General features: G+C 56.2%; 3 protein-coding genes and 2 pseudogenes across 6 annotated transcripts; 1 reads left to right on the plus strand and 4 right to left on the minus strand.

The window, feature by feature from the left end:
- Nucleotides 1-8,342: 8,342 nt before the first annotated feature.
- On the minus strand, nt 8,343-21,991 carry HECTD3 (HECT domain E3 ubiquitin protein ligase 3). 2 transcript variants are annotated; one of them, XM_075935849.1, is made up of 21 exons: nt 21,677-21,991; nt 19,958-20,118; nt 19,180-19,272; nt 18,545-18,680; nt 18,010-18,125; nt 17,697-17,810; nt 16,322-16,404; nt 15,659-15,824; nt 14,191-14,272; nt 13,616-13,798; nt 12,983-13,035; nt 12,679-12,743; nt 12,296-12,399; nt 11,701-11,820; nt 11,080-11,169; nt 10,075-10,281; nt 9,677-9,806; nt 9,350-9,424; nt 8,943-9,024; nt 8,786-8,857; nt 8,343-8,523 (listed from the first exon to the last, which is right to left on the minus strand). In XM_075935849.1, the coding sequence occupies exons 1-21, from the start codon at nt 21,989-21,991 to the stop codon at nt 8,439-8,441; spliced, it is 2,532 nt and encodes an 843-aa protein (XP_075791964.1). In that variant the 3' UTR covers nt 8,343-8,438. The 2 variants fall into 2 exon arrangements, with proteins under 2 accessions (XP_075791964.1, XP_075791963.1); XM_075935848.1 differs by having other exon boundaries at nt 15,659-15,827.
- UROD (uroporphyrinogen decarboxylase) lies at nt 21,925-33,819 on the plus strand. Of its 3 annotated transcripts, none has more exons than XM_075935852.1 (10): nt 21,925-22,054; nt 28,328-28,440; nt 28,659-28,738; nt 30,415-30,477; nt 30,563-30,760; nt 31,134-31,295; nt 31,561-31,698; nt 32,534-32,634; nt 32,953-33,019; nt 33,541-33,819. In XM_075935852.1, exons 2-10 carry the CDS (start codon nt 28,413-28,415, stop codon nt 33,703-33,705), a joined length of 1,002 nt encoding a protein of 333 aa, XP_075791967.1. In that variant the 5' UTR covers nt 21,925-22,054; nt 28,328-28,412; the 3' UTR covers nt 33,706-33,819. The 3 variants fall into 3 exon arrangements, with proteins under 3 accessions (XP_075791967.1, XP_075791965.1, XP_075791966.1); XM_075935850.1 differs by lacking the exon at nt 21,925-22,054 and adding an exon at nt 25,200-25,450; XM_075935851.1 differs by lacking the exon at nt 21,925-22,054 and adding an exon at nt 25,541-25,689.
- A 770-nt stretch (nt 33,820-34,589) lies between these two features.
- On the minus strand, nt 34,590-196,669 carry ZSWIM5 (zinc finger SWIM-type containing 5). The gene is made up of 14 exons (XM_075935847.1): nt 196,322-196,669; nt 81,769-82,125; nt 64,468-64,616; nt 63,110-63,260; nt 57,917-58,096; nt 53,869-54,045; nt 49,370-49,516; nt 48,481-48,618; nt 46,634-46,894; nt 45,888-46,023; nt 44,836-44,993; nt 38,911-39,074; nt 38,201-38,282; nt 34,590-36,879 (listed from the first exon to the last, which is right to left on the minus strand). Exons 1-14 carry the CDS (start codon nt 196,467-196,469, stop codon nt 36,017-36,019), a joined length of 3,111 nt encoding a protein of 1,036 aa, XP_075791962.1. The 5' UTR covers nt 196,470-196,669; the 3' UTR covers nt 34,590-36,016.
- A 12,209-nt stretch (nt 196,670-208,878) lies between these two features.
- Nucleotides 208,879-213,439, minus strand: LOC142830529 (selenoprotein Pb-like; annotated as a pseudogene).
- Nucleotides 213,440-218,938: 5,499 nt separating this feature from the next.
- On the minus strand, nt 218,939-223,500 carry LOC142830530 (selenoprotein Pb-like; annotated as a pseudogene).
- Between the last annotated feature and the right edge of the window lie 3,501 nt (nt 223,501-227,001).

The raw sequence follows: 227,001 nt of genomic DNA on the forward strand, positions 1-227,001 counted from the left end.
TCATTTCTAACTTTTCACACTTGTCACCCTACTCTTGAACTGCTCTTATTCCCAAATTCCTATTTGACAAGTTGCATGTGGAATTGGAAATATTTCGTGATCAGACAGAGGTCTGCTTCCAATTTGATCTAAACCACAGAATATGGACCCCAGATTTCTTTCCTGGCTAGGGAACCCCATTTTTTCCCCCAAGGCACTCCATTTAAGAAGCATCGGTGCTGCTGTACCAATAGAAACTATTTCCACAGATGAATAATATTTTCAAGTCCAAACCAGTAGGACTCTGGGAAAACGCCAGAGCTTCCCGACAAGAGCTAAAATTATTATAACTGGCTTAACTTCTCCCAGCAGAGGCATTGCTGCTGCCAGTCGGAGACCTCGCTGATTTGGAAGGATGTCTCCGGGACCACCAACCAAGCTCCCCGGTTGCCTTTTGAACTTAGCAAAGCAGACAGAACCCCCTGCTAACTCCACATTCAAAGCCAAGGAACAAGTTTACTGCAGCATAGCTACAGAATACCCCACCCCAGAGATCAATGGGATAACAGGCCAATGAGTTACATGGACAAAGGCTATACAGATAAATTATCTGTTGCTTCTTTGCAACACACTCGTTTTACAGCCAGGACACCCCACTTTTATCTACTCCCTGCTTTTACCCGCACCCCCTCCTCTAATTCACAGCCTCCTAACAGTTAGGACTGTATGTAAAATCCCACGCTACCCACTAGATTATATAACGTTTCTCTACTGCTTAATTACAAAGCTATTCATCTCATTTGATGGGGATTCCCCTTACTCTCCCTGCCTGTGCTTTCCTTGTCCTATGGCCAAGTCAAGGGCAGTCAGGACATTCCAAAGACTGAAAGGCTTGGTTTGCACTCCTTGCCAAACGGGGTATTCCAAGGTCTTACTAACCATGCTAGGCCAACAATTATATTGCTGACATGTTAGTAACCAATCTATGCTCCATGAAATACGCTTAGGTCATGTAAGTGCTAAGAGGCTAAGTTCACTTACTCAGTGTTTCACTTCCTTGCACTCGCCCGCTGGAGCCCTCTCGGGTCCCCGAGGGGCAAAAGAGGGATCTCCCATTCCCACTAAGAGCTGCTTCGATCTTGCGCTACTGATTCTCGTAGGAGTGCTTTCCATTACCATGCACGCCAGGCAATACGGGACTGTTGCAATTGTGAGCTGCAGCACTATTTGTATGTAGCCGCTTAGAGCAGCGGGTCCCAAACTTATCGGCATCACGCCCCCTTTTTGATTTTTGAGAAACACTCACCCCCCCCCCCCATAGCAGCAAAACTTGTTGAGCAAAAAAAACAACCAAAAATAGCAGCACAACTTGGGGGCGGGGAATTGATGGGGGGGCTGGGTTGCCTCATGCCCCCCCCAGAAGTTCTTCACGCCCCCCCCCCCAGTTTGGGAACCCATGACTTAGAGGAAACCATGGATGGGGGGTGAGCACGTGTCTCTGATTGGGGGGACAGTCCCAACTGTGCCTTGCAAGTCCCAGTCCTGCGCTGAATGGCTCTGGGACAGCACTTGTCCCGGAGTCCCTCTGCCGCTGTGCCACATCTGCCCGTGGCTTGGGCAGCACCAGCCTCTTCCAGTGGCAAGGCAGAGGTAGCCTTCTGGCCCTGCATCACCCTGGGCATATGCCTCGATTCCTGGGTAAATTTGGTCGCAGTTCAGCCTATATGAGGCCACCCAGGTTCTGGCAGCTACCAGGTGTTTACACAGGCAGGCAGAAGCTGGTGCCTCAGTTTTGCCATCTGTGAAATGGGGGCAGCAGGGCTGCCTCTCCCCCCAGCTCCCAGGGGACATGAGTATTGTCAGTGTCGGCTGATAAAGCAGGATGGCAATGGCTGCAAGTGCTCAAACATCAGCATGTCCCCTAGTTCTGACCCCAAACTCCTCCACTGAGGTGCAGCTGCCCTTCCAGTTGGCATGGCAAGGGACAAGGCCAGGGCCTGCGGGCTGGTGACTGAGGCCACGAAACATCCAGTGCTGGGTTTCAGAGCCAAACTGGCCGCCCCTCGTAACCCTGCTGCCGCCACACTAGCGCGTAAAGGGTGCAAGGTTCGAGGCTGGCAGAGGGGGCTGAGACTCTGCGGTTCTTCCACTTGCTCATCCATGGAACCACAGAGCAAGTCGATCCAGGCCCGTGACGAGGCTCATTTCTCCAGGGTGTTGTCCAGAGGGACATGCCCATTAGCCCCACCCACAATCACTAGCTCCGCCCACACGCCCACAGCAATTGGATGCTTCCGCTAAAAGGACTGCTGGTGAAATAGATAACAACAGTAATTGTTACATTTGCCATCGCTAGGCTTCAGAGTCAACACTCCCTGGGGCTGTGTCTACATTGGCATCCCTTTCCGGAAAAGGGCTGCTAATGAGACACATCGCAATTGCAAATCCGCGGGGGATTTAAATATCCCCCGCGGCATTTGCATTTACATGGCTGCCGCTTTTTTCCGGCTTGGGGATAAGCCGGAGAAAAGCGCCAGTCTAGACGTGATTGTCCGGAAAATTCTCCCTTTTCCGGAGGATCTCTTATTCCTATTCAGGCAGGTGTTGCTGCGTTGGTTACACTGAGCTCAACATCGGGAGGCCAACCACCCACCTAGCAGGCTGGGCACTCAGCGGGGGTGCTTTTAAACACGCGCATGGGTTCGACGGCCCCATCCCTGGGCGCTGGCTCTGCCCGCTCTGTTCATTCGTGCTCTGAGAGCCTGGCTAGCTGGAGCCAGGTGAGGTACCAGCTGAGCGGCCCCAGGGCCAAGCAAGGCGCAGTGCCCCCGCACAGCCAAGGAGACGCTGCTGCGCCAGTGTGCTGGTCCCGGCACTCTGGGCGTGGGGAGGGCAGGAGGCAGATGGAGGGAGAAGACCCCTCCAGAGGTTTTGTTCATCCCTGTCTTAGGCCTTGCTCCTCCCTTAAAGCCCCCAGGGTGACACAGCCCAGCTGGGCTGAGTCACCTGGCTGGCTGGGGCCTGTCTTGAGCCTCCCACTGTTATTAGCTCCCATAAGTCATCCCCCAGCGGCGTCCCCCGGCCCTGCCACACACAAAGGGGCCCTTTGAGGTGCGACAGGAGGCGGGTTGTTGCTGTGTGTGTGAAATTGGAAGAACAGCAGCTGTCTCGCTGATGGGGGGGGGGGGGAGACCTGAAGCCCACACCTGGCGCGTGAAACACACCACCCATCCAGCCGCCATCCCCAAACCAGATGCGGCCCTGACGAGCCGCAACAGGAACTGGGGCACAGAACCACAATTGTGCCTCTTATACATCGTCCTGGGCCTTGTCTCCAGCGGCCAATTTGTTCAGGAGTCTCCCGCTTGGCCCCCTGGGGAGCAGCCCGGGTTGTTGTAGGATTCATAGGAAAAACGTGATTAACATCAAAAGGGAACTCAGCCGAGCTCGATGCAGCTGGCTCTGGGGCGCGGCGCAGCAGGAACGCCGCCGCGCATGGCAACAAGGCTCCAAGACAAGAACGTTGTGGTGGCTGGAACGTTGTGTGTGTGGCAGGGGCCACCTCCGGAGCTGGGAGGAGAGGGGAATTCCCAGGTCACAACCATGGGCATTCACTGACCGTTCCTGCTGGGCTGGGGAAATCCTACACGTAGTGCTGGACACCACGCTACCCACACGCAGCCGACGACATGGCCAGTGGGGCGCTCAGCTCAGTAGCCCCCCGAGCCCCTTCCCGTAAGATGAACAGGGCACAGCGACTTCGCTGTTTCTTTAAAGGAGATTTGAGGAAAGGGAAGAACTGTCACGCGACGGAGCCTGGCATTTGTGCAACGCTGGGGCTGGGCCCCTACTGCACCCATGTACAACCCTCCGCACCCGCGTACGCACCACCGCACGCACTGACACCCCTCCGCACCCGCGTACGCACCACCGCACGCACTAACACCCCTCCGCACCCGCGTACACACCACCGCACGCACTAACACCCCTCCGCACCCGCGTACACACCACCGCACGCACTGACACCCCTCCGCACCTGCGTACACACCACCGCACACACTAACACTCTCCGCACCCACATACACACCACCGCACGTACTAACACCCCTCCGCACCCGCATACGCACGTACTAACACCCCTCCGCACCCGCGTACACACCACCGCACACACTAACACTCTCCGCACCTGCGTACACACCACCGCACACACTAACACTCTCCGCACCCACATACACACCACCGCACGTACTAACACCCCTCTGCACCCGCACCACCGCACGTACTAACACCCCTTTGCACCCGTATACGCACCACCGCACGTACTAACACTCCTCTGCACCCGCATACGCACCACCGCACGCACTGACACCCCTCTGCACCCGCATACGCACCACCGCACGCACTGACACCCCTCTGCACCCGCATACGCACCACCGCATGCACTGACACCCCTCTGCACCCGCATACGCACCACCGCACGCACTAACACCCCTCTGCACCCGCATACGCACCACTGCATGCACTAACACACCTCTGCACACATGCACACACGCTAACTAGGAGGAACAAGCAAGCGCTTGTGTGCCTACGAAACCCCAGCTGGCATAGGATTTGCCCTACTGCAGCTCCTCTGTGTATCGGCTGCAGAGTTCAACGTAACTGTCCCAAACAAGCCCTTGGGCCAGGGCTTCCCAGCCAGGCAGGCCACCGCACGGCCTTGTCCGAGTGCATGGCCCTTAGTGGTGCTGTGGAAATGCCATGCACTGGGCAGCTGCCCCAGCGGTAGGAGAGCGCCAGCACCCAAGGAGCTGGGCACCTAGGCTAGCCAACAACGCCCTCAGCCGGGTCTCTGCCATGCTGCTGGACAGCTGCAGCTCCTGCCAGGAGAGGCACCAGGTACACCCGGCAGCACCGCGGCGTTCAGTGGCCGAGGGTTGGTCCCTTGTCCAGCCAGGGAGCACAGCAGGGTGGCTCAGACCTGCGCTTCAGCCAGTGCAGGAGAGTGACTGGCTCCAGCTGGGACCGGGAGCCCGCTGGCTTCGCGGAGTCGCATCCAGCCTCCGCGACCCGCTGCTGGTTCTGGAGGCCCCAGCGCTGAGAGTCCTGGATCGGGCCAGGGCAGAGCTGTTGTCAGGCTGTTGGTGAGCACAGAAATGGGGACTGTTGTCAGCCTGTCGGTGGGTCTAGAGTTATTATTCTAGCCACCTAGCCCCACACAACCGGCCAAACAGCCTCGTGTGGCTAGTGTGTTGGACACCACAGGAGCTGCCGGCGAGCCCAAGCGGGGAGCTGTTCTCTGGCTGCAGGGTGCTTAGGGCTCTGCCCGTCGGGTGTTGCGGGGGGAAGCCCATGGAGCAGAAAAGCCCACAGGCTGTACCCCAGTCTCCAGCCTGCCGTGGAGCTGGCTGTACCCCAGGGAGGGGTTGGGCTGCCAGGGGACCAGCCCCCCCTCCCAGCCCCGCTGTGCCCTCCCACTCGCTCACGCTCTGCCTCCCCCGCTCACCCAGCTGCAGGCCTGACCCGACCTGCCGGACTTTGCTCTGCCTGGGGGAGCGGAGCAGCCGCCTGCCTGTGGGTGGTCTGGGCACACGGGCCCGGGGAGCTCACAGCGCCGGGGCACGCAGACCCCATCCCCCCTGCCAGCCGCTGCCCCCCGCCAGGGCCTGGGGGCCATGCTGGCCACCCCCAGGACACTGGGGAGCCCTTTGCACCCAGACCCATTAACCCTCCCTGTGCTGCAGCAGAACCCGACCAGTCCTCCCTCTCGGGCTGGCAGCTCCCCGCCCCCCAGCTGTCCCCAGCCAGGGGCCTCACAGGACTCCTGGGTCCCTTTGACAGCGCAGGCCCTGCTGCTGCCCGGCTGCACCCACAGAGCAGCACTGACCCTGGAGACACTGAGGCAAATATCCCCTCCCCCCAGCCACTCCTGCCTCCCCCGGGCCCCGCTGTGCCCACCCCACTGCCCATAGGGGGAGCTGCCCTCGGGATCCCCCCCGGCTCAGGCAGTTCTGGGCCCTGCGGTGTCACAGAGGGAGCCGTGCGCTGGCATCACCTGCCAGGGCGCCCCCTCCAGGCAAGAGCTGGGGCTGCAGCACACCTGCCCCGCTCTGCCGCCCCACACGGCCCGGAGCCTGGGCCCCTGGCTTGGTCACAGCCTAATCCACTCTGCCTGGGGAGCAAGACCCCTCCCCAGCGGTCTCCCACCCAGACAGCACCTCTCCGGCCCAGCGAGGCCCAGCAACCCCTCTCCATCCGGCTCAAGAGCCAGCACAGAAATGCAGCCCCCTCTGGGGTGGGACCCAGCAGCTGCTTCCCAGCACGCAGCACTGGGGCGCCAAGGGGGCAGGCCGCAGGTGACGGAGAAGCCCGTTTCAGCCGAAAGGGACATGGGGCTGGATTCCAAGGGGGGGCCTGCTCCTTTGAACTGTGCCGGGCCCTGCCCCCAGCCCCTTCCCTCCATAGCTACAGGGCCCGGCCCCGAGCAGCTCCTAGCACAGAGGGGCCGGCGTCTGGATTAGAGCTGGGACGGGGGGAGCCCAGGGGCCGGAGCCACCCCCGCGACAGTGTGCAGCACCCCCTGCTGGCCACAAGGGCTCGGTGCAGAGCAGCAGCAGGACGTGCCACCCAGGGCCAAGTGATGCCCAGGTAGCCCAGCCCTTCTCGGGGCACGGGCAGGCCCCCACGGCAGGTTGGGGGGAAGCCTCGGCCACTGGCTGCCTGGGAGCTGTCGGGCTGGGAACGCTCTGTGTGGGACATTACTCACTCGGCACGGGCAGCCCTCCCAGCCCCACCCAGGGCCCTGGTGCCAGCAGCAGCCTTCCTGGCATCTAGCGCCGCCGTGGGTGGCCTGGCGGCTTTGGCAAGAGGACTGCAGTCCCAGGGAGCAGGCCAGACCCCCCTGCAGCTGCGGGAGCCGGGCCGGGGAGAGGCACCGGGGGGTTTTCTGCACCGGGATTCCAGCTAGGAGGGTGTTGCCAGCAGCAGCTGGCTGGGCCCAGCCTGGCAGCAGAGGTAATGGGCTGACGCACGTGCCCTCCCGTGGCCCCGGCTGGTGCTTCAGCAGGAGCAGAGCAGAAAGGAGGCGGGGGCAAGGCACCAGGATCGGGGCAGCCAAAGGGCCAGTGCCCTTCCCCCCCAGCTCAGCACCACTGCCCACGGCAAGAGGGCCGCGTCCTGGGCGCTTCACCCCCCCAGAGGTTCACTGACCCCCGGGCAGGAGCTCACAGGGCAGCTGCTAACGACCCCGGCACACAGGGCTGGGTGGTGGCTGGGGAGCTGTCAGGGGGTGAGGGGAGCCCTGCAGCTCCCAGGCCAGCAGCCCCAGACACCCTCCAGGCACGGCCGGGGGCTGAGGGGCCCTGTGGGGCTGCTGGCCCCTTGCTGACACACTGACCCGACCAAGGCCCGGCCTTGCCCTGTGCCAGGGGCATGCAGACAGCACCCCGGGGTGGTCCGGCAGTTGGGGGGGCCCCTGTACCAGCCCAGCCTTTGGGAGCTCCCAGCACCTCACGCAGGCCTGGGCCCAACCCCCGGCAGCAGCCCCATGGGACAGAAGAGGGAACCACGGCACAGCCGAGCCGGGACCCCAGGAGCCCTGAGCCCCACGTGCTGCTCTTGCCCATTCCCGACCCCCAGGGAGCAGCTGAACCCGCCTGCACCAGAGCACAAGGGACACGCCCCCCCGCAGGCCTGGCCTGAGGGCTCCAGGACTCCCCCCCCCCGCCGGGAAAGGCAGCCAGCTGCACTGTGACCCCCCCGCAGCCAGGGCAGGGCAGGGCAGGGCGGGGGCCTGGCTAGATGGTGCCATGGAGCAGCTCGGCTTTGGCCGCGGGGGGCACTGCCCCAGATCAGGCCTGGGGGACATGGGGCAGGGGCTGCAGCAGGCCTGAAGTGACACCTGCTGGCCACAGTGGTGAACTGCAGGGCCTGGCCCAGGCGGGGTCCCTCTGCAGAGGAAGGGGGGGCTGTGGAGAAGGGGCAGGAACGCTGGGGGCTCCGTGGCCTTGATCCCCACGACACGCCCCGTGGCACCGGGCTGCGGGGGTGGACACGCCCCCAGCCCCTCCGGGAGCAGCGGCAGGACGCGGCCTGGGAAACAAGGGGGCTGCGCGGATCCCTGTGCAGCGGGTTTGATCACACGCCGAGCGGGGCAGGAGGGCGGCCCTTGGAGCCGGCCTGGAACCGGCTGTCCCGTCGCTCCACGGCCTGCCGTGCGGCTGCAGACCCCCTGCCGGGCTGCACCCCAGAGGTGGCTGCATTCCCGGGGCAGGTGGAGCACGCGCGGGTGAAAGGAGACGCGGGGCTAAGCTAGCGGCTCAGCGCTGGCCCTGCCCCTCAGGAAGCCGAGGCCCCAGAGAGCCGGGCTGGTTCTGGCCCTGCCCCGGAGCCAAGCCGACACCGGGGGTTTATTCACCACACACACTGAAATCAGTGCAGAACAGTCCCTGGGACCATCAGCGTCACTCCTCCCAGGGGCTCATGTCCGTGTCAATGGCCACGCAGTTGTAGGCCGCGTAGCGCAGCTTCTCCTCGCACACCTTGGCGCTGGAAAAGAAGAGCCGTTGTCACCGCCCCGCGGGTTGCCGGGACCAGCCAGGCGCTGCTAAGCCACGGCTTCAGCCTCCCTGGACGCTGGGGGAAACCGAGGCACAGCCAAGCGCCAGAGCCGGGAACGGAACCCAGCTTTTGTGCTGCTGGGGCCCACCCCTCCGCCCCACACCCAGCTGACGGGACCCTCCCCGGGACCGGCGCTCTGTGGGGCTCAGCCCAGGGGGCAGGCGAAGTGGCTGCTGGTGGCGCGACTCACGTGGCGTAGTTGGGGAGGTAGAGGGAGCTGGAGCAGGTGGAGGATTCGGGCAGCGCGTCCGTCGTCTCTGAGCTGGGGAGAGAGGACAAGCAGCTCAGCCCCGGCCGAGGGAGAGCGCCTCTGGCACAGGGACTCCGGCGCCCGGCGGGGCACTCACCCCAGCTTGTCCGGGTAGATGTAGATCCGAGCCGGGAGGCGGCTCCGGCCGGTGACAAACCTCAGGAAGCGGCTGCGATCCTCTGCAGGGGGGAGAACACAGTCAGCCGGCCCCAGGCTGGAAGGGAGCCCGCCGGAGCCGGCCAACGTGCCCGATCGCTGCGCCCGGCGGGTCTGTCCGCAGCTCTGGGCTCAGCCATCTGGGGGCAGCCTCACGGCCCAGCAGGCAGGGGGTCCCCCAGCTCTCACAGGCTGAGCCTGGGCAGAGGGTCCCAGCTGTGCGTGGGGAGGGGGGGCTCAGGCCTGGGCAGCAGACACAGGGCCCTGCTTTGGGAAGCCACGCCAAGCGGCCGCGCTGGGGAGAGACCCGGCACCCTGGGCCGTGGCGGTAGGGGAGGCCGGGCTCACCGTTGGTGAAGTTGCTGAGCGCCTCCCAGAAGTACTGGACCCTGGTGTCCGACGACTCGAAGTCCTCAAACCGAGCTGGGGGAGGCACAGAGAAGTGGTGAGAGTCCGGCTCCTGTCCGTGCTGGGCCGCTCCCTGCTGGGACCCCGGCACCCGCTCCTTGCCCCCCCACGAGTGCCCAGATCCAAGGCGCATGGTCTGTCCCCTCTGCGAGGCGCCCTTACAAACCGCGCCGGGGCTTGGACAGCAGGGCAGGAGCCAGGGCCCAGCCAGCACCTGCCAGCAGGCACCTCCTGGTCCCCCCCGTTCCCCACAGCCCCTGCACTTACTGAGCTTCTTCAGGGCGTCCACCGTCACCTCGGGGTCCCCGCAGACCTTCTTCTCCAGCTCCTGCCAGGTGAGGAGGTCGAGGACGGCTTGGGGCAGCACCCTGAGCAGCCCAGCCTGCATCGCGGCGATCTGGGGGGAGGCAGAGCAGCCGGGGGAGGGGTTAGAGCCCCACGGCCGCGCACTGGGTCCCCCCGAGGGCTCCTCAGGCACAGGAGCTCCGCAGGGCTCCACGCAGGGCTGGCCATTAGCACATTAGCGCTCCCTGGCATGCACGTTAACGGACACAACCCCCATGCTTCAGGGCACAAGTCACCCTTGGCGGCGGGGACAGGAAGGGACGTGCCCTGGGGCGGGGTCCCACAGAGCCCCAGGAAGGCAGCGCCCCAGCTGGCGTTACCTGCTCCTTGCTCTCCTCCAGCCGGGCCTTCTGCACCAGGCGGATGAATTCCTGGCGGTCCTCGTAGCGCACCACGGTGCTGCCGCCGTTGGGGATCAGCTCCACCATGCGCTGGTCGCTGAGCACCGTGGTGTAGGTCAGCTCCTTCCCGAACTTGAACTCAAAGGTCTCCTGGTCCATCACCTCCATCACCTCCAGGAGCTTCACCTGCGCGGCCGGGCGAGAGCACCCGCTGCAGAGCGACACCCCCGGCTGCCGGGCGAGGCCCAGCCCTCACCCTGCCCCGGACAGCGTCAGGGCTAGGCCGGGGCGGAGCAGGGCCCAGCATCCCGCAGCAAAGCAGAGCCTGGTGTGCTGGGACAGGCCTCCTGCGAGGGCTGCACCATCCCCTGGCAGGCTGGGACCCGCAGTGCCCTTGGCCCAGGACAGAGCACGGCATGCTGGGACCCCCAGTGCCCTTGGGCCAAGCCAGAGCACGGCATGCTGGGACCCCCAGTGCCCTTTGCCCAGGACAGAGCACGGCATGCTGGGACCCGCAGTGTCCTTGGCCCGCAACGCCCCTTGGGCCAAGCCAGAGCACGGCATGCTGGGACCCCCAGTGCCCTTTGCCCAGGACAGAGCACGGCATGCTGGGACCCCCAGTGCCCTTTGCCCAAGCCAGAGCACGGCATGCTGGGACCCCCAGTGCCCTTTGCCCAAGCCAGAGCACGGCATGCTGGGACCCCCAGTGCCCTTTGCCCAAGCCAGAGCACGGCATGCTGGGACCCGCAGTGTCCTTGGCCCGCACCGCCCCTTGGGCCAAGCCAGAGCACGGCATGCTGGGACTTGTAGTCTCCCAGGGCTGTCTCAGCACTGACATGAGGGCACCGACGTGGGGCGGCTCAGAGCCGGTTTCTGGGGTCCCGGGGCAGCCCCACACAACTGGCCCAGTCCCTGCGTGCTGCCCACGGAGGGTGGGCGCCATCCTGGCAGGCCCGGCCCACGCGCCCGCCCAGCCCCACTCACCAGGACGGAGTCCACGGCGGGGAAGTCCTTGCCCCAGCTGACCTCCTCGCCCGTCAGCTGTTTCCACACGAAGCCCGGCAGCGCCAGGACCTGCAGGGGGAGGAGACGCGGGGCTGGGAGCGCGGGCGCGGGGACCCCTCCCCCACTGCATGCCAGCACCCCGGCCAGGCCAAACCTCAGCGACGCCTCCCAGACAGTCCGGCCCCACACGCCCGCCCAGGGAGGGAGATTTCATGGCCTCTCGGACAGGGGCATCGGCGCTACCGAGGGCGCGGGGCTGCCACGTCAGTGCTCCGACCACTAGGCCCCGCGCCTGCCCTGCCCCCAGCACAGTGGAGCGGGGGAGGAGCCTGCCGACCCCGCCCTGGTTTCTATTCACTGCCCAATGACCACGGATTGCCCCGGTTCTCCCCAGCCGGGTCCCTGGGCCGTGTCTGCAGGGGACCCGCCACAGGGGGGTGACCAGGGACTTGTCATGGCCCCCCCACGGTGCTGGGCTCCCCCTGGCTCTGCCCAGGTCAGTGACTGGCTCAGCCAGGGGGAGCAGGGCTGGGGCCCGTTGGGGGAGCCCAGGTCCCGGCTTCAGGGTGCCCGAGCGAGGGCCCCCCCGGCAGGACTCACCAGGAACTCCTTGCCCCGCAGCGCCGCTCCCATGAGCTGCCCGATCCACTCGTACTTGGCAAACTCCTTGCAGGACGGATTCGGGACGTACATGTCCCTGGCCTCGCCCGTGCTGTTCCCCTGGAACAGAGACCTGCTCAGACCCGCTCGCTCCCCTGCGCCCCCCACTGGCTGCCGCGAGGACCGGGGCTCACAGGTCCTCTGAGACCCCATCACTCTCCCTCCTGCCCCTCCCCTGCAGCGTGACCCTGCCCCGCGCCCGCCCTCCCAGGGCACTACGGACCCCAGGGACTCCCGCGCAGGCCGGGAAGCCAGGAGGTGGCACCAGCGTCCCACGAGAAAGGAGGGGAGGGCAGGGTGGGGCCTCAGCCGTGGCCACCCGGGAACCCAGAAAGAGGGCACGGTGCCCGGGCCGGGGGGTCGTACCCTGCAGGACAGCGGTAAGACCCCCGCAATACTCCCAGTGAGGGGCGAGCGGCCCGGCCCCACACCCAGAGCGAGGGTGCGCCTCCTACCGGCAGGGCCTGCCCCATGGGGATGAGCTGCCGCTCCCCAGCCCAGACAGCAGTCACCCCCGCTGACCCGCCCCCGGTACCTGGTTGGAAGTGCGGACGAAGAAGGGCAGCGGCACGGGGCTCTCTGCCGAGCTGGGACACAGCTCCTCCGACATGTCCGCCAGGCTGTCCCGGAACCCGCCTCCTGCAGCCCCGAGACCCCCCAGCGCCATGAGCCGAGCCCGGGCCCCCCGCCTTGGACGGAGGGGGAGCCTCCTCCCGAGCACCCCAGGGCCGTGCCCCAAGAAAAGCGACCCTCAGCCCCTTGTCCAGGGCCAGGGCAGCACCAAGCCTGTCTCCCACCCCCCCGTGCTGAGCTCTCCCCGACAGCACTGTGGCTGGATCCCGCCGCCCTGCCCAGCTCCCCTGCCCCGGAGCGCCCGGCGGGGAGGGGCCCGGGCCCGGCTCGGCCCTGGGGACGCACCTTGGTCGATGATGCCCTCGGCAATGAACTTGCACTCCCACCACTGGTCGTATCGCAGCGGCCACCTGCGGGGAGCCAAGGCGGCAGCTCAGAGAGCAGAACTCAGAGCCCACGGGAGGGGCCAGGCAGCACCCCCTGGACAGGGACAAGGGTCTCTGGACCCACCCTGGAGGGATCGGCTCTTTGGCCTCTCTCCGACAGTGAGCTGGGACGCTGGCCCTTCCCCCGGGGGTGAGGCTCATGGCCCCTCTCTCCTGGCATCGGCCCCACACGTCTCCCCCGCCTCGGCAGCAGGGCCCCTTACCTGTAATCCAGGGGCTTCTCGTACTTGTCGGAAGGTTTGAGGCCCTCGTGCACCTAGAGCAGGCAGACACAAACGAGACTCAGCCCTCAGCGCCGGTACCCTGGGAGGCAGGGCAGCGCTACTCTCCCCGGACAGATGGGAACGGAGGTGCGAGGGGCTAAGTGACTTTCCCAAGGTCAAACAGGGAGTTAGTGGCAGAGCAGGGAACTGACACCCCCCCATCCCACATCCCAGGTAGCACCGTAACCACTGGGCCTCCCTTCCCTCCATCTTGCCCCGCAGCAGGGTGGGCCGGGGGTAAGCAGGAGGCTCCGAGCAGCGTGTCATGTCCCCACTGGGAGCCGAGCAGCCATCGGCGTGAAAGGCTACAGCACGGAGAAAGCCAGGCCCGCAAGGGAACCGCAGACCGACCGACCCGGCTTGCCCAGCCCAGACAGACGCACCCCAGAGCGACACACAGACGGCAGCACCTCCCCCCATGGGCTGCCCACCCCTTAGCACTCCCAGGCAAACCCGCACACACGTCCTCACGTCCCTTTAGCTCCTCCCACCCCCATGGCTCCTCCCACTCCCGCCCTCCCGTGCCGGGCACCTGTCCCCAGTGGAGCCCCGCCCTGGCCGGCTGGCGGGTACCTGGGTGAAGACGGTGTTCTTGCAGCTGGGCTCCAGGGCGGGGTTGTCGCGATGCTCCATCGCCAGGCGCCGGTTGATGTAAAGACGCGGCATGAAGTTGGGCTTGCTGGTCTCGGAGTCCTTGAGGCACTGGGCGATGAGCGCCGTGCGCCGCTCCGACAGCAGCAGGAACTGCTTGATTTGCTGGCGGGGCGAGGCGGGGTTCAAGACATGCCCGCCCGTGCAGGCGGGGGGGTCTCTGCCACGGCCCCCCACGCCCCACCCCCGACGGCCCAGGGCATCTCCCCCACGGCGTTCTATGGGCTCACCCCACTCGGCACTCCCTGCACTGACCCCCTGAACGCACACCTGGCCCTGCCGGCTCCCCCTGGACTCCCCCCGGGCCCTGCTCCCCACAGCGCCCCAGACACCTCCACTTTCGAGGGGACACCCAGGTGGCAGCTCCCCGCCTTGGGCACCGGGAGGGGGGCACTCGCTCCCCGCTGCCCAGGAGTCCAAAGTGCAGCCAGCGGGGGGGGGGGGGGGGGCGCCACAGCCCCCAGGCTAGGGAGGGAGGGAGCCCGGCTGCTGCTCACCTTGAGCCAGCTGAACGTGCCAACCGTGTGGTCCCAGGCCGGCACGATGTGGTGCAGGACGCTGTCCAGGAGCTTGACAAACCTAGGAGAGCAACGGGGGCCGCTCAAGACACAGGGCAAGGCCCGGGCACCCGGGCGCAGCGTCCCCGGGCACGGCACCAAGAGGGGGCGGCAGTGTTCAGGGTCAGTCCCATCGGTTGCTGGGCTGACCCCAAAGCCCCCGTGCGGCACTGGGGGGGCTGTGCTGTGGACAGGGGGCACTCTCTCCCCTCCCACTCAGTGCTGGTCGCACAGTGCGGCACTAGGGGGCGCTGTACTATGGGCAGTGCTGGGCAGGGCTCAGCAGGGGGCGCTCTCTCGCCTCCCACTCAGTGCTGGGCCCACAGTGCGGCACTAGGGGGCGCTGTACTGTGGGCAGGGCTCAGCAGGGGGCGCTCTCTCGCCTCCCACTCAGTGCTGGGCCCACAGTGCGGCACTAGGGGGTGCTGTACTGTGGGCAGGGCTCAGCAGGGGGCGCTCTCTCGCCTCCCACTCAGTGCTGGGCCCACAGTGCGGCACTAGGGGGCGCTGTACTGTGGGCAGGGCTCAGCAGGGGTCGCTCTCTCCCCTCCCACTCAGTGCTGGGCCCACAGTGTGGCACTAGGGGGCGCTGTACTATGGGCAGTGCTGGGCAGGGCTCAGCAGGGGGCGCTCTCTCGCCTCACACTCAATGATGGGCCCACGGTGTGGCACTAGGGGGCGCTGTACTGTGGGCAGGGCTCAGCAGGGGGCGCTCTCTCCCCTCCCACTCAGTGCTGGGCCCACGGTGTGGCACTAGGGGGCGCTGTACTATGGGCAGTGCTGGGCAGGGCTCAGCAGGGGGCGCTCTCTCCCCTCCCACTCAGTGCTGGGCCCACGGTGCGGCACTAGGGGGCGCTGTACTGTGGGCAGGGCTCAGCAGGGGTCGCTCTCTCCCCTCCCACTCAGTGCTGGGCCCACAGTGTGGCACTAGGGGGCGCTGTACTATGGGCAGTGCTGGGCAGGGCTCAGCAGGGGGCGCTCTCTCGCCTCACACTCAATGGTGGGCCCACGGTGTGGCACTAGGGGGCGCTGTACTGTGGGCAGGGCTCAGCAGGGGGCGCTCTCGCGCCTCCCACTCAGTGCTGACCCCAATACCCCGGTGTGCCCGGCCCCAGGGGGCGCCTCTTTGGAACGAAGAGCGGCAGCTACAGGCCCGGCCCACAAGTGATGGGAAAGGGCCTGTGAGATCCCCCGACAGCGATGGGGGGTGACCCTGGTGCCCAGGCCAGCCCCCACTGTGCCTCCCCAAGCCCCGTGGCAGCTCCCGGGTCCCTGCTCAATCTTCCGGGAGTGTCGCTGGGGCAGATCGACCTGCCGCCCTATGCTCCATGACGGGGCGGGGGGGGGATTCTAACTGGGCCCAGAGACGGCCCGCTCAGCGCCCCCTGCTGGCGTCCCCAGGCGGTACCTCTGAATGACCATGGCCCGGCGGTACAGCAGGTCGGGGTCCGTCCCTTCCAGGCGGGGGTAGCGCACCAGGCTGGCCTGCTGGAACGTGTCCGCGCTGAGCCCCAGCTCCCGCTGCCGGGACGACTTGATCTTGATCCCTCGGAGACGGACGTCGATCCCGTCCTCTGCTGAGAAAGGGACGGCTGATCCAGCAGGCCAGGAGCGCCCGGGCCGCAGACACACCCGGGGGCGCCCGTCCCATCCTGGGGCAGCCTATTCCCTATCGGAGGGCCCAGGACATCGCACCTGGCGCGGGGCGAGTTTGAACTAGAGACGGAACCGAGTCTCCAAGCCCCAGGGGTGCTGGGACCCAGGCTCGTCTCTATGAAGAGGCACCCCCAGCGAGAGAGAGATGGGGGGGCCTAAGGCTCCTCACCCTCCAGGTGCCCCCCCGGGAAGGGCTGTGGCCTCATCCCTCTTCCCAGCAGCCAGCTGGTCACCAGCCCAGCTCCCTTAGCGGCCAGGCCAAGTAGCGCGAGCGTCCTCTGGGGCCGCTCTCCGGAGCGCCCCGCGGGAGAGGGCAGGTGCCCAGTGGGGGAGCGGGACGATCTTGGGGGGGGGGGATCCTCAGAAGCGCCCCCCCCCAATCGTGCAGGGCAGCACAGCTCTTACCCCCACCCACCTCTGCACTCCACGATGCGGATCTCGATGACGGGCAGGTGCGTCGTCATGTCCTCCAGCACACACACGTCGCCGATGTAGCTCCTGGAACAACAGCGCGGGGGGATGTGTGTGTGAGTGTGAGTGTGTGTGTCAGAGCTACCCACTCATGACCCCCCCTTCCCCCGCCAGCCTCCGTTCTCCCCAGGCCAGAGAAGTGGTGCTGCCTAGTGAGCAGAAGTGAACGGCTGGAGCTAGACCCTGGGGATTCAGCTCCCTGCCCGGCAACCGACTTGTCACCCGACCTGGGATGGCGACGTAGGGACCCCACGCAACCGAGTTCAGCCCACAGGGTCCCTTTCAGTCCATGCGTTCTGCTTTTCCAGGACGGTGGGGAGGGGAGCCTGGAACAGGAGGCTGCACAGCAGAGGCCAAGTGCCAGGCCTGAGCCAAAACTGCGGCCAAAACTTGCTCAGCGAAGGCAAAGTAACGTTGTGCACAACAGGCGGGCCCTGCTCACAGTCGGGCAAGAACAGGGCCGGTGTCGCAGAAACACACCTACGAGTGCTAGGCACAAGCCACGCAAGCACATTCCAGGGCAGCAAGGGAACAATTGGACACCGGCTCACCCCCCCCGACAGCAGGGACCCAGCCATCCTAAGGATACAGCCAGGGTGACAGTGCGACAGTAGAGGGGCTTTGATTGACCCGACGTGTGTAAGGGAAGGGGTGGCACCCAGGTGCGCCAGGAGCAGCACCTACGTTGTTGGTATCTGTGGATAACGGTGCCTCGCAGCAGGGCTGGCCTTGTCTGGCCTAGGGGGCAGGAGAAAGTCCTGCCGCTGGCTGCGCAGAGTCCAGTCAGGGGACACACGCTCTTAGCACCCTCGGAGAGTCAGCCGGGCGCTAGTACTGCTCTTCGATTGGCAATAACCCTGACTGGGGACCGTCGCCCCTTCTCTGACTCTGTGCTCACTGGGCAGGTCGCTCGAGGGCGGCTTCGCCGGCTGACTGCGCAGAGCCGAGGAGGCACACGCAGGGAACACACCCGCAGCCAGCAGCAGACAGACCATCACGTGGGTAACGACTGTCAACACACACCCTTCTCTGCCAGGGCTGCACACACCTTCCCCCCGGCTGTGAGCTCTCTGGGGCAGGGCCTGCCCCGTGGCCCCGTTTGTACAGGGCTGGGCCCTCAGCTGGGGCTGGCGGGCGTTCCCACACCGCTCAGAGCTGCCGGCGGCGTGACCACATGGCAGGGCCCGGCGCCTCTCGCTCTCCCTTTGACCGTCCAGAGGGAGGAACAGGCCCGGCGCTGGGAGGGCCTCAAGCAGCCAGAGGGAATCCCCGGCAGCGGAAGTCCAGGCCACTGGAGCGACCCCCCGAGCTCCACTCACTCGTCAATGCCCACGTCACTCAGCTTCTTGAGACTGTCGCCTTCCCCGCCGTACACGGCGACCCTCTTGGGCATGTAATTCTCGTCCGTGGTGTCCACCGTCAGCAGCAGCTTCCTGCGGGGGAGGGGACAGACAAGATGCAGCCTGCGGTGGCCACGAGCTCTCCCTGTCCCTGCAGGAGGGGAGGGGCGCGAGGACGGCCCCTGGGCACCCGCGGGGGCGACGCCGGTGAGCCGCCCGCCTGCCCGTGGCCACCCCGGGGCGCACGCCCCCAGGCCCAGCCACGGCGCAGCGCGAAGGGGCCGTTGCTCACTTGACGACGGTGCCTTTCTTCATGGTGAGCCGCACCCAGTGCTGGCCCTGGGAGCCGTCGCTCTCCCAGTAGGTGTCCGGGTTGCCGTCCGTCAGGCACGACACGTTGAAGTCCTCCTGGAAGGAGGGGGAGGGAGAAAAGGAGTCAGCTGGAGGGAGCCCAGGCCCTGTTCCGTGCACACACGCCAGGCACCACCCGACGCCAGGGAGTCCCAGTGGGGGGGAGGGTGTGTGCCCGGCTGCTTCTGCTCCAAGGCTGGCGGGGGGGGCAAGGGGACTGGGCGGGAGCAGGCACCGTGCCCCAGCTGATGCCGAACTCAGAGCCCTGCTCCCACCTCCGGGTCTCCTCTGCGCCCTCTGACCTCCCCCAGCAGGGGGTGAGGCCCTAACGATTCCCCGCCCCCCTCAGGACACTGCTCCCCTCCCGCGCCACGACAGGTCGCCCGCCCGGAAGCCAGAGGAGCCCCAGGCAAGCCAGGCCGGGCGGCCACAGCGTCACAGCGCAGAGCAGATCGGCAGGCCCCGGCCCCCCGTACCGTGTAGGAGGAGACGTCGATGCTCTCCACGTACTGCTTCACGCTGCCCAGGTTCTCGTCCTCCTTCCCCAGGTGATCGTACAAGAAACGCACCAGGTCCTCGTCGCACTCGTAGCTCCACGTGGGGGGCACGCACCTGCCGGCACACGCAGGGTTAACCCCCAGGAGGCCCAGTGCCAGCCCGACTGACCTTACGGAAGCCCCCTCCCCCGCCCGGGAGCTGGATGGAACGCCCCAGAGCCCAGCGGGCTGTCCCGCGCCTGCCAGCAGGGGGCGCTGTGGAGGACAGACGCGCCCGACTCCGCCACGCACTCACCGCGAGGGACCCAGCGTAGAGCCCGATCCCAGGCCTGCCCAGCCTCCCCGCGCCGACCCACAAGCTCACAGCAAAGAGCGAGGCCGCGGCAGAACCAGCGCCTGAGACAGCCACGTGCACCCAACAACCCCCCGCCTGGGGCATCCTGTGTCTGCCCCGACTCCCCCACGCCCATGGGCCCTCTCCAGCCCACCCCACAGGGTGTCACCCAGCCCGGCCCCGCAGGGGGGTCCCAGCCGGATGACCAGGGCCGGCCGGGAACGCCCAGGGGCCCTCTGGCCTAACCCAGCTGAACCCGCGCCACGGGCCGTGCTGCTACCGGAGCTTCTGCACCGCCGCCTCGTCCGGCTCCATGGCCTTGGGCTTGGCACCGAGCCGCAGGGAGTACGTCAGATCCACCACCTGCTCCCACCTGCAACAGCGCAAGGGCGGAGGGTTGGGGGAGGGGAGATGGGCCTGGGACAGGGAGAGATGGGAGGAGGGGAGGGCAAGTCCCTGCTTTGGGACCCACCCTGGGCTGGTCTCTGGGCGTGTCCCGTCTGCCTCCCCGGGGGCGGGGAGGGGCTCAGACACTGCAGACCTGGGGGTTGGTGAGTCCTGGAGACGCCAGCCGGCTCCCTCCCCCCCACGCCCGGCTCTCGCCAGACCCCGGCCGCCTCTGCTCTGGATGCCTGGAGACGGGGGCTCTGGCAGGGTCAGCGGCTCCGTTCGAGTCCAGGCAGGATCCGCCTCTGGGCAGGGGCAGGCCCGTGGCTGCGGCCCCAGGGCGGGCGTCACGAGGGCTGGCCGGCCTGGGGAGGTGGGCGAAGGAGAGTCCTGCCCCGGGCCCACGTGCAGCCACGCTCTGCAGAAACGGCTCCGGGGCAGCGGCGGGCTGGGGGGCACCACACGGTCCGGAGGTCAGACCCACGCGACCCTGGGGAGCCGGGATCAGGTCCCCAAGCTCACAGCTCTGGCCTCCAGGGAGTCAGCACTACAGGGGGAGGTCCCACGCAGGCCAGGCCCTGCCCAGCCCCCCTCGGGCCAGCCACACGGACACAAGCTGGGGCGCCCGGTCCAAGCCCAACCCCCCCACCCCCAGAGCCTCGGCCGCCTACCGGATCACGGGTTTATAATCCACCCCGAACAGCTGCTGCTGCCTCTGGATTCGGTCGGTGGACTCCACCGGGACCAGTCGGTCCCCCCCCTCGGCATGCTTGCACACCAGGATCCAGCCTTCCTCCAGCTCACAGCTGCCCCGGTACTCCTCCAGCTGCTCCTGCAGAGCAAAGCGGAGCCCGTCATGGGCCCTGCGCCCGGCTCCGCGCAGCGCCTGCAGCCAGGGGAGCTGCCGTCGGGTTCACACTGCCGGCCCACCACCAGCACCCAGCCAGAGCCACAGAGCTCCAGGCCAACAGGGACGTGCGATCCCCTCACTGCCCGCCCCCCCCACAGAGCCTGCCCCCCGCTTCCCGCCCCCACCCAGCCAGCGCCAGGCTGCTCCCCAACGGGACACCAAAATGCCGAAGGGGGCAAATCAGCTTCCCCCCTTGCTCCTTCGCCCCCCTGCCCCGTTCACCACCCGGTGAAACAAGCCCAACTCATCGGGCATCAGCTTCCAGCGCCCAGCTCCCGCATCCAGTTCTGCCGCTGCCTGGAGCCCACAGCTGTGGACAGACCCGTGTCCACCTGTCTGTCCCATTTGCCCACCTCTCTGTGTCCACCCGTCTCTCCCAAAAGCATGTGTGTCCATCGGTCGCTCTCATCTCCGCGTCTGTCTGGCTCTCTGTGTGCCCACCCATCTCTCCCATCTGCATGTCCCTCCCATCTTGGTGACCGTCTCCCGCCTTATCCATCTGTGTCTGCGCATCTCTCCTCCATGTGTCCGCCTGCCTGTTGCTCCAATCTCTGCGCGTGTCTGTCTGCCTGTCTTTCCCCATGTGCATCACTGTGCAGCAGTCTGTCTCACCTGTGTGTCCGCCTACGTGTCCGCCTGTCTCTCCCTATGTCTGCTTGTCTCTCCCTTCTGCCTCTGTGTCTGCTCATCTTTCCCCCCATATATCCACCCGCCTGTCGCTCCCATCTGTGTGTCTGTCTGCCTGTCTTTCCCATATCCATTAGTTTGCATTAGTCTCTCTCACCTGTGTCCCTGCCCACCTGTCTATCCCCTCCACATCTGTCAGCCTATGTCTCCCACGTGTCTGCCAGTCTCTCCCTATGTCCGCCCGTCTCTCTCTTCTGTGTCTGCTCATCTTCCCCCCATGTCCACCTGCCTGTTGCTCCCACTTGTGTGTGTGTCTGCCTGTCTTTCCCATTTCCATCTGTTTGCATCTCTCTCTCCCAGTGTCCATCTGTGTCCTCCTATCTCTCCCAGTGTCCGTCTCTCTGCGCATCCACTGGCCACCTCCTGTGTTGATCTGTGTCCATCTGTCTCTCCCACCTGCGTGTCTGTCTGTCACTCCCATCTAGTGTGTGTCTGTCTTTCCCATGTCCATCAGTTTGTGTTTCTCTCTCCCGGTGTCTGTTTGTATCCCCCCTTACGTGTCTGCATCTGCCGGTCACTCCCACCTACATGAGTGTCTGTCCGCCTGTCTCTCCCCATGTCCATCTGTGTCTCCCTGTGTCCCCCACCCGCGGGTCTGTGTCCATCTGTCACTCCCATCTACCTGTCCCATCCGCCTGTCCCTCTCCCCCCCCCCCCGCGGGCCTGTCCCCGCCTGTCTCCCCCCCCCCGGGCCTGTCCCCGCCTGTCTCCCCCCCCCGGGCCTGTCCCCCCCCCCCGGGCCTGTCCCCGCCTGTCCCCCCCCCCCCCCCCGGGCCTGGCCCCCCCGCGGTACCTGGCACAGCTTGACCCACAGCCCCTGGCTGTTGCAATACTCCTCGCCGCTGGCCCGCACGCACGTGCCCTTGCGCAGCTCCACGGCGCAGCGGGCGGGCGGGCGGCGGGCGCGGGCCGGGCTCTCGCTGACGCTGAGCAGGGCGCGGCCCGAGCCGGCGGCGGCGGGGTCCCGGCAGAGCTTGTAGCGCACGCGGCGGGGCACGTAGCAGAGCGCGGCGGGCAGGGGCCGGGCGCGGCCGAAGCAGCCCACGCACTCGGCCAGGCAGCGCACCCGGCCCAGCAGCTGCTGCGGGGAGTCGGCGGCCGCGCTCATCCCGCCCGGCCCGGCCCGCGCCTGGAGCCCCTTTCCGGGTGCGCCTCTACGCCTGGCTTTACGGTAGGCGGCTGCGCGCGCAGGCAGCGCCCGGGGCAGCCCTGGTCCCGGTCAGCCCGCGGCGGGGTCTTTCAGGCACCCAGGGGGGCAGCTGCGAGGCCACCCGGAAGCGGAGGGGCAGGATCGGCGGGCGGGGGCGTGGCCTGGGCAAGATGGCGGCGGGGCAGGAGCAGGGAGGGGAGCAGCCCCGGTGAGGGGCGGGGCCGGGGTCAGAGGTCGCGGGGCCAGGCCACTAGCCCCGCCCCCCCGGGAGGTCCCGTCACAGCCCAGCGGGGGGGGGGGAGTGGCCGGCGCGCGCTCTGCTGCTGTGATTGAAAGCCCAGCCTCGCTCCCGTGCGCATCTCTGAGTCACGTGGTGGAAGCTGACGTCACAGGGGAGCTGTGTGCTGCTGAGGGTCCCTGCAGGGTTGGGCAGCCCGGCCCAGGCTTCCCCTCCTGCTGGAAGGTCTCCGGCCGCACGGACGCTCCGGCTCTTTGCTGGGTTTTTGCGGAGCAGCGTCCGTGCCAATCTAGACGCGGTTTTGCGCAAGAAAACCCCCAGCGCCATGTTCGCCATCGGGGGTTTTTGTGCACAACAGTTTTCAGCGTCTGCACTGGCCCCTCCTGCGCAGAAACGTTTCCGGAAAAGGGCCTTGGCCCGAACGGGAACGTCAGAGCATTTGCGCAAGGAGCACTGATTTCGGACAGTAGAACGTCAGGGCGTTTGCGCAAGGAGCACTGATTTCGGACAGTAGAACGTCAGGGCTTTTGCGCAAAATCAAGCGTAGACAGCTGGGAAGTTTTTGCACAAAAGCAGCCGCTTTTGCGGAAAAACTTGCCAGTCTAGATGCAGCCATGATGTAAGTAAACTCACTGTAACGTGGAATCTGACTCCTCCTTGTACAGTTGAGCAACATTTGGTGACCCTGGAAAGAAAAACTTGACTCCCTGGAACGTACAGATGTATATCTTTGTACTGTCAGTGAACATTTTAAAAAGAGGGGAAATTAAATGGCAATTACGTACACAGTTACGTAGTTACCTACCTCTTGACATCCTTAGTCCAATCCTGTGCCCGGTTCCCTAGACTGTACCTCTCTGAAGTCTGCTTGCACTTGGAAGTCCTTTTATGGATTTTAATTGTCTATATTTTTTTCATCTAGACACTTGTGCACTTCCATGTGAGTTCCAGAAACAACATGGGAACGATCCTGGCTGGGGAGATTGGAGGGGCTCTTTGGAGGCAAGGGGGTAGCAGCCTCTACTGTCTCCTTGGCTGTAGTTAGATGCTTAACTGGAGCAGTGGTGGGTAACATCCTTCCTCTGCCAGGCAGGCTCTGTCCAGAACTGTCTCTTTCCTCCCACGCTTGACGAAAACTCTGCTAATGCAACACAGGGCTGAGACTGCGCAGGCACAAAAGTCAGTAACACTATCTAAACGTGGGCCTGGCGCTGCAGGGTACCAGCCATCTCCATGTACAGCACAGTGCTCTGTAGCTGGGTCCCAGTCTGTGACGTGATGAATTCCCAGAAGCTGTGGGTACGCACCTGTAGGGGAGCCTGGACAACCCCGTCTTGACTAGAATGATAATGGCTTGACCAAAGTGCAGCTTCTAACAAAGGAAACCCAGGCCTGACTCAAGCCTAGTGCACATAGGCCAGGCTGGGGGTGGGGGTGAGCTTTGAGCATCAGGAGTGCCTTAAACAGTGGTGCGGAGGGAGAATTGGTCTAGTGAAACCACGCCAAGAACATTGGGAGAAACCTGGTACAGGTACATACCATTTCTAATAAGTGAAAATCACCGATGCAGCCATAGAACTATCAATCAAGGATAGTATAGTTTGAATAGCAGGGTGTATCCCAAATATGGGCATATACAATATGTAATCAATGGGTAGATTTCACTAGAATGCCCAAGTCTCGCTTTGCTATAAAAGTAGGTGTAGAAAAGATAATCAGTAGAAGGGATTGGGTAAGGGTTCCCCATCTCCTTACTTGCAACTGGAAGCGGTGCCTGTTTCTACCGACTGATGCATTGTGGACACCTCTGCGCGTGGGAAAATAAGGCCACGAGCGCCCGTCTGACAATCATAAGGTCTTAGCAGTGGAAGTGTGTGCGATTTATAGAGATAACTATGTTTAGCCATTCCCTTAAAAATTAAGGTTTCTGTGTCTTCTCCTAGGTAAAGGTGTTATATTATTGTCTGTGCTACTATCCTGTGTGTTGAAATAGATCTGTGTAACCTTGCATTGCTTTCCTTTACTACTCTGTGCATAATAAAGTTAACAAGAGTCTGTGTTGTTGTTACTGGCTTCTCTCGTATCCAAAAGCCAAACCACATGACAGCACCCGATAATCTCCAACCCCTGTTGGAGGGTGTCAGTGCGAGGGCTTTGGCTCCCTAGACCCTGGGATGCTGTTCTGGGAACGCTGGGAAAAGATGGGGCCCTGCAGGGGTCAAACCAGGGCCTGGCACTGGCCAATATTTTCATGAATGACTCCAGTAATGGAGCGCAGAGAGTGCTGGTGCAGCTTGTGGGTAAAACCAAGCTGCAAGTCCCTTGGAGGACTGGATCAGAATTCAAAATGACTTTGATAAATTAGTCTAAAATCAACTAGATGAAAATCAATAAAGATGAGTGCAAAACCTGACCCTCAGGAAGGAAAACTGCAATGCCCCACTGCAGCAGGACTGCCGGAAAGGACCAGGGCATTACAGGGGCTGTTGACTTCGGACCGTCCCTGCCAGCCCTGTGTTTGCAGGATTGGATTTCTGTTCTACGCCTTCGTCCGTCCTGCTGCATTAATGCTGCATTCGTAGCTCTGGATGTTCCTGTTTGTGGCGTGAACTGTAGCGTTGCTGTAAATATAGCTGAGCTTCCCAGGGTTGTGATGTGGAGTCTCAGCCAGGAAGAGCAGGAATAACAGAACCCAGGCCAGCAGGGCTGCACATTTCAACTCGACTAGAGGAAAAACTGCTGATTTGTATGAGCTGTGCCTGGCTCAGCACAATGTCCGCAAAAGGCAGGTCCAGGGCCCTGTTCCCCTGCCTCCCCCACCTGCCCAGCAGTCGCTGGCCCAGACAAGGGGCTGTTCAGGGAACAGCACAAAGAGACGGGCTGATTTGTTATCAGGCTGGAGCAGCTGCTCTGGGGAGATTGTGGGCGGCAGAGAAGGCTCCGATGGCCATTTTAGCCATAGGGGGATCTTGCCCAAGAAATTCATGTTGCCTGTCCACACTGGCCTCGGGTGGACGAGCTCTTGCGCAAGAGGGCTTCTTCCGTGGGGAGAAGCCCCCCCCGCTGTATCTGAGCCCAGACTTGGGGCTTTTATCCCCCACAGCACGGAACAAGCGTCACTTCGCCCCCTCCCGCGCCTGCTTCCCTTTTCGGGGTGCGCCTCTACGCCTGGCTTTACGGTAGGGCGCCGCGCGCGCAGGCAGGGCCCGGGGCAGCCCTGGTCCCGGCGGCGGGGTCCTTCAGGCACTCGGGGAGGCAGCTACAGCGCAACCCGGAAGCGGCGGGATCCCGCCCCCTTGGGGGGCGTGGCCCGAGCAAGATGGCGGCGCCCGCGGGGGGCGTGACCGCGCGCAGGGGGGAGGAGGCAGCGGAGCCGCCGGCGGCAGCGCAGGAGCATGGAGGGGAGCAGCCCGCCCCGGTGAGTGGGGGGCCGGGGTCAGGGGTCAGGCAGTAGCAGGTGGGGGGGGCTTCCCCGCTCCTCCCCCCCCCGCACCGCCGAACAACGGGGGGGTCCAGGCTGAGCCCCCCCCCCCGGTCCCTGCGCTCAGGCCCGGCCCGGGGGGGGCGGGGGGGCTGTTTACTCCATTAACCAGCAACCCAATGAAGCCGTTGATGCTAATGAGCCCCCCCGGATCAGAGGCAGCGGGGGGGGGGGGGGCGGGGGGGGCAGCTGTGGCCCAGGGGGACCCGCCCCCCCCCGCCGGGTTGCGTCTGTTTCGGGGGGGGGGGCCCTGCCTCTGTCAGAGTCAGCAACGTGCAGAGGGAAATGGGGGGGGGGGCTGGTTTGAAAGCCAACGGCCCCCCCCCCCCCTGCTGCTGTCTCGGATACAGAGGCGGGGGGGGGGCAGGTGCTTGTGGCGGCTAAGGGCTGAGCCAGGCTCGCCGGTGTCATTGGGCCCGTTATCGCCCCCCCCTGCGCTGCCCCTTGGACGGCAGGAGACGGGCCCCCCCCCCCCCCCCCCCCCCCGCCGGGCCCTGCCGGGAAGCTCTCGGTTGGGGGTCTGGCCCCTGTCCGCACGGTGCTGGGGGCTGCGTGTCCCCTGCTTGCGGGAACCTCCCTCCGCAGCAGAGCGCGGGAAGAGCCAGGTAGCGCGACGGTGACTAGTGGCAGCAGGCGCTGGGGCCGGGCGCGCTGGCGGGGCGGACAGAGCCTGGGCCCCAGGCTGGAACTGGCCAGTCACGCTTGCAGGGTTACTGAGGTGGGGCTGCAGACAGGATCAGGACCCCGCTGCGCTGGGCGGCCCAACGCCGGAGCAGACCCTGCCGGAGGAGCTGGGGTTCCCCTGGCAGTCGAGACGGCGGGAGCCCCGTTTCCCTGGGTGGCTGGTGCCCACCCGGCTCGCTGGGCGCGGGATGGATTTTTCCAACCGTTCTCTGAAGCTGTAGCCAACTCAACCCGCACTCCCCAGCAGCACAGCCAGGACATTAGCTACAAGGCTGCAGCCGTAGGTCTGCCCCAGCTGCTGCTGCAGGGGATGGGCTTGTGAGAGCCTGTCTTGGCTCCACAGGCCACCTACCCAGGGCCCGTTTTCACATGGCCAGCCTCCGCCCGGCTTCCAGCACAGCTCCTAGGGAGCGTGGTGGGGTCCAGCAGCCGGGGCACAAAGGGCCTCTCAGCCTGTCTCATGGGACCCAAGCCAGGGTCTGTCCCTTCTGCCCGGCTCTGGCAGCGGGCAAGAGAAAAGGCTGCCCTCCCGTTCCCCAACGTGGGGCATTACAGCCCAGTGTCCTGGGCCTAGCGCCCCCAGGCCTGCGCAGCAGAGATACCGCCCCAGCGCCCGACTGGGAGTTACGGGCACATCAGAGACGCCTCCCAGCAGAGTCTGAGCCCTGGGGCTGGGGGGCGGGGAGGCTCTGCTGTCCCACAATCTCCCCAGAGCAGCTGCTCCAGCCTGATAACAAATCAGCCCGTCTCTTTGTGCTGCTCCCGGAACAGCCCCTTGTCTAGGCCAGTGTCTGCTGGGCAGACGAGAGAACAGGGAGGCAGGGGAGGGGGCCCCAAGCCTCCTGCTGGCCTCGTCCTTAGCCATGCACAGCACCGGGCCGCGCTCGCAGGCGGGGAAAACGTTTCACCCAGGGCGCCCTGTGCCCACCTCCAGAGAAGGCAGCGTATTCCCACCGCAGCGCCCCGCCCTCGGGGCTCCGTAGCAGCTCAAGGGACCCCCACACAGCTCCCCGGCCTGGGAGGAAAGGCAGCTGCAGCGGCCTGGGAGCCAGCACCTTAAACCCGAGTCTTCCCCACGGGCACCTCCCGGCCACGTGGGGGCAGTGACTGGGGTTGGGGGTCCCTTTCCCCAGTCAGGGAGCTGGGGGCGTCCCTGCCTGCTCCTGCAGTCACCCAGCGAGCGGGGGGTCGGGCGCGTGAGGCTCGGGTTGTCGCCATCGCTCCGCCCCCACTTCCTGGCCCCGGGGTTACAGCCCGGGACACTCCAGCGGGGTTGGGGCTCGGGGCCTGGCGGGGAGCTGGGAACAGATGGGAAACTTGCCTGTGTGCAGAGGGGTCTGCGTCGGCTTCCTGCTGGCTGGGGGGCGCAGGCCAGGGGCTGCCCCCTGGAACAGAAGAGCCGCCCAGGGAAATCTCCACTACCCCAGGGTGAGCCCCGAACAGCCAGGCCCAGGGTGGGCTGGGACCCTGGCCTCAGCCTCCCTTTGCCCCCCCCCAAGAGAAACTGAGGGCCAGGGCCTAAGTAAACAGGCCTGTTCCTCACCTAGCCTGTGGCTATGGGCAGCGCAGCCGCAGGCTCTGGGACACGGGCAGGGCTCACCCTCTCCCACCCTTGTGCTGCAGGGAAGCTTGGGGCCAGATCCCTCCTTTATGGGCCCCAGCTAGGACTTCCGATTCCCAGCACCTGCCTGGGCCCCGCCCCCTACCCAGCTGCCTCTGCCCATCGCACTGGTGGGGAAACTGATGGGCTGGCGTTCAGTCCCAGGCTGCTCGTGCCTCCGACCACCCAGCCCGGGGGTAGGGGGCTCTGCAGCTGTCCTGCCCCACACTGCTCGGGGGTGGGGGGCTGCTCCCTGCTGACTGCCCGCCCCCACCTCCTCCCTCGCCTCAGGCCCCACGGCTTCCCTGCGCTGAAGAACGACACGTTCCTGCGAGCGGCGAGAGGGGAGGAGACGGAGTACACCCCGGTGTGGTGCATGAGGCAGGCTGGCCGTTATCTCCCGGGTGAGTGGCTGGAGCCCAGCACCCCTGGCAGGGAAGCAGGAGTGGGGGGCTGCCAGGCAGGCTGGGGATCACTCCCAGGGCGGCACAGCAGCTGGAGCAATGGGCAGAGGCCAGGGCAGCGGAGGGTGCTGTGGGGACCCCTGTGCCTTTGCTCCCCTGCCGTGGGGGGCCCAGCGAGGGGCATCCCCCCCACACTCACCCCGCTGACTTGCTTGCAGAGTTCCGGGAGACCCGGGCTGCCCAGGACTTCTTCGCCACCTGCCGGAGCCCCGAGACGTGCTGTGAACTGACCCTGCAGGTGAGCGGCTGCCCGGCGCCTGGCTGGAGGTTCTCCCCAGGACGGGCTCCCCTGGAGGCTGTGGCGGCACCGTCTGGGGGCCCCCCTCCGCCCAGAGGAAGGCGCTGTCAGCCTGCCCAGGGCCCAGCACACGTGTGACAGCCTGGGGGAGCTAAGCACCGCCCCTCCGCTCGCCAGCTGCGGACCCTGGGTGACAGCGCACGTGCCCCTTGCCTTAGCCTGGGAGCTCATCCGGGCCAGCCCCTGCTCATGGCCACGCCGGGCCCCGGGGCCTGGGCAGGAGGAGCTGGGTGACCTGGCAGCAGGGAGCGATGTAACCGTGCCGAGAGCCAGGTCGGGCCCGCAGGGGGTTTTGCTGAGCAGGGGGCCTGGGCGGGAGCCGCCGGCGGGCCGTGAACGCTGACGAGGATGCAGCAGGCGCCGTGTTTCCAGGGGCGACAGGGAAGGGTTAGTGCCTGGGGACGCACCTGGCAAGCTGTGTGCAGGGCTGCTGGGGGGAGCCAGACTCAGACGAGCCGGCGCAGAGAAGGGCGACTAGGGCGACGTCACAAGGAGCCTGGCTCGTGTGGCCCAGCTGCGGGGCGACTGCTCTGTGTGAACACGCCAGAGGGGTCAGTCCCCGGGGGCCGGGGGGAGTTAAAGTTAAGCAACAACGTGGACACAAGAACAGCCGGCTCTACGTGGACCATGCACAAGGTGTGGGGCAGGTTTCTAACCAGCCGAGTCGGCGTGTTCCGGCATCGCTTCCCAAGGGGGGCGGGAGGGGAAAGGGGGGCGGGAAAAACCTACCTGGCTCCACGCCTGAGCAGGATCTGTTTGTGTGGGGGATGGCCTGAGGGGCTGCCTGCATGGGTGCCTTGCTGGTCTGGGACTGCAGGCAGCCAGGAGCGCCAGAGGCCAGCGCCAGGCGCTATGCGTGGAGGGCTCCAAGTTAAATTAAATGAAGTTAATGGAGATTGCCTATCTCCTAGAACTGGAAGGGACCTTGAAGGGTCATTGAGTCCAGGCCCCTGCCCTCACAGCAGGACCAAGCACCATCCCTGACAAATTTTTGCCCCAAATCCCTAAATGGCCTCTGCAAGGATTGAACTCACAACCCTGGGGTTAGCAGGCCAATGCTCCAACCACTGAGCTATCCCTCCCCCCGGTATTACAGAGAATTCTTTCCCCAGGGGTCTGGCTGCTGGGTCTCACCCACTCGCCCTGGGTCTGGCTGACGGCTGTGTCTGGGGGCGGGAATTCCCCCTGCTCGGATTGGCAGTGGGGATGTGAAAGGTTCATGGGTTATGGTGAATCGGTAGGGCCTGGAGCAGCTCCCTGCCTGCTGTGGCCAGGGGCCTGCTTCAGCCGAGCGGGGTCCTCCGTGGACAGGGGTTCTCCAGCCTGGAGCCCCTGTCCGTGGTGGGCTCTGGCCCGGCTCAGGCAGCCCAGCCCCACCTCTCCGTGAATGGGTTGACCAGTCACACGTCCCGCCGCAGCAGCATGTGCACGGGGGCTGCTCTGTGCCTGGAAGTCTCTGAGCCGCGATTTGAGGAGGTCGGTAGCTCGGGCAGGTTCGGGGGCTGCAGCAGCAGGCGAGCGAGGGGCCGTGAGCTGGGAGGCGCAGGTCGGCCTGGGGGGGCGGCGCCCGGGAGCTCTGGGTGCCTCTGGCCTGACGCTGGCTCTGTTCCCTGCAGCCACTGAGGCGATTTCCCCTGGATGCCGCCATCATCTTCTCTGACATCTTGGTGGTGCCCCAGGTAAGCGCGCCGAAGGCTGGGGCGGATCCCCACGGAGACGGGGCTGGTGGGCACCGGCTCCCTCTCGCGTCTGGTCTCCCCCCAGGCTCTGGGCATGGAGGTGGTGATGGTGCCCGGCAAAGGGCCCACTTTCCCGGAGCCCCTCAAGGAGGTGGAGGACCTGCTGAAGCTGCGGCGGAAGGTGGACGTGGCGGCGGAGCTGGGCTACGTTTTCCAGGCCATCACGCTGACCCGGCACAACCTGGAGGGCAAAGTGCCCCTGATCGGCTTCTCGGGGGCGCCGGTAAGGACCCCTGCCCTGCCCGGCCCCTCTGGCTGTGGGGAGCCAGGCGCGCAGCCCCCCGGGACTCTAGGGGAGCCTGCCTCGCTCACCCCCGCCAGGCTCTGCGCATTCTCCTGCCTGGGCGGGCGGGGAGCGCCAGGGGCTTCCTGGCCCTGGTGTGCGGCGCTCGAGCCGTGGGGATGCTGGAGGCGGATCTGGCCGGTAACTCCCCTGCCGCGCTGTAGGCAGTGTCTGTCCCGGCTCTGCTGTCCAGCCTTGCCCTGGGCCGCCCCCATCTCGCACCAGCTCCCGTGCGAGGGGCGTGCAGCACGAGGCCTGGGGGGCGGGGCTGTGCCCGCTGGCCGGGCCCTGCTGACTCCTCTTCCTCGCCCAGTGGACTCTCATGTCCTACATGATCGAAGGCGGCGGCTCCAACACGCTGGCCAAGGCCAAGCGCTGGCTGTACCAGCACCCCGAGGCCAGCCACCGCCTGCTGCAGCAGCTGCAGGACGTCGTCGTGGATTACCTGGTGGGCCAGGTGGCAGCCGGTGCTCAGGTGCGCCCCGTCGGGGGGGCGGGGGTCGCAGCGGCCGTGCAGGGCGGGGGCCCTTGGGGAGCCTCGCGAGAGAGACCGGCCTGGGGGTATCGCTGTGGGCAGCTGGCAGCAGGCTCCTCAGCACCGCGGGGGCAGAGCCCTGTGGCAGGTCGCAGCTGGCAACGGGCAGCCGGGAGGGGCTCACTGTTGTGTGTCCAGTCGGCCGGGCTGGGCTGGGGGAGCCGGGCGCCTGGGGCTGTAACGGTCGTGCCCTTGGCTCGGGCAGGCGCTGCAGCTGTTCGAGTCCCACGCTGGGCACCTGGGCCCGGAGCAGTTCCAGGAGTTCGCCCTGCCCTACATCCGGGCCATCGCCGCGCGCGTGAAGAGCAAGCTGCAGGCGGAGGCGCTGCCCCCGGTGCCCATGGTAAGGGGGGCGCTGGGCCGGCCCGGCCACCCGGGGGGGCGTGTGGCGCTGCTGCCGTGGGGCGTGGCACCGAATGTGCCTGAGGCGGGGGAGGGGTTTCCCTTTGGCCCAGCTGGGTCCCTGGCAACCTCCGGGCCGGGCATGGGGGCAGCCAGCCCGAGCTCCCAGCTGCCCCCTTTAGCTCACTGGTGGGACTGGTTGAGGCCATGGCTGCTTCCCCCCCGGGGAGGTGGCGTTTGGGTGGAGGAGGCGGGGGCTGCCTGGCCGTGCTGGCCCCTCAGCGGAGCGCTGGGTGGTGGCAGGGCGGGGGCCGGGCCCTGGCTCAGATCCAGCAGCCCGCATGCCAGTGCACCTTGAACAGCCCAGGCCTGGCGCAGACACTGCTCGGGGGGCAGCGTGCGGGGGAGACGCCTGCGAGGAGACAGGCCTGGTACTCCCAGGGGGTGGGGGGAGGGAGGCAGTGGGTTGCATGCCCCCTGCCCCCCAGCTCACGCCAGGGGCAGCAGCCTTGGTGGCCAAAGGCAGAGCACGGACGTAGCGTGGGCCAGGCCGGCGCGAGGGGCAGCTAGGAGATGCTGCCGGCTCTGCGAGGGGCCCCCCACAGGCCAGGCTGGCATGGCTGCGCGCCTCAGTTTCCCCAGGAGACTGACGGCAGCGCTCGTGCTGGGGGCGTCCGTGCGGACCAAGACTCCGGCTCACAGGCCTCGCCGCAGCCGCTCGTGGGACCCAGGGCTGAGGCCGGGCAGTGGCTGGCTCCGTGTCCCACTCTGCACGGCTCAGGGTGGAGCCAGGCCACGCCCTGCGGCTGAGCCCCTCCCGCGTCTCTCCCCGGCAGATCGTCTTTGCCAAGGACGCGCACTACGCCCTGGAAGAGCTCGCGCAGGCCGGCTACGAGGTGATCGGCCTGGACTGGACCATCCCACCGCAGGCCGCGCGGTAAGGGGCCCGGCTGGCAAACCAAGGCTCAGCTCCAGGGGGAGGGCTCAGCCCGGCCTGCGCCGTTGCACTCAGCGCTGCGGGGGCACCAGGCTCAGCCGTAAGCCACCCACCCCTGCCGGTGGCTGCGTTGGGCTTGCAACTCAGCTCCCCCTGCACCCTGGGGTGGGCGGCTCCCCTGGGCTGGCAGCACAATGGTGCCTGGAGCCCTGGGGAGCAGCAGTGCTGGGCCTGCCCAGCGAGAGGAGAGGGATCCCCCCGGGCTCCACAGCTGCCACCCTGAGCCCCTGGAACTTACCAGCTTCCTTTGGGTTCCAGTGAGCGGACGGGGCCCCGCGTTACCCTCCAAGGCAACCTGGATCCCTGCGCCCTCTACGCCCCCAAGGTAAGGGGCTGGCCGCCCTGGCTCTAATCCCAGCACCCCCACCCCTGCTGTGGGGCAAAGCACGGCCCTGGCCTCAGTTTCCCCACCTGCACTGTGGAGCCAGGCACGTGGGGCTGGGGGGTGGAGCCAAGAGCTTGTGGGGGCGTTTGGGGCTGAGCCCAAGCCCGGGGGAAGCCCCTGTCTGGCACCTTCCCCCAGCGCCGGATCCGAGCTCTGCTGGCCCGGGGCCGTGTGCCGGGGCGAGGGGCCCGGGGCCGTGTGCCGGGGCCGTGTGCCGGGGCGAGGGGCCGTGTGCCGCCGGGGCGAGGGGCCCGGGGCCGTGTGCCGGGGCCGTGTGCCGCCGGGGCGAGGGGCCGTGTGCCGCCGGGGCGAGGGACCCGGGGCCGTGTGCCGCCGGGGCGAGGGGCCCGGGGCCGTGTGCCGCCGGGGCGAGGGGCCCGGGGCCGTGTGCCGCCGGGGCGAGGGGCCCGGGGCCGTGTGCCGCCGGGGCTCGGGCTCACGCCGGGTGTCTGGGTTGGCAGGAGCAGATCGGGGAGCTGGTGAAGAGGATGCTGGAGGGGTTCGGCACCCAGCGCTACATCGCCAACCTGGGCCACGGCCTGTACCCCGACATGAGCCCCGAGCACGTGGGCGCCTTCGTGGAAGCCGTGCACACGCACTCCCGCCACCTCGGCAAGCCCCTCTGAGCTGCCCCCCGCCGGAGACCTGCAGAGTCCCAGCCCAGGGGGCGGCAGTGCTGCTGCCTGGGGGCGGATCTCAGCCACACTGGCCTGGGTGCCAAATAAAGCTCCTTGCCGGCCGCAGAGTGTGATGTGGGGCAGGGTGGGGACTGGAGAAGCTGGAGGGGGAGCCCGGACCCCCCCCAGCCACAGGCAGGGCCTCTCCGGCTCAGCGGCCCTGCCCGGCTTTCCCAGCTCAGGGCAAAGGGCCGAGGGACTCGCATAGCCCAAGGCAGCCGGAGAAATGGGGCTGGGGCCAGGAGGGGGGCTGGCCCCTAAACTCCAGTCTCAGGCCTGGGGGTGGTGCTAGGCCCGCCCCCCCCAGCGTAGCAGACTGAGTTCCAGGGCCCAGCTCCCCTCAGCAGGCGGGGCGGGGCGGGGAGCTGGCCCTGGGCCCACTCGTGCTCGTGGATGCTGAAGCCGGCTGGGGGGGGAGGGGCCTGGCCTGTGGGACGCTCTGATGAAGGGGCGTCTGCCCAGAGCCAGCTGCCCCTCAACACTGACAGACAATCCGGCCTTGGGCTGCTGTGCCCCGGGCCAGGCCCAGAGCCTCTCCAGAGCCCGTTGCAGGCTCAGGTCCTGGGGGCGGGGGTGTCCCCAGCACCCACGTTGGCTGAACTCTGCTCCCATTGACGTCGACGGGCAAACGGGGCCCAGGCCTGGCGCACGGCCCAGGGAGCTCGCTACGCTGCCGCCTGCTTCGAGCGTACGGGCCGCACAGCAACTCCGCTCCCTTCCCCGGTGCCAGCGCCGCCCCCCCCCCCCCGCTAGCCCAACTACCAACGGGCCTCGATTTCCCCCTCCCCATGGATTCGCACCGAGTTCATATAAAACAGCCGTGGGGATCCGTGCATAGTGAGCTTTTCCTTTTATTATTAAACAGTAGGTCAAGAGGTTGCACACACAGACACAGACGGACAGGCTGAAGAATGATACTTTTGTGGCAACAAAGACCGCGGCCAGCGGGTGGGCTGGTCCGTAGCGCAGACACAAATCTCTTCCGAAAATAAAACCAGACAGATCAGCCCACACGTCCTAGCTACTGGTCCCCTTCCCCACTGGCCCCAGCCCTTGTACAACGAAGACGCATTGGCCTGGGGCACCTGGATAGGGAGGGCCGGCCCTGCCCCCCAAGTTGGAATCTAGCCCACTTGGCCAAGCAGCGGACGGAGTGACACCCATCGGGAAACGGGACCCGAGGCCTTCGCCCGGCAGGTGCCCATGTTAACCCAAGTGACTTGGAAACGCAGAGGAACTGAAAGGACAGAATAACGAAAAGGCAGCCCCCCCCCCCGGCCCACCTGCATGTCCACCCCTCGCATGCTCCCATACAAGGCCGAAAATAGAGCTATATACACAATGGGCCCAGCGCTCTGTTCTGCATTCAAAGCCCCGCCCACCATGGGCCGAGCTTACGAGGGGCGGGGCTCCTGTCACGTCCGTTCGCGTCGGAGCAAGTCCATCCTGTGAGTCTCCCGCTGCAGCGAGCGGCCCGTCTGCCCGGCCGTGAATCCAGCCTGCCCAGGTGCCGTCTTCCCCCGGGGCCGTGGTGGTTCCGCAGCAATTCTGGATTCATTGCGAGTGGCCCGTTGCCCCACCCCCCCTTTTCATGTGCCGACAACGATGCCGCGGACACCTGAGAAACGGTCACGTTTCCTCTTTTTAATTAAAAAACAAGTCCCAGCCCATGACAATTTCAAGTATCCCCCAAATAAAAGACAGAATAATTATAAATAATTATAACTTTACAATTTAATAATTGACACATATACTATAGTATTTACAGTATCATAAATGCTTTTTTTGTTACTTTTAGTAAGCAATCCCTGAGAACAGTTACTCTCGTTTTTCGTGACGTATCTTCATGACGGGAGGAGTTCCACGTCTCCGCAGGGTGTGCGCGGCGCTGCGAAGCCCTCGCGCTTGGCGCCGCGTGAGGTTGAGTGTTGCGCTTCTCTTTTGCTTTCTTTTTTTATTCTTTCCTTTTTGCTTGGCACCCTTAGGACCAGCCGGCGAACGCTTCCTTTAGGAAAGAGGTATTCGATTTCCAGGTTAGCTTTTGGCATGACACGGTCACACACACGCAGGAGAGCAGGGTGCTGAGGAAATTGGTCTTCCCGTGCTTGTCTTTTGGTTTGATGTGCCCGAGGAATGCCGGAACCCTCGCAGGACGAGAAACGGCCGAATCCAACAAAAGAACAAAACCCCTTTGTTTTGCCAGTTGCGGTTCCATTCTCCTTCCTTCTGTGGTTAGTGCCCCTGCCGGTGCCGGGGGAACTCACCCAAACCGCTCCCGGACCAGCATCATCAGTTTTTTCTTGCCTTTGTAAATCTGTTTGAGATTGTCTATGAACTGAGCGAACTGGAGGTGGCCGTCCTGGGCCAGGAGGAAGGTCTCCCGGGCTTTGCTGAGGAACTCGATGAACTCGCCGTAGTGCCGGGGGCTGATGTGGGTGAGCCGGGAGTGGGTGGTGTTGATGTAAGCGCTGATGGTGGCGTCCAGCAGCTGGCGCAGCGGGGCCTTGTCGGTGGACATGAGCTTGCCCGAGTTCCTGCGGCCGGGAATGCCGGCCAGGCCCGGCGCCGTCATGGTGCAGCGCCGCAGGATGTCCGACAGCACCGTGGCGCAGTGCACGCTCTTCACCACCAGCGGGATGATGGCCGCCAGCTCGTTCTTGCCCAAGGAGTGGCTCAGCGCGCAGGCCCAGAGGACGTCGTTGATGGCCGGGTGGGTGTCCTGGTTGTAGGCCAGGTTGAGGTGCGTCATGGCCAGGGAGGCTAGTTTGAAGGCCCGCAGGGGGTAGCCCCGGTGCTCCATGTAGCGCGCGATGGTGAAGAGCTGCGAGTAGGTCATGCCGGTGGCGGCGGCGTCGATGACGATCTGGTAGGCCGTCTCGAAGGCGATGTGGTCCTTCTCGCAGAGCGTGAGGGCCGAGAGGGCGCAGTTCTGGGGGTCCTTCATGGCGCACTGCAGCGCCAGCGTGCGGGCACAGCCGGCCAGCTCCTCCCGCTGCGGGTACTCCAGGCTCAGCCGCAGGATGGTGGTGTGGGACATCACCGTGGCCGCCACGATGCTGGTGGCTTCCGTGGGGGTGAAGAGCGTGTACCAGTTCTGCAGGATGCTGAGCAGCGCCCGGACCCCTGCCGGACAGGAACGCACAGTCAGCTCGGGCTGGGGCGCGGCCCGCTCCTAAGTCCTCTGGGGGCTCCGACCAATCCCAGCTCTCCCCACTCGCCCTGGGCCACTCCCCATCCAGAGCCGGGCTGACAGCACTGGCCTGGATCTAGCGCAGCAGGGGGCTATGACCCGCCTGCAGGCTGGACTGGGCTCACCAGGGTTACCCCGGCGGGTGCCGCTGTCTTTACCCTGCGTCTCCGCAGATCGCCCTTCCCAGCCAATGGGAGGTGCAAAAAGTGGTATCTCTGCTCTGCTCCCATTGGCTGGGAATGCTGATCCGTGGCCAATGGGAGCTGTAAGAAGCGGTGTCCCGCTCTGCTCCCATTGGCTGGGAATGCTGATCCGTGGCCAATGGGAGCTGTAAGAAGCGGTGTCCTGCTCTGCTCCCATTGGCTGGGAATGCTGTTCCGTGGCCAATGGGAGCTGTAAGAAGCGGTGTCCCGCTCTGCTCCCATTGGCTGGGAATGCTGATCCGTGGCCAATGGGAGCTGTAAGAAGCGGTGTCCCGCTCTGCTCCCGTTGGCTGGGCACGGTGATCCGCAGCTAACGGAAGGTGCTGGCGCCTGTCCCTTCGGAGAGGCAGGTAAACACGGGGGTGCCCCGCCAGGGCTATCCTGGCCATTGCCTGCCCCGCTCTAGGGGGACGACCCACCCGATGCCAGCGCGCTGCAGACAGGCCCACGTAAAGCGACGCTACGTGGTGCAGTAGCACAGCCGTGTTCCCGTGCGCGGGAACCAGCGCCTGCATCCGCCAGGCCCCCCAGGAGTCCTACGGCTGCCGCCCTCGACCCAGGAGCTGCGCACTGCCAGCTCCGCCCCCTGCTCACTAGCTTTGGGGTCAGGAAAGAATTTCCCCCCAGAGCAGCCTGGCCGGGAGCTTGGGGGGAGGGGCGGTTCCATTCCTAGGCTGAACGAGTCACCTGGGCACATCTCACCTACTCAGGCCCCTGCCACTGCCAGCGGCCTCAGGCTCTGGTGCCCCTGGGCTCTACCTGTGGCGCCGTTTGATCACCCCCCGGCAAGGGGGCAGGTTCTCCAGCCCATGCCAGGTGAGAGGATCCAAGGGCCCCGTCTGGCCCGAAACGCCAGGAAACCTACAGACGTCCCCAGCCAGGTCCCCGTCTTCCACCCGCGAGCTGGAGCAACAAGCCAGGCCGGGGGCGCTCTGCTAATCAGCTGGGCCGCATGGGAATCTCTCCCCTGGCTTTCAGGGGCCACTGCAACTTGCCCCAGGCCAGGGCAGGACAGTGATGGGCAGACCCAGCCCTTCCTGGTGGTACCCACCCACTTCCGTCGCACAGGTGACCAGCCACCGCACCATCTCCCTCCGCCTCCAGTTCAGCGTGGACAGCGTCATCCGCATGACCTAGGAGAGGGACATAGTCAGTCCTCGTGGCCCCGCGGGGCCCTGCACCTGCGCCCCCCCGCCCAGCCCTGCCAGAGGGCGGCAGCCGCGCCGGAACGGCTCAGAGCCCTGCCACGGCCACGGCCAGGCAGCGCTGGCGTGGCGCCGAACCCAAGAGCTGCTACGTGAGCCGTTGGCCAAGCTCGCCCCACTGGGATACTGGATCGTAGCCGTCACCCAGCGGGGACGTGGGGCCAGGCTCCGTGAGCCGTTCCCCACCCAAGGCAGGCGGGGACGTGGGGCCAGGCCTCACCCAAGGGCTCAGGGAGCTCAGGCTGGGATGGGAGCAGCAGAGGGAGCCCGGCCCAGGGGAAAGGTAGCCCAGGAAGGGGCAGGGCAAGCGGAGAAGCCTCCAAAGGGCTGTAGAACAGGGCTCGTCGGGAGGCCTCAGCCGGACTCCTGCTGCCCTGGAAGGGGCTCCGTGTGCGACGTGGCCGGAGGGCTCAGCCCGGCCTCCCGCACTGCCCAGCAGGCGGAAAGCTGAGACCACCCACCCCCAGGAGGGAAACTGAGGCAAGGAGCCTGCAAAGCCACACTCGGCCAGCAGGGGACACTGCCTGTCCAGGCAAGCCCCCTGCCCGGCCCCTACCTGCAGCCCCAGCTCCAGCGCCACGTTGAGGAGGGTGGTGTCGGGGTTGCTGTCGGCGGGGGTGGCGATCTTAAAGGCGTCCTGGGCCAGCTTGAAGATCAGGGACGAGGAGTGGATGTTCTTCTGGATGGCCTCCAGGACGGTGCGCAGCCGCAGCATGTCCCCTGCACGCACAGGGGGACGCAGAGGTGAGCCCCACACGCCCCAATGCCCAGGGTGGGGACCCGGGCCTGGCCGGGCCCTGCTGAGCTCAGCCAGCTCCCGGGCTCGGCAGGGGCCCCTGGAGAGCGAATGTAAAGCCAGCGCTTCCCCCGGCCCCGCACTCTCCCTGAGGGGCACCGAGAGGAGTGCTGGGGGTGCGATGGGCTGGCCGGGAGCGCTGCCCAGCCCGGCTCGGACTGCGGCCCTGTCCTTGAGTGTGCAGGCCCCACCAGTGCTGGCCTCAGCTGCCCCCCAGCTCCCAGCCCCTCCAGCGGCCCCGGGGGGGATGCACAGACTGACTGTTACTGCTAAGGGCTTGGCGGTAGAAGTCTCAGGCCCAGCAGGTAGAGCCTGGAGTCTGTCCCAGCGCCTGTCCCAGCGCCTGCCTCCCGGGGGAATCGCTTGCTCCACTCCGGCTACTTGCCTGGGGCCCAGGAGCAGGGTTCTAACTGGGCGGATCCGGCGTCCGCACTGCAGCCTGCCCTCCGCGAGCTACCGACACCGGCTACCCCGCCAGGCCCAGACCCGCACAGCCCGGCCCGCCAGCTACGCCGTCTCTCCCCTCCCAGCCCTCGGCACGGCCAGCCGGGAGGCGCTGGCACGGCACGGCAGCATTGGCACGGCACGGCCAGCCGGGAGGCGTTGGCACGGCACGGCGGCGTTGGCACAGCCTCCTCGGTTTGCCCCGGAGAGCACGGCGGCCTCCCCTCACCAAGACCGCCACTCAAGGGGCATGACGCACAACACGCCACGGGGGGCCTCGGGGCCCGCTCCCCTCACACGCTCCTCCGGGCCCCCGCCCAGGACGTTCAGCCAACACCCTGCGCGCTGACATGCGGAGAGTTTTCCTTTTGCTGCTCTTGCAGCTCCTGCCGCGTTCCCGGCCCCGGTTCCATCCCCACCACGCCTGAGGCTCCTTCCACGGCTCTGGATCAGAGAGGGCCCGAGGCCGCCAAGCCGGACTTCTACCTACGGAGTAAGGCCCCTGCGGCCACTTCTCCCGGCCAGTCCCGCTCAGCCCGACCCAGCGTACGCTTCGCGCAGCGTTGGCCTTTGCAAGCAGGGCCGGTTGCTCCCGAGGGGACCACATCTTAGCTGCTCTAGGAGGGAACAAGCCAACACCTGCCTCAGCGCGTCGCCCTCTGGCTCTGGCTACCTCGCGGCTCTGTCCGCGCTCTGACCAGCAGCCATGAAACCAGAACGTTTCCACCGCAGGGTCTGCCCTGGCCAACGGCCTCCCGCTTGTCCCCAAGCCCGGACGTGCCGCACAACGGACACTGAGCGTTCCACGCGGGTCGCTCTAGATGCGCTGAAACCTCCCGGCTCCTGGTGGGAGCTGCCTGGGTCACGCCTGGTTCAACGTGATACGGGAGGCGCGCCAGAGGGAAGGGGCCGCACCTCAGCTAGCACAGTGGGGAGGGTCTGGCGTGGCCGGGTGTGAGGAGACCAGCCCGATGCAGACTCAGGCAAAGAGCCAGAGAGCCAAGCAGCAGCTGTGAGCACCACGGGGCTGTGGGAAAAGCTGGAGCGAAGGTTTTCGGGCTCTGGCGTGGGCCAAGCGAGGGCTGGCAGGCGACTCACAAAACAAAGCACGATTTAAAAATTAATTGCGCTGTTAAACAAGAAGAATACAGCCCCCCCCACTCCAACTCAGCCCTCACCACTCCTGCACAGCTAGCCCCCTGCTTGAACCCAGCTCCCTGCCCTCCCCCAGAACCAGGCACCCCCAACCCAATGCCCCACCCCTCTCCCAGAGCCAGGCCCCCCCAGCCCTCCTGCCCCAACCCAATGTCCCACCCCTCCACAGAACTGGGCACATAACCTAGCACAGTGGTCCCCAATCTTTTGGGGCTGCCGGGCACCCGGGGCGCAGGAATGACTCAGGCCAGCCCTGGTCACTAGGGGGCGCACAGAAATGCCCCAGCGGGCACCACGGCACCACGTTGGGGACCTCTAGCCTAGCAGGTCAGAGGGTAACATGGTGACTCCATGGGAGGAGCCAACCCCACCCCCCGCACACACTGGACCTGCCCTGGGTCTCGCCGGAGCTGCTGCGGCCGTGAACGGTCCGGGTGTGCGGCTCCGAACGCTCCACTTGACAGGCCCGTGTCATAGAATCCTAGGACTGGAAGGGACCTCGAGAGGTCATCGAGTCCAGCCCCCCGCCCTCAAGGCAGGACCAAGCTCCGTCTACACCATCCCTGACAGATGTCTATCTAACCTGTTCTTAAATATCTCCAGAGAGGGAGATTCCACCACCTCCCTGGGCAATTTATTCCAATTTTTGACCACCCTGACAGGTAGGAATTTTTTCCTAATGTCCAATCTAAACCTCCCCTGCTGCACTTTAAGCCCATTACTCCTTGTCCTGTCCTCAGTAACCAAGAGGAACAAATTTTCTCCTTCCTCCTGGTGACACCCTTTTAGATATTTGAAAACCGCTATCATGTCCCCCCTTAATCTTCTTTTTTCCAAACTAAACAAGCCCAGTTCACGAAGCCTGGCTTCATAGGTCATGTTCTCTAGACCTTTAATCATTCTTGTCGCTCTTCTCTGGACCCTTTCCAATTTCTCCACATCTTTCTTGAAATGTGGCGCCCAGAACTGGACACAGTACTCCAGCTGAGGCCTAACTAGTGCAGAGTAGAGCGGCAGAATGACTTCACGAGTTTTGCTTACAACACACCTGTTGATACAACCTAGAATCATATTTGTTTTTTTTGCAACAGCATCACACTGTTGACTCATATTCAACTTGTGGTCCACTATGACCCCCAGATCCCTTTCCGCCATGCTCCTTCCTAGACAGTCGCTTCCCATCTTGTATGTATGGAACTGATTGTTCCTTCCTAAGTGGAGCACTTTGCATTTCTCTTTATTAAACCTCATCCTGTTTACCTCTGACCATTTCTCTAACTTGCTAAGGTCATTTTGAATTATGTCCCTATCCTCCAAAGAAGTCGCAACCCCACCCAGTTTGGTATCATCTGCAAACTTAATAAGTGTACTCTCTATCCCAATATCTACATCATTGATGAAGATATTGAACAGTACGGGTCCCAAAACAGACCCTTGAGGAACTCCACTTGTTATCCCTTTCCAGCAGGATTTAGAACCGTTAACAACAACTCTCTGACTACGGTTATCCAGCCAATTATGCACCCACCTTATCGTGGCCCTATCTAAGTTATATTTGCCTAGTTTATCAATAAGAATATCATGCGAGACCGTATCAAATGCCTTACTAAAGTCTAGGTATATGACATCCACCGCTTCTCCCTTATCCACAAGGCTTGTTATCCTATCAAAGAAAGCTATCAGATTAGTTTGGCATGACTTGTTCTTCACAAACCCGCCCCTCGCCGCCCGCCTCCGCAGGGCAACATCCTGGACAGTTTTTGCCATTTCAAAACACTGGCTGGCCGGAGATGTAACGAGTGAAAACGAGGACACGTCCGGGAAAACCAGCCGTATGTAGCCCTAGATTAATGCGTGTCCGTGTTTTTAACGGGTGAATTCTCCCCTGTGTTAATCGCAGGCGTTAACGCACGTTAATTGACAGCCTCGCTAAAACGGCCTGGGGCAGCAAGCTAAGAGACTGGTCTGCTTGTTCCCGGGGCCTCTGGCGTTCGCAGAAGCAGGACCGTGCGCTCCTTGTTGCAGCAAAGAAAGTACCAGCCGCCCACGTCGCGTTCTACCCCTCTGCTGAAACAGGCCCCGTTGCTCGGCTCAAAAAGCTGCCCCCTTCTTTTGTGCCCTGAGCCCCCTCCAAGTGTGTGGGCTACGGACAGCCTCAGAATTCGACAAGGGGATTACACAGGGGACGTTTCACTGCCAAACTGGCCATCGCTTGCGACAATGACACGCCAGGAGGAACCTGCATGGCCTGCAGATACCTTAGCCTCGGGCGAGTTTCTAGGGCTGGCAGTTAAAGAAACGTCTCGTCAGCCGCGGCGTCTCGGAGATGCAATAAAGAAGCGCCGAGGAAAAGGGACTAAAAGGTGCAGAGCAGAACTGGATTTGAAAACGAAAAGGAACGTCAGTGACTACAAATATCTCCTGCCGCCGCCGCAGGCACCGGTCACGGGGACTCAGCCACGTCTCCTCGTACCGCCAGACGGAAAAACGGAAGGACGCGTGTCGGAAGGACCCCAGCGGGACCTGATCTCACGCAGACCCGCTCCGGAGTATGAGCATTTGGAGGGAAAAGGGGAGAGCAGGAATAAAAAGCAAAAATCCAACTCACTCTGCCTTTCCATCCTCGGGGAGGGTTTATTACCCGGCCCAGCTGAAGGAGAACAGGACAATATATACATAAAATTGCTGGTTTATGGAGACCAGCTTCCTACGAGCGCACAGCGAGGGGGAGAAACGCGGAGCCCTTGGAATGGAAAACCGGGAACACGCACAAAGGGGGTGGGAAAACCAACAGCTGCAGAGACAAGACCTCGGCCATGCTTTCGGCAGGCCGGGGAAGGAAGGAGAGAGCGCGTGTTCCCCACGACGGCGCAAGGGGCTGGAATTTTACGGCATCGCAAGTAACACTGTCACTGATACACACGCTGGGCGCCTGTCGATTGTCTTTGGTTTCAAGCCCTCTAAGCACATCACTGCCCTTCGCCCGTCTCCCTGTCCAGCCTCGCCTGGGGGGTGCTCTGGTTTCTGGTCCAACGAAAACCAAATCGATACAAAGTAAAAACGCCATTTGCCTTCCAGCCTCCATCAGCGTCCGACGGCAGGAAGGGCCGGGGCTCCGCCGCCGCGTTACCAGCCTGCGGTCGCCGCGCCAGGGCGGCTGCACACTCCACCCGGCAGTGGCTTAGGTACAGAGCCGACCTTCCGGAAAACCACACGCTGCCGGTGGAACAGAAACCTTCCACCTTCCCCAGCCTCACTGAGCAAACCCGCCCCGGTGCTCCCAGTCTGCCTGCCAGGAAGCAACGCAAAGAGAAGAACCGAGGCCAGAGATACGGACGCTCCACCCTCACCTCCTCGCCCCGCCCCCTTCGCTCCCAGGGTGGGCATCGGAGAGTCCTGAGGGGCTTGCTTCATATCTACTGCCCCCTGGGCTTCACACCGCAGGCCCCGACCCCCAATGGACAGGACACGCAGGCCGCGGCCATCAGAGCCCTTCCACCAGTGGGGGGAGACACCCGCCCTCGTGCGCTCACCGGGCCAAGGGACTCGATTCCAGGGCCACCAGATCAACACGGATCTTTGGATCCATGTCAGGGGACACCGGGCCCCGGGAGACACTGACCTCGTCTGCCCCGCACTGAGCACCACCGACCCCCAGCCGCCACCGGCCGGGCACTGCGAGGCTGGCGGCAAATCCAGCCCACGCTCCCGCCGGCTGCTGGAATGGAAACGGCCTGACGGGAGAAGCATTTGGGCACGTGGCCCCAGGCAGTGCAGGGTTCCTTAGAGCTCCTTTTCCGGCAGCCCATCTCCCTCCCCGGCCTGCGGGCCTGGGCCTGGCGGGAGCCATGGGTGGCGCGAGGGGTCACCCCCCTTCTCCCTCCCTCCCGCACCGAGAGCTAACCTGGGGTTCTCGCCCAGCACTGCCTCCGCGGGCCCCAAGCAGCTCCCAGCCCCGCGAGAGCCGGCTCCGGAACCGCGGGGAGCCCCCCGCACGCTGAGACCCCCTCCCCGCCCCCCAGCAGCTTCCTCTACAAGGTCGCAGCCGAGGGGCCCGGCTCCGCTACCCCCGGGCCCCGCACCAACCTTTGGCGGCGGTCAGCATGGTGGAGGCCAGTTCGCACTGCTGCGACTCCAGGTGGCCCAGCGTGAACCAGCGCGGGTACCTGCTGGGCACGACCGAGACGAGGTGGGGCGGGTGCGTCACGTCCCCCGCGGGCGCCGTCGTCTCCAGCACGGGCAGCCTAGGAGAGACGGGCGGTGTTGGTGGCAGGGCTCCCAGCTCCCCCGGCGAGGAGGGCTGGTCGCTGGGGCCGGGCGAGCGCTCTGAACGCACCCAGCTGCAGCCCCTGCGCGTGCCCAGCCACCGGCGGCACCCCCGGGCGCAGGGCCCCGGCTCAAAGGGACGGGAAAGGGCGCTGCCGCGGGGCTGATGCAAACGCTCGCTCGGGCGCAGCCGGGCGTTCGGGCAACGCGCCTGGTGCCTCTGGCACCCCTGGCTGGGCCGGACGCGGCAGCACGTTTCTCAAAGGCCCCGCAGTGGGCTTGGGCCACCCGCTCCCGGGCTAACGGTCCAAAGTCTCATCCATCCCAGGGGACGGGAGCCGACGGACCCCCAGTCCCCGGAGCTCCCCCCACGGGGCGTTACTGCTGGGGAGGCCGAACAGGGGAAGCGGCTGCCGGGGCTGGGCACAGCGCTGCGGCCGCTGGAGCTTGCAGGGCACCGGCCCGTGGCCAAGCGTCAGTGACTCTGTCTCCAGCCGGTCCCTCGGAAGGGGAGGCGACCGAGCCGGCTGCAGCCCAGCCCCTGCTCCCAGACCAGGCTCTTCCCGTTCCTGCCCCTCCCCTCGATCACCCTTGGCTCTCCGGGGGAGCAGCCCGCCCAGGGGAGGCGGCAAGGCAGGGCTGGGGTGGGGCCTGCCCGGCTCTGTCCTGGGCCTTTCGCTCTGCTCCGGCTCCTGGTCTGCAGGACGGAGACGGGGGCAGCCGGCGCCCGGTCCCCTCCCAGCGCCCTGCCCAGCTCCACGGAAGGGCCGGTTAACCCCGGAGGGACGCGCCTGCTGCAGCCGAGGGGCAGGACCTCGCCGCTGCCCCCGGCGCCCGCTCCACGCGCCGCCGAGGGCACAAACGCCACCCACCTCATGGCCCGGAGCGCCAGCTTGTAGGCCAGGTCGGCGTCGTGGGGCAGCAGGGCGGAGAACAGGTACTTGGCGAAGGTGTGCATGGGCACGCTCTCCCGGTGGATCACCTCTCCCAGGCCGCTGAAGGGGCCGCCTGCAGGACAGCAAACCGCCCGCCTCAGCCGACGCCGGGCAGCCAGCAGCCACGCCGGGACCGGAGCCGGTTACGGAGCCCACGGCTCGGCCCCGATCCCGGCCGGGGCTACCAACACCCCAAGCCCTGGCTGCTGTGCTAGCCCGGGGGCACGGCGACGCCCTCGGCCCGGGAGCAGGGAGGGGACACGGGCACCCGGAGTGGTGCAGCTCCAGGCTTCAGGACCCTGCTACCGCTGCCTTCACACTGGTGCCCTTTCCCGGCCCCAGCCCCGCACGCGTCTGCTGGGGAGCGTGACCCCACACCGGGGTGGGGACCTAAGGCCCGGGGGCTGCACCTGGCCCTGGCCTGCACCCAGCCCCCGAAGCCCAGGGGTCCCCCCCATCCCTCCACGGGGCTGGAACACACAAATCTACGGGGCTGGGCCCCAGGCTCCGGCGTGCGAGGGAACGAGGGGGCGTCCGTCTGCTCCTCCCACGTCAAGGGGGGTTTGGTTTCACTCTGTGCTTTGCCCCCGTCCTACGCTGCCACCCGGGACGTGCCACGGGTCCCCGGGGCTCCCTGGTGAGGGGAACGTGTCTTCTGCCCGCCCCCTGCCGCCCGGCCTCACCTTCCAGCAGCAGCAGACACTGCTTGCGGAGGGTCTGCACCAGCACCGCGTCCAGCTCCAGCTCCTGCAGCCGGGCCAGGATCTGCTCTTCGTTGCGGCAGACTTTGTCCTGCGCGTACAGTCCCTCGGGCATCACCCGCTGCTGGCCCATCCCCAGCAGAGCCACCTCCAGGGCCAGCGCCAGGTAGGACTCGCCGCTCTCCTGGCAGCCGGGCGCCACGGGCACATGCTGGTACGCCGGGGCTTTGGCCTCGCCGGCGTCTGCAGGGGGAGGCCGCCGGGGCGAGAGGTTAGAACGACCGGGAAGGGAGGGGGTGGAGATGCCAACCCAGCGTGGAGCCCCGTCGCCCTTCCCCGCCCCCCACAGCGGCAGCCGGAACTGCGGTGACCCCCTTGCCAGCGCCGGGCCACGCATGGAGCGAGCCTGACCAAGAGCCAGCGCCGGGCCGGGCCAGGGGCCTCCTCCCTGCTTTCCCCAGCCGTGGGGAAACACGGCCCACGTGCCGCGCGGCGGGCGAGAACGACCGGGTGTCCTGGGACGACTCAGAACTCTGGCAGGGGCCGTTCCGCAGCTCTCTGGGGGGCCAGCTAACCCCACGACACTGCAAGGGCCATATCCCCCCCTTGGGGCGTGACAGGGTCCCAGGTGTGCTCATCGGGCCTGGCCTCCTGTATGGCCCAGGCCCCAAATCACGCCCAGGCAGAGCTCTGAGAGAACCAGCCAGTCTTGCCTGACAAATGGGCAGGGATGGAGAATCGACCACAGCTCCCGGGGCACCGGTCCAGGGGTTAACCACTCTCTCTGCTAAATGCGGACGCCTTATTCCTGGGGGGATTTGCCTCCTTTCAGCTCCCAGCCACCGGCTCCTGCTTGCCTGGCAGGATCCCCACGCGGCCCCTGGCGGGCTGCGATCAGAGGGCCCCCGATCCTGCAGACAGGCGCTCTTGGCCAACCAAGTTTGCAGCCAAGCAAAAGGCGTCACAGACCGTGACATCTGGGGTCCTCCCAGGAATCTGGCCTCCTGTGCACGTCTACCCTGTCCTCCCCCGATTTCGTGGGGCGGGGGGAGGGGAGGAGAGAGGGAGGGGCGGCCTTTCTCCAAGTGGGGTCCTGACCCCAAAGGAAGCTGCAGAGGGATCACAAGCTTATTTCAGGAGGGTCAGGGCCCTGCCACCTTCCGCGCTGCCTTCAGAGCCGGGCAGCTGGAGAGCAGCGGGCGGGATGTGGGCGGGTGCCCAGCGGTGACGGCCGCGCCCTGCCCGCAGCCGTGCAGAGGAAAGGGAGTCGCCCTCACTGCTGCGCTGCTGCCTTCAGCGCTGGGTGGCTGCTGCGTGAGGGCCCAGCTCTGCAGGCAGCAGCGCACAAGTGAGGGTGTCAGTACCCCCCAGGCCACCTGCCCTTCCGTGCTGCTGCCGGCCGTGGCTCTGCTTTCAGAGCCGGCTCCCGCCAGCAGCGCTGCTCTCCAGCTGCCCAGCTCTGACGGCAGAAGTAAAGGTAACAGTATCACCCCCCCCCCCAATAACTGTGCGACTCCTTGGGGCAGGACCCCCACAGCGACGCCACCGTGACAATTCCCATTGACATCACTGACCTCGGGACATTTACTCTTTTTCTAATCCTAGGGCCCTGAATTGACCAGAATGGGCCATGACTCGGGCAGGGCGCTAAGGAGACACCCTGGGCTCTTCCTCTGCAAGCGGCGCGAGAGCAGAGCAGGGAGCGAGCAAGGCTGAGCGGCGGGGGGGGGGGCACAGGGGAGCCGCGGCCTCTGTCTTGGATTCGGCGGCTGACAGGCCAGAGCCCTTGACGTTTAACTCGCTGCCCTGGACGGGAGAGACTCGGATACCTGAAATTTCAAGGCAATTCTCCTCTTCTAATCGACAAGCCTCCGTCAAGGTGAGGAACAAGCAGCCAACGGGGTTGAGCGGGTGCCCGACCCAGCCCTCCAGGTTCGTGATGGTGGTGGCTCCTCTCTGCAGTAACTCTGGGGAGGGGGCGGGAGAGAAGCAGAGTTCGGACACGGCACACGGAGGGGTTTCAAGGCAAGCCGAGCGCCCGATGCTTTCCACCTGTGACAGGTGCTGCCGAGGCAGCCGATCGCCGACCTCGGTCCGTGTTCTCCGAGTGGCCCGCTCAGGGTGGACGGGCACGTGAGAAACGGTGCGGCTTAGGGAGGCAGCAAGCGGGTCCCTGGTATCAGGCTGAGCGACACTCCAGCGGAGGCCCCCAAACGGGGCAGTTCAAAGAGCTGGGGCTCGCTTGCTTTTACACAAACCCCGGGGGTGGTGTGAGCAGCGACCCGCAGTTACTAGTGGTGCCGAAGCCTCACGCCGGCACCCGGGAAAGCAGAATCGCTGTTCTCCCATTGGGGCAGCCTGCGACACCAGCAGGAATGTCGCTGGGAGGCACCGGGCTGGCCCCAAACGCTTTCCGGCTTTCACACCCTCGCGGACCAGCCGTTGTGGGTTCAAGGCCCGGCCACGGCAAGCCAAACTATCCAGCATCGAAAGCTTCTGAGCATTTTTCAGCACCAGTGTCAAATGCTGCTCGACTCAGACAGACGCACCGGACTAGCGCGCTCGGGCGCCGGGGCTAGCGCTCTCCGGTGCCGGGGCTAGCGCTCTCCGGTGCCCTGGCAGGCATCCATCGCCCCGCAGCGCCCACCAGAACCCGCTGCAGTTTGCTCCCCGTACCCTGGCCAAGCCAAGGGGCCTCTGCCTGGGAGCAGCCCCTACCTTTCTTCTGGTGTTTGTAAATTTCCAGCTGCCTCTGCTGCTGCAGTCTCAGCGTGTTGATGATGGCCACGGTGAGGCGGAGTGCTTCTTTGGGGTACCCGTGGGAGCGCAGGGCATCGACCCGCGCACACGCAGTGGGGACGTGTTCTGCAAAACAAGGTTGCGCGCGGCGTCAGCTTTCTCCCTTCAAGAGCACTGGCCTGCTAACCCCAGGGTTGTGAGTTCAGTCCTTGCAGGGGCCATGTAGGGATCTGGGGCAAATCTGTCAGGGGTGGAACTGGGTACTGCCCGGAGGGCGGGGGCCTGGACTCGATGACTCTCGAGGTCCCTGCCAGTGCTAGGAGATAGGTAAGTCCAGCCCGTTCTCTGCCGTGTTAGTGTCCTCGGCCGATCGACCAGGGTTGCTTGCCAAGAGTATTCACAGAGTTCCTGCCGCATTCTAGGACCAGCGGCTATAAAGAACCATGCCCTGCCCTGGACGGTACCCCAGGAAACGAGGCTTTGCTTTGTCTAACCCGGGAGGCGTTTCTAACATCTCCGGGCCGAGCCTCTGTGAAGAGTTAGCACCATGTTTACCCACCCAGGGCTGCACTTTTCACCCTTCCTGGGTGCAGCCCGCTCAGCTGAGAGCTCTTCTCTCCTACACTTGCTCAACTTTCCTCGCGTCTGCCCCCGAACAGGGTTCAACCCGGGGTTCTGACCGGCCTCGCTGGAGCCGGAGGCTGTGACTGTGCCTCTCCTCTTCCCCGGGGGTTCAGCATTAGGATCAGTTGCATGAAGAACAGAGTCACGGCTGCTTAGAAATTCCTCTGTTCCCGCTGCTTATTCCCCCCTCATGCGCCTGCGGAGAGGGCTAGGACTCTGGGCGAGAAAGCAGCAGCAGCAGCAGCAGCGGCTGACAGGACAGACTATGGAAAGCAGCCGCCAGCTCGTCCTCCTGCAAATGTCCCCAGCAAGCAAATAAATGGGGAGTAAAGAAAAATCTAAAATTGCGGCAGCAGCAGGATCGTCTCTTTCTGTGCAGCACGGGAGGGTCTTTGCTCAAGAGTTCTGCTCTAAGTCCCAATCGGGTACGTTACACGGAACGCCCTCCCCCCGCCTCCTCGTGCAGAAAAGGCGTGAAACACAGACGGGTTTGCAGAAGAATCTCTCACTGGCTCCCTCTAGTGTTGATTTGCTAAATGGGGGAACTATTTGCCTTCCCCCTGAACTCGGTAGCACTTTCTAGACGAACAAAACATGGAGATGGGATCATGAGCTTTCGTGGGCACAGCCCACTTCTTCAGACGCCGGGAATCCAGACCAAGAATAAACAAACTTATTTCTTCTTCTTTATTTATTTATCTTATGTATCGTATTCATTCTTGGATCTGGACTTTTAACACTCCGGTCACGGAGAAGTGGGCTGTACCCACGAAAGCTCATGATCCCATCGACATGGTTTGGTAGTTTTTAAGGTGCTACCAGACAGGGGCGGTTGAGTTTTGCGGGGCCCAGGGCAGCACAATTTTGCGGGGCCCCCCTTTGGAGAGAAAATAGAAAAAAGACGTCAAATGCGCAAATTGAAGGTTATTTTTCATATTAAATGTGAATTGGGTAAATTTGATAGAGACTGAATTTAGTTGGACCATTTTTATTGTAATTCTATTGTAATTCATTCTTAAACACAATTCTGCATTAATAATTAAACATTGTAATTTGTATTCGCTCTACTAGAGCTGTCTAGCTGCTCTGGCAGCACATTCTGCAATGATGCCAGCAAAGTCCATTTCTTCACACAGGTCGTTTTCAATGGATAGAATCGAAAGCCCTACGAAATGCTCCTGGCTCACAGTCCATTCTCTTCGGCTGCCCATGGCTGGTATTTGCCAGGCAGCGTTGGGTGTTCGGCAGCCAGGCAGCATTGGGACTTGCGGGGGCCAGGTGGAGTGTGGGTGCTGAGGCTGTGGGGGGGGGGGGAGCACGGGGCGTGTGGGTGTTGAGGCTTGGGGGGACAGACAGCGTTGGGTGTTGGGGGGAGGCAGCATGTGGCTGTTGGACTTGGGGGCCAGGCAGTATTAGGTGTTGGGATTTGGGGGGGCAGGCAGCGTGTGGGTGCTGGGATTTGGGGGGCAGGCAGTGTGTGGTTACTCGGGTTGGGGGGCAGGCAGGGTGTGGCTACGTGGAGGATGGCGCACAGATGGGCCATACGGAGGATCAGCAGGCAGGGGTGTCTGACTCAGACAGGCCAAAATGACCATTTCTGCCTCTCGAACAGCTCCTGGCTGGACAGGGGCAGCTGGCAACTCCCCCTGCTCCCAGGGACGTGTGTGTGTGTGGGGGGGGGGGGAGCGCTGTCTGTGGAGCTGGATCGTGCTGCGCCCATGAGTGGGGGGAGATGGGGACTGGCGGGAGGAGACGGGGTCTCCCTGGCGGGCGGGTCGTTCTACCCCCGGGCGCGGCGGGAAAGGGGTCTGGGCTCCCCCGGGGGGGAGACTGCGCCACCCCCAGCCTCTCTCTGGGCGGGGCAGGAGGGGGGAGCAGCGGGAAACCCCGGCGCCACGGCCAGGCATCGCCCTTCGCCTCCATGGCAACAAGTCGCTGCCGCGCACGTGCCACTGGCTAATGGAGACGCTTGTGGGCTCGCAGCGAAAGGCGGAGGCGGCTCCAGCAGGTCAGGGCAGCAGCGGCAGATACACGGCAGGGCGAGCGGGGCTGGCGGGGGCCTATAGAAGCGCGGGGCCCGGGGCAGCCGCCCCGCTCGCCCTGCCCTATATCCGCCGCTGCTGCCAGACTATTTGTCATTTAAGGTTTTCTAGTTCCAGACTAACTCGGCTCCCCTCTGAAGCTCACTGAACTCTGCCATTCAATGCTGCTGCCACGTCAGCTGTTTGCCGTGGCCTCGTGAAACCCTCCAGGAAGAGGCTGCGAGGGAATAAAACGGAAAATCAAAGCAACGACATGAAAAAGAATCGGGACAAGTATGGGCTTCGTGAAGTCCTGTTACAAGACTGGAGTGAAGCAGGAGGCACCTATTTTCAAAGCTTTGACAGATGCGATCGAGAAACTGGCCTCCTTCATGCAGCAGGGCCACCTAGCTCAGAGCAGACCCTGCAGCGAGCTGGTTATGGAGAAAACACCCCACAGTGACGCGTCCTCGAACTCTGGCCGGTTGCGCCTAGTTTATGCTCCAAAGTCTAACAGTCTATAGAGCCTTGTTACCTAACGGGGGACGTACGTATTGATTCGTTATGGAGCGCTTGGTAACCTTGTGGCAGCGAGTTCCACAGGTTAACGGTGTGGCTTGTCTTGAAATGTTTTCACTTTTGTCTTGGGCCTGTTTCACTAAATGATTTCACTTCCTTGCTCTTGTGCTATGGGGCAGGGCAAACAGGAAGCCCGACTGACCTTCTCTATCCCAGCCACTGCCTTCCCCTCCCTTACTTATTTCTGCACTACCCAGTCCTGGGTTTTGCAGTTTCTCGGCTCACAAAAGTCTTTCTGGGGTTCTGATCATTTCTGTCACCCAGCCCCCATGTCTGTGCTCAGTTTTGAGATCGACAGACCAGAACGGGGCGTAATAGTCCCGGTGACGACCTGCTGTAGGTCACAAGCGAGGCCGGGTCACCAGGAACGGGCTGTACACGCTCCATCGCCTGTGGGCTAGCCCTGCTGGGGGTGCCCGCTGGTCTCTTGGCGCAGAAGGGAGCGGGCTGAGGAACCGGCTCTCCCTAGCCGAGCCACAGCTGGACTCTCGTTGCTGTGGATCACAGAGCCCCGCGGGCCTGCGAGGGAGAACAGCAACTGGAACCTGAAGCAGCGGGGATAGGGCTGGGGATGGGGCAGGCTTTGTACAGGGGAGCCGGCTCACCCCATGCAGCTCTGCCCTGGAGGCCAGGCTGGGCCCGGGCCCTCCCCCTGCTCCTGAGGCCAAGGGGCGGCTGGACACAAAGGGGCTGGGCTGCAGGTGGAAGGTGGGAGGAATGTCGGGAAACTCAACGGGGGGAGGGACTCAGGTCAGGCAGGCACAGGGAGCTCCTCGCGCTTATCCCACATGGGCCGGGCCGGCCCCCGCCAGAGCCATGGGAGTGCCAGGCCCCCCGGCGTGGGCAGGGTTTCGCCCGGGGCCTTGGCCGTCCAAGCGGAGGCGGGAGCCGGCTGGCAGCCAGTCCTGCGCTGCGCTGGGATGCTGAGGCAAACGGCGCTCGGGCCGGGACGGGGGCGGCTCCTCGCCCCCCACGCCGGGGCAGGCAGGGCCTGCCTCTCTCCGGGAGCCCGGCACGGGGCAGTGACCCTCCCAGACCGGCTTCCCCTGCAGCCGCCTTCGGGGAGTGGCGGGAACTTTGTCCCCTCCCCGGGGGCGTCGAGGCGCCTCAGAAGGCAGGTCCAGGGGCCCAGCGGCCAGGGGACGGGCACGGCTGAGAGCACGGCAGGAACTCCAGCTAGACCCAGCGCGCGGAGCAGGGCCCAGGCGGCGCCCCGCACCCCGACCCCCGCGCCCGAGGGAGGAAGGGGGTTACCTAGCCACAGCGGCTGTCCTTGGGCGTTGAAGAGGAGGCTCTCGCCCTCCCGCTGGTAGGCCGGGGACACGTAGAAGTCGCTGCTGATGATGCGCTGCAGGTGGCTGTCCTGCCAGTGCAGGTCGCAGCCCTCGATGGCGCGGGTGAACACCGTCCGCCGCGGCCGCGCCAGGGGATCTGCAAAGGAACCACCGTTGGGTGTCAGGCGGCCGGTTCTGTGGTCCGGCCGCAGAACGGCGCACGGCCCGGCGGGGCCGGCAAACGAGGGGCCCTGCTCCACCCGGTGTGGCAAACAGGGCCCGTCCCTCGGCCACAGCTCGGGGGCTCCGGGAGCAGGCCAGGTTCCTGACCCACGTGCTGCGTCGCTGGAGACGAGCCCGGAGACCCAACGCCCCGTCTCAAGGTCTGTGGTCTCAGAGAGGGAGGCTGCGGGGCCTCTCACGGGGGCCGCGCTGCAGGCAAACGGCACGTCCAGCTGGGGCACCTGACCGAGGACGCGGCCCGCAAACGGCCTGGGAGCCAAGAGTGGCCGAGTGCAAATCCCGACCCTGACACCGGAAACAGAACGGCCCCCCCGGGCCAGGCCAGCAGTCCCGCTAGCCCAGGGCCCTGGCTGCTGAGAGTGACGGATGCCAGGCGCCCCAGAGGGAATGAATCGAGCGACCCCCCCCCCCCCCCCCCCCCCCCCCGTCGCCCATCCCCAGCGTCTGACAAACGGGCTAGGGCCGCCCGCCCTGCCCAGCCTGGCTAACGGCCACCTCTCCTCCAGGAACGCAGCTGGAACCTTGTATGGCCTCGTATCTCAGTTACAGGCACTGACTCTCTGCGGACACGGGCCGGTCCTTCCCAGCCTCACCCTGCGCCCCTGTGAAAGGGAGCGAGCGCCCGACCCCCCAGCCCTCCCCAAGGAAGGAAACCCCCCTGTCAACGCCTACTGTGCAGATCCAGGGAGCCCTGCGGCTCTGCAGAATTCCAGCACCACCTTCTCGGCTGCTTGTTTTGAGCGCGCCCGCACGAGGCCCTAACGTGACCGGGAAATGCCCCTCGGCACCCTACCCAAGGGCCATGCCCCGCGCTCCAGCGTCACGTCGAAAGACCCCCCCAATCAGCCTCTTTCCGTTAGCACTGCAGCCTGCAACGTAGATCAGAGCAGCGCCGGGGGCCCAGGCAGGCGCTTGGAGCCGGCTGTTGCCGGAGGAAGAGGCTACTTTGGCCGGCCTGGCTGTTTCGGGCTGAAATTGCTGTCGTGCTACTGGGCAGGGCTGCGGGGGCAGAGGAGGAATGCCTGGGAACCACAAGGGAGGGGGAGAAATGGCAGCGCTGGCAGGCGGGATAAACAGACCGAAACACGCGCCACCAGCACCCTGCTGGACTTCTGCCGTCCCAGGGGCAGAGCTGGAAAAACCACCCAGTTCCTCCCGAGACCCACGCGAGGCGAGGCTGCAGAACGGGCCACGAGGACGGATTTCAGGAATCCGTGGTGGTACAAACGCGTTATCTGACGGGAACAGAAATCATAAAAGGCACTGGGGTTGGCGGAATTTCCCTCTTCGAAGCGTGGTGCACACGGGAACCATCTAATGCTGCCGGGAGGTCAGGCAAGATGACCACAAGGGTCCCTTCTGGCCTTGGCGTCTACTCAGCAGAACCTCGATGTTCTGAACACCCTGGGAACAGCCCCCCGGCCTCCGAACAGCCCCCCGGCCTCGCAACAGCCCCCCGGCCTCCGAACAGCCCCCCGGCCTCGGAACACTGCCCATTTCTGGCTCTGGATCCAGCTACTGACACTCCCGACCACTGGGCTCCCTCCTCGGCCCGGCATGATGTCCTCCCGGGCCGGTGCGTGTGTAAGGGGCAGTGTGTGGGGGGGTGCAGACAAGCAGTCCTATGGGCCTCCCTTTACGCTGAAATACAGGCAAAGCACGGTACTTGCGGGGCGGGGGGAGATGCTTCGCTGCTGCCTGATTGGTTACTTCCAGTTTACACGGTGTCCGGTCGCACGGTCAGTGCCGAGCGGTGGGGATCCTACCACGGAGGTCGGGCTGTAGCCCTTAGTTTAAAAGTGGGGAATCCGAGGGCTACATGGGTAAGGAGCTGGCTGCCGAAAGAGGCAGACAGACGCCTCGCTGCTCTCGACACCCCACCGGGCACCCATCCGCCTTTCCACATCTGTGACTAGCCCGGGTCGCACACGGAAACAGCAGCACAACCGGGCAGGTGTTCGTGCTGGTGTCAGGAAGCCAGGCTGCGTCCCAGCAACGCGCAAGCTTCGCCCTGCCCGACTGCCCTGACACCAAGGTCTAGCAAGCACATATGGTTCCGCGTTTAGCTGAAATGGGCCGGTGGGGCGCCAGCCAACAGCTCTCGCGCCCCGCAGTGTCTCTCTGCCGGGGGAGCGCCCGATTCACAGGGAAGGCTTAAAACACTAATTACACCCAGAAGAGCGACGCTTCCTTCGCAACATCGCTGCTCCCCGCCTTCCATATTGGCTGCATCAAATACACACAAGACCAATTAGAGCGCAGCAGATGGAGCTGCCGCCAGAGCAGTATGTTTCAATTAATGTCTATTTTCAGCAAAAGGAAGGGGGGGGGAAGGGTGCTTAAAATTAAAGGGATCAAGTGCTTTGTCAGGGCTTGAGAAAATATTTCCATGCTAACGAGCATTCCCACAAATTGATTTGCGCTGGCCCCCGTTAATAACGGCTCCCCTGAAATGCACACGCTGGAGTCGCACTGTAAGAGCGTCAAGGGAGATTAAATAACCAGGCACAAAATCGTGAGGGGCAAGGTCCCGCCGCCACCAGCGAGGTCCTCCCACTTGTGGAAACGTGACGGCAAGGATTCCAGAGCGCCCCTCGCTTCGAGCGGCACAGGGCCGGACGCGTGTCTCGCTTTCCCCGGGCCCCCGGGATCCCAACCCAAAGAGCACGCACAGGGAGCTGCCTCCGCGGGTAGGGTCGACCCTGACACCGTTTCACAAAGAGGGAGAACCCAGCAGAGCCCTTTCGTGGCCATTTCAAATGAACGCCCGTGGAAACGATATTTGTGACTGAGAATCCCACCGCAGCTTCCTACTTGGGCCTGGGAACCAGCCGGGCCATGGCTTGGAAACACAGGAAACCGACCAGCCTCATTTCAGAGCAGGGCGCAAAAGGAGCCTTGTCGATGCGGAATGCCAAGTTCAGGCTGCAGTCTGCCTCCAACGGCCAGTGTTTCCAGCGTGTGTCCTGGAGAGCGTCACAGGCCAGACCTCGGGCCCGGGTGCCCTCTGCATCCCCGGCATAGCTCACCCCTCTGATAGCTGATCTGTGAGGAGAATTTCTAAAGCACTTGCCACTGGGTAACTCCGCTCCCAGTTCAGTGAATCGTAAGACACCCAGGCCAGCGCTGCACTCGAGTGGAAAGTCGGTTTAAGGTCCACAACACCAGCGGTATGAAATACGTAGCTGGAGCTGAGTTTGGTGCTGTCTTCACAGAGGGAGGCTGACAGGAGCAAACACTCCAGTCAGCTTCCCTTCCTCCTCGCGACTGCCAGGAGCACCGGCACTCACCGGAGCCACCCTCAGCGTTTGATTTAGCAGGTCTGAACTAGACCCGCTAAATGGATCGCCAGAAGAATCGACCTTCGGCATGGCAAGTGCGGATAGCATCTTCACCAGAAGCAGAGCTGAGCTAAGGATACGCGTTCTCAAAAATCCCACCACCGCTACTTCAAAGCACGTTTGATTTTCTCCCTCCCCGTCCTAGTGCGGCGATCGCTCCGCACTCAGGCAGCGGGGCGATGGGTTGGACAGACCATTGGGACTAGCGGAAACCGATCCATCAATAAGAAACAGCATCGCTGCTGAAGAATCTGATGTTTTTCCAAGTGATCAGAATGACATTAACCCCATGAGCTACCAACGCAGGGCAAGGAATTTGCTGCAGGGTGATGTTCACCGTGCCAGCACTTCACTTAGGCTGCTATCCGGCTGATGCCAACCACAGGCTCGCCCAGGGACAGGACTCTGCTGAGGCCCCGTGGGAGCCGCCCCGTTCCCACTCACCTTGGCCGTGATTGGAGCTCTGCGTCAGCGCGTTGGTGATGTTGGGCAGCTCGTTGCCGTAATTCCCGTCCTCCAGCGGGCACACGTCCATGTCGCCCCACTTCCGGAGCTGCCGGAGCCAGCAGGACTTCTCCTCCAGCTTGCAGTGCGGGTTCAGCACCACGCACACCCACAGGGCCCCTGCGCAGAGAGAAAGCGACACAAACCCACACACGCATGGCAAAAGGCTTCAGCGTGATCGGACCGCGGCCAGCTGGCTTCGCGCGCACCCCCAGCCCTCTGCCTGCCGTGAAAGCTGGGAAGGTTTCTAAAGCCCCCACCGCCCCCGAAGGGCCCCTAGGAAGCGTAAAGCAAATTAAGCACAACTCCGTAATGAAGCTAACCTACAATCTCAAGAGGTTGAGGACCTGTCTGTTGGTTTGACAGGACTTCTCCCTGCCAGGACCTCCCCCGGCTTGAACTACGCATGGACGCAAGCTCAGAAACGCCCCGGCAAGCAGGCAAGTCAGCCTCTCCCCAGACTAACCCGATGCTGATCCTGCGCCTCCCCCCCGGGTTCCCATTCAAAGCAGAATTTCTGTTGCCACCGTTCTTTGGGCTGTTGGCATCCGGCTGCTTGCAGAGATTTGATTTCCTTTGGGTCCAGTCCCCCCGAGTCCCCAGGCTGCAGCAGAGACGTTGGGAGTTTGTGTCCTGGGGGAAGCTGGACCCAGAGTGCAGGCTGACAGGCACCCCCCCTTGCCCAGCCCAGGGGAGGAGCATGACCCAGGACGGTGGCGGCTAGCAGCAGCGCTCTGGATCGGCTGAGGGGCTCACTGCGAGAGAGCCGTCCGCTCTCCTTCCTCCGTGCCCAGCCCGCCTGTTCCCACGCACGAAGGCGAATTTCACACCCTCTCCTTTCCAACCACCTCTGGTCAGCGGCGCACAGCGGCCTGCGTCGGGTCCTGGAGGCACCCACCAACTCAGCTAGGGATGTAAAATCCCATCGAATCGGTTAACTAGCTACATGTTACGGTTAACCGGTTAGCCACTTAAATGGGAGCCCGGGGGCTAGGGAGCTGCTGGGCCGGGCTGCCGGATAATGGGATCTCCGCGTTCTCCGGTCCTGGGCCAGGTAACAGGTTAACCATTCGCATCCCGTGTCCACCCGGCTTTCGTAAATTACAGCGTTCACCATTCTCGCTCACTCTGGTTCCGTCTCGGCAGAGAATCAGCTCTAGCATCCCACGGCACATGGTGGGTTCAAAAGAACCGTCAGGAAAGGGAGCAGAGAAATCTCTACGAACGGCTGATACTGGAAGCTGGAATTGTTCTAAATATAATCACCGCTTTCATGGAGAAACGACACCCCGGAAATCTGCCACGTGCGTTCTCCCGCCACTTGTCGGCTTATCCTGGCAAAACGCTAGGGGGACCGAGGGGACACGCTCTGGGTTTTAACGTGAAAAGTTGCCTGCCGGAGGCGTCAGGAAGAGAGGAGGCAGAAGCGGGGTTGGTATTTCCCGATGCCTCTCGCTGACAGAGGCAGCATCTTAGAAAGGATCATTTGAAACGCTCCCTCTAACAAGTCATGGAAAAGATTCCAAAGAATATTTTGCGTGTTTCCTGATCAGACTGATCCAGCGAGAGGCGAAATCCATCGCTAAAACAAAGAGATTTGAGTCCTTTAATGGAAAATCGCAGGGCAACCGTCGCTACGAAGTCACGTCTGACCCCTCCGGGATACAGTCCTGTCGTTACCAGCGCTGCTACCGTCTCGGTGACAACAGGCTTGGAAAGACACGGGCACCTGGGCTCGAACGAAACGCTCTGTACGCGCTACGCGGCTCAGCAGCATTTCTGGCGCAGGGATGAGCATGGGAGCTAAGTGCCCGGACTGGGCCGCCGGCTGCCGAAGCACTGACGTGCCCGGCCGTGCAAGGAAAGCGAAAGGCCGGAGTGCTGCCCGCCCCCTAGAGCGGCCTGCTAGCGGGGGCGCGGTGTCGGCTTTCGGAGGCGCTGAAGAGCGTCAACCAACCCGGAAAGCCAATACGAGCGGCGACCGCAGCGGCTGCAAAAGTCAGAACCAGGGGCCTTGAACAGCCTTTGTCAGGCCTCTGGCCCGTGTCGCGTGAGGCTGCGAGGCCAGAAGCAAAGCGGGGCTCAGAAAGGGGCTGGATACGTTCCCGGAGGGCGGATCCATTAGTGGCCATTGGCCTCGCCGGCCAGTGCCCCACGCCCAGGCCCTGAGCCCTCTGCCTAACACAGGCTGGGACTGGACACCAGGGAGGGATCACTCGAAACCGCCCTGTCCTGTTCCTCCCCCGAAACACCTGGCACTGGCAGGGAGAGGACGCTGGGCTGGATGGGCGGGACCGTTCAGTCAAACCAACCCAGGCGCTGGGGCACCGAAGTCCTCACTGCGTTGCCGTGGAGACCGATTCTCCCCCATCCCCCAAAATCTCCAGTCCCCGGGGGCTCTCTGCCGGCAGCGGTTAGAGGACCCGGCCTGTGCTAAGCCGCCTCTTGGCCGGGACACGCGCGAGAGTGGAACGAATCCAGCGGGATGTGATCTGGGAAGTGGGATCGTCCCCTCCGGTCAAACGAGGGGCGATTTCACGGAGCTGGGGTTTAAACGCCTGGGCTCCCGTCTACCTAGCCCGGCCTCCTACGGAGCTAGTGGTTTGTCTGCTGCGCTGCCCCATAACCCTCCACGTGGCCGTGGCTGGAAACAGGATCTGCCCGTCACGAGTACACTGCGGCCCGAGACAGCGATTTCGGCAATAGGAGGAAGGGGGTTAAGGCTTCCTCCAGCCCAGAGCTCTGGAGCGGAGACGCACTCACGTTCCATAGATAAGGTCACCCTCCCCCCCAAAAAATCAAAGAACGGCTCCTATTTCCTACAACGGCCTCCCCTGCCGGACCCGGGGAACGCCCCGCTGTAAACAAACCGGGGCGGGGTAAATACACCCACCCCCGCGGATTAAGGTCAGACTGCCGTTCAGCTGGTTGCTATTTCTCATGATGGGGATTAATCCCAAATCCTGACCCACTGGTGCAAACCCGGCAAGCACCACAACTCGCAGACTAACCCCACAGCGGAGCTTTTGTTTGGCTCGGCGCCCGGCCCTTTCAATTACGCTCAGTTTGCAGGCTAGATCCAAGCAAATTAGGCCTTTGAGGGGGTTTTTCAACTAGGAAATCCAGCCAAGCCCCTCGCTTTTCACCCAGCATAATCCACAATCTATTTTAAGGCTGGTCTTTTTCCAGGCATGAACAAGGCTTTCAGTGTTTGTACTAATAAGAATTTGCTATTAAATGTGATTTTTAGAGGGCCCGTCTTCTCTTCCATACCACAAAGCCAGGTGATCGGCAGCTCATCTTAAATAGACAAGTGCAGGGCTGCTATCTTACAACGTCTTAGGTCTTTATGGTGAAGAATTGCAGTGCTTTGAACACTGGGGTAAGTGCAAGTGGAGACAGGGCCCACTGTCTCACAGGTGGCAAACCCTACCCTGAACCTCACTGGATCACAATCAGACCTTGCAGCCATGAGTTCCACAGGTTAACCTCGCTGCATTAAAACCACATTTCCTTTTATCCACTTACCACTTATTATCTTTCAAATGTCACTGGCTAGTCCCCTGGCTCCTGTTTTAGGAGAATGAGTAAAGAGCAGCCTCTAACGTACAAACCCTCCGCTTCTGGCTTCCCTCCAGCACGTCTCCTTTCCCGCCCCCCTCACTGCGCCATATGGCAGTCTCGCCACATCTTGGACAATTTTCATCCCTAATCTCCGACGCCCACTGCTCCCACCGTCTCCCTTTCGGAAGGTGCCTGGGTGGGGACACGGCCGTGCCCTGGAGCGACAGGGTACCACTGCAAGATCTGCTGCCTTCAGGGCGAGCCTGGTGTTTCTCTGTCCCGTCCCAGCGCCTGCTTTTCAGACCACGGGTGCTGGTGTACACCGAGCCGTTCCCTGCGTGCGAATCCAGCCATGCCGCGGGGGCGTGCCGATGTCTTTCCCACGTGCATTGCTTTGCATTTCAGTGGCCACCGCGCCGACCTTGCCTTGGTAGCACCTCCCCTCCTTCGCCAGCCCCGATAGATACACCAGCGCCAGGCCCCCCTCGCCACGCTGGGGCACCCCACCGCGAGCCCCCTGCCGCGCTGCACACGGCCCGTTCGTCCGGCTCTGCTTCCTGCCGCTGCAATCCAGTGGCTGGACTAGGACCAGGGAGACAAATTCCTGGCCAGAGGACCTGGCTCGGAGACTCTCGGCAAGTCCCTTCCCTTCCATGTGGCTGCCCACAGGGGCTCAACTGACCCCGGCTACGCAAGGACGACAAGGGCAGATGTGTCCCCCTGGGCTCCGAGACCCCTTCTCGGCCTGGGGGATCCCCCTGGGCTGCAGCACAGCGCTGCATTTGCTCCCCCTGGACGCTCTCCAAGGTGCCTGGGAGGAAACACGAGCACCTGCTCTGCAGCCCCCTGGGCCGGGTGTCGCCTCTGGACTGAGCAGCGCCGGGGGGGCAACAGGCCCTGGGCCACGGGGCGGGTTTTTCCTTCACTTGTAACCGGCAGCTTCTACTCGCTTCTACTGCACGCGGCCCTCGAGCGCAGGAGCCGCACGGCGGCCTGGTGTCCGCGGGCCCGTCTACGGGGGGGCTCAGGGAGGCTGGTGGGGGGCTGCCCTGCTGTCACGCAAGGCAGCAGACCGGGGGGCGCGGCAGCTGGCCAGGGAGGGGCTGGCGCGTAACCCGCTCGCCTGCCATGGGAACGGGCGGGGGCTTGCGACAGCCCCCGGAGCAGAGCATCGGCGTTGCCCCCACCCTGGGGACAATCCCCAGCCCGCTCCCGCAATGAACGCAGACGAGGCTGGGGGGGGAGCGAGTCCCCCTGGTTAAACCCCAAAGCGTCACCCCCGGACAAAGAGTTAACGTTTTGCTCCCCTGGACACAGCTGCGGACGCGCCTCTCCCCCTGCACTTCGGGTCAGTGGGGGACCCTATTTCCAGCCCACGGCGCAGACCCCCCCAAGCCCACTGAGCCCAGCCGCTCCCTGGACCTCTGAGCCGGTGTCTCTGCGGAAGGGCAAGCAGGGGGATCGAACCCTCCTCCCCCGCCACCAGGCCCGCGACGCCTTGCGCAGCCCCCTCGCGACGCCCGCAGGCCGCTCCGCCCACCGAGCTCCCTGCCACCCCGGGGACCTTACCCAGCTCGTCCCACAGCTGCCGGCACTTGTCCGTCATGCCCGTCCCCTGCTGCCTCCAGAGCGCGAGCCGGGGGTCCGCCATGAACTGCTCCGTGATGAGCGTCAGCATCCGGGCGCCGTTGGAATCGCGCATCCGCAGCATCTCGCGCACCTGCGGCGGGGGGGAGAGGTCGGGAAAAGGCCTCTAGGGAGAGACGGGAGGGGCCAGCTGGAGAGGAGGGGGTTGGAGACCCGCCCCGGCCCCAGCGGGATCCCAGTCGTGTGCTGGGGAGGAAGCTGCTGCCGGGCTGCCTTGAGCCAGGCCGTCCCCCACCTGCGGGTCGCAATCCCCACGTGGGTCGTTCCGTGTTCCCGCTAATCTTCCCCAGCCCGAGCGGAGTGAATATTGTGTGCACCGACGCCGGGGGGCCGTGCGACGCCGGGGGGCCGTGCGACGCCGGGGGGCCGTGCGACGCCGGGGGGCCGTGCGACGCGTCACCTTCGTATTGGGGCACGTAACAACACTCAGGCGGTGGGGGTAGGGCCAAGGGGTTCTGAGCGTGGGAGGGGGCTCAGGGCTCCAGCGGGGGACACAGACTCGGGGGTGAGGCCGGGTTTGAGGTTTAGGAGGCTGCTCCAGGGTTACTGCGAGGAGAGAAAACCCGCCCCCCAGCAATCTGTCCATGCAGCAGCACCTGGGCTGGGGGGATGGCACCTTTCCCAGCCCTGGCCGCTCTATGCCTGGGCCAGGATGGGCCCCACAGCAGGGCCAAGGCCGTGCCACGGCAGGGTTGGCGTCACAGCACGGTGTCACTGGAGCCCTGGCTGCAGCTGGACCCGGGCCGGGTCAGGGACAGGCCGCCTCAGCCACAAGCACCACGGGAGCTGGGTCCGCACGGCCACGGCAGCATTAGGGCCGGGGCTGAGCTGCAGGACCAGGGACGGGGCTGGGCCTGGCCACCCACCGCAGGTTGGAGGGCAGGCTAGGCTGGGCCGCCTCCCCCGGCTGTCACGGTCTCTGCCCTGCGTGGGGCAAACAGGCGGTGACCGGTGCTGCCAGGGATGGCGCTGGACGTGCCGGGGCCCGGGGCCAAAGCCCAGCGCCCCCAGCCGCAGCCCGAGCTCCAGTGCCCGAGGTGAATGTGGCCCCCACTTCCGGGGGGGCTCAGGCAGGGGCCACGTCGTCGTGAGAGAGGCCCTGTGCTCGGCGCCGTCAGCCCCTCAGGACTTGCCCACGCGTCACCCCGCGGGCGGAGAGCCGACGGGAGCGGCGCCGCGGAAAGCTCAGACCCCCGACTGGGCCAGGGGGGCCCGGCGCCGAGCCGGCTGCCTGAGGAGGAGGAGCCGTGTGGGGAAGGGCCGAGGAGCCGGCCACTCACCTTGGCGAACATGGAGTTGAGCTGCTTGCCGGAGCCGTAGTACCCTCCCTGCGACAGGAACAGCTTCACCTGCTCGCGCACTTGCTCCTCGTCCAAATGCCAGCAGTTCTCGTCGTCGATGCTGGCGCCGGCGGTGGGGTCCGGCGCACCTGGCGGGAGGGAGGCGATCGCGTTTACAGCGGCAGACCCGGGCGCTCTCCCCTCCCGCGCGTCCTGAGGGGAGAAGGCCGAGAGGCTGCCCGGCGGTCTGAGGCCTAAGCCCTCTGCAGGCCCGGCTGGCGTCGAGAACGTCTCAGCCAACGCCTGGTGCTCCCCGTCGGTCGGCAAGCTAGGCCGGGGGCGCAGGCAAGGAGGGGAAGCGAACGTCCCAGGGCCTCGCGCTGCTGTTCCAAGGGACTGAACGGTGAGAACCGACCCAGGGAGAAGCCAAAGGATCTGGCGCGGGTCAGGTGAGTTACGGCAGCTCCCCACGAGGAGGAGTTCACGTTGCAGCGCCCTGGTTGTGCAAGGAGAGCCGGGGGAGCCCGACAGGATCAGGGCCTGAGGTGACAAACCAAACCGGCTCAGGAGAGGGCTAAAACCACCCCCGTGCCCCTCAGCCAAGCCAGATAAGATCAGACGCACGTCTGGTTTCTTTTAAACACGACGGGGATACGGACGCGCTCACTAAGCTGCGATTCTCACTCTTGTCAGTCGGGGGAGATTCCACCCCCCCCCCCCCGTTCCTCCAAGCCATGGGTTCCCAAACTGGGGGGGGGTTAAGAAATTCCAGGGGGGGGGCCTGAGGCGACCCAGCCCCCCTCCTGCCAACCCTCCCCCCCCCTTAGTTTTGCTGCTATTTTTGTTTTTTGGCCCTGGTCAGTTCCTTTTTTTTTTCGCTCAAAAGTTTTGCTGCTGGGGGAGGGGGAAGGGGGCGTCATCGTGAGGGTTTCTCAAAAATCAAAAAGGATGCTGAGAAGTTTGGGAATTGCTGCTCCAAGCCTTCCTCGGAGAAGCGGCCCCCATGCTCATGACTGGCCCTGCTGGGCTGAATCGGGATATTTCCAAGGGAAACGTTCTGAGTGTCTTGGACAAGAAGCGGGGGGTCGGGTTTTCCCTTCACACCCCGCTTGTTCCTACTCAGCTCCCCCTGGTTTGCTGTGTTAAGAGCCAGCACCAATGAACACCCCTTGCTTTGCAGGCTGGCGCTACCGCGGCGCCCGGCCTGGGGCGGGGGTAGAACAGCGGCGTAGCGGGAATGCCTGGCGCCGCGGCGGGCCGTTTGCAGGGAAGCTGCCGGAATAGCCCTTCCGCGCCAAGCCCAGCGGAGCGCCGCATGGAGATGAAAGACCCAGCGGGCGCGGCAGCGGCTAGATAAAATGCAGCTTGTGCCTGTCGAGCAGCCGGCGAGACGCATTCAGAAGCCTCGGCGGCGCGGACCGCCTGGGAAATTAAAAACCATTTTGCATGGCGGAGCCGCTGTCAGCGTGTGCGCACCACAAACACGGAGCCGTGTTAGCCCTTCCCCCTTCTCCCCAGGCGGCTCTGTGAGCCCCGCCCGACGCCGCGCCGCGGGAGAAAGGGTCAGCTGGATGCGCGACTTGAAACAAAGCCCTTCGCCCCCTGGGCCAGACGGGGTTTGGTTCCAGGGGGACAACAGGCCCCACAGAAATTCGACAGGGAAAAACAATGATGGTGAAAAATCACAATGCCCGGCCGGCTCCGCTGAACTTGCGCCCACTTCTCTCGCGCTTATCACCGCCCGCGAGCGAGCACGGGGGCAGTGCCGGCCGGGCAGGATGCCGCACGCGCCGCCGAGGGAAAGTGGCGACCATGGCGTTGGGAACGCGGCCCGGCGGGCACCTCTCGACCAGCGCCACGGGCTGGCTAGGAAAGGCTGCTGTCACCTTCCCGGCCCTCGCTGAGGTAGGGAGAATTTCCGGAAGGTTCCCCCCGCCCGGCACGCCATACGGACAGCTCCCCCGCTGCGCCACGGACCCCACCCTGACTGGCGCTGAGCGCAGGCAACTCCGAGAAACCGCTGCTAAGCCAACGCATCGAAATCCGCCCCCTAACGAAAACCAAAGCGAACGCTTCCGCCGGAGCCAGGGAACTGCTTCTGAGGGGAAGGGAGCGTACCCAAGCCCCTCTGCCCTCGACCCGATAAGCTGCCATGACTTGTCTTTTTACACGTCCTTTGACTTGCTAATTCCCTGGGTGCGGGACTTTCGGGCCGAGCCCTCAGCATACCCGTGCCCTGCCAGAGGGGGCGCCGACTGCCATTTCCTCAGCCGCACCATCGACAAGCGACGGAGCAGTATGCCCGGGGCCGCGTCTAAGCCAGCGGAAAGGAAAAGAACCAGAACCGGCGCCAGCGAAGCCCAAAAGCGCCCGTGTGGCGAAAACGGAGACAGCAGGCATCCAGACTTAATGCACCCAAGGGTACTGAAGGAGTTGGCAAATGTCATTGAGGAGCCTTTGGCCATTATCTTTGAAAAGTCGTGGAGATCGGGCGAAATCCCGGATGATTGGAAAAGGGCAAATGTAGTGCCCATCTTCAAAAAAGGGAAGAAGGACGATCCAGGGAACTATAGGCCGGTCAGTCTTACCTCGGTTCCTGGAAAAATCATGGAAGGGATCCTAAAGGAATCCATTTTGAGACACTTGAATGAGAGGAAAGTGATCAGGAATAGTCAGCATGGATTCACAAAGGGCAAGTCGTGCTTGACCAATCTGATTGGCTTCTATGATGAGGTAACTGGCTCAGTGGACATGGGAAAGTCAGTGGATGTTGTGTACCTTGACTTTAGCAAGGCTTTTGATACGGTCTCCCACGATATTCTTGCCAGCAAGTTAAGGGAATGCGGATTGGATAAATGGACGGTAAGATGGATAGAAAGATGGCTAGAAGGCCGGGCCCAGCGGGTAGTGATCAACGGTTCGATGTCAGGATGGCGGTCTGTTTCTAGTGGAGTGCCCCAAGGTTCTGTTCTGGGACCGGTTTTGTTCAATATCTTTATTAATGACCTGGATGAGGGGATAGATTGCACCCTCAGCAAGTTTGCAGATGACACTAAGCTAGGGGGAGAGGTAGATACGTTTAAGGGCAGAGATAGGGTCCAGAGTGACTTAGACAAATTGGAGGATTGGGCCACTAGAAATCTCATGAGATTCAACAAAGACAAGTGTAGAGTCCTGCACTTGGGACGGAAGAATCCCAAACATTGTTACAGGCTGGGGACCAACCAGTTAAGTAGTAGTTCTGCAGAAAAGGACCTGGGGGTTACAGTGGATGAGAAGCTGGAGATGAGTCAACAGTGTGCCCTTGTAGCCAAGAAGGCTAATGGCATATTAGGTTGCATTAAGAGGAGCATTGCCAGCAGATCCAGAGATGTCATTATCCCCCTTTATTCGGCTTTGGTGAGGCCACATCTGGAGTACTGTGTCCAGTTCTGGGCCCCCCACTACAAAAAGGATGCGGACGCATTGGAGAGGGTCCAGCGGAGGGCAACCAAAATGATTAGGGGTCTGGAGCATATGACCTACGAGGAGAGGCTGAGGGACTTGGGTCTGTTTAGTCTGCAGAAGCGAAGAGTGAGGGGGGACTTGATAGCAGCCTTCAACTTCCTGAAGGGAGGTTCCAAAGAGGCTGGAGAGAGGCTGTTCTCAGTAGTGACAGGTGGCAGAACAAGGAGCAATGGTCTCAAGTTGTGGTGGGAGAGGTCCAGATTGGATATTAGGAAAAACTATTTTACTAGGAGGGTAGTGAAGCATTGGAATGGGTTACCTAGGGAAGTAGTGGAGTCTCCATCCCTAGAGGTGTTTAAGTCTCGGCTTGACAAAGCCCTGGCCGGGTTGATTTAGATGGGATTGGTCCTGCCTAGAGCGGAGGGCTGGACTTGACGACCTTCTGAGGTCTCTTCCAGTTCTGATTCTATGATAAGGGGATGGTTGGATGAAATAACATGATCTTGGTAACTAATTGACCATTCATTTCCAGTTGGAAATAGGTCAATGGAGGGATGATAGGAGTTGCTATAGGGAACTTTCTGGGTGTCTGGCTGGTGAGTCTTGCCCACATGCTCAGGGTTTAGCTGATCGCCATATTTGGGGTCAGGAAGGAATTTTCCTCCAGGGTGGATTGGCAGAGGCCCTGGAGGTTTTTCGCCTTCCTCTGTAGCATTGGGCACAGATCACAGCTGAAGGACTCTCTGCATGTTGGGGCCTTCAAAGTATTGGAAGGCTTCAATATCTGAGACATAGGTGAGAGGATTATTCTAAGAGGGGTGGGCGAGATTCTGTGGCCTGCACTGTGCAGGGGGTCAGACTAGATGATCATAATGGTCCCTTCTGACCTTAAAGTCTATGAGTCTATGAGTCTATGAGTCCCACGTCCACTGACACAAAGGGCCAAATTCACCTGCGGCTTTGGAATAGGCCCAAGGGATTGAGCCCCCTTCGGGTCAACACCAGGCTGGAGTTTAAAGACCCTCTGTCTCTATTCCTGGCGAGCGCCGTTACCCCACTAACGAAGGGGAGAGAGGCTGCTGTATTATCCAGAGGCAGGGAGCCAGGACCTGCCTGTCTTAGGCCTGGGCGGTAGAGAAGTGCTGCTCCCCCGTTTCACAGAGGGACTAAGTGACATGCTCAAGGTCATACAGGGAGTCTGAGGCAGGGCATGGACCCGAAGCTGCCCCCCACCCACCTAACCACTGGGCTATACTGTCCTCTCATGGCCTGGCTTGTAATGTTCTGAGCACCCATTGCTCTTAATGGGTATATCTATACGGGGATAAAATCCGGCTTCGGATCAGCTAACTTAGAACTCATATGATTCAGGGGGCTGAAAAACTGCTGAGAAGACATTTAGGCTTTGCTGGACCCCAAGCTATAGGACAGACTCCAGCCCAAGTCTGACTGACTACATGGCAGTTTTTAGCCCCACCGGCCCAAGTCAGCTGACCCGGGGCAGCTGCAGCCATGTCAAGGGGCTTTTATTCCCAAGCAGAGATACCCAGTGTCTCCTAGCACGAGAACAAGTCAGTGAAAGTGAAAGATGACAGATTTAAAACTCTTAAAAGGAAATACTGTTTCATATGATATACAATGAAACTGTGGAACTCATCGCTGCAGGAAGTCAGTGAGGCCAAGTATTTAACAAGATCAAAGACAGACAAGAATATGTAGACACACCAATGCAGGGGGCTAAGTTCCTACACTGGCTTACTGTGGGGTTTCTGTGCCTTGGAGCATTTGGCGTCAGCCACTGGTGGAGACGGTATCCTGGATAGATGGAGTTTGGTCTCGTAGTCTGGCAATTCCCCGGTTCCTAGGGAAGAAGTGCGGAGGAATGGGCAGGACACTGGGTTGGACTCCAAATATTGGGTTAAATTCCTAGCTCTGCTACCATCCTTCTGGTTGACCTTGGGCAAGTCACTTCCTTTCTGTTCCTCAGTTTCCCCACCTGCAAAATGGGGAGGAGAGTGACCTCCTGCGATGGCTCTTTCCATCGAAGGGCTATACGGATAAGCCAGGTGTGGTAAGGAGTAGGAAGTGACAACAGTGGGAGCTGTGGACTCTCAGCGCCTCCGAAAAATGAGGCCGGCCGATTTTTACATTGAAACCCAAGAGCAACGACCAAGGGGAGTGTTTAACAACAGGGAAAACTGGAATGAGCCAGCTGGCAGGAGTAGCATGGCCGGATTTCTCCCCCCCCCCCCCGCGGTGTACTTTGTGACGCTGTCCCCCTTCACCAGAACGCCCCTCCCAGTTTTCACATCCAATGTTTCGAGTTGGGCTGAATAGCCACACGGTTCCTACGCTTCAAAACGGCAATCTAGTCATTACCTGGGGATTTATGTTGCACTGATATAAAAGATTCATGGAGGGTGTTTGTAATAGCAGACTCCTACACATGCGACCGGAAAGAGCAGATAACAGGTTCCCAATTCTACTGGGGAAATAGATAAACATTTATGAGTAAATAATGGTATCTGTGAGCGTTTAAATATTAATGATGGGAACCATCAATTGTATGTTGCCAATTTTAACGCTGCATTAACCTAGCCAGTAGAATGCCGTCACCTAAATAAAACCAAAGGGTCGTTCTGTGTCCGGACTCCAAATTAGCAGGCATGGCAGGTAAAGCAGGCCCCGAAACTGCTTCAAAAGTTGCTTATATGATAATCTTCCGAGTCTAATCCCGTTTTCAGCTAAGCTTGATCCATTTCCCACATGATCAGGCTGTAATGTAAGGAACTCGTCACCCACCACACGCATCTCACGCGGAAAGGGGGCAACCCAACCTGCACACTTTGGAAGGACAGCAGCAAATGGAACTGGTCCAACTAGCACCAGTCACACAGCCCCAACATTCCTCCAGCCTCAGGGCTTCAGAATTTCCCCTCCACGTCCAGACGTCCCCTTACGGGAACCAGCGTTGGTCTAGCGCATCGAGGACACCGAACCTCCGGTTGAAAGATGAGCAGAACTCAGTGGCTGGGGCTGGAGAGACCCCAATTCCGTGACGGAATGCGGAGCACAGCTGGACGCTCGCTCTGGTCACATGACCGCAAGGCAGCGAGTCGCTCGCGTGGCAGGTGGAGGGGAGAAGAGGAGAACGCCAGGGAATAGTCAGATACTTCCTGGCTTGTCTCCAGTGGCCACAGGGCCCCCGGTGCTTAACCCTGGCCAAGTTCTCCCAAGCTGGTGCTCCCCAACGGGCTCAGGGGGCAGGCAGCCCTTCACCCCAAAGGGTCAGAGGTGGGAAAGGCAGAAAGGCCTCAGCAGCAGCACCCTCCCTCCTGGGGGTAACGTGGGATGGGGAAGGGCCGGGGCTCTGCGCTGTGGGTGGGCAGGGACTAGACATGTGGGATGGACACACACCCTTCCCTTTAGCTTCTGCTCCCCATACGGGGAGGCAGCCAGCCTGAGTGCAGAGCAGAAGAGGCCAGAGCCTCTTCCAGCCACTGGGAAGCTGCCCCTGTAGCGCAGCAGCTGCCTAGGAGAGCCTGGCTAGGTGGGGCAAAAAGGGGCAGGGAGAGCACAGGGGCCCTAGAGTGGGCGGGGCAGGGCAGGGCAGGGAGGAGCACGTAGGGTGGTGACGTGTCCTGCCCTTTGCTAAAGCAGGAGGCTGGGATGGGAGTGCGATGCGTCGCAGATCGGACGGGCGTGGGGCTCCCTGGTATTGCTTTCGGGACCCCCAAGATCCACTGCGTTTCTTGCTGGTTTCCCCTCCCCCACTCGCAAAGGTACAGGCTGAACCTCTCTAGTCTGGCACTCTGATCCGGCAACCTCCGTGGTCCGGCGTGATGTTAGTCCGCCGGGTGTCCACGTATCACGGCGTGGCCAAGCTCCCCGTGGTCCCAGAAAGTTTGTTTACAGCCCCCAGGCCTGGCGCGCAGTGTTCTGTGCTGTTACTTCGCTCTAATTCCCCCCAAATGTCTCTAAGAGCCCAGCAAGCCGTGGCAGTGTTGGTAATGCGGCTAGGCAACACCGGCCTGCTGAGGCTTGGCAAATGCTCTGGGCCGGCACCGGTCCGATCCTGAGGATGCCGGACTCGAGAAGTTCAGCCTGTGTTCGTCTAGCGATTTAAACAGCCCTTATCTCTGTAGAGTCGGAGGGTCTCAGAGCCACATGCTGCAGCCCCGGTTCCCCAGATCTCAGCCCCTGCCTCCTTCCTTCCTGCTCTTTGCACAAGTCACAAGCTCGCAACTCAAAAGTTACAGCCCATCAGAACTCGAGGGAGCCGTCTGAAGGGGCCCGGCCACATCGGGACCTGGGGGGGGAGAGATTGAATAGGCAAGTGCTTGGAAACAGGGAGGGGGGCAAATGTGGAGGAGAAGAGGTGGATTTTTTTTAACCCTGGAAGGCGGCACCTTCGCCAGCCCAACAGACCCACAAGGCGGCTGCTGCGAGAGCGGCACTAAAAGGCAGTGAAGAGTCTCCGCTCCCGTCTCGGGTGCTCGGCTTCGGGGCTTCTCCGCCAACCCGGGAAGCTTTGAGGGAGGTCGAAGCATCCTGGAGCCCTTGCCCTAGGACGACAGCTCTGGGAGAAATCCTGAAGCAGCGCTCAAAGCCGGCTGAGTCACGGCCTGCCCCGAGGCCCGGCAGACATCCGTGAGGAATGTCTCATGACTGCACACGGGGCGCTACGGAAAGCCGCTGGCCGCGTGTCTGACGCTGGGGGAGAACCAGACGTGAAGGAAAGCCACCCGGGGAAGAAGCGGGCACCAGGAAGGCAGATGACCTATAACACAAGCTAAAAAGAGCAGAGAGGTGGAGACAGGGAAGGTCATGCCCTCTGATCGGCCTCTCAACCCTCCTCTCTCTTTTTTTAAACTAACGGAGATCAGAAGAGGTTTTCTGCAGGAAGTCTGGTGATTCGGGGGAGGGACACGGCACACACACAGGAAACAGTAACAAGTCATTGCACAGGCCTGGGCAAACGGATCCGGCCAGTCAAGTCACTGGATCCAGCCCCCTGATGCTGCAGGGAGTCCCAGGCAGGCTCCCCTCTTGCCTCACCCCACCCATACGCCGCTCAGAAACACGGCTGCGGGGCAGTTTTTTTTAAAAAACGGTGAGTCCGGAGGGGAGGGAGGAAGGTTAGGAGCTGCTCTCACCCCCAGCACAATCCCATTGGCCGGTTTCTGGCCAGAAGCTGGCCAATGGGAGCTGCCTGCTTCAATAACAGGCAGCCACGAAGCACAAGGGGCTCCAGAGCAGAGGGCTGCGGGGGCGGGGGGGAGCAGGCAGGCTTGCCGGCTGACTGACTGACTCAGGAATGGCTGTTGGCTGGTAAGTCTCCTGGCAGAGCCTGCCTCTGGCACCCCAGCCCCTCCCTTCCCCAACCTTCTGCCCCCCACTCCACATACCGGCACCCCAAACCCATGCTCCAGATCACAGTCCCCTCCTGGCCTAGCTCACAACCCACCCCCTCTCCACCCCAGACCAGTGCCCCAGGTCCCAGCTGCCTCCTTCACCCCAACTCCCTTCCGCACCCAACCTCCCTCCCAGACCCTGCCCCTCCTCCAACAACGTCATGGAAGAGCGCGGCCCCCGACCACTTTCCAAATTCTTGGAGTGGCCCCCCCCCATCAAAAATGATTGCCCATAGCAAGTGTCCCTCTGACCCACAATGGCCTGACAGGGCAGCTGCTGGCGCGGTGTCAGCTGGAACCAGGTTTAAACAGGGCGGGTAACAAGCCCCGAAAGCAGGGGTTGTTTGAGGGACCAACTGGCAGACGCCTCGAGGGGTGGCTGGGAAGAACTGCCGCGTTCCAGGCCCAGACGCGTCCCGCTACCCCCTCCTAGCGCCCGGCTCCGTACCGCCAGCGAGACGGACACAGAGAGGCTGGAAACGGTCACCCTCCGCCTCCCGGCCCCCAGACGAGGCTCGCGGGCCTGGGTGAGAGGCTTACACGTGGCGCAGACGCCCCAGGAGGGAGGGCTCTGAGCAAGGGCCGCTGCGAGCAGGGGAGCCGTGCTGGGAAAGACCTGCACAAGCCACCTAGCGCCGCCGCCGGCCCGGCCACGCCCACCAGCACGTGCTGATCTGAATCCCGACCTGACGGCAGGCCGGAAGAGTCCCCTTGCTCACGGTGAGGAAGGCGCTGTCCTGCAGGGCTGCCGACAACGCATGCTGGGCACGGAGGGGCTTAGCGATAGGCATGGAAAGGGTTAACTGGTTACTCAGTAAGCATTTGCCTTACCGGCATGCTTACGGGGTAACCGGTTAACCGGCACCTGGCTGGAGCACCCCCTGCCCACAGCTGTGGGATGCTCCAGCCTGGCCGGTTCCACTGCACCGTGGGAGGGGGGCTACTCCTGCAGCCGCTGAGCCGGTCAAACATGCAGCGTAACCGGTTAACGTGTTATACAGGATTTTACATCCCTCCCTCTTGGTTCCTAGACTGCCAGGCCACCGGGGTCGACTGTGACCGTGTCTGCCCTCGCGGCAAGCCAGAGCCCTGTCCCGCACAGCGCCTAGAGCAGAGCTTTGAGAAACCCAGCCAGGCGTGGCTGAAAAATCATCCACCTGGGGCCGCGGCGCGGCGCACTGAAACCAATGCCCTATTCCCCGCCTGCGTTTGCCTCCCTTCTGCTCCCAGCCACTGGACTGGCGTCAGACCTTTCCCTGCTGGACTGAAGAGCCCGTTAGTAAATATTTGTTTGCTATGTAATTCCAGACTCTACTCCAGACGCCCCCAGCCTGAGGCCGGCAGACTGAGCGTGTTGCGTCTGTCTTTACGAGGCGGGTTTGCTCACCCTTGGATCATTCTCGCGGTTCTTCTCTGACCCCTCTTCATTTACCAACTTCTCGTTTGAGACACGGCCACCAGCTCAGGGCCCAGGAGCCCGGCAGTGCCCTAGAGAGGGGTAAATTAAACACTCCGCTCGGACTCAAGGTTCCCGTGTCCGCGTTCCAGGCTCACGTTAGCGCTTCTGGTCACAGCCTCACACCGGGTGCTCGGGTTCAGAGGATAAGCAACAACGACCCTCCAAAGCTTTTTCAGAACTTGCTTCTCTATGGGAGCCAAGCAGAAACCCACCTGGAGCTGCCTTCCTGAGTCTGCAGCCTGACTTGCAGCCGGTGCGTCTGCGGCTGCTCAGACCTGTTATGCTGCAATAGGTGAAAATTGACCAGTATTTCCAGTATTCCACTGCCACTATCCAGAGCTTTCCAGGCACTGTCTCCTACACAGCGTCCGAGCCCCTTCACTGTCAGAAGGAATCCCGACATCACTTTCACAGCCTTCTCCCGCAACACCCTTGTACCTGGAACAAACTTTATTCCTGGCAGAATGCTGAGCCACCGAGCAGGCGCAGAATTTATGTCCCCCCCAGACTTCTTTGCTTCCCTGCAGAAAAATGACTTTCTGATGGGGAGGCAAAGGGAAGCCACAACAGCGATCGTGCGACCTTCCCCAACCGTTTGTTTTGGGTGCTCAGGGCAGAGGGCAGCGAGGAAAGTCACTATGGGGCACAGGGTGGGACTAAGGAAGAGCCAGCTGGTGGCTCCCACCCTATGCCGAGCTCAGCTGCCAGTCGTAGCTGGGAAGGACGGGACTTCCGCTTCCCCTCAGGGCGTATGGTGCTAGATCAGACCCTCCCCCAGGTTTCTCACTCAGCTGCAGGAAGCTTTGCGAACTCCCTCCCCCCACTTCCTGAACCCATCACTCCAGAGCTGCAGGGGGGGGGGGTTGGCTGTCCAGGGGGCTGCTTCCCCATCCGCTCAATGTCTATGCCGCCAGACCCCCCCCACCCAGCCTCCCCCGCCCAGATGCAGAACCCTTCCCCCGCCACCTGCACCTCTAGCCCCTCCCCACCGAGCCCCAGCCAGCCGTACCTGGGTCTGCACCCCACGGAGCCCCACTCCCTTAGCATCTGGACCCCACCGCTGAGCCTCCCACACCCCGACCCTCTGCCAAGCTCTCACCCCCCAGAACCCAACCACCTTGACATGGACCCCCCCCACCATCCCATCACTGTTGCGCTCTGAACCCCCAACAAGCCCTCATGCAATCAGATCCCCCCCACCCGGATCCCCCCACTGAGCTGCCTGCATCCACTGCCCCACAGAGAACCCTCTCACCCCACACCCACTGGGTCCCCCGCCTGGCTGCAACTCGCCCGGAGGGGAGGGCCCGGGGGTGTCTGGGAGCTTGCACCGCGACAGGGTTGGGTGCAGAGCCATCTCCTACCTCTGGGCAGCCAGGGGCCTGCGCTCCTCGCGTTTCTTTGACAAAGCCGGCAGAATCTGCCACGTGAAAATACTGAGCGCAAAGAGACTGCAGGGGGCAGCCTGCCGGCGGGAGTGATCGGTGGGCAAGACAAACGACCTGCAGTTTGACTAGGGATGTTAAGTAGCAATTCATTAACTAACCAACCAACCAGCCACTCGGTTAGTCGATAAGGGGGCGCCTGCTGCAGCTCCGCACTTTGTAGTAAGCGCCCGACGGGTTGCAGCGATCCCGGGGGCGGCGTGTTCAGTCCCAGCTCGCACCACTCCCGGGAGCTAACCCCCCCAAATGTGAACGGTCCCAGCTCACGCCGGCACCGGGACCGCTGCGGGTCTGCCTCCCCACCCGCCCAGCCCTACGGAGACAGTGCGGGGGGGACCGGCTTTCAAGCCAGCTCCCTCCAGCTCCAACTCCTGCTCCCACACTCTGCTACTTCCGCTTGTCGGGTAGCTGACTACTCGACTGGTCGCTTACATCCTTAGTTTGTACTGCAGCAAAAATGGCCGCCGCCCGCCCCTTCCAACGGCTCTCCCGCCGCCGCCCGCCCCTTCCAACGGCTCTCCCGCCGCCGCCCGCCCCTTCCAACGGCTCTCCCGCCGCCGCCCGCCCCTTCCAACGGCTCTCCCGCCGCCCCCCGCCCCTTCCAACGGCTCTCCCGCCGCCGCCCGCCCCTTCCAACGGCTCTCCCGCCGCCGCCCGCCCCTTCCAACGGCTCTCCCGCCGCCGCCCGCCCCTTCCTACGGCTCTCCCGCCGCCGCCCGCCCCTTCCTACGGCTCTCCCGCCGCCGCCCGCCCCTTCCAACGGCTCTCCCGCCGCCGCCCGCCCCTTCCAACGGCTCTCCCGCCGCCGCCCGCCCCTTCCTACGGCTCTCCCGCCGCCGCCCGCCCCTTCCTACGGCTCTCCCGCCGCCGCCCGCCCCTTCCTACGGCTCTCCCGCCGCCGCCCGCCCCTTCCAACGGCTCTCCCGCCACTGCCCGCCCCTTTCAACGGCTCTCCCGCCGCCGCCCGCCCCTTCCAACGGCTCTCCCGCCGCCGCCCGCCCCTTCCTACGGCTCTCCCGCCGCCGCCCGCCCCTTCCAACGGCTCTCCCGCCGCCGCCCGCCCCTTCCAACGGCTCTCCCGCCGCCGCCCGCCCCTTCCTACGGCTCTCCCGCCGCCGCCCGCCCCTTCCTACGGCTCTCCCGCCGCCGCCCGCCCCTTCCTACGGCTCTCCCGCCGCCGCCCGCCCCTTCCAACGGCTCTCCCGCCGCCGCCCGCCCCTTCCAACGGCTCTCCCGCCGCCGCCCGCCCCTTCCTACGGCTCTCCCGCCACTGCCCGCCCCTTTCAACGGCTCTCCCGCCACCGCCCACGGCTGACTGCCAAGGAGAACGGACGAGAGGCCGAGGCTGATCGGCACGTTAACAGCAGCCACCCGTGTCGTGCGAGCCTTTAGTGCGAGCCTCGCAGACTCCGCCTACGGGCACAGCTCATAACGAAAGTCTCCGCGGTCGCCTTGTCACAACTGCCAGCGAGGACTCAGAACAGGGCTGGGTTCCCGGGCGAGACACTCTCCTGAGGAGCCCCTTGCTCTTTGCAAAGTTCCCCTCGAGCCCCTGCCTGGCCCAGGAAACCAGACAGGCGGGGTGGAAGGGGTGAGGAGCGGCCCCCTCGGCTGCTCTGGTTCTCATGCTGCCGTCCCGCTCACTGCCACGCCGCATCCCCACCCTGTTTGCCAGAAGCCGGGGGAGGGATCTTTTGACGATTCCCGGTTCTGTGTAGGTCAATACAGAGGGGGCGGCCCGCCAGGGGCTAACCCCAGAGCACCGGATCCGGCCCGCAGGCTGGTATTTGCCCTCCCCTGCCATAAGGCTGAAAGCCTCCCCCGACTCGAAGGCCACGGAAAGGGCTACAGCTCAGCACCTGGGGGATTTCAGCTGGATGAGACCAGGAAGAAATGGGGATGGGGGAGGGGGAGATTAGGAAATACGTCCTGAAAGTCCCATGCAAAGCAGGGGTGGGCAATACTTTTTGATGGGGGCCACTCCCAGATTTGGTAAGTGGTCGAGGGCCGCACTCTTCCATGATATGAACGGAGGGGCGCAGTGACCGGGAGGGGGTGTGAGGCGACGTAGGGTTTGGGGTGCAGTGACTGGGAGGAGGTGCGAGGCGGCGTAGGGTTTGGGGTGCAGTGACCGGGAGGGGGTGAGGCGGCGTAGGGTTTGGGGTACAGTGACCGGGAGGGGGGGTGAGGGGACGTAGGGTTTGGGGTGCAGTGACCGGGAGGGGGGGTGAGGGGACGTAGGGTTTGGGGTGCAGTGACCGGGAGGGGGCGTGAGGGGACGTAGGGTTTGGGGTGCAGTGACCGGGAAGAGGGTGTGAGGGGACGTAGGGTTTGGGGTGCAGTGACCGGGAGGAGGGGGTGAGGCGGCGTAGGGTTAGGGGTGCAGTGACCGGGAGGAGGTATGAGGCGGCGTAGGGTTTGGGGTGCAGTGACCAGGAGGGGGTATGAGGCGGCGTAGGGTTTGGGGTGCAGTGACCGGGAGGGGGGGTGAGGCGGCGTAGGGTTAGGGGTGCAGTGACCGGGAGGGGGTGTGAGGCGGCGTAGGGTTTGGGGTGCAGTGACCGGGAGGGGGTATGAGGCGACGTAGGGTTTGGGGTGCAGTGACCGGGAGGGGGTATGAGGCGGCGTAGGGTTAGGGGTGCAGTGACCGGGAGGGGGGGTGAGGCGGCGTAGGGTTAGGGGTGCAGTGACCGGGAGGGGGTGTGAGGCGGCGTAGGGTTAGGGGTGCAGTGACCGGGAGGGGGTGTGAGGCGGCATAGGGTTAGGGGTGCAGTGACCGGGAGGGGGTATGAGGCGGCGTAGGGTTAGGGGTGCAGTGACCGGGAGGGGGGGTGAGGCGGCGTAGGGTTAGGGGTGCAGTGACCGGGAGGGGGTATGAGGCGGCGTAGGGTTAGGGGTGCAGTGACCGGGAGGGGGGGTGAGGCGGCGTAGGGTTAGGGGTGCAGTGACCGGGAGGGGGTATGAGGCGGCGTAGGGTTTGGGGTGCAGTGACCGGGAGGGGGTATGAGGCGGCGTAGGGTTTGGGGTGCAGTGACCGGGAGGGGGTATGAGGCGGCGTAGGGTTTGGGGTGCAGTGACCGGGGGGGGGTGAGGCGACGTAGGGTTTGGGGTGCAGTGACCGGGAGGGGGTATGAGGCGGCGTAGGGTTTGGGGTGCAGTGACCGGGAGGAGGGGGTGAGGCGGCATAGGGTTAGGGGTGCAGTGACCGGGAGGAGGGGTTGAGGCGGCGTAGGGTTTGGGGTGCAGTGACCGGGAGGAGGGGGTGAGGCGGCATAGGGTTAGGGGTGCAGTGACCGGGAGGAGGGGTTGAGGGGGCGTAGGGTTTGGGGTGCAGTGACCGGGAGGAGGGGGTGAGGCGGCGTAGGGTTAGGGGTGCAGTGACCGGGAGGGGGGGTGAGGCGGCGTAGGGTTAGGGGTGCAGTGACCGGGAGGGGGTGTGAGGCGGCGTAGGGTTAGGGGTGCAGTGACCGGGAGGGGGGGTGAGGCGGCGTAGGGTTTGGGGTGCAGTGACCGGGAGGGGGGGTGAGGCGGCGTAGGGTTTGGGGTGCAGTGACCGGGAGGGGGTATGAGGCGGCGTAGGGTTTGGGGTGCAGTGACCGGGAGGGGGGGTGAGGCGGCGTAGGGTTTGGGGTGCAGTGACCGGGAGGAGGGGGTGAGGCGGCGTAGGGTTTGGGGTGCAGTGACCGGGAGGGGGTATGAGGCGGCGTAGGGTTTGGGGTGCAGTGACCAGGAGGGGGTATGAGGCGGCGTAGGGTTTGGGGTGCAGTGACCGGGAGGGGGTATGAGGCGGCGTAGGGTTTGGGGTGCAGTGACCGGGAGGAGGTATGAGGCGGCGTAGGGTTTGGGGTGCAGTGACCGGGAGGGGGTATGAGGCGGCGTAGGGTTTGGGGTGCAGTGACCGGGAGGGGGTATGAGGCGGCGTAGGGTTAGGGGTGCAGTGACCGGGAGGAGGGGGTGAGGCGGCGTAGGGTTTGGGGTGCAGTGACCGGGAGGAGGGGGTGAGGCGGCGTAGGGTTTGGGGTGCAGTGACCGGGAGGAGGGGGTGAGGCGGCGTAGGGTTTGGGGTGCAGTGACCGGGAGGAGGGGGTGAGGCGGCGTAGGGTTTGGGGTGCAGTGACCGGGAGGAGGGGGTGAGGCGGCGTAGGGTTTGGGGTGCAGTGACCGGGAGGAGGGGGTGAGGGGGCGTAGGGTTTGGGGTGCAGTGACCGGGAGGGGGGGTGAGGCGGCGTAGGGTTTGGGGTGCAGTGACCGGGAGGGGGGGTGAGGCGGCGTAGGGTTTGGGGTGCAGTGACCGGGAGGAGGGGGTGAGGCGGCGTAGGGTTTGGGGTGCAGTGACCGGGAGGAGGGGGTGAGGCGGCGTAGGGTTTGGGGTGCAGGGTCTGGGTCTGGGCATAGGAGCAGAGGTGCAGGGGGTCTGGGTTGTGACCGGGGGCAGAGGTGCAGGGTCTGGGTTGTGACCGGGGGCAGAGGTGCAGAAGGGGCAGTTGGGAAGCCAGAGGCAGGCTCCGGCCGGGAGTCGCTCACTTCGGTGGCTTTGGGCCAGCAGCCCAGATGGACCCTCTGCGTGTCGTGAGCCGGGGCAGGGGAGGGACTTAGCCCAGGCAGCTCCTATTGGCCGGTTTCTGGCCAATGGGAGCCGCGAGATTGTGCTGTGCAATGTGCAGAACTCCTCCGTCCTCCCCCAGCATGCAGAGAACACACGGCCCCCGTACCCGGGGCTCCCAGATTTTGCCCATCCTGGATGAAGTGTAGCCATAGGCTGGAACTTTCAGGGGAACAGAATCAACTTCCCAAAGAGGCGGGTGAGTTTTACAAAAATGGGGACATTTGTAAACCACCCAGCTTCAAGAACAGGCGGCGAGATTGCCTTAAGCTAGCCTGGGTTCTAGCAAGGACGGGCAGGGTGTGGGAAAACAGACTCAGCCCACTTCAGATTTCTTCCAGCGTCAGCCATGGGCGGCCTCTCTGGCGTCAGGCCCTTGGACACAGATCCCCTTGCGGTGCAGGCCGCAGACTGTCCTAGGTTCCTTGGCTTAGGCCTTGCTGTTCAAGATGCATTTTCCATCGAGCTCCATTGACGGCTGTGCGTGGCTGGTGGCCTCCGGCGTGCCGTGCGTGCTAATAACGCTGCAGATCTGGTCTGGTTCAGCAGCCACAACTGGACAGCAGGCAGCTCAGAACACCACAGGCCTCCTTACAGGAGACGCCCACGCAGCCCTCTCCCGCCTTGAGTGCTCTCCGCCCCCTTGGATCTGCGCTATTTACCGCACATCGTCTGCGGCCCTGAGTTGCACCTTGGCTGCGCGACCCGCTGGTCAACGAATAAAAACCCGCAGCCAGCCACAGAGAGCAAAGCAGATCCAAAGTGCCCCACGCCCACGTGTTCCTAACTCACGTGCCTACTCGTCAATTTCATGCGTGCCCCTTTGTCTCGCTCTGGGCAGCACTGACAGGCCAGGCACTAACGAAGGCCGCCCCCGCCCTCGTGAGAGCTGCAGGTGGCGCCGCAAGTCACCCGACACGCCGCGGGCGTTACCGTGTGTTTGGTTGATCTCCGAGTTGGAGGAGAGGATGTCGTCGGCCAGCTTCTGGGCCGTCGGCAGGACCTCGGTGTGGTGCTCCGTGATTAAATACTGAACAAACTTCTGCAGCTGGTCCCTGTTCATCTGGAAAAGGGTCTCTGAGATGGGAAGACGGAGTTTGACCTGCTCTGGCTTGCGGATCCGGTACAGCGACAGGGCCACCACGTGCGCGCAGTAGAAAATGTCCTTGTTCCCGCAGCCGCACGTCACGGAAGTGATCTTGCAGCGGTCGAAGCTGATGGCGACTTTGTAGGTCATCTCTGGTTCGGTGGCCGTGGCCGGCTCCGTGACTGTCCCGCTCAGGTGGAATCCTGGGGGGAGAGGAAGAAACCAGAGAGGCAAGGTTAGCCGGGCAAAGAGGCAGCGACACAGACACACTCTGGAATGCTGATGGCATTGAAATGCAGCGACGCTGGCAAACGTCAAGAGCATCCCATGTGGAACGGTTTTGGGAGGCCTGCATTGCTGGACTGCATCACTATTTGTGTTCTGGCCGCTCCCAGCAGCCACGGCCCTGCGGCGCTAGGCGCTGCACAAACCGAACAGACAACGCCTTCCCAAGGGGCTTATCATCTAAGGCGAGAGGCGGCAGCGGGAGACACCCACCTGGACAGGGGAGCACAGGAACAAATGAGACATCGGTCAGCATGCCAGGCACCCACCCCTGCACACAGCAGCTTCCCGGTGGCCACGGTTTGGAAGGAGGCGGGGCGAAGACGTGTTAAGGCGGCATTTGAAGGTGGCTCCTGAGGGGACACCTGCCACGGATGCCACAAAGGTGAGTGGGAACGGAACGAGTCGGCAGCGCAGGCAGGACGGAGGCGAGAGCTCGGAGCAGGGATGGGAGACGTTAACCAGGTCACCGGGAGGGGCTGGAGCAGCTCCCCACCTGCCCCGAGCAGACGGTTGTTTCAGCCCCACAGGTCCCACCACAGGCAGGAGTTACTGTGACGGCCGGTCTGAGCAGCCCCGGCTCCGCCCTCCCCCCCGCCCCGATTACACATGGTTCCCTGGGAGTGGAGGCGTCGCCCTGCCCCCCCTAATTACACATGGTTCCCTCCCTACTGCGGAGGCGTCGCTGCGGGCTCTGCCATATACAGCCCGCAGTGTGTAACCACTAGGATGCTTAGCGGTTACACAGTTCGCTTTTTTTTTACAGCCCCAGCTCGTAGATAGGATAAGCACGGCCAGACTGGGTCAGACGAAAGGTCCGTCCAGCCCAGTGTCCTGTCTGCCCCAGTGGCCAGTATCAGGTGCCCCAGAGGGAGGGAACAGAATCAGGTAATCAAGTGATTCCTCCACTGTCACCCATTTCCAGCCCCTGACACCCAGAGGCTAGGGACAACATTCCTACCCATCCTGGCTAGTAAATACTGCTGGTAACCTTCATGAATCTATCTAGCTCTTTCTTGAACCCTGTTAAAGTCCTGGTCTTCACAACATCCTCTGGCAAGGAGTTCCACAGGTTGACTGTGTGAAGAGAAGCTTCCTTTGGTTTGTTTTAAACCTGCTGCCTATTCATTTCATCTGGTGAGCCCTAGTTCAAAGCAGGATGCTGTCTCGTCCTGCATCATTCCAGGACGACACGCCAGCCAAGAACCAGCCAGCTCCACAGGCTGGTGCCGCTCTCTGCCCCTGCTCACAGTCACTGTGCCCTGTCTTCTCAGTGCTCAACCTCAAGCATCCAGACTGGAGGGCACAGACACGGCATTAGAGCATCTCTGTTGGTACAGGCCCTGCCTGCCGGCGAGGCTGTAACATGCCTTCCCCCTTGGAAAGCTACAGACCAAGCCCGGCCCAGGGCACATGCCACCCGGGCGGCTCTACTTGGAATGACACACTTTAAACCACCCAGACCCACAACCAGCCCTAACCGTGGTGGCCTGCCCGCGGCCCATCAGGGTTCTGCATGGGGCTGGCGGGACCTTTTGTTTGCTGCTGCCCACACGCAGGGTTGCCAGATTCTGCTGGTTTCTCTCCGTGTGATTTTTTCCTTCCCATGTTATTGAAGTGACATGCGCCTAAAGCCAGGCCACGAGCAGCGAGGTGCAAGCTGATTGCTCGGCACACTAACGGTGAGAGCCAGGCCCTCCCTCTGCAGCCAATCACAGCGCGGCTAAGGCTCCATCGGCACCTCCCACAAATTCTAGGGACGCACGCGCAGTGAGCAACGCTGCCCCAGCCCGGGAGGCTGGCTTGGTTCTGACAATCTTGCGGCCCCCTGGGATGAGGCAGGGCCCCTCCCGCGGCCCCCTCACTCGCCTGGGCTGCCCATCGCTGATTTAACAGCTGAGTCTAAGGGAAAACCACAGAGCCGTTCTGTGCAGGGTCCAGTCTTCCGCCTCGCGATGTAAGAGTTTAACCGGTGAACCAGTAAACGGGTGTGGATCGGGTCCTGTTAATGGTTGAACTCCCACAGGGCTGGCAGCCCGCGGAGCCTGTTTAACCGTGTAACCGACGAAATCCCACTTGGTTACACAGTCGGTGCTTTCAACTCTTTTTACATCCCTTCTTCCAGGGACCGCCTCTGACTTTCCTTAAGGACACAGGGCCCTGTCTTGCAAACACTTATTCCCCGAGTCTCAGAGGGTCGCCGGGTCAGTCTGTCACTTTAAAAACAACAAGGAGTGTCGCATCGCACTTCAAACACACTCACTCAGGAACCTGCAACTCTGTCCACACAGCTACACAAACGACACCTTCACTGGACCTGATCACAGCAAGGGTTCAGACACCTGCACATCCACTAACAGAATTTATGCCAGCAAGTGCCTGCGATGCCTCTCTGCTACTGGCCAAACTGGACGGTCTTTGCGAGAAAGGATCAATGGACACAAAGCGGGTATTAGAAATAGTAACACACAGAAATCAGGTGGGGAATATTTTCACCTGCCTGGGCAGACGATCATGGAGTTAAAAGCAACCGTTCTTCTACAAAGGCATTTCACGAGCCAGCGGAATTGACCTCCATATACAAATCTGACACTGTTTCCCTAGGCCTGAACAAAGACATCAATTAGCCTCATTAGCACTGGCACTACAATTCACAGGCTCCCTTTTCCCCTCTCCTTTCTTCTTCTGTTATAAATTCTCAGAGTCCTCCCTTTTTTCTCTGCTCAAGTTCATCTCCGGAAGTGGGATTGCCCACAAACAACTCAGGATACCACAGATATTTTTATTCGTCTCTAAGGTGCTCCGGGACGCCCCGTTGTTTTTAAGTAAGCCCTGCATGCCTGGTGACATGTTATTTCCATGGCTTTTACCACCCACACCCACTGGCGTCAAGCGGAACCAGCCACCTGTTCCATGCACCCAAGGCCACTGTTAACACCACGTAGGTTCCCGTTCATTCTCCCCACCAGCTAGGTTGCTTCTGGATACCACGGGGCACACACGCTTTTCAGATGGGCTGGGGCAAAAGGCACCGGCCCAAAGCATGCTGGGAACTGACCCTCCACCAAGAAAAGGTGGCTCGCGCATTATGCTGAGCAGCTTTTTCTGCTTCTCCGTGAACTTTAAACCTCTGTCGGTTTGTTCAATGAATGACATGCCTCTCGGAGCCGGGGAGCCAAGCATCAATGGAATTTCTGGCCTGCGGCTACGCAGCATCCCTGCCTGGCACACAAGCCTGCAGCGAGCCCTGCATGTCCACAGACACAGGCAGGATGTAATATTACCCTGCCTAGCCAAAATGCTCATTTGCTACTGAGAAAACACACTCGTCTCTCCTCGGGTCAACCGGGAAAGGCCTAACACCAAGAGCATCGCCAATTCTAAGGGGTCAGAAACAGAGGAATCAAATATTCCTTGCTATTTGGGATCTATGTGCGCAGGTCTGCATGGCACTTGGCAAACGCATTTGACAGCAGGGCCCCTTGAGCCACGAACATTCTCTCCCTCCTCCCCGCAATTCAGCAAAGAGGACAAAGAATTACGTCTCAGGCCAAAAGAGTGAAAGACAAGAACAGTCTCAGGAGACCACGGGTCAGAAACGGGGATTTGAGGAAGGCCTTCTGGGGCCCAGTAAAGGGGTGTGACGTTATGGAGGAAAGACTGTACAGGTTGAACCTCTCTAATCCAGAACTCTCTGGTCCAGAAACATCCATGGTCCGGCACGATCGGAGTTAGCCGGATGTCCACTTTTCATGGGTGTGGCCAAGTTTCCCGTGGTCCCAGAAAGTTTTTTTTACGGCCACCAGTCCTGGCGCTCAGTGGTTCCCAAACGTTTCGGCATCACGCCCCCCTATTTGATTTTTGAAACACCCTCACGGCCCCCCCCCGCCAAAAAAATAGCAGCAAAACTTGTTGAGAAGAAAAAAAAAAGGAACTAACCAGGGCAGCAAACCTTGATGGGGTGGGAGGGGCTGAGTCGCCTCATATCCCCTGTGGAATTTCTTCACATACCCACGGGGGGGCACGCCCCCCCCATTTGGGAACCCATGCTATAGTGTCATCTCCTTTGGAAATGAAGGTGGGAGCTAAGATACACAGGGTCTGTCAGGCTACGTCTACACTGCACCGTAGCTCGAAATAAGCGACGCAATTTGAGCTGTGCCAATTGTGTAGCTTATTTCAAGTGTACTTCGAAATGGCTTCTCTGGGCGCTCGCTACACAGCACCCAATTTCAAAATAACCTGCTATTCTGAAACGTCTCTTACGCTTCGTGGAATGCGGTTGATAGGGATGTCGGAATAGAGAGCCCTGTGGAAGAAAGAACGGGCTTACTGTGAAGACGCGGGATAGCTATTTCGGGTGATCCTGGGGGCACAACCGGAGGCCACTGTTAGGGCCCTCGCTGTAAGAAAGCCCTGAGCAGCTGAGTCTTCCAAAAATTAGGCCCATTTAAGGGGTCTCATGGCGGGCCCCCAGGAATCAAAGCACCCAAACTCACCAGCCGCCTTTGGAAGTCCTGGCCCACAATGCCTACATAGGGCAGCAGGGAGGCAAAATGTACGTGCATTTATCCCCTCTCCTCTCTGCCTCCCGTGCGAGAAAACCAAGGCCCAGGGAGGTTAACAGACTTGCCCGGCGTGGGACCCAAGAATCCGACTCGCAGTACGCGTGCCTCAGTCACAGCTTTACCTCCCTTCCCTGGGAGGCTGCTCACGTTGCCTGCATCACCAGAGCCCTCATCATCCCAGGAACCTATTTGAACGGAAGCCTTCCCGGAGCCCGCCATCCCCTCGGAGCAGGCAGCTGAAAGGGTTACAATTAACGAGGAAAGAGCACAAGAGGGAGGGAGAAGATTAAAATACATTAACTGCAGAAAACCCTTGTGCGTTTGCCAGCCCTCACTTTGGCTTTCCGAGACCAAGCCTACCAGAGGGTTTTAATAAAGGGCATCAAACCCGGCTATTCACTGCCAGTCTCTTTAAAGCAATGCCAGAACCACATTTGAATCTGATTAAGTGTCAAGGAGGCCTGCTTTCGCTTTAGAACCAGGGAGAGGGAAAACCTGCAGCAGGCCTCCGCTCGCCTCCAGCCCAGCCCATGTGGTCGATAAAAGCGGCTAATTCGGGAACAGCCAACTTCAAAACTAAGAGGAGAGCAGGCTCCTTCTGGCTCTCATTTCCAGTCCGGGCTGGAGCGCGGGATTGGGCCAGGGGTTTCTGTACGCCGAAGGAACGGGGGCCTATGCATTCACCAACCATCTCGGCCCAACGCCGCACGGATCCTTCCTGGCACAGCCTTGCCATGTACATCCCAAGGATCAGCTCCCAAGGGTTTGCGTTTTACCACAGCTTTGGGCTGGGGGCCTGGGCCAGTGCCTCGGTTTCACTGCCCGCTTCCTTTCTGAAGGGGTCGCAAGGACATGACACAATGTTCTTTATCATTACAAAAACCAACAAACTTTAAGCCTAATTATTAGTCATGCCTGTTGCCTTGGAATGCCTGCTTGACAGGGGACCATCAGTTACCGGGTGTAAACCTAGAAGAACGCCACTAACGTACGAGAGCTACTTGCTTTACCCTGGAAAACCGTGGTCTGAACCCGTGGTCTGAACCCGTGGTCTGAACCCGTGGTCTTTCGAAAGAACGGCCTTCTTGTGAAGACGCGGGATGGCTATTTCGGGTTACTCCAGGATCCCCAAATAGCGCCGCGGTGTAGACGTAGCCTCAGAGAGCTCGTTTCCCAAAGGAAATAAACCACCCTTCTTGGACACGACAGCGCTGCCGAGCAGAGCCTTCACCAACGCAGGGCCGACGCACGCCAGCGTGGCACGGCAGGGAAGGGACACAGGCCACATGTGCAGAACACTGGGGATGCTAGTGAGCAGCCAACTAGCTGATCAGGCAGCTGCCTGGCCTATCAACTACCCTTTTCCCCCACCACTTTGCTGCTTCTATAAGGGGCAGCAAAGGGGGAGAGGGGAGCCAGGGGTGCCACCTGCCCTCCCCCCGCTGCCTCTACCAGAGGCAGCAGGGGGGAGAGGGAGATAGGGGAGGCTGGTGCAAAGCAGCCTCTGCCCGTGGCAGACCAAAGCTCATCGTGGCCAGGGGCTACTCCAGCAGCAACCCCTGTTCACAGGGGGTCCCGGTGGGGAGCTGAGCCGCCCGCCCACCGACAGAGGCTGCTGGACTCAGTGCGAGCCAGGAGCCCGGCTCGTGCTGGTCTGGGACGCTGAGTCTGCATTTTAAATGTAGGAAGCTCCCGGTGGCTCTTACCGCATTTAAAATGCAGAGCCGCAGCGCGGGTGGCTCCCGGAGCCCGCACAAGCCGGGACTGCTCAGTCCTGGCTCAAGCCGGCTCCTGGAGCTACCCCCGCGGAGGCTCTGCAGAGCGGCCCTATCGACGAATCGCGTAGCCGGTACAAACTGTAACAACTGCGCCATTAGTCAGGTAACCGCAATTTAACACCCCTAAGCCCGGGCCCAGGAATGGGGAACTCAAGAGGGAGTTTGATACGTGGGAGGGCAAGGGTGTGACCGCACAGATGCACGGTCCTCGCTCTGTCAAAGCTGCCTCCGTTGTGAGCGGCGCCATTTCTAGTCCTGGGCAGCCGCTACTGAACTGCATTGGCGGCTTTGTGAGGGGCAAGAACAAAGTGACTCTCGTTCGCTTGGGAACCGGGTTGGAACGTGATCCCCAGTTGGGTCTGGGACGGCTCCAGCTGCTGTCTGACCTCTCTCAGCTCGGCTTGGTCACAGCCAGGCCACGACTGGGCAGAGAACCAGTACGTTCCACACTTTGGGGGGGGGGGGAGCTAAGGGCGTGCTCTCCAGCCTCTGCAAAGAGACGTAAACGGGCAATCTAAGCTGAGAATCTTTGGCGCCGTTCCACACACACGAGGTGCCAATCCAAACCAGACCCCCTCACGAGCGCCGTCTCCTGCGTTAAGTAGCTAAAAGGGGGTTACAAGGAGGAGGGAGAAAACTTGTTCCCCTTGGCCTCTGGTGACAGGACTAGAAGCAATGGGCTTAAACTGCAGCAAGGGAGGTTTAGGTTGGACATGAGGAAAATCTTCCGTCATGATGGTTAACCACTGGAATAAATTGCCCAGGGAGGTTGTGGAATCTCCACCACTGGAGATATTCAAGAGCTGGTTGGACAGACACCTGTCGGGAATGATCGAGATCAGCGGTTCCCAAACTTGTCAGTATCATGCCCCCTTTTAGATTTTTGAGACACCCTCATGTGTCCATGCCCCAATAGCAGCAAAACTTGTGGAGGGGGAAAAAAAAAAGGCACTCACAAAACCAGCAGCAAAACTTGGGGGGGGGGGGGTTGACGGTGGGGAACGGGGGGGAGGGCTGGGTCGCCTGGCTGCCCCCCCTGGAATTTCTTCACGCCCCCCACTTTGGGAACCCATGATCTAGATGCTGCCTGATCCTGCCGTGAGGGCAGGGGACTGGCCCATCCCCCACGCCTCTCCGCAAACGCCACCGGTTCAAAGTATGCCGTCATCTCAGCTTCTAGCTGGAGAAGGACTTTTTAATGGCGTAGGCGGCAGACGTGAGATGCATCCCACCCCGACCACAGCATCACCGCATTCTCTCGCTCGCCGCCCCCAAGGAGGATGGAAAATGGCCATGCTCCAAAGCAGTCACTTGCTGTTCCCCTTTGCTGCTCGACCCTGGCTCGAGTAACGCAGAAGCGGCCGATATTTGGCTCCGCAATTCAGTGTAAGACCCATCTCATAGTGGAATGCTTATCTAGGACTGCTGCTCCAAACATGCATTTAACACAAACTAACCTAGTGTTTGATTTGCTGCCAGCCCAGCGACAGTGCCAGGGTTTGAAAATCACGGACAAATTAATTCTCCTTGTCGGAATTAAGGTCTTGTCAGATTTCATCCACGCCTAACCTGCCTAAGCAACAGCTGCAGTTTGGCTCATAACCTGCTTCCTCCCTGCCCCCGTTGAGTATTTGGGGAATTGTATGCTAAGGCTTGAAATATGATGGCAACTTCCCAATCCGTAACACACAACAGGCGCTCCGTGCATACACAAATTCATCCATTTCGGGTCACTGCGAGGTCACAGAATGGCGCAGGGTGTTTCAATGAGGCTGGTATAAAGTTTGCGCTAGGCAGGGGGACAAATGCTTAAATCACACCGGGCGGGATCGGTAGATCAGTAACCGCTGTTTACCTACCAAATGAACTGGGGGTAGTAAGACAACCTCAACCAAGGGCCGCGCGGAGCTCCGTCTCTGTGTGTTTCTAGCAGGCTCTTGTCTATGCACAGTCCCTACCACAGCGAGAGCCAGCGGATCGTGCTTATTCATGCTTATTCGTTTGGGGTTGGATTTCCTGGCCCAGCTCGCTACGATCTGGACACCAGCCTAGGATAAGGCATTGTTTCCGTCTGCAAACAGCCACCCTTCCGTTCAGTTACGGAGCAGGCTTGACAGATTTCAAACTGAAACCCAGCCACTTCTACACAGAGCGGCAATTACTACAAGCAGCCATGAAGGTAGGAGGCTGGGGGCGGGGGACCTTTCCTCCATTCACTGTTGCTAGAAGAGGCGGAGAAGGAGACACTGCTGGTAGACAGAATGGCAGGATAGAATCCATGGGCCAAAAAATAACACTTGAAGAATTCTGCATCTCAGCGTTTGGCATTTCCCGATTCCGAGCTCGTGACTTCCCCTTTGGCACAGGTGGGACCTCCCTGGTCCGGAACTCTCAGGACCTGAATGGTCCTGAACCCGGAGTTTGCCGGACCAGCTGAGGTCAAAGCTCCCCTCTCAGCTGTTGCCTCTGCTCTGGGTGCCAGCCCCCCACCAAGCTCTGCTCCCGGCCCCGGCTGGGGCTGCGTACCCCACCCCCAGCCCAGCCCCTGAACCTGGCCAGCTTGGGCTCTCTGGTCCTGCTGGGCCACAGATACGGTTGGACCAGAGCATCCCGGATTTTAGAGGTTCGTTTGTGATTTCAAAACAACCCTAGAAGTCTCTCCAGAGCCATCTGACGTTGGGCGTTCCTCCCAAACTCTACCAGCAGCACTTAAATATTCCGTAATCCAGGGCTTTTGAAAAAGGCTTAGTGGGCTCGCAACCTTCTCCTTATGGGGCTTATAAGCCGTCGGCTCAGCCCTGGCATGGCTGCTCTACACAACAAACGAGGTTGTCTTCTAGCAGGGTTGTGGCCAGTCGGCCAGTCAACACAACCGCTCTTAAAGGCCATGCTGCCATTCCTTGATCTGGCCCTTCAAACCCCTCTGGTTTCACCAGCAGAGCTGGAGACCTTAACCCAGAGTGATGATGCACACCCAGCTGTCGACAACCGAACGCATGCGCGCGACACACTCGGCGGCAACTGCCGTCGCAAACTGCCCAATTGGGTCCATCTCAGAAACAAAGCCTGAAGAAAATGTGAAAGTTACATTTGGCAAAATCTTTACAAACGCGTGTCTCGTGGTGGGACCCTTTAAAAGCCGGGAATACCAAGCTGCCACAGGTACCAGTTACCAGACTGAGAACGCACGTAACATTAAAACCACCGCGTTGATTTTCTTCAAGCTGGCTCTGAATTTCAACCCCCCCCAAGAGCTCTACGTGAGCCGACAAAAATCTGATGTTTCTCGCTGCAGAGGGGCGCGAAGTGACCGAGTGCAAAGCTTCGGAGCAGGACTTGAGGAGAACGCACGGGGTTTGAGGGCTTTACAATTCCAAAATACAGCTCCGCTGATTTCGCTCCAACCTTCCAACCCACGTTCCTCGAGACGAAGCAGAGGAAGTTGCACTCCAAGGAGCAAGGAAGACCCTCTGCCTGCTCTCCAGCGTGTGCGCTGCTCACAGAGGCCTGAAAAACTCGAGGAGGAGTCATCAAAGCGCCACATGTGGACTCCGTTCTCAGCTCTACCAGGGACTCTGCGTCACTCCCGGACTACAGAGATTCACATGGAAGCTTTGGTGAGCGTTGCCGTGACCCCTGAGGAACGTTTGTTCTTTGATTTCCCGGCCTGCAAGGCGGCACTCAGTCCAGCATAGCCCCTTCGCCAACATTTATCAAGGCCCAACCATTCCCAGCTTGGGGCACTGGACCGCCATGCCCAGCCGGACAGAGACCAAGCTCCGGAAAATGGCCCAGTCGCTATAGCGCCGTTCTAGCCACTTGGGGGTTCAGATTCATGACACGGGCAGCAAAGGGAGAGCCCCTCTAACCCAGCACTTCCAGGGCGCTTCTCAGAAGGCAGCTTCTCTCCAGCCTCCAGAATGTAACCGTCTTTGGTTTCCTGAAGGAGACGGCCATGTTGGACACTCGCTTGAAATGAGGAGATGAGCCTGACTGACACCACACACACACTCTGTGTGTACACACACACACCCCTACACACCTATGTGTAGGCACCCCCCATGCGTGTACACCCCCCATGTGTCCACACACACACACACACACACACACACACACACACACACACACACTCTACATAGAAGAACATAAGAACGGCCAGACTGGGTCAGACCAAAGGCCCATCTAGCCCAGTATCCAGTCCACTGACAGTGGCCAATGCCAGATGCCCCAGAGGGAGCAAAGAGAACAGGGAATCATCCAGTGATCCCTCCCCGTCACCCATTCCCAGCTTCTGACCAACAGCAACTAGGGAAAACATTCCTACCCAGCCTGGCTAATAGCTGTTGATGGGCCTATTAGGGATGGAAGGGAATAGTCGACTATCCGATAAGCATAAGCGATACTGTGTAGTCAACTAGTGATGCCACTAGCTGCTTCTCCCTCTTGCTGCCTCAAGGCTCTTGCTACACTTCAAAGGTGGAGGCACCCTTACAGACTAATCGACTAGTCCATGGAAATCGCATCGACTATTTGATTAGTTAATTAATCTAAATTTAAATCCCTAGGACCTATCCTTCATGTATTTATCTAGTTCTTTTTTTAACCCTGTAAAAGTCCTGGTCTTCACAACATCCTCTGGCAAGGAGTTCCACAGGTTGACTGTGCGCTGTGTAAAAAATAATTCTTTTTGTTTTAAACCTGCTCCACACACACACACACACACACACACACTGCAAGTGGCCTCTATGTTAAAATGTCAAGAAACTTCATAGCTACCAGGTGAATTTTCTGGGCGAGCACCTATAAGTTCAATAGCCAATATATGCTACTTCCAGAAACCCTTGGTAATTTCTCTTTGCATGCCGGCCAACAAGGAGCGGCTATTGAGTGGGACGGCTTCACATCGCTCTTACAAAGCAGATCACCTTCCTCCATGCCCCCAGCCCCCAACAACCCCCAGCTAATCACTCTAACCCAATTTCAGCTCTGTGTTTACAGCATGACGGCTGCTGTCCAATTACCCCGCTGCCTGGAAAGCAGGCGTGTACTAGTGATAAATGGAGAAGGTGGCACGCATCATCAGATGGCTTTTCCCGGATGAGGCTGATTTACCCAGGCCTTTGTCATCAACCTTGAGGAAGAAGGATGCATACACCATCTTCCCTGTCCTGCCCACCCTTCTCCCAGACATATTGCCCTTCCAACCTGGAGTTTAGGTCGATTCCAGGGCAGTGTGCACTTTTTGCAGAGTGGCTGGCCTACAAATAAGCAGATGTTTTGCAGCATCCCAGACTGTCAAAGGCTCCCAAACCTTTAGACAGACAAATACCTGGAAAAACAAATGGGAAGGAAAACGTGGCTATTTATGGGAATCAGCAGATGTGTCCAGACTCAGCTGCAATCCTCAATCCACGCCATATAAACAGGGTTAACGTGACCCAAAATATTTCAGAATTTCCAAGCTGTCGCAGGAAAGTATTTTAAACTAAACTGAATCCAGGCTCCTTCGAGATGTTAATAAACACACGACTGCAGCTCCTCGTGGAAAAACCATTTGTTTTTCCATGGGGTGAAACCAGCAACTAGCACTGAATAATTCTTGCAGCGTTGAGTGTTATTTATAACCCACTCTTGGTCACATTTCCAAGACAGAAAACACAACAGCAACGTTCCCAGGGTTAACCTAAACCAGTCAATATTTGTAATGGATACACATGCTTTGTAGAAAGCGTTCTCTGTGTGTGCGTGCACAGTGAGAAACCGAGGTTAGTGGGCTCTCAGAAAGCTTTCTAGCTAATAGATCAATTGCTCCAGCCGGCTGAAATTGACAATTGCTCGGTCCCTGACCTTGCAGTTGGAAAGGAGATGGGCTCATGAACTCATTTGCACATGACAATGCTCTGGCAAAGTGGATCATCTGAGTACTTCTCCGGGCAGCCTCCCCCCCGGCTCCTTTCAAACTGCACAGGGATGGCCTTTTGTTCGTCAAGACTCCGCTGAAGATGTGTGCAATTAAACCCACTTTTCTTGCTGCTCTTTTGATTCCCCGGGATTCACAGAGGCGCCCTCGGCAGGTGTTGCTACACAGAGAAAATGTGTCTTTTCAGCGCAAAAAAAAAAAAAAAAAAAAAAAGAGGGAGAGAAAAAGCTGAATCAATTGTAATTTCTCTCTCGCAAACACACAAAACTCAGTGGTGAGTGATCCAATTAGAGAAGCGACCGCTCATACGAATTTCAACCTCAGAAAGCAATTTCGTCCCGTGGCAAATGGACGGCATACGCCAAGGGGCTGGGATCTGGGGACACCTTCTGGGGCAGGTTCTTGGCACGGGGCATTAGGCTGGAATAAGGCTGACACAGCCACACCTTTATTTATCCGGCATTTCTCTCTTTCCCCCCTTCCTGCCTTAACACCCAACCAAGCAAGCTTCAGATTCCAGGAGCCAATAAGCCAGGAAGACAATCCTGGGAGGAACTGGGTTTGTTTGCAAAACCTCCCCGAATAACCAGGAGCAGAACAAAGGGATGGGGCTGAATTAGAAGGGTTCGGTTATAGAATGTTAACCAGCGGGCATGGGACCGTTCAGCCCTTCCCCCTTTTACAGCTGTGTATACACACACACACACACACACACACACACACACGCCCGAAACACAGGAAGCACCGACGACTGCCAACTTAAGAGAGCGGCTGCAATCCGGGAAGGACGGAGGTAAGAAATTTACACTGCAGCTTTAAACCGAGACGATGTAGGTAGATTTGTTTGTGCTAGAGGTCATGGTAAGCTCCTCTGAGCAGCTGAGTAAGCTGGAGGGACGCTCTCCTGGCCATCTGCTCCTATCCCAGAACACCTCCTGCAAATCAAGAGTCAATCCGCTGGTTTCTATTCCTGTTAACCTCTAATCAGCCACAAGGGCCCTTCTCGGCTTTGCTCTTTATCTGCGCCAGCTAATGCGTGAAGTGGCCTTCACTCCCCATCTGTTCCAGCATTAGTAGAGTTAAAGAACAATGCAGCTTCCCCATCCCCAGCATTCACATACACAGATGCCCTTGTCTTAACTCAATTTTCCAGGGTTTCCCACTGTTATCCATCCCCGGGGTTTGCTGTTTGTTTATTTAGAAGCCTGAAACCGAGCCTCTCTTTTCACTCCAGCCCTTGGAAACTTTTCAAAGACGTCGCCACGCCAGGGACAACGTTACATGTCCGGGACATTTTTCCCAGAAAATTCAAATCAATGGGGGGGGGGGGGATTAGACTCAGGTTGCTCCTTGTTTTGCCCAGCACCCCCGTTCTGTGTTGTCTGTTAAAAATCTGGGATGTCTCTCTGTCCCCTACCCCCAAAATCTCCTGGGTCCCCCACAGTGTCCATCAGTCGTCCCACAGACAAAATGAATTTTTAATCTGCGCAAACATGCAAATCAGATGGTCTTTTGCTAAGATGACATAGATTTGTGAGAGTGTACAGGAGGGGGAAAAACAACCCTAACAAAACCCTGGCTGCACAATGGCTTTCCTAATTTCAAGCCTGATGAACTCCATTAGTGCATCAGCAAAGCAAGTGGCGTCAGATTATCCGCTTTGTAACAGTAGAGACAACACACAGAATTTGGACAAAGGAAGATACGGTCAGTCTTCACTAAGGCGTGTTATGCGCCTGTGTCATACCTTGTTCTGCACTAAGGATGTTAGGTGTTGGGTAACTGACTAATCGAATAGTCAAAGCATTTGACATCGACTATTCGATTGGTCGGTAGGGCACCTCCGCCTTTGAAGTGGGAAAGGTGAAAGCGCCACACAGAGCCCAGGGTCAGCTGATCACGACGCTGCCACTTCGAAATGCCGCATGTAGCTTGTGGACAACCTAGCTGGCCGGCAGCACCTTGTGGAGCCTGGGGTCTGGCCCCAGGCTTCAAGTTTCAACGTAGCCCCACTTCTTCCCCCCCTTGCTGCCCATCTGACAGAGGTAGCAAGAAGGGAGCAACTAGTCAACTAGCCCTTCACATCCCTATTCCGTACTGAGTTCTACACATTTCTAACTTATGACGAAGTCTAATCCGAAGAACAGCTCCCCTTAATACCTAGAGAAATAAAAACTAACGCTGCATTATGTAAAACTTAAAAAACAAATAGTTTTGCAGCACCTTAGAGACTGACAAACAAATGTAGATGGTATCATGAGCTTTAGTGGGCCCAGCTCACTTCTACAGATGAATGGCATTATTAAAGGTGCAGTTTCTAAACAAATAGCGAATGGGGTGGGGGGAAGAGAAGGGGGGGAATAATAGTCAATTAGCATGCAGTTAGTTTCTACAAAGAGCAGGGGACCAGAGCTGCTTTGAATCAAGGCATTAGAGAGGAATGCTTGGGGATCATCACAGGTAAGATTTCTCTTGGCTTTCATTAATGGATACATTGGAAGGCCAAATGCCTAATCCAGGCTCATAAATTAACACAAACACCTTATTCTGGTGTTATTCTCAAAAGATGCATTGGGCAATCCCATGGTTCGCGATAAGCACTGAGAAGTCATCAGTGAGAAAAATGTTCATCTCTGGAACGAGTGCCAAGGAACCAGGTTCAGTTTTACACTAGCAATCTGGACCAGAGCCCTGCGTGGATCCAACATTTGTATCCGCAGCCACAACAAGAATCCGTGGATCTCGGGATCCACATCTGCAGATACCCGTGGATAACCACAAATTTGTAGGGTACTAGATACAAAATTTGTATCTGTGTTCACACCCACGGATGCAGCTACCCACGGATTTGTACGTCTCTACCGATTCCTAAATGGAGCAGGCACCAAGCTCCACATTTTTACTATATATGAGATTCCAACCCAAGAGTCACACAAAATGCCCACACACGTGAAGAGTTTACAGCAGAGGTGCTGTAAACTGGGAGAGCTCTACTGTGGAACTATCCACGTTTCTACCAATCGAGGGTCTGGCTCACAATACATAAGAGGTTTTCCATTAGAAACTGCTCTTTATCAAGCTGTAAAATCATAACCCCTCAGCATAGCTGCTCTTCAGCGTGTTTGAAACCTAATGACGTTCTCAGTGTGGCCTTTTTAATACGGTGATTCATGCAACCCCCACCAGACACTTCAGTACCACCAAAAAAAGAATCCTAAAGCCGAGTGCCTGATTCCTTTTCAAAACCTAGGATGTTGTTTTTACAGATGATCTACCACCTCAAGCACTAACGAGACCCTTTTGTTCTACCCAGCAAACCTGAACTGTCTGGGGTGGCAGGAATTTCAAGCCCCAATCCAATTAGCACAGCGCTTGCAATTCAATTGTAAAACAATTGAATCAACCCTCCCCCTCCCCCAACACACATACCCCCCGCGCTGTATCAGAGTCACACCTGCGGTATGCAAATACGGCTCCCTCGCCAAGGGCTCCACTTTGCTTAGGGAATCACGGAGGGAGGGCTAACAGCATTCAGATCACAGACAGCAGCCCAGAGGAGCTGTTCTGCCGGGGGAAAACCCCCAGTGTCAGCAACTCCGTCTGAATAAAAATTGAGTTATGGCTGCATAATCCTGTTAATCGGCCGTGCTCTCCTTGTGTCCATTGTCCCAGCCTCTGGGTTTCTGGGAGGGAAAGCAGTTACTGCGGAGCACGGTCATGTCCTTTTCGTTCCAGGCGTTTGTGCTCATGGGCGGCCTCCCTACTGCGTCTGCAACTTTACCAGGCCTTTTGTTCTCGTTACAGGCTTCCATCCAGGGGCGGCCCGTGAGCCTAGGAGAGCTAGGCAGCTGCCTACGGTGCTGCTGGTCTGGGTGCCTGATGATGACGTCACGAGGCGCTGGGGCGCCCCATGATGATATCATGGTCACTGACGGCCATTCAGGCAGGGACGCCAACTGCCGCAGCTGGCCTCGGGCTGCTCCTGCTTCCATCTTGCCTCTCACCACAGCCGTGCCTGGGTTAGGGATGTGAAATATCGGTTACTTGAAAAGTCAAGTAACCTCAAGAATTATCGGTTAGTCAACTAATCTACAGTCCCTAGGGGTGGGGCCAGCAGCCAGTGGAGCCCCCTATCACTCCGCGCTGCTGCCTCTGTATCAGAGGCAGCAGCTGGTCCGCAAGGCAGCAGTGCGAGGTTGCAGCAACCCCTGTCTATAGGGGATCTGAGCTCCCGGACCCGGCATGAGCTGGAATTGAACAAGGCTGCCTGCCCACCCGGCTCCTAATAAGCTTTAAATGCAGAGCCACAGTGGTGGTAGGTCCCGGCCCTGTTGCAAAGCAGAACTGAGCTGGGCTGCTGGCCAGCCTGCTAAACAATCTACTGGCAAGGGGAGGGGAGAAATGCATGTAATTTATAGCATTAACCTATAAGCTTTTGCTTATCAGTTAATCGACTACACTATTATATCCCTAGCCTGGGCGACCGCTTGTACGCACAGCTAAAAACGAGGGGGCTGGAACGGGGTTGCACACGGGGGCCGTGCACACGGGGATCAGTTAAAAACAGAAAACGTTATTAAATCAGATGCTGCCCTCTTCAAATTACAGCGACGGGTTGCAAGACGGAGCAGGACACATGCCAAATGGTGACAGTCTGCAAGACCCCAACCCAAGAGTCACACAAAACGCCAACACACTCACTGCCAAGCGCCCCAGACTTGCGGATCTGATCCTTTCTGCTGCAAGGGAGGGGAGATCACAGTAACCATTGCTACACTTCAGAATGAACTGGAAAACGCCAGCTCCAAAGAACAGGCCAATGGAAAGCCCTGAGGGGTCTGATATACAGCCACTCCCCGAGTTATGACCACCTCCGCTTAGGCCCATCCGCACTTACAACCAAAGCAGTCGTAAATGCGGATCCAAGTTATGAACGGCGATCCACGCTTACGAACAGCACGGTCGCCATGTAACTCTATGGGATCCGAGTTACGGACACTTCGAGTTACAGACCAAGTGTTGGTCCGGAACTTTTTCGTAACTCGGGGAGCGGTTGTACTGCTACAGGGCAAAACGCACACACGCAAACACTCAAAGGAAGCAGCGTATGACAACGATGAGAGGCAGAATTGCATGATAAACTGCACTTCTAACACATTTTGCCTGTTAACTGTATTCTGCCCACCTTACAGTAAATTCTGCTACTCCAAATATTGGTGCAGCTTCCAAAGAGCTATCTTATAAACAAAAAACAAAACCACAATAACCTCATACCAAACACCAAGAATAAATTAAAGGGCCCGGAGGAGTACAGCCAGTAGCAGAGGAAAGGTCAGTTCCATCCTTAGCCCGATGCAGAATATGTAGCTGCATAGGGCACCTGAAAATTTGGGGCCCATTTAATTAATTGAAAACATTTAAAAATGCTGATATGGGGCGTTTTTAATTGAATTTGAATTTCCATCTAAACAGAGCTTGAAACCAACCACAAGTAAAAAATCAATCAAGTAAAGAAGACAGGTTTCGTTCACCGTTTTCTAACAATTAAAAATGCAAAAACCCAGGAATCTAAATAAATGTCAGTTACATTCTATAGCTGCTTAAACAAATATGTATAGATACAGTGCATCACCCTGGCCCTCAAAAACAGACAACAAATGTTGTGTAATGGCTGTATTTCATTGCAAACCAGCATGTATGAATGGTTACCAACCAATGAGAATTAATCTTTCTTTAGAAAGTAACTAAAAAGTATAAATGCAAAGCACAATTAAAATCAATTATTCAAATCCAGCGGCATGCTTGAGGATTTAAATGAATGATTAATATCAGCGATTTAAATAATTTTGATCTCAAATCAATTCACGCCACCCCACCCAGCCCATTTTTCAATGCGTACAGATGCTTTTCCCAGCTGGTAGTTGGATTTCAGCACCTTCAGCTCTCCAAAATCAGAGAGGAAAGCGGCTCAGATGCCGGAAGGGCAATGATATTTTGCGTACAGTGAATCGACTGGGTCTTGTGCATGCTCGTACCGGTCTGTATCTGGAGAAGGGGAAAGTAAAGGTGTGTTAAGAGAGAGCAATTTCAAATCTACTTCGGTCAAGTGGCTAGTGAAGTCTCTGCACAACAGAAGCCTAAAAGGGAAGTCTGCAGTATGAGCACTGAGCAAGGTCTCCAGCGGAATCTGGAAACTGCATTTGGGCAACAGCAAACAAAATATCTAGCGGGTCACACGTAGAATCCCAACGGGCCACACGTGGTCTGCGGGCTGACCACCCCTCCGCTACACTCAAGATGAAGAAATACAAGGACAGAGACAAAGAACAATGATTCTGAGCTAGCCAACGGAAATGGTCAAATACAATTTTCCGTATCCACCCGTTAGTTATCGGTGCCTATCTGTACCTAAATCATTTACAATTCTACTTTCCTCACAAGCATGCGGCACTGGCCTGTACTGGAGTCGCGACGTCAGGTTAGACGGACCCTTGTCTGACCCAGACCAACTAATCCAACCATCCTCTGTTCCAATGAGACTGGTAAGTTCTCAGATTTGTATCTGTGGAGATCTGACCTGTCCCTTGCAATGTGAGAGCGCTGGGTTGCAGGCCCATTGAAGTGAAGGCTTCATGAACATATCTTTTATAAAGACATTGATTGTGCGTGGGAAGAACTTGGAGATAGTGCACTTCAACAAGATCACCCAGACAACAGAAGGACCAAGGACAGAAGACGCTGCTGCTAGAAAAAGGGTTTAGGCGCTAGTCAACCTGCTCTGCCCCTTAGATCCTTGGCAGGGAACCCGAAAAGACGCACTACACACAGGTGAGTCAACAGACATGGCTTGGAAACACTCATGCACTCCGGTGCGTGGACACCGGGACCATCACCCAAAGAAGGTCTAGATGCACTACAGATTTTCAGTGAAACGTGTAGTGCTTTGAGGGCACGGCAGAAGATCAAATGTGGATATTAGGATCATTGATGCTATTGAACGTGTGCAGGGAAAAAGTGATGAACTGCACCAGCCCAAATGAAAACATGAGTCAGAGTGGGGAGGAGCCAGCTATTTACCAACCAACGGATGGGTTTTCAAGCAGAAACGAACACACACACACACACACACACACACACACACACACACACACACACACACACACACACACACACGTGAGATGCTCTGATACTGCAATTATAAATGAGAACTATTTCCAAAGAAGAAAACTTCTTTCACAAATGGCAGGCCCCCTCCAGCAGCTTGCCGGGGCCCTCGAGTCCCACTCAAGTTAAAAGCCGTTGAGGATGCTCAGCCGAGCGTGGGATCAAGTGCAACAGGCAGGATTCTACGGACAACGCGGGGGGGAGGGGGCGGGGGACCCCGTGCAATATCAAAGAGGCAAAAAATTCCCGCGTCGGCCAACCCCATTATAACAAAGAATTTCGGAATTGTCTCCGGCAGGATCAATGACATTCATCCCAGCACTCAGGGCTAACGTTCCTCCGCAGGGTAAGCTCCCAAACTTCAGGAGCACACAACTCACACGGGTGCTACAGAAACATCTAAAAGAAATGAGAGCGTGCTAACAAGATGGGAATGTCTCGATTCTTCACTGGCTGAACAGTTCATCCGGCAGAGTTCGGATCACGTTTGATTAGCAGGAAATCATCTACTTCTGCCCCCCTCCGCAACCACAGTGTCATGGCTGGACTTGTAAATGAAAAGCAAACTTGCCCCAGTGTGAACCTTCCGGCTACTCAGAGGTAGGACTGAGGAAGTCCAAAACTTGGAAGTCTTGGCCACCTGTCCCCATGGAAAAGATGGCGATTGTGAAAAAGCCTCGAGGAAGAAACCAGGTTCTTTTACAGAGGAAACTTGAATTGGAGCAGCATGTCGTGGGGGATGCAACATACTGGAATGTGTCAGCTCTATTTTATATTGAAAGGTCAAACTTACTCCATTGCTCAGAAATCTTCAGAATAATAAAAGGCTATAAACTGATAACCAGTGAAGTCTGATCCATCCAGTCTTTGTATTGGAGGTGAGCTGCCTCCCTAAAATGCATGTTTCTGATTAAAAACATCTGATTAGCAGATTTTTTGCAGGGAAACATTGTTATTCAATCCACAGACTACACTGCAGTCACCTTCCTTTGCGTCTGGTGCAGTGCAAACCTCGAAAATGACACGGCAGAATGACAAACTCGATCACCGGGCCAATACGGCTAAAACCCCAAAACAAAAACGCCACATTTAAAAAACTAAAAAACCTGCCGACAGACAGCGACGGAAAAAGCTGTTTGTCCTCCCCTGGAACCAACACAAAAATACCAAGGAAAAGAAGAAGTGAAGCTAACACAGATACCATACAACTGAAGGGAAAGGGAAAAACTTGTGAAATTAGACATTTTGCAATGTTCTCCCTCTCCCCTCCTTAAAATATCCACAGTACGGCATGAAACGCTTTTGGCAACAAAACTAGCTTCTCAGACGTCCAAACCCACAGATGCCTCTTCGTAATTAGGTCTTTTTATAAACAAATAAACAACATAAACAAAAGTAAAAGAAAACACCCTACAAAAAAACCTCAGCCAAATAGCCACTGCTTGACTGAAATATAATTTTGAAAATCCCACAAATTCACTTCATCTTCCTCCACCACCCCCAACCCTTCAGAGCTTTAATCTCTTGCCGTTCTGGCCCTTTCTTTAATAATTCAAATTAGTCACGGCTTCACTGCAGAAGATGCTACACACACACACGCATGACATTTATTTTGACTTGGTATTTGAGACACCCAGCTCAGTCACACACTGCATAATAAAACAGAAACAAAGCAAAGAGTAAAACCAGATGGGCAACCATGTCTACTTTTGCCGAGGGTAGTCCATGCTGGATCACAGGGAAGGGGGTTTAGAAACGAAGGCTAATCATCAACATATTATCCCAATATGAAAAGGAAGTTTCCATTTGGAGAGAGATGATTTTAAACGAAGAGATATTTTCCAGGCTTTGAGAAGAGAATCTTACGGTTGAATTTTACATTGCAGAATTGTACCAAAACGTAAGATACGTTTACACTAGGAAGCGTACACTCTACTGGTATAGGAAAACCAATCTATCACACTGGCAAAGCACCCCTAGTGTGAACACAGCTGTGTCGTTCAGGGATCACATCTCTGACCCACATGGCTGTGGTTGGCAGAATTCTAGAGTGAACATGGCCCACGGCTTCAAACATCCTCTCTCCCAACAGTGGAGGAGCCAACGTGCGTTCCAAACTGGCCGCGTCGAGTGCATTGGATGGTAAGTGTTGGGCCTGCCACGTGGTACCAAAGCAAGGGACACATCAGACGTACTGAAATCGGGAGATGTTTGTTCCGAACCATTTGCCCACCATTATAATAAACAGTCATTGGACATTTACACGTTTTCCCATTCAAATGTTGGAAAGAGAAAACCCGGCTTTTATGCACGGTGGCCCATCAAGCAATCAATCATATTGTTTGAACTCTGCTCCTAAGATAAACTCTACATCCCAGACCTTAAACAGAGAATCCCCTTTTGCCATGTCATGTTTGCGGACAAGTCTACACTAAAGGGGAAGGTCGAAGCAAGATACGTAACTCCAGCTACGTTAATTATGTAGCTGGAATCAATGTACCTTGATTTGAGTTTCCCTGCCACCTCCACAGTGGGAGGTCAACGGAAGCAAACACTCTTGCTGGCTTTCCTCACTCCTTGCAGGAGCAGAAGTACCGGCCGCCAATGGGGTGCTCTCTGAGTTCGATTTAGCAGGTCTTAACTAGACCTGCTAAATCAAACTCCAGAAGATCGATCGTGGCAGTGTGTAGGCATGGCTTGAGTCTGCATACCTCAGCACAAACAATGCAAGGAAAAAGGAGCAAGTCTGGTTTACAATTCCAAAAATAAATATCCAGAAAACTCGGCTTCTTGGAGGAGGGGAAGGAAGAACTGAAAACTGACTTCTAAATAAAGCCTGGAGCCCGCGCACAGCACTGAGACGGAACAAAGCAACACTTCAGAGCTCAGCTCACCCTAGAATGTGCCACATCAACCCAGCCTACAGCAACAAGGAGCCAGACACTGAACGTGGACTGACCCCAATGAATTCAGCAAGGTTATTCCTGATTATGCTGGTGTACAAGAGCAAAATTTGGCCCAGTGTCTTGCAAAAGCCAGAGCACAACCTTCTTGCAAACGAAACACATTTTCAAGGATAAAAAAGAGCTACATGTTTAACACACTTCACCGCTAGCTCGCCAAAGACAGTCACATGGACATAATGTTTAAGATGTTGCCAGAGCTTTATAAATAACCTCTGCTTTTCTAGTGGCCTTTTCAAGCCAGCAAACACAAGAATGAAACAGACAAGGGAGATACTTTTGTAGAAACCTCTCCGATGGAACAAACTGCAGGTAGCAGTTGAAAGTGAGAGGAACTGAGGGCAAAAGACCATTGCAGGAGGTATGTTTGCATTCACAAACGTGGGGATAGTGTCAGAGAACACCCCCCCACACACACACGGTAGGAGTTCAACCATCTCATTACCTGTTCAAGGAAATATGTTCACAATTGTTGTCAACAACAGGCTGATTCCTCCAATAGACCAGGCTGATTTCCAGAGCACCTCTGAGCTGGTCAGTTTCTGAGGCACAGAGAAATGGATCTTATTACACCACAGAGCCCTCGCTGATTTCATGTGAGCAGTTTTCCTCGATAAAGATTTGCTGGTGACATGCACCCTGGGGGTACGTCTAGACTACAGGCTTTTGTCGATAGAGGCTTTGTCAACAGATACTGTCGACAAAGCTTCTGTCCACAAAGAGTGTCTAGACTACAACCAATTCTGTCGACAAAGCAAGGCACTTTGTCGACATGAGCGTGTAGACGCAAAGGACAGTGTAGATGCAATAACGCCATCTGTCGACAGAATTCTGTCGACAAAAGGTGTTATTCCTCGTAGAATGAGGTTTACCGCCATCGACAAAACTGCCGAGTTCTGTCAACGTTATGTCGACAGAACTCAGAGGTAGTGTAGACGCAGGTATAGTTTTGTCAACAAAAGTCCACTTTTGTTGACAAAACCCTGTAGTTTAGACACACCCTGGGATAGACTGGCACCCAACACCCTCCTTATGCCATTAGCACTGGGTTTGCCCTGGGATGCATTTTATCCTAATGCAACAACAAAGCTCATTGCATAAAGAATTCCTATTAGAGCCATGCACGCCACCAACGCAGAGCCACACAGAAATGCAAAGACTGGCTGACAAGGGCAGGTTTGTGCTGCTTTCGATGCGAGGCCCGTATGATCCTACCAAAACTTTGGGGGGAGGGGTTAGGCCCATCTGTGTATAATATCTGTCAAGTCCATCATATATTACTGTGGAGGTCTACTAGAGCCTGCAACGACATGCCAAATCTGCAAAGAACGTTTATTATTCTCGGAATGGTTTCAAGTGTTTCCATATTATTAACGATGCTCAGTACTACTGGATCTCAACCACTTCAGCAGTTTGCCAAATCACAGTCTTTTACAAACCTTGTGTAACTAACCCTCGGAAATGGCCGAACACACTGAACAAATATTAGCCCATTTTACAGATGGGAAAACCAAGTGACAATGGAGTCAGTATCAGAGAGGAGGACTGGAACTCATCAACTGACCACACTTCTCATCAATTTGACACAGTTGTTTGCAGTGTTGTAGCTAAGCTGGTCCCAAGATAGGGGAGAGAGAATGCAGGTGAGGGGATATCTTTTATTGGACCAACTTCTGTGGGTGGAAGGGAAAAGTTTTTGGGCTGCGCAGAGCTTGAAGATGCAAAGACATGATTTGTGAAGCTCAAAAGCTTGCCCTGTTCAGGACAGGCATTGGTCCAGTCAAAGGTATTTCTTCACCTACCTTGTGTGTGTCAATTTTCCATGGAGTCAGACAAGACCAAAAGAGAGAAAGAAACCTTATTGCCGCATCTCTAGAAAGAAAACCCCCATCTAGAAGAGCAAGACGTCCCATACAAGCTACATCCTTGGTTTCAACCTTGAATATTTGCAAATTCAGTAAACGCAGAGGTCCGTTTCCCCAGGAAGTGTCTCATTTCAATGGAAACCAAACAGGCTACGGTGCATAAATTACAGACTAAATTGTTCTAATCAAGGGGGTTGAGGCAAAAGCTGGGAAAGTCGCCTTTGTTGAGAACACACCTGAAAATTGATCCATCGTCTGAGTCAATCTTGCCCCAATGCCGTTAACTCGCTTTCCAGCTGTTGCCAAGCAACCGAAGTGTTTGCTGCACTGATGCACATTAGGCATTAAATACCCTCACACACTGTTTTTTCCCCACACAAAGCACAGCCAGGAGGGAAAAAGAGAGAAGCCACTACGTCCCACCGTACCCCCCAAGACGTGCTTTCTGAGCATTGGTCTGACGGCACAGTGCACCTGTCAGGAGAAAAACGACATACAACCGACACTGGAGAGGAACCCCTGGTCGAGCCGTTTTGGGGTTCGGACATTGCCCCAAGAAAGGGTCAGCTCTCCACGCAAGCTGGGTGGATCGAGATGCTCTAATCCAAGGGGGGAGGGATTGCTCAGTGGTTTGAGCATTGGCCTGCTAAACCCAGGGTTGTGAGTTCAATCCTCAAGGGGACCAGTTAGGGATCTGAGGGCAAATCTGTCAGGGATGGTGCTTGGCCCTTCCCTGAGGGCAAGGGACTGGACTCAACCTCTCAAGGTCCTTTCCAGCTCTATGAGATAGGTATATCACCATTAAAAAAAAATTCAGGGCAGCCAGGGACTAGGAGGTGGAGCTCTCAGTAGGTTTAATGATTCCCAACTAACCAGTTCACCAGATGAATTCTTCCAGACCATGACTGCATGATGCAAACAGGGGATTTAAAAGGCACAGGGCTGGGAAGAGGCATGTGTGCCTCTCCTCTCTGACTCAGAGACAAAACCATCTTTACAATAAAGTTAAGGCTGTAAACATTTATACACTAAGGGCACCCAATCCTGGCATCCATCTTTATGTCTGAGCAGGACACTCAAGAGTCAGTATCATTCCACATGAGTAAGGGACAGACTAAGTCAGGCCCTAACTTAGTTCAGTACTGGTCAGAGTCAGATTAATCTTTTGTGGGCTCCAGTGTCAAGATCATGGCCCCTCCCTCTGCTCTACCCCAAGTTGGCCTCTTCCCCGTACCCACCGTTGCCTTGTATGTCCATTGCACCATCTCAGGCTGGTATGATAAGCATGTACACAGATCTGGAGTGTGTCCGGCCCGAGCAGTGCGTAGACTCAGGGGTGGTCAGGAAGACAAGTTATATATAGGGACTGGCAGAATTCGTATTTCTGATTTAATAACATCAATAGTTAAAACTGGTGTTTATTTTTAAGCATCCCTCACTTCTCAACCAATGTAAATGGCTATAGTTGCCCAAAAACTCAGGTGTTATACCTCCTCCTCCCCTCCACACCCCCGTTTTTATTATTTTAAATAGTCTGTGGAGGAAACTTGGGGGTGAGGTGTCAGGCTGACAGCACCTGTGAAGATTCAATGTCCTTCAAGCAAACTCTAGGAAGCTCTTAAGCAGCATGTCTCGTTTTCCCTCTCTGTGCATGCGGATGGTTATTGACGGAACTATTTTTGCATTGGTTTGTATGTGTATGACGAGACCGATGTTTACTGACCTCTACTAATAAAAATTGAACTCTTCCAAGCATAGTTGCACACTAGTTACCCTGGAAAGAGAGGGCAGGAGTCCAACCAATAGCGCAAGGGCCACCTCCAATGTAAAACATTTGGATGCTTGCCGATGCCATCTCTGGCACAGAATTCCTGTGCGACCTTGGGAAAGTCACTTTGCCTCCGGGCTGCAGCTCCCCCTCTGTACAAGAGAGATCCCAGCCCTGTCCTGGCTCCCGGGTTTTGTGCAGATGAAGGCACTAGAGATTTTGAACTGCTCAGATGCTCCAGTAACAGGCATTCTGGAAATGCCAGGGAGAGGAGATGCAGATTTGTGGGCAGGGGGGATTTTAATGAGCAATATTCAGTGAGGATTGCTACAAAGGTAAACTTCATCAGTCCACAGAACCACGTGCAGAGCAGATGCTCCTGCTCCAGCCATGCCAATCTCTTGTACTTCTTGATGGAACTATATTTTGGCAGCAAGGCGACAGAGGAGCTAGCTGCCAAGGGGTGGGAGGAGAGCGGCTTGAGCCCTTGACCTGTGGCTCTGGAGGTGGGTACTTTATCCACTGTGCCACTGTAAGAACCCCCAACTTCCCTACCTTCAGGGCCCCCTTTATCCTTCCTTTGTTCCCAGGGTGCGAGCTCTGTCCCTTGAGGATCTGGGGGTGGCTGTCCGAGGAGGGGCTTGGGCCCTCGACCTCAGGCTCCGCAGGCAGGTACCTTGTCCACTGCGCCACTGGAGAAGCCCCCCAACCTCCCTAAATTCTGGGCCCCCCTTATCAGTCCGATGTCCCAAGGGTGCCAGGTCCATCCATCACCAAGCTGGTGGTGGCTGTCCTGAGGGGAGGGGGGCCCCAAAAATCAGTCAGGAAGCTTAATGCCCAGATAGCAGGAAGCTTAAGGCCCAGCATTGGAAGAACCCACGTAGGGATGTGAATGGTTAACTGGTTAATGGGTAAGCATCAACTTTAATGGGCGATGCTTACTGCCTGCAGTTAACCAGCCACCATCCACCCCTGTTCAAGTGTTTCACGGGTTAACAGATTACACGGGATGATTGTACATCCCTAAACCCAGGGTAATTCTCGTGGCTCGCAGACAGTGCGGGACACCCTTCCTTGAACCCTCCCCCTTCCAGATTTTAAAATGATTTTCATTTTGTGCAAGGGACCACTGCTCTTTAAAAGCTTTTATCCCCACCGACTTCTCTCACGTGGCAGCCGATGCCCGTGCAAGCGCGGGGAGGGAAAGTGAGACACGCTGGTGCTACCTTAAAGAGCACGTTGCTCCCACGCCTTTAAGCGACCTGCCTCAACCCCACAGGAACAAACCAACAAAGCCCCCTCATATAACGGTCCGTCTCTACGGGCCCCCGATCGACATAGGGTCCTGGAGCCAGCCCTGAACGCCCCAGAGCTCCTGGGTGGACGCAGGGTTCCCCCCAGCACGGAACACTGCTGTGCAGCTGGCAGAACCCCTCAGTGTTGGGGGTGGCTCGCTGTAGTTTGATCGTTTTCCATGATCCCCCCCCACACCACCTCTCAGCAAACCAGCTGAACAAAATCTCAGAACTGCCTTGGGCAACGCCACACGCTCTTGGGGCCCCGCCCTTCCTGCTGGAGCTGTCCCATGAGCCCGCTTTATACAAGGCCCAAGGATGCAGACTTTTGATAGCAAAATATTACGACCCAGCCAGGACTCAGGTGCTGCTCTCTTCCTGCATGTTTCACGACCCTCGACTAGTCACTTCCCGGCCCGTCTGTCAGGAGGGAGCAGGAGCTGGTGCTGGGGGAGCCGGCTTAAAAGCCAGTTTCCCCAACACCATCTCGGCGGGGTGCAGGGGGGATTGGGCGTGAGCCAGGAATCAGCTGGGATTGGCCGGGAATCAGCCTGCCAGCTCTTAATTTAAAAATCAGAAGTGCAGCAGGGGGAGCTAGTGCAAGCCAGGAATCAGCTGGTCCAGCTTGTGCTGGGTCCCCCTGCTGCACGTCAGCCTTTTAAATTTATTAAAAGCCTGCTGGCTCTTAATACATTTCAAAGGCAGAGCTGCAGCAGGGTTAGCTCCTGGGGCTGGGAGCGAACCCTGCTGGGGCTCTCCCACCTATCGACTAGTCAATGTAAAATCCATCGACTAGCCGATTAGCTGATTAAATTAAATGTAACATCTCTAGGCAGAATCTGAGAGGTCAGCAAAGGAGCCGGCTGCTGGGGATGTGATAGGTTAATGGGTCAACGTCCACCGTAATGTGGTGCTTTCCAGTTCCAGTTAACTGGTGAGGCTGGAGCAGCTCCCCACCTACCACGGGAAGGGGCCTGTGGACAGCTCAGCCACAGCAGCCCCTCTCCGTGGCTGGCCTGGGTGCGTCCCAGACAGAGGCTGCTCTGGCCTGGCTGGAGCAGTCCCTGCCTATGGCAGAGGAGGGAGGAGTAGGAGGGACGTCTCCCCTCTAGACGGGTGGGCTGGAGTGCCACCCCCACTCCCACTTTGATTGATTAACCGGCTAACCAATTAAACAGGATTTGACATCCCTTTACTGAAACCATACAGCTCAGAACTCGTCAGGCCCCATTTAGCTTTGTGCCTGGCATTACGCCCCAGAACGGGATGTGAAATGGCAGTGCAGTTATACCCCTGTACGGTGCCCACCGTCAGCTATATCCAGCTCACATGCCCACACTGGGGGGGTTAAGAGGTGGGTATTTAAGTAATCGAGTAGTCAATGGAATCTTTATCGACTACTCGACAGGCTGCCTGGCTCGGGACCAAACCCTGCGGCTCTGCAATTTAAAAAGCGGTCGGAGCTGTGGGGCAAAGGGGAGCTGGAGAAAGGGGCTGCTGCCTCGAATACGGCCTATCATTAAGCAATACTGTCTATCAATAAAACACCAAAAAACCCCAAACAATTAGGGTTGCCAGGTATCCGGTTTTGAACAGAGGCCCTGGAGGTTTTTCGCCTTCCTCTGTAGCATGGGGCACGGAACACTTGCTGGAGGATTCTCTGCATCTTGGGGGTCCTCAAACCATGTGAGGACTTTACTATCTGAGATATAGGTGAGAGGATTATTCTAAGAGGGGGTGGGTGAGATTCTGTGGCCTGCCTGCACTGTGCAGGGGGTCAGACTAGATGATCATAATGGTCCCTTCTGACCTTAAAGTCTATGAGTCCAGTATTTGAGCTTTTTGTTCGAGGGAAACAAATTGAGAAAATAGAAACTAGCTACACATAAGCGGAAAGAAAAACACCTTTATAGACACAAGCGTGGGAAGCAGACTCCACTTTAGTTGCCCTGCCAGGACTCACCACATTCCACGTGTGTTGAAAACATCACTGATACCTGAAGCAGCGAGGCAGGTTAGTTTAGCTATCTGCAAGGGCAGCTACTCTGCAGATGGGGCCGAGGGGAGGGGGCCCTTCAAACTCAGAACCTCACCGACCCATTTAAAATGAGAACTTCATTATAAAACATGCTCGCCTCTATTAACGGCTGCAAGAGCTGACGGCAGGCGTGCGTTTTGGTTTTCAAGGCAATTCAGTTCGCTGTCAAGGGGAACAAAGCAGCGCCCAGTTGACACATACGGACTGGACGGCGAGTTTTCCACCGGCCGCATACTACAGCCCGAGTCGGGCGATAGACAAGAACCTCTGGGGAACTGAACATTGGCCTGATCCAGCTCTGAGATTTTACCACGAAGAAGAAAAATGCGGCTAGCCCTTCGTTTTGTTTAGTACTTTGCCTTTAATACAGCGCGGGCTTGTATTTGCTCTCACTCCTTCCTCCCCCAAATGGCTGCTGTTGCCTGATTGGGTGTTCTCCTTGTAACCCTACAGTACGGGGAAACAGAATCTCTGTCCCCCTAAAAAGTCCAAGCTGTTTGCTCCCCACTCGCTGGGGGCAGCCGCTGCACTCCTCAAAGCAGCTGTCTCCATTTGGCCGTGCCGCCAACAGCAAAGGAGAGACTGTGCGCTAGCTGATTTCTTCCCTGCGCCAATTTAACACGGCCCCACGCGCCCGCTCCCAGAGCCGTGATGGGCTCTCGCTGCTGCCACAGCGCAGAAGATGCCCGATCTCTGCAGGCACAAGATGCCGCAGGGCAGAGGGCAGACCCCAGACCAGAAAAGCCCTCTGGCTTATCCAAACTCCTAATTGCCTGAATAAAATCCATGTCCCGTCCCCTACTCTTTGGCGAATTGGGAGCAGAAGAGGAGACGACAGATGAATACAGAGAGAGGGAATACAAGAAATGAGACAGGCTGTGGTCCCAACACACCAGCGAAGCAGCCGTAACGCCCACTCAGGAGACATGGCCCAGTCACGACGAGTGTAACATACAAAGGACCGTGTAAGCGTTTTACATAGTGCCACAGGGAAGCCCGAAGAGAGGCAAGTTAAAGCAACAGCCCAGAAGGAATTCACACAGCCACGAGCGGCTGGCAGAAAGCTCGGTCGTTATTTTACATGCAAGTACGTGTGTGAGGCAGAGAGAACATAAGAGCAGCCAGACTGGGTCAGACCAAAGGTCCATCTAGCCCAGTGTCCTGTCTGCCTACAGTGGCCAATGCCAGGTGCCCCAGAGGGAGTGAACAGAAGAGGGAATCATCAAGTGATCCTTCCCCTGTCACCCATTCCCAGACCCCGACAAACACCAATCCTCCATATCCTGGTAGCTATAGATAGACCTCCATGCATTTATCTAGCTCTTTTTTGAACCTTGTTAAAGTCCTGGTCTTCCCAACATCCTCTGGCAAGGAGTTCCACAGGTTGACTGTGCACTGCGTGAAGAAAAACTTCCTTTTTGTTTTAAACTTGCTAGCTATTAGTTTCATCTGGTGACCTCTAGTTCTTAAGTTATGGGAACAAGTAAATAACTTTTCTTCATTCACTTTCTCCACACCAGTCATGATTTTATAGACCTCTGTCATATCCCCCCCTCCCCCTTAGTCTCCTCAGAGTGGGACAGAGAGGGAGCGTAGGTGTAAACAAAACAACTAGCTACACCTACAAACAAGACCAAGGTTAATAACACAGGGCACTTTCCATTCTTTCAGTGCATGACAAGCCATTTTCTTTTCACAAAATAGAAGCTCAGATGCGTCCATAAAGTCCAGCACAACACAAATTTGTCAATCTGCGCCCCCTCCCCACCACATTCACCACATTCAGCTGCTGGGCTGGCAGTACAGATGCCACCCACGCGATTCTGCTAGCAAATGGGGAAGGGGATCTGGGATGCAGAGTAGGGGGTGTAAAATTTCGATTAATTGGCTAATTGAATAGTCGATGCAATTTGCATCAACTATTCGATTAGTCGATAGAGCGCCTCCGCCTGTGAAGTGTCACAACAGCCCCAGGGTTCGGGTTAGGCCCCAGGGCTGTTGCTACCCTTCAAAGGCCAGCGGGAGACTCAAGCCGTCCCCCACTGGCCCATGCTCCATGCAGCGCTGCTGTTTTGAAACGCTGCAGGGAGCCCAGAGTCAGCTGACCCTGGGCTACACGCGATGCTGCTGCTTTGAAACACCCCTCTTGCCCCCCGCCCATGCTGTCTCTGATAGCAAGGGGGGGAGACGACTAATCGACTAGTGTCGACTATCCAATAAGCATTTGCTTATAGCTGTTCACATCCCTAATGCAGAGCACGCAACTGCTCACGCCAAGCCACGCTTTCAGGCGCACGACTGAGAAGTTGCAAGGTTTGCAGTTTTCCCGTCTTTTCTCCCGGCGTTCTCTAGCCAGGTGTACGGCTGCAGGCTGCGGTCTCTAAGCGGCTAAGCGCTGCGGCTGGGTAGCATGCGCCTTGCTGACCCGGCCTAACACAGACGTCAAGTTCAAATTCACGAGGCTTTTTTTTTGTTTGCATTCGAACTAAGCCGTGACACACCTCTCCCCACCCCCCACCCCCAATCTCTGCCACGTGCCAAACACAGTGACCCCGTGGCCTGCCCCCCTCCAGGAGCGGCAGCCTTGCATTCCAGAGGCTCTCTCCCGCCATCCCCATGGCTGCAGCGGGGAAAAGCATTTCCAAAAGCAAAGTGCCAGGCAACCAGCCAAACCCTGGGATTACCACGCGATATTTGGGAGGAGCGGGGTGTTTGGCTTCGCAGCCTCTGCCAAGAGTCAGACACACGTCTTTACGGTTCAAGGGCAGCCGGGGGTATTTCTCTTTCAAGAGGACACGATCGCCTTGCAGTTTGCAGCCACGGTTTCTGGCTTCTATTTTACGAGATGTGGCGCTGTGGGGGGGCTGTCTGCTCTGTGACCCGGGGTCCCCCTGCGCTGTGATGGGAGATTCTCACTGACTCTCCCAACGTGTATTAACCCAGACACCCAGGCTCAGCCTCCCAGGGAAAGAGACAAAGGGAGGAAGGCGGAGACCAGCACCTGGCTGGGGGGCAGTGGCTGTCTGGGAAGCATAGACAGAGGAGGCTAAGTTGGAGCGTAGGGGTGATGAACCCCTAACCCTAGGGTCGGAGGCATCCTGGCCCCTGGAGCCACATCACATCTGTGTTGTGCTGTACCCTGAAGGAACAATAAACCCCTCTCCATTCTACGACTGGCAGAGTCTGTTCTTGCTGCTACGGGGCTACAGGATTTGGGGGAACCCCGACTCGCCGTCACACATATACAAGTCAGATGATAGTCCAACCAGTTCTCGTTAGCACTAACGACACCGGGGCAGCGAACTCTAAGCAACCCGAAGAATTCCTGCCCACGCTCCACCTTCCAGACGGCAACGCAAGCAGACCCACTCCTCTGCCCGGGTTTGCGTTTACAACAGCGCCCACACGTGGAACGTTCAAAGGGTGTTCAGTTCAATGGGCCTTTTGGAGCCGGCTGTTTCAGATGGCAATGAAACCGTCCCTGTTCCTTGCCAATGGTACACAGCCCTGCGGATCGGCTACTGAACCCAGTTGCCAACGCACCCGCTTCATCTGAAACGGGCGAATCAAACCGCCTTGGGCAGTCGTGAGTCCAAAGCGAATGAATCCCACGGAGGCGCAGGCACCGCCAGATCGGTAGAGTTGGATTAGTCCTAAAGCACGCACACTTGGAAGCTCTTTGGTTGTTTAATTCTCATACTTTTGCCTCTGTGAAACATTAACTGTGTAAATAATCAAACCCTTCACGTGAACAATCTGGGGCCAATAACTTCGAGGGTAATGAAGGGAGTCGTCTCTGGGCTCCAGGATTTTCATCGCTCTGAAGCCCTGCAAACATCAGAACAAAGGCATTCGCTCCCCCTCCAAGGGCTTCAAAGGAAAAGCTTTGACTCTCTCGGGGTAGACCACATCAAGACGGCTCGCAGACATTCTCATGCCACGTATCTCGCAGTGCAATCTGCTGGAGAGACATCTGAAGGCACCGGATACAGAACGGTGGGCTCTACGGCAAAGCAGCTGGGTTACCAGGGCAGACGACAGTCCAGAAAAAGCCACAACACAGCAATCGGACCCTGACTCTGTCCCTGTGCTGGCCGGCTCTGGGGCGGAGGCCTGAGAGATCCGTGGCAGCTGAACTTCTCTCCTCTGCATCCATCAATATGTTGGTGACGAATGTTAGATAGGAGAGTGAAGCGACGGAATCTTCCCCAGCCCCACTTCTCGGACGGTGCAGGCCCATGGGGAAGATGTTCCACCGTAGGGGCTCCCAGCCTGGTACTTTCAACCAGCGCGTGCGCACGCACGCACAATCCTGAAACTGCGGCTATTCTGGCGTGTCATGCCGAACACACAGGGCATGGCCCCACTCTGGTAACATCACAGTGCACTGCGCAGACGTCAGTCGGCAGACAGACAGGTCAGATCTCCCTGCCTGCAAGAGGCAGCCTCATCTAGCACAGCGGAAACCAAAAATGCCTGCGTTCCAATCTCTGCCGCTCCCCGACTCCTTCTACAGCCACACGCCGAGGACCCTGATTTCCAGAGGTGCTGAGCGTGGCAGCAGCTGGCGATGTCTGATGAAACGGTGACTACTCGGCACTGCTGAAATCAGGCCCACCCTGTGCCTCAGTTTCCCAGGCTGCAAAGTGGGGATAGCACCATTTGCTTAACTCCCGTGGGAGCTTTAAGGATCAAGTCAAGGAAGTACCGTGAAGATTCCCAGATTCCCAGACCAGAAGGAGTCGCAGTGAAGTTCCAGTCTGACCACGGAACTGCCCCACAGCAATTCCCAGAGCAGATCTTTCAGAAAAAACAGACCATCTTGATGTAAAAATCAGCAGAGATGGAGAAACCCCCCCGAGTCTGAGTAAACTGTTCCAGTGGCCTGTCAAAAACGGATACTTTATGTCAGCTCCTGGCCACTGGCTCCTTACAGACCTTCCCCCACCACACTGAAGAGCCGGTTATGAGAGGGCTGCTCCCCACAGAGGCACTGACCGACGGGGACTAAGCCACCCCTTACGCCTTCTCTTTGTTAAGCTGCACAGATGGAGCACTGAATCTCCCGCTAGACGGGAGGCTTGCGAACCCTTCGATCACTCTGGCTGCTCTTCTCCGACCCCTCCATCGTATCAAGACCCTTCTTGAGCCGTGAGCCCCAGAACCGGACGCGCTATTCCAGCTGGGGGTCGCACCGGTGCCAAACCCGGAGGTAAAATAACCCCTCAGCGCTGACTCGCAATTGCCCTGTTTATGCCTCCCAGGCTGGCACTGGCTCTTTGGCACCCCACGTCAAGTGGGCAGCTGTTGCTCAGCTGATTATCCAGAGCCTCCAAATCTTTTTCAGAGTTATGGCTCCCCAGGAGAGTGTCCCCCGTTCCAGCAGCAGGGCCTGATTCTTTGTTCCCGACCCTTACATTTAGCTGTATCAAAACACACGTTGTTTGCTGGGACAGAGGGAAGCTCTCTAGACCGGCACACTCTGGTCCAGCAGCATGCATGGCCCGGCAGGATTTAAATAGCCGGATGTCCATGTATCATGGGCGTGGCCAAGTTTCCCGCGGTCCCACAAAGTTTGTTTACAGCCCCGGTCCTGGCTCGCAGCGTTCTGTGCTCTTCTTTAGCTCTACTTAACCCCTTTAAGAGCCCAGTGAGCAGGAGCGTTGGTAATTCTGCTAGACCGGGGTGGGCAATAATTAATAGGGGGCCACATCAAGATTTTGGCAAGTGGTCATGGGCCATACTTCTGTGGAGAGGGTGCAGGATCTGGGACAGAGGTTGGATGCAGAAGGCAGCTTGGAGTAGGGGACTGGGATGTGGGGAGGGGGGCTGAAAGTGTGTTTGGGTGACGGAGGGGGTTGTGGTCTGGGGCAGGGGACTGGGGTGCAGGGCCGGGAGGGGGGTGTGGATGCAGGAAAGGATTCTAGCCTGGAGATGGGTGTCTGAGGGGGTGCAGAGACTGGGAGGGAGTTGTGACCTGGGAGAAGGGGGAATGGGTGGTGGCCTGAGGCAGGTACTTGGGGGGAGAGAAGGGGTGGGGTGTCAGAGGCAGGCTCTTGCTGCGAGGCGCGTACCTAGGCAGCACCCAGCCAGCAGCCCTGCAGGAACCTGAGCTGCAGTCCCAGGCTGGCAGCTCCACATGGCTCTGTTCCGGGCATGGGGGGAGAGGGAGAGAGGCTTTACACATTGTCCCTGGCCCAACAACATTTCTCAGCCCCTAGTGCCTGGAAACTGGCCAATGAGAGCAGAGAGATTTTTGCTGGGGGCAGGGCAATGTGTGAAGCTTTCCCCCTCCCTCCTCAGCACAGAGCAGCCAGTTGTTTAAAGCAGCTGCAGCTGCTCTGTGCCTAAGGATCCCAGTGAGGCAGCCGTGGGCTGGATCCGGGGACTTGGTGGGCCAGATCCAGCTTGCTGGCCACCTCTCGCCCACCCCTGTGCTAGACAATACTGACCTCACAGGGTTCGACATCTGTACCGACTTTACCAAGCAAAGATACTGATCTGTTTTGCCAAGCACCTTGAGAGCCTCTGATGAGAACAGCTAGGTTTAATTATTAAAACACTTTCATCTACAAGAACCTTGACAAAAATGGCTTTCTGTTGCAAACAAAATCTTTCGCCTTTTTAATTCCCCCCCAGTTTTGGACAACAAACTAGCTACTAAAAATTGGAAAATAAAATATTTTTTTTTAAAAATATATCCAGTATTGGTTTTTAAAAAGTCAGGTTTTTGGAAACTGCCAATTTGTCCTCAAAACAGCTTTGAAAATCACCACTGATTTGTCTTTTGGTTGAAAAAAAACAATGCTTTCAATGGAAAATTTCTGGGAAAATTGCAGTTTGGGAACCTGAGGCACGGAGTGGAGAAGGAGCTAGTTTCAGAGATGCTGAGAATTCACAACTCCAGTTCAAGTCATTGAATAATTTTCACCAAGGGCTTTCTCCTTTCTCCAATGCCTTTGTGACAACTCCCTGAACCCTGGCCAAGAGCGTGAGACAGAGCAGAGCCGCGAGAGAGAGAAATGCGTGGCTGTCTCCAAAACACATTGGCCAGGTACCCGGTGCTGTGTTTGGACAGGGATTTATACCAATTTTACAGAACAGGCACAAATCAATAAGGACAGAAACACACTCCACGCTAAGAATAGAGGCAGAAAAAGACATGCCATTTTGCAGAGCTGTTTGTCGGGTTGCCCGAGCTATGTAATTAAAGAATAGATTTTCCCTTGCTAAGACTTTCCGATTTGGGTTATTTCTTCATAAACGCAACGGGGCCAATCAACCCCAACCTTAGTCAAACTAGTCCCAAAACTCAATGGTGCAGGATTAGAGCAGACAGCACTCCCGGGGGGTGTCTGTACACAGCTGTATTCCGGCGGATTCTCTCATCTCTCCCAAATGCCGATCCACGATAGTGAAAAAACCACCATCACCACCGAAAGCAAATCAAGTCCTGCGCTCGATGCCCGTTCGTTGGCATGTGTCTATTTAAAAACACAAGGGGCGCAGGTCTTCTATTCATGATGTACAGCACCAAGCACCTTGTGCAGGTTTCACCGATAATAAACCTAAGAAAGTCCATTTCCTCCAAAAAGGCCTTTTAAAGCAAAACCAAGGGGCCACGGGCACAGCGTGCAAAGAGAACATTTTAAGAAACCTCAGCAGATGGCGCGATTGTAGCCCTGCATTTTGTTTTTCTTACTGGATCCTTGCAAGTTCACTGACAACCTCCTTTTCTCCAGCCTCCCTGAGCGACAGCTTCAAAGGGCCCGCTTGACAGCAAACTCTTCTGACAAAGAGGCCACCCCTTACACACAAAAGCCCAGAACCACCAGGAACGTTTCAGAGGGAGAGGGGCGGTCAGTCCTTGGTGAAGCCAAGCGTCCAGCAAATAGCTTACAAGCAAAGTAAAATCTAAGTTTGACTAGTTAAGAATCGCTCCCCGTCAGGAAGGACATGGCTCCCTTCCACTGCATCAGCATCCAGCGAGAGATTTCTCACATGGTAAAAACAAAATAAATAATTTTCTGATCGCCCCCTATGGAGATATTTCTCCCTCAGTAGCATGTCTGGGAGAAGAGAATGAGTAACAAGCCATTTTGTTTTATTTCTCTGTTGCTTGCTAACGTTCATTTCCAGTGGTAAAACACACCCATCACTAGGAGGAGCGCGGGTGAGTATGTCTCCAAACAAAGTCCACGCGTCCGGTGGAGCCAGGAGGACCCAGAAGTCTGCCTCTCACTTGAGAACGAACATAAAGAAAGTTCAGCTCAGGCATCCTCCCTGGGGGGAGGCCACCTGTGGGGTTCCCACCTCAGTCCAGCCACCCCCAGATGCTCTGTCCGAAGATCCACACCCGTGTTTCTTGCCCCAGCCAGACAGAATTTCAATTCCCAAAGGCAGCTAAACGCAGCCTAGCCCCTGGGGTTTGATGTGTACAGCTAAAAACTCCTGTAATGGCCAGGCAGCTATTTGGCTATAAAGGACAAGTGCTGTTCCCATTTCCACTGCGTATAAAAAGGAAGCGCACACTTATTCCCTCTTCCCCCGTCTGGTCCCATTCTCTGACTCTCTCACAGAAAACTCAACGCTGATTTCATTCCTCGTTTGTGCACTCCAGCGAGAAGCAGCCCAGACCATCTGCTGTAGATCCTTCCCAATGAAGGCGAAAGATTGTACACGGAAACTCCCAGGCAGAGTCTAAAGAGGATAACACGTGAGACTCATCTTGGCTCGGCTGCTCCGTCTTTTTAATACCATTTTGGAACCAGCTGTTTGAAATACAGTAACCCAGCTTGTATTTGTTGAAAAACTTACTCTGGTTTAAAGATCCCTTGGAGCACATCGCTCTCACTAAACACACTCCGCAGAGCCGTTGCTCGCCGCCATAAATGTCATCTCTGCCGAGTGGAGAACCTGCCCGTACAAAATAAACATTGCTTGTAGGCAGGCGGAATGCAGAGATTACTCCCGGTTGAATCTATTCTTGGTGGCAACATTTTGTACGCTGGTAAAAAGGGTTCCAAGCAAGTCCCAAAACACTGGCAACAAACCCGCTCTCCAAATTCGTCCAAAATGCTCGGCGTGGGGGACAGAGAGGATGTGCCCGGGATGGAGCCCTCTCTTACGAAGGACTAAGTAGAAGAGAACCACCAAAGAACCAGCATCCAACAGTGGCACACCTCTGAGCTCCCTTCCACACCGGCCTCTCGGTAAGGCTCACTTTTGTCACGTTAAGAGATGGTTTGTGCCCCAAACCCAAAGCCTACAAGCTCATCTGTCATAAGCACATCAAAAGGAGGCTCTGTACCATTGCACACAGACCAACTGGCAGAGGGACCGATGTGTGCTCGACTAGGGATGTAAACTCCCATTTAATGTGTTAACCAGTTAAGCATTATATTTAACCGGTTTAACCAATTAAAGGGGGCATGGGCGGGGTGGCCACTCGAGCGCCCTGACGGAGTAGCCCCCCCCAACATAGTGTATCCGGGCCCATCATGGAGAGGGGTTGCTCCGGACAACCAGAGCAGCCCCTGTACACGGCAGCCAGGGGAACTGCTCCAGTGCCCACCAATTAATGGTTAATCTTCCACATCCCTATGCTCAGTGCAGTATTTTATAAGGATTTCCCTCTACCAAAGGGAACATCAATCGTGTTCATAGTATTTAAATTAAATCTTTTGCCACATCATTATTTGGAAATCAGTCTTTCCTATGCACTCTCTGCTCTTCCATACTAGGGGAGCATCATTTACAAAAACAAAAAGCAATTTTCGGCTTGATTTTTCAGAGCTGCAACAATTAGGTCTTAGCCTCCACTGTGCTCCTGGTGCGTCTTTGGCGGCCGAAGTCTGAGCTGCAGTTTCCTCCAGTCCTAAGCCACAGGAATGTTTCCTAATGCACCAAGAGACAAGATAGGGGAGCGAATATCTTTGTTATTGGATCAACTTCTGTTGGTGAGAGAGTGGACAGTCCTAATGCAGTCACAACATCTCTACACTTACCCAATTGATCTCTTGGAGAGCGATTTAGTGAGTCCAGTAAAGACCTGCTAAATTGCCCGCTGATCGCACTCCCGTTGACTCCAGTACTCAACCAGAACATGACGTCAAAGGGAAGTCAACTGAGAGTTTCTCCTCTCTCCCCCCACAGTGGAGACCCCACTGCAACTCGACTTAAGGGACGTCAACTCCAGCTATGCTAGTCACGTAGCTGGAGATGTGTACATTAAGTTAACATTGCAACATAGTGTAGACCTGTCCTCAGAGAGAAAGATATCACACAGCAAAGACTTATTACCAAGAACAGTCTGGGTTCAGTGGGGTAGCTAATGTGAGTAAGCACTACACTCATAGTAAATATTACTAGAATTGGGCTAAGCAAGCACATTTCCTTACCCATGTTACCAACCTCTTATTTTACTAAAACTGGGAAAGATTTCAAGCTGAGTTCACATTTCATCTTTTTACCTGTATGTTTACAGTTTGCGTTTCTTTCAGCTTGGACAAAGACATTCAACGGTCTCGGTTTCCCATTTGCTCGTTACAATCAGTTTCACTTTCAAATTCTGAAAGTGCTGAAGAATCGTAGAAACGCAGGGCTGGAAGGGACCTCAAGGAGTCATCAAATCCAGCCTCTGCTGAGGCAGAACCATGCAAACCTAGGTGTTGGTCCAGCCTGTTCCAGAGAGTAACTCTCCTGAGAGTTAGAAAGTTTTCCTGGTGTCGAACCTAACTCTCCCTCGCTACACATTAAGCCCTTGACTTATCCTATCTTCTGTGGGCATGGAGAACAACTGATCATTGTCCTTGTTATAACAATCCTTAACATATTAGAAGACTATCATCAGGTCTCCCTGAGTCTGCTTTTCTCCAGGCTACATATGCTTAAGGATTTGTTTAACCTTTCCTCATAGGGCAGCTTTTCTAAACGTTCGATCATTTTTGTTGCTCTCCTCTGGATCCTCGCCAATTTGGCCACATCTTTCCTCAAGTGCGGTGCCCAGACCCAGACACTACTCCAGCTGGGCCTCACCAGCGCTAAGCAGAGCAAGATAACGGTCTCTTGTGTCTTACATGCCACACTCTCATCGTGCCCCCTAGTATCTTAGTCGGTTTTGCAACACCATCACATTGCTGATTCGTATTCACTTTGGTACCCACTACAAGATCCAGTCGATCTCAGCTATGCCAGTTATTCCCTGTGTTGTAGCTGTGTACTTGATTATTTATTTCCCAAGTGAAGTGCTGGGCACTAGCCTTTATTTAATGTTACCTTGTTGAAGTCAGACCAATTCTCCAATTTAACAAGGTGCTACTGAATTCTACTCTAGTCCTCCCAAGTGCTTGCAGCCCCACCCAGATAGAAGTCATCGGCAGATTTTATATGTGTACTCTCCACTCCAGTATACAAGTCATTAATGAAAATACAGACTAAAACCAAACTCAGGGCTGACCCGTGCGGGGCCCCATCAGATATGCCCTCCTAGTCTGACAAGGAGCAATTGATAACCCACCTGAAACTACATTCCTTTACACCTCAGCTATCTAGTTTGCTTATGAGACTGTCAGGGGGGTTGTGTCAAAAGCCCTTCTAAAAATCAAGATGTATCATATCCACGGAAGCCTCGTCATCCACTAGGCGGGTGACCATGTCAAATAAGGAAACTGGGTTGGCTTGGTATGATGTGATCTTGACAAATCCATACTGGCTATTCCTGGTAAACCCATTATCCTCTTGCTTGCAAACGGATTGTTTAATCGTTTGTTCGAGTATTTTTTTCGGCTATTGAAATTAGACTGACTAGTCAATAATTCTTTGGGTCCTTTTTGTTCCCATTTTTAAAGAGAGGTGCTGTATCTGCCCGACTCCAGCCCTCAGGGACCTCACCTGTCTTCCATGAGCTCTCTGCAGTAATTGCTAATGGTGCCCAGACTGCTTCAGTTACTTCCTTAAGTACCATTGAATGAAATGCGTCAGGCACTGGCGACTTGGAACGTGGAATGTATGTAAATGCTCTTTTAACCCATTCGTTCCCTGTTTTGACTTGCATTTGTCCCCTGTGCTCATTCATTCTGCTGAATCTCTCTTCATCGGCAACTGCTTCTAACGAGGTGCCGTGGTGAGTGGTTAAGGTCCTCCACTATACTCCTAACGGTCGTGGGAACAAGTCTTGCTGGATCTCACACCTCCAGTTCACCCAGCTGCAAAATGATGCCTTTTCCAGCCATTTCAGGCAGTCAAATGAGATGCTGGCCACATCACTTTCATTGCCCGGGGCACCCAAGGGAGCGATGTACCAGAACTGTGTCAGTCCAATGAGCAGTTGGCTTGGGAAAACTTCAATTTTGACCTTTTTAGTGACAACTGACACAAACTAGGCATTAACAGCCTTTCACTTTCTTGATGTCATCAGTTATTAGCTCTCCTTTCCCATTATGTAGAAGACCTACACTTTCCTTTGCCTTTCTCTGGCTCATGTCGTTAAAGAACCTCCTCTTATTCCTTTCTACAGCCCTTGCTAATAGGGATGTAAGAGATTAACTGGTTAGCCAGTGAACCAGTAAGCATCACCGTTAACCAATTAAATAGGATTTTACATCCCTACTTGCTAGGTGTAACTCATTTTGTGACGTGGCTTTTCTGATCTTGCTTGCGTTATTCTTCTGTATTCATCCAGAGCAATTCAACCATGTTTCAAGTTTTGGAATGACTCCTTTTTGATTTTCAGGTCATTGAAGAGTGTCTGATGGACCAATATTGACTTTTTATTATTCTTCCTCTATTTCCTTTCAATGGGTGGGGGGAGAGACACTGTAGTTGGGCCTTCGATACGGACTCCTTGAGAAACCACCAGCTCACCTCTCTCCTTTTTGCCTTAGATTTTCTTCTTATGAGAACTCTCCCAGAATACTGAAGTTTGGTAAAGTCTACTTTTTTGGTGTCCATTGGCCATAGTCTGCTGCTCTCACTCCTTCCTTTCCATAGACTCATGAAATCTCTCATTTCATGGTCACGTTCACCCATGTTGCCTTCCACTTTCAGATTGGCTACCAATTCTTCCCCATCGGTCAGAATCAAATCTAAAATGATTGTTCCTTCCTCAGCCTCTGAAACATAAAGATGGTTCCCAACACATTCTGAGATCGTATTGGAAGATTTGGCTTTTGCCATATTACTTTTGCAAACAGACGTCTGGCTAGCGAAAGTCCCCCAGTACTACCATACTGGGTGGTTCCGATATTTCTGGTATTTGTCAGAGGAAAGCCTCACACAGCTCTTCTTCATGACTTGGTGGTCGGTAATAGACCCTAACTACGTCCTTGCCTCTTTTTAATGAGCCCTTTTGTCTTTACCCACAGACTTTCAACTGCTCTGGCTCTCAGTCCCTCCTGGGCCCCAGAACAAGGATATAGATTCTCGATGCATCCCCTCTTCCCTTTTCACCCTGCCTTTGCTTCCAGAGCGAAAGCCCATTATACCAATATTTCCGTCATGAGACTGACCCCACAAGTCATCTGTGACGCCAATAAAGTCAAAATGTAGCATCTGGCTAAGACTTGCCGTTCTTCCTGGTTACTCCACGTACTCCCTGTATTTGTGTATAGAATGTCTACGATAGCCAACAGGCTTCTTCACGGATTCCCCTCTCATTTCTCCGAGGCCCCTGTTGTAATTTTCCATGTCCCCCATCAATATCTAACATCTCCGTTAAAGGCACCTCTTTTTATGTTTTCCAGTAGGTTCTCTCTCCCGCCCCCACTGAGCCGAGTTTAAAGCCTCCTCACTAGGGGTATGTCTACACTAGCCCCCTACTTCGATCTAGGGAGGCTAATGAGGGCGACCGAAATTGCAAATGAAGCACGAGATTTAAATATCCCGCGCTTCATTAGCATGTTCCCGGCCAGTTGCCATTTTTAGAAATTGACTAGCCCAAAGTAACTGCCCATGTCTACACGTGGCAGTGAAACGGGATTCCGAATTAAAGCCCTAAATCGAATTAGCTGGTAAACCTCAATACCCTAGGTTAGCAAGTCAATTCACAAAGAAGCTCTTCTCCTTCTTGGTCAGGTGGATCTCCTCTCTTGTCAGCAGCCGTTCTTCCCAGAGCATCCTCCCACTCTCAAGGAAGCTGACACCCTCCTGTTGACACCACGTGTGTAGTTACGTGTTCACCCCCAGAATGCATATGTCCCCGCCTGGGCTCCTTAGCTGAGAGGACGGACGGACAAGAAACTGCTGCACCCCGACGCCGTCGCCCTTACTCCCAGAGGTGCTTGGTCACGCATGACAGTCAGGTCACGCATGACAGTATCATGTGGATGAGCTTGGCAATCTTTCTGTGTCTCAGACACGGGCTACAAGCCGGCACCACACCAGCAGGAATTCCACAACAGGCCAGCAAACGGACGGCTCCATCCCCCTCAGACGGAAGTCCTCACTCCTAGAACCCTACACCTCCTCCTCTCGGTGGCAGTAGCTACAAGTCTCTTTGCACTGGGGTCTGCTCCTCCCCACCTGCTGCCAGGACAACATACCGGTTCTTCCCCTTGATGGATGGGGGACCCAAAGAGGCCAGCAGCCAGTCTCCTTCCCGCAGAACAGCCGGTTCTCCTTCCTTCTGTGGGGCCGCCACGGTCCTTTGCATCCATGTGCCGGTTGCGAGCCAGGCAGGGGAATGTTTGTTTTAAAAACCAACTGTTTGCACTGGAACTTTTAAGGAAATTCTCCAGCAATTTTTCAAAGTGGCTGTGGTCTTTCGAAATGCCTGTTTGCACATTTGCGGCTACATCTGCCTGCTCCATACACTTACGGCCAAGCTATAAAACGCCGGGCGCGCCTGCTGTGTTAAAATAATCAGACACATACACAATGTTAAGAGAGTGTTAAAGGCTGCGCCGTCAAGTATGCAAAAGTTCGGAAAGGCCAGGATTAACTTTACCTAGCTTAGCCCCCTTGGGCAAATTCCTCTGATAGGAGAAGTGTGAACGTTAAACCGGTTAGCACCATCCTTATTGGGTGATGCTTACTGGTTACAGTTAACCAGCAGCCCAGCCTAGCTGGAGCAGCCCCCACCTGCCCCTATTTAAGTGGCTGACTGATTATAAACATAACGTTTAACTGGTTAACTGATGAAACTGGATTTTGCATCTCTATCGGACAGTGTCTTTAATGACATGATCAGGGCCCGACAAACTATACAATCTACTCGCCCAAGGTGAGCAGATTTCAGCTATGCGCCCCATTCATTCGCGGCGCGCACATGCACAATGTGGCTCTTGCGCATGCGCAGTACGGGGCTGGTGAGCGGTTTTCGCCGCTGTTTGTCAAGCAAGCCCTGGACATGATTATAGACTATTTTTCCACAGGACACCTGCCTTCGGCCAGACCCAGTTCTTCTTCTACCTCCCTCCCCATTCCAGTCTTCTCCCTTCCCTCCCTATGGTCCAGCCCTTGTCCCCTACCGATCAAATCAGACACGTCCTCTTCCATGCTGCCTGGTGCCAACAGAACGCAGGAGTTGGAGGGGAAGGGGAGGTCCCTGTAAGCCCGGGTGATGCAAATGTTCTTGTTCTGAGGGTCAGTACCAGACCTCATCCTGGTTGTTCCTGGCTGCCCCTGATTTTTCCCAGGTTTAGCCTCTGGCTGCCTGTGAGCACCAGTGCTGTTCAAAATAAAAAGATGTCCGGGTTTCTTTCTTTGGTTTGCTTTTAAATTTTTCGAAATAGCAGAACGGTTTTATGTGAAATTAAAAAAAAACGATATCGGCAAGCAGCAGACACCCGCCCACCTCAGACAATTTCAGCCCCCATGGTTAAAGTCTTAACAATGACAAACAAGGGATTTATTATAAGGGTCGTGGCAGGGAGCCTTACTGAGAGGTGGTGCTATCCGTCCCGCCTGTAATATTTTCAAAGCCTTAAGCAAACTGCTTCCAGACATCAGTCCCCCTCCCACGGGCAATAACAGATTCTTCATCTCAAATCAACCTTCCCCAGTACAGACCCCAGAATTGGAAGAGAATGACAGATGACAATTTAGGGGGGAAATCACGTTTCCCAGATCACTATCTTTAGCAAAGAGTAACAAAATATCAGCACATATTCCGCAAATAGGTTCGTGCCTACATAGTCTCAAAGACGACACTTTTAAGATGTTCTTCCCATATGGACTGTTAAAAAAGATATACCTTACCCAGCTGGTACTTGATCATGGTATTAATTGGCATCTCAAATAAGGAAAGAGAATACAACTTCACAATACTGAAACGTCTAAACCGGGGTTCCCAAAATATGGTCGGCAGGTCAGTAGTGCTCCTCGATGGTCTTGCAGGTGGGCCGCAGGCTCGGAGCTCAGTCCCTGCCTCCCCTCCATAGCAGGAAGCCTGGACTGGCACATACACACGCCCCCGTCCCCATGGTTGGAGCGCCAGCACTGGCTTCCTGCTGGGGTGGGAACCCCAAGCCTGGTGGGCCGGATCCAGCTTGTGGGGGCAGGAAGTGGTTCTGTGTGCTGCCGCTTCCCCTCCCCCTGGCTGGGGGAATGGCTGCACAAGAAGCTGCTCACCTGGAAGCTTTCCCTGCTGCTCCCATTGGCCGGAATTCTGGCCAATGGGAGCAGCATGGGGTGGTACCTGGGAGCGGTGGGGAGCGCAGAGCTAGCTAAGCACCCCTCATTGCCCCTCATGCACAGGCCATGCACCACATCTCCCTCACACACACCCCTCCTACCAAGACCCTCTCCACCCCCAGCCTGCTCCTGCACCCTCCCTTCCAGTCAGACCCCCTACCCCTAGCCCACTCCTGCACCTATTTTGTGGCTGGCTGGCGAGCCGCGGAAAGGTTTGCACCGAGGGGGGTAGGCCATGGGCCAGAAAGTTTGAGAACCACTGGTCTAAGCTACAGTCTGCCCATAGATACTCTAGGCGTCCTCTGAGCTCCACACCGTATGTTGCTTCACAGGAAAACTGGTTTCTTACGTCAGCTGCAGCATGTCAGCATCCTTTCACCTGCATGCTTCATTGAGTGCACAATGTCAGCACACATCTATTTTTTGGCCTACCTAATCTACTGGATCAATGCCTGAAACCAATTCCTCTCCTACAAAACTGCCAGCCTTGCAGGAAGACTGAAGCCAGCGCCTGTCCACCTTTCACATCCGAGAAGCATTAATCACAACTGCATCACTCCACCGACTGGAATTTCTGATCTAATCCGATGAATGTTCTCCATTTCAGGTATTGGGAGAGGCCAGGATCTAAGGCCTGTATCTGGCGAAGAGATACTGTAATACTTTCCCTGCCTCCAATATGGGCCAACGCCAAGAAACAGTGCAACTTTTTCATTCGCATTTCCTCAGATTTCTACCCAAGAGAGCTCGGGAGGTTTAAAATCAGCACCTGGCACTCGATCCATCAGATATGCTAATAAGGTATCTTACCTTAACAAACACCCTCAAGAGCAGACTCATCTATCTTAATTGGTAAACGCTTCATTAATAATGCAGCTAAGGAGTCTCAAGTTAGAAGTATAAATAGCAAGTTCTGATGCAAGGGCCTTTTTTTTTTTTTTTGTTCTATCAACATGGATTCAGAAGAAAGGTTTCCACATCTCTGACTCACTGCTCAGCCCTGCAGAATGAAGACAGAAGATCTTTCTTCAGCAACCAGAGGGTCTATAAAAAGCCTCACTCTGTTTCGGCCAAGAGGAATTTTCAGATCAATTACGGCGTCCACTCAAGGGGGGGAAATAAAAAGGCACACTGAATAATATTCCTGGATTTCAAAGAACTGAGGATCAGGGAAAGCGGTCAAGTGACGTAGACGAGGTCAATAAAACACCACCGCTGAGGCCATGTCTTGTGTGCCATTGATCTATTACAGGAAAAGCATTCAAATGTCTGCTCTGTTAAGTCAGAAATTCCAGTCTCCTCATAACACTGCTTTTAGCCAGAGGACAAAGCAGGATGTGACAAAACCCCACCAGAAGGAACGCCATGAAGAACAACGTCTCACATATATGTATGTCTCGATATTCTGCGATGAAATGACCCAACAGCTACCACATTAGTCTCTAGTTTTCCACTTTTAAAAGTTAGCCAAAACAAGAGGAAAGTTTTTGCACGGTTCACACATTCCACGAGTGTTGAAATAACAGGCTTGGATTCTCTTTTTCCTGTAAATTCATCCTGTATATAAAATCAGGCAATTAGGTATTTAAACATACGGTATCATGACTCCATCCAGCTGGAGAGTACATTCTGCTAATCTAATCAAGTTTTACTGGCGTTGTTGCCATTTTTGTACATGGATCCTTTTTAACTAAATGAGCAACTGTTGTAAAATAGGTGCAGTGGTCACTAGGGATGTTAAGGATTAGTCGGCTATCTGATAAGCAAATGCTTATCAGATAGTCAGTTAACTAGTAAATTCCCCCCACCTTTCTGCCTCTATCAGATAGGGGCAGCAAAGGGAGGTGGGGGGGGGGGAGAAGTGGGATACTTCAAAGCGGCAGCTCCACACAGCTAAGCCTGGGATCAACTGGGCAGTGCTGCTGTGCATGGAGCCCAGGATCAGCTGGGGACTCCTCAGCTGATCCCGGGCTCCAGCGCGGCATTTCCGCAGAACCCAGGATCAGCTGACTCTTGTGCATTTCAAAGCTGGCACCTGCATTCAGACCAGAGTCAGTGGGACTTCCCGCTGGCCCCAGGCTGCATGCGGAGTTCTGCATTCCTCCTTTGAAATGTAATTCTGGGGGCTCTTGTACATTTCAAAGGAGGAATGCGAAGTCCCTATCGACTAGTCGAGTAGTCGATGGAAATTCCATTACTTAACCATTACTTAACATCCTTAGCGGCCACCATGACTATATTATTTGCCAAACATTACAACAGTTTTTCCCTAGACTCAGAAAAAGACATAGCAGTGCTCTCTCAGTACCTCAGTAGGATGTGGCGACTGTTGGCAAACGCTGACTTTTTTAACGATGATTATGAGAGGTCTAAATCAATTCCCATTAATGTAAATGGAAGATTCCCACTGAGTTAAGTCGTACGCAGATAGATCCTGATGATAGTTTTAAATATTGAAAAATAATTGGTTTTCAACCATTTTCCTTCACGCAAGTTTCCAGACCACTCTTTCCTGATACTCAGGCATGTTCCTCTTCTGAATTTTAATCAAGAATCCCTACTTACCCGCTTACAAAATCCCTCTCTAACCCTGATGTTTATATCTACAGCCTTTCTTGGGTTTCCTTTTTTAACTATTTAAAATTGCTTTCTGTCTTTCTCCAACAAATCATATTAAAGTTGTTAAACCGTAGGCCTAAAACCTTCACGAACTGGAGGTAGGCACTTTTGACAGTTGTATGCCTAGTCACTAGCTGCCAGCCGAGGGGTTATTTTCATTTGACAGTCCATCCTGGTAAGTCTGCATTTTCCAAAACTTTTCCCAGCATGGACACAGAATCAACAAGCCACAGCAGCCCGTTAGCAGCTCTCTCAGAGGGATCCGCAGACCACTTTGAGAAACTGATCTCGATCAGCGGTTCCCAACTGCCGATCCTCGGCCCGTCGCCAGGCCGCAGACCTCTGGCTGCCAGGCAGCAGCAACTCTGGGGGCCAGGATACACCAACCAGCACCTCCCCTCCTGCCATGGCTGTTGGGAAAGGCACGTCCTGCCCTGCCTCACAGCCAACCAGCACCAGGCGGGTGTGGGGTCTTTTCCCAGACACAGAAGAGCGCTTCACTGCACAGCAAAAGGGCCACGTGGAGCCCGGCACTGCAGCCTTAGAGCAGCTGTGACCCGGGCAGCAGCACTCAGCTACAAGGCAGCACAGGCCTAGGTGAGAGGGATGGGGCATGCACTGTAGGCTCTGAGGGCAGGGCTACTGTTGGGGGGCTCCAAGAGGTGGGGGACAGCCTCTGGGAGGCACTGGGGCGTCCTCGGTGGGGAGCTGGCACTGGGAGACTCTGTGCATGAGGCAAATATTGGAGACTGGGGGAAACAGGAAGCTGGTACTGGGGGGTCTGGTCTGGTGGTGGTGGGGCTCTAAGAGGTGGGGCGTTGTCACTGAGGTGTTTGGGATGGAGGACTGGCACAAGGGGCTCTGTGGGTGGGAGGCTAGCATTGGGGGCGGCTGGGAGCAGGGGATTCTGGGGTCAGTGGTGACACTGGGGGGTAGTGGAGGGGTGGGGGGCTCTAGGGGTTAGGGGTAGCACTGGGGGGGACTGGGGCTCTTAGACTGGTAACATTTTATTTGCATATTTGCACGATGAATATGCAAATATGCAAACATCAATGTTACCATAATGAATATGCAAATATGCAAATAAAATGTTACCTGTCCACCAAAAGTTTGTGAACAGGTTTGCCGGTTCCTGATTTAAAAAAGGTTGGGACAAGTGATCTAGATCATCCCTGACAAGTGTCTGTCCAACCTGCTCTTATATATCTCCAGTGGTGGAGATTCCACAACCTCCCTGGGCAATGTATTCCAGTGTTTAACCACCCTGACAGGTAGGAAGTTTTTCCTAATGTCCAATCTAAACCTCCCTTGCTGCAGTTTAAGCCCATTGCTGTTTGTCCTGTCCTCAGAGGCCAAGGAGAACAATTTCCCCCCCTCCTTCCTGTGACACCCTTTTAGATACTTGAAAACGGCTATCAGGTCCCCTCTCAGTCTTCTCTTTTCTAAACTAAACAAACCCAATTCTTTCAGACGTCCCTCACAGAGCATGTTTTCTAGGCCTTTAATCATTTTTGTTGCACTTCTCTGGACCTTTTCCAGTTTCTCCAAATCTTTCTTGAAATGTGGTGTCCGGAACTGGCCTCAGTTGGGGTACTGTGTCTTAATCAGCACAGAGTAGAGCGGAAGAATGACTTCTCATGTCTTACTCACAACACTCCTGTGAATGTATCTCAGAAACATGTTTGCTTTTTTTGCAACAGCGTCGCACTGTTGACTCATATTTAATTTGTGGTCTACTATGCCCCCTAGATTCTTTTCTGCAGTGCTCCTTCCTAGACAGTCACTTCCCCTTCTACATGTGTGACACAGATTGTTCCTTCCTAAGTGGAGCACTTTGCATTTGTCCTTATTAAACTTCATCCTGTTTACCTCACAGCATTTCTCCAGTTTGTCCAGATTATTTTGAATTTTGACTCTATCCTCCAAATCCCCTCCCAGGTTGGTGGTATCTGCAAACTTAATAAGCATCGTCTCTATGCCATCATCTAAATTGTTGATGAAGATATTGAACAGAACCGGTCCCAAAACAGACCCCTGCGGAGCCCCACTTGTTATGCCCTCCCAGCATGAATGTGAACCATTAATAACTACTCTCTGAAAATGGTTATCCAGCCAGTTATGCACCCACCTTATAGTAGCCCCACCGAGGGCTACATACAGGCCAAAGGCTTATTTCAGAAGAAGCTTTTTTCCAGAAGAAATCTTCTGAAAAAACTTCTTCCGAAAGAGAGCGTCCACCCTGCCAAATGGCATCGGAAAGCGATCTGCTTTTTCGAAAGAGAATGTCCACACTGAATGGACACTATCTTGCATGGAAGCTGTGATTGCTATGGATGGAATGGCCACCAGGGCACCTGTGCTTTTTCCTCTTTCCTCTTCTTCCAAAAGAACGCCCTCTTCCCTGTCCACACGTGCCTTTTTCTGAAAGAGCTCTTTCGCAAAAAGGCTTCTCTCTCGTAGAATAAGGATTACCAATGCCGGAAAAAAAAACCCTGTTCTTTCGATTTTCTTGTGGAAGAACGCAATTCCTCAAGTTTTGTTGGAAAAACGGCCGTTCTTCCAACAAAACTCTGTAGTGTAGACATACTCTAGGTTGCATTTCCCTAGTTTATTGATAAGGTCATGCGTAATCACGTCAAATGCCTTACTAAAGTCTTGGTATACCATGTCCACAGCTTTTTCCTTATCCACAAGGCTTGTTATCCTATTAAGGAAAGCTATCAGATTGGTTTGACATGATTTGTTCTTTACAAATCCATGCTGGCTATTACCTCCTCTTCCAGATGGCTGCAGATGAATTCTTTAGTTACTTGCTCCATTATCTTCCCTGGCACAGAAGTTAAACTGACTGGTCTGTAGTTTCCTGGGTTGTTCTTATTTCCCTTTTTATAGATGAGCACTAGATTTGCTCTTTTCCAGTCTTCTGGAAACCCGACTTCCATGATTTTTCAAAGATGGTAGGTAATGACGCAGATACCTCCTCTATCAGCTCCTTGATGCATTTCATCAGGCCCTGGTTACTTGAAGACATCTAACTTTTCTAAGTGATTTTTAACTTCTTCTCTTCCTATTTTAACTTCTAAATCTACCCCAATTCCACTAGCATTCACTATGTTAGGCATCCCATCACCATCCATCTTCTTGGTGAAAACCAAAACAAACAAGTCATTAAGCATCTCTGCCATTTCCACATTTTCTGTTATTGTTTCTCGCTCTTCGCTGAGCGATAGGCCTACCCTGTCCCTGGTCTTCCTCTTGCTTCTAATGTATTTGTAGAACATTTTCAAGCTACCCTTTATGTCTCTAGCTAGATTGAGCTCATTTCGTGCCTTCATTTTTCCAATCTTGCCTCTGCATACTTGCGTTATTTGCTTATATTCATCCTTTGTAAATTTGACCTAGTTCACACTCATTATAGAATTCCTTTTTGATTTTTAGATCACGTAAGATCTCCTGGTTAAGCCAAGGTGGTCTCCTGCCATACTTTTTATCTTTCCTACGCAGCGGAATAGCTTGCTTTTGGGCCCTTAATATGTCCCTTTGAAAAACTGCCAGCTCTCTTCAGTTGTTTTTCCTCTTAATCTTGCTTCTCATGGAACCTTACTTACCAGCTCGCTGAGTTTACTGAAATCTGCCTTCCTGAAATCCATTGTGTCTCTTTTGCAGTTCTCCCTTCTACCATTCCTTAGAATCATGAACTTTGATTTCATGATCACTTTCACCCAAGCTGCCTTCCACTTTCAAATTCTCCACCAGTTCCTCCCTATTTGTTAAAATCAAATCTAGAACAGCTTCCCCCAGTAGCTCTTTCAGCCTTCTGAAATAAAATTTGTCTCCAATGCAGTCCAAGAACTTGTTGGATAATCTGTGCCCTGCTGTGTTAATGTCCCAACCTACGACTGCATAGTTGAAGTCCCCCATCACCACCAAATCCTGAGCACTGGATAATTTTGTGATTTTTTTAAAAAAGCCTCACCCACCTCTCCTGCCTGGGTAGGTGGTCTGTAGTAGAACCCCAGCATGACATCACCCTTGGTTTTCACCCCTTTTAACCTAACCCAGAGACTCCTACATCCATCTCCACCTCAGTCCAAGTGTATTCATTTTTAATATACAAGGCAACACCTCTTCCCTGTTTTCCCTGCCTATCCTTTCTGAGCAAGCTGTACCCTTCTACACCAATATTCCAGTCGTGTGTATTATCCCACCAAGTCTCTCTGATTAACACAACTACGATAAGGTTGTGTGTATGTACGAGCACTTCAGGTTCACAAAAATAAACTTTTTGCAGGATGATTTTAAGAGTTAGCTATAAAACGGAACAGAACATTTTTGTACATGCTGCAAACAGCCGACCCATTAATGGTATTAACATGTGTTTTTACAAACCATCCGGGTTAGAGGCCCTGGAGTTTTTCGCCTTCCTCTGTAGCATGGGGCACGGATCACTTGCTGGAGGATTCTCTGCATCTTGGGGTCCTTAAACCATTTGAGGACTTCAATATCTGAGATGTAGGTGAGAAGACTATTCTAGGAGAGGGTGGGTGAGATTCTGTGGCCTGCATTGTGCAGGGGGTCAGACTAGATGATCCTAATGGTCCCTTCTGACCTTAAAGTCTATGAGTATCTAATGGGGATGTAAAATCTTGCTTAACCAGTTAAATGTGATGTTTAACTGATTAACCAATTAAAGGGGAGGTGGCTGGGGAGACTGCTCCAGCCTCCACCAGTTAACTTAATTCCCCATTAAGAGGAATGCTTACTGGTTAACCAGTTAACCATTCACATCCCTAGTATCTACGGTCTTTCAATAGCACGGATCACCTCCATAGCTAAACACTGATTAAAAGAGCAGTTTCCAATACAGGCATCACGACCGGAATCAATCCATAACAAATCCCTACTGGACAAATGCACTACAACGCTGGAGGTTTCAGAGCCAGCCCGCCCTGCAGAATGTCAAGGCAACTGGAAGCGAGCTTCTTTGGCTGCCCTGAATTCCCAAGATGCATTGATTATAGGATCCCCTCCTGGCATTAGAGACCCCCTTCGGATCTGACTGCTCTCTGTACGAAGTCCCCACTTACAATTCACTTGGTGGCGTTCAGCATCTTCTGTACAAAAACTGTACCCCAGGATTGTGGGGGTTTTTTAATCTCTGAGCAACTATTCTCCCAGCTGCGCTAAAGCCTTCAGAGTGGTAGCTGCGTTAGTCTGTTTCAGCAAAAACAAGGAGAGTCTGGTGGCACCTTCACGATTATTTTATTATGCCATCCGCTTTCCTGAGCTTCGCAGGACGTGCAAAAGACACTGACAGGAAGGATACAGAGATGGGCGTGTTACGTCAGAGCTCACTCAAAGCTCCTAAAGAGCCAACTTCTTTCTAGGGCTGCCCCACTGATTCCTGCAAGCACCAGGGCGCAGACAATACAAATGTTCTCTTCACCCTCCCACCGCTGCAGACCATCTGGATCAGGCTCAACAGGAAGGGTTCAGACAAGCAGCCCTGACTTGACACCCTCCGGCAGGAAACCAGACTCATGCATTGAACTTCCCTGACTCAGGGACTGGGAGTTTGCATGAAACGTTTTCGTGGGAGTGGGACCAACAGTGTGGAGTGGCCCACAGATGGCTTCCAGCTGCCACCAAGCAGAGCGAACACTCAGCTCTCCACCACTCCTGAACATTGCTCCGAAAGGCCCTTTGGTAAAAGACTTGACACCAAGGCAGCCAGCTCTGCCCCCACAAATCTCTTCTGGCTGATTTTTTTTAAATTCGTAACTACCAGCTTCATGTGAATTAAGGATGTTCAGGGTTAACTGGTTAGCACTGCCGTACCAGCACGCTTAACAGGGTAACCAGTCAACCAGCGCACAGCCCAGCTGGATCACCCTCTGCCCCTGGCACGGCACGGGTTGGGGACAGTCCATCTAAGCCCATCGAGCTGTATTCAGAGAGGAACGATTCACACTGGGAGCTAGGCTAAGCCAGCAGGTCCATGGATTTAGCCGGCCACATTACTATGCTAAAAAATACGCTGCCCCGCCCCCGAGGCTGTGGGTTTTCACAGAGGTACATGCTAACGAGACTTGCTCTGTAAGCAGAACTCAGCCACTTGGTCTGCGCTAATTCTCTCCCCCCCCCCCACAAATGGAACAGACTAACAACCAGCATGGGGGGGATTCACTTGGCCAAGGCCACCCCATAGAGATTCTAGCAGAGGGTAGCTGAAAGCTCCAGGGTCGGGCAGTGTTGCCAACCCCCGTATTCTGAGCCTCCCCCTTCCCCCCGTTCCCTGGCTTATACTGGAATGGTAGGTGCTCTGAGAAGAGGGCCCTCAAATGCATCCCCTTGCCCCAAGCCTGGAAGAACCCCCCCCCCCCCCCCCGGCAGAGGGAAGAGAGCAACCAATCAGCCAAATTCCTGGAGGGCCAACTGAAAAAGGGCAAAAGCCAAGGCGACGCCTGTCGGTGGGGACGGCAGGACCTCGGGGGGATCTGATCTTGGGGAGCCCGCAGCTAACGTTCTCCCAGCCGCGAAGCTCGCCTAGCTGGCACCCCCATTCTCCTCCCACGCCCTGCTCTTAGGGTGAGCAAGCGGGTGCATGAGGACCTGAGAGTCATTACCCCCCAGTGCAGAATGGGTGGTGGGTGAAGGCAGGGCTGGGGGAGGCAAGCCCCCAGCTCCGCCCCTTCTGCCCAGGCCTCTCCACCCCCAGTAGGCGTTTTGAGGGTGGAGCCAGGCTGGCGGTCCACCTCTTATAGCCGTCGTTCCTGATGCCAGCATTTAACCTTTCCCCTGCCCACGTGTTGCCGTCTCTCAGCATGCCAGAGCCTGAAACGCTGCACCACACAGGCACCTGAAAATTTTATTCCACCCCATTTGCAGGATCGCTGTCTTTGATCAGACCTCCACTGCACAAGCCAGTGGTCCAAGGTAACTCCTTTGGGATCGAGGATTGGACCTCCCGGGCAAAAAGACAAGCATGCGTGTGAAAATCTTAAAACAGAGACGCATTTCAAATGCGCGTTTGCGCTCAAATAAGCAGCTTTAGCTCGAACAATAGGGTGCTGAAAACAAAAATACCCCAAATGCGAGAGAAAAATCAAACCTGTTTAAGCATCCCAAAGTGACATTTCTAACACCCCCTGAAAAGTGTATTTTCCTTTCTGCTTCAAAGCCCTATTTTCCAATCAGATTACATGCAGGATAAATACCATTATACGCTGACAGCAGGCATTGCAAAAGAAAATTGGGGATAATGGTAAATGCAAAGATTTACAGATACTTATCGCAGCATCTGGGAGAAGTATTAGCTTTGAATTTGGTGTTCAAACACCGTGTCAATCACTCCAACCCAGAGAAACGGCAAATTGCCTTCGCTGGGTTGGGCCAGAGTGGGCCCAAAACGAGCCACATTTGTAGGGAATGGGAAAGAGCAGCTGGCTGTAACTAGAGGGTGATGGCTAGCAGACCACAAGTACAGTCACACGATTGTCAACCTGCGTCTCCCAGAGGATACTGCACCACAGATCTGATCCCAGCCACAGCCGGCCACTACCATGGGCACGGACCGCATCCTCACGGCGAGGCTACCCTACTCAAAGGTGCCCGAAGGCAGTGCCAGAGACAACGTACACCAGATAGGCGTGCAGGTGTCTCAAAGAGTCACAAGGAATTCCCCTGGGGCAGCGGTTCCCAACCGCTGAGCCGCGGCGGCTCTGGGGTACACCGCTCTGGCGTAGGCTGTTGGCAGACGCGTGCCCTGCCCCGCCTCTCCGACAACCAGCCAACTGCTCTTCCGCGGCCGGAGGAGACCCCGCCCCTGCCTGGTGCTGGTTGACTGAGAGGTGGGGCAGGACACGCCTCTCCCAACAGCCACCGAGGGAGGGGAGGCCCTGGGCGGCACGCCCCAGCCCTGGCCCCCAGAGCCGCCACAACATGGGCAGTAGCACAGGCTAGGTGAGGGAGGTGGGGCAGGGCTAGTGCTGGGGGGCTTTGGAGGCTGAGCTAGTAGTGGGGGCTATTGGGGCAGGGCTGGCACTGGGGGGCTCTGGGGATGGAATATTGAGGGAAGCTCTGGGGAGTTGGGTGCAGTGGGGCTCTGGAAACAGGAGGCTGGTACTGGGGGGTCTGATGGAGGGTTTAAGGGGTGGGGGCTGGCACTGGGGGGCTCTGAGGGTGGGAGGCTGGCACTGGGGGGGTTGGGTGCAGGGGACTCTGGGGTCAGTGGCTGGTGCTGGGGGTAGTGTGTGGGGGGGGCTCTAGGAGTTAGGGCTAGCTCTGGGGGCTGGGCTTTTGGTGGACCGGTAATATTTTATTTGTATATTTACATACGCATCATTTGCATAATTTGAATATGTGAATATGCAAATAAAATGTCGCCGGTCCCCCAAAAGTTTATGAACGGGTTTATATCAAAAACGTTGGGAACCCCTACCTTAGGGGGTCTGACCGTTCCCCTACTCTCACAAGTAACTCCTCCCCAGTCCTAACTGGCCCTTCCCGTGGGCACCCGCATACCGGGCTCGGGCCACAGGACCAGGTCCGTGGTGAATGACCTCCCTTTGACAGAAAAGGCGCGGCTGTGAACGTCAGGGCTCGGAGCCCAACCCAGGCTTTCGTTAAAATCCGAGTGGCGAGCGAAGCAAATGCAAGGTCGCTCTTTGTGAGCGGCAGGCGGGAGCCTTTTTGTCCTCACAATCGCCTCATCGCAACACCAGGCCGACCTGCTTGTTTGTTTTCCCGCTGTAGCGCCAAGGTAAACCTCCACTCGACTGACTCCATCTTCCTGCCTCTTAGCAGCAGGAGCCACAGCCTCACACCCAGCACCCGCTCACAACACCCCAACCGACGGCAGTAACAGTTCATCCGACTGACGCTGCTCCATAAAACACTGAAAACGTACATCTTGGAGACACCCCTCTAGATGTGCCCTTAGCAGCAGGACGTTCTCATGCTCCCTACATGGACATCTTCGGCCAATGCTGGTACCCAGCTCTGAGACCCAAAGGTGACGCTACTGACAAGCCATGCGATATAATCACTAACTGCAAACCTCCAACGGTAACCAGAGATCACCCAAAGAAAAAGGCAAAGCCATGACTTGGAATCTCATCAGCTCCCTGCAGAAACCCAGGGAAGAAGCTCAAGTTTCCATTGTTCCGGCAAAGGAAGAAATGCTCCAGGATCACTGGCAAGTTAAAACAACTTTGGCTGCAAAGCAGAAATCCAAACATCGCTTCACAACCCTTAAGCAGATTTTTTAACTTTAGAAGTTCCATGGATCTGAAGTTTGTTACGTCGACGACTCAGTGCATGCTCTTTTCTGGATTTAGGTCCTTTGGTAGAGTTGCTTCATCTCTAAATAAAACCAGTTACAAAGTCGGTGACTACAGCATGGCACAGGACTGGTACGTTTGTGTAATTTGGCTGCAACAGGCGAAAGTTTAATGCCAGAAACACTAAACCCCGTTACAGCCGGTCTCCGAGTTACGAACGCGTTACGGACTGAATGCGTTACGGACCAAACGCTTGGCCGTAACTCAGAACCCATTGAGTTACATTGCGACCGCACTGTTCGTAAGCACAGGTTGCATTCGTAACTCAGAGCCCACATTTACGATCGCTTTGGTCATAAGTGCGGATGTTCGTAAGTTGAGGTGGCCGTAAATTAGGGACCAGCTGTATTTAAAATCCATTTAAAAAAAACACCTAAGAAGCTTGTGGTGATCATGTGATACACAAAACACGCCAACCTCAAGTCACGCTGCTGCTCAGTGTTACAGAAATATGGGGGTGGAGGGGGCCTTTATAGAGAGAGAGAAAATGTGAGATCCGGCAGGGTGGGACATAGTCCCTTGGAGGAAGTTGCCTTCCTTGGGACGCACTAGAAGAGAAAAGCAACAGAGGGGGTAAGTTGTAGGCAGCTATCTTGTCCTGACAATGGAATTGGGCAGACAGGATCCAGATCTTCTCCATCTCGTACTTCTACTTGTGGGCTTCTCAATGCGGAGTGTCCGACAGTGTCCAGTCTGACCGCCAGCTGGGTTTCTACCTTCGTCGTTACCCTTTCGGCCATTGAAAAAGAGATGCGGCCGTGGGAACTGCTCTGCGGAATCAGAGGTGGCAGAGAAGAGAGTTTTCTCCTACCTGAAACCTGGAGTCCTGCTAAGAGCTCCACCCAACATGAAGCTAAGAGGTTCAGCAACGGCCTCTCTACTGCCCCCCACCCCAACGGAGAACATAGGCACTTTGCCAGCAGGCAGCAGGGTGGGGTGTGTCTGCCACATGGGGCCTGGTGTAGCCAGGTCACCTCCACAGGGCCACTTGTTACAGCAGCCGCCACTGCCAGAGGGGGAGCGGCCGGGTCCGAGGCAAAACCTGGCAGAGCCACTCCCCAACATCAGTGCGGGGCCCAGCGGGGGTGCGCTCAGGCTTGGCAGGCGCGCTTCATGCACTGCCGCTCCCTCCCCACTCTGCTGGGGGAGTGGCAGTGCACGGGGCCGCTAGCTCTGCCGTTCTCTGCTGCGAGCCACGTCTGGCAGGGAAGGACGGGGCTTCCTTCACCCCCCCACCTCGGATGCACTCTGAGCGGGAAGCCAAAGCTGGTGCTGCAGCCAGGGGTGCCTGAGCTACAAATGGCCAGTAGTCAAGACATTGCATGTTTTCAGACACCCACAGCTCAGAACCCATTGGTGCTATACCCCCCCCCCCCCACCAAAACAATGCTATACCCCTCCCCCCCACTAAAACAATGCTATACCCCTTCCCCCACCAAAACAATAAGTACAAAGCTCAGCCCCAGCTGCCAGATTGAAGCTACCCACAGCTACTGTGCAAGATAGATAGATAGATAGATGTGGTGTATGGGGACAGACAGATAAGAACATAAGAACAGCCAGACTGGGTCAGACCAAAGGTTCACCCAGCCCAGTACCCTGTCTGCCCACACTGGCCAATGCCAGGTGCCCCAGAGGGAGGGAATCGAACAGGTAATGATCAAGCGATCTCTCTCCTGCCATCCATCTCCACCCTCTGACACACAGAGGCTAGGAACACCATTCCTGACCCATCCTGGCTAAGAGCCATTAATGGACTTAACCTCCATGAATTTACCTAGTTCTCTTTTAAACCCTGTTCTAGTCCTAGCCTTCACAGCCTCCTCCGGCAAGGAGTTCCACAGATTGACTACGCGCTGTGTGAAGAACTTCCTTTTGTTTGTTTTAAAATAAACAAAAATGTACCTGGTCCAAGTACCAGAGTAGGAGCAGCCTCCTATTTGACCCTGGGGAAAATGGAGCAGGAACTGGTAACAAAAGCAAATTATGCTCCCACTTATTGGCTAATTTGCTTCCTGCAGCTTGGCCTGCGCCAGCACAGACCCGGGGGTCTCCTCATTCGCCCTGACAGGCAGAACGACAAGGGACAGCCAGGCAGGATTCCCCTCTCATGCCACATCTTTGCTCCGAAGCCTTCAGACCAGGACAAACTCCTTTGCCCCCCTCCAGTCCCCTCGTCCGGCAGAGGTTCCACCCTGGACACTCAGCTTGGAGCATAGCTAAGCAGAGCAGGAGTCTGGTCGGTCTCCGCTGACCTACAGAAAGCACATGCTGGGCGCCCAGGGAGAAAGGACCAGCACACCTGGCCTCTAAGGGAAGGCCTCCTTCGGCTCATGCAAGAGGGGGCTCTGCTTCGAAGCCAAAGAACCAGAGTTCCAGTCCCACCTCCCCAAGCGAAGAGTAACTGAGTCTCATCTCCAGTGCGTGGACTGATTACAGCTGAATACACCTGCTCACAAGAGAACGTGATACGGGGTCATACTGATTTCAGACCGGCTGTTAAACAAAGCCGGGGCGTTGGGCTCGAGTCGTGTGCTGTGAGTACAATACGATCAAATATTTAAAACCTACATTTCCTCTCGAGTCTCGCCCTGCCCTTCCAGCCGCTACTGAGCAGAAAAGCAAACGCGCCGCCTCGCCGAGACGATCCACGTGTAATGTAAACAGCGCCATGCTGCTGAATGGCAGAGTTCCGCTGCTTGACATGTGACAATAGGACCCACCGTCTGCTTTGCGTGGAAATGAGAGGACGAGACCGAGGGGCGGTTAAAGGCTCGACATCCAGAAGAGGCTAGCGCGTACGTCGTCTGAAAAGCCGGCCTTTGTCTGCCGTGCACACAGAAACTTGGTAATGGGCTAGGGAGAGCAACGGGGAAAGGCTTGGATCTCTGTAGTTACAATCATTCATGGTCTCATCACAAAGGGCTTGAATACATCTTTGATTGGTTATGTATTAGAGGCACCATCCCGCAGCATGGGGCCAGCCCTGTGCAGGAAAAGGAATTCTATTCAGCAGCCTGGGCTGCAATGGAAAACGCAGTCATTATCTCATCCCAACCGGTTTCAAGCGATTTCTGTTCAATACGATTTTCCCTCAAAGGAGCGGCTGGAGGTTGAGTGGGGCAGTGACAGCCCCAGCGCCCATTCCGATGCGCCCGACCCCTGCTGCCCCCCACCACCCTCCGGCCTTCAAAGAGCTCAGCGCCGCGGCCGCAATCGGCGGGCGCCTCCCTCCTCGTTCCAAAGCTGGCTGGAGCCTCCGAGCGCCTCGGCCCGCCTGGTTTGTGTGTGAGCCGCCGCGGGGTGGGCATCCGCGGCGCCGCTCTCGTTCGCACGCAAGCGGCCGTCTTGTCGCGCTAACGAAACAAAGGGCTGATGGCACAGGGGACCTTGCCGGGCCTCCCTCGAACGAAGGCGATTGAAATGCAAGGGAATATTCATAAACGGCCCCGCTCTCATTTGCATACAGCAACAGCCTCAAAACTAATGATGAGTGAAGAGGCCCCAAATAATTTTGTTTGATTACATTCCCCCCCCCCCCTTCATTATCTTTTATGTCTATTTCAGCTCTGGACACTGCATATTCATTCTCCCTCGGCCTCCCCTTCTGTGTGTGCCTTCTCCTCCCCATACACAATGTCATTTCCCTCTTGCTTCTGTTGAGCATTCACGGATTGGGGGTTTTTTGGAGTTCATTTTTTAAAAAGGAGTGTGTTGTCTGGATAGAAAATTACATTTGCATGCTTGAGAGGGGCCTGAGGGGCTCGCCGTGGGTTTTGGCAAAGATCCTAGCGTTTGGGGAGGGCGGAGGGACGTTGATTTGATTTCCTCCTCTTCCCACCCCTTCTCCCTTTTCTTTCCATATAATAAATGTCTGGCTGATTTTTCTTTTCTTTTTCTGCATGTGCAAACCACTTGAAGAACAATGGCACAGATTAGAGGCCTTCCTTAGGGCTGTTTATGAATGCAGTTGTAGAGTTCAGCAAAGCAGAAACATTACATACACTAATTGGACATTTAATTACTAATGAAGCTGGCAACGGGAGAATTTTTTTTCCGAGTGTCTTAAGTAATTTGACAGTCCCTCCGAAAAGCTCTCTTAACTGCCCGTTTAATTACAGCAGGGCGTAGGTTTTCCTGCTCACACTGCAGCCTGCTGCCCGCTTACAAACACTTCCACCTTTTATTCATTAAAAAAAAAAGTTCGGATCAGTTTTAAACACCTAAAAAATTGCGATTTTGGCCCAAGAGGAAACTGCCCGGCCCTTCTGCTCTAAGTCGCTGGCGGGGAAGCAGTGTCAAAAAGCAAGCAGGTTTTGACCACAAAAGCTAGTGATACTACAATATATATTTTTGTGAGTCTCTAAGGTGCCCCAGGACTACAGGTTGTTTTTAAAGCTCAGGACAACAGAAGGTTTCAGGAAAAGCTTGTAGAGGTTTGAGCAGGAAGAAACCTGGCAGATCATTCAGTCCATTGGCAAAGAACCAGAAAGGCAGCGTTCCTCTCGGGACTGTTTTCCACTCAGTTTAATTTCGTTTTTAATGACCCAGACATCAGGGATTACATCATTTCCCATAGGAACCTGTTTCACAGACCAATGCACCTCTCAGTGGGGGAGGACTCCCCACACTTCAGCAGTAAGCCTCCCTTTCATGCCCCCATCCTCCCGGTCCGCCGCGGCTTGCTGCTCAGCCTGTCCACGCAAGGCCCTATGCCCCATGCCCCAGGTAAGCAAAACTCTTCCAAGCCCGGTGCTCACAGCCGTGTTCCTCAGTCTACGTCTAGGAACAGGGCCCGACTTCCGGGGAGCTGAGCTCCAGCAGTTTCCCTGGACTCCAGTGGGTTTTGGGTGCTCAGCGCCTCTACGAATTTAGCTGCCTGAGCTCCCCAACCTTTGACTGACAGCACGAGAAAAGCTCCATGTGAGATCCAGGCTCCCTGAAGAGACAGCACACCGAACGGCCAAGGCGGGGCCCACGCAAGGATCTGGAAAGCTCACCTAAGGCCATCTTGCTCAGCCCCCCTGCACGGGGGGGGATCTCATCCCCCATGACTTGGGCTGCTCGCTTTGGGTCTAAAGCAAGCGATCCCCGCGGGCTGTATGCCTAGCATTAGCCTCCAGAGAGCAGATCAAGGCTGGGAAAGATGCGGCCTAGGAGCCGGATCCAACCTAACACTTGGATCCCGCCCACGGGCTGCATCTGGCCCCTTTCTATTTATAGCCTGCTGCCTGTGCCATCAAACTTCCAGGCGAAGGCTCAGGCAGCAGGATCCTATTTAAATGGTTCCCGGTGGTGGCGCTATCATGGCTGCCAGGCAGCGCGACAGCAGCGAGAACGGGAGTCGCGAGCCCTTTGCTGTGTTTTTAATGCAAAACCTCTGGCCCCAGACCACTCCCCAGCCCCGCCCCTTCCTCCCTAGGCCACGCCCCTTCTACCAGCCCAGGGCTACCTACTAAAATTCATTAAGTGGCCCCACCCTTCGAAAATTATTGCCCTTGCCTGGAGTAGATCCTAGAGCTTCTGTTGATCAGAAATCTTGTAACGGTAAATGAACGTGGTGTAGCAAAATGACAGGGTTTAACGGTGACAAAAATGCTATGTGAGAGTAGGTTGGATAAATGTCTCTCAGGGATGGTCTAGACAGTATTTGGTCCTGCCACGGGGGCAGGGGACTGGACTCGATGACCTCTCAAGGTCCCTTCCAGTCCTAGTATTCTATGATTCTATGATAGCGTGTGGGGTGGGGTTTTTCCTAGCTTTAATTATGGGAGCTGGTCCAGAACAGGAATTCTAAGGATGTTAACAAATAACCGTTTTTTATCCGCTCCTCCGGATCTGCTATCACATCTTGCAGGCTCAGTCTACCAGACTGTAGGCTTTCCAGGAGCTGTCTGGTTTAGAGTATTGCTAAGCACACAGTCAGCACTTACATAAAAGAGGAAATGCATTTTTTTACTGTCTGCTTCTGTGCTATTGGTTTAGTTAAGCTGCTTCCAAACCTATCACACAAAGGTAGGTTTCTCCACTGATCCCAGTGCCCTCCACTACCGTACATTTCATATGAGAAGTGGTGCCAATTTTAACTCAATCAGTTCAGAAACAGATCTAATTAATCCGGAGCTAGACCCTCACGTAGATACTCATTCAGTTTTGTGTGATTGGGGAAATGGATTCCTTACCATTAAGCTACACCGATCCCTGGCGATCTTAGATGGAAATAAAAGAATGACTGGACAACGATAGTTATAATGAACTACATCGGTCTCCAAAATTTGTTCCTCTTGGTTTCTGAGGACAGGACAAGGAGTAATGGGCTTGAAGTGCAGCAGGGGAGGTTTAGATTGGACATTAGGAAAAAATTCCTAACTGTCAGGGTGGTCAAATATTGGAATAAATTGCCAAGGGAGGTGGTGGAATCTCCCTCTCTGGAGATATTTAAGAACAGGTTAGATAGACATCTGTCAGGGATGGTGTAGACGGAGCATGGTCCTGCCTTGAGGGCGGGGGGCTGGACTCGATGACCTCTCGAGGTCCCTTCCAGTGCTATGATTCTATGATTCTATGATTCTAAGCCAACTGGTAAGGCCTCACAAGAACAAGGCCTAAAAGTAGAATGGAGATTTAGCTGGGGGATGCAGCGTGCGTAAGTTGCATGAAGGCCACAGTGGGAATACCGGTGCTGTCACAAAAACCCTGTGGACGGCTGAGCCTCCCGGTCCAAGCAGTCTTGCTGATGGCTGCCCCTCAGCCCTTCCGCGGGCCAATTGCATTTCAGCTTCCGGGCCTCTCTTGCTGGTGTGCCGAAACACGGCCCATCCAACTGACTGACGTTGTCTCAGCGTTTCCTTGTACCTGCCTGCCTGTCCCCATCTGTTGTGTCTCGTTTGTACTTAGACTGTCTTTTTGTTCTGTGCCTGTACAGCAGCTAGCACACCGGGGCCCTGGGCCAGGGCACATACAAACACAGAGAGATCAGGCAATTCTAGCCACACCCTGTCATTTTCTCCATTGTGCAGAGGGTTCAAAGAAGAACTATTTATCGCCGAGCACGATTTTTTTCCAGGCTTTTATTCACCCAGCACAGGCAGCTGCTGGTTTCCTCCATTATCCTGATAACCGGGTAAATCTTTGAGGTTTTTTTTTTTAAAACCACGCACACAGAACATATCAGTGTTGCTATGCAAGGAGCCGTGGACCAGGCAAGAACCATTTCTTGAAACCTCTCCCTCTAATCTTTTCCATCCGCGTGCAGATTTTTTCCATCCATGTGCGGAATAATTTTTTATGTGCACATGGGTATGTGTAAATGTGCACCACCATGAAACACACAATCAGCTGGGCAGTATCCGACTCTCTTGCGAGGGGCCGCACAAGCGCTCAGCATACAAAGAACACTGAACACCACCAAATCCCGGGCAGCAAATCCTTTTCCCTTCCAAAGAACACAGCAGGTTTTTAAGCGCTAAGGCTGGTGAGAACAAATCAAATGGTGTTAACAGGCCAGAGGTTTTTCTGTGGGGGTGGTCCAGACTTGGCCATTGGCAGTACAAAGCTATAGGAATAAATGAGAATGTTACCTCATAAACCAGACACTCCGCTGTCTTTCCCTGTACCGAGAAAGCCCATTGGCTCCCCTCAGTGGTTCCAGTTTCCTGGTATTCCTGGACATCCCCGATAGAGTCTGACGCACACAGGAGCACAAATCACACCCTTCAAATTGTAATAAGGATGAACACATTTCAAGCTGGCCCAAGGCTATCTTGGTGAGCATGGAAACCGGGATCAAAGGGGACAGCTTCCAGCGCTCTTTACAGCTTTCTAGATCCGCCCCAGCCTAGGGATGTTAAATTCAGATTAATCAACTCATCCAACAGTCGATGGAATTTGCATCAACTATTCGGTTAGTCGATAAGGGCGCCTCCGCCTTCGAAACTCAGCAGGAACCCCGCCGGCTCTGTCCTCTCCCACCATCTTGCCTGGTGGTTCTCTTCTCTAGGGGACAGCTGGGGCAGTGGCAGGAGAGCCTCGAAAGATCAGACATTGTGCTTAAACCGCAAGCCCATTTCGTGAACCAAACCTCCGTCAGCAGGCGTCCTCCGAAAAGGTCTAGGCTCAGGTCACATTTATCCTCTTACATGCCGACGTTAGGTGCCCACTCATGAAACTGACTTCTCCGCAAAGAAATGGACAGGAAAGGAAAATTCCCTTATTTAACGTGTGACCGTCAGTCCTTCGGAAAGGAGCCAGCAGAAGTGCCGAAGCCGGTGCACCACAGGGATGCAAATCCTATAGACTGATGGTTCCTTTTTCTCTGGTCCCAACGCCTGTCCTGTCCGTGGTTATTGACGGCTCGGGGCCTGTTCGTATGCATGAGGGAGGGACTGGTCACAGGGTACAGCTGGACTACAAGTGAAGGCATGATTGCAGTCCAATGCTAGCTTTAATCCGGGTAACAACAGCAGCGCAGATGCGGGGGCCCAGGAGGAGGAGAGGCTGGGTACCTACCCTCCTTGCTAGCCCACATTCTAGCCCATACGGCTACGTCTACATTATGACTGTTCCCGCAAGCTAGCTAGAATAAAGCCGGCATGACTCTGCCTTCCTGCGCTGGAGTCTCCGCATGCAGAGCACACACGACCTCTCTGGTGCAGCGTGGGAATCAGAGCTCACCTGGGTGCCCCCTACCCACCGCAAAGGGAACTGGGGAGACGACGAGAACTGGAACATCCCTGCACGGGTCTGGCCGTTTGCCCATTTTTAAACCCCCAACAAACAGGCTGCAGTCTCTTCTTCCATTACAGAACTGCGTAGGGAGAAGGCAGAACTTTCCTTGTGGGGGGGGGGGGGGAGAGCCACCACCTAATGTCCCCCCCAAACGCTACCTCCCCCCCCCAAACAGCCAAGATCAAGTGGCCTCCGTTGGCTGAAGCCATGCTCTACCAAGCGCCTACCACTCAAGAGTTTCTGTCCTAGACAGGAGAGTGAACGATCGTCGTCCCTCAAACATTCTGCCTAGTGGCTCAGGCAGACGGCACGAGGCGCCCGGCCCAAGAACCACGACGCACGCCAGCCTGGCTTTCCAAACCGGCATCTCAGCCTTGGCTCTGACTGGACACGTTCCACAATGTCTCTTTGTTTTGCTCCTTCGGAATGACATCCTTTTACCTGCACACCAACCTCGGAATCTTCTCCAAATCCCGGCACATACCCACCTCTCCTCTTGACCCTAATAATCAGAGGCCACCTGACTACAACTTGTATTAATCGTTCCCTCCACGGCTCTAGAAAGGCCAGGCTTTTCTGGATGCCAGTCGTAAGTAACCCCCGAAACCACAAGCCCCGCGTGGAAGGTAGAGGGAGACATGGAAAATGGGTGAGCCATCCATCATCGCGCTCTCATGTAAACGCCGCGAGTAAGGATTGGGTTGTTTCTCTTTTTTCCAGAGAAGACAATTCTATTCACTGCCCGACCCCGCTGCCTCCGATCCTGCCATGCAGCTGCTAGGGGTTCACCTTCGGATTCGGGAGAGTCCCTTTGAGATTTGGGAAGGATCACAGCCAAGGCACAGATTCCACCCCCCCGCCCCCCACACACACACATATACCAGAGAGACAGTTTCCTGTGGCGCTGCGCACCAGTTAGCTCAACCCCAAGAGCCGACGTAGCATTTTCCATCCACTGTGCTCTAGAAAAGAGGGAAAACATCACTGTCCCCCATTTTAAGGATGGGAACCTCAGTCGCAGGGAGCTGAATCACATGCCTCAAGTCACCCAGCAACTGGTGGCAGCGCTGGGATTAGAGTCCACGTCTCACGTGTCCCACGCCAAAACTCTATCCTCCAGGCATGCTCCTTCCCTTCCTTGTGCTGTGCGCTGAGACCAGCAGACGACACCCTGACCCCAGCACGGAGATTACTGCCCCGCAATAAAAGGAAAGGCAGAGGCACGCTGAGGAACATTTCCCAGAAGTATCAAAGCTCTCTGGAGGAGGTAGGAGGACTAACAGAAATGCCCCGCTGTCTCTCGGGAGGAAAACGTCCTGATTGGCCCAGCAATCAGCAGGTACTTCCCGTGACCTACTGCCCTTGATGTGGGCCTTGTATGAGGAGAGGGGTCTAATCCAGAAAGCAGCGAAGGACACGTACGGAGGAGGGTCCTGCAGATGGGAGCGCTGGTTTCTTCAAACTCCTTATGTTACGCTGAGCGCCATGATCCACGTCTGTCTCCAGCCCACGTGGAAAGCGCCCACGAGACAGGCGGATGCACGTCAAACTGCAGCTCAAACCTGGCTGGAAAGAGCTGCTACTCACACTGGTTTTGTTGGCAGGGCGGAAGAACGGGGACTCCAGGCAGAGCCTTTTCAGCCTCTGTCACTTACTACTGCCGCTTCTTTCCACGCTCCAGAGTCGGAGTTAGGTTGGCTTCCAAAGCACTGCCTACTGGAACTGCAACGTTAACCCTGACGCGCCCCATGGTGCCTCAGCAGCATCCTGGCTCGGCATTTCAACAAGCTGGCGTTTGCTTGGCCAGCATCAGTTCATAGGAACTGATGACAAATGGAACGAGTCATTCTACCCAGCCCAGCAGTGTGGAAAGGGTCCCAAATGAAGACGGCTCTCAGCCATGTAACTAGCGAGCTTCTCCCCAGCAAACAGGCCCCTTCCAGTCCACATCCACACCGAGTCCCACACGCCCCTTAACCTGAGCACATGGCCGCACCCAGCAGCGCAGCCTCCAGAGCAGTGTTTCTTAAACTTTTTAAGAGTGAGGAACACCAAACAATTTTTGTTTTAAATGAGGAACACGAAGGATTGTTTGTTAAGTGAAAAAAAGGGGAGGGGGAGGAGTAATTGGGGGGGGGGGCGGCGGGAGGTCGCCTGCCCCTTTAAGGGCAGCCATTTTGAACTGTTGTTCTCCGCGACACACCAGTGTGCACAACTGCCAATAAGAGAACCAGCTTTAAGTTCTGACTGTAAAACGCTTCGGCCCCCAATACTGCCATACAACAAGAGTGGAATCACACCCAAAATTTCCAGACAATAGGTCTGACCAGGCCCTATTGCCACAGCAACAGGGCCATTTGATTCCTATTTACAATTGGTTCTCACAAAGTATTTTAATTCTATACCGGAATAATGTAACCCTCCCAAGAGCCGGGGCAATCAAAACCAGAAAACCGTTTTTTGTCACCAATTAGGAGATGGTTGATCTCGCTATTAAGGGATTTCATAAGGTGCCCCTTCGTGGCTTGAATCGCTGGGGTTTACACATTGTCCATGGAGACCATCATCTGAAACAACACATCGGGCATGACATGAAAGATCAGCCGGCACTAAGGGTGGGGTCACTCAGAAAAACCCCCTAATTGCATGTACTGCTGTACACCGCAACTATTTCAGTCAACACAGTTTGGGTACGTTGCTCGCTGCACAGCTAAAAACGCCGCTTGCCTTTGTCCCCTGTGCCAAAAGTAGTTTGCGAGCTGGCTAGGTTTTCAAAGCTCTCGCTTCCTTATTGCAGATAGAAATAAAAGCACAAGGATGCAGGAAATTTGAAAGGAACTTACACAGTTTAATAGAAAACATTCCTCCCCCATGTATCTGCAAGAAGCCAGGAGGGGTGGTGGTAAATCCATTTACCATTTTTGTAAATCCATACAAAACCTGCGTTTTTATGCCTCCCATTTCTGTGCCAGGCCTGGTGAGGCACAGCAGTGATTCGACTCACTTCCTGGGGTTCTGGGTTCAAATCCTGGGTTCAAAAAAATGATGAATTTGGTCTTTTTTCCTACCATCATTACATAAGATCATAAGAACAGCCATTACTGGTCAGAACAACAGTCCATCTAGCCCTGCTATCTCCAGAGACAAGCCAATGCCAGGTGGTTCAAAGGCAATTAACAGAACAGGACAATCAGGGAGTGAACCATCCCCTGTCATCCAGTCCCAGCATCTAGCAGTCAAAGGCAAGGCACACCCAGAACATGGGGCTGTGTCCCCGCCATGGCTAGCAGCCACTGATGCACTTAGCCTCTAGGAACTTATCTAATTCTATTTTGTGCCCAGTTATACTTCTGCCTTCACATCATCCCCTGGCAGGGAGTTCCACAGGTTGTGCGCTGTGCAAAGAAGTTCTTTTGTAGGTTTTAAACTTGCTGGCTAATAATTCCATCAGGTACCTCCTGGGTGTTGTCTACATGAAGGCATAAATAACGTTTCCGTATTCATTTTCTCCACACCATTCAAGGGGTTTCATAGACCTCTATCATATCCCTTTTTAGTCATCTCTTTTCCAAGCTTAACCGTCCCAGTCTTTTTAATCTGGCCTCCTATGGAAGCCATGATTCACTTGTGTTGCCCTTCTCTGTACCTTTTCCAAGTCTAATAGATATCTGTTGCAATGAGGCGACCAGTATTCGGGCATAGTTTCTGCTCCGAGACCCAAGTCTGGATTCTGGCACATTGGCAGAAGTGTGCCAGGAGACTTCTCTCATTGTTTACAATCACCCTCCTCTGCAAAAAAATTGTGCCCACTTCTGGGGCCAGTGTTTTAAGAGTATAAAAAAAAACGGGGAGAGGAGAAACAGGACTCTATTCAAACGAAAAGACAGCATACAACAGCCATCGTCACAACGGAACACTCTTCCTTCAAAAGTCATTGCAAAAGCCCCATTCATAAGGGGGAAATCACAGCCAGTTTTTTTTTTTTAAATCAATAGCTGTATCTGCTCAGTGACCAGTAGGGAAGAGAAATGGGGGGAGGGTTTGTTTTACCCAGTTAAGCTGTCTGCTGAAATATGCCGGGAGGTGATGAGTCCCTCAGTGGAGCATCTATTTTCAGAGTTAATAAAAAGAGACCGATAGGAAACAGCCAATTATGACAATAAAGACAAATGGGCAATGCGGGTACCCTAAACTGAGTTGGTTGTGTTTCTCCCTGACTTTGTTTGGTTTTGCTTTCGGGAGGGATGTAAGAACCGCCTTAGCTGGTTAACCTGTTATACAATTTGTTTAATCAGATAAGCACCAGCCACAAGTGGCAGGCTACTCCAGCCCCACTAACCTGCCACGGCCGGGGAACCGCTGGGCAGGCCACTGGGGGAGGCAGCTGCTGCCCCTGGCCTGGCCCTCTGGTTAACTGGTTACCTGCTAAGACTAATGCTTACCGGGTAACTGGTTACCCAATGAACCAGTTTTTACTCCGCATTCCTGAGAGTTTTAAAACAATACTCCCTCGTACGAGACTCTCTCCCCTAATTAAATGCTCTAATTAAAAAGTGGCATGCTCCATAAAATTACCATGCCTTTGAAAGCTGATTTTCAATCTGGAGGGCAAATAACGCCAATAAGAAGCTGAAAGATGATGGTTCTGCCTATTCAATGTTTAAAAAAAAAAAAATCAAACTTGCCGCTTGGCTCTGGATGGAAAAGCTTTGAACTGCGACTGGGGGCATTTGGGCGGATAAAACAAAACGCAGTATTGAGATTTCATGCTCGGGGTTGGGGTGGGGGTTAAGGAAGCAACCTGAAAGGTAAAAAGGAAAAAAAAGTTTGTTTATGCAGCACCCACGACGCTGCTTTGAGGCAGGTGAGAGCTCCCCAAATGCAGCTTTTTACATCCAGTGGAACAACATGAAAGGCAAATTGATGTTTATGGGCATTTTAAGAGATGGGTTTAAAGCGGGGGTAGTGATTCCTGGCGGTCGTGGTGGCTGTGTTTTGTTTTGTAAGCACAACATCCCCTAGTGTGTTTATTGGAAGATCAAGTGGAGGAGGAGACCTGTATAGTTCCCCTGCAGCAAACAGGCCAACAACCTGTCTGTACAGAGAGCTCTTTGCCCTCAGAGGAAATGCTCCGATTCCGGGAACGGGACGGGTCTCTGAAGCAGCTACGCCTGTGGTGTCCTGCCAGTTCTACTGCAATACGAACCGGCCGCATTATCCTGAAACCGTAAATAATTGTGTGAGCCGACTAGCCACGCCCGGCCAGCCAAACAGACACACGTGGCTGGCGGCTAGTGTTTGGACACCGCGGCTCTCGGCACTGCCGTGTTATCGGTCAGTCTCTTTCCCAGACGGGTGCAGTGCTAGCACATCACCCAACAAGCCCTCAAACACAAAGGCTGCCTAAGTCCAGAGCGGGGAAGCGACACGCACAGCGATGGCCGATTGCTTTATCCATTTTCAACACCCCAAGCGCCAGGGACGTGAATCACGACGGTCACGCCCATCTCGGAGGCAGCGCGGCCTCCATTATATCTGCACAGCTCCCATTAAGGTCAGGTAGATCAGTGCAGGCACAACAGGGAGGACACCTGGGCCGATCCAAATTTTAGGTCACCTGTAACAGAGTAACAAGCAAGCCCGGATTCTCCACAGCTGGATGAGGGACAGGCCGAGATTGCCGTCACGTGGTGCCCGGTCAAAGGGCCGGAGCCGGGGGGAGGGACCCCGAAAGCCACAGTTCCACCAGGGAGAAGGGTCCCCTAGGAGCAGATGCCGTAGGACACAGCTGATGGGCCCCTCGCCAACATCCACGCCAAAGGCCGGGGAGCTCGCCTGAGTAACTAGCAGGGTAGCCACAGCGGCTCGTGAAGGCGCAACTGAGCCACTCAGAGTACAAATCTGCCCCCATTCGGGATGTAAAATCCCGTGTAATTGGTTCACTGGTTAACAGAGTATTTAACCAGTTAAACAATTACATGGGGGGGCTGCTCCATCCTGGCTGGGCTGGAGCACCCCCCACCCGCAGGGCTGGCAGCTGCTCCAGTTGGTCACCGGAACTGGTAAGCCTGACCCGCTAAAGGGAAGGCTCACCTGTTAACCGGTCGCACCCCTACAACTCATGGTGACGTACCTGGCATCAGGCCTCTGCTGCCTCGACCCGCTATCCCGGCTACGCTGCTATTTACACCCGAGAGCAATCCGGAGTGCGCACCCACAAGCAGGAAGCCCCATCCCTACTCGTCAGGCAAACGCGCTTAGCCCCGCCCCCAGGCCGGTCTAAGATGCACCACGGCCCATGGAGCTGACCAGAATTAGGCCCCGGAAGATGACTTCAGGACAACTCAGTGCTCCATCCCTCTGGGAGGCCGCTCAGGGTGCGGACCAGAATCTCCCCCACGGTTACTAGGACAACTTGAACCTTTTCCTTTCCAGCTTTCGGCATGTTTCAGCTCTGTCTTTAACACCCCGGGAGTGCAAAAGATCCAGTTTCGTTCCCCTAGATCAGAAAAACAACTCGTCTGCGCAGATTTTACCATGAACACGGGCAGTGGCTTTGACTCTACACCTAACCTGCAAAATACCAACCCAAAACTATGCCTTACCCAGCCGGGTGCAATTGTATGCTATTATTTCATACACCTCTAAACGGTACTGACTTTGAGGGCAAAATTCATACTACTCAGGTGCAAAGATTCTTTAACTGCTTTCAACTCCATTTTTAATTGGCCCACAGATCAGTCTTCACAGGAAAGTTGGAGGGTTTTTACTCTAGCGACGGACCAAAAGATTTGCACCGTTTTGCGGGGAAATGTACATTTTGATTCAAATGGATGGAACAACAATTCATCACTGATCTGAGACCAAGCACAGAACCTTTCAGTAAGTTATGATCCTGTTCGGGTACAACCACAGAGGGCGGTAACAGAAATCTCTCACAACCCTCAGCGAGGACACTTGCTACCAAGCAAACGTTCGTCACTGCTCCTTCCTAATAAATTAGTTGCTATGGCTATCACACCGATTCGACCCTCTGCGGCAGTCTCGAGCGGGAGAGGGTGGGTTTTTATGGTAAAGGAATGCTGATTTAATCACAGCTCTCTGACCGGTGGTAGCAGCGCTAGAAAAATGAAAAATATTCATGAAACCCCACAGAAAAAAAAAATCAATGGGTTCAGGTTCAAATGTGATTACACTGTAGTTTTTTTTTTTTTTTTAAATAGGCTCTTCAAGATTCCACTGCAAACACGGGTTAGCAAAAGAGTAACTTATAGCTCTTGCTCTTTCAAGGTTTGTAAGTCACCAACTATTTTGGAGGAACTGCTCCAGAGCAACTCCCAAACCACCAGAAATGGGAACTTGACAGCAGATTTCACCGTTGCAAACCGAAAGAACATAAGAACGCCCAGACCGGGTCAGACCAAACGCCCCATCTGGCCCACTGTCCTGTCTGCTGATTCGCCAATGCCAGATGCCCCAGAGGGAGCGAACAGAAACAAGGACTCATCAAGTGATCCCTCGCCTGATACTCATTTCCAGACTCTGACAAACAGAGGCTAGGGACGCCATTTCTACTCACTCAGGCTAGTAAGTATTGACAGACCTATCCTCCATGAATTTATCTAGCTCTTTCCTGAACCCTGTTAAAAGTCCTGGTCTTCACGACAGCCTCTGGCAAGGAGTTCCACAAGTTGACTGTGCCAAGAAGAAGACATGCTTCCAATTCCAAGGAGAGCTGAAAACATGCACAGTGATTGCTCGGTGTCATCTGTTCCCAATGTGTGCTGCTGGGAAGCTCATCTAGTCAGTTCTCATTACTGCCTTGGTCGCTACGCCCAAGGTCTAAGGCAACAATGGAGCTGGAGCACCCCAAACTGTCCAAGGGAGATCCTAGTGTTCAACTTTTGGTAGGATGCAGTCTTTGGGGTCTCCTCCAACTTTGGGCAAGACCACACTGATAGCTATAGGGGGTTCTTCTTGCTCAAGGCCTCTCTGAAGTCTAAGGGAAAACTCCAGTTGACTACAATGGGTTCAGAATTTCATCCTACATCTGATACCTGGCAGCTGAATGGTTTTTGGCTGTTCCCTAACGATGGCCAGTCCTGTCCAAAGGGGCCTATCAAATCATGACTCACTGAAAACAAAAAAGATTATGGAAGAAGAGACATCCAGGCACTTGCTGACGTCCATACAAATCGGGGGCATCAAGGCCCTTTGACCATCCTCCGGGCCCATCCAGGGAGTGACCGGGCCTCCAACAGAAAATAAGGGATGTCCTGAAGGTAAAGAGCAGGGGTGGGCTCTGGCCTGGCTTAGGGGATAGGGTCATGGGCTCAAGTCCCACCCACACTGCAAGTGACCAAACCGCCAACACAGAATAAGGACATTGATGCCCCCTGCTAAGCAAATTTTTGGTTCTGGCAATTCTAGGAGAGTTCCCAAATTAGCAGGAGAAACTAAATAGTATTTCATTTAGCAATTGCGGGTGCTCTTTTCCCTCGTCGGACTGTGAAGAGCATAATACTATCATTAAGAAAAAAAAAAATCAATGAGATTCTGGGGAATGTTTTTCTTCCCTGTCAACCTCCATGCCTCTCTTGTAAAATACCTACAAATCTGTCAACTCACAGCCCTCCTTCAAACGCCCTCCTACTGCTCACATCTTCTCTTAAAACTGAAAACACTCCAAGACAGAAACCTCCTCTGGGTCTCTCCCTCTGCTTTCACACCACCAATCGCACAGATAGCAAGAAAAGCAAAGAGGGTAAAGGAGGGAAAAACAAGGAAAGAGGAGACATAGCCTAGGAAAGGAAAAACAACGGAATGGAAAGAACAAAGAGAAGAGAGACATCCTTGCAATCTAGGAAGAGAATTCAGAGATTCTTTCCAACCTGCTCAACTGTAGCAGGAAGACAGGCAGAAGGGAGAAAAGACCAAAAAAGGCAGAAAAATCTAAGTGAATTGGAAACAGGAGAGAAGTAGAAATGCAAAGGGAAGAAAGACAAACAAAGCTCCACGCGTTTGTGTCAGCAAATCAAGTGGTTTCTTCAGTTTTACAGTAGCTCCCTCCCTAATGCATCTCTTACAGTCGTGAGACTGGGCCGGGGAAAGACACTGGAGAAGGTCACTGCTGCAGGAAACAGAGTCTTATAGCTCCGTAATACTCCTGCTGCTAAGCACATTTTTTGTTCACGTTGACACAGCACAGCAGGTATGGGCAATTCTAGGAGAGTTCCCAAAATAGCAGGAGAAATTAAATAGTATTTCATTTAGCAATTGCGGGTGCTCTTTTCTCTCGTCCGATTGTGCAGAATGTAATACTGTCATTAAGAAAAAGATCAAGGAGATTCTGGGAAATGTTTTTCTTCCCTGTCTGCACAGCTGATATGGAGAAAAGCCCTTCAGAACGCCAGCTGTCAGACCCCAGTTTCAGAGAGTAAAATCCACCGTCACTCCAGCAATAAATAGCGTTTGTCTGAAGGGTAAACCAGAATTAAACAGAGGAAGGAATCAACTTGGCAAAAAGATTCCTATCTCCTGATATCATCGGCATTTTTGCATTACAGCAAGATGGCCACTTTCAGCCGGAGTCGGAAAGAGGTGGACTGAATTATCATTCGCATTGTAGAACTCAGACGTGATCGTATCAGATTGCTGAAAACCAGGAAAACCAAGAGACAGGAAGAGTTTTTTTTTTTTCATTACACAGAATTCACCCATTCCTTTTTTTCCTATCAGTTGGGATGTTTCCAGCAAGACTCATTTCTTTTGAAGTCAACCTGTTACCACAGAACCTCAGAATTACAAACAACGGAGTCATATACCACCGTTCATTTGGAACCAGAACTATGCAACCAGGCAGCCACAGACACACACAGAAATACAGAAAAGTGCTGTAAACTACATAACCTCCTAAAAAGTAAAAGGGATTTTTTTTAAATGGACAAAGTAAGAAAACGGTGTGCTTCATTTAAATTACGATTGCTAAAAGCAACATTTTTCTTCAGCTCAAAAAAGGTATCTTGGCACTGGAAAAAGTTCAGAAAAGGGCAACAAAAATGATGAGGGGTTTGGAACGGCAGCCATGTGAAGAGAGAGTAAAAAAACTAGGACTTTTCAGCTTAGAAAAGAGGAAACTAAGGGGGGATAGGGTGGAGGTCTATAAAATCATGACTAGTTGGAGAAAGTGAATAAGGAAAAATTATTTACTTGTTCCCATAACGCAAGAACTAGAGGTCACCAAATGAAGTGAATAGGTTTAAAACAAACCAAAAGAAAGTTTTGGTTTTCTTCACGCAGCGCACAGCTAACCTGTGGAACTCTTTGCCAGAGGATGTTGTGAAGGCCAGGACTTTAACAGGGGTTCAAAAAACAGACACACAAATTCATGGACGATAGGTCCATCAATGGCTATTAGTCAGGGGTGGGCAATAATTTTTGAAAGGGGGCCACTTTGTGAATTTCAGAAGCAGTAGCAGGCTGCCCCGAAAGGGGCGGGCCAGGAGACTTTGAGTGTTCCCCTGCCCACAGACCCTGATTGGCCTGAGGGTGGGGGAGCATGTGAAGTTTTTACCCCTGACCCCCACACTGCAGGGGCGTGTGGCGCCGCGAGAGAACCACCAGCTGTTTTGAAAAGCTGGAGGTTCCATCTAGGTGCTGCACGCTCGTGACAGCGGCGTGAGGGACTTCACACGCTTCCCCGCCTGCAAGCTCTGAATGGCCTGGGGGGCAGGGGAAGGCATGAAGTCTTTGCCCTGCCCTGACGAAGAAAGGAAGGAAGGGAAACTGATTGGTGGGGAGGGGGAAGGACTTTAGGGAAATATGCTCTCTCTCTCTCTCTGTCGCTCTCTCTCTCTGTCTCTCCTCCCAGAAAGACTCTCTCCAGGGACCCTACATGAGCATCCTACCACACAGCAGCTGCATCAGGAGGGTGCTAGACAGGGGCTTTCCCCTTTGATCAGGTGCCGCTGCACAACTGGGAACGGTCTGGGGGTGGTAGAGCAGGCAAAGTCTCTCGCTCCACACCCCGCCCTGCCAGGGGCGTGCGGTTCCCTCTGGTACAGCGCGCCCCTGGAGAGGAAGGAGACTTCACATGCTCCCTCGTCCCCAGGTCTCGATTGGCCTGGGGGCAGGGGAGCGGCAGGGTGGTTGTGGGTCAGATCAACCGGCTTGGCGGGCCAGATCCAGCCCACGGTCGCAGTCTTGCCCTCCCCTGCCCTGGCCTCTGTTTGTCAGAAGCTGGAAATGGGCAACAGAGGAGGGATCACTTGATCACTGGCTAAGCAGCAGTGCTGTAGAAAAGGACCTGGGGGTTACAGTGGATGAGAAGCTGGACATGAGCCAACAGGGCGCCCGTGTAGCCAAGGCAGCGAATGGCATATTAGGGTGCATTAGGAGGAGCATTCCCAGCAGATCCAGAGATTCCCCTTTATTCGGCTCTGGTGAGGCCACATCTGGAGTAGTGTGTCCAGTTCTGGGCCCCAAATACAGACAAACCCTGAAGGAACAAAAGGGCCTGATTCTTCACTCCCCTGCGGCTCCTGCAGACTTTCGCCAGCACACAGGGGTGCAAAACACAAGCATTTTACACCAGTGAAGTGGCTACACGAGGAAACCCGGGCAACAGCGTCTCCAGCCCAAAGACGGTGTATCATTAGCAATCGGCAAAGGGAGGGAGAGAAACACGTTAGCAAAGTGTTTCTAAATGGCGGCTAATTAAAGGATTTCCAGGAGGATTGAGCCTGTGCAGAGTGAGAAGGAAATGCTGTTCTGTGTGCAGGAAAGACACCACCATGGGAAGGTTTCTTGGGGAGTGGGGTTGTTTTAAAAGTCATGAAACGCAACCGAGAACCGTTCCCTCCACCCGAGCTTGTTGAGAAGGAAGGAGACGGGCCGAAGCGCTCCGCCTGCAGCCACGAGACACCGCATTGTGGAAGCAGCCCCCAGACTTGCGTCCCCCATCAATGAGCTCGCCTGGCAAACAAAATGGGGACGTTTCTTTGATCACCGGGATACGTCTGGGTGGGGAGGAGCAGCAGGCCAGTCCAGAGAGCGGCGCCTCCGGAGCGGGCTGGGCCGCTGCCCGGGTCCAGAAGGGCAAAACATCAGAGGCTGCTGAAGCTCAGGTTTGCTGCTCCGGCGTCAAACTGCCCCCCGCGTGACAAGCGACAGGCGTGGGTACAGACCACTCAAAGGCGGCTCCTGCAGCGTGGCAGGAGGCCCAGGCCTAATGGAAACTCATTCGCATCTTGCTCCTAATGTTTGAGGCGGTGGTTCCCCACGGCATGTGGGCTCCGTGTCTCCTGCCCTAACCTACCAGGAGGGAGTTGGCTTTTCTTGGGGGGGGGGGGAGGGGTCATTAAGATCCTTGACCTCCTAAAGGGCCACTTGAGATGAACAAGTCCAAAATGCCTCTGAGAAGTGGGTCTTTGCCCACGAAAGCTCATGCTCCTACACTTCAGTTAGTCTATCAGGTGCCACAGGACTCCTCGCTGCTTTTGCAGGTCCAAAATGTACCCTCCTTTTAAAAAAAAAAAAATCAGGAAGGTCGATTTGTCTGGGCTCTGTTGGCCCCAGGTTGCTCATCAGCTCCCGTGGTGACAGACCACATCTGGGAGAGCTCTCGCGTGCCTGGGGGCCAGTCCTCATCAGTGAACCGGAGGGGCTGGAAAGGGACTGGAGGGAATCCACCGCTCTGCTCAGTGACCAGCCGCCAACCCAAGGCAGCAAACAGCGGTCCCTCTTCTCCAGGCCTGTGAGCCGACCAGCTCCTGACCACAGCAGGACAAGATCGGCTCTGAGGCTCTTGTCTATTTCAGGCTCAAAACTGCTGGGATGGTGGGACAGCGCAACTTTTTCACCTTCTTCCAAGCAAGAACTAAGCAGCTGCACAGAGCAAGATTGGGCCCAAGCCCACAGCTGTGTTAATTTCATTTGGAAACGATGAATCCAGCCGAATCCAATTTTAAGACTGAAACAAATTCGCCAATTGAATCTGTGCAGGGTGCTGTGGGGTTTTTTTTAAATCTAAATTAGTTTTTTTTTAATTCATTACTTTCCACGGCAATGGGTAAAAACAAATCTCACCTCGCCAGGTTTTTAAGTTGCGCCATCTCAAAGGCAGCTAATTAGCCAAGACGCTTAGAGAGTGCACGTTAAGAAAAGACAACGGCTTGTATTTTGTTACGGAAGCAGATGGCAACCAAGTATTTCATACCCTGAAGGCTGCATCAGCAATTTCTCCACCCGCCTGCGTCTGAACACAAGAGGACTGTGGATCCGCAGGAACAGGGACCGGGGTAAGCCGGCAGATTGTACGGCAAACACCCCGGGAACGGGCGACTGAAGCGAGTAAAGAACGTCTCTTTCGCTCACCCCCTCGGCCTGAATTTAGGACAGGACAAGGCGTAATGGGCTTAAAGTGCAGCAGGGGAGGTTTAGATTGGACATTAGGAAAAAATTCCTAACTGTCAGGGTGGTCAAATATTGGAATAAATTGCCAAGGGAGGTGGTGGAATCTCCCTCTCTGGAGATATTTAAGAGCAGGTTAGATAGACATCTGTCAGGGATGGTGTAGACGGAGCTTGGTCCTGCCTTGAGGGCGGGGGGCTGGACTCGATGACCTCTCGAGGTCCCTTCCAGTCCTATTATTCTATGATTCTATAAGTCTTGGAGCAATGAGACATCGTCTTGCACAAGGGAGTCCTGGTCCAAGATGGAGGTTCCTAGAGGTCTCCACAAAACGAACTCCTCATCAGCCCTGTTCTGGCTGGAGCGTGTGGTGGAGAGGAGGCACTTTCTCACTGCCACGAGTGCCACCGTGGGGGGAGGGCGCGTTTGGTTTTCTCGTTTCCGTTCTCAGTGACAACGACGTTGGGAGGGGATTAGCTAAAAGGCAAGCCAGAGGGAGGGGCTGGAGGAAACGGCCGGTCTCACACCAGAGTGACAATCCTCACACTCTTCACTCCTGGACACGAACCTTCCAACAACCGACCGGGGCCCAAATTGGCCCTTGATAGTTTGGTGGCTCTTTTAGGCCCTGACAGAAAAAGGGAAACGTCGTTCCCCATCTATTTCGCGCAGGGGTGGGCAAATACCCCGGCCTGTGGGCCGGATCCAGCCCCCCAGGCTGAGTCCCCGGCCAGCCGCCCCCTTTGTATTTACCTGCGCCTCAACAGTCGGGCGAGTGCCACTCCCATGGGCTGCCAATCACCGTTCCCAGCCAATAGGAGCCTGTACCTGGGGAAGTGTAGGTAAACAGAGCAGCAACGGCCCACAAGGGGCTAACCCCAGGGAACCAGGGATGTTAAATATCGATTAATTGAGAAGTCGAGTAACCAAGAATTCTTATCGGTTACTCGACTATCCTCTAGACCTATAGCAGCACAACTGCACTGGTCAGGAGCTTGAAAACCCCCCGAGCTACAGCACGTAGAATCATCGCATCCCAGGGTCAGAAGAGACCTCAGGAGTCATCGAGTCCTGCCCCCGGCCCAAAGCAGGACCAACCCAACTCAATCACCCCAGCCAGGGCTTTGTCAAGCCGGGACTTACACACCTCTAGGGATGGAGATTCCACCCCCACCCCAGGGAACCCAGCCCAGTGCTCCCCCACCCTCCTAGGGAAACCGTTTTCCCTAAGATCCAACCTAGTCCACCACCACTGCAACTTGAGACCGTTTCTCCTCGTTCTCCCATCTGCCCCCACTGAGAACAGCCTCTCGCCAGTAGAAGGCTGCTACCAAATCCCTCCTCCCTCTTCTCTTCTGCAGACTAAACAAACCCAAATCCCTCAGCCTCCCTTCATAGGTCATGTGCTCCAGCCCCCTCATCATTTTGGTCGCCCTCCGCTGGACCCTCTCCAATGCATCCACATCCTTTCTGTGATGAGGGGCGCAGAACTGGACACAATCCTCCAGATTTATCAGTTAATCGACTACACTATTACATCCCCGCTGGGGGACACTACAGGAATCATTATTGCTCAAACGAGCGGGGGTGGGGGGGAGGCTGTACCACACCGTTTAAAGGAATAGCCCCAGAAAAGGCCAGCGAGGGGCACCAAACCGGGAAGGAAGAGCCGTGGGTGGGGGATTTGCAGTATAAAAACCCTCCCTAATTGGCTAATTACCACGCCACAGACCCACCCACCGGTGCTGGCACAATTTTGTTAGAGGGGTGCAGAAAGCCGGTAAAACAGGAAACCCCATAAATGAGGGAAACCGCTTCAAACCGGGTGAGGGGGCTGCTTCACCTCCAATCCCCCACATTCCGGCACCGCTCCCCTAAAGGTAAAGCCTGGAACTAAATAACTGAACAAAGGTGGCAAATCCAGAGGGGGGACAAACCTGCTTCCCTTTTCTTTTTTAAAAAATATGAAAGTAGCAGCCGTCACGCAGCTCCCAGACGGTGCCGTATCTCCATTCGGCGGGTCAGGCAGTGAGCCAACCTGGCCACGGGGGACGGGAAACACAAAAATAAATGCTCTGGTTGCTTGTTAGATGAAGAGTTAACACTGCAGCTGGTTTAGGCTCTGTCTAAAGGGTTTACTAAACCCAGAATGGCAGACAGGGTGTTAAACTCCTACACCGGGCGGTTCAAAGGCAGCTTTGCAGGGCTGAGCCACTGGGGAATACACCGTTCGTCTGCAGCGTGACCTTTGCACAAGGCTTGCAATTCAGTAGAAAAACGGTTTTCCAAGGCACCCTCGCTAATCGCAGCCATAAGGGTCTCTACACTGCCATGCCGAAACGGCCCTATATTTGACTATCGGGATGGGGCTTCTGCAAAGGTTCCCAAGGACAAAGTCACCGGGCAGTTCCCAGGAATGAGACAGACAGACAGACAGACACACACGCTCAGAAGCCATTTACAAATTTCCATTCAGCTCTTCTTCCTTTAGCAAGCGGCTTAGCCCATGCGCTTAACGGCTTTTAAGGACAAAAGGGACCATTCTGATCACTTAGCCTGGCCACCCACATAACCGACACAAAATCTCACTCCGCAATTTCAGCATCAAACTCTCAGGTTGAACTAGAGCATCTGGTTAGAGAGCAAGACTCCAGACAGGGAGAACTGGCCCCCTACCTCGGTAATCCGTTCTACCGGCTAACGACCCTCCCGGTTAAAAACACCTGCCTCTTGGTGCCAGTTTGAATTGACTCATTTCACCTCCCAGGCATCAGGTCTTGTCGTACTTTAATCGGCTACATGGAAAGGCCCTGATCAGTTCTCCCTCACTTAGTTTTCAGGCTAGCACCCCAATGCTGCAACTGTGTCGCTGTCGAGCAGACGCTCCCTGCAGAGACAGAAGGGATGCTTCCATCAGTAAATCCAGCTCTAGGAATCGCCCCTCGACCTAGCGGGATCCACACCCAGGTTTAGGTTGGCTTACTTATATTGCTTACAGATCAGAACATTCACCACCACGCTGGGCAGTATAGCTAAGCCAACCTGCCTTGGAAGTGTAGACAAGCCCCAGAGCAAATCTGGATCTGTCTTTGTGCTGTGCTGCCGTGCCAAGCTCACCGGAGTTCATTCGCATCAGGTATGTTAGATCACGTGGGTTTTAGTAATTGTGTAGCCACAACAAGTTTTAGTCAGTTACACGGTTACCAAAATGACCCGGGGGTGGGGCTAGCAGCCAATGCGCTCCTAGGCCCAATGCGGCGGAGCCCCCTGCTACCCCATGCTGCTGCCTCTGTATTAGAGGCAGCAGCCCCTGTCTGCAGGCATCCCACGGCAGCTTGGCAGATATAGAGGCAGCAGCGTGGGGGGGGGGGCTACTCCCACTCCCACTCCCACTCCCACTCTGCTGTCTCTGTGGGAGGCAGCGAGGATGGGGGAGGTACCACAGAGCTGGTCCCCATGGGCACCAGCTCCCACCTCCCCTCCTCTTGCGCCTCTGATACAGTTTTGATTAACCAACAAGCACAGGCTTATGGGTTAATCGTTTAAACGTCTATACCCTCCCATTCCCAGTTCATCTCTACACGGCGGAGTCACTACACTTTGACCTTGGCTGCCCAACATTTTCTCCGGGTAACAAAGAGGAACAAGATCATTGTAACCCAAAGCACATTAAAAAATGGCCCCACCATGCAGCGGGGGAGTCAGTCTCCAACATCTCCTCCTTAGCTGCCACCACGCCTGGAAACTAAGAGCATGTAGCGTTGTCCAAACACCTCCACCTTTTACAGGAGTCCAGAGCTCAGATTGGCCAAGCTGCTATCCCACGAGAAGCCTTTAATGTCCTGCCCAGAGCCCCCACGAAGGCCCAAATGGAGGCTTGTGCCATTAGCACAGAAAGGAGGAGACGACCCAAGGGGACTCTTCCACCTGTGATTCTGCTAGCACACCGAGTTCTTTCTTTCCTACTCCCCTCCCGCACTCGGCAAGTGGCTTCCTTCTTTGGAGGGATCTGGCCGACATGCAACAGAAAGGTGAGCAAAGCGCGGGAGCGCCACAAAGAGTTACGGTGGAGCAATAGCAGCCTGTGTCCTGAGTCTGCACGTTCCTCTCCCTTCCAACTGCCCAACGAAGCTGGCAAACGACAATCTTTCCACTTCGAATGCAAGCTCTTCAGGGCAGGGGCCCATAAAGCACCTCCTCCACTCTCAGGTGAACACCACATGGAACAACTGAACTGCGGCAGCGCACTGCTAAGTCTGATAGAAGCATCCCTCGTGTACTGAACACATTCCTTTGTAGGGAGGCGGGTTGTTTTACATCAGCAGTTCCTTTTTCGGAGTGGTGCTCTGATACCGGATAGGGACGCAAGAGGGTAGTCGATTAACCAGTTAACCGATAAGCAAAAGCTTATCAGTTAAAGCTATAGACAACACGCATTCCCCCCACCCCCCTAGAAAATTTTTTTAGCAGGCTGGCCAGCAGCCCAGCTCAGTCCCAGCTTGCGCCAGGTCCGGGATCTCTCCCCACTGCGGCTCTGCATTTAAAGTGTAATAGGAGCCAGGCACCTCTGTATTTTAAATGTATTAAGCCCTCAGCGGCTCTTACTACATTTAAAAGGCAAAGTCTCAGCACAGATGGCTTCAGAGCCGGCGTGAGCCAGGACTGCTCAGCCCCGCTTTGAGCTGGCTCCCGGAAGTATCCCCTCTGGAGCTCTGCTGAGCGGCGCTTATCAACTAATCATATAGTCAATACAAATGGCATCAACTATACGATTAGCCAGATAATCGCATTTTAACATCCTTAGCCTGGGAGCTGATTTATTCTATCAGACCAAAAAAAGAAAAATCCTTAGAGTCCATACTGACTACCATTACAAAGGTGCTAAACCAAACACATTTGAATTTCAGAGTCCTATATTAAGCTCTTATAGTGCATGAATCACGGATGTAAGGTGCGTTGGTTACACTGAATGAAATTTGCTTGAAATATAAGACTTACGTTGACAGCACACCTCTCAAGATAAGATAACAGAAAAGTTTGGTGTCAAAGCAATAACGCAAGGAAACATTTTGTACCCAAAGGAAAGAAAAAAAAATCCCCCTTCTAACCCCACAATCCTATCCCCATCACACAAGCCTAATATTTTAATGTGATTGTATTCCCACATTTCCACCACTCATTCTGGCCCTGTATATATATTTTTGGTTAGATAAATTGCAAACGATTCTCTCTTTGGAGAAAATCCAAAATTTGTCTCATTAAATCACCCTGCAATATAATCAGCCATCTTGATTGATTGCAGACATCTGAAGTTTGATTTCTTACACACACCAATTCTAGAGTAGGTCACCGAGCTATGTTCGGAGTCATGTCAGCACCGTCTAGACAAGCCATTAAAAACAGGATGCGATGATCATCAACGTCAAGTTCGTTGCCCAAAGACAGCGAGGGAACCATGAACAACGTCTGTCATGACACGGCCGCTTCAGTTTCAGTTGTGGCCAGTGACGCTCTTTACCAGTCACTTCGTTAGTTAAAAAAAGTTAGTTGAAACTCTCTGGGCAGAGCAAAATCTATATTTAGCTCCAATGCAGTAACTGTCCTAACCCCAGCGCATCTGTAGCATGGAATCTCTCAGAGCTGGTCTATGCTACTACTGGCCGTCATGCTTTCAATGGCAGTTAGGATGTGTTGCTCAAAAATCGCATCTTTGTGTTATATCGCCCTGCCTCAGGCCAACCTGCTTTTTCCTAGCAGGCTGAAAACAGTGTCCACATCCTGCAGCTACCCTGACTTCCCGAAAAACAAGGGCTAAAAGAAGAGAGTCACTTATGGCTCATGGAGCACAACTCCTAGGATACTGGACCGATCAAATTAGCTTTTCAACTCTATACAGCATTAAACACAGGAGGCTAAATTTCACAATGCCATATGCAGGTTCAGCTCCCATTGATTTCAACAGACATTGCCTTTGTATCAGTCAGAACAGAATTTGATTCAAGAGGTGGGAAATTTAAGGGTTCAAAGCCCACTGAAATCTACAAAAAGACTCATTAACTTCAATAGGCTTTGGCTCAGACCCTTAGCAAAAAATGGAAACTGAACATATTGATTGAAACACTGAGCCTGGCCGTTTGGGTGTTGCTGTAATACAACTACATAAATATTCCAGTATGAACCTTCCCTGAGATTACCTGTCTTCCATCATCTGTAATGGATTTCTCATGAGTACCAGCCAAAAAACAAAAAAAACCTTCCACACTAAATGAGAGCAGTTTGCTAGTGTTCTACATCAGAGCTTTGCCACCTCTAAATGTGGAACTATTCCAGACTCCGAAACACACGTTGTAGTCTTGGCAAAATACAAATCGGTACTCTGTCAAAACAGAAAAATAACGGAGGAGCTGATCTGTGAACATTAATCCACTGCAGTCAAAGAGGAGACAATTTTCCCTTGAGAAAGTCATACATTAAAAGAAAAAAAAAAAAGATTAATGTGACTTTGAAATCTCACAAGCACTGTTTATCTTCCTACTGCCACAGCAGATCTATTTTTTTCCATACAAAGAGCCTTAAAATTCAGTCTTTACTGTTTGTTTGCTTCAGATGTACAAACACGGGCATACTAAAATCCTAGAGTACAGCAAAAATAGATATAAAGTAGCCTCATTTTTCTTAATATACAGTTTGAGAATTACTGAATAATTACTTAATTTAAAACTTATGATTTCTAATTGCTTTCACTGATATAATCTCTGCTAATTAAACTCAACATAGATGCATGTTACTGTGCATTCCAGATATTTTAGTAATTTGGCCACATACAAAAAGTTCATTCCTTAAAGGTTCTGTGTCAGCGTTAAATCAGTGTACTTAAAATTTTCTTGCATCAGACATACATTTCAGCAGCAGATACAGTGCAAATGCCCCATGATAGATACATTCAGGAATGAAAACCTCTCTCCCGTTACGAGGCACAATGAAAATGTTATACAAGCTTAATAAAAAGCAGACTCTGTTGAATGAAGATAATATCCAACATTTAAAAACAGAGTTGCTTCTTTTTCATGTAACCCGTAAGAGTAACACTGAGATGCGAGGCTGGTAAAAAAAGCTTGCCACCTCATTTATAATCTCATTTTCCTCCTACACACATCCCCATAGATCATGAATATACATTCATAATTATAACACTCAAAGTTTACTACATTCAGCCATAACATTTACAATCAATACTCTTCAAATGACCTTTAATAATAATGAACTACTGTCTGGCACACACTAATTTTTTATTACAAATACTGGATTACAAAATGTTCAAACTAACCTCTTAACAAAAAATACATCATTATATTTTTTCTTGAACAAAAGCAATGTCTCATTTGGCTCTTAAGGACCGTAGACTATATACCCCATACATTATTATTATTAAAACATTTGGCTTAGGGATTGGGAGGGGGGCATTCTCCAAGGATAACTTTAGGAAATTTCTCCTAGGAGATGGGATTGAATGGGGCTATGTTTTCAATCAATGTAAGCCTGTAATGGAGTGAAGAAGGCCGAAGAGTTAAAAAGGCTGATCTCCTACAGTTGTTAATAGTAACCGCCCAATGAGATCCAAGACAGAGCTCTCTATCCAGGGTCTGCAGACACACAATTGTAGAACAGCCCAGAGATGCAGTGGAGTGAAATTAACAAGATTGGTCAGTTCCACTCACGCTCACAGGATTCTAAATGACATCACTGAAACTGATCACAGTCTTGTCAATTCTAGGTTGGTGCTATTCGGGAATACTGTGACAGCAGCAGAAGCAACCATTGGAACTAATCACCGCAGAGGAAGACCAAAAGAAAAAAAAAGGCTGGGGGAGGGGTATAAAAGTCAAACCTGTTAAACATCTATCATCCATCTGAATTCCAAGCTTTTCCTTAAAAAAAAAAACAAGTTAAAAGCTATTCGAAATGCTGTCCGAGTCCCCCCTCACAGTTTGAGATTTCACAATCATATTTTCCTCTTTTTAGAAACATGTTTCTCTCCCCAGTGGAACTCACTGGACAGCAGGGTCTGTCAAATATACAGACGTGAAAACAGAGAAAAATATCTGTGTTATCCTTCCATTATATTGTGTTACTTGTTACCACAACAGGTTAATAATGATGATAATAAACTTAAATATAAAACTGAAACACACACACACACACACACACACACACACACACTTTCATGTCCTGTCTACACTACATATTTTCAGTTCCCAAGCTTGATTATAGTGATAGCGTTGAAAGGTTTTAACACTTCATTCTGAGTATCTTGGAACCCTGAGACCTAGTAACACTTCTCGGCTGTTTCACACTGTTCTTTACAGTCATATGGAAAACATCTCTCAATTAACATTTTTAACCTCACGGACATTCATCTCCTATAATCCATTTCACAACTGAGTCACTTTTAAAAGGAAGTCAAAATGTAAAGATAAACCATTTTTTAAAATATCAAGATAATTTAAAAAGGTAACACGCCAACACTCCCTCCACTCCTGAAATACTTGATGTGGCGCCGTAGTATTGCTACATTAGCTTTTAAATACAGATAGCTGATCACCAGAATTTTGTTTTGCTTTTTTTGCAGTAATCCTCAGCTTGATGTTAAACATATCCAAACATTTCAGGAAGAGCAAAAAAAAAAAAATCTTTTTCTTTGTGCAAATGGAAACTGACCAACAAAAAACCCCTCTCCAGCAACAGCTGTTGAGGAAAACACTGACAGATTTCTCAGACAAGATTTTCAAACACAACAACAATGTGGAATGTTAAAGTGCTGCAGATTTCAACCTCCTTACTACAGACCATACATGTCTATCACTGCGCATGTCTCACTAGCATATGATTCAATGACTGGTAGGCAGGCGGGAGGCTGTCTAACCTTCCATCGGTCAGGCTTAGTCTCCCTTTTTCCAGTAGAATGAAAACCACATGCTCCCCGGCTTCCAAATCCTTTATCTGGGTCAGTGTTACCACAATCCCTCCACACAGCATACTGCTTCCCCATTGGTCGTTGTCAAGATTCATTAAGGCCTGGATGAGAGAAAAAGGATCAAGTGCTCCATCTTTTCAGGCCAAGGACAGCTGATCTGCTATGGATGATTTCCATTGTTTAATGACCTGAAACAGGCCAAGTCATAAGAAAAATCTAGAAAAACAGGAGAGGGAGGCCTCTCCCCTGATTAGTCTCCACACACTGATAAAAAATGATTACACTTTTAAGTTAGAACAATTCCCTGCAGTTGTATTGTAGCTTATTTCAGATCTAGATTGTCTAATTCACATTCATATTCATAATCCCTGTGTAATTAAATTCTTCAATCCCTGGAGTGTCTTTCCTAAACAATAGTCATTTATCTTCCTCAGATAAGGGTGCCCTCCATTTATTCCACTTTGTAGCTAACAGCACTCCCTTTTGATCAAGAGTCCGCGGCAGACTCAAACACAATCTGAAAGATATTGAAAGAGTGAGATTACACTCCTTTTCTTTTCAAGTCACCCACTTAAGTGATAGCACACTCTCTCCTGAATCTGGACTAAAACCTTTCATCTAAAGTCAACACAATCCGCACACACCACAATGCTGCCTTCAAATGTAACACGCCCCACAACATTACCCGATCCCCACCCCCCACAGCTCCGGGTCCAGACAACTCAGTGCCGAAAGGCCGACACTTTATATCTAAGCAGCAGAAAAATCGCTTTTAAGAGACACTTAACAGGCTGAAGAGTATAATCTAGTCAGACATTACCCTGGGTAAATCCATGTGACCTGTAATTAATAGAAGCGTTTAATGTTTAAGAAACTCAAATCAGAACACGCTGAAGGGAAAAACCCAACCTTGCACGACAAACCTATTTCGGGGTCACAGAATTACAATGCATACCCGAGTACTGCTCAGTCAGAAGCTTTGATGGACCTGACCCAGTCAACCTTCCTCTGTAGTTTTAGGCGGCACTGCAACAGCACATAGTGAGCAATAACGGAGGACACTGCTTCACAGCTGTTTATTATGCAGTCATATCCCCTCTGGCTGTGACCCCGGCCGATCAGGCAGTCTAAGGAGACTTGGGCGAGGCCAGTGCTTGGCCAGGAAACCCCAAGGTGCCGCTGGAAGCGATGGGGCTGGGGAGTCAGTAAGTGGCGCTCCTCTTTCAGAATCAATGCCTTGGCGGGATCTGCCTGACAGTGAGTCAAGCCCCCAGCCAAGCCAGTGGTAGGCATTAAAAGATCCTATGTCAGTATTCAAGAGACCAAGGAGGGAGGGGACCACATTCTAGTTAAACTATTTCTAGGGATGTTAATGGTTAACCTTAACCAGTGCGGCTCACCAGTTACAGTTAACCGGTGGGGCTGGAGCAGCCCCCTGCCCACCAGGGACAGGGGGACGCGCCAGCCCTGCAAGGCCCACCATGAGTGGGGGCAAGCCAGCCTGGAGGGAGCAGCCCCGGACTGTGGCAGGCCCACCCCGGTGTGCCGTGGGCAGGGGCGCTCCAGCCCGGCCAGAGCACCACCCAACCACAGTGGATTGGGGGGGCCCTCTCCAGCCTGGCCTGCGGGGGGACCACTTTAGCCCAGCCAGCACAGAGCCCCCCCCCCCCCAACTGCCATGTTTAATCAGTTAACCAAATAAACGGGATTTCACATCCCTAATTTAAACTCCCGTGCAGGGTTCATTCGGATACTGTATTTTTCTCCTCCTGTGAGGGACCAACTTCCTTATGCCCCGGGCATAGCTGCTGACTGCCGGCGTGCTTTGCACAGCACCCTCGCGAGGGTGGGCGCGTGTCAGGGACACAGACAGCGCTCACCTCCACACAGCCCACAGCAACTTCTCCCGTTCTTTGCCTTTCGACAGGAAGCAAAATGGCTTGTGAGCTTCCTACTCAATCTAGACCGGCTGGCCTGCCCCACTCAGGGGCTCTGGGCTGGCCACAGACGTCCTGGCTTTGTTACTTACTTTCCTATTTTGATCGGTCTCTGGGGGAGAGGTACATCTCCTCTAGGGACCTGCTGGCTCTCACGTGGGCAGGCTGCCTGCTAGGAAGCCATGAGGACGTCTCTTCCCAGTGGCAGTGAGCCCTCGGGTGAGGAATTCACAACTCCCCTCTGCCCCCCAAGTGGCTTCTCAGGCTGACCCCCCCCCAACGGCGCCTCAGGATCTAAGCTTCTCGTACTCATCGTTGGGCTGGGGTGCAAACACATCTGCCTTAAAAACCTTCTGAGCACCCACTGGTCCAGAAACACGGCTAAGCTCCATTTTGAAACCCTGACAGGTGGCTTGCAATGTTCCCTCTAATTTTTTTCCATCCATGTGCAGAATAACAGCTGTTGTGTGCACCGAGGCATGTGCAGATGTGCGCCACCAGGAGAAACACAGGCGGCTGGCTGTGGGCGCTCTGCCAATCAGCTGGGCAGCCCCTGAATTTCTCCTGGGCAGCCGCCCAAGCACTCAGCTTATAGGGAACACTGGTCCCTTCTAGGGATGTAAAAGAGTAGCTGATTAGTCAGTAAGCCTAGGTTTATCAGGTAGTCACCTCCCCCCCCTTGCTGGCTCTACATCAGGCAGCAGGAGCCAGTGCTGGGGGAGCCGGCTTAAAAGCCAGCTCCCCCCAGCATTGTCTCCACAGTGCTGCTCCCCTCTCTATCAGAGGCAGCAGTGCAGAAGGACTGGGGAAGCTGCTCTGGCAGCAGACCCTGTTGGTGGTGGGGGGGGGGGGGTGAGTCCTAGCAGGGAGTTGGGACACAGACACGGAGGAGCTGCTGCAAGCGTAGCAGCCCCTGCCCACGGGGTGTCCCAACTCCCTGCTGGGACCTCCCCGCAGACAGGGGCTGCTGGACCCAGTGCGAGCCGGGACTGAGCAAACCCAGCTCAGTTCTGGCTCACTCCTGCTGCAGCTCTGCAGTTTAAATGTAGAGCAGCCGGGCTGTCTGCCTGCCTGCCTCTTACTACATTTAAGCTGCAGAGCCGCAGCCCGGGTAGCACCTTCCCTTATCGACTAATCGTGCAGTCACTCCAAACGGTATCGACCACACGACTGCCCAATTACCCGCCTCTTAGCAGCCGTAGTCACTTGTAACCTGAGTAAGATTCCTTCTGCCCACAATGCTTCCAAGTTCACAGGTCACCAAAGCACCACAATGCAGCAGCAACCAGGACAAACACAAAAGGGAAACAACCCTCTACACCAGCTGTGGGACATGACTCCCTAAAGGGAAATGGAGGAACATTCGGGGCAAAAAAGTGGGGCCTGAGCCAGCCCCCAGAGGAGGAAGTCGGGGGAGGGGGTGCCACCCAGCTTTGCCTTCCCCACCCCCAGTGCTGTTCTGGGTCCAGACTCTGTCCAAGCCCCAACTTTGGCTCCTGGCCCCAAATACGATTTGGATCCTGCTCTTGGCCCCAGCTCCGGGAGGACTGGGTACAGATCACATTACTGGTAAGGGAGGCGGCTGAACACCGGAAGTCTATACAAAGCCTGCCATTCCGTCCAACACTTCAACTCCGTTCTAGTCCTAAGCTCCACCCGGCCAAAAACATAAGCACCGCAAAACCCCCAACGCCGACTGCATCTGCAGCGAGCTCCTGAGCAGTCCTCTGCGGCCGCACCTTAGAAAAGCACCGTGTCCGAAAGTCCCAATGATCACACAAAAGGAGGGAGCGGGATGTGATCGTAAGGACATCCTCCAGCACGCTGCATTTCCGTGTGCCAACGAGCTGTGCCGGGCAAACCCAACCTCTATTTATGTGCCTCTTCACAGATGTTGAGTGGCATCACTCGCTTTGGGGAAGAAAGACGCAGCGTTTGTATTTGCTGTTTGCCTTGGAACAGGCCTGTCAACAGAACAGAATTTGAATTCTCCACACTACCGATTCATTCCCACCTCCAGCTGAATTTCTATTTGATTTCTCTTCTTTCAGCTGTTGCTTATTTTGCATTTGTTACTCACATGCAAAAGAATAAGTGGAACACGAGTCATTCCACGGGGAATGCTGGATCTTAACTCTTCCCCCATGGCCAGCATGTGCCTGGCTGTAAAGAGCCTTAATTAAAAAAAGAAAAGAAAAAAGAAACACCACACCACAAGTTTTCCAAGGTTTAGGAGTGCCCTTACCTCACTTCTCGTGCCCTTCAGCATCTGCTTTACAGCAAAGGATTCAGCCACCATGCGTGAGAATCTGTCAAGCCAACCTCCCCCTTCTGCAATTTTAACAAGGAGGGACACAGGAAAGGGAGGTTTTATTGCAAGCCAGAAGAATTTGCACACGAAGGGATGAGATACTGTCATCACTGACTCGGGTACTTCGCTGGAGTCTTGTGAGTAGCACCCTTGGGCTCAGAGGGACTTCTCACACGAGCGAAATGAAGCAGGTGGGGAAACCTTTGCAGGATTGGGACAAAGGAATAATCTTAAGGAGGGATGTGAAGGTTTAATCAGTTAATTAACGGGGAAGCCGGAGCAGCCCCTGCTCGTGGCAAGGGGCCGCAGGCTAGGGTTACTCTGGCCAGGCTGGAGGACACGCTGCCTGTGGTGGGGCAGGAGGGGGGCTTCCAGCCCAGTGGGGGAGGGAAACGCCGCACCTCACTTGTCCCTTTAATCAGTTGCATAAGAACGGCCAGACTGGATCAGACCAACAGTCCATCCAGCCCAGTATCCTGTCTGCAGACAGTGGCCAATACCAGATGACCCAGAGGGAGGGAACATAACAAGTAATCCTCACGTGATCCCTCCCGTCACCCACCTCCAGAGAAACAGAGGCTAGAAACACCATTACTACCCATCCTAGCCAATAGCCATTGATGGACCTACCCTCTATGCTTTATATAGCTCTTTTTTGAACCGTGTTAAAGTCCTAGCCTTCACCACGTCCTCTAGCAAGGAGTTCCACAGGTTGACAGTGCGCTGAGGGAAGAAAAACTTCCTTTTGTTTGTTTTAAACCTGCTGCCTATTAAACGTTTAACCAGTTAGCCAATTAAACAGAATTTTACATCGCTAATTTCAATGACCCTTTGCACCTAGGAGTATGCAGCAACACACAACCATCAGCAAAGTTCCCATCAGACATTCCAGAAGCAGCCCTAGCCTTCTCTCACAGTAAGAGGCCAATCTGGCACCCTCAGGAGCTCTTTACTGATCTCAAAATCAGAAAAGCATCCTACAAAAATTGGAAACCGGGCCAAACTGCTCAGGAGGAATACAAAAGAACAGCACAACGTAGGGACAAAATCAGACCGGGCGAGGCACAAAATGAGCTTGGCCCAAGAAGGGAGATAAAAGGCCATGAGGAGAGTATTTCAATACATTAGGAGCAAGGGAAAGAGGAGGGCAAGTGCAGGTCCTCTACTCAGCAAGGAGCGCTAATTAATTGATGACAAGGACAAGGGTGAGTGTTTTGCTTCAATAAGGAATTCTCAACACTATTAATGTTAACAACAAGGGGGAAGAGAGAGAAGCTAAAGGAAGGAAACACATTTCGGGAAGTTGGATGCGTTCAGGTCAGCAGGGTCTGAGGAAATCTGTCCTCAGATAGCCAAGGAAGTAGTAAAGCAATCTCCGAACCATTAGCTCTTGCCTTCAGGAGTTCATGGAGGCTGGCTGAGGTGCCGGAGGTGCGGAGAAGGACAAACATAACACCTCTCTTTAAAAATGGCGACGAAGAGACTCAAGGAATTATAGAGCAGTCAACTCGCCTTCAATCCCTGGAAAGACACTGAAATTATTAATCCATTTGTAGGCCCCTAGGCTAGCCACGGGCAACCCAGGCTAGCGTGTGGGCCTCAAGATTGTCATAACCAAAAGTCTCACGGAGGAAGAGACCCACTGCGTGTGCGTCCCTAGAACTGGCAGGGGACGCCGACTGACCCGTAGCCGCGCCGTGATTGGCTGCGGAAGGAACACACGGTCAACATGGGGTGCAATCAGCTCGCACCTCACTGCACGGGCCGCTTCAGTAACGCTGGTAGGAAAAAAGCCACACGGCTGGAAACCAGCGGAATCTGGCAACCGGTGTGTGGGCAGCGGTAAAGAAAACGCCTTCCGGGCCACACACAGAACCCTGACAGGCCGCCAAGTTCCCCAGCTCTGCCCTAGAGCATCAATAGGGATACAAGGAAAGGCCTTCATAGACTTGTCAAGAACAAACCAGACCAACCCAACTGACCTCCTTTCTTTTCCAAGGTTACTGGTCTAGTGGATGACGCAGTAGATGAGCTACATCTTGGTTTTAGTAGTAAGGCTTTTGACACAGCCCCCCCCATTACCGGTTAATCTAAACGACTACACGCAACCTCCCCCCCTTGCTGCCTCTCTATTAGAGGCAGCAAGAGAGAGGGGAGGGGGAACCAGTGCCCATAGGGAGCTGGCTTTTAAGCCAGGTCCCTGCGTGTGCCAGTTCCTGCGGAGTGCCCTCACCCACCTGCCCCCACCCTGCTGCCTCTGATAGAGAAGCAGCAGCATGGGGAGCCGGCGGGAGCCGATGCTCAGGCGAAGCCGGCTTAAAAGGCAGAGGCAGCAGCACGGGGAAGGTAGGGAGAGCGGGCGGGGAGCCGGCGCAGCCTCTCAGCCCTCGTTCACCAATCGCACAAACATTCGCAACATCTCCCAGCATGGCCGCCCTTGCCACAACACAACATGTCTCCCTGCACAGCACACACGATAACTCCACCCATACAATGCTCCCAACTGCAGCAAACATATCTCATTCACCACCACCACAAAATGCGTGGATGGTTAACCGTAATGGGTGGGCCTTACCGGTTCCAGTGAATCGGTAGGGGCAGTTCCCCACCCACCACAGGGAGCCCGTCTGGAGCAGCCCCCACCCACACACACCACCTTCAATCGATTACCCAGTTAACTGGTTAAGCCAGCGTTTCTCAAACTGTGGGTCCCGACCCCCCGGGGGGTCGCGAGCAACTTAGAGGGGGATCACAAACTAATTAGAGGGGGTCACGAGCAACTGAGAGGCTGGTTGCAGCAATGGGGAGGTGGGTCGCTGTTAAATGGGATTTTTACATCCCTAACCCTCACTCATCCTTACCGTAAATTGGGCAGCAATGTTCAGGTTATCTCTAGCACAAGTAACTTCAGAGACAATTAACTTGCTCCTGGATGCATTTTCCTCAGCCTCTCATGATTCAGGTCCTCAGCCATCACAGCTGACCTCAACGACCTTCCCACTCAGTGTAATGACATTTCAGAGAAGAATCTAAGGCAGGAGTTTCTAATTTCCAGGCCAGTCTACCTATTTTGGCAAGAACTTCAAATAGGTAATAGTATTGGCCAGTGATTTATGGCTCAACTTCGGGATGACTTCATGACTGACTCAGGAAGGGAAAGATATTTCTCAGAAACAAAAAATTAAAACTAGAACACTACTCCCCATGCAGAATTTAATAATCTCAGGGCACAAAATCAAAGGAAAACCTAAAATGCTTACCTAACCTTTTTTAAAATTCTTACATCTGTTATTTTACAGTAACTTTCAGCTATGATGTATAATTAGATGCAAATATATATATATTTGCTGATTTTAAATCCCAAATTAAATTCTTAATTGTACTCTTCTCTAAAACAGCTGAGATTTCACCACAAACATCTGCAAGGAAGAGATTCAGTGGAAGACAGGATATTTTTTCCCCCAAATCCATGGGAAATGCTGAAATTTAACACAAGATGCACTAGCTTAAAGCCCCCTGCTAAGGACAGGCAGCACAATATAAAAATCATATTGAGCTACTAGTAAGACTGGCAGGAAGGACACTCGAGAACAGACACAATCAAGGCTCCTTTCCCCTTTGTAAAAGTTGCTACCCCATGTAAAGAGGCCTTGCGGCTCGATCGGATTACATCAAAACTCCACCCCTCTCATCTCCTCGCTGCATGAAAAGCTGGTTAGATGCTAAGACTGGAACAGAAATTAACCAGCCAGCCTGCTCCTCTCCCCCAGTGGTTAAAATCTATTTATTTTAAAATATTTCTATTAAAAATCCCCAAACCACTGATCCAAATCAGAAGGCACAAAAGAGGATGGAACTCGAATCCTTCGCCAAGTCCTCCAATCCAGCTGGTTTGCATGCTGCGCATGGGAGACTGAGACCCTGATGTAGAGAAGAGAAGTAACACCACCCTCAAACTGTAGGGAGATGGACTGCTCACTGTTCCTCCCGAGTCCCCTCCGAGACATTCAAACCAAGCCCTCTTTCTAAGGATAATTAAAAGGCTGTTCTCGCATTGCACTACACCACCATGTTTATAACACCATGTTCCCAGCCAAGCCAAATGGCCTTCAGTACCATGGGATAGAGCTATCGCACAACACCCCAAAACAATGCTGGAAGCTCCCTCACCGAAACACAATGGCCCCACGGCCTAGGCAGAGCTGCTTGGATCAGCGAACAAAGTTACTTGCCTCGGGTGAAGAGAATTTTGCAGGACGCTGTTCTCACACTACATGACCTACTGCACGGCTACTCAACTTGGGAAGCCCCGGGGCCCACAGTGATACTCGCAGCACATGCCGAGGGCTGCAACTTAAGTGTGGTTGCATAGACATGCAAATATATACGCAAATTCCAGCTCCCAAACAGGCTGAAAACCCCACGTTCCAACCAGCGTCTCTTCTTTGCTGCCCTGTTTGATGCTTCTTCTTAAAAAGAAAATTGTATCCCAGCGTTTTGGGAGTTTGGCTTGAAGCTTCAGGTTGTGCACTGCCAGGAGTGATTTTACTCAGATTCCAAGCCAGAGCGCTGCAACCTGCGGGGGGGTGGGAAGCTGAGCAAGTCAGGCCGGACACGAGAGGTGCCCGGGGAGCCCCGTCTTGGATTCCCAGCAGGGCTGATGTCCCCACACCTCACCGTCGTGGTGCATGTGCCCAGTGGAGACGAGCCCAAACCACACTGCGGGCTGCAAACAAACAGGCCGCGGGTTGGTTAGTCCTGACGTACTGAAAGGAAGACCCCTGAATCTCGAGTCAGTCTGCCTGCCTGGAGCATTTACAGACAGTTCCTGAAACCTACAACCGCATTCAATCCAGGACCAGACAAGGCCCCATATAAAGAACACAGACCTAGTAGTGGGGGAAATGGAATTCATGCCAGGAGAGACCACGCTCTTCCAACCATGCTGTGCTGTTCCATTACACGACGTGTAATCAAAGCCATGTAGGTCACCGTGGGTCTCCTGCAAATCCCAGAACAGACCCACCAAAAGCCGCTCATGTCCCTCAACACTGAACACGCTGAAGATGGAAAAAGAACTAAAAAGGAGGAAAGCTGACTCCATGTACACCTGAAGGACGAAGTAATTCAATCAAACCCACCAAGAGCAACCACTCGTGGGGGTGAGCAGACGTGGCGGCTTGTAAGCGGTGGCCTCTCTTCAACGAGCAGCGGCTGGAGGCGGGGCTGCTGCGACCAGCAGCAAGGGAGAAGTAAGGATGACAACGCCATGTTACGCCACCAGGCCCGCTAAGACGGGGAGGAGCAAAGGGGGCCGTGTCCGGGGGCCCAAAGATTCAAAGGAGCCGAGAGCAGCAGCACAGCTACTTTGAATCACTGCTGCATGCAGCTCAGAGCTGGGGGGAGGCATGGTCTGCGTGGCGCTAAGGACTGACTGACCTTGCCCTGCCGAGCTGGCCCCCTCCTAAACACACCGTCCCCCGGGATCCACGGTAGCTGTCGGCCCTGTCTCATGCCACCCTTCCAGCTGGGCGCCCAGCCAGCAGCGATCGCTCTCCGGCCACCCAGCTTTGAAGGCAGAGCAGAGGCTGTTGGCTGGGCACCCAGCTCTGAAGGGAATTAAGAAAACATGGTCGCTGGTCGCAGACAGCAGTAATCGCTCTTCAGAGGTGGTCACTAAGGCAAGTTTTATTGGACCTGCTTTGTCAGGAAGAGGAAGAATTAAAGGAAGTTAATAAGACTGTTATGGCAAATCAAATGCAAGGTATTTCCATTCTACCCACCTGCAACAAGGCAGGCCATCCACACACGTGGGTGCGTTAGGAGACAAAAAGAGATAACCAAGGAGCCGTCGAAGGTCTACTGAACTCAACACAATACTTCCCTAGAAGCTCTAAACACCTCAATTCTTTCTAATTAACTGTGGTGACAGCCACCAGGGGGAGAAAAACACACCTAGGGTAGTTCTGTTCCCTACCCACCATGTTTGTACCCCTGAATCGGCACTCCTCAAAATGGCGACTTAGATGGTTGCCAACAACCACCACCAAATCTGTCCATCTGTTTGCATTCTTTTTAAGCCATCTTAAGCACTTTTTTTTTTAAATGCGCTGTGAAAAAGTCTGCCTCGTTAAAAGAAATGGAATCCTCCGATAGCAGAGCCTTTTCAACAAGATTTAATGCCCCCACAGTTACCAGGACACACACACAAAGGTTAATTTTATGATAAAAGAACCAGTGGAAGGTGCTTTTTTGTTATGAGATCAGAAAGCGAATGGAATTTGAATGGTCTGCAGTGGCATGTATCTGACAAAGATTAATTTAAACGGATATTGTCTCCAAAACCAAAGTCCGCGGAACAGTTTCACAGCCTATCAACCACTCCTTGGGCAGCTCTGCTGACTCCAACACTTCCTTTAAAAATGGTTTAACCTATTATTCGCAAGGAAAAGGTCACCTCTCGTTTTATTGGATTGACCCCCACAAGAGCTGAAAGGGACAGCACACAAGCAGAATGGTACAACAGTACGACAGAGATTTTTTTCCTCCCATTGCTTTGCGTGTGGACGTTACTCAGATACATTGAAAAACACACAGGAAATGTTGAACAAGCAATTTCTGTGCGTACTGTTGGGAGGGCTATAAATATTTCAACAAGGCTAAATAAAATAAAACGTTTGGGCCTCTGCAGTTTCCCGCTTGCGTGAAGCCTGGAGCAGCAATTCTGGGAAACATTCAATTGCAAAACTCGTTGGCAGAGCAGTTTTCCGCACAATGACAAAGGGCATTTCTTGTAAAAATGGAGAGAGAAATTAAGAATTGAACAGAAGTGTACAAGCTACCATTCAGCTCACGCACAGTGACACCCGATTCCACTGCCTACCTACTTAACCAAGCAAGAATCAAGGCATAATAAGGGAAATGAGTAAATTATTCCTCTCCTCAGCCATCCCACACTCCTGCAAATCCCAGCTCCTAGTCCCATTGTCCCTGGCTCCCTTCAGTCAATACAATGGGGCATTATTTCTCCCTTTAATCGCAGGAAACCCATCTGTGGATATTATTGGCTGCGTGTGGATTAAAACAGTTGCTCAGACTTCAATGAGGAAAAAGAATTGCAGCAAAGGTACAAATTCAGACAATTTATCTAGCTTTGATTTTGAGTGTGCATTGAGAAATGCAAGGAAAGAGCCGGCCAACAGAATTTAGTACATTAGAAACAACCATCACTACTCTTTTGAAAAAAAGGGACAAAGAAGACAACAATAAAAAAGTATCGGTTGAACCTCTCTAGTCCGACAACATCCATGGTCCGGCAGGATTTTTAGCTGGATGTCTACTTACCATGGGTGTGGCCAAGTTTCCCACAATCCCATCAAGTTTGTTTACAGCCACCAGTTCTGGCTCAGTGTTCTGTGCTGTAATTTAGCTCATTAACCCCCAAATGTCTTCTAAGGCCACATCTCTACTTACCGTGCTGATGATTGATCTTCTGGCGTTCGATTTAGCGGGTCTAGTAAGGACCCACTAAATCAAACGCCGAGGGGGGCCCCAGTCAGCGTAGATACACCTCGATTCACGAGTAATAAGGGAAGCCAACAGGTGTGTTTGTTCTCATTGACCTTCCCCTGTAGAAACAGCGCCAAGCTTGGCACGGAGTTGTGTACCTTATGCCAATCTTCCGGGTCTAGCGCAGACCTGTCCTAAGGGCCCAGGAAGCAATGGAAGTGTTGGTAATACTACTAAACAATACTGATCTCCACTGGTCTGGCAAATTCTCTGGTTTGGCACTGGTCAGATCCCAAGGGTGCCGGACGAGAGAGGTGCAACCAGTTCCAATCTTCAGAGAGATTTTAAAACCTATAGGATCAATTAATTGTTAGAGATATCAATAAAATTGCCTTGCCAAAGGGAAAAATAGCCAGTAGAGGAAGAAGTCTTGTGTGTTCTTTTTTAACGTACAAATACTTTTCCTAGCTCCTGTATTTAAATAGCTGGAATTGTTAAAGCGAGTTTCATTTACAGACTATTGTTTTGTACGATGCAATTCCATTTGAAGCAACTTTGTCAGGAGATGGGATTGTCAAAATCACATAATGGCATGGGGCTACAAGAGTGATTGTCACCTTAGAAATGCAAATAAGGAGGGATGCTCTCACCAATCATCAACACGTAAGCTTTAAATGAAATGTACCCGCAGTCTGTTGTGCACACAACGTGCCAGTCGTAAGAAGAAACTATATAAATCCCACAGCATTATGAGCATTTAAGAGTGACCCATCTCCATTTCGGGGCTACCCATGTGGGATGCCCAGATAAAATGAACAACAACTGAGCATGAGTAAATGAGTAAGACCTTAAACAGTGAATACCTAATTGCACTGAGCACCGTGCGTTGAAGGAGAGATGCAACTAGAAATACGTGTCAACAAGAGCACGAAGCTGGATTGTTCTGAATGGTGATTAGCCAGGTAATCGTGTACTGGTGAAGGTTCAGAAGTCTTTGAATCTTGACTGCATAAGGCAGGGATGGGGAACCTAGGCTCGGGGGCTGGATGCGGCCCCCGGCTTGCCTGGATCCAGCCCTCAAGGCTTAGGGCTCCTCCCCCAGCACTGACAATCCCATGCTGGTGCTTCAAAATCTATTAGCCTGGGCCCCCCCGTGCACTAATTCTCACTTGTGCGCGGTCCCAACTGATGTGTCTGTGGGTGAGCGGCCCCTGACCCAAAAAAGGCTCGCCATCCCTGGCATAAGGGAATACGTCCCATTTCAATCAAGCAGAGGAGGTGCCATTTAAAAGTGGACTAGTATCCCAGGATTTCATGTTCAGTTGCTCCTTCTCAAATCCTCCTTTTTCACAACGATTCACGAAGAGCAACAAAATGCAGCGTGCACCCGCGTGTAGAAGTTACAAGAGTTTAAAGCTGCAAGCAATAGCTCAAGATTGTATGAAAGCGGTAAATCGATTCAGCCACTTTCATAAGAGCCAACCAAAATCCAGTTTTCACTCCTAAGCTTACAACACAAGACAAAGATGAATAATCGTAAAACGAAGCATCAGTACACAACAGAGGCACCAAATCTGACAGTGTCAGACACGGGTAAATTAATTAGTTAATAAACCAGCAGAAGTCGGACAAATGTTATTTATTAGGGATGTGACAGCGTAACCGTGTACACGAGTAACCAATGGGTCTGGGCTTAAACAAACGCATTTTAAAATCCCGATTATTTAGGAGGGATTTAGATTTAAACTTTGGGGTTTAAAAATAAAAAGCTCTCTGAGCATTAGCAGGACTTGAGAAAAAAATCCTTCCTTCTTTTTGTCCCAGTCGACAGAGTGGGATGGAGCGCTAAGGCATCCATTCCTGCAGAAGCTATGTGTGGGTTTTTTAAAGGCGATTATGGCCCTGCTCCTAAAATGTTTTATGTGCATGCGGCAAGTCACAGGATCAGGACCCCCTACGGGCTGTTTGAATTCAAGCCTGGACACGAGAGCCAATTCTGTACTGGTTTTCTGAATCTGCAGACAGGCAGTTTGAATGCCTCTGCGCCTGCCCATCGTTTTTCCCGAGCATCAGCACAGTGCAATGGGCCAGACTGCTTGCTTTCCTATTCAAAATCCTGCAGGAGGCAGCTGTAAACCTGATGGGAAGTGGATGCTGATGTCTGAAGAAAGTAGGTAACAGCCGAGGCAGATGCCGGTTTTCCATAGAGAACCATCCTGACGAGAAAGGAAGGAGGAGGGCAGGACACACACATGGAGCGTCTCTCCCAATGCAAAAACCAGGTCGCTAGATCAAGGAAAACCACTAGGCCTCCACCACACAGACCAGGGGGACTCCCAGCAGGGGCAACAGAAGATACGTTCATTTCAGTAGTGTGGGGGAACAGTATGGAAACGGAAGAGGTCTGAGCTTCAAATGTATCCTCTAGTACAGGGGTGGTCAAAAGGGCCTCCGCGGGCCGGATTCAGCCCGCCAAGCAGGTTGATCCAGCCCACAGAGGCCCTGTCGCTGCCCTTGCCCCCAGACCAATTAGGATCTGGGGATGGGGGGAAGCGCACAAAGTTTCCTCCGCCCTGCCAGCGGCATGCAGCACTCAGAAGTGCCGTGTGCTCTTCAAAGGGCAGGGGTAGGGCGGAGGAAACTTTGCGCGCTCCCCTCGCCCCCCAGGCCCTGATGGAGGGAGAGCACAGGAAGTCTCCTCCCACTGCTAGGGGCATGGGTGCTCAGTGGGAAGGGGAGGGCAAAGGGGCTCCCCCACCCCAGACCAATCATGGTCTATGGGTGGGGAAGCCCAGAAGTGTCCTGACCCCCATTTGAGGCCCCACCCCTTCTGGTGTCGCCAGAAATTTCTGAAGCAGCCCCCCGGCCAAAAATTATTGCCCGCCCCTGCTTTAGTACCTAGAGGCCGACACAAGATACGCCTCCAAGCAGGGTCCATAGATCGCTCTCTGGTAGGAATTTCAACAAGTTCCCAACAGATCTCATGGATGATCCCCATACCTAAGAAGAGAATCTTCCTACCGGACTCAGTTTTGTGGCCGGTAGGCGTCAGGAACAGCTTCCAAGCCCAGTCACTCCGGAGGAAACAGTGACGCATCTCTCTGAATGCTACAGGCATACAGGTTTGAGCCTGCTCCAATTCAAAGTCAATGGAAACAATTCCCTTACATTCCATGGTGAAGGATCAAATGCCGTATGAAGCCAACGAGAAAAAAATATATTCTACAGAAACTCCATTACTCAGAAAGGAGTCAGGCGCACAGAAATCTGAACCCTAGACCCAAAGGGAAAAGAGCAGCAACTTCCCAAAGGACTCCAGAGGAAAACCACCCTTTCAGTACAGTGCTTACCGCTGCACTACAATAAAAATCTTTGTCCCTTGATTATCATTTCTAACCATGGCTACCTTGTGACGAGGCTAGTTAAAAAAAGAAACACACAAAGTACTGTTCCTGCTTAACTCACTATCCACCTCCTTCACAACCGCAGCTATTCTAATCGAACATGAAGTGGGCAGAGGACGGGGAAATTGCATCCCAGCTAAACACGGAGCTGTAAATGACACCTAAAAGCAAAATCCAAAAATTAAGCAGAACACAACATATTAACTATGCAAGTCGTTTTCTTTCTTGCTTCTAACTAAAGTGAGAATATAATTAAGGCCCCAATGTGACAGACTGTCTGCTAGTGGGATGAGGACCGAATTTAATCTAAGACACAAGAAATGCATTAAACAAACAAGCTCAACAAACCTACTGCCTGCCTTTCTCCTGTCTTCACATTTCCCTCCAGAATTACAGATTTAGGCTTACGGGTCTTAAGGACACATGAACTCAATACAGCTTTTATTTCCATATGTAAAAGATCTCCCCTAGATTCTCCAGAGAAAATGAGACTCTCATTTTCTCTGAAGAGCTACTTCAGAGCACAAAGTTGCCTTATTAAAAGTACAATGCTACCTTACAAACTTAGGCCACTTTTGAAAATATTAGACTTGACTTTATTTTTTAACGTTTTCATAAAAGTCTAACTTGGGTTAAAGGTGATAACTAACATTTCTCTCATCGAAATCTTAAATAATAGTGAAATGCATTGCCTCCTACAAAGCTCCAGAAATTACATATCTTCTTTGGCTGGAATTCTAGAATAGTTAAATATTTCCTAAATGATCTCTTATGTGACCAAACTAAAAGTCTATTGTAACTAGTGTTCCCTCTAATTTTTTCCACCCATGTGCAGAATAAATTTTGTGATGTGCACCAAGACAACTGCAGATGTGCACTGCCATTAGAAACACATGCTGCCAGCTCTGGACAGTGGTGGGTGCTCTACTAAACAGCTGGGCAGCACCTAAATCTCTCCTGGGTGGCCGCCCAAGCGCTCAGCTTACAAGGAACATTGATTGTGAGCAAACTGCAATTTGCAAATGGAAAAGTCTCTTGCTTGTTCTAAACATGAATAAAATACATGACCCAAGCTCACACACAAAAGCTTTATTGGCTACTCAAACCAGAACTCTCATTCTCTAGATTACAGAACTAGAACCTGTTCTATGTAATTCAGTTCTCTATCAAACTCTAAATCCAAAATCAAGGCCAAACGTGTAAATTATTTTGCAATCTTCCTAACCTCTTCCTACTAGTTCCACCCTTCCAACAGTAATTAACAATAAGCCAAAAGCTCACCCTGCTTCAGAAAGCCTGGTCAGAGATCTGAAAAGGACTCAAAAACCAGCAGCAAAGCTACTTGAGAAATACACCAGTATATACGCTAGCATAAGCTGACCCCCCCCCCCCCCCCACACACACACCAGCTTAAAAAAAACCCTGTAAAAATCACCATGATGCATTCATAAGCCAACTCTATATCAGCAGTTTGCAAACTTACAGTACCAGGTCACCGCTAGCACGTCATGGTATTTTGTTTACCTGGAGTGCATGCAGGCACGGAGCCTCTCAGCTCCCATTGGCTGCTGTTCGCCATTCCCAGCCAATGGGAGATGCGGGAAGCAGCATGGGCCAAGGGATGTGCTGGCTGCCACTTCTTACCACTCCCGTTGACCCAGAAAGGCGAACAGGAGATGAGGGGGCTCCATGCCTATAGACACTCCACATACATAAAATGTCCCGATGCACCAGGTTTGCCCTGCTGGGCTGGGCACTGAAATTTGCCGACCCTTCCAAGTTAATTAAAAAAAAAAAAAAAGGAAAACACAATGACCCATTTGTAAGGTGACACCCGCTCTTTACTGCGTCATTTTTTACCAAAAAAATTAGGCTTATGATCGAGTATATACGCTAAGTAAAATTCCAGTTTTCAAAGATGACCTTGCCTTCTTTTTAGTATCAACAATCACATTCCCTCTGTTTTTATCATCACAAGATACAACGTTATGTAATATGCGCAAAAACCCGCTGGAGAAATATCTAATCTGCATGGTCCTGTAATAAATATAGTTTAATGGTTAATAAACCTTATTTCATTTTAAATGTTCAGAACAAATTGTTACACATGGAAACGGCAGGACACATTTTAAAAATGTGTAATGGTTTCCATCATGGCAGCCCCCACTTCCCTCGTACCATGTAAAAGTGGACCAAATTGATTACTTCAGGATCATGTGATTAGGACAAACTAACCCTTCTGTAAAAATAAAAAAAATTGTTCTATTAATAAATTAGGAGCACTTTGTGACAACTATTCTAACTAAAAATAAAGATTTCCCCATCCCAAAACAATACCTATGATTTTGAGCTGAGAAAATTCCTTAAGAAACTCTGCTTGCAGAGTTGCTGTGGCCATGTTAGTCCCAGGAGATCAGAGAAACAAGGTGAGTTTCTTTTAAGAAATGCTGTTAATTTTAAATCTGTTTTTAAACCTGTTTTCTATCAGACCCAAGCAATTCCCAAAGCCAAACCTGATGCCAGGAAGAGGCTGCCGAATGCACAAAACAAGTACTTGATCATATTTAGGCATAAAATGAACCTGGTAAAGTGACCCTACACGGAATATTTAAACCTTTGAACAACAGTACATCTGTGAAGTTTACATTTAAAAAAAAAATGATTATACATAAACTTTAGACTTGATTCAAACATTTTGTGCAGCAGGATCCAAATGCTTACTTTCCTCTTGAATCTTGAAGAAATTTTAAACTGGCTTCAGTGAAGTTAAAAATGTGGGTGTTTTAGTATTAATTTCATCTGCAAAAAGGCTTTGGAACTGTTATCACAATCCTCCCTCTTCAACTAAACCAAACATCCGATGACCCCCGCAAAAAGCTAAAATAAAAAAGAACTGAAGTGGTTTCCAGAGCAATGGAATTGTACCGTCAAATTCCCACTGTAGAACAAGCATGACAGACCACAGCTGACACGTGCTGACCATATGAGACCTTGTCCAAGCACAGTACAAGAGTTACCAACACCTCAAGAATAAAGGCTGTTCGGAACTCTGAACTAAACGTTGTGGGGGTTCTGTCACAAGTTCACAGCTAGGTACAGACTTACTGTAGCTGACTATGTAATAGCTAATTCTGTAGAAGAAAAATGCTGCTTTTAACAGTCTTAATTTGAATGAAATGAGCTCAGAAATAGTGCCTTATCTTTAAAAAAAAAAAACTATCCTTTTTTTTCCTGTAAGTGATTTACATTTAACACAGTACTGTACTTCCTTTTTATTTTTTTATGGTTTGGTCTCTGCTGCCACCTGCTCGCATAGTCCCAGTTCCAAATGAGGCGTGCAGCTGACCAGTCAATTTGTAACTCTGAAGTTCTACTACCAAGGTAGAAAATCCCCAAAGTCTTTATATGGCAGCTTACGTGTACAGAATAGAACCGGACATCACCAGCTGAAAGTTACAAGTTTCTGAACTGTGAAATACCAGATGGGCGTTCAACATTATAAACAGATCTAAAAACTTGCTCAGTCTGTATGTTTACAAATTCAGTGCCCTTTTAAGCCATGCTCCATTGTTCCTAACAGCAAAAGTAAATTCTGTTTATGTACCAATGGTTGGATTGCATACCACTACCCGATTGTACACAGGCTTATCTCTAAGTGTTCCTAGTCTGCAGAAGAAATATTCTGTACACAAGTTTTCATAGTTATAGAATATTATAAAATGTACCTTTCCTTGCTACAATCATAAAAGCAATAAAAAAAGACCTAAAATTGCCGCAGATACTTGCATAATCATAAGCAAACCAGTTAACTCAAGGCCAAACTATATTATATTAAATTAGAAAATGCAAAGTAGGAACATGGAATTGTTATAATGGAGAATAGTCTGCTCTCAACTCTACTGAAGGTCTTTTTTTTTCCCCACAAATATAAAAGGGTATCAAAGTTTTATTCATAAATATTTATGTGAATGCACTTGTTAAAAATTAACTTCCGCCGTTAAAGGGTTTGTGTCTTTTAGCTGTCCCGGCATGCAGTGCTTTATATTAAGCCCTGCATTTCTGCATTCCTTTCCTGCATGCTTTTGTCTATTTGTCTTAAAAAACAACAACAAAACACACACACAAAGAGGGGATCTGTGCACATAATTGAGCAGTTTTTAGAAAGACAAAGATGCTTGTGTTCCAATTCCAAGATCTTTCTTTACAAAAGAAAATCAATGTAATGACTCCAGTGAGATCATGGTTTAAGCCTCGTTTAAGTTTTACTAAGCATGAAGGAATTATTAATTCATAATGTGGCATACACGTCATCCAAACCTGACAGATATGCAGGCACAAAAGGGTCGCAGACCAAAGCCACTTGTCCAAATTATTACAACCTTCTCCACATTTACATCGTCCGCAATTTTCAAATGGGAGAGCTTTTTTGGTTTGTGTGTACTTCTCTCATTTCAAAACCACTTTTCAGTCACAAAAAAATGGAATTGCACATTCATGCTATTTTTGCAGGCCTGAGTAGGCAGGTCAAAAATTCAACCATGTAAACATCTGTTTTTTATGACTAACCATGTGATTTATAGCTGTCCATGAAAGAGATCATTTGAGGCAAACAATAATTCTGATTTAATACTGGTAAGACTCAAGAAAGCCAAGACTGTTGAAATATAACGGTTCCCATACAAGCTGGCATCATTATTCCTATCTTAATGTAAAAACCTCGTGGGACTCGCAAGCCATTACATCTTTGTTAGTCGGGCTACCACAAAGGACATTATCAGAACGGATAAAGTTAGCAGAAAACATTGTTTTGGTTTTTGGAGGGGGGGGGGTGTTTGGGTTTTGTTGTTATTGTTTTCTATGCCTATTATCTCTATGAAACACATGCAGCCTTTCAAAGCATTTTGTTTTATTTAAATCTTCTTTTGGCTCAACTCGGTAACGGAATGTTACCATGGAACTATTCCATCCCCTCTAAACTAACAGTCTTTCATGCCATCACAGTGCAAGCCTGTTATCATTTGATCTACAATTTGCAAACTTTTAGACCAAAAAAAAGGGGGGGGGGATTGTTAAATCCCGCCCCATCTCCACATGACTATTGGAAAAGAAGTTACCCTCTCTGTGCATGGCACGCCGGCTTCTACAAAAACAAAAGGAACTTCTTGCGCCTGTCCAGCAGTAATATTCTTTTTTTATTAACTCATTCCCAAGTTATGCAGCAGATATTTCCAAAACATAGAATCTGATACAAAATTTTAGCATTCAGAAACTAGTGGTTGGGATCTCTAATCTCATCTTATCAAGAAATATGAATGGTAGACACACAAGTATCCTACCTTCTTATAGGCTTCAACCATTGGCACAACAGACCAGGAGAAATTTAATGAGGACAGGGAACTTTGGCAAAATTCAAATATCTTTTTTAGTGCCACCACTTAGAAATCATACTATTTTATCTTTCACATACCTCACGCGCACACACCTAAAGTTCACAGTAATCATTTACAATAGTAACTTACCATACCTACCTTCCATACTTGTATGAGTGAAAAAGTCCTTAAAAAAAATCACACAAAATCAATCTCATTTTCAAACCCTCATCTGCTGATGAACTAAGTCACCTATTCCCACATCTGCTGTTGCTTTGATCCATACTTTAATAGGCAGTTTAATAAAACATTTCCCATACTAAGTCATTTTTCTAATTTTAAAATCTTTCTGAACCACTTCCCTCCCTATAAAAAAAAAAATGTTTGCCTTGCAGTTTCAAATTATTTTAAGCAAACTAGACATCTCAAACCACCCTGTAGAAAATATAGATTGACAAAAAGGGTATAAATAAAAAATAATCTTAAAAAGACTACTGTTATTTTTTATTAAATGGCTTAGTAAAGTAAGAATTTTCTATGTCAAAACACAGAAACACGTTAATAAAGTTCTTTTCTATATAGACTGTCCACAATGTAATTATTTATACAACCCACTTTCAATTCAGAAAATATAATGTTCAAAAATAACCTTGGCAGAATTAATCATTCCTAAAAAAAACACAACCCAAACTTCCTTCTCGATTCCAGGATGAATTTACATTTCACATTAGCAAACCAAATTGTAGCACAATATTGTTTTAATGGGAACGCTCATTCCAACCACTTTCAATAATAACCAGAAACCATTTATTTAATGCTGCAATTTGCTTCTCTAAGTACATACATGTGTACAAGCAGATTTCTGATGGTGCAAATACATTTTCCATTCACTACAAGTCCCCTTCCAGCCCCCCTAAATTTAAAAAAAAAAACCCTTCTACTAATAGAATCCAAAACAATGGCACATTTTCCATATTCCGTTTGTCAGTGATAGCAAAAAAAACCCTCTTCAATAAACGCTCCAAATCTCTCACACACACTACACACAATACACTACACGCACCTAATCGTCCACCCAACTTGTCAGTGTCAAACAATTCATTTTATTTTCTGCCTCCCAACCCATGGAACAAATCCAATTCGCAGTATTTATGGATTTAATGAGATTAGCAAGACTTGGAAGGGGAAAGACGGGGAGAAAATCTTCCCTCGTTTTTTCAAGAAAAAGTGAAAGACGCACGCACACAAAACAAAGGCCAATGATGAATTGTATTTAGTGAAACACGGGGGATTTATAAACCCATCCGGGCCTGGTTTCAGCACAACCAGAAGCACCCCCACATTCACAAGGGCTGTGTGTAGGAGTTCACATTTTTCATCTGCAGCTCTTATTGTCAGTCCAGCCCTAGGAAGCACAGCTGGGAGGGGTGGAGGGGCACATATTTCAAGGGAGGTGCTGCCTGGGAAAGGCATTTGGTTTGGGATTCACTCAGTTTTCTCATTTTCAAAGGAATCGATTGAATCCAGATTCAGGCAGCTGCAGTCTGGGCTGCCCAGTCCTTTGACAAGCGCATACACCCAGTCCCAGGCAGAGGGAAATGGGAAAGCAATTAGCCCACCCCATTTCAAAGTCAGGCTGGGAGGGAGTTGGCATTTGCCAGGAGAAATCCAATGTGATTACTGCCCACAGGGAAGATCCAGGGCAGCGGAGGGAGGGGGAATGGGGGAAAGATTGTACCGTCACACAACAAATCTGCCAGACAAAAGGCTGAAATATTTGCGGAAAAACTTCAGGGAAGCCACATCCCCTGCAACAATGATGGGGGCAGGAGAGGGGAATGAAGAGAGACTAGTGGGGAGGAGAAGGAAGGCGGTGGGGGGGGGGGGGGAAGAGAGGACCAAACAGCAATGGGGGAAGGAGGAAGAAGAGCGGGGGAAGGGCAGGTGGAGGAAGGGACTGAAGAGATGGAAGGGGGGACTGGAGAGGGGGCTGCGGGGAGAGGCAAGGAGGGGCCCTGGGAAAATGAAGAAGGGCACGGGGTGAAGGAAAGTGGAGAGGGGAGAGAAAAAGGGAAGCCAGGTGGGCTGGGGAGGGAAGGAAGAGGCAAAGGGAAGGAGGGGAATATGGGGGCGGCAGGGGGGAAGAGAGGAAGGTGCAGCGAGGGGGCTAGGAGACAGCACAGAGAAGGGGAAGGAGCTGGGGGAGAAGGAAAGGAGGAGAGAAAGGGAGGCGGGGAGGTTTGGAGGAAAGCCCAGGGGGCAGAAGGAGGGGAAGGAAAACGGGGAGGGGAAGACAGAGGGAGAAAAGGGAAGGAATGAAGGGGAAGAAGGAAAGGAAAGGGGGGGAGGAAGGGTTGGGAAAAGGGGAGTGAGAAGGGAACGAAGGGGAGGAAGGGGGAAAAGAAGGGAAAGAAAAGGAAGGGGGAGAAGGGGAAGGAATGAAGTGAAGGGAGGAGGAAGGGCTAGAGGAAGAGGGGAAGGGAAGCGGAAAAAGGGAAGGAGAATGGGAAGGGGAACAGGGAACGGAAAGGAAGGGCTGGGGGCAAGGGGAAGGAGAAAGGGAGAGGAAGGGAATAGGGAAGGAAAAAGGAAGGGCTCGGGGGCGAGAGGAAGGAAAAGGGGAGAGGAAGGGGAAGAAAGGGCTGGGGGCGAGGGGAATAGGAAAGGAGAAGGAAGGACTGAGGGCGAGAGGAAGGAGAAGGCAAAGGGAAGAGGAAGGAGGGGGAAGGAGAAGGGGCAAGGAAGAGGAATAGGGAAGGAGGGGAAGGGCTGGGGGGCGAGGGGAAGGCGAAGGGGCGAGGAAGGGGACTAGGGAAGGAGGAGGAGGAAGGGCGAGGGGAAGGCGAAGGGAAGAGAAAGGGGAATAGGAGAAGGGGCTGGGGCGAGGGGAAGGCGAAGGAGGAGAAAGGGGAATAGGAGAAGGGGCTGGGGCAAGGAGAAAGGGGAATAGGAGAAGGGGCTGGGGCGAGGGGAAGGCGAAGGAGAAGGAAGGGGAATAGGGAAGGAGGAGGAGGGGCTGGGGGCGAGGGGAAGGGGACTAGGGAAGGAGGAGGAGGAGGGGCTGGGGGCGAGGGGAAGGGGACTAGGGAAGGAGGAGGGGCTGGGGGCGAGGGGAAGGCAAAGGGAAGAGGAAGGGGAATAGGAGAAGGGGCTGGGGCGAGGGGAAGGCGGAGGGGAAGGAAGGAAGGGGACTAGGGAAGGAGAAGGAACCACTGGGGGCGAGGGGTAGGAAGGGGACTAGGGAAGGAGGAGGAAGCGCTGGGGGAGAGGAAGGGGACTAGGAGAGGGGGAGGAGGGGCTGGGGGCGAGGGGAAGGAAGGGGACTGGGGAATGAGGAGGAGGGGCTGGGGGCGAGGAGGAAGCGCTGGGGGCGAGGAAGCGGACTGGGGGGGAGGAGGAGGAGGGGCTGGGGGTGAGGGGAAGGCGGAGGGGAAGGAAGGGGACCAGGGAAGGAGGAGGAAGCACTGGGGGCGAGGAAGGGGACTAGGGGAGGAGGAGGGGCTGGGGGCGAGGAAGGGGACCGGGGAAGGAGGGGGAAGCGCTGGGGGAGAGGAAGGGGACCGGGAAGGAGGGGGAAGCGCTGGGGGCGAGGGGAAGCGCTGGGGGCGAGGAAGGGGACCGGGGAAGGAGGAGGAGGAGGGGCGGCTGGGGGCGAGGGGGAAGCCTGGGGGCGAGGGGGAAGCGCTGGGGGCGACGTAGGGGACCGGGGAAGGAGGGGGAAGCGCTGGGGGAGAGGAAGGGGACCGGGGAAGGAGGAGGAAGCGCTGGGGGCGAGGAAGGGGACCGGGGAAGGAGGGGGAAGCGCTGGGGGCGAGGAAGGGGACCGGGGAAGGAGGGGGAAGCGCTGGGGGCGAGGGGAAGCGCTGGGGGCGAGGAAGGGGACCGGGGGAGGAGGAGGAAGCGCTGGGGGCGAGGAAGGGGACCGGGGAAGGAGGGGGAAGCGCTGGGGGCGAGGAAGGGGACCGGGGAAGGAGGGGGAAGCGCTGGGGGCGAGGAAGGGGACCGGGGAAGGAGGAGGAAGCGCTGGGGGCGAGGGGAAGCGCTGGGGGCGAGGAAGGGGACCGGGGGAGGAGGGGGAAGCGCTGGGGGCGAGGAAGGGGACCGGGGGAGGAGGGGGAAGCGCTGGGGGCGAGGAAGGGGACCGGGGAAGGAGGGGGAAGCGCTGGGGGCGAGGGGAAGCGCTGGGGGCGAGGAAGGGGACCGGGGGAGGAGGGGGAAGCGCTGGGGGCGAGGAAGGGGACCGGGGGAGGAGGGGGAAGCGCTGGGGGCGCCGCAGGGCACCGGGGGAGGAGGGGGAAGCGCTGGGGGCGCCGCAGGGCACCGGGGGAGGAGGGGGAAGCGCTGGGGGCGCCGCAGGGCACCGGGGGAGGAGGGGGAAGCGCTGGGGGCGCCGCAGGGCACCGGGGAAGGAGAGGGAAGCGCTGGGGGCGCCGCAGGGCAGCGGGGGCGGCGGGGGAAGCGCTGGGGGCGCCGCAGGGCACCGGGGCGGCGCGCAGGGCGGCCGGGGCGCCGGGCCACTCACCCACTTGCAGCACGTTGTCCACGGCGCCGGTGTCGAGCAGGCGGGCGCCGCGGCGGAAGGGCAGCCCGTCGGCGGGCGCGGGCGGCGCGGGCGCGGGGCTGTCGTCGGCGGGGGCCGGGCCGGGGCCGGGCTGGAAGCTGGAGTACATGCAGATCTGGCGCTCGCTGCGGGGGAAGCTCCAGTAGACGATGCGGCGCTGCACGGGCTCGGGGATGCGCTGGAAGCGGCCCTCCACCCGCTCGAAGGCCCAGCCCGCCGCCACCCGCTTGGCCGCCGCGTCCAGCAGCGACTCGGGCTGCAGCAGCCGCGCGGCCCCCGGCCCGCGCCGCCCCGCCAGCGCCGGGCCCCCGCCGCCCGCCCCGCCGGCCCCCAGCCGGGCCCCCGGCGCCGCCCCGAGCCCCGCCAGCGCCGCCGGCCCGGCCCGCGAGCACAGGCGCTTGGGGCCCGGCGCCCCGGCGGGCAGCGGCGGCCGGAGCAGCCCGTCGCCCTCGCCTCCCTCCGCCATGGCTGCGAGCGACTGAGCCGGCCGAGGGCGGGCGGGGGCGGAGACTGGCGGGGCGGGGCCGGGACCGCGGGGGGGGGATTCTGGGGGGAGACTGGGGCGGGGAAGGGGGCCGGGTGGGGGAGATCCTGGGGGGGTAGGCGGGGGGGGGGAGATCCTGAGGGGAGACAAGGGGCAGGAAAGGGGCCCGGGTGGGGGAGATCCTGGGGGGAGACAAGGGGCAGGAAAGGGGTCCGGGTGGGGGAGATCCTGGGGGGAGATCCTGAGGGGAGACAAGGGGCGGGGAAGGGGGCCCGGGTGGGGGAGATCCTGGGGGGAGACAAGGGGTCCGGGTGGGGGGAAATTCTGGGTGGGGTAGGTGGGGGGATCCTGAGGGGAGACTAGGGGCAGGGAAGGGGTCCGGGTGGGGGAGATCCTGAGGGGAGACAAGGGGCAGGGAAGGGGTCCGGGTGGGGGAGATCCTGGGGGGAGACAAGGGGCAGGAAAGGGGTCCGGGTGGGGGAGATCCTGGGGGGAGATCCTGAGGGGAGACAAGGGGCAGGGAAGGGGTCCGGGTGGGGGAGATCCTGGGGGGAGACAAGGGGCAGGAAAGGGGTCCGGGTGGGGGAGATCCTGAGGGGAGACAAGGGGCAGGGAAGGGGTCCGGGTGGGGGAGATCCTGGGGGGAGACAAGGGGCAGGAAAGGGGTCCGGGTGGGGGAGATCCTGGGGGGAGATCCTGAGGGGAGACAAGGGGCGGGGAAGGGGGCCCGGGTGGGGGAGATCCTGGGGGGAGACAAGGGGTCCGGGTGGGGGGAAATTCTGGGTGGGGTAGGTGGGGGGATCCTGAGGGGAGACTAGGGGCAGGGAAGGGGTCCGGGTGGGGGAGATCCTGGGGGGCGAGATCCTGGGGTACCCGGGTGGGGGAGATCCTGGGGGGAGACTAGGGGCGGGGAAACAGGTCCGGGTGGGGGAGATCCTGAGGGGAGACAAGAGGCCCAGGTGGGGGGAAATTCTGGGGGGGCAAGAAGGGGAAGATTCTGAGGGGAGACTGTGAGGGGAAGGGAGCCCAGGTGGGGGAGATTCTGGGGGGCACAACAGGGTGTGGAGAGCAGATCTGAAGGGGGGAGAAGGCGGCAGGGATCCTGGGGGCATCGGTAGGCAAGCAAGACCCCCCCCCCAGAGTGAGAGGGGGGCTGGGTTGGGGAAGGAGGGCCTGAAAGGGGAGAGGAGGCAGGGTAGTGGGGCATGAGACCCCCCAGGGCTAAGGCAGTCTGCGGTGGCACCAGGGGAAATGAAATCACTGTTAAATCCCTGGACACATCTAGGTGCAGGGCGAAAAGAGTAAAGTAATACACATCAGGAAAAATAACCCCAACTATACGTACAGTATGATGGGGGCTAATCTGGCTACGACAAATCTGGAAAGAGATCTTGGAGTTATCGTGGACAGTTCTCTGAAAACTTCCATACAGAGTGCAGCGGTCGTCAAAAAGGCAAATAGGATGCTAGGAATTATTAGGAAAGGGATAGAAAATAAGACCCAGAATATCTTACTGCCCCTGTATAAAAACTATGGTACGTCCACATCTTGAATACTGTGTACAGATATGGTCTCCTCACCTCAAAAAAGATATTTTGGCCTTGGAAAGGGTTCAGAAAAGGGCAACTAAAATGATTAGGGGTTTGGAACGGGTCCCATATGAGGAGAGGTTAAAGCGACTGGGACTCTCCAGTTTAGAAAAGAGGAGACTGAGGGGGGATATGATAGAGGTCTATAAAATCATGAGTGGTGTGGAGAGGGCTGATAAAGAAAAGTTATTTATTAATTCCCATAATAGAAGAACTAGAGGACACCAAATGAAATTAATGGGTAGCAGGTTTAAAACTAATAAAAGAAAGTTCTTCTTCACACAGCGTGCAATCAACCTGTGGAACTCCTTGCCAGAGGAGGCTGTGAGGCTAGGACTATAACAGAGTTTAAAGAGAAGCTAGATAATTTCATGGAGGTTAGGTCCATGAAAGGCTATTAGCCAGGGGATAGAATTGGTGTCCCTGGCCTCTGTTTGTCAGAGGCTGGAGAGGGATGGCAGGAGACAAATCACTTGATCATTGTCTTCGGTCCTTCCCCTCTGGGGCACCTGGTGCTGGCCACTATCGGCAGACAGGCTACTGGGCTAGATGGACCTTTGGTCTGACCCAGTATGGCCGTTCTTATGGTCTTATGTACACTGCCCCTTCTTGCGCAACAAAAACCCTCTTGCGCAATGCCGCTCTTCCTGAAAAGTAATTGGCGTAATAGCATGCGCAAGAGAGTTTTTGTTGCGCAAGAATGAGCAGTGTAGACAGCTCCTTCTGGCGCAAGAGCCTCTTCTGCAAAAATGGCGGCTCATTAGGTGTGCAAATGAGGCTCAGCAATATTCCATGCTTAGCCTCATTTGCATATTTCTGGCACAAGAAGCCACGAGTGTAGACATAGCCTCTGGCTGCGTCTAGACTGGCATGATTTTGCGCAAAAGCAGCCGCTTTTGCTCAAAATCTTGCTGCCTGTCTACACTGGCCGCAAGTATTTGCGCAAGAACACTGACGTTGTAATGTACAAAATCAGTGGTTCTTGTGCAAATACTCTGACACGCCCACTCAGGGATAAGTCCTCTTGCGCAAGAGGCCAGTGTAGACAGGTAACATCAATTTCTTGAGCAAGAAAGCCCGATGGCTAAAATGGCCATCGGAGCTTTCTTGCGCAAGAGAGCGTCTACACTGGCACAGATGCTTTTGCGCAAAAGCAAATCTTTTACGCAAAGGCACATGCCGGTATAGACGCTCTCTTGCGCAAATACTTTTAACGGAAAAATTTTTCCGTTAAAAGTATTTGCACAAAATCATGCCAGTGTAGACGCAGCCACCGAGCGCAGAAAGAGTCTGCGGAGCTCCACAAAACCCAGCGCCTTTTCTTCGGGGCTTCCTGACACCAGCAAAAGCCACTAGCAAAATCTCACTTGTTCCCTCATTCAAGCCTTTTGCTAAATATAAATTGTCACGGCGCCTCCTGCTGGTCTCCTCAGGAATGCGCTCTTCAGCCTCGAGGCACGTTCTGCTGGCCGGGGCCTCGCCCTCAGTTACCTGTCTGCTGCTCTGGTTGAGGCCTCATGTCCCTTCCCTCACGGTACTGCTCCATGGCACTGCCCCTGCACTCTGGGGTCCTCACTCCCAGGGAACCCCCAAACTCCTGTACCCACTTGTCTGAATGACCCACTGCCAGTCATCATCTAGCCCTGCCTTAGGGCAAACTGCAGCCTGAAATGGCCACTCCTCATTGGCAAGGGGGTGAGGACCTGCTGCCTTCTCCTGCCTTGGCGGCTCCTTGGAGACCAGGACCCTCAGGCCCTGTAATGTAAGCAAGGCCGCAGCCTGGGAGTTTGCTTGGCTAGAGCACCCCAGCTCTGCCTGCCTTGGCCCAGCCCTGCTCTGTCACAGGCACCTCTCAAGCTTGCAGCAGCCAGGTCCTTCTTCCCCCACAGCTGGAGCAAGAATTTCCTCTTCTCCTCGCCCGGGCCCCAATTTATAGTGCCCCAGCTGGGCCCTAATTGGCTTCTATTTGCCTCTCCCAGGGCTGGATTTAACCTTTGGTAGGCCACTGCAGGACGGCTTCCCCATCACACTGTAGAAAAGAGAGGAAGAGGGTCTAAAAAAAAGAAGCAATTTCCAGAGCTCTAAGCTACTCCCAGTTTCACCACTAACTTGCTATCTCCTGGCGCTTCAGGCGAGTGAAAGTCACTTCCCATCGTTAGGTCTTCGTTTTGTCCATCAGTAAAACATAAGCAATGCCTCCCAACCTCACACAGGGTATTGATAAATCTCAACTACCCACCCAGAGAAATAAAAAAGCAAATTGAAAGAGCCAGACGAATACCTAGAAACCATCAACTTCAAGACAGACCCAAGAAAACCAACAATAGAACACCACTTGTCATCACCTACAACCCCCAACTTAAACCTGTCCAACACATTATCAATAAACTACAGCCTATATTGGAACAGGATACCATACTCAAAGAGGCTCTGGGAGACAGACCCATAGTCTTCTATAGACAACCACCTAACCTCCAGATGATTCTTACCAACCACCATAGGACATACCACACTAATACCAACCCTGGTACCTTCCCTTGCAACAAACCCCGTTGCCAGCTTTGTCCACATATTCATTCTGCTGATACCATTATTGGACCTAACCAAGTGAGTTATAAAATCAAGAACACATATTCCTGCGCATCCAGAAATATAATCTATGCTATCATGTGCCGAAAGTGTCCGTCTGCTATGTACATTGGACAAACGTCTCAGACACTTCGCCAAAGGATTAATGCCCACAAAACAGATATCAGACGAGATCACAAAGAGAAAACAGTTTCTTGCCATTTTAACCAGAAAGGACACTCTCTAAATGACTTAACTACCTGCATTCTGCTACAAAGACCTTTTACATCTGCACTTGAAAGGGAATCCTCTGAACTGTCATTCATGTTAAACTTCGACACTTTCCAACAAGGACTTAACAAACATTTGAACTATCTCACCCATTACCAAGATAGTTTCCCCAATTATCACCTCTAATACCATTAACTCACAAACATCCCACTCTCCCTACCTCTAATATCAATTCACAGACACTTACCTTCCTTCCTTCCCCCCCCCCTTGCATCCCCCTCCTGTTCTGCAATGTGATTTGTCCTTTTCATATTTGTTCATTTTTTTAATTGTATCCTTTGGTATATATGGTTGTGACTACTTTCTTCCACTATTTGATCTGAGGAAGTGGGTCTGGCCCACGAAAGCTCATCATCTAATAAACCATCTTGTTAGTCTTTAAAGTGCTACATTGTCCTGCATTTTGCTTCAACAGGGTATTGAGTGACAGTTAACATTTCTACTGTGCTTTGAGCATAGACAACTGTTGACAGGTTCTCTACAGGGGTTGAGTATGGTGATAGCCCTGCTAGACAACACAACTCTGCTGGGTTGCCGTGTTCGCGGGCATACCCCCGAGAGGAGTTTGCAGTCGGATTCTGTGACAACGGGTGTATCAGACACTGCTGATCCTTGTTTACAGCCGCCATTCTGCAGTGATTGTGAGATGAGATGGGCCAGGCCTCTCCGGTGCTGTTAGTGACGTTCACTGAATAGCTAGCTAGCCAGAAACAGGCGTGGAGGTTAGGGAGCGCGGCACAAAATATGTCCCAGAGTGGAGGTATTTATGGTTAGTGGGTTTATATGCCACAATAAAATAATATATGATTGGTCACCTGGGAATGATGCTCAAAGCATTAAAAGTATCATGTTTCACTTAGGGATGTTAAGGACTAGTTGACTACTTGACAATTCGATAAGCAAATGCTTATCAGATAGTCAACAGGATAGTCAACTAGTTGCTCCCTCCCTGTGCTGCCTCTATCACAGTGGTTCCCAAACTATTTGGTATCACGCCCCCTTTTTGATTTTTGAGAAACCCCATGTCCCACCCCCCAAAAAATAGCAACAAAACTTGTTGAGCAAACAAAAAATAAAAAGGTTGCCCTTTTAAGAGCAGAGCAGGCATTGCCCTTTTAAGGCGGCCTGAGATGCTCCATCCTCCCCTGGATTTTTTTACTGGATGGACCGGGCTCTTTCTTGGGAGGGGGGGGATTAAGAGGGTTTGGGAACCTATGCTCTATCACAGTGCTCCCCAAACATTTGAGGTTGTCGGGCGCCAGGGGGCGTGGCCGTTCGCCCGCTGGGCACCAGGGGGCGGGGACACTTGCGCGCCCGGGGGCGGCCCCCCCCATAGCCGCATACCCGGGGGCGGCCCCCCCCATAGCCACGTGCCCGGGGGTGGGGCCCCCTCCAAGGGCTGCGCGCCCGGGGCCGGCGCCCCCACCCTCAAGCGCCGCGCGCCCGGGGCCGGCGCTTCCCCCCACCCGCAAGCGCCGCGCGCCCAGGGTCGGCACTCCCGCCCCCCCCCCCCCGCAAGCGCCGCGCACCCAGGGCCGGCGCTCCCCCCGCCAAGCGCCAAGCGCCCGGGGCCGGCGCTCCCCAAGACAGCCTCCCGAGACGGGTAGTTTTGCTAATTGCGCTTACGTGCCTGGACTACATGGCGGGGGGCACCTGAGCCGTAGCAGCGCTGCGATTGGCTGCCGAGGGAAGCGGCTCTGCCTTGGCTTTACGGCTACATCTAGACTGCATGCCTCTGCCAACCGAGGGATGCAAATAAAGCACTTCGGAAATGCAAATGAGCCTGGGATTTAAATATCCCGGGCTTCATTTGCATACTCACGCTCGGGCGCTATGCCGATCACGGGCCGTTTCGAAAGTGAAAGTGAAGTGTAGCCGCGGCGCCTCAAAAAATGAGGAGTACAGGATCTGCCGGAAAAGCTCCCCGCTGTCGGCAGAGCTGCGGCTAGACTTTACTATCGCTTTCGAAAGGGCGCGTGATCGGCCCGGTGTCCGAGGGTGAGTATGCAAATGAAGCCCGGGATATTTAAATCCCAGGCTCATTTGCATTTCTGAAGTGCTTGATTTGCATCCCTCTGTCGGCAGAAGGATGCAGTCTGGACACAGCTGTAGTGCGTGTGGCTGTAACAACACCAGTCGGGAAAAACCGATGCGGAGGAAACGGTCCACAAAATCGTGGGCCAGAACCCCCGTGGGCTGCTGGTGGCCCTCGGGCTGCCCATGGCCCCTGCAGCCCTACAGCCTGCAGGCTCCCTCTAGCGGTTCCCCTCTCCCCGAGGCCCGTGTCTCTTACAGTCCGTTCTCCAGGGCGCTGGTTTCAATGGCCCCTGCCATGCAGCTCCCTTCGCCAGGAAGCCGCCGCACATCCCACGGTCAGGAAGTTGGTCCAGACCGTGCTGAGCCTTCTCCATCTCCTCCTCCTGTGGGTGGAAGGACCTAGGAGAGTCCCGCGCCGACAGCCCGCTCGGAGAGCTCGCCCAGGCGGACGTTAGCGCTGGACACAGGGCCTGGCTCTGAAGAACGAGCCTAGCACGGGTGGGCAGGGGAGGCAAGAACATGTCTCATCTCCATGCCGGCTGCTCGGGAAGCCTGGGGGTGGTGGGGGCCACGGAGCAGCCACATGCAGGACTCGGCTGCCTTCACATGGGCATGTCGGCACCTTTCAGGGCTCGCCGAGAACGGGCGCCCGGATGGCCACAGCTCTGCTTCGTCCTTCCCGCCCCGCCTGGGATTCTGCCTCACGCCGGCCCCCCTCAGCCTGTCAGTCTCCCGGCTCCAAAGCAGCCTGGGCCGGCTCCTGCCAGGGCGACGACTTGGGGACGAGGGCCCTGTTCCCCTCCCAGCCTCGCGAGGGACCCCTCCTGGGCCCTGAGGGGAGTCACACAGAGGGCAGAGGCAGCGGGGGAGGCCGGGATACCCAGGACTGTGGCTGCAGATTGCCTAGGAGGCAGGATCAGAGGCAAGGGCCTTGGGCCACCCTTCTTGGCAGGAGAGAAGCTTCCCTGAGCCAAGCACCACCACAGCCTGGCAACCGCCGCAGACATGGGCTACGTCTACACTGGCCCCTTTTCCGGAAGGGGCATGTAAATTTCACGAGTCGTCGTAGGGAAATCCGCGGGGGATTTAAATATCCCCCGCGGCATTTAAATAAAAATGTCCGCCGCTTTTTTCCGGCTTTTAAAAAAGCCGGAAAAGAGCGTCTAGACTGGCCCCGATCCTCCGGAAAAAGCGCCCTTTTCCGGAGGCTCTTATTCCTACTTCAAAGGAATAAGAGCCTCCGGAAAAGGGCGCTTTTTCCGGAGGATCGGGGCCAGTCTAGACGCTCTTTTCCGGCTTTTTTAAAAGCCGGAAAAAAGCGGCGGACATTTTTATTTAAATGCCGCGGGGGATATTTAAATCCCCCGCGGATTTCCCTACGACGACTCGTGAAATTTACATGCCCCTTCCGGAAAAGGGGCCAGTGTAGACGTAGCCATGGAGACCAGACACAGACGTGGGGCCGAGGAAGCCAGGGACCAAAACTTCATGACAATGCTGTTTGCTCCCCCCATCCTCTCCCATTGCTCCAAGCACGTCACCCCTTCCTGGAACCCATCACTGCTTGCTCCCTGGAGGTGAGCTCTGCCCTCCCCGCCTGCCCCGTCCCCTCTCCTCACTGCTTCCTTCGCCCCAAAAGCCCAATCTCTGCCGCATCCTCCAGGCCAGGCATCTGTCTGGCTCCCCGCACAGCCCTCCTCAAATCCCACAGGGCCTGCGGGGCTGAACGAAGTGTCACAAGCGCTAGGCCCTGTGGCTGGCTCTGCCACCGACTCCTGCGTGACCTTGTCCAAGTCACTTAATGGCCTCAGCCACCCAGTCTTCTGCTCAGCGGTTGTCTCCTTCTCGCTACCTGTGGGCTGGGCTGGTTAGACCGTACGGTCTTTGGGGGTGGGGGTTTCTCACTGTAGTGCCCGGCCTGTGGCTGGGATCCTGGTGGGAGGTGGGCTGCAGCGCCTCCCACTGATTCCTCCTTAGCCTCCAGTACCCCACGGAGCAAGGCCCAAGAGCCGGCACAGGGGCCCAAGCTTGGGAGGGCAGGAAGGGCCGTTGCTCCCGGCTCTGCTTTCTGAGCAAAACCCACTCCAAGGTGACCCGTTCTCCCAGGGCTGTTCTAGTTCTCCTGGCCGGACTCACAGCCCATCCCGCCGCAGGAAGGGGGGAGGTGCCCTGGATTTAGAAAGACCCTCCAGCTCTCCCGTGCTGCACATGCTCCCTGCAAGCTACATGCCTGTCCCCCCACAGCTCTGCCCCCGCTCAGAGATTCCAGAGATGCACCCGCAGCCTGGCCCCTGGCCCCCTCCAGCTCTGTGCTCCGGCCCCACAGCCAGGGGACACGGCAGGCACGACGCTGCCCTTAAATCTGCTCCTAACGAGCGGGCCGCGGCGACGACACGTGCTCTGCGTTCAGCAGTGGGCACGGCTGGCTCGCTCCCCCTGTGCAGGGCGCCAGCTGGAACCGAGCCAAGCGAGGGGAGTTGGGTTTTTATGAATGGCCGGGGAGCTGGGCCTGACCCCGCGCCGCCACCATCCTGGCAGCAGCTGCTGGCGCCGGGACAACTATGCCCGGCTACACAGAAATTCCCCTCCAGGCGGCTCCACCTGCCAGTAACTCCGGCCCCGGTCCCGCTGCGGCTGGCCACGCAGGAATGCAAAGAGGGTGCTGGACAGGACTGGAGTCTAAGGCTTTGGCGCCTCCGACCCGCGACCTGCCCCCACCGGCAAAGGGCTCACGCAGGACGGTGGGGAGCAGAGCCAAGCAGGGACTGGCTGGACCTGCAGTTCGTTCAGGGGTTGCCTTCCCGGTTTGCTGCTTGCGGAGCTGGGCCCGGGGGGATTAAACACCCAAGTTGCTGCTTCATGCGGAGAGACCTGGGCCCCGCAGAACAGCTGCAGGCAGGGCTGAGTCCCTGCTTCCCCTGCAGGCAGGGCTGGTCTCACCCTCCGCTCAGGAAGGAAACAGGCTCTGGACAGAGGGGGCTGCGAGGGCCTTGGCACCAGTAGGCACCAGGCTTCTGCCCGCCACACACTCCGCAGTCAGGGCAGCCAGAGGACACTCCCCATTTTCACCCGGCCCGGAGAGGTGTTGCCGTGGTCAGGGCCCCCTGCAGTAACACGCAGGTCCCAGGCACAGGCTCCCAGATCTCCGGCCTGAGCCAGGGCATCCACATGGCAATTGTGCGGCCCAGCAGCTGACCGGGGCCAGCACCGCCGTGAAGCGGGACTTTTATTGCCGTGTAGACGCCCCCCCCCCCCACACACACACATTCAATCAAACACCAGAAGATCGACCGCTGCAGCATCAACCCTCCGGTCAGTCCAGACAAGCCCTAGGACCCTCAGCATGCGGGCGAGCCACCCAGGGAGAGAATTCTCTGCAGTAACTCGGGGTCCTCCCCACCCATTGGCTGCCCGTAGTCACAGAACAGCAGCGTCATTATCTTCTGCTTCAGCGTATCCAGGTGGGAAGTTGGGGGGTGTTAGCCCCCTCTACTGCCCTTGCGAGGCTGTGCAGGGCATCGCTCCCTCGGCTGGTTAGACACCTTCCCCTCTTTTCAAGCCTAAACAGATTGCTACCCAGTTTAGATCCCTAGGGACAAGACCTGAGCCAATCTGATGCGCCGGGCAGATAATGTAACTGTCACTGGGCAGATCTGAACCTGGGACCTTCGTGTAGGAGCCGCTACAGCTGGAGCAATAAAGCCGGCTGACTCTCAGGTGAGGCTGTAGAGCTCCCTTGTTCGTACCACGCGCTGTAAGTGGTCTGCGTGCCCCTCCATAGGACAGTGACCACACGAGGCGAGGGGGTTACTCCTGCTCCAGGGGAGCCGTGGAGGAAGTGGGTCTCTCCGAGGGGCCTGGAGGAGAAAAGAGACGAGGGCTGGGCAGGCAGAGAGTCGGAGGAGCCCAGCCCAGGAAGCAGCAGGAAAGACAGCGGCAGTGATGGACAGGGAGCCAACGCGGGAGCACACGCAGAGGCAGGGCTGGGCAGCCCAGCAGCGTGCACCGTGGCAGACTTGCACCGGGCAGGCGGCACTGGGGGCTGTGGGTATGTGCCGCACGGCGGCAGGCAGAGACTCGGACACGGATGGGTTCGGACAGCTCCATCCAGGGGGAGGAAGGAGCTCGTTTCACGGCTGGTGTGTCTGAATACCTTCGCTGCGGCAGGGGATCGGCTGCCAACTGGGCCGGAGCAGGAAATGCTCTGCCTCCATCTCGCAGGGCTCGTGCGCCTCTGCTGGGTCAATTCATCCCGTGCGACGGGGAAGGCTCTGGTGTCCGCTCGCACGGGGCCCCTCGTGCCAGGGTGCGGGGCAGCACGCTGGCTGCAGGGGATTGTGGGATACTGGCTGGCATCACAGGGAGTTCTGGGTCAATGGCTCCACATTTCTCCTGATCCGTCCCATCGTTCGTACACCAGGGCACAGCGATCAGCAGCGTCTGAGGACGTTGTCGACGTGGGGCCAATGACCCTGTGCGCTTGGGCAGGGATCCCCGGGTGGGTGAACCAACAGAGGGAGCTGGGTTGCTGCCCTTGGTGCCACGGGGCTTCGCGGCCTGGCCCACAGCCACAGTCCGGGGGCTCCTGGTTGTCGTGCCAACCGAGGCCTGTGGAAGGTGGAAAGCCCCGTTCCAGGACTAGCCCTGCAGAAATCCATTCCCCAGCCAGGCCCAGTGCCGTTAAGGACAAAGCCAAATGCTCTGGTGTCCCCGTGGGCGTGGGGGCCGTGGAACAAGGGGAGGGAGGCTGAGAAATGTTTCAAAGGGCAGGAGGGGAACCAAGGGCTGAGGGCAGGCGGCTCCTCAGACCAGGAAACCCAGGGCCTCAGCCCATCCCACAGGGCAGCTGTGGGGTGTGGACAGTCCAGGGAAGTGGTGTCTGTTCGGGCTCCCTGCACAGGCCACGGGACCCGCTCTGAAGCAGGGAGAGAGGAAGCCCGTGGCGGATGGGGAGACGGGGCTGAGAAGCCACAAGGGTGAACTGTCGCCCTCCTGCCAAGATGGCAGCGGGCAAGGAGACTAGACAGTTCTGTGCCCTGCAGAGCCTTGGCCGGCTGGGCTTTCTGTCACGACCAGCACCGAGGCGAGAGGAGCAGGTGTCTGGAACACGCGGGCCCAGGGCCCGTCGGACACGACATGGCAGGAGTTATGTGTGGAGCAGGCGGGGCAGAGAGGCTGATGTGCCAGGTGAACTCCCAGCCGGGGCTGGCACACCCAGTCCCAGCTGCCGCGTAAGGTCCTGGTCTGTGAACCCGGCCCTCTGCCGGGGGCGTCAGACCCACTCACGGGAGCAGCTGGCGCCCAGCCTCAATGGGCTTCTCCAAACCCTAAAGCCCAGGGGGTCTGGCTGGCCCTGGCTGGCACTGGGCGTCGGAGTTCAGATTTGGAATTCGAAGGGCCCCTGGAGAAGTGGAGCATCGGCCTGAACGCACTAGAGACGAGCGCCCCACCTGCGTGTGTGGGGGCAGCCCGCCCCCCAGGCTTCCATCCCGGACTGGGGGCTCAGGCGAAAGCTGTGCCCGGGCGCCGTGGAAACCAGGCGGGCCCAGTTCACACTAGAGACCTTTATTTGTAGGGTTGTTCTGCGCGACCGCTCTTTACACACACACCGGCCCCACGCCCTCCCCTCAGCGACAGCCTGGGCAGCAGCAGCAAGGCGGGGGGACCAGACAGGGGCCCTGGGTTACAGGACCCGCCCCCCCAGCACTTTCCCGCAGCCCCTCGCCCCCCGGCACAGGCCGGCTCTGACTCCCGCTCCCCCGACCCGCTTTTCTGCGCAGCGTCGGCCTGTGGTGACCGGGAGGCCGGTTTGCGCCACGGGCTTCATTGAGCGCAGGCAGGCGGGATCGGTGGAGGGCAGGGTCCGAATCAGCCCCGGGCCGGGCAGCCGCGGCGCCTCCATGTGGGGGGGTCTTCTCTTCAGACAGTAGAGGGATGGGCGTGGAGAGGAGGGGCTGGGAGCGGGGGCCTCGTGGGGCCGTGTCTCGCGCCAAAGGGGCTCAGGCGGCATTTGCAGCGGCACTTTTAAAGGGGCTTCCTTGGGCTGGGGCAGCGCCACACCATGGGCCACCTCTGGGGGGCGCTGCGCAGGGGGGCTGTGCATGGGAGGTGCCTGGGAGACAGAGACCCATGCTGGTGAACGAGACCAGCCACCCTGCTATGGGGAACATGTGCCGAGCCCTCCGGTTGTCCCCTTTATGGCACCTCCCCTTCCTCTTCCTCCTGGCGCGGGGGCACCTCAGGCTGCTGCCCCTGGTGACGGGCCTGGCGACGGTCTCGGTGGTGGCTGTGGGCAGAGGTGGTGGTCCACGGATGGCTGTGGATACTGGCTCCATGGTCGTGAGGGTGATGGGCGGCGCTGTCATGAGAAGACAGCGTCTCTTCCACCTCGGGAAGCTGCGTGACATTTTTATGTGGCTCTGCCGTGCTGTTTGCCTGGGAAGGTCATATCAGGGCGGGTGTGTTACACAGACAGACATGTGTGTACTCTGCACTGGAATGACTTGGCATGGAGTTCTTGTCACCACCGCCCCCTACTGGATACAGTCAGTCAGAGTGGTATCATATGCCCTATACTGTCAACAGGGAGTGGAGAGTCTCTGATGGGGACTAAATTAGCTCTTACCACGCCAGAGATAGATCTTGGAGTCATTGTGGCTAGCTCTCTGAAAACCTCTGCTCAGCATGCAGCGGCGGTCAAAAAAGCCAACAGAACGTTGAAAACTATTAGGAAAGGCCTAGATAATAAGACAGCAAATATCTTAATGCCATTATGTAAATCCATGGCATGGAATACTGTGTGAAGTTCTGGTGACTCCATCTTAAAAAAAGAATTGGAAAAAGTGCAGAGAAGGGGCACAAAAGGAGGCAAGATATAGAGGAGCTTCCATATGAGGAGAGATTAAAAAAAGTTGGGATGGCTGAATTTAGAAAAGAAATGACTAATTTTGACTAATTATTAATAGGCAGCAGGTTTAAAGCAAATGAAAGGAAGTATTTCTTCCCACAGCACAGTCAACCTGTGGAACTCCTTGCCAGAGGATTTGGTGAAGACTTTAACAGGGTTCAAAAAAGAACTAGATACATTCATGTAGATTAGGTCCATCAACGGCTATTAGCCAGGATGGGCCCGGACACAGCCCTGTGCTCTGCGTGTCCCTCGTCTCTGACTGCCGGATGCTGTGAGTGGATGATGGGATGAGTCACCTGAAAACTGCCCTGTCCTGTTCATTCTCTCTGAAGCCTCAGGCGCCAGCCTGAAGACAGGACACTGGGCTAGATGGACCATTGGTCTGACCCAATACGGCCGGTCTTATGTCCTTCTCATAAACCCTATACTGCCAACCAAGAGTGGAGAGTTTCATCTACTGCATTAGCCAGTGCCTGTGCTATCTTCCTGCTGCTGCCCTGAGGTCTCTGGGGTGCAGCATAGCGACCATGGTTCGGGATGGGGCAGATGAGGCCTCCAACCCGCCTGCCCCGGGAGTGGTTCCTTACCTCCTGGGTGCTGTTGGAGTAGAAGGAGCAGTTGCCGCAAAAGTCCTTGGCGTGAGTGACGCGCACAGCCGACTCGACGTAGCGTAAGTGCAGGAAGCTGTAGGGCAGAGGGATGTGGAAAGCCAGCCGGCCGCACCTGCAGAGCGAAGTCTGGGGATGAGCTACGGAGGCTGGCGGCCCAGGGTGAGCCTTGTGGCTCAGAAAGACGCACAGGGCAGAAACTCAGCTTGGCTCTTATTCCTACAGGCCTTTCCCTACCTCTCCTGCCCCCTTCTCCCCCCCGCTCCAAACCACACTGGGAAATTCACACCTCTCTCCGCAGGTTGCAAAGGAGAGCAGCCTCGGCATCCCTGCGTACAGATGGGGAAACTGAGGCACAAAGCGAGAGAAGTGACTCACCCAAGGTCAGCCCAGCCAGCAGACCAGTGGCAGGGCTGGGAATAGAACCTGTGGCCGTGCAGGCTGGGGTCACAGGTGGGGTGTGGTGGGGGGGCTGGGTGGAAGGAACGGAGGGAGGAGAGGGAGTGTTGCTAACACTCTTCTGAAGCACGCAAGGGCCCCCCACCACTGAGCTAGAGGACTGCCAAGCCCTTTGGGGTACAAGGGCAGCTGGGGCAACGTTCCTTCTAATATTTTCCCTCCATGTGCAGAATAAGGTGTGTTCTGCGCACCAGGGCATTCCCAGATGTGCACCACCAGTAGGAGGCTGCGGGGGCTCTGCTACTCAGTGGGCCGCCCAGGCGCTCAGCTGGCAGGGAGCACTGCGCTGGGGGCTGCGGACCTGGCCCCCCCTCGGCGACTCAGGGAAAGGTCTGACGGGAGGAGAAGCACAGGCCGGCTCCAGAGACCCGTGGGGACTGGCAGCTCCAGGGTGCATCGGGGACATCGCAAAGATGTGGCACGGGGGAGCCCCCCCAAACCCTCTCCCCAAGGCTTGCGACCTTCGAAGGCTGAATCCTTCCCTCTGTTTTCCGGGCAGCTGCCAGCCCCTCCAGCGGCCTTGCAGCATAGCCCAGGGCAGGCTGCTGACTCTGCTGTGTGATTAGCACCCCCCCGCTGCCCCGCCGGCCCCTCCACTGGCCAGAGTCCACGGGGCAGGCGATAGCGGCAAGCTGGGACAACGCGGCGGCCGCGGGAGCAGGTTGCACAACCCACAGCCCCGTGGCCGAGCTGGGCAGGGGAGCAGCCGGGAAAAGGAGGCCCTTGCGGGGAGAGGGACGGGCACAGACACAGGGGAGGGCCAATAACGAGCCCCTCCCCCCGGGCGTTCGCCGTGGAGGGCGCGGCCGGCTCCGGCCTGGTTTCTCAGAAACAGGGCAAGCAGCCGGGGCTGGTGCCCACGGGCGGGTTCGACCCCCGGCCAGCGGGTACGTGGCCATGTCGGCGCAGCGGCTGTCGCGCGAGCAGCGGGATAAGACATCACCCCCGCTTGGCCTTGCTCTAGTTCTGTCCAGCATCCCGGCGCACTTCCCTGGCACCAGCTAACCTCCCGTCCCCCGCAGCGAGGGGGGGCTGAGGGGCAGAGCGGTGAACTCACCGGCACTCAGCACGCGAGCGGCGAAGCTGCAAACCGAACCCCGGAATCCTGGCTCCCAGGCCAATAACCACTAGGCCACACTCCCCTCTGCCCGTCAGGAATAGAGCCCAGGAATCCTGACGGCTCCTTCCCTGTGGGTGTCCCTGTGCTACATTCTCCCCCCAGCCCGGCTCTCGCCCTGGCTGGTTGGAGGGTTTAGCCAGGTCCCTGGAGCGCCCTGGCAGGATGTGCTCTGTACAGCTCTGCCTTGCTCAGGACCTGGGATAAGCCCTCGAGGGGGTGGGGCCCTGAGGAGGGGCGGCCGGGTCCTAGGCGCTCACCGGTCATAGATGAGGAAGTCGTCTTTATCCCCGTCCAGGATCTGCCAGACGTCCGGCTCCAGGAGCTCCTGCTGGTAAACGGGGACGCCCTTCGGGGCCTGGCGCTTCAGCTGCCAGTACATGGCCCTGGAGAGCGCCGCCTTCTCGTTCACGATCATGTAGCTGATGTCCGTCAGCCCGTCCCGGGACAGCTTCGCCCGCAAGCCACCGAGGCTGGGGGGGGATGAGGGTGAGGAACAGGGCCACGGGGTCTGCCTCTTGCTAATGCTCTGTGGCACAACCCCCCCCCCCGCCCCACCTGGCACCTCCAGCACATGCACCAGAGAGGAAGGACATGGCATTGCCCCGCATTGCTGCCCCAGGGAACGAAAGGGGGGGTCCCCGGGCCTCCCCATAGTGTCTGCCAGCAAAGGGGTCAGGTATAATTCGCGCTGTTTGCTCCCACTCCCCTGGGGCCGGGCTAGCTCCGTCTCCTGCCCTCCCGGTGCCTCTGTGCAGTGCCCGGCCCCGCCCCGCCCAGGCTCACCTGTGGGCTTGCTTCAGGCAGAACTGTCAGCTGGCTTTCAGCAGCGCCACCACCGTCACCCGCCCCAGCTCCCCTTTCATCGGGGCCGTCCCGTTGATCTCCCACTGTGGAGCCGGCTGGCAGATCCGGGTCTTGTTCTCGGCCACGTCTTCCGGCGTGGCCACCACCAGGCCCAGCAGGGTGGCCATGGCTAGGGCAGCAAGCCCCATCCTCGCCGGCCCGCTCCCAAGCCTGGGGAGCAAGAGGCGTGTTAGAGATGGGGGGCGTCGCTCTTGCACAAGCAGAAGGGCCGCAGCTGAGACACATGCAGCCGTGTTTCCCCCAGCAGAGCTCCAGGGTAGCTCAGACACGCACTCTGAAATGCAGCCACCTCTGGGGTGGAACACAGCCCCTGTGATCCACAGCAGTGCCCCTCAGCAGAAGGGGAGAATTCCACAGCCAGAGGAAAGAGAAGAGTCTAATTCCCCGTCGGCTTGGCCCCCTCAGGCAAACACTCCTCCTCTTAGGGACTGCTGGGGAATCTCTACATTAATTCTCAGCCAAAATACAGCCTCTCCAGCAGCGCAACACCCTCTCATGCCAGGCCAGGGCATTGAAGTCAACACCAACTCCACAGAGAGGCCCTTGCTGTATCAGCCCTCTTTGGGCTGATAGTCCCAGTCGCTTGTAACCCAGCTGATGTCAGTGAGGTGTAACCTATCCTGAAAGGACCCTGATGTTTTAAAAAATATATTAGCAAGTTACTTGACTATATAAAATCCACTGGCAGGGAGTCCCACAAGTTAACGTGCAGGTATCATAAAGAAACACTCTGGCTACCAGCCATGGAAAAACTTGCCAGCTGTCTACACTGGCCACTTGAATTTGCGCAAGAACACTGACGATCTCATATAAGATTGTCAGTGTTCTTGCACAAAAACTATGCTGCTCCCGTTCAGGAAAAAGCCCTCTTGCGCAAATGTATTTTGAGCTAAAAACTGTTTTGCGCAAAAAAGCCCCGATGGCGAAAATGGCGATCGGGGCTTTCTTGCGCAAAACTGCGTCTAGATCGGCACGGACGCTTTTCCGCAAGAAGTGCTTTTGCGCAAAAGCGTCCTGCCAATCTAGACGCTCTTTTCCGCAAATGCTTTTAATGGAAAAACTTCTCCGTTAAAAGCATTTGTGGAAAATCATGCCAGTCTAGATGCAGCCAATCTGTTCTCTGGGGATCCTGCCAGAGACCTAGAGATCCACAGATAATCAACCCCTTTCTTCCCTCACCCCATACACAGTTGTTCAGGGGTGGAGAGAAAGTTTCCATTTCCAAACAAAACCCAATTAACCCAGGCCCAGGCCCCCCGCTCGCACTGTTGACGTTGTTGTGAAGGCTCAGCTGAGCCCATTGGCACAAACACGTCCTACTTCAAAGGAATAAGAGCCTCCGGAAAAGGGCGCTTTTTCCGGAGGATCGGGGCCAGTCTAGACGCTCTTTTCCGGCTTTTTTAAAAGCCGGAAAAAAGCGGCGGACATTTTTATTTAAATGCCGCGGGGGATATTTAAATCCCCCGCGGATTTCCCTACGACGACTCGTGAAATTTACATGCCCCTTCCGGAAAAGGGGCCAGTGTAGACGTAGCCATGGAGACCAGACACAGACGTGGGGCCGAGGAAGCCAGGGACCAAAACTTCATGACAATGCTGTTTGCTCCCCCCATCCTCTCCCATTGCTCCAAGCACGTCACCCCTTCCTGGAACCCATCACTGCTTGCTCCCTGGAGGTGAGCTCTGCCCTCCCCGCCTGCCCCGTCCCCTCTCCTCACTGCTTCCTTCGCCCCAAAAGCCCAATCTCTGCCGCATCCTCCAGGCCAGGCATCTGTCTGGCTCCCCGCACAGCCCTCCTCAAATCCCACAGGGCCTGCGGGGCTGAACGAAGTGTCACAAGCGCTAGGCCCTGTGGCTGGCTCTGCCACCGACTCCTGCGTGACCTTGTCCAAGTCACTTAATGGCCTCAGCCACCCAGTCTTCTGCTCAGCGGTTGTCTCCTTCTCGCTACCTGTGGGCTGGGCTGGTTAGACCGTACGGTCTTTGGGGGTGGGGGTTTCTCACTGTAGTGCCCGGCCTGTGGCTGGGATCCTGGTGGGAGGTGGGCTGCAGCGCCTCCCACTGATTCCTCCTTAGCCTCCAGTACCCCACGGAGCAAGGCCCAAGAGCCGGCACAGGGGCCCAAGCTTGGGAGGGCAGGAAGGGCCGTTGCTCCCGGCTCTGCTTTCTGAGCAAAACCCACTCCAAGGTGACCCGTTCTCCCAGGGCTGTTCTAGTTCTCCTGGCCGGACTCACAGCCCATCCCGCCGCAGGAAGGGGGGAGGTGCCCTGGATTTAGAAAGACCCTCCAGCTCTCCCGTGCTGCACATGCTCCCTGCAAGCTACATGCCTGTCCCCCCACAGCTCTGCCCCCGCTCAGAGATTCCAGAGATGCACCCGCAGCCTGGCCCCTGGCCCCCTCCAGCTCTGTGCTCCGGCCCCACAGCCAGGGGACACGGCAGGCACGACGCTGCCCTTAAATCTGCTCCTAACGAGCGGGCCGCGGCGACGACACGTGCTCTGCGTTCAGCAGTGGGCACGGCTGGCTCGCTCCCCCTGTGCAGGGCGCCAGCTGGAACCGAGCCAAGCGAGGGGAGTTGGGTTTTTATGAATGGCCGGGGAGCTGGGCCTGACCCCGCGCCGCCACCATCCTGGCAGCAGCTGCTGGCGCCGGGACAACTATGCCCGGCTACACAGAAATTCCCCTCCAGGCGGCTCCACCTGCCAGTAACTCCGGCCCCGGTCCCGCTGCGGCTGGCCACGCAGGAATGCAAAGAGGGTGCTGGACAGGACTGGAGTCTAAGGCTTTGGCGCCTCCGACCCGCGACCTGCCCCCACCGGCAAAGGGCTCACGCAGGACGGTGGGGAGCAGAGCCAAGCAGGGACTGGCTGGACCTGCAGTTCGTTCAGGGGTTGCCTTCCCGGTTTGCTGCTTGCGGAGCTGGGCCCGGGGGGATTAAACACCCAAGTTGCTGCTTCATGCGGAGAGACCTGGGCCCCGCAGAACAGCTGCAGGCAGGGCTGAGTCCCTGCTTCCCCTGCAGGCAGGGCTGGTCTCACCCTCCGCTCAGGAAGGAAACAGGCTCTGGACAGAGGGGGCTGCGAGGGCCTTGGCACCAGTAGGCACCAGGCTTCTGCCCGCCACACACTCCGCAGTCAGGGCAGCCAGAGGACACTCCCCATTTTCACCCGGCCCGGAGAGGTGTTGCCGTGGTCAGGGCCCCCTGCAGTAACACGCAGGTCCCAGGCACAGGCTCCCAGATCTCCGGCCTGAGCCAGGGCATCCACATGGCAATTGTGCGGCCCAGCAGCTGACCGGGGCCAGCACCGCCGTGAAGCGGGACTTTTATTGCCGTGTAGACGCCCCCCCCCCCCACACACACACATTCAATCAAACACCAGAAGATCGACCGCTGCAGCATCAACCCTCCGGTCAGTCCAGACAAGCCCTAGGACCCTCAGCATGCGGGCGAGCCACCCAGGGAGAGAATTCTCTGCAGTAACTCGGGGTCCTCCCCACCCATTGGCTGCCCGTAGTCACAGAACAGCAGCGTCATTATCTTCTGCTTCAGCGTATCCAGGTGGGAAGTTGGGGGGTGTTAGCCCCCTCTACTGCCCTTGCGAGGCTGTGCAGGGCATCGCTCCCTCGGCTGGTTAGACACCTTCCCCTCTTTTCAAGCCTAAACAGATTGCTACCCAGTTTAGATCCCTAGGGACAAGACCTGAGCCAATCTGATGCGCCGGGCAGATAATGTAACTGTCACTGGGCAGATCTGAACCTGGGACCTTCGTGTAGGAGCCGCTACAGCTGGAGCAATAAAGCCGGCTGACTCTCAGGTGAGGCTGTAGAGCTCCCTTGTTCGTACCACGCGCTGTAAGTGGTCTGCGTGCCCCTCCATAGGACAGTGACCACACGAGGCGAGGGGGTTACTCCTGCTCCAGGGGAGCCGTGGAGGAAGTGGGTCTCTCCGAGGGGCCTGGAGGAGAAAAGAGACGAGGGCTGGGCAGGCAGAGAGTCGGAGGAGCCCAGCCCAGGAAGCAGCAGGAAAGACAGCGGCAGTGATGGACAGGGAGCCAACGCGGGAGCACACGCAGAGGCAGGGCTGGGCAGCCCAGCAGCGTGCACCGTGGCAGACTTGCACCGGGCAGGCGGCACTGGGGGCTGTGGGTATGTGCCGCACGGCGGCAGGCAGAGACTCGGACACGGATGGGTTCGGACAGCTCCATCCAGGGGGAGGAAGGAGCTCGTTTCACGGCTGGTGTGTCTGAATACCTTCGCTGCGGCAGGGGATCGGCTGCCAACTGGGCCGGAGCAGGAAATGCTCTGCCTCCATCTCGCAGGGCTCGTGCGCCTCTGCTGGGTCAATTCATCCCGTGCGACGGGGAAGGCTCTGGTGTCCGCTCGCACGGGGCCCCTCGTGCCAGGGTGCGGGGCAGCACGCTGGCTGCAGGGGATTGTGGGATACTGGCTGGCATCACAGGGAGTTCTGGGTCAATGGCTCCACATTTCTCCTGATCCGTCCCATCGTTCGTACACCAGGGCACAGCGATCAGCAGCGTCTGAGGACGTTGTCGACGTGGGGCCAATGACCCTGTGCGCTTGGGCAGGGATCCCCGGGTGGGTGAACCAACAGAGGGAGCTGGGTTGCTGCCCTTGGTGCCACGGGGCTTCGCGGCCTGGCCCACAGCCACAGTCCGGGGGCTCCTGGTTGTCGTGCCAACCGAGGCCTGTGGAAGGTGGAAAGCCCCGTTCCAGGACTAGCCCTGCAGAAATCCATTCCCCAGCCAGGCCCAGTGCCGTTAAGGACAAAGCCAAATGCTCTGGTGTCCCCGTGGGCGTGGGGGCCGTGGAACAAGGGGAGGGAGGCTGAGAAATGTTTCAAAGGGCAGGAGGGGAACCAAGGGCTGAGGGCAGGCGGCTCCTCAGACCAGGAAACCCAGGGCCTCAGCCCATCCCACAGGGCAGCTGTGGGGTGTGGACAGTCCAGGGAAGTGGTGTCTGTTCGGGCTCCCTGCACAGGCCACGGGACCCGCTCTGAAGCAGGGAGAGAGGAAGCCCGTGGCGGATGGGGAGACGGGGCTGAGAAGCCACAAGGGTGAACTGTCGCCCTCCTGCCAAGATGGCAGCGGGCAAGGAGACTAGACAGTTCTGTGCCCTGCAGAGCCTTGGCCGGCTGGGCTTTCTGTCACGACCAGCACCGAGGCGAGAGGAGCAGGTGTCTGGAACACGCGGGCCCAGGGCCCGTCGGACACGACATGGCAGGAGTTATGTGTGGAGCAGGCGGGGCAGAGAGGCTGATGTGCCAGGTGAACTCCCAGCCGGGGCTGGCACACCCAGTCCCAGCTGCCGCGTAAGGTCCTGGTCTGTGAACCCGGCCCTCTGCCGGGGGCGTCAGACCCACTCACGGGAGCAGCTGGCGCCCAGCCTCAATGGGCTTCTCCAAACCCTAAAGCCCAGGGGGTCTGGCTGGCCCTGGCTGGCACTGGGCGTCGGAGTTCAGATTTGGAATTCGAAGGGCCCCTGGAGAAGTGGAGCATCGGCCTGAACGCACTAGAGACGAGCGCCCCACCTGCGTGTGTGGGGGCAGCCCGCCCCCCAGGCTTCCATCCCGGACTGGGGGCTCAGGCGAAAGCTGTGCCCGGGCGCCGTGGAAACCAGGCGGGCCCAGTTCACACTAGAGACCTTTATTTGTAGGGTTGTTCTGCGCGACCGCTCTTTACACACACACCGGCCCCACGCCCTCCCCTCAGCGACAGCCTGGGCAGCAGCAGCAAGGCGGGGGGACCAGACAGGGGCCCTGGGTTACAGGACCCGCCCCCCCAGCACTTTCCCGCAGCCCCTCGCCCCCCGGCACAGGCCGGCTCTGACTCCCGCTCCCCCGACCCGCTTTTCTGCGCAGCGTCGGCCTGTGGTGACCGGGAGGCCGGTTTGCGCCACGGGCTTCATTGAGCGCAGGCAGGCGGGATCGGTGGAGGGCAGGGTCCGAATCAGCCCCGGGCCGGGCAGCCGCGGCGCCTCCATGTGGGGGGGTCTTCTCTTCAGACAGTAGAGGGATGGGCGTGGAGAGGAGGGGCTGGGAGCGGGGGCCTCGTGGGGCCGTGTCTCGCGCCAAAGGGGCTCAGGCGGCATTTGCAGCGGCACTTTTAAAGGGGCTTCCTTGGGCTGGGGCAGCGCCACACCATGGGCCACCTCTGGGGGGCGCTGCGCAGGGGGGCTGTGCATGGGAGGTGCCTGGGAGACAGAGACCCATGCTGGTGAACGAGACCAGCCACCCTGCTATGGGGAACATGTGCCGAGCCCTCCGGTTGTCCCCTTTATGGCACCTCCCCTTCCTCTTCCTCCTGGCGCGGGGGCACCTCAGGCTGCTGCCCCTGGTGACGGGCCTGGCGACGGTCTCGGTGGTGGCTGTGGGCAGAGGTGGTGGTCCACGGATGGCTGTGGATACTGGCTCCATGGTCGTGAGGGTGATGGGCGGCGCTGTCATGAGAAGACAGCGTCTCTTCCACCTCGGGAAGCTGCGTGACATTTTTATGTGGCTCTGCCGTGCTGTTTGCCTGGGAAGGTCATATCAGGGCGGGTGTGTTACACAGACAGACATGTGTGTACTCTGCACTGGAATGACTTGGCATGGAGTTCTTGTCACCACCGCCCCCTACTGGATACAGTCAGTCAGAGTGGTATCATATGCCCTATACTGTCAACAGGGAGTGGAGAGTCTCTGATGGGGACTAAATTAGCTCTTACCACGCCAGAGATAGATCTTGGAGTCATTGTGGCTAGCTCTCTGAAAACCTCTGCTCAGCATGCAGCGGCGGTCAAAAAAGCCAACAGAACGTTGAAAACTATTAGGAAAGGCCTAGATAATAAGACAGCAAATATCTTAATGCCATTATGTAAATCCATGGCATGGAATACTGTGTGAAGTTCTGGTGACTCCATCTTAAAAAAAGAATTGGAAAAAGTGCAGAGAAGGGGCACAAAAGGAGGCAAGATATAGAGGAGCTTCCATATGAGGAGAGATTAAAAAAAGTTGGGATGGCTGAATTTAGAAAAGAAATGACTAATTTTGACTAATTATTAATAGGCAGCAGGTTTAAAGCAAATGAAAGGAAGTATTTCTTCCCACAGCACAGTCAACCTGTGGAACTCCTTGCCAGAGGATTTGGTGAAGACTTTAACAGGGTTCAAAAAAGAACTAGATACATTCATGTAGATTAGGTCCATCAACGGCTATTAGCCAGGATGGGCCCGGACACAGCCCTGTGCTCTGCGTGTCCCTCGTCTCTGACTGCCGGATGCTGTGAGTGGATGATGGGATGAGTCACCTGAAAACTGCCCTGTCCTGTTCATTCTCTCTGAAGCCTCAGGCGCCAGCCTGAAGACAGGACACTGGGCTAGATGGACCATTGGTCTGACCCAATACGGCCGGTCTTATGTCCTTCTCATAAACCCTATACTGCCAACCAAGAGTGGAGAGTTTCATCTACTGCATTAGCCAGTGCCTGTGCTATCTTCCTGCTGCTGCCCTGAGGTCTCTGGGGTGCAGCATAGCGACCATGGTTCGGGATGGGGCAGATGAGGCCTCCAACCCGCCTGCCCCGGGAGTGGTTCCTTACCTCCTGGGTGCTGTTGGAGTAGAAGGAGCAGTTGCCGCAAAAGTCCTTGGCGTGAGTGACGCGCACAGCCGACTCGACGTAGCGTAAGTGCAGGAAGCTGTAGGGCAGAGGGATGTGGAAAGCCAGCCGGCCGCACCTGCAGAGCGAAGTCTGGGGATGAGCTACGGAGGCTGGCGGCCCAGGGTGAGCCTTGTGGCTCAGAAAGACGCACAGGGCAGAAACTCAGCTTGGCTCTTATTCCTACAGGCCTTTCCCTACCTCTCCTGCCCCCTTCTCCCCCCCGCTCCAAACCACACTGGGAAATTCACACCTCTCTCCGCAGGTTGCAAAGGAGAGCAGCCTCGGCATCCCTGCGTACAGATGGGGAAACTGAGGCACAAAGCGAGAGAAGTGACTCACCCAAGGTCAGCCCAGCCAGCAGACCAGTGGCAGGGCTGGGAATAGAACCTGTGGCCGTGCAGGCTGGGGTCACAGGTGGGGTGTGGTGGGGGGGCTGGGTGGAAGGAACGGAGGGAGGAGAGGGAGTGTTGCTAACACTCTTCTGAAGCACGCAAGGGCCCCCCACCACTGAGCTAGAGGACTGCCAAGCCCTTTGGGGTACAAGGGCAGCTGGGGCAACGTTCCTTCTAATATTTTCCCTCCATGTGCAGAATAAGGTGTGTTCTGCGCACCAGGGCATTCCCAGATGTGCACCACCAGTAGGAGGCTGCGGGGGCTCTGCTACTCAGTGGGCCGCCCAGGCGCTCAGCTGGCAGGGAGCACTGCGCTGGGGGCTGCGGACCTGGCCCCCCCTCGGCGACTCAGGGAAAGGTCTGACGGGAGGAGAAGCACAGGCCGGCTCCAGAGACCCGTGGGGACTGGCAGCTCCAGGGTGCATCGGGGACATCGCAAAGATGTGGCACGGGGGAGCCCCCCCAAACCCTCTCCCCAAGGCTTGCGACCTTCGAAGGCTGAATCCTTCCCTCTGTTTTCCGGGCAGCTGCCAGCCCCTCCAGCGGCCTTGCAGCATAGCCCAGGGCAGGCTGCTGACTCTGCTGTGTGATTAGCACCCCCCCGCTGCCCCGCCGGCCCCTCCACTGGCCAGAGTCCACGGGGCAGGCGATAGCGGCAAGCTGGGACAACGCGGCGGCCGCGGGAGCAGGTTGCACAACCCACAGCCCCGTGGCCGAGCTGGGCAGGGGAGCAGCCGGGAAAAGGAGGCCCTTGCGGGGAGAGGGACGGGCACAGACACAGGGGAGGGCCAATAACGAGCCCCTCCCCCCGGGCGTTCGCCGTGGAGGGCGCGGCCGGCTCCGGCCTGGTTTCTCAGAAACAGGGCAAGCAGCCGGGGCTGGTGCCCACGGGCGGGTTCGACCCCCGGCCAGCGGGTACGTGGCCATGTCGGCGCAGCGGCTGTCGCGCGAGCAGCGGGATAAGACATCACCCCCGCTTGGCCTTGCTCTAGTTCTGTCCAGCATCCCGGCGCACTTCCCTGGCACCAGCTAACCTCCCGTCCCCCGCAGCGAGGGGGGGCTGAGGGGCAGAGCGGTGAACTCACCGGCACTCAGCACGCGAGCGGCGAAGCTGCAAACCGAACCCCGGAATCCTGGCTCCCAGGCCAATAACCACTAGGCCACACTCCCCTCTGCCCGTCAGGAATAGAGCCCAGGAATCCTGACGGCTCCTTCCCTGTGGGTGTCCCTGTGCTACATTCTCCCCCCAGCCCGGCTCTCGCCCTGGCTGGTTGGAGGGTTTAGCCAGGTCCCTGGAGCGCCCTGGCAGGATGTGCTCTGTACAGCTCTGCCTTGCTCAGGACCTGGGATAAGCCCTCGAGGGGGTGGGGCCCTGAGGAGGGGCGGCCGGGTCCTAGGCGCTCACCGGTCATAGATGAGGAAGTCGTCTTTATCCCCGTCCAGGATCTGCCAGACGTCCGGCTCCAGGAGCTCCTGCTGGTAAACGGGGACGCCCTTCGGGGCCTGGCGCTTCAGCTGCCAGTACATGGCCCTGGAGAGCGCCGCCTTCTCGTTCACGATCATGTAGCTGATGTCCGTCAGCCCGTCCCGGGACAGCTTCGCCCGCAAGCCACCGAGGCTGGGGGGGGATGAGGGTGAGGAACAGGGCCACGGGGTCTGCCTCTTGCTAATGCTCTGTGGCACAACCCCCCCCCCCGCCCCACCTGGCACCTCCAGCACATGCACCAGAGAGGAAGGACATGGCATTGCCCCGCATTGCTGCCCCAGGGAACGAAAGGGGGGGTCCCCGGGCCTCCCCATAGTGTCTGCCAGCAAAGGGGTCAGGTATAATTCGCGCTGTTTGCTCCCACTCCCCTGGGGCCGGGCTAGCTCCGTCTCCTGCCCTCCCGGTGCCTCTGTGCAGTGCCCGGCCCCGCCCCGCCCAGGCTCACCTGTGGGCTTGCTTCAGGCAGAACTGTCAGCTGGCTTTCAGCAGCGCCACCACCGTCACCCGCCCCAGCTCCCCTTTCATCGGGGCCGTCCCGTTGATCTCCCACTGTGGAGCCGGCTGGCAGATCCGGGTCTTGTTCTCGGCCACGTCTTCCGGCGTGGCCACCACCAGGCCCAGCAGGGTGGCCATGGCTAGGGCAGCAAGCCCCATCCTCGCCGGCCCGCTCCCAAGCCTGGGGAGCAAGAGGCGTGTTAGAGATGGGGGGCGTCGCTCTTGCACAAGCAGAAGGGCCGCAGCTGAGACACATGCAGCCGTGTTTCCCCCAGCAGAGCTCCAGGGTAGCTCAGACACGCACTCTGAAATGCAGCCACCTCTGGGGTGGAACACAGCCCCTGTGATCCACAGCAGTGCCCCTCAGCAGAAGGGGAGAATTCCACAGCCAGAGGAAAGAGAAGAGTCTAATTCCCCGTCGGCTTGGCCCCCTCAGGCAAACACTCCTCCTCTTAGGGACTGCTGGGGAATCTCTACATTAATTCTCAGCCAAAATACAGCCTCTCCAGCAGCGCAACACCCTCTCATGCCAGGCCAGGGCATTGAAGTCAACACCAACTCCACAGAGAGGCCCTTGCTGTATCAGCCCTCTTTGGGCTGATAGTCCCAGTCGCTTGTAACCCAGCTGATGTCAGTGAGGTGTAACCTATCCTGAAAGGACCCTGATGTTTTAAAAAATATATTAGCAAGTTACTTGACTATATAAAATCCACTGGCAGGGAGTCCCACAAGTTAACGTGCAGGTATCATAAAGAAACACTCTGGCTACCAGCCATGGAAAAACTTGCCAGCTGTCTACACTGGCCACTTGAATTTGCGCAAGAACACTGACGATCTCATATAAGATTGTCAGTGTTCTTGCACAAAAACTATGCTGCTCCCGTTCAGGAAAAAGCCCTCTTGCGCAAATGTATTTTGAGCTAAAAACTGTTTTGCGCAAAAAAGCCCCGATGGCGAAAATGGCGATCGGGGCTTTCTTGCGCAAAACTGCGTCTAGATCGGCACGGACGCTTTTCCGCAAGAAGTGCTTTTGCGCAAAAGCGTCCTGCCAATCTAGACGCTCTTTTCCGCAAATGCTTTTAATGGAAAAACTTCTCCGTTAAAAGCATTTGTGGAAAATCATGCCAGTCTAGATGCAGCCAATCTGTTCTCTGGGGATCCTGCCAGAGACCTAGAGATCCACAGATAATCAACCCCTTTCTTCCCTCACCCCATACACAGTTGTTCAGGGGTGGAGAGAAAGTTTCCATTTCCAAACAAAACCCAATTAACCCAGGCCCAGGCCCCCCGCTCGCACTGTTGACGTTGTTGTGAAGGCTCAGCTGAGCCCATTGGCACAAACACGTCCTACTTCAAAGGAATAAGAGCCTCCGGAAAAGGGCGCTTTTTCCGGAGGATCGGGGCCAGTCTAGACGCTCTTTTCCGGCTTTTTTAAAAGCCGGAAAAAAGCGGCGGACATTTTTATTTAAATGCCGCGGGGGATATTTAAATCCCCCGCGGATTTCCCTACGACGACTCGTGAAATTTACATGCCCCTTCCGGAAAAGGGGCCAGTGTAGACGTAGCCATGGAGACCAGACACAGACGTGGGGCCGAGGAAGCCAGGGACCAAAACTTCATGACAATGCTGTTTGCTCCCCCCATCCTCTCCCATTGCTCCAAGCACGTCACCCCTTCCTGGAACCCATCACTGCTTGCTCCCTGGAGGTGAGCTCTGCCCTCCCCGCCTGCCCCGTCCCCTCTCCTCACTGCTTCCTTCGCCCCAAAAGCCCAATCTCTGCCGCATCCTCCAGGCCAGGCATCTGTCTGGCTCCCCGCACAGCCCTCCTCAAATCCCACAGGGCCTGCGGGGCTGAACGAAGTGTCACAAGCGCTAGGCCCTGTGGCTGGCTCTGCCACCGACTCCTGCGTGACCTTGTCCAAGTCACTTAATGGCCTCAGCCACCCAGTCTTCTGCTCAGCGGTTGTCTCCTTCTCGCTACCTGTGGGCTGGGCTGGTTAGACCGTACGGTCTTTGGGGGTGGGGGTTTCTCACTGTAGTGCCCGGCCTGTGGCTGGGATCCTGGTGGGAGGTGGGCTGCAGCGCCTCCCACTGATTCCTCCTTAGCCTCCAGTACCCCACGGAGCAAGGCCCAAGAGCCGGCACAGGGGCCCAAGCTTGGGAGGGCAGGAAGGGCCGTTGCTCCCGGCTCTGCTTTCTGAGCAAAACCCACTCCAAGGTGACCCGTTCTCCCAGGGCTGTTCTAGTTCTCCTGGCCGGACTCACAGCCCATCCCGCCGCAGGAAGGGGGGAGGTGCCCTGGATTTAGAAAGACCCTCCAGCTCTCCCGTGCTGCACATGCTCCCTGCAAGCTACATGCCTGTCCCCCCACAGCTCTGCCCCCGCTCAGAGATTCCAGAGATGCACCCGCAGCCTGGCCCCTGGCCCCCTCCAGCTCTGTGCTCCGGCCCCACAGCCAGGGGACACGGCAGGCACGACGCTGCCCTTAAATCTGCTCCTAACGAGCGGGCCGCGGCGACGACACGTGCTCTGCGTTCAGCAGTGGGCACGGCTGGCTCGCTCCCCCTGTGCAGGGCGCCAGCTGGAACCGAGCCAAGCGAGGGGAGTTGGGTTTTTATGAATGGCCGGGGAGCTGGGCCTGACCCCGCGCCGCCACCATCCTGGCAGCAGCTGCTGGCGCCGGGACAACTATGCCCGGCTACACAGAAATTCCCCTCCAGGCGGCTCCACCTGCCAGTAACTCCGGCCCCGGTCCCGCTGCGGCTGGCCACGCAGGAATGCAAAGAGGGTGCTGGACAGGACTGGAGTCTAAGGCTTTGGCGCCTCCGACCCGCGACCTGCCCCCACCGGCAAAGGGCTCACGCAGGACGGTGGGGAGCAGAGCCAAGCAGGGACTGGCTGGACCTGCAGTTCGTTCAGGGGTTGCCTTCCCGGTTTGCTGCTTGCGGAGCTGGGCCCGGGGGGATTAAACACCCAAGTTGCTGCTTCATGCGGAGAGACCTGGGCCCCGCAGAACAGCTGCAGGCAGGGCTGAGTCCCTGCTTCCCCTGCAGGCAGGGCTGGTCTCACCCTCCGCTCAGGAAGGAAACAGGCTCTGGACAGAGGGGGCTGCGAGGGCCTTGGCACCAGTAGGCACCAGGCTTCTGCCCGCCACACACTCCGCAGTCAGGGCAGCCAGAGGACACTCCCCATTTTCACCCGGCCCGGAGAGGTGTTGCCGTGGTCAGGGCCCCCTGCAGTAACACGCAGGTCCCAGGCACAGGCTCCCAGATCTCCGGCCTGAGCCAGGGCATCCACATGGCAATTGTGCGGCCCAGCAGCTGACCGGGGCCAGCACCGCCGTGAAGCGGGACTTTTATTGCCGTGTAGACGCCCCCCCCCCCCCACACACACACATTCAATCAAACACCAGAAGATCGACCGCTGCAGCATCAACCCTCCGGTCAGTCCAGACAAGCCCTAGGACCCTCAGCATGCGGGCGAGCCACCCAGGGAGAGAATTCTCTGCAGTAACTCGGGGTCCTCCCCACCCATTGGCTGCCCGTAGTCACAGAACAGCAGCGTCATTATCTTCTGCTTCAGCGTATCCAGGTGGGAAGTTGGGGGGTGTTAGCCCCCTCTACTGCCCTTGCGAGGCTGTGCAGGGCATCGCTCCCTCGGCTGGTTAGACACCTTCCCCTC

Source organism: Pelodiscus sinensis, chromosome 9 (genome assembly GCF_049634645.1).
Source record: "Pelodiscus sinensis isolate JC-2024 chromosome 9, ASM4963464v1, whole genome shotgun sequence".
Lineage (NCBI taxonomy): Eukaryota > Metazoa > Chordata > Testudines > Trionychidae > Pelodiscus > Pelodiscus sinensis.

Coding starts and splice junctions, on each gene's coding strand:
- HECTD3 (XM_075935848.1), bottom strand. CDS start 21,991: ATGAGCGCGGCCGCCGACTCCCCGCAGCAGCTGCTGGGCCGGGTGCGC. Junction 19,273..19,957: donor GATTATAAACCCGTGATCCG/GTAGGCGGCCGA, acceptor GCGCTGTTGCAG/GTGGGAGCAGGTGGTGGATC. Junction 14,273..15,658: donor CGGGCCATGGTCATTCAGAG/GTACCGCCTGGG, acceptor TTGCTCTCCTAG/GTTTGTCAAGCTCCTGGACA.
- UROD (XM_075935850.1), top strand. CDS start 25,215: ATGGCCATTTTAGCCATAGGGGGATCTTGCCCAAGAAATTCATGTTGC. Junction 25,451..28,327: donor CCTCTACGCCTGGCTTTACG/GTAGGGCGCCGC, acceptor CCCTCGCCTCAG/GCCCCACGGCTTCCCTGCGC. Junction 28,441..28,658: donor GGCTGGCCGTTATCTCCCGG/GTGAGTGGCTGG, acceptor ACTTGCTTGCAG/AGTTCCGGGAGACCCGGGCT.
- ZSWIM5 (XM_075935847.1), bottom strand. CDS start 196,469: ATGTACTCCAGCTTCCAGCCCGGCCCCGGCCCGGCCCCCGCCGACGAC. Junction 63,261..64,467: donor TCAACTCCATGTTCGCCAAG/GTGAGTGGCCGG, acceptor CCCCCGCCGCAG/GTGCGCGAGATGCTGCGGAT. Junction 54,046..57,916: donor GAGCTCCAATCACGGCCAAG/GTGAGTGGGAAC, acceptor GTTCCTTTGCAG/ATCCCCTGGCGCGGCCGCGG.